The following is a 288,358-nucleotide window of genomic DNA, read 5'->3' as shown; positions in this document are numbered from 1 at the left end:
CGCAGCCCAAGTTCCACCATTAAGTTTAATGGGATAATTATTGATGTTTTTACACTATGGTCAAAGATACTAAACAAATGACTCTTATTATCCCTATAATCAAACATTTTTCTGGAGATATTACTCAAACAACTAAGCCAAATAATAAGATTAACATACACAAATTGTAAATAAGGAAGTAAATTTATGACTATACAAATATTATGTTGGTTTACTAAAAATATTTAAGAGAAAAAACTTTAAAAACTATTTCATACAATGACTGAATTAGTAAGCAATTTGCAAAATTAATAGAAATTGATACCATTTATATATGTAACCAACACAGTTGAAATATTTAGCAAACCAGAGACTCTATAGGACACCAAAAACATTATAAAATGCCGGTATATAAACTTAATGAGCTAATAAGTTTAAAACTCTCAGGAACACTCTAACAAAGACCATTGTAGTATTTGTACATGAACACAGACGAATAAAAAAAAAATAGACTGTGGGTAGACACAAATAAATTTAAGAGCTTAGAGTACAATATAGGTGATGTCTGAATCAATGCAAACAATTATTTACACTCTTACATATAAGTTTACATAATCAAGAAGTATTTAGGAGACAAGAAACTTTGATGCAAGCCTCCCAGTTTATTGAAAAAAAATGTCAAATTAAGCAAATAAATCAATTATTTAAAAAATACAATAATAAAAATGCTAGTTATTTTAAAACTGTTTATTGAGAAAGAGGTTTATAGTTACTACCTAAATCAAAAATGTATAAATAAAAGATTGATTAATTTCTGTTACCATAATAATTCTGCATTTAAAAAGTATCATAAAGCAAGTGGAGAAAGCAGACTAATCAAGAAAAAACACAGACAATGCTATTATAGACAAATAGATATTTCCTTTTACTTTTTTCATTTTTATTTAACTTTTAAGTTCAGGAGTACATGTGAAGGTTTGCTATATAGGTAAATTTGTGTCATGGGGGTTCGTTGTACAGATTATGTCATCACCCAGGTATTAAGCATAGTACCCATTAGTTATTTTTCCTGATCCTCTCCCTCTTCCCACCCTGCACTCTTCACTAGGCCACAGTCTGGGTTGTTCTTTTTTATGTATCCATGTGTTCTCATCATTTAGCTTCCACTTATAAGTATAATGTATAAGTATAAAGTATAAGTATAATGCATAAGTGAGAACATGCAGTATTTGGTTTTCTCTTCCTGCATTAATTTGCCAGAGATAATGGCCTCCAGCTCCATCCATGTTCCTGCAAAGAACATAATCTCATTCTTTTTCCAGGGTGTATATGTGCCATATTTTCGTCATCCAGTCTACCATGATGGGCATTTTTTAAATTGATTCCATGTCTTTGCTATTGTGAAGAGTGCTGCAATGAACATAAGCATGCACACGTCTTTATAAGAGAATGATTTACATCCCTTTGAGCATATACCCAGTAATGGGATTGCTGGGTTGAATGGTAGTTCTGTTTTTAGTTCTTTGAGGCATCTCCACACTGTCTTCCACAATGGTTAAACTAGTTTACACTACCACCAACAGTGTATAACCATTCCTTTTTCTCCACAACCTTGCCAGCATCTGTTCTTTTTTAATAGCCATTCTGACTGGTGTGAGATGGTATCTCATTGTGGTTTTGATTTCCATTTCTCTAATGATCAGTGATGTTGAGCTTTTTTTTAATATGGATTTTGTCTGCATGAATATCTTCTTTTGAAAATGTCTGTTCATATCCTTTGTCCACTTTTTAATGGGGTTGGGTTTTTGTTTTGTTTTCTTTTGAGACAGGATCTCACCCTGTCTCCCAAACTGGAGTGCAGTGGTGTGATCTAGGCTCACTGCAGCCTCAACCACCTGGGCTCATCCCACCTCAGCCTCCTAAGTAGCTGGGACCAGAGGCACACACCACTTTGCCCAACTAATTTTATTTATTTTTGGTAGAGACAAGGTTTCAACATGTTGCCCAGGCTGGTGTTTTCCTTTAGTACATAATTACTCCTTCTCCTTAATTTGAAAAAAAAAATAAATAAAATAAAAAATGATAAATAAATAAACAAGAAAGAAAGTTATGTTACTGTCATTTTTCCCTAATCATTGACAGAGACCAGAAAGCCTGCCAATACCCTATGTTTGGCTATGAGGGAAAAAAGTTGTGGGGTAAACAGCATATGTAAGTGATGAGAATAAACTTGGTACAATTTGTGTGCATAGTTACTTGTGAAAAGGTGTAAAAAGTCAAACCCAATAATTAAATTTCTAAAATGTATCTTCGAGACACAGGTACACATTTTCAAAATTATGTTAAAAGTAATCTACCTTAAAAGTAATTCATTACAACATTGTTGATAGCACCAAAAGTGTAGACACAGCTTAAATGTCCTTAGGCAGGGATCCAGCTATAAGATATGTCAGTAAAATGGTATTTTATGCCTAAGTCAGAATTAGGAATCTCATTACACATGATAAGAAAATATAGGCAAGCTATCACTCTTTAGGAAAAGAAGTAAAGTACAGAATATTACGTATGGCATGCTATCACTTTTTGTGGAAAAAGAAAACACATACTATCTCTTCTATCTCTTTGAATTTCCTTGAAAATGTGTAATATGTTTCCAGAAGGATAAATTATAAACAATTAACAGCAGTGGTTATTGTGCAGAAGGAACTTGTAATTGCAGATGTATAAATCATCATTTTTTTCTCTTGGAATGAGGTGATATCAAAATATTAAGTAACTGATGTTAAGAGAACTATATATGTCAGATTACAATCCTTAGTTTGTGCTAGCCTAATAAGTGTATTTCTTTAGATTCAGCAGTTTACCCATTAAGATATTCAGTGATGTTCCTTCAGCTGCAGAATTCTATGATTTCAGAATATGATTCCATGACCAGAAACCTCAGAAAATCTGCACAGGATTATTTAATTATTAGTCATACGCTAAAAATGGAGTCCTGACATAAATAGTGAATAACCCCAGGGCAGAAAGAAAGCAGAGGATGTCAAACAAAGTCAATTTAACTTCATACGGAGAGCGCTGGTAATTTCAGAACTGAAAGGTCATTCTCTCAAATTATTACAGCCCTTTAGTTGACAGACATGCATTCTCTCATCATTCCATTTGATCACGTGCAAAAGCAGAATGAGAAGCAGCAAACCTAAAAGGACTCAGCGTGTGGGCAAAGCCATCAGTGAAGAACACAGAAGGTGGGATTCTGGATTGATCTAAGGCTCAGAGAATGCAAGTTAAAAAACACTGTTTTCTAATAAGAAAAATTGCATGTATTAATTATAACTTCATTCAGGAAATATAGAAAGATAAATAAGAAAAATAATATTCCTAAACCCACTGTCCATGGGTATTAAGTAAAAGTAATCTATATGTCAGAACTGTAAATTTACAAATTATGACATATCATATGTTTCCTTTTTACTTAAAATTATATAACAAATCGGCCAGGTGTGGTGGCTCGCGCCTGTAATTCCAGCACTTTGGGAGGCCGAGGAGGGCGGATCACGAGGTCAGGAGATGGAGACCATCCTGGCTAACACAGTGAAACCCCGTCTCTACTAAAAATATACAAAAAACTAGCCGGGTGAGGTGGCGGGCGCCTGTAGTCCCAGCTACTCGGGAGGCTGAGGCAGGAGAATGGCGTGAACCCAGGAGGCGGAGCTTGCAGTGAGCTGAGATCCAGTCACTGCACTCCAGCCTGGGCGAGAGTGAGTGAGAGTCAGACTCCGTCTCAAAAAAAAAAAAAAAAAAAAAAAAAAAAAAAAAAAAAATTATATAACAAATGTTTTCTGATGTGATTAAATATTTTAAATAATTATACTAATATTATTTTCCCATAAATGAATATCTGTAATTCAAATAATGTCTCTTATTTTTGACGCTCACACACTATTTAGTTTTTCTATCAAAATAAAGCTCTTTGCAGCTGCATTTACATAAATATAACTGTTCAAAAATTATGTTTCTAGTAATTTTGATATAAGCAGTATAAAAAATAAATTTTAAACAAATTTATTATACACTTTTTAAGAGCAGTTTCAGGTTCTCAGCAAAATTAAGCAGAAAATACAGCATTCCCATATATTTCTGCTCACCCCACCACCCTCTCCTATTATCAATTTCACACACTATAGTGATACATTTGTGACAATCATTGAACCAACATTAACCCATTATTATCACCAAAAGTTCATAATTTACATTAGGGTTCACTCTTGATGTTGGTCATTCTATGGGTTAGAACAAATGTATAATGATGTATTCACCATTATAGTATCATGCAAAATAGTTTCAAAAATGTCCCCTAAATCCTCTGTGCTCTGCCTATGCATCCTTCTCTATATCCTGACATTCACTGATCTTTTTACTATCTCCATAGATTTGCCTTTTCCAGAATGTCATAGAGTTGAAATCATACACTATGTAACCTTTGCGATGGGCTTCTTTCACTTGGTAAAATGCATTGAAATTTTCTCCATGTCTTTTAATGACTTGATATCTCATTTCTTTAATAATATTCCATTGTCTGAATGTACCACAGTTTATTTGTTCACTCACTTACTGAAGGATATCTTGGCTGCTCCCAAGTTTGGGCAATTATAAATACGGCTGCTATAAACATCTGTATACAAGCCTTTGTGTGGTCACAAGTTTTCAATTCATTTGGGTAAATACTAAGAATCACAATTTTTGGGTTGTGTAGTAAGTATATGTTTAGTTTTGTAAGGACCTGTCACTCTGTCTTCTAAAGTGGCTGTGCCATTTTCCATTCCTAGCAGCACTGAATAAGAGAAGAGAATTCTTGTTGCTCCACAAAAACTATCAGACCTTGTCAACACTTAATGTTTGTGCTTTGGATTTTGTTAATTCTGGTATATGTGTCATGATATTTCACTGTTGCTCTAATTTTCAACTTCATTATAATGACATATGATGTTAAACATCTTTTAATATGCTTGCCATTTAAACATCTTTGGTGAAGTCTCTGTTAAAATCATTTGCTCATTATTTAATCTGGTTGTTTATTTATTGTGGACTAGATATAAGCTTTGCAAATGTTTTCCCTGTGGCTTGTACTTTTATTCTTTGACGAGGTCTTTCACAGACCAGAGGTTTTTAACTTTAGTGATGTCCAGCTTATCAATTATTTCCACCCCGAACTGTATCTTTAGTGTTGTATCTCAAGGGTCATCACCAAACCTAGGGTCATCTAGATTTCCTCGTATGTTTCATCTAGGTATTTTACTGTTATGCTATTACATTTAGGTCTGTAATTCATTTTGAGTTAATTTTATAATTCATTATAAATAAATATAATTACATATATTATAAATATATATAATTTTTATAATTCATTTGAGTTAATTTTTGCTAATAGCATAAGATCTATATCTAGATTCATTTATTTGCATGTGAATTTCCAGTTACTTTGGCACCACTTGTTGAAAAGACTCTACATTCTCCAATACGTTGCATTTGTTTCTTTGTCAAATATCAGGTTATTATATTTGGTGTGGGTTTATTTCTGGGCTCCATATTTAGTTCCATTGATCTAATTGTCCTTTTTTCACTAATACCACACTGTCTTGATTAGTATACTTTTAGAGTAAGTCTTGAAGTCAGTCCTCTGTGTTCACTCTTCCTCAATACTCTTTTGACTATGCGGGTCTTTTTTCTTCAGTTTGTCAATAGCCACAAAAAAAATTTTAATTTCAATTGAAATCCCAATTATATTAATATAAAGGTTAATTTAGGAAAAAATGACATCTTGACAATATTTAGTCTTCAAATCATCAATAGGAAATATCTCTCTAGTTCTTTGAATTCATTCATCTGAATTTCCTAATTTCTCTCATATAGACCTTGTCCATACTTTGTTAGATTTATTTTGGGGGGTACTAATGTAAATGATATTTAGTTTTTAATTTCAAATTCCACTTTTTTATTGCTGGAGTTTAGGAAAGGGATGAAGTTTTCTCATTAATTTATCCTGCATCCATGCTATAAATCACTCAGAAGTTCCAAGAGTAGTATTTTGTTGATTTATTCAGATTTTTGCATAGAAAATCATTTCATCTGTGAAAAAATACAGTTTTATTTATTTCCTCCCAATTTGGTTGCCTTTTATTTCCTTTTGTGGGGGGTCTTATTCATTGGCTAGGACTTTCAGGATGATATTAAAAAGGAGTGGTGACAGAGTGTTTTGTTTCCGAGTGAAAGTTTTGTTTCTTGCTTTGTTTCTGAGTGAAAGGGTTTTAATTTCTCAAAATTCTTGTTTGCATTCGATATTAATTTTTTTAGAAATCTCTAGTTTCAGGCATAAGCATTTTTTAATCCATTTGCATTTTCTGAGTTATCAGTGAATTTAGGCATATCCATATATTTATAATTGCATTTTAGATTACGTGTTTTTGTGAATTCCCTTTTCATTTATTTCTCCATTTTTTAACAGCAGGCATTGGGCACTTTATGAATTGCTAAAAATAAGTTTGAAAGCTAATATATATACTATTTAATAATTTTAATAAATACAGACACTTGTAAGGAGGACATATAAAAACTATAATTTTGGCCGGCTCGGTGGCTCACGCCTGTAATCTCAGCACTCCGGGAGACCGAGGAGGGCGGATCATGAGGTCAGGAGATGGAGACCATCCTGGCTAACACAGTGAAACCCCGTCTCTACTAAAAAATACAAAAAATTAGCCAGACATGGTGGCGGGCGTCTGTAGTCCCAGCTACTCGGGAGGCTGAAGCAGGAGAATGGCGTGAACCCGGGAGGCGGAGCTTGCAGTGAGCCAAGATCGCGCCACTACACTCCAGTCTGGGCGACAGAGCGAGACTCCGTCTCAAACAAACAAACAAACAAACAAAACTATAATTTTACTGCTCAAATTAACCATTTTAATATGTTGATATCTGTTTACATACATATATATTCCAATTTCAAATATTTATAGCATATCACATATATTTCATAGAACAGAATTTTATTTAAAAATATAAGACAACTAAACAATGCCAAATATTCATGTATCATTTAAATTTTAAATCAAGCAGAAAGACCTCAGCAGTGTTATTAATTATATTACAATAAATGTAATCATAATAAAATATATTTTGCCATTTGAATTTACTGTTGTAATTGATTTCATAATTAGACAAGAGGAAAAAATTAATCTAAACATGAGTCATCTTGATCAATACTCAAACATAATATTAACCATCTACAACATTTATAATAAAAAGTCCAAGCTAGACATGAAGTCGGAGAACAATTTATCTATTTAATAAATAATATCAATATCAAAGAAAAATTCAAAGTAAGGATTCTTAGTGGCTGATACAATGTCTGGCACATAACAGGCATTTGACAAATTGACAATTGTTTGAATAAGCAATGAATTCATTTATAGAAAGTTGTTAAATTCCCATTAAAATACAGGCATGAGTGGCCTCTATCACCACACTGTTAGACTTTATTTTAATACTCAACTAATGTAATAGTTTGAGTAAAGGTTAAGTATAAACATCAGGTGTTAGGAAGCAACATTATCACTATTTGCTTATGCTAAAATTGTTATTTGTAAAATCCAAAAAGACTGAAAAAGTATTAGAATTAATTATAGTTCTCTGGATGTGACCTATTGATGCAAATACATTGATAAATAAGAAACTAAGTGAATAGAGATTATGATGAAAAATGAAAAAATTGGACTAATATTATTTATGAAAATATAAAATACTTAAAGTTAACAAGGGAAAGTTATAGCCAATATGAGTCTTCTTCAACAAATGACTTGTAAAGGTACAGACGTGTATAGATTCCTTTCTAGATATAGAGAAAACTGTTATGTGGGATTGTTTCTGAGGATCCTGATTACATATCTCTTTTTTTAAAAAAAAAATTTGTTTATTTATTTACTTTAAGTCTGATTCTCACTCTGTCACCCAGGCTGGTGTGCAGTGGTGCGATCTCAGTTTACTGTAACTTCTGCCTCCTGTTTTCAAGTGATTATTGTGCCTCAGCCTCCCGTGTAGCTGGGATTACAGGCGCATGCCACAATGCTCACCTAATTTTTTTATTTTTAGCAAAGATAGGGTTTCGCCATGGTGTCCAGGCTGGTCTCGAACTCCTGACCTCAAGTGATCCACTTACCTGGGCTTCCCAAAGTGCTGGACTTACAGATGTGAGCCACCACGCCCAGCACAAATTACATATCTCTGAATCATCAACTAATTCTGCATTATTACTCCACTATCTTGCTTGAGAGATGTGTGTGTGTGTGTGTGTGTATCTATGTGTGTGTGTGTATACGTATATATAATATATTTATATTTATATATTATTTATTATACACATATGTATAATATATACATATATATATATATATATATATATATATATATATATATATGACAGAAGGCAAGGTTCTAGAAATACTCCTCACCAGTTAGAGGCTTTCACTCACAAAACAAAGCAGTACTCTTTGGACTCTCAGTTGCACTTCTTTTGCCCGCACCAGAAGGTGACATAAATTTTATATCTTACAAATGTAGTCAGGGCAACATTCTATTCATCCTTCACCACCAAACTCATACTGCATACCCACCAGTACTCAGATCACCAGGAAGGGAAACAATTCTTACAAGAACAAACCTGAAAGAGTGAGAGAGAGAAAAATTAGAGGCAAAGCTCCACTGTAGCCTCTGAACTAGAGTAGTATACTAAAAGAACATTTCAGGCTTCATCTACCACTTATTTTAAAAAATCCCTTTAGTCCTTTTCCGTCCTAATCTCCTAATTACAACAATTAAACTATGCCAATCTTTAATTTACTTTCATTGCTACCGGTTAGAAATCCACCCAACCCAAAAGTGTTGCTACTAAGCTGAAATCACACAAAGAAAGGGAGGCAGTAATAACCCCACATCCCTCTACCCGCAGAAAGAAGGGGTCAGTCTTTATCATGAAATTAGTTCAAAGCATGTGATCTTGAATTTTAACTCCGGGAAAGTATACACTAGGCATTCAATAAATATCTTTTAAATAAAAAGTAAATACATAACATGTTACATTGGGCACATTCATAAGGGTCACTGGTTCATTTCTCCTCTCTAGGGTAGACAATTGCATTTACACAATGTGATTAACAATGACAGCTTTAAAATGAAGACACCCACAGACCTGTTTTACATTGTCGTCATAAGGATTAAAGCAAGTAGAATTATCATTATTAAGAAAAGGAAGAGATGTCCTCCTCCATCAAGAAACTATTCCCTGCAATGGAAACTACATACTGCTCCTCCTGATAAGGAGGAGCAATGTCAAAAAGGAAGGGAGAAAAGAAATTCGGCTATCAATATGAAAAAGGCAAAGGGCTGAAAATTACATAAAACCAAGAACTTCAAACTTTTTGTTTGGATTAAGACTCCAACAAAGGAGTGGTTTCTATGCCTTCATATATATAGGGAGAACAGGGAAGAAATGGAAAGCAGTTGTACAATTACATATAATTTTAAAGATAAAGAGATGTCAAGATCTTGTATTATCAGAATATCATTATCAAGCAAAACAACCAGTTAAAATTAAAGACTTTTTAGACAGTCAAGGTAATTGTGCAGGTAATAGCAACAATAGCTGCATCTTAAGAGATTCTTTCTATAAATAAAATTCCCAAGTATAATTTTACAGACACACACAGAAGTGATAAGTATAGTTGTTAGTGTGAGGTCCTATAATGGTTCTAAGATTCTCTCTCTCTCTTTCTCTCTCTAACAATGTTGTAGCTTTAATCACTTAACTTTTAATTCTTTAAATTAATTTACATTAATTATTTGGAGATTTTTTATTTTGGATTTAAAGTGTTTGTATCAGTAAATTAATTAAAAATAAATTACTTTAATTTAATTGCTATAAGTTTTAATTACGCTTCTTATGTCTCTCAAATTTATCTCTAGAGGACCTTTATATTTAATATTAAACTTTTTTCTGACACTTTTTTCTACTTGTGATCAGCGGTATTTTTTTCTTTTTAAATTACTGCCTAGTCTTTCTGGTCACAGAAAAACTATTGGCTTTCATATATTAACTTTTTATTTAACCATAATCACAGAAGGTTTTATATGTTTTATTACATTAAAAAAAAAAACAGTTAGGGGCTGCAAGAAGACAGTACTAGGCAAATTGACAAATCATTATGTGCTTTTTTTATGTCTGAACCTTGCTCCTCTCAGGGAACTTTTTCTTTTTCTGGTTTGCTGAGTAATTTTGAAAAAAGTAGAGTGAATCTGATAATTTAAGCATCATTGTCTGGATACGGACGATCTCTATACCTTCGTAGAAATTTTTTTGTGAACCTAAAACAGATTTTAAAATATAAAGTTTTTTAAAAATCAGAGTAATCTTGCTTTATTGAATTAATTTCAATACTTTATTTTTATTTGAATTAATTTCAACACTTCATTTTCTATTTACTGGATTATTATGAAACCACAGGAATTACCTTTATCCTTAAAAATGAAATTACAACAAGATTGTTTTTAGAAACTTTAAAAATCTCTCTCATGACTTTTGGTCATTGACATGTTTCTACTGTCATTGATATGGGGGGAATCATGTCCTCTCAAGATTCATGTGTTGAAGCCCCAACCCCAGCACTTCAGATGTGACTGCATTTGAGATTGGGTTTTTAAAGAGGTGGTTAAGTTATAATGAGGCTCTTAGGTGTGCGTTAATCCAGTGTCACTGGTGCCTTTATGAGAAGAGGAAATGTGGACACACGGAGAGGTCAGATAGACCAGCACACAGACACAAGACCATACAAGGACACAGCAGGGAGGTGACCATCTGCAAAGTAGGAGAGGTCTCAGAAGAAACCAACTGCACTGACATCTAAATCTGGGATTTCCAGCCACCAGAACTGTGAGAAAATACATTTCTGTGGTTTAAGCAACCTCTCTTGTATATAGGGATGATAACTCTAGCAAAGTCATATAATTGTTATATGTTCTTTTAGAGTTACATGACATAATACCTTTTAAATAACGATTTCTTTGTTGTTAATCCCATATTCTCATACCAAGATGTAAATAAAAGTTTAACAATTCTAGTAAGCAGGCTGATTGGATTCACAGTAATTGAATGACTTCATAATAATCACAGCGAGGACAAAGCCACTATTTACATATTTTAGTAGTGTGAATCACTGAATAGACAGAAATGTTCTCTCTTGCAAGGGGGTTCATCTTGAAGACCTCTTCATAAGCAGGAATTATTTGCTGCCCAGGCTAGAACTTCCACCATGAGGATACTTCAAAGCCTCTTCTTACCGTGGGCGGCTCCGGATGCTGTAGATGTAAAGCACAAGAGAGCCCAGTCCATGGGCCGCCCCCGATCCTGTCTCCTAAATCAGCCACATACCTCACCCTTTGTTTTTTTTTTTGTTTTTTTTATTATTATTATACTTTAAATTCTAGGGTACATGTGCATAACGTGCAGGTTTGTTACATATGTATACTTGTGCCATGTTGCTGTGCTGCACCCATCAACTCGTCAGCACCCATCAACTGGTCATTTACATCAGGTATAACTCCCAGTGTAATCCCTCTCCCCTCCCCCCTCCCCATGATAGGCCCCGGTGTGTGATGTTCCCCTTCCCGAGTCCAAGTGATCTCATTGTTCAGTTCCCACCTATGAGTGAGAACATGCGGTGTTTGGTTTTCTGTTCTTGTGATAGTTTGCTAAGAATGATGGTTTCCAGCTGCATCCATGTCCCTACAAAGGACACAAACTCATCCTTTTTTATGGCTGCATAGTATTCCATGGTGTATATGTGCCACGTTTTCTTAATCCAGTCTGTCACTGATGGACATTTGGGTTGATTCCAAGTCTTTGCTATTGTGAATAGTGCCCTAAAAACCCTAGAGGAAAACCTAGGTAGTACCATTCAGGACATAGGCATGGGCAAAGACTTCATGTCTAAAACACCAAAAGCAACAGCAGCAAAAGCCAAAATTGACAAATGGGATCTAATTAAACTAAAGAGCTTCTGCACAGCAAAAGAAACTACCATCAGAGTGAACAGGCAACCTACAGAATGGGAGAAAATTTTTGCAATCTACTCATCTGACAAAGGGCTAATATGCAGAACCTGCAAAGAACTCAAACAAATTTACAAGAAAAAAACAAACAACCCCATCAAAAAGTGGGCAAAGGATATGAACAGACATTTCTCAAAAGAAGACATTCATACAGCCAACAGACACATGAAAAAATGCTCATCATCACTGGCCATCAGAGAAATGCAAATCAAAACCACAATGAGATAGCATCTCACACCAGTTAGAATGGCGATCATTAAAAAGTCAGGAAACAACAGGTGCTAGAGAGGATGTGGAGAAATAGGAACACTTTTACACTGTTGGTGGGATTGTAAACTGGTTCAACCATTATGGAAAACAGTATGGCGGTTCCTCAAGGATGTAGAACTAGAGGTACCATATGACCCAGCCATCCCATTACTGGGTATATACCCAAAGGATTATAAATCGTGCTGCTATAAAGACACATGCACACATATGTTTATTGCAGCACTACCCTTTGTAATCCAAATCACCAAGGTCAGTGGGGCCCCTAGAACTTCCTACTCCTTACAGCCTGGGCTGGACTTTATTTTGTAGGCCAGGAAGACTGTTCTTTATTTTCACTACTGATTTTTGTTTTCTATTCATAATTTTATTTTTACCCCTAAAATGAAAATTTAGAAAGCAATGAGCCAGAGTGCAGGTTTAAGTTATGACATTTAAGAATGTAAGGCTCTTCTTTACAATATTTTCCCCAAAAAATGTCTAGCAGTCCTTAATGACGCTAATAGCAATAACATTTCTGACATTATTTTTGAATCATATTCCCAGAGTTTTATTTTTCTTTTATGTAGGTTTTGTGAAATCTTTTCCCTTCCCACTTTTGATATTTCATCTGATGTATGGTCTACTTTATTTCTAATATTACTTATCTTTGTTTTTCTGTAACCTTGTTCCAAAAAGAAGCTTCACAATACACTTTTATTATCTTAAAAGCAATAAATCAATATTAAATTTCTCATCCATTCTCTTTAACAAAAATAAGGTCCAAATTTGGTATTTTGACAAAAAAACATACTTTATGCTGAAGTTTTAAAATGTTAACTTTTATTTTCACCTTTTCTATTTCATCTGATTTAAATAACAAATTATGTGCTATACCACATGTATGATCTTTCTGCTGTTACTTCTTTAATAAACAGAGAAAAAAAATACTTTGGAAATCAGTCTAAGGAGAAATGGAGGTGTTCAGGGAAGTTCAGAAGATTGTGTCTATTGGATTTGAAAGTGCAAGTATGTTCTTTGTTCATGATAAGGGCTTATTAAAATCCTCAATGCCACCATTCTTACTCATCAAATTGTACCTGAGGCTGAGGTTGACATCAGTATGACAGACATGTTGATTTAAAACAGTCAGAAATTGCCTTAGGAGCCTGAATATGTGAAGCCAGTGCTATGTTTGAATTTTTTTCTTTAGAGAGATTTGGTTATAAAACCACACACAGCCCAAAATTTGAACGTTTTGAAAATAGTTTCAAAACAAGGATAAGTAGATGCCCCAGATATTTAATGACTTTCACGTTACCATTTCACAGTAGAGATGGCCTCAAACGTTTGCTTTTCCTCTACAGGAAGAATTTGCACTGGGACTGGAGTCTAAAAGTCATTATATATGTGTATGAATGTGGGTGTGTGTGTGTGTGTTATAGGTTGACTTAAACTTAATATTATATAATTTTATTTTAATAACAGTCAAAAAAAAATACAGTATGGCCAGGCGTGGTGGCTCATCCCAGAAGCCTGGGAGGCTGAGGTGGAACGATTGCTTGAAGCCAGGAGTTCAAAACCAGTCCGGGCAACATAATGAGACACTATCTCGACAAAAATCAGTTAGGCATAGTGGTGCATGCCTGCAGTCCCCAGATACTTGGGAGGCTGAGGTGGGACAATCTCCTAAGCCAAGGAGGTGGAGGCTGCAGAGCTGTGATTACATCACTGCACTCCAGCCTGGGTGACAGATGGAGACTCTGTCTCAAGAAGAAGAAGAAGGAGAGGAAGAAGAAGCAGCAGAAGAAGCAGAAGAAGCAGACGCAGAAGAAGAAGAAGCAGAAGCAGAAGCAGAAGAAGCAGAGGAAGAAGAAGAAGAAGAAAAAGAAGAAGAAGAAGAAGAAGAAGAAGAAGAAGAAGAAGAAGAAGAAGAAGAAGAAGAAGAAGAAGAAGAAGAAGAAGAAGAAAAGAAGAAGAAGAAGAAGAAGAAGAAGAAGAAGAAGAAGAAGAAGAAGAAGAAGAAGAAGAAGAAGAAGAAGAAGAAGAAGAAGAAGAAGAAGAAGGAGGAGGAGGAGGAGGAGGAGGAGGAGGAGAAGGAGGAGGAGGAGGAGGAGGAGGAGGGAGGAGGGAGGAGGAGGAAGAAATAATTATGGCACATTCTTAAGACAGTTCATGGGGACACATACTATTTTTAATAAGATACACAACAGTCCAGTGGATGCTGTTCCATTAGTGATTTTCATTATGTACATGTTCCAACAAAGAAAACACAACAAAAGTCCTTGTTACTGGCACATGAGAGATATAATGATTTCTTTAATAGGTGTTTCTATAACCAGGCCTGTGGAGGTAATGAGGAGCTCCCATGTGAAAGAAGTTTTAAATCATAGGGTTTTCTAGGTCAGTTATTGCTATGATAATTTGCTATTAAAATAACAAAAGCTACTTAAAGAATCTAACTTGGTTCCTTTCAATCTCTGATTGTATCAAATGCCATTCTTCCCAATATAGATTTAAAGAAGCTGATTACAAATCATCAATTTAAAATGCTACAGCTTTTTAAGATGCTATATCGAATCCATTGCAAATACACCTTCATCTGTCCTAGCATTCAGTGTATCCTCCTCTATTCCTGTATCCTAATCCTGTCTATTGTAAAAAGCAATATTAATTGAAATGTTACCTATTAATAATGACAACATAAAATATAAATGGTCATGTGTATAAATTGAATAGGTCAGTATATATTATTATATGTACATTAAAAAAAATAATTATGTATATATATGCATACATGTGTATAATTATACTATATTCTTGTATAAAAATGGTATAGAAGAAAGTGTATGCCCTAGATTTCAGTGCTAAGATTGATACCCATTTCTATTTCCTAGTATCTGGGATTTAGCTCTTTAGTTTCTTGGTCTTTGAGATGGGTGTAATTGCATCTGCCTTACATTTTGTTCTGAACTTGAGAGGTTATTATTGAGAATGTGTTTTAAAAGTTTAAAATTTAATTCAAATGCAGATAACATAATAAAATATCAGAATATTATGAAGTCAATACCATAAATGAGATTGATGAGGTTGAAAAGCACTCTGCAGATTATACAGCTATTTCATAATTTAACCAGCTTTTCTCCCTTCCTTGACAGTATATGTTTGTAGGAAGCATAGCAATATGATTTATACTTATGATGTCAACAATATATGCTATAAAGGTTTAGAATAGATTATATTGACCATTTTTAAAGGCCAAATGGAGTTCTTTAAAACCTATTCTTTCAATATTAAGGTTATTTTCATATGAAAAACATTTACTGATTTTATGTATAAAATGGTATATTTGTATTTGAAAATTTCTGAATGCTGCAATAACTGAATTTTATAATACTATTACATACAGATAGAGAAAAAGACAAACCTGGATGCATATAAACACTACTGGGAGTTGTAAGACTCCAGCAGAGTTAAAAAATCTTAATAATGCTTCATGTGGAGTCTAACCCTTAAGTAGCCAGTAATGTTATTGCAGCTTATCCAAAATTAATCAGCAAAATCCCAGCTGATGCCTGCTGATCCCTTTATAAATGCTACCCAGTAATATGGTTCTTTGAATATAAAGAAATGGAAAAAAATACACTTTTAAACTTCTTGAAAATGTGGCAATTCTAGATAATTTGAACAAAGAATGCACTGGCTTCCACTGATGTATATTCAAGAAGCAACTCATTTTTCTGAACAAACTAAAATGGCATTTTGTTTCAGTTACTCTGTTGCTCAAAGCCTCACTCCTATGGTTAGATGTTGACAGGAGATTTGAACTAGAGGTTTCCTTATTCCTCTTCATATCTCTTTATACTGTGCCATGCTACCACTTAAGTATGGATTTAAGTAAACTTAATCAAAAGAGAAAAAATCAATAGTTTTTATGCTACAAACCTTTCCTTTTGGAAAGCTCAAGTCATTAATCATTGGAGGGACAGTAAAGGGCACTTACTGAAGCATAGGCTTTGAAGTAAGACAAGATCAGAAGCTCATCTTAACATCCACACTTTCTATCTATGTTGAATCATGGAAGTTTATAGTCTGTCAGCCTCCATTTTTCATCTTCTCTGGGATGAACTTTATATGTTAATGTTATAATAAACATGTTAAGGACTAAAGTATACAAGCAAATGAATTAACATAAGTTCTGGTGCATAGTAAGAACTCAATAAATGGCAGCTACTATTATTTTTGTTGCTTTCAACATATTTTAAATTACCAATGATATAAGTAAAACTATTTATGTATTACATCATTAATTACCAGTTGAGTTCTAATAATTAAACATAGTCAAGAATCTTCTATTCATTCAGGTGACATATCATTTGAATGAGTATAACAAAACATTTTTCGGCAAAGTTATAGATGGAGTAAACAAGGCTAGCAGAATAAGCATTCTGGACAAGCAGAATAAGGACATTCAAAAATCGACTCTTCCAAGAGAGCTATGAAAACGTTGGCAAAAATTGACAAAATAAAAATTTCAAACTCTTAAAATTAACTAAAGACTTGAATCAATCTCCCAAAAGTATATTCAAGAAAAATGGCAGGATCTTGATAAGAAAAGTGAGGGTTATAGCGTTACAAACTTGGCGTATTCTTTTCCATCTTTCCTTGACCGCGTGGTAGTCTTGAAAACCAGTAGCCTTCCCATCATGACAGTCAAGAGAACAGCAAGCTAACAAACTCTGTAGGGGTTGAATGGGTTTGGAGTCCCTGAAAGACAATTCTCAGATGATTTTCACCACTTCACCTGGTTGTCAGATGCCTAGAACCTCCTGTCTCAGGGATTGGTTTTATTTGACCTGTTCAAGGTAAATGGTTTTTATCTTAGGTTTTTGTTTAAAACAAAAACAAAACAAAACAAAAAAAATGAACAACAACAATAACAAAAACCACAAATCAACCACAGTTGCCTCAGGTGACACTGACAACTGGGGCAAACCGAAAGTTTGTGAATAAAATTAAGAGGAAAAATAGAGGGGATAATCCAAAGACCATAGGACATTTTGAAAATCTCTAAAATACTCTTGAGACTCTAGAAAGCCTCACAAATATGCAGGGCTGTGTGGATGATAAGGAAAGATCAGAGAAGGGTCTACCTTCTCACAGCTGACTGACCTTGAGGCTTAGCACAAACAGAAAGTGAATCACTGGAGTTTTAAATGCCTGCTAAATCACTGGAGACATGCCCAAAACACACATGCAGCCATTTGGTAAAGACTGAGGGACATAGGTTCTAGGTGTTTAGAAAAACTCTGTCCCATCACCAGCTAACTAATGAACTAGCTAAGCAGAGATTGCAGTGGAGATATATAACAAAGAATACAGAATTTACAGAATTCATTCAGGAAAATTACTAAACACCACCGATAACATCAGCACAACGACAGCAATGGCAACATGCAGCAACAACATACATCTGAAACGAGGGAGTAAATAACAAACATCAGGAAAGGGGGAATAATCTGATTTCCAAAACGGCCATATTTTGTTATTTTAAAGTCTAGTTTTCAACATATAAACAACAAAATTATTAGACATTCATGTAAGCGGATAAGTTTGGCCAATGACTCTTCTTAAGGAAACCTGGACATTGCTTACTAAACACACACTGTTATTCATCTATTACAATGAAGATGTTGAAAACTAAAGAAAACCATGTCTAAAAACCGAAGAAAAGTATGAAAATTAAATCTCACCAGAGTATGAATAATAATTTGTAAATTATACAAATTACCAAAGAGCAATTTTTTAATTGAAAAGTACAATGCATGAAATTTTAAAAAATTATCTGCAGGAGATAAATAGCAGATTTATGTTGGCACAATAAATAATCAGCAAACTTGCAGATAATTGTGAGATTACCTAGTCTGAAAAAGAGAAAGAAATAAAGAAATATTAGAAGAGCCATCAAGCATATTAAGTTACACAAAATGGAAATCCCGGAGGAGTAAAGAGAAGGGTTCAGAGAGAAAATGTAAAGAAATAATGAGCAAATTATTCCAAATTGATAAAAATCATTATTCTACTCATCTCAGAAATTCAACATACTCCAAATAGGATAAACTCAGAGATTTGTGCTTAGAAATATCATAATTAAACTCTTTGAAGTCAAAGATAAAGATATAATCTTTAAGCAGAAAGAGAAATAACAACTAATCACATACAAGAAATAGTCAATAAGACTAACTGCTGAATTGTCATCAATAACTATGCAGTGCAGAAGTTAGTGGGAAAATATACTCAAACTGCTGAGATTGAAGATCCTCAACAAAGAATTTTATGAACTACAAAACTGTCTTTAAGAAATGAAGATTAATTAAACCATTCTCAGATAAACAGTAACTGAAATAAATAATTGCCAGCAGATGTGCCTTACAAATAATACTGGGGTCCTTCAGTTTTAAATGAAAGAACACGAGACAGTAATTTAAATTCAGTCAGAAAAATAGAGATCACTGGTGTATGTAACTACATAGCTAAATGTAAGTGACAGTGTAAGTTTGTATTTATTTGTAATGCTTTCCTAAACTTATCTAATTTAAAAATAGTTGTATAATGCAATACTGATGATGTATTGGTGATTTTATAATATATAAAGGAAGGACAAGAAGAAGAATTATATGGGACAATGTTCTGTATACCTTTAAAATTAAGTATTACTGTTATTTTTTACTTTCAAACTGATTTATTATTTCCCAAGATATTTATTTATTTATTTATTTATTTATTTAGCTATAAACACAAGAACAGAAAACCAAACACCACATGTTTTCACTCATAAGCGAGAGTTGAACAATGAGAACACATGGACGCAGGGAGAGGAAAATCACATACTAGGACCTGTTGGTGGGTGGAGGGTTGGTGAGGGATAGCATCAGCAGATATACCTAATGTATGTGACGGGTTGATGGGTGCAGAAAACCACCATGGCACGTATGTACCTATGTAACAAACCTACATGTTCTGCACATGTACCCCAGAACTTAAAGTATAATAATAATAATAAAAGTTATTAATTTCTATATATTTGCATTTTTGTATGCCTTTGAAGACTGTTATCAATCTAAACTTGACTGGTTTAGCTTAGTATATCAGTTGTAATCCCCAGGAAAACCACTAATAAACTGAGTAAAAATTTGTAGAGAAAGAAATAAAATGAGAATTAAAATAGCACACAAGAAAATATCTATTAAATGTAAAAGAAGGAAATAGTAGAGGGATAAAAAAAGACATAAGATGTATCAAAAATAAATAGTAAAATGGTAGATAAGTCCACTAGTATCAGCAAGTGCATCAAAAACCCACAAGAGACCAGTTTATATTCCCTACTATTTCTACAGTTAAAAAAGAAATGGAAAATCAAATGTGTTGATGAGGATGTGGAGATGTTAGAACCTACATACATTGCTGGTGATAATATTAAATAGTACAGTCACTGCAGAAAACAATTTAAATATTCCTCAAAAGTTAAACAAAATTACACGTGATCCTGCAATTAAACACATAATTATACCCAAAAGAACGAAAAATGTGTTCAAATATAAACTTTGTACATGAATGTTCATAGCAACAATATTCACAATAACTGAAAAGAGAAAGCAACTTAATATCTATCACCTCATGTATGGATAAGCAAAATCTGGCATATCCATAAATTGAAATATTATCCAGCCAAAAAAAGAAATGATGTACTGATAAGCAATAAAGCATGAATGAGCCTTAAATCATTAAGCCAAGTGAATAAGCCAGGTACTCATCCCCTTAAAAAAAAAAAAAAAAAGCCACATAAGATGCTATTTATACCAAAAAATTCAGAATAGGCAAATCTAGAGAGACAGAAAACAAATTAGTGGTGTCCCAGGGGTAGGAGAAGGAGAAATGAGTGACTGCTTAATGGGTTTGGAGTTTCTTTTTTGGTGCTGAAAACATTCTAGAACTAAAGAGCTGTGATAATTTAACAACATTGTGAATACACTAAATGCCACTGAAATATACACTTAAAGTGATTAAAATGGTAAGCTTTATTACAAACACATATAATACTACATATATATACATATGTAAATAGATCAAAAACTCTAACCAAAAGGCCGAGATTTTCAGAATAAATTAAACATGACACAACTATATACTGTCTAAAGGAAATGTACATTAAAAAGGTACAATATGCTGAAATCAAAAGAATGAGAAAAGATACGTCATGCAAACAATAATCAAAGAAGTTGCTACACTAATATCAAACAAAATAAACTTTAAAAATTTTACTAGCAAGAAAATCAAGATTTCATAATGATAAAAAGTGTCTATCAAGGAGATATGAAAACATAAATATATATGCACCTAACAAGAGAGACTTAAAATACATAAAACATAAATTAAAGGAAAGTAGACAAGAAAACATTAATAGTTGGGGATGGCAATAACTGATCTTCAGTAATGTACAAAAAAACTAGGCAGAATATCAACAAGAAAACAGAAAATTAAAACAATAAACCACAATATGCCAACCTGACCTAAGAGATGTTTAGAAAATTGTTGTTCTAGAACAGCAGAACACACATTTTTTGCAAACACACATGAAACATTCTCTGATTAGACCAATACGTTAGGCCATGTAACATGTTTTCATAAATTGGAGAAGACTGAAGTTATACAAAGTATGTATTCCCACTACAATAGAATGAGATTAAAATATTAATAAATGTTAAAATTTGAGAAAATAACAAATATGAATGAATTAACAAATACACTTCTAAATCACCATTGAGTCAAATAAAAGATTAGAAGAAAATACTGAAAACATTTTGATATGATTAAAATCAAAAACATATAAAAATGTATGAGATGCAACAAAATGAGTGCTTAGAGAAATATTTATAGTTGTAAGTGCCTATATTAAAATTCAAAATAATCTCAAATCAAAAGCCTAACTTTCCACCTTAAAAAACAGCATATTAATTCCAAAGCAAGTAGAAGGCAGAAAAATATTATATTTGGAGCAGAAATAAATGGAGTAGGAATAGAAAAATGGAGAAAATCAGTGTAACAAGACGTTAGTTCTTTGAAATGATTAACAAAATTGGTAACTATTAGAGTGACCAAGAAGAAAAAAAATGAGAAGTCTCACTTAAAGATAAGAATGAAAGAAGAGCCATTAGTTTTAACAATACAGAACCAAAAAAAGTGTTATAAGAGAATGCTGTAATAGTATGCCAACAAGTTAGATAACCTAGATCAAATGGAGAAATTCCTATAAAGGCACGAACTACTGAAAGTGACTCAAGAAGAAACAGAAAATTGGAATAGAAAATCAATAAGTAAAAAGTTGCAATTAATGATCAGAAAAATACTCCAAAATAAAAGCCCAGACCCAGATGGTTTTGCTGATAAAACCTACCACACATTCACACATTAAAAAAATTAATAATAACACCAAATCTTTCACAAACTATTTCAAAAGAAAGAAGCTGAGAGAATACTTTCCACCTCACTCTATATAAAGCCATTGGTACACTTACACAAAAACTCACTCACACAAGGAGAAACTGATTATCTGTAGAGTCCTATATCTATTAAATAAATTGAATCAATAGTTAATAGTCTTCCAAATCAGAAAGTGCCAGCCCCAGACGGATTCACTGTTAAACTTATACTGATAATTTAAAGAAGAAATGATACTCGTTTTCTAAAATCCCTGCAAGAAAATAGAGGCAGAGGGAATAATTTCTAACTCATTCCACAATGCCAGCATTATACTATTACCAACATCAGACAAATAATGTCAAGAAAGATAAAACTATAAATTGATATTTCCCTTGAATATACTCATAAATATCAAATAAGATATTACCAAATATAATCCAACAGTTTATAAAAATAATTATACCACATTTCCAAGTTGGAATTATGCCAGGTATTCATGACTGGTTCAACATTCACAAATCATTCAAGAATTCTACCTTAGCAGGTTAAAGGGAAAACATCAAATTATTACATCAATATTTGCAAAAAATTGACAAATGCATTTCCAGTTTATACTAAAGTCTGTCAGCAAAAATGAGAATAGAATGGGAATTTCCTTAACTTAAAAAAATCTATAAAATCTCCAGCTGAAATCATTTTAAATGGTGAGAAACTGGATAATTCTCCCCTGAGACGGCAACAAGGCAAGGATGTTCCCTCTCATACTCCTATTAAAAATTGTACCGGAAATCATAGCTAGTGCATTGAGACAAAACAAGGAAATGACAGCTATATAGATAAGAAGGCAAAATGAAACTGTTTTCATAGAACACAATTGTCAGTGAAGAAAATCGCAATGAATCAATAAATAAATTCCTGAAACCAATAATTATAACAAGGATGCAAAATACAAGGTTAATACACAAATGTCATTGCTTTCACATATAACCACAGTGAACAACCGGAATTTTGAATAAAACTCAATACCATTTACACTAGCACCAAATTAAAAAATGATTGATATAAATCTGAAAAACTATATACAGGATCAAGTTGAAGAAAATTAATTACAGAATTCTGATGAAAAAATCAAAGAATATCTAAGTAAATGGAAAGATATTGCATGATCATGAATTAGAAGGTAAAATATTGTTAAGATGTCAATTATTGTCAACTTTATAAAATCAATGCAATCTTAAAATTCCAGCAAGTTATTTTATAGATATTGACAAATTAATTATAAAGTCTATATGGAATGTCCAATGTCCTAAATTAACCAAGAAAATACTGAAGAAGAACAAAGCTGGCTTTCTACCTTGTGTTAAGATTTGCTGTAAAGCTACAGTATTGAACACAGTGGTAAAAAGAATAAACACGTAAATCTATAAAACAAAATAGGGAGCTTGGGATTAAAGCCACACAAACGACATACCTGTGACAAATGTGCAAAGTCAGTTAATTAACGGAAGTATAGTATTTACGACAAATAGTACTGGAATAATTGGACATCCACATGCAAAAAAATATGTAAATGAACCTAGACACGGAGCTTACGCCCTTCACAAAAATTAAACGAAAATGGATCATTGAAGTAAAAATAAACTGCAAAAACATAAAACTTCTAGAGAAAACAGGAAAATACATATGAGACTTTGGGTTTGGTAATGAATTTCACATAAAATACTGAAAGCATTACTCATGGAAGAGGAAATTTTAAGTTGGTCTTTATTGGGATTAAATATTTCTCCAACACAATACACTGTTAAGAGAAGATAGATAAGTTGCAGACTGAGAAAAGATATTTTCAAAACACAGTATCTGGTAAAGGACTTGAATCTAAACTATTTAAAGAACTTTTCAAAGTCAATAATAATAAGGCAAATAAATTTAAACAATAGGAACACATTATAAGCAGACACCTCACCAAAAGAAACATGTCAAAGAAACCTATGAAATGATTCTCAGCCTCATTTGTCATTAAAGTATTGCAAAATTAAACAACGAGATACCTCTAGACAATAGAATGGCTAAAATTAAAAGAAATAATAATTTATTGCAAATATTCAGAGTAATAGGAACTCTCATTATTTGTAGAATGCAACATGGTACATCCACTTTGGAAGACAATTTAACAGTTTCTTACAAAGCTAAACATAGACTTACCGTGTGATCTATCAATTGTATTACTAAGTATTTACTCAACTGATATAAAAATTTGTGTTTGCACAAAAACCTGCCAGTGAATACTTATGGCAACTTTATTCTTAGTCACCAAAAACTGAAAACTAAGATGTCTTTCAAAACATGAATAAATTGAACTTTAACACAATAGTACAATGGAATTTTATTAAACAATAAAAATAAATGAGCTATCAAGCCATGACGGATGAATCTTAAATGCATATTGTTAAATCAAAAAAGCCAGTCTGCTAGCGGTTCAGGAGGAGGACAGGAGGGTTGAAGAGGTGAAGTGCAGGGGACTTTTTATTATTGTGAAACTATTCCAGGTGGTACTTTAATGATAGACGCATGACAGTATGCATGTTTCAAAAACCATAGAAGTTTATAGAACAAAGAGTGAATTTTAATATATACAAACTAAAAATAAATCATTTAGGAGGTTGGGGGATCCAGAATAGAAAGCAAAATGTGGCAACAATGTAATCAGTTGTAACATCCTCAATTCAAAACACGGGGGAAAAGGGTGCTGATCTAGAAATTTTGCAAATTAGTGGAGTCTGTAAGGTCAAAAGTACATATGATCACTGCAGTCTAGTTGACAAAATTTGCCCAACTCCATAGGAGTATGGGGTAACAATTCTAAAAACACTATATATGTACACTGAAATTGAACATTTAAACAAGTAAATGGCAGATGGTGGGGGCCAGACTTCCTAATGTTGGAGAGGGAAGTCATAGATTAGCAAGGAGATGCAGCTAGAATGATCTCTATGGCAATGAAATAGTGTTGGAGACAGCAGTATAAACTTTTCTGTAGCTTAATATACATACACATAGCTACATGTGAAAATATTTATGTGTATGTGGTGGGTTAGAATACTCACATACAACTCCTTGCTCTGTTAGCAGAGAGTGCTTAAAAGCAACAAAGCCCCAGCAACAATGAGAACACCTCATGCCCAGATATTGGCATCTAAAACCACTCTCCATTAAAAGTAACCTGGGCTCCTGAAAGAAATACCTGATTCTAAGACTTGTGCGGGAAATATATAAAATGAGTCTGTATCACGTTGTGGTGCAAGAAAGTACTAAAGTGATTAAAAATCTTACAGCGACTGTTGTATGTCAGAGGCACTCAGGAGTCTACTGAAAGAGCTTCCATGACCAAGGCTGGAGTTATTTGAGCAACAAAACACATAAAGCAGTGATGAATTATAATCTATCAAATGAAAGGGGAATATCCACATGTATTACTTGGAATTCTTATGTGAAGGAGTGCTACATTTTTCCCTCATTTTTATTTATCTCATTATTTACTTATGTAGACTCTATATAAGTAAGTAATATGTGTGGATACTCCACTTTCAAGGTGGAGAATAATTTCTCACTCTTTAAGAGTGTGCTGTGAGTAGTGACTGAATACCCTCCAAAAAGTTTAATATAGAAGGAAGAGAAAAAGGTCAACCTTCCCCCGTGGAAGCCTCACCAACACTCTTTCTATCAGGTGAACGTGGTTAATGCCAACAGCGATGAGTCATGTGGTAGTATCACCCTTCCTATGATGAAAGAAAATGGCACTTTACCTCTGTGGTCTTCCCGCCAAAAAGCCAACAACCCCAGCCTGATCATAAGGTAAACAGAGAAAAATCCTATTGAGAAATATTCTACAAGATATGTGATAAATAATCTTTAAACTTGTCAAGTTCATCAATGAAAAATTGTCTGAGAATCTGTCACATCCAAGAATTAGGTAGAGGTCACTACTAATTGTGATGCAGTATATCGCATGAGATACTGGAACCAAAAAATTAAGGTAATATCTAAGGATTTTATCTGAATATGTGAATAAAGTATGAACTGTATTTAACAGTAATGGATTGATTTTTTATTAATTACATCAAATGTGCCATATTATTGTAGAATGGTACTCATAGAGAAAACTGGTGTTGAACAACATTAACGTCCCCAGCCTTTCTCATATTGATGATCCACTCCTATAGTCTATGTTTCTAGGGCACATTCTCCATACAAAACTTATCTGTACTAACTTTGCAATTTTTCTGTAAGTCTGAAACTGTACTGAAATAAACACTTATTTAAGAACACAAACATGGAATCCTTGCTATTTAGACTCAACAGTGAGTTAGATGTATGTGACGCCAGAATTAGGAAACGGGATGCTCTAGGGAATCATAATGTGTTTTATTGCCTGGAAACAAAATATGAGTGGTGTGATGGACATTGCAGGCACTCTCCAGTTTTCCCTTTGAGGATAAATTAATCCAACTGCTGGGAATGTACTCAGAAGACAGACTGCGGTTCTCATCCTTTCAGGGATTGCCTCCTCAGAAACTCAAGGTCTTCCTCAGATGACTCACCTGCAATGACTGAGAGGAGTTATGAAGCTCTGACCATCCTGACTCCACTCAGGAAAACTGCTCAATTAACTTCCAAACTCCTCATTGTCATTGGCTAGCGCTGTTGTCAGGACCGAATCACACCTTAGTTTCCCTCTCTGGCTACACCTGCTTTTATCATCCCTTCTGCAGGGACAGATCCCAAAGGCACTGTCATTCAAATGTCTTGCTTCTTAACCTCTGCCTTGGAGTGTGCTTTCTAGAAAAGCCAACCTGTGGCAAGGGTTATGATACACAGAAAGAGGAAGTTATTTTGATTTTGGAGATGTCTATTGGGAAGGTAAGAATAGTAGCCTGGAGATAGAAGGGAAATTGTACCTGTAAATCTTGGTTCATCTTAGGTAGAAAATGAAGGGATGAGAATGAGTGAGACAAAAAGTACAAACAGCTGAATAAAAGAAGTTGGTTAAAATAGGAATCTTGGAAATATGAACATTTAAAATAGAGGGAGAGAAAGAGCTCTCCCAAAAGAACAAGGATGAGCATTGGAAGGCAGCTTCAAGAGATTCCGAAAGCAAAGGAAGAGAAAGACCAAAGCAGCTGCAAGCTGTGTCTCGTCCATTCATTCATTCAATCATATTAATTACATTTAGCACTAGATATCTCCTGAACAGTTCAATGAGATATAAAATCAAATAATACATAGAAAATGGTTTAATGTATTTACAATCTTATTGGAGTCTAGTTAAGATGACTCAACAGAGGGATATAATGGGGGCTACTAGGATAAGAAAAGCTAACATTTTACAATTAAACTGAGGGATTCATGGGGAGATCCCTAAGTTTTTTAAGAAGCAAATTTTGAAGTAGGAGATTTCAAGATATGATTGTGAAAAGGGTCACTGGCATAATCTCTTGGTGGACACTATCCCCATACAAATATCATAATATTGAAGAGGGGAAGGGAAGAGGAGGAAGAGGAACTATGGTCTCAGAGTCAAGAAGGACTGAAGAGCTAATTTAGTGAAATTATGGACTGGGACAGTAAAATTTTTCCTGGAGTTCCAGTTGCTAGCCTGACAATTGGTTTCTTCAGTCATTATCAATCATATCAATTACATAATTCAGATTAGTCAAAACCACATAGGACTCATATTCTTGTCTCTGTAAAATTATTTTAGGAAATCACTTAACTAAGAGAGTGGAAGTTGAAATAAAAAGCATAACAGTTGAGGCTGATTTGACCACAATGATTATTTGAATTTTTAAATTGATGACATTTTCAAGAAATGGCAATAGTCTACGGTAAAACTTTAACATTTTATTTTTCCAACACTACTGGCTATATTTTATAAAAGAAACTGTAATTTGTTCATCCATTTAGAGTATGTCGTAATATTTTTTATCAGTGTTAGGAGGTATGAGATATAAATTCTGATTAATGGCTATTCATTACATTCTACCTAATAATGAATGCAAAGTGCATTTATTTTCCAGTGCCATATTAATTTTAGTACTACTTAAATATTTTATTCTAAAATGTTAGGAATAAATTGATGAGTTCCCCGTAGCATTCTAAAAGTATATGTTGTGAGTGAAAGCATAAAGCCCTTGCCAAAAAGAAACTCCTGATGACAATTTTAACCTTTTCTTTGTTCACTGTGCATGATGAACATATTACGCCTTTTCATACTGGCAGTCATCATTCTTTTATAAATGTGTCATTTATTCTAAACATATAAATTAATATCTTTTAAAAGTATCTGTTAATAAAATTTATTTTCACAGTCATTTCTTAAGGTATAATTCATTTTAGTGGAACATGAGATTTGGAAAATAACCTAAACTCTACATAACTGAAGATTCATTACCCTTTCCTAAAATCTCCCAAATGTGGTCGTTCAAATTAAGCTTAACAGTCACTAATTGCAAGATTTCACTACTTCCTTATCATAATAAATATTATGTTTTGGCACCTTTTGCAGCATAGGAATATGGGTATTATATCAAATAAATTACATAATTTAGATGTCCTTTTGTGGCTTTCATATGCTAATCATTTGGAATATGTATGGGCTTCTTGGACCACATTCATTTTGGTTGGCTGTTTCTATATTTAATGATATTTACTGTTGCAAAATGAACATCGGAGGTTGATCTTCTTTTTACCCCTCTACAATTAGCTTCAGATTTTGATGAGAATATTCAAAAAATATGTTCGATTTTTTTTAAAGGAATTTCCAGGTGGTGATTTCAGAATCTTTGCCTAGAACATATGGATTACTCTCAATGTAAAATATCAGATTTTGTATTTATTATTTTTCCACGTAATTTTTGAAATTGTTCCACTATACCATTTGTAATAAGGACCCCATTTTAGTTAAACTGAACTGTGTTCCCTTGAATATTTCAGACACATCTTGGTCTGGAAGAGTTGGGAATATGGATTGAAGTGTTCAGCCTCCACGAGCGACCAAAGTTTATGGGGAAAAGTTAATACCAATGGCAAGGGGTAGGATGTAGATGAACTCATGTATTTAAAGTCAAAGGGAAGCAGAATAACACATTTCTGAACACTATATTAGATTCCCTTGTGGCATAATCACATGTATTTATGCCTACATCAGAGTGAGGTGTTTGAAATACAAACCAGGTGAAAATTAAAAGAATGTTGGATTCTAATTTTCACAGCCTTTGTTGCCACGAGAATTTGTTTTCAAAATTATCTGCTTAGTTGACCCCTTGCCTAGAGCCTGTGACAGGGCTAGTGAATGCTAAATAAATATGTGTTATTTAAAAATAGTTGAATTAACCAATTAGTGAGTGATTACTTTTAGTATTTGGATAAGATGAAGGCAACTTCCAGGATCATTCAGTCTTGTGATGTAGACCTCAGGGAACAGGAGGAGCAGTGGGGCACCAGCTCCCAGCAGCAGGGCACCAGCTCTTGCCAACATTATAGTTAGTGCCATCAGGGGACTTGCGAAGCCTCATTGCCCCTTTCAGTGTCGGTAGTAAGAAGTAGCAAACCACGAATGGAATCAGGAGAGGAAGCAAAGCGGCTGATACAATGCAGGAGTGAAGAGAGAGTTCAAGAAACGTCTCAGAGTTTTCAGAATTAGGGAATGTGGTGATAGAACTAGAGGTCTTGTGAGAGAAAGCCCAGTTTTATGTTATGATTACCCTGCTTTTAATACCAAAATGCAGTTTTAGCATTTAGAACACATGCGGCAGTCACATTAGTTATCTTTTGGATAGTCTATTTTTTTGTTACTCTAAACACTTGTAAGTTGAGTACTGATACTCTCTCCCTAACGTCTCTAAATGTCTCACTCTCATTCTGTCCATGGGTTATTCTTCGTCCACTTATTCAATGTTTTACAAGTGTATCTTCCACTTCAAGTTTTCTTTAAGTTTGTCTTCAGCACTACAGATTTCACTTTTTGCTGCATGACTGTTATTATATGATCTATGACTGTTTTCATTTTGTTGAAATAAGAAAATAATAAACAGGTAAAACCTAATCTACACATATTTTTTAGAATTGTTATTGTTGTGCTAATATTTTTTTCCTTTTGATTCAGATCATTCTATGTGAATGAAAACTAAATAATAATACAATTAAATAAATTGTGGTAAGTTTTCTCCTTGTTTTCTTAAAAATAATGAGCTGCACAGCGAGCATTTTTGTGTATTAACTAACTTACATAATGATAATTACTTTTATTGAGAATAATGCTTCAAAATTCCAGATTACCCTATTTTCCCCCAATCTCTTACTCTTCAGTTACTATATTTTCTTATTTTTAACTTTTCCTGACACTTTTTTTTCTCACTTTCAAAATAAGCTTTATTGAGCAATCATTTTGAGTGTGATGAACACAATTTGGTGGATGTGTTTTGATGAATGTAAATAATGATATAATTACCATTCCATTCAATATCTAGAAGCTGTCTATCACCACAAATAGCACCCTCATGCTCCTTTGCAGTCAACCTATCCCTCAGCCTTCTGCTGTAAGCAGCCACAGCTCTTCCTTCTCTGTGTATTCACTGCTTTCTATTCTAGCCTCACATACACGAAGTTGTACACTATGTACTCTTTCCTGCCCAGCTGTAGATTTTTCATAGATGCCCTTGTTGAGGATGAAGCAAACTATAAGGATTGATTTTCAATGCTAAATCTCCCTTGAATTCCTGCTATGGAGCCAATTAGTTGTAATGTTTTATCATTTTATATTTCGCAGTATTCTATTTCCTAAATTTTAAGAGATGTTTTGAAAATATGTTCATGAGGAATATTGCTCTATAGTTTTCTTATTTTGCATTTTCTTCTTCTGACTTTAGGATGAGCATAATGCTTGCGTCATATATTGAGCTAGAAACTATTTCTATGTTCTTGAATCATGTATGTAGAATTGGTATTATTTTTTTCTACTCCTATTTCTTTATAGAAGGACATTTTCGTGTCCCTCCTAATCTGCCAAACAGAAATCAGGCAGATATCGCTAATAGCTGCCTGTCTTCTATGTCTCCCATATCCAAACTCTCACCCTGCTGTTTGTATATTACCTCTCATCTGTATATGAAGTGGTCCTCTTTGCTCCACAAACCGTATCCAAAACACAAATTGTTCCTAGCAGGACTAACACAAAGCATCCCGTTGTGCTCCTCACATGGACTCTGAAAACACAAGAATCACTAAAAATATCATAACATCTCTTTTCTGATTATATTACACTGGTTTAAAGAAGATAATCCTTACCATGGTCTACAAGGGCCTACATATTCTCATTCCTACCAGACCTCTGTCTTGTCTGCCTCCACTCCCTCTCCACCATCTGTGCTCCTTCACTCCAGCCATTTCTCAGTTCCTTAAAAGTGCCATGCTTCGTCTCACATCATGGAAATGGGGTCATGCTGTTTCCTCTATGTGAAATGTGTCGCCTCATTTTAACTAAATTAATTCTATCCACATTTCAGGATCTCCATAATGTGACTTTTTTCTCAGCATGTCTTTACCTTCCTGCAGCATTGTGCATACGCTTGTAACATACTCGGCTGCCACTCTATACTCTTTATTCATAGCAGGAATGCAGTTCTCTTATTTGGTATTCCTTCATCTGACTATTTGAATAATGTTTATTTTTCAATTTGTCAGTAAACCTCATGAGAGAGGGATCATATCTATTTGATAGCTCTTTTTCACCTCTTGTAAGTGTCACAGGGCCTACCTGGCATACAGTTGTCATTTTCTTAATATTTTACAGATGAAAAATAAAACCTGGTGTTATATTGATGTAATCACCACAAAGAGAGAGAATCATAGCTTAGACTGCTACAATGTCAGTGCAAAAGATGAAATAACTAAAATAAAAGAGGTAAAAACTATTGAAGCAATGTTCGGTGAGTCATTCACTCTTGGTTTTGAAAGTGAGAGGAGAGAAACCACAAGGCTTTCTGTTTGAATGACTAGTTCATGGATGCTGTCATTTTCTACTGCTTTATTTCTAGTACCATAAGTTAGCTTTACCTGTTATCGAGCTTCAAGAAAATGATAAAAATAAACAAAAACAATACCTATTTTTTTTTTTTTTTTTGCACCAGGCTTCCTTTATTCAAGACAATAATTTTGAGATACATTTTTGTTTTTTGCTTTTAAACTTTTTAAGTTTAACTTGCTATTTCTTCACTTACTAGGGTGAAAACAATTATAATTTAATTTAAAACTTAATTATTGATTTTAAACCTTCCTTCTTTCACAATACTAGCACTTAAATACGTATATTTCTCCTCCATGGTGCTTTAAAATGAAACTGATATTTTTTAATTTTCACTGAAAATTATACTATGATCCATGAGTTATATTTAAAATACATTATAATTTTCAGATATCTAGATACTTTCTAGGTATTCCTATTGATTTCTATTTTAATTTCATTTGTACAGAGTACACACCATATTATTTGAACCCTTTGAAACTTGTTGAGATTTGCTTTGTGACTCAGACTATTGTTATTTTAGTGAATGTTTTATGAGCAATTGATAAATATGTGTATTCTGTAGTTATAAAGGTACTTTGTTCTATAAATGTCAGTTTCTTTTGATTCACTAATTATGTTATTCAGGTGTTTCACATCCTTATGAAATTGTGTTTATTTGCCCTATCAACTATTGAGAGGAACATTAAAAGTTTTGACTATGTTTAAAGATTTATATATTTCTTCATTTATTCTATCATATTTTGCTTCATTTTGAAGCTATTTATATTAGTTACATAGCTCATCATACTGATGAATTGAACCTTTCATCATAAAATATTCCTATTTAACACCATTACTGATTTCGTCTTAAAGTCTCTGTCTTGTATTAAAATAGTCATACCAGCTTTCCTGTTCTTACAATTTGCATATGTCTTTTATTTCTAACCTTTCCCTTTTAATTATATCTGTTTGTTTACATTTGAAGTGCATTTCTTTTTGTTTGTTTGTTTATTTTTTCATTTCAATAGCTTAAGCGTATGAGTAGTTTTTGGTTACATAAATGAATTACACAGTGGTGATGTTTGGGCATGTAGTGTCTCCTATTACCCAAATAGTGTACACGATACGCTCTAGGTAATTTTTCATTCCTCACTCCCTTGGTGCCTTCCTCTAGTCTAAGTCTCCAATATCTGTATACCACTTTGTATACCTTTGTGAATCCGTAGCTTACCTCCCACTTTTATGTGAGAACATGTGGTATTTGCTTTTCCATTCCTGAGTTACTTTGCTTTGAATATGGCCTCCAGTTCCATCCAAGTTGCTGCAAAAGACATATTCTTGTTCATTTTTATGGCTGAGTAATATTCTATGCATATATGTACAACACTTGCTTTATCCACTCATTGGTTGATGGGCAGTTAGGTTGATTCTATATCTTTTGATGTGTATTCCCTCTGCTCATATTTGGATCTTTTTTAAAATTCTGGTTTTTCAAAATCCTTTCTGATAATCTGTCTTGTGTTTAGAGTGTTTAGTTCACTTACATTTAATGTAATCATACATTACTGTGCGATTATCTTAATACAACTATGTATAATTGAATTTAAGTATCCAACTTTACTCTTTATTTTCTATGTATCCCATTTCTTTTCTTTCAGTTTCAAGTTTCTTACAGTGGTAAGCTAAATAATGTTCCTCCACCCTGAAATATCTACTTTAGTAATGCTCAGAACCTATGAATGGCAAAGGTAATTTAGGAGATGTGAGTGTGGCAAAGGTAATTTTGGAGAGGTGAATAAGTTAAAGAGACTCATATGAAGATATTATTCTGGTTTAACCATGTGAACCTATTGTGATCACAATTGTCAGTATGAGATGGATGCGGAAAGAGTCAGAGTCAAATGGCAAAACTTGCGATGACAGAAGCAGATATTGGAGTGATGCAACCGTAAGTCAAAGAATGCTGCAGCCTCTCGAAGTTAGAAGTCAAGTAACAGATTCCTGGAATCTCCAGAAAAAAATAGCTAAGTACTTCAATTTTCAAAGCTTTTTGAGGCTTATTTTAGACTTCTGACCTCCAGAACTGTAAGATAAGTCTCTTGTGTTCTTGAAGTCACTGAGTTTGTGGTAATTTGTTATTGCACTGCTAGGAAACTAATGACTTGTCTTTATTTTAGTATTTTAATTCAATTAATTCCCACATTTTAGTTATAATTTTTAAAAATTATTTTCAGTGTTGCTCTGAAAATTACAGTAGTTTTATTTAAAATATCATAGTCTACTTGGAGTTCATATTGTATCACCTCATATAAAATATGAGAAATTTACTGCAGTGTAATTCTTCTTACCTCTTGCCTTATTGTTGAAATATATTTTGTATATGCGTATGTTATAGATCTCACAATGTTACAATTATTGCTTTAAACTGTCCGTTGTGTCTTTTTAAACTTTTAAGAGAATTTTAAATAAATTGTTATAATTAATAATACTTTTGTCATTTCATGTTTTCTTCATTTCCTCAGATCCAAGTTCATGTGTCATTCTAATTATACTTGAATTCTCTTATCAGATGAATTTCCTTGAATTATATTCGTACAATTGTTTCCTTTAATGTAATGTATACTTTTCTTCTCTGTTGACTTTTCAATTTTTCTGCATGATTGGTATACAGAAGTTTGACTGTGGTGTAACTCGTGGACTCTCTTTTTTCGTACTTAGGTTTCACTGAGTTTCTTGAGTTTTTAGGTTGGTATATTTCACCAAGAAACACTTAGCCATTACTTCTCCAAGTATTTACTTTCCTGTTTTATTATCTCACTCTCTGTACTCTGAGACTAAAATTACAGACATGGAAACCTTTGTGAATACCTGCATAAATTTAGAATGCAGACAAGTCTAAGAAAAGGGTTATATGGCAAGAGTAGATTTGATTGTCCTAATTAGTATTAAAATATATTCTCACTATAAATAGATATATTTGTTTTACAGTAGTCATACTCAACAAAGATAAGTGCTGTTTACTAATTAAGAATGTCATTGAGTGTTTGTTTTTTTGGCTCACCTTTGTAGTGTGGCGTTTGTTATTTGAAATTATTTTTGCCTGTTTCTTGACCTTGTTGTCTCTAGTAAGATATTGGATTAAAAGTGCAATGAACACTTGTTCTAATATAATAACCATGTTAGGTAATATACATAAAAGATATTTTCCAATTAGCAATGACATAAAGATCACAAACTATAGAAATGGGCATGAAGCATTGAGCCCTTGGGAGCATTTCTTAAATGCCGAATTTTACTTAATGTCCTTTCTATTTTAAAACAACTGTTAAATTTTTAACGTTTATTTTGAGTACAAATATGTTTTATATTTATTTTGAGTATACTTTTATCCTTAACTCCTTTCCACAAGTGTTAATTCCAAGAACATCCTCTAATAAGGACAAAATTCAAATTGTATATTGTTGATCTTTGATATTGTCCTCATGGTGTACCACATGTTCAAATCAAGCCCATCACCACCCAACCATGCAAATAGTTCCATTTATTTATTCATTTTTACAAATCCATTGAACAACTAGAATCTGTAAGGTTGTGTGGTACAGAAAAATGGCTGAGGGCCGGGTGCGGTGGCTCAAGCCTGTAATCCCAGCACTTTGGGAGGCCAAGATAGGCGGATCATGAGGTCAGGAGATGGAGACCGTCCTGGCTAACACGGTGAAACCTCATCTCTACAAAAAAATACAAAAAACTAGCCGGGCGAGGTGGCGGGAGCCTGTAGTCCCAGCTACTCGGGAGGCTGAGGCAGGAGAATGGGGGGAACCCAGGAGGCGGAGCTTGCAGTGAGCCGAGATAGCACCACTGCACGCCAGCCTGGGGGACTGAGCGAGACTCCGTCTCAAAAAAAAAAAAAAAAAAAAAAAAAAAAGAAAAGAAAAAAGAAAAAAAAGAAAAATGGCTAAGAAGACATACGTTTTGTTGCTTTCATAGTCTATAATGAACTCAAAAGCGTTAGACCTTCATAAATAAATCAAGAGCTACCTATAAAATGTAAATTGCATGATTCTAATTCCAGCTTCACCATCATTCAGTGGTTTCTCAGTTTCTCATTGTTCACTCAATGAGATAAAAATCAAATTTCTTAGTGGAGCATACACAGCATGTTCTTTTTTTTTTTTTTTTTTTTTTTTTTTTTTTTTTTTTTTTGAGACGGAGTCTCGCTCTGTCGCCCAGGCTGGAGTGCAGTGGCCGGATCTCAGCTCGCTGCAAGCTCCGCCTCCCGGGTTTATGCCATTCTCCTGCCTCAGCCTCCCGAGTAGCTGGGACTACAGGCGCCCGCCACCGCGCCCGGCTAGTTTTTTGTATTTTTTAGTAGAGACGGGGTTTCATCGTGTTAGCCAGGATGGTCTCGATCTCCTGACCTCGTGATCCGCCCGTCTCGGCCTCCCAAAGTGCTGGGATTACAGGCTTGAGCCACCGCGCCCGGCCCACAGCATGTTCTGTATCTCTCCAGTCTTATCTACTGTCTCTTACTATTATGGTCATTGAAAGTACTAGAAATTTCCAAATATATTAAATTCTCATTTTAGTCTTGGACCTTTCCACAAGCAGACAGGAACTTTTTTCCCCCGTACTTTTCACTTGACCAACTAATCACAGCGTGGCAGATGCTGAGATGAGTCCACCACATATCCTCACAGGAACGAACAACTCCCTTTCCCAGGTATGTGATACTTCCAGCAGAAAGCTTGTAGCTTCACCCCTACAGAGATTGCCTCAGTTCAGGAGTCGTACCTCACCCAGAGTCATGCCTTCTTACTGAGTGACATTCATGGCCTGACTAAACCATGTGAGAGAATAAAGTTCTGCCTCCTTTGATTCAACTCAGGGCTTCTCTTTACAACTCTGTATGCAGTTTATTAAGGACTCCTTATGGCAGCATCACAGATCAGTTTTATCCTTAATTCCCTTCTGCAGGTGTTAATTCTGGGAACATCCTCTAATAAGCTTCCCAGTGCTAATTTTCAACTTAGAATCAGCTTCTCACAGCACACAAATTGCAACACACTGCATTACCAAAGTGCAATGTAATTTGTTCTTTACTTATTTGTCTTAACTCTGTATTCTTGAATCTATGTGGTTTTGAACCTCAAATTATTTGATGTATCTAGTATTTTTCAATTATTTTTATTTTAACCCTTTCCATTTCCAGCACAGAAAGACTGCAATCTATGAGACGAGGTGGGACTGGAGAGATGTAATAAAGATTTTTTTTTTTTAAAAAACAAAACACTAGACTCTAAAACTCATGACTTTGTGTTTGACATTGTGTGACATTGTGCAAATGTACTTCAGAAAAGAATCTCAGCCAGGTGCAGTGGCTCACCCCTGTAATCCCAGCACTTTGGAAGGTGGAAGCAGGCAAATCGTTTGAGCCCAGGAGTTTGAGACCATCCTAGGCAACATGGGGAAACCCTATCTCTACAAAAAATACAAATATTAGCTAGATGTGGTGGCATGCACCTGTAGTCCAGCTATTCAGGAGGCTGAGGTAAGAAGATCACTTGAGCCCAGGAGGTTGAGGCTGCAGTGAGCCATGATCATCCCACTGCACTCCAGCCTGAGCAACAGAGAGATACCTTGTATCAAAACAAACAAACAAAAAACCAAAACAAAACAAAACAAAAACAAAGGAAAGGAGAATCTCTACTATACTCCCAGTGATGTACAATTTAATTTGAATTGGTTGTTTAGGTGGAGTATACAGAGAGGCAGAGTTTATAGTTTTCCTGATATGCTACAATTGGGGACTGGAATTGGTGGTACTAAAGGAATAAGCAAAGTGGGGGATATTATGTAGTTTAAAAGCAAAATACTTTGAAAATAGACTAAAAGTGAAGCAATGATTATCCCAGCCTCTTTATAAGTCATGTGAAGAAACAACACAATTAACTACTGAATTTGCAGCCAGGTTATCCTCCTGTTAATTTAAAACAAAATGCATTTTATTTTAGATGCAAATGCAAAACAGTAATTGTTTCAAATCAATAATTTGTAATCAGTAATCAATAATCAATAATCAGTAATCGAATCAAAAATTAGTTCATAGTCTGCCATGATTTAGCTCATCTGAGTGTCTCCCAGCTATTTCTGAGAGTTTCTCAGACTTTTTAGTCATTTGTGAACTTCACAGAAGCCTTTGCGATTTCTTTCTTCGTACTGCCTGCCTCCTCTAATGTTCAGGCTGCTCACGACATTCTCATTCTCCTGGCCATGGGCATGTGCTGTTAAACAGCCAAAGCATGTGGTGGCCTAGAGAAGGGGCCATTCTTCTCCCTGCATCAGTTGTCCTTGCAGTTCTCTAGTAGAGCTGAAAACATGGCCAACCCCTCCACACCCACCTTTCTGGAGCTTGAAATTGGTCATTGCTAGTACCTCTAAATGCTGGTTTGCTTGTCCTATTTTATGCTACCGAGGTTGGTTGAATCCTGACCAGCCTTCTAGTGTTACTGATGGAGGGCGTCCAGGGTCTTAGCTCTTAAACAAAGAATTGGACAAACTGCACAAACAAAGCAAGGAAAGAATGAAGCAATAAAAGGAGACACTTACTAAAAATGAAAGTACACTCCACAGTGTGGGAGCAGGTCTAAGCACAGGGGCTCAAGAGCCCCTCACACAATTTTCTGATTTTTAAATACCCTCCAGAGGTTTCCCATCGGTTACTCAGTTACTCATTTACATATACCCTATGTAAATGATATACTGGCCGGCAATCAGTCTTTTGGTTGCAGAAAGCAACCAATCAGAGGATGAACTGAAGTTATAAAGGTTACACCCTATACAAGCATCTGATTGATTGTGAAAAGCAACCAGTCAGAGATACTTCGAATTTTCTGGATTAGCCTCAAGTCCTTTTGTTACTTAGGTGTGGAAAGTGGGGGTTTTCCTTTTGATTTAGTTCTAGGAAGTCAGCGTGAATCAGCCTCAGGTTCCCTGCCTCCAGACCTTATTCTCCTGCCTCACAGGCAGCCATGGGCAACCCAACTCCACCAACTGAGCCCTCCTGTCAGTCACTGCAGATTGGACATGCTTCTCCCCTAGACTGAAGAGACCGTCTCATTATTTTACAATGGAGTGTTGTTCTCTGGTTCTCCTAAGATTAATGTGTGAAAGGCAAAGAAATCTTGGGACCCCCCAAATCACTAAGCCAAAGGGAAGTAAGGCTGAGACCTGCCTCAAGCAAATTTGCTCTCCGTTTTATTCCTAAATAAGATAGCTACAAAAATAAAACAACAACAACAACAACAACAACAACACACACACACACACAAACTGCATACCTCCCTCACAATTTGCCATAAGAAAATTTCTTGTGGACAAAAGACAGACAGAACTGGAAGTCATCCCTCTGCTTGTATGAGACAAATGCACATCTGATTGCTTCCTCTGCCCTACTGTTTCACTAATCCAAACTAAGACACGTGATTACGCCTCTGCCCTCCTCTCATATGTAAATCATGTATTCAGTGAAAGGCTGATCAAAGACAAAAGAATGCAACCTTTTGTCTCTCTCTAACTCAACCTGAAAATCCCCACTTGGAGTTGTGGGGACTTTCCTTTCCAGACCAAACTAATGTACATCTTACACACATTGATTGATGTCTCATATCTCCCTAAAATGTATAAAACCAAGCTGTGCCTCTACCTTGGGCACATGTCGTTAGGACCTCCTGAGGCTATGTTAGAGGGGTGTCTTTAACCTTGACAAAATATACTTCCTAAATCGATGGAAATCTGTCTCATGTACGTTTGGGTGCACGAACATATCCCCTATCCAATGAAGTAAACTTCAACCCAAGACTTAACTAATCAATCACAAACCGGTCAGACATAGGACCTGGCCTCTTTCTGGTGTGATATGACTTTGATATAATTTGGTGTATGAGGAAGAAGCAGTAAATGTGATTATCTTCATCATCTCTCTTCATGAAGCACACATACGCAGACAGTTAAGTTGCTGAGGAAGCTGGGAGAGCCAATTTGACCTGGCCTTTATTTTGCACAAGAATAACTGAAGCTTCAAATACAATGTGTATTACATAGGAATCAATTATGTATGTAAGATTAATGAAGATAGGAGACCTAAGGCTATTTACATGAGGGCAAGAATAGTAACCTTTTGATCCAGAGAGATAATTTAACAAATAGTAAGTTGTTAACATATATAAATAATAAAGTTGGGGCTTTAAACATTTGAATGTGAAAACTCTGAGTCGTGGGATTAGCTCAGTACCCCAGGTCACAGGCAAAGTCTACCCCTGTGCATAAGTTATTGAGGAAGCTCATTGTCAGTAGTTCCTATAAAAACAGTCATAAAACCAATGAGAAAGCTATCTGCTTTTCCTGATAACTGAGTGCTGGTCTTTCTAAATGATGTCACTGATGATTCTTTTCCCCCAAAATTATGTGTTGAGCTAAGTTTTGAACAATTACTATGATTATTGTTGAGTTTTATTAATATTCATTAAAGCTTTAAAATTCCACCTTTTTATTACTTATCCTTTAATAAACATTGTGTGGAAATTAACATGGGGACCTCCCAGTTATATTGCTAGCTCCCTATAAATGCAGACTGAGCAGCAAACTTTGCTCAAGTTAGTAAGAGGCATCTGAAATATCCAGCTTTGCCTTCAGCCCCTGTCAGTACTTGTGTATATGTGTGTGCGTATTTGTGTTTGTGTATGTACATATATATGGTACAATTAATGATAGCAGACTAGTTACAAATACAATCCAAAATAACTCAAATTACACCAAATGCATCACAGTATACAAAATGACTTGCTATTTTAATTTGTGTTTAAAATGTCCTGACTATGGAGGTATACGACACCTGCAATAATCTTCCCAGTAAAAAGGTAATGGGTAATATCTCCATTTCTGGAATTTGTTGTGAAATTGTACTGTATGAACCCTTTACAAAAGTGTCCTTATGTTTAATACTTTTTCTAATATTTGCATATCTGTTGTTTTATGGAAAGAAAATATTAAAAATAAAAATGAAAGAATGAAAAAGTGTTAATCAGCTAAGAAATAAACAATATTGCTATTCTGACTCTACTGTGTATAGAACAAGAAAACGCAAAAAAAAAAAAAAAAAAAAAAAAGAAATCCTCAGTTTTGACTAAGCCAGTAACATATTTTCAGAAGTTAAAATTTAACAGAAGTGGTAAATGTATTATTCACTATTGTGACAAACCATAATGTAAGCACACTTGGCTACTTTGTTTAAAATGCACTAATAAAATTTAAATTATCATTTTAAATTATTCACAGTTGTATTGTTTTATTGTGTTTTTACATTATATATTTTAAGTGGCTTTATTTTATATACAAATTTCTATGAAATGAAAGATTCACCATTTGAATTTTTTTCTGTCCATTTGTATTACGCATTTCAAGATTACTTAAAATAATTTTGTTAAATGAAGCAGAAGGGTATAAATATTACCTAGTTCAGAATACAAATATGTAGATATGCTCTTGGATTAAACAGAATATTTTTCATTTTTTTATTTTATTTTTTTTTTTTGAAATGGAGTCTTGCTCTGTCACCCAGGCTGGAGTGCGCTGGTATAATCTCAGCTCACTGCAACTTCCACCTTCCAGCCTCAAGCGATTCTCCTGCCTCAGCCTCCCAAGTACCTAGGATTACAGGCATGTGACACCACACCCGGCTAATTTTTTGTATGTTTAGTAGAGACGGGGTTTCACCAGGTTAGCCAGAACGGTCTCCATCTCCTGACCTCGTGATCCACCCACCTCGGCCTCTCGAAGTGCCAGGATTACAGGCATGAGAAGGAACTGATGAGTAGAGGATACAGAAAATCAATTTTAATACATTGATATTAGAAATGCAAAATAGTACAGTTCTCATTAGAGAAACATTGTGCAAATATCTGGCATAACTATGTATTTGTCCCGACAATTCTTTTCCTAAAATTCTATTCTAAACATGGACTTGAAGAAATACAACTTTGGTACATGTACAATATGATTAATTGTGGCATTGTCTATGATAGAAATTGGGGAAAAAAGAATATTTATGTTACATATATTTAGTTATAAAAACAAACAAAGAAGCTACCTATATCTGATACACAGTGATTTCCAAGTTACATAGTTAAGTGAAACTCAGTGTGCATAGTATGCTTAATCTTGTACAAGAAGGAGGAAAATAAACTCTCTCTCTCTATATATATAATTTATGCCTACAATGTAAGAATTATATAAACAGTTGTTACACTGTGTTTTATTTGTATTATTTTTATTGTTGTTGGTTTTTTATGTTTTTTGTTTTTTGTTTTTTTTTTTCAAATTTTTAGGTCTGCATTTGCTTGAATTCACAGATGTGGAACCCATGGATTTCTAAGACTGACTGGATATCTCTCTCAGATACCATTACATAGCAGCAACACTGGTTCCTTGTGATAATCGAGGTTTATCTCCCCTCCTGTCACACTGTTGTGGCTTTTTCTCTCCCATAGCTCCGCAAGCAGGAGTGAGTGTTTACAGCTCTTTCACTCCCAACACTCCCAGCTCAGCAAGCAGGAGCTTAACAGCTCTTTTGCTTCCGCAGTTCAGTGAGTTCCGGGTTCTTGACCCGCAACCAAGAGGAATAGGGTATGCGGACACTGGAGAGCGAGTAAGGCAGAGTAGAATTTTACTGAGTGACGGAAAGAAAACTCTCAGTATTGAGAGAGAACCCAAAAGAGGGTTGCTCTCTGTGAGGCTCATACCGGGGATTTAATGGGCTTAGAATGGGTGAATGTGTGCTGATTGGTCCATAGGTAGAGCTTGGAAAAGGCACCATTTGATTGGTTAAAAGGCATCATTCTGAAGGAACCAATAGAGAGAGAGTGGATAAGAAGGGGATGGAAGTCCTCACTCCAGTCATGGACTGTGTCCAGAACTGACCTCTCAGTTTTCAGGCTTCAGACTGTCCTTGGCCTGAAGATTGAGCCCCACTAGGGACACATCCTTGTCTACCCAGGAATCTATCTGTTTCACATTACCGTCAATACTCTTTATTTAATTAAATTAATTGTTATTTTCTGTGCCTGCTGATCTACCATCATGCTAACACCAAATTAACCAGATAGTAGAACATTTTCTAATTACCTTTATGCACATTTCCTCCTCTGGAGATTAATTTAGCAGAGATTAGAGTTGTGGAGAAGGAAAGCAAAAAATAGTCTTCAAGTCAGCCACTGGGATGATGCAGAGTTGAGAGTGGTCACTCGAACTTCCACTTTTTCGTTTCTGGCGCCATGTATTTTTACTGTGGACACCAATTTCAGGATATGGGGGTTGGCTGAATGTATGCGCCACATCCTGGAAGCATGGTTTCAACCTGGAACGTGTTCTGTCACCTTAGCAGAGCTTTCCATAGGCCTTTCCAATGCTCTGTGAGGTCAGCTGCTTCCTGTGAATGCAGTATAGCAGGCCAGTGGGTGTTATGATTATGTATAAAACACTCCACTTCCTTCAGCATAAAACCCATCTCGTGGACACAGGCAATATTATGTAGGATTCCCCATCAGTATATTAGGTATCCTGTAGGCCTTCAGATAGGGGTAAAACCAGAGAAAACTCAAACACAACAACAACCACATTTGTGGGCTAGTTGTGAATTTCATTGTGTGCAAATCTAGAGTTGAAGGGCTTCAATCTGCCACTGAGTGAATATCTGGTTTCCTCAAGAGAGTGGTAGTCAGGCACAGGTGGCCAAGGCCAGCCTTGGTAAGAGTGAAACTTTGCTATAGGATCCAAGTGTTATATCTGTCACCCAATAGCTACTCTCTTTATGGGCACATATCCAAGTGCTGGGAGACCAAGGATAGAGTCTGGCTGACATCCTCTGTATGGGATGATTACTTAATGGTTAAATTCTTGCTCTGCAGTGTTCTCCTAAGGGCCTTGCCTTGTGATCTCATAACTACACAATGTTCTCCTAAGGGCCTTGCCTTGTGACCTCATAACTACACACTAAGGACCTACTCTTTAGGTCTGTCCTCAGGCCTCTTGCCTTTATCTCAGACCTTTTGGTCTAGGTCATTCCAGGACCCTAACTAAATGGTCAACTCTTTGCCACAGCTCAGAAGTTCATGTGTATATTTATCACAATACCATTGTTGCCCCCATACAAAGTAGACAATCACTACATACCATTCACCATTTTATCCTCTGGGAATATTATTTCTCACATCTAAACCTCCTCTTCTTTGACTGGGGCTTAGTACATCAGCCCATAATCAGATCATTCAACTTATATTGAGCAGAACCATCTCTGAGCCAGATCTGGTTTTAGTTCTCAGGGTGCTTCCAAATACCTGACGCCAAAGGTGTGACCTTGGTGTGCCTCCATGGTGCAATAGAGGTAGGTGACATTGGACTGTGGGTCACATATACGCATAACTTAACAGTGGCTAGAAATAATGCCTCTAAGAATTATTCATATGAAGAAAAGGAGAATGAAGCATTGTACTCAAGAGTGTTCCCTCCTCCAATTTTCAGACTACGTTTGTATGTCAATTGAGCATGTTTCCGAGAAGACTGGAGATGATTATTAGGAAAGAATGACAGTGACGTGGGATGCTTTCAGCCTGAGGCTGAGTTCTGAGAAACTGTTCCCCATAGCTGCAGCTGAACTCAGCCGAGGAGATTTAACTCAGGGATTCAAAAGCATGTGATATAATTTACCATTTTTTACTCCTGGAAAATCTGTTAAAATTACAGTGCCTTGATAGATTCATGTGAATGGGTGACATTTGGCGGATGGGACATCAGAACATTAAGGATGTGGGGTCAGTTTTTAGAAGAAAGACATGAGTGGAGACATACTGGGGAATTTAACCAGTGTAGAAGAAGGCGGACACCTGAATGTCAAGAAGGAAGTGTGAATCCCACCAATCTGTAAGAGAAGCCCTGGAAAAGCCCTGAAAAAAATTAGAAGGAATGAGAGTCACTGAAAAATGAAATTGTCCAACTTATCTGAAGGATGTTTATGAGAACTATATTAGTCCACTCTCATGCTGCTATGAAGAAATACTCAAGACTGGGTAATTTATAAAGAAAAGAGGTTTAATTGACACACAGTTCCACAGTGCTGGGGAAGTCTCAGGAAACTTACAATCATGTAAGAAGAGAACATGTCCTTCTTCACATGACGGCAGCAAGGAGAAGTGCTGAGTAAAAGAGGAGAAAGACCTTTATACAACCATCAGATCTCAAAAGAACTCACGATCAGAAAAACAGCATGAGGGTAACCACCCTCATGATAAAATTACCTCCCACTGGGTCCCTCTCACAAAATGTAAGGATTATGAGAACTACAATTCAAGATGAGATTTGGGTGGGGACACAGCCAAACCATATCAATAATCCTGCCCCATATTTGTGTGAAGCAGTCAAATTTGTCTAAGGATTTAAAGTAAAGAAATACTATTTAAAATAATTTACTTATCTGTGTGGAAGAGTACAGGGTTATCAGCTTAGAAGTTGATGCCAAGATACCATATGATGTTGGCTTTTTGTTACTGTTATGAGTGCTCAAGCGACTCTTTCTATAATTTTATTATTTTAACATTTATTATTATCTTTTAATGTATCTCTGCTATATATATTAATTACTTCTAAATTCAAAGATGATTTAGTATAGTATTATCTTTATTGAGAGTTTTGGTTAACCTATGTTTGCCTTCTCATTTCATAGTTTCATACCTCTGTAGACCGTAACTTCAGAAGGATAGTGGTATTAAAATGATAGGAGAGTTTATATCCACATGAACTACACTGTCCCAAGCCCAGTTATCTGACCCTGATTTGGATAAAATCTTTGTAACTTGTTGATTGCTGTCACAGGCAGCACTCAAGGCAGCAAGGGTTTTCTGGGTAAATGAATGTCAGAAGAGGATTCTCTGTCCAGGAAAAGAACTTTGGCGGATGTTTTACCAGTCACCACAGAGCTTGGAAGTTGGATTCAGGCTACTGAAGTGTAAGAGGAGTTTTATTTCAAGCAAAATTGAAATTTGAACAAAAATTCCTGCTTGGGGCAGCGCATTTGAGTTTGACCTCTAAGTTAATGTATCATTTAATTTCCATGAATTAGTCCCAAGAGGTAATGGACCAAAAAGATGGTTGGGCACTTGAAATTTAATCAGTTAGTATTTCACAGGAAGTTACTGGGATGCATCCTGTCCCAACAAATTCTGGTTTATTTGCATTCATAGGAGACACCCAAGGACTTTTAAGCCTCAAAGATGAGGGTGGGGACAACAGAGAAGAACCTATTAGTGGGCCACATATCAAGCAAAATATATATATATATAGCAATGTGAGTTAAAGGTTATTTTTCTAAATTAATTTTTGAAACAGACTCAACAAGCTAGAGTTTATCATACTAGTCCTGCCAAATTGAAGACAGCAACTTACTTTATGTACCTGAATAACCTTTTAGAGAGAAGTAGCAAAAGTCATATATCCAATTACTCTATGCATTGTGTTATTATAGGACTGCAAAATTAAGATAACATAAATATGTTGACAGAAACAAACAGACTGGAATCACGGTATAAAGGTACCACAGAGTCCTTAAGGATGTTTGGCTATAAAAGTCTTTAAAGATACATACTTAAACTCAAACATGAAAGTACCTCACATTTCTGATGCTTAACTATTTATTTCCTTATGGAATCTATCCTTGTCTTAAATTTTTCAAAACTTCCTTTTATCTTTCCAAGCTTATCTGTATGAAAATCTTTCATTAAATGTAAACACAGATAGATATATAGATATATGTAGCATTTACAGAAAAAAAATCGCACTTCCACTGTCATTAACTTGCTCCCTTTTTAATGAATATGTGTTTGACTTCCAGATAATACTCTCTATGGAATTTGTGGGGCCCAGGGCAAAATGAAAAGTCAGGACACCAGCTGAGGAAGAGGACATTAACATCCCTTCCCAGAGCCTACCTTCCTAACCCATGGGGGACAGGTGCCACCCAAGGCATTGCAACCTCCCTGTAACCTCTCTGCCTGATACACTCAGTACCTAAATTGCGGGTGGGTGAGAGGCCATTGCAGAGTTGTCCAGCAAAGGCACCATGACCTTGTAAGCCAAAAATGGGATGGTCACTGATTTGTTCAGCACAGAGATGACCCAACCCTCCCCTGAGTTCAAGTATTCACCAAGGAGCAGGGGATGACAGCAGAATGTACTCATCCACATCCACACACCTAAGACTTCCTGATAGCTGTTTCAGTTGTGGGGTAGTTGTGGTTATGGAGCAGGGGCAAACGGAGGGAGATCAGTGGGCAAGGAGGCAGTGAGAACTGGGACTGTGTGTGGCTGAAACACCAAGCCCTTCATACGTGCGTTATTGTTCTATCAGACATATCTTATGAAACACAAATTCAGTGATAAAACTACTAAGAGTTTCAGGACAGCAACCACAGAACATTAAGCCCCTAGCACAGGCTCTATGTGACTGTACTAGTGGCATCCTATGAAGCAGGTCCTGCTTCTAAATTTATATTCTTTGTTCTCTTAGAAACATTAAGATACCCTCAGAAACAATCCCCAGAGTTTGGAGATCATGATTGAATCGTGGTGTCTCTGAGATGTCTTACTGCAAGCTTAACCACGTGCTTGTTCTTATTCCTACTAATGCCATCAGACAGCTTCAGAATTGGGGGAAATGAATATTAGTGTAGACCAACAACAGGTGCTGACACCATTTCTCCCGCATGCAGATTAAGATCTCACTGTTACCCCTTGCAAAATTGAATGCAGGTTTTGAATAATATATGTGACTCTCAAATCTTTTCCAGTGTCTTCAAAGTGTTCACAATGCAGCACATTTTTGTGGAATCCTAATACAACTCGCTACATGAATGAATTGCCTCTACATGATTCCTCCATGGTCGGTGTGCATCCTTGGATGTGCGGGATTCCCATCCTCCTAAGCTCTGACATTCTATGTCTAGACATTTCTGACTTTTAGAATGTCTTCAGGGTATTCAAATGATGTTTTTCTTCTTTATAACTTCTGCTTTCTAATCATGATGCTACACTGCAAAACCATAAGTTGTTTAAATATTTAAGAAGAGTAAAATGTCTCTTTTATATTAACATATTCTATATTTACTACCTGAGAAGAAAACAGTTAAATTATTTTACTAACTCTTATTGGGTATCTTCTCTTTATCAATTTGTAAAGATAAAAATGATAAGTTATACCTGATGTAAATGACAAGTTGATGGGTGCAGCATGCCAACATGGCACAAGTATACATATGTAACAAACCTGCATGTTATGCACATGTACCCTAGAACTTAAAGTATAATAAAAAAAATAAATAAATAAAAAATAAATTAAAAAAAGATACATCCACATTGTTGTATTAAAAAAAAAAAAAAGAAAAGAAAGAGGCATTTATCTCGATTTCAGTGAAATTAATAATATTGTCAGTTAAACAGACAATTATTCAAACAAAACAAGTAAGATAAATGGAGCCTGGAGGGGGTACCAGGAGCTAGAGAAACACAGAGTGGGAAGAAGTGTCGAATCCATGTATGTGTAAATGCTACTCAGGGAAAAATGTCTGATTGTGACCTGGAGTGACCTAGAAGAGGTCAGAGGAGTAGACAGATATAACTGTAAAAATCAGTTGCAAGAGCAAATGAAAACATGACTTACCCAAAAACTAAACAGATATTTTGTTCTATCTGGGCAATTTAAGCAGAGGATAAAATGATTGGAGAAAACCTATGAAATAAAATGAAGTTGGACCTTGTAGATCATTATAAAACATTTCAACAAGTATGAATTTGACTTGAAGGTTAAAGAAAATCATTGAATTGTTGTAAAACTAACCTGCTCATGTTTTGATTCAAGAGAGATCACTCTGGATGCATGGTGAACTGTGGCAGATGGTAAAAGGGTTGGAGGCCATGGGACCAATGCCTAGAGTGTTGAAGGAACGTAGATAAGAGATAGTAGGACCTGTTCTTAAGGAAGAGCTGAGGGGGGCAAAGAAAGTAAAGGGAGATGAGCATTTTTAAGATGGATAAATTTCAGGGCATGTTGTTGCTTATGATAAATAGGAGGGAAGAGTTAAAGACAGTAAGTATCCCTGACGCTAATTTGGGCAAATCTGTAGATTTTGATGCCTTTTGTTAAAATAAGGAATCTTAGAAGAGTAGATTTTAAGGAGAAGGTGAGTTCAATTTTGAACAGGTTAAGGTGGATGTGAGTCATCCACATATGAAAGTCTACTAGGGAGCTGTGATACATAAGCCAGAAGCTCCAGGGAGACAGTGGCTGTAAATATATATTGGTATGGGGGGAAATTACTTACGGATGGTAATGAAACTGAGGACATTGGAGACACTGATTACGGAGAAAACCAGTAAGAAAAGAAAAGGACATTTGCCAGAGAGTGGAGGAACTGCTAAAATTTAAGGGACAAGTTGAAGACAGATTAGTGAAAAGAAGTTAGCACCAAAAATGTGTTGCAACAAGAGCTGGGGCTTCAGTCTACATAGGAAGGTGTGTTACACACAGTCTAAAGAGGAAAGGATTAGTCTTGCATAAGAAATACCTCTATCAGTAACATAGGAGAAGGAGACATTTAAACATACATTTGTAGGTAATAATGTAGTTTTGGAAGTTTGTGTGTGTGTGTGTGTGTGTGTGTGAGAGAGAGAGAGACAGAGAGAGAGAGAGAGAGAGAAAGAGAGAGAGAGTCTCACTCTGTTGCCCAGGCTGGAAGCTGGAGTGCAGTGGCACGATCATGGCTCACTGCAACCTTGCTTCCCTTGGATCAAGCAATCCTCCTGCCTCAGGCTCCAAGTAGCTGGGTAGCTGGGACCACAGACGAACACCACCACCTCCAGCTATTTTTTTGTATTTTTTGTGGAGACGATATTTCTCCATTTTGCCCAGGCTGGTCTTGAACTCCTGGGGTCAAGTGATCCACCCACCTCAGACTCCCAGAGTTCCGGAATTATAGGTGTGAACCACCACACCTGGCCTAGTTTTAAAAGCTTTTGCCTAAAGATTCTGTTTTCATTGCAGAGAAATGAAGATCATTGCTAAGAATAAGGAAGGAAATGTTTGAATGTGAGGAATAAAAGTGTGTAGCACAGGGAGAAGACAGGAAGAAAACTGACTCCCAAAGTAAAAGTTATTGAGTAACGGAGTGGCCCAGATGAAATAGTCATCATAAATTTATAGTTGCATAAATCTAGGCTTTTACGGGAAATGCTCCCCCAAAAAATCAGTATGTTTGAGGAATGCAGTCATATGCACCAGAATTGGGGGTATCGATGATAGTGAGCAATTAAGGTAAAGTGCTAGTAATTAGGTTGCTAGGGTTTCAGGGGAAATTGATTATTGGGGAATAAACAACAATTGTTTCTATAGTCATTCACCAATGAGGTGAGATAGCAACATGATCTGATTTTTTAATTAACAATATTCTTCTGTTTGTGGTGCTGAGGATAAATTGAAAGAGGTGAACAGATAGACAAATCCTCCCCCGGAGGGCTCAATCTTAACTGGAGTGAGAAATGTTCAACCACCAATAACAAGAGAGAAGCTGGAATATGTGGGAACTCATCTAGCAAGATATAAGAAACAGCACTTTCCCAGTGAAATAGAAAGTAAGGGTATCAACTGAGTATGAATGGGGGAAGCAGTGTTGTAGGTTAGAGAAAAATATATAAGATATAAAGTTTTGAGAAAGGGGTAGAGAAAGGTAGCACAATTGCTGGAGAGAATGAATGACTACATGCAACACAGGGACTGGGAACTGAAAAGTTACCTTTCAGCATGGTTACACATTTTTCTCTAGTCACAGTAGCTTTCAGGGCACAGGAAATGAGGTTGTCAAGGTAGGAATTTAACCAGAGTTTTTATTGCCCTTTCAAGGGGGTAAAGGTAGTCTTGATCACAAGCAAGGCAAAGGGTATAAGGAATGACCAGCTAATTTAAACTGGACAAACTAAGTGGAACATACAGAATAAATGGGGTTGTTAGTAAATCGTGGCATGATTAGTACATCGAAGACTATGTATTTGTAGCCAAACTTTTGACAGATTTTCAGTACGTGAGAAGGTGATATGAAAGGGCAGGATTCACTAGGAAGACAGTGAAATTTTAGAAATAATATTCGGGGAGGGGGACTTGAGTAGGTAATGATAAAGTCTCAGGGTATAACTGCTGGAATGGGTGGCTGAAGCAGGGAGGAAGACAAGTTCATTGGAGATGAGCTGAAGAATCTGGTATGCTACACCTCAAAATAATCCATCTGTACAGACACATAGATGATCAGCTGAGAACTGTGACTGGCATAATTTTAAAGAGAATAAGAGTGAACCCGAAGGGGAAAACTCCTTTATGTTCGTTTGAAAGCTCTGGAACTTTGAGTAAGGTATCCAGTTCTTAGAAATTACTCATTTGTTGGATTGACAATTTGATTTAGAATGGGGAATGTTGGTTAACACAGGCCAAAATCACACACTTTCCAACTCTAAGATGCATTCTTATTTACTAAGAACTCTGAGATTGAGACAGTGCACTCTCTAAATTTGAGATGCTAATCAGATGTGACTACCTATTGATTGCGAGTTACTGCTCTGCACTGAAAGTGCACGATTATAAAGAGACTGGCTGCTCATGTTGCTTGGAATTTCTTTCCGCACCAAAGACTATATATTAATTGTGTCTGATTAGTTGAGAAATCCATTACATGAATTATTGCCAATGTAAACTAAGTTTGTAGAGGTCAGCTTCAAATTAGCATCAAATACTACATGCATTTTATTTCATCAGTAAAACATAAACACCTGGAATGAAAGAACACCTGACCCAAATACTCAATAAGGAAGTAAAAATTTGACCCAAGTTCTACTTAGTAGGAGGTATGTTTCAAGATTTCTAATTTAAAGCTAAAGGTAACCAACACATCAACTTAAATATGATAATTCAGAGATATCACAGATTACAAAAATATTGGAAATATAGAATTCAGAAAACTAGTTTCCTATCTGAAAATATTATAAAAATGTATGTCAAAGGAAAAAAGTGATAAGTGTTTGAAGTGATGGATATGCCAGTTGCCCTGAACTGATCACTACTGATTGCATACATGTACGGAAATATAATACTGTACCTTATCTTTATGTATTATCATGTCAATTAAAAATAATAATACAAAATGACTGATTTTTATTCTATAAAAGTTGGTTGTGTCAAACAAAAACTTAGAAATATAATTGCAAAATATATGAAAAATAGAAAACAATAACGTCCAAAATTAACATGATTATAAATAAACAGATTTAAATTTATTCTATTTGTATTTATTTCCTTTTAATATTATTATTCTTTCAATAGTTTTGGGGGAACAGGTGGTGTTTGGTTATATGCATAAGTTCTTTAGGTGTGATTTCTGAGATTTTGGTTTACCCATCATCCAAGCATTGTACACTGTACCCAATTTGTAGTCTTTTATCCTTCTACCCTGAAGACCCCATAGTCCATTACATCATTCTTATGTCTTTGCATCCTCATAGCTTAGCTCCCACTTACAAGTAAGAACATACAATGTTTGGTTTTCCATTCCTGAGTCACTTCATTTGAAATAATGGTGTCCAACTCCACCCAGGTTGCTGTGAATGCCATTATTTCATTTCTTTTTATGACTGAGTAATATTCCATGTTATATCAAGCCACATGTAGGAGAATGAAACTAGATTCTCATATCTCACCTTATACAAAAATCAACTCAAGATGGATCAAAGGCTTAAATCTAAGACCTGAAACCATAAACATTCCATATGATATCAGAAAAATTCTTCTAAACATTGGCCTCAGCAAAGAGTTCATGACCACGAACCCAAAGCAAATGCAACAAAAATAAAAATAAATAGATATGACCTAATTAAACTAAAAAAAATCTGCACAACAAAAGAAATATTCAGTAAACAGACAACCACAGAACGAGAGGAAATATTCACAAACTATGCACCTGATGAAGGACTAATATCCAGAATCTACAAGGAACTCAAACAAATCAGCAAGATAAAAACAAATGATTCCATCAAGAAGTGGGTAAAGGACATGAATAGACAATTCTCAAGGGAAGATATACAAATGGCCAACAAACATATGAAAAAGTTATCACTAATTATCAGGGAAATGCAAATTACAACCACAATGAGATACCACCTTACTCCTGCATGAATTCCAATAATTAAAAAGGCAAAAACTAATAGATGTTGGCATGGATGTGGTAAAAAGGGAACACTTTCACACTGCTGGTAGGAATGTAAGCTAGTACAACCACTATGAAAAATAGTACGGAGATTCCTTAAAGAACTAAAAGTAGAACTACCATTTGATCCAGCAATTCCACTACTGGGTATCTACTCAGAGGAAAATAAGTCATTATATGAAAAAGACACTTGCCGACACATGTTTATAGCAGCACAATTTGTAATTGTAAAAGTACAGAACCAGCCTAGATCTATCTTTAATATTAATATTATTATCAAACTGGCAAAAAGTTTTAGAAACAGGATATTATGCAGCTTTCAGCTGGTGCATGGGTATTGTTATCTCACTCACTATGCAACAATGGAAATTAAGTTTCATTTAGAAAACAATAATATAATATTTACTATAAGTAACTACTGGAACACTAAAAAATAAGTGAAGTTGAAAAAATTGAAAAAACATGTCAAGGGAAATAAATACAGAGAAATACATAGAGAGAAATGTCTATATATAATATACTTTATTTATTTCATAAATTTTGTTTCATACTTAAATCTAATATATACTCAATATAGAAAAGTTTTAAAATTAAAAATGGTCTTGAAAAATGTGTTTATGATCACCCAGAGATCACTACAATTTTTATCTAACTGCATTTTACTGACACTTGTGGCTATTCTCATTGTTATGACGGAGATAAAAGTGCCTGTGTACTCACCCATCCTGCTGTATTCATTTAACATAAAATTACAAAGGGAAAGTATATATACATATTCAATATATGCACACACACATATGCACATACACACATGTATATGTGCATCAAAAACAGATTTCTAGGCAGACATTTAAAAAGAATTATGTGTCTGACATAGTGGTACATGACTATAGCCCTAAGTGCTCAAGAGGCTGAGGCAGGAGAATTGCTAGAGCCCAGAAGTTTAAAGCTACAGCACACTATGATCACAAAGTGAATAGCTGCTGTATTCCAGCCTGAGCAACACAGTGAGATCCCATCTCTAAAACAGAAATAAATAAAATAAATTATTTTTTAAAACAGTTATAAAGAATATATTGGATTTTGACAATGATACATTGCAAAGAAAAAATTCAGAAGAGTATGTATACATTATTTTGATAATAAAAATGCAAATCACAGTATTCAGCTAGGTTCACCATGACAAGTATGCTGTTCTTGAAGAAAATAGGAAAGAAAACCTGATTGGTTAAATTTGGAAATAAATGGAATCCATGAAAGTAAGGCAAAAGGCACTACATAGGCGTTGTATTTCCAATGATAAAGTTATTTCCAGGTCTATGGTTTGCAATTTTGGTATTCCAATACATGTATCCTGGAATTTCACAATGAAGTTAATAGATGGCAAATAATAGTGTCAGGTTTTTTATTGTTGGAGAGGGATTTCATAGATAAGAAGAGAAGAGATTAGAATGATCCTAGTGATAATCAATTAGAATTGAATACATCAGTATGAATTTATACTTAGCCAAATATAGATACAGGTATTTACATATGAACATCTTTATAGGCACACATAAATGCGCAAGTTAGTGTACACTCAGATATTTTTTTGCTCTATCACCTGAGAGGGCTTAGAAGCTATGAAATCCCAGCAACGATGAGCTTTTGCATCTAGGTCTCAGATCTAAACCCATTCTCCAATAAATAGAAATCAGTGTCCTTGGAGAAATGGTAGATTCTAGGTCTGAACAAGAAATATATAAGATGAGCCTGGAGCAGCTTATTGTGGAAGGAAGGAAAGAAGTGCTAGGTGCACACACACATGCACACACAATAATGGAATATGTCAAATGGACACAAGAGCCCACGAAAAGTCCTAATGGTCAAAGCTGAAGCAACCTAAGCAACAACATGAAAAAAGTGCTAATAGATTATTACCAAAGTTTGAAATAAATATTCATTAATTCACAGAGATAGAAATAGATCATTGAATAAATTTTGAAAATGGGGAAAAACCAAGAATCTCCTCTGTAGAATAATTTTAAGTAATTTGTTTGGATACTTCATCTCAAGAAGGTGAGGCATAACTCTCCACTCCTTAAGTTCAGGCTGTGCACATTGACTTCCTTCCAATGAGTATACTATGCAAAAGCCGGTGGATTTTAGTGAGAAACAGGGCAAACATTACCTCCGCCATGTGATCAAGCTCAATATCAAGCATGGAAGCCACGTTTATAATTTGTGTATCTTTGATATCATATGATAAAAATTGTAGTTAACCTGTTATCTTCCTCCCCAAAACATATTACTAAATGGAATGTAGTATCCTGAAATAGAAAAAAAGGGGGATAAAAAGGAAAGAAATCCCAATACAGAATGAATTTTAGTTACTAATGTATCAAATAAAAAAAACTAAGGAATGTCCAATACTAATGTACTTTTTTCATAATAGAGGGAACTGGGTGCAACTTATAGGGAAACTCTATACTTTCTTTGCAAATATTCTGTAAATCTAAAACTATTTTCAAAACAAAGTTTATTAAAATCTTGATTACCATAGTGTGCATTCCAATATGGCTGAATAGGAACAGCTCCAGTCTACAGCTCCCAGCATAAGCGACACAGAAGACTGGTGATTTCTGCATTTCCAACTTAGGTACCAGGTTCATCCCACTGGGACTGGCTGGAGAGTGGGTGCAGCCCACAGAGTGTGAGCCAAAGCAGGGCAGGGCATCTCCTCACCCAGGAAGTGCAAGGAATCAGGGAATTCCCTTTCCTAGCCAAGGGAAGCCGTGACAGACAGTACCTGAAAACTTGGGACACTCCTGCCCTAATACTGCACTTTTCCAACGGTGTTAGCAAATGGAACACCAGGAGATTATATCCCATGCCAGGCTCTGCAGGTCCCTCGCCCACAGAGCATTTATCACTCCTAGAACAGCAGTACGAGATTGAACTGCAAGGCAGCAGCAAGGCTGGGGGAGAGGTATCTGCCATTGCTGAAGCGTGTCTAGGTAAACAAAGTGGCCAGGAAGCTCGAACTGGGTGGAGCCCACTGCAGGTCCGGGAGGCCTGCCTGCCTCTGCAGACTCCACCTCTGGGGGCAGGACATAGCTAAACAAAAGGCAGCAGAAATTTCTGCAGATTTAAAAGTCCCTGTCTGACAGCTTTGAAGAGAATAGTGGTTCTCCCAGCACAGAGTTTGAGATCTGAGAATGGACAGACTGCCTACTCAAGTGGGTCCCTGTCCCCCAAGTAGCCTAACTGAGAGACACCTCCCAGTAGGGGCCGACTGACACCTCATAGAGCCAGATGCCCCTCTGTGATGAAGCTTTCAGAGGAAGGATCAGGCAGCAACACTGGCTGTTCTACAGCCTCTACTGGTGATACCCAGGCAAACAGGGTACTGGTGTGAAACTCCAGCAAACTCCAACAGACCTACAGCTGAGGGTCCTGACTGTTAGAAGGAAAACTAACAAATGAAAGGAATAGCATCAACATCAACAAAAAGGACATCCACACCAAAACCCCATCTGTAGGTCACCATCACCAAAGACCAATGGTAGATAAAATCACAAAGATGGGGAGAAACCAGAGCACAAAAGCTGAAAATTCTAAAAACCAGAGCATCTCTTCTCCTCCAAAGGATCACAGCTCCTCACCAGCAATGGAACAAAGCTGAATGGAGAATGACTTTGATGAGTTGACGGGAGTAGGCTTTGGAAGATCAGTAATAAGAGGATGTTCAAACCCATTGCAAGGAAGCTAAAAACCTTGAAAAAAGATTAGATGAATGGCTAACTAGAATAAACAATGTAGAGAAGACCTTAAATGACCTGATGGAGTTGAAAACCATGGCACAAGAACAACATGATGCATGCACAAGCTTCAGTAGCTGATTCGATCAAGTGGAAGAAAGGGTATCAGTGATTGAACATCAAATTAATGAAATGAAGTCAGAAGAGAAGTTTAGAGAAAATAAGAGTGAACAGAAATGAACAAAACATCCAAGAAATACGAGACTATGTGAAAAGACTAAATCTACGATTGACTGGTATACCTTAAAGTGACGGGTGGAATGGAAGCAAGTTGGAAGACACTCTTCAGGATATTATCTAGGAGAACTTCCCCAATCTAGCAAGGCAGGTCAACATTCAAATTCAGGAAATACAGAGACACCACAAAGACACTCCTTGAGAAGAGCAACTGCAAGACAGTAATTGTCAGATACACCAAGGTTGAAATGAAGGAAAAAATGTTAAGGGCAGCCAGAGAGAAAGGTCAGGTTACCCACAAAGAGAAGCCCATCAGACTAACAGTGGATTTCTCAGCAGAGACTCTGCAAGCCATATTCAACATTCTTAAAGAAAAGAATTTTCAACCCAGAATTTCATATTCAATGAAACTAAGCTTCATAAGTAAAGGAGAAATAAAATCCTTTACAGATAAGCAAATGTTGAGAGATTTTGTCACCACCAGGCCTGTCTTACAAAAGCTCCTGAGGGAAGCACTAAACATGGAAAGGAAAAACAGTACCAGCCACTGTAAAAACATGCCAAATTGTAAAGACCTTCGATGCTAGGAAGAAACTGCATCAACTAATGGGCAAAATCATACCAGCTAACATCATAATGACAGGATCAAATTCACACATAACAATATTAACCTTAAATGTAAATGGGCTAAATGCTCCAATTAAAAGACACAGACTGACAAATTGGATAAAAAGTCAAGACCCATCAGTGTGCTGTATTTGGGAGACCAATCTCAGGTGCAGAGACACACATAGGCTCAAAATAAAGGGGTGGAGGAAGTTCTACCAAGCAAATGGAAAACAAAAAAAAATCCGAAGTTGCAATCCTAGTCTCTGATAAAACAGACTTTAAACCAACACAAATCAAAAGAGACAAAGAAGGCCATTACATAATGGTAAAGGGATCAATTCAACAACAAGAGCTAGCTATCCTAAATATACATGCACCCAATACAGGAGCACCCAGATTCATAAAGAAAGCCCTTAGAGACCTACAAAGAGGCTTAGACTCCCACACAATAATAATGAGAGATTTTAACACCCCACTGTCAACATTAGACAGATCAATGAGACAGAAAGTTAACAACGATATCCAGGAATTGAACTCAGCTCTGCACCAAGTGGACCTAATAGACATCTACAGAACTCTCCACCTCAAATCAACCGAATATACATTCTTCTCAGCACCACATCGCACTTATTCCAAAATTGACCACAAAGTTGGAAGTAAAGCACTCCTCAGCAAATGTAAAAGAACAGAAAGTATAACAAACTGGTCTCTCAGATCATAGTGCAATCAAACTAGAAATCACGATTAAGAAACTCATTTAAAACTGCTCAACTACATGGAAACTGAACAACCTGCTCCTGAACGACTACTGGGTACATAATGAAATGAAGGCAGAAATAAAGATGTTCTTTGAAAGCAATGAGAACAAAGACACAACATACCAGAATCTCTGGGACACATTTAAATCAGTGTGTAGAGGGAAATTTATAGCACTAAATGCCCACAATAGAAAGCAGGAAAGATCTAAAATTGACACCCTAACATCACAATTAAAAGGATTAGAGAAGCAAGAGCAAATACATTCAAAAGCTAGCAAAAGCCAAGAAATAACTAAGATCAGAGCTGATTTTTTTTTAATGGGCTTCATTGATGTTATTGCAGAGGACATGGTTTTTTTTCTTTTTAATGGCCACAGAGTATTCCATGATGTTTATGTGCCATATTTTTTTTTTACTAAATCTTTTATTTTATTTTATCTTTGGACACTGGGTCTCACTTATTGCCCAGGCTAGATTGCCATGGTGTGATTTTGGCTTACTTTAGTCTCAGCCTCCCAGGCTCAAGCAATTCTCCCTTACCTCATCCTCTCAAGTAGCTGGGACTACAGTGTGCGTTACCATGCCTGGCCACTTTTTCTTTTTGTATTTTCCATGTAGACAAGATTTTGCTATTTTTTTCAAGCCGGTCTTATAAGCTCAGGCAATCCACCTGCCTCGGCCTTCCAAATCTCTGGGATTGCAGGCATGAGTCACCGCTTCTGATCATACCATATTTTCTTTATCCAGTCTACCACTGATAGGCATTTAGGGTCTGTCCATGTCTTTGCTATTGTGAATAGTGCTGCAATGAATATGCATGCAGATGTGTCTTTATAATAATTTATATTTCTTTGTGTATACACCCAATTATCATGTTCCTGAGTCAAATGATAATTCTCTTTTTAGTTCTGTGAGGAATTGCCACACTGATTTTTACAGTTGTTGAACTAATTTACACTCCCACCAGCGAGTATGAGCATTCCCTTTTCTCTGAGATCTTGATAGCATCTGTTATTTTTTGACTTTTTAAAAATAACCATTCTAACTGATGTGAGCTGGTATCTCATTGTGGTTTTCCTTTTAATTTCTTTTCTTTTTTTTTTTTCGAGTTGGAGCCTGGCTCTGTCACCCAGGCTGGAGTACAGTGGCATGATTTCAGATCATTGCAACCTCCGCCTCCCAGGTTTAAGGGATTCTCCTGTCTCAGCCTCCTGAGTAGCTTTTTATTAGAGACAAGGTTTCACCATATTGGACAGGCTGGTCTCGAACTCCTGACCTTGTGATCTGCCTGCTTAAGCCTCCCAATGTGCTGGGACTACAGGTATTAGACATCGTGCCAGCTTCTTTTTAATTTCTTTAATGATCACCTATGAGCTTTGTTTTTGATAGGCTTGTTAGTCACATGTATGTCTTCCTTTGAAAAGCATCTGTTCATGTTTTTTGCCTACTTTTTAATGAGGTTTATTTTTTTTTCTTGTAAATTTGTTTAAGTTCTTATTAATTCTGGATATTAGACCTTTGTCAGAGGCAAAGTTTGCAAATATTTTCTTTTCTTCTGTAGGTTGTCTGTTTACTCTGTTGATAGTTTCCTTTGCTGTGAAGAAGTTCTTTAGTTTAAATAGGTCCCATTTGTCAACTTTTGCTTTTGTTGCAATTGCTTTTGGTAGCTTCATCCTCAAGTGTTTGCAGGTTTCTGTGTCTAGAACGGTAGCTTTTAGGTTATCTTGCAGGGTTTCTTATAATGTTATGTTTTACATTTAAGTCTTTATGTTGAGACGACCATTGTATATGGTGTAATTAAGGGGTTCAGTTTAAGTGTTCTACATAGTACTAGTTAGTTATTCCAGCACCATTTATTAAATAGAGAATTTTTCCCACACACAAACACAAAAACATGTCATTAGAAACCAATGAGAATAAAGACAAAACATACCTGAATCTCTGGGACACATTTAAAGCAGTGTGTTGAGGGAAATTTGTAGCACTAAATGCCCACAAGAGAAAGCAGGAAAGATCTAAAATCGATACCCTAACATCACAATTAAAAGAACTAGAGAAGCAAGAGCAAACACATTCAAAACCTAGCAGAAGGCAAGAAATAACTAAGATCAGAGCAGAACTGAAGGACATAGAGACACAAAAATCCCTATAAAAAAATCAATGAATCCAGAAGCTGGTTTTTTGAAAAGATCAACAAAATAGACCAGTAGCAGGACTAATAAAGAAGAAAAGATAGAAAAACCAAATAGACACAATAAAAATGATAAAGAGGATATCACCACCAATCCCACAGAAATAGAAACTACTATAGGGGAATACTATAAACACCTCCACACAAATAAACTAGAATATCTAGAATAGATTGATAAATTCCCAGACACATATACCCTCCCAAGACTAAACCAGGAAGAAGTTGAATCTCTGAATAGACCATTGATGCAAAAATCCTCAATAAAATACAGGCAAACTGAATCCAGCAGCACATCAAAAAGCTCATCTAATGTGATCAAGTTGGCTTCATCCCTGGGATGCAAGGCTGATTCAACATATGCAACACAATAAATGTAATCCATCATATAAAAAGAACCAAAGACAAAAACCACATGATTATCTCAATAGATGCAGAAAAGGCCTTTGACAAAATTCAACAGCCCCTCATGCTAAAAACTCTCAATAGACTAGGTATTGATGGGATGTATCTCAAAATAATAAAAGCTATTTATGACAAAACCACAGCCAGTATCATATGGAATGGGCAAAAACTGGAAGCATTCCCTTTGAAAACTGGCACAAGAGAGCACACCCTCGCTCACCACTCCTATTCAACAAAGTGTTGGAAGTTCTGGCCAGAGCACTCAGGCAGGAGAAAGAAATAAAGGGTATTCAGTTAGGAAAAGAGGAATTCAAATTGTTGCTGTTTGCAGATGACATGATTGTATATTCAGAAAACCCCATTGTCTCAGCCCAAAATCCCCTTAAACTGATAAGCAACTTCAGCGAAGTCTCAGGTAGAAAATCAATGTGCAAAAATCACAAACATTCTTATACACCAATAACAGACAAACAGAAAGCCAAATCACGAGTGAGCTCCCATTCAAAATTGCTTCAAAGAGAATAAAATACCTAAGAATCCAACTTACAAGGGATGTGAAGGACCTCTTCAAGGAGAACTACAAACCACTACTCAGTGAAATAAAAGAGGACACAAACAAATGAAAGAACATTCCATGCTCATGGATAAGAAGAATCAATATTGTGAAAATGGCCATACTGCTCAAGGTAATTTGTAGATTCAATGCCATCCCCATGAAGCTACCAATGACTTTCTTCACAGAATTGGAAAAAAACTAATTTAAAGTTCATATGGAACCAAAAGAGAGCCTGCATTCTCAAGACAATCCTAAGCAAAAAGAACAAAGCTGGAGGCATCATGCTATCTGACTTCAAACTATACTACAAAGCTACAGTAACCAAAACAGCATGGTACTGATATCGAAACAGAGAGATAGACCGATGGAACCGAACAGAGCCCTCAGAAATAATACCACACACCTACAACCATGTGATCTTTGACAAACCTGACAGAAACAAGAAATGGGGAAAGGATTCCCTATTTAATAAATGGTGCTGGGAAAACTGACTAGCCATATGTAGAAAGCTGAAACTGAATCCCTTCCTTATACCTTACACAAAAATTACTTCAAGATAGATTAAAGACTTAAATGTTAGACCTAAAGCCATAAAAACCCTAGAAGAAAACCTAGGCAATACCATTCAGGACCTAGGCTAGGCATGGGCAAGGACTTCATGACTAAAACAGTAAAAGCAATGGCAACAAAAGCCAAAATAGACAAATGGGATCTAATTAAACTAAAGAGCTTCTGCACAGCAAAGGAAACTACCATCAGAGTGAACAGGCAACTTACAGAATGGGAGAAAATTTTTGTAATCTACTCATCTGACAAAAGGCTAATATCCAGAATCTACAAAGAAACTAAACAAATTTACAAGAAAAATCAAACAACACCATCAAACAGTGGGCAAAGGGTATGAACAGACAGTTCTCAAGAGAAGACATTTATGCAGCCAACAGACACATGGAAAAATGCTCATCTTCACTCGCCATCAGAGAAATGCAAATCAAAACCACAATGAGATACCATCTCACACCAGTTAGAATGGCAATCATTAAAAAGTCAGGAAACAACAGGTACTGGAGAGGATGTGGAGAAATAGAAACACTTTTACACTGTTGGTGGGAGTATAAACTAGTTCAAACATTGTGGAATACAGTGTGGTGATTCCTCAAGGATCTAGAACTAGAAATACCATTTGACCCAGTGATCCCATTACTGGGTATATACCCAAAAGATTATAAATCATGCTACTATAAAGACACATGCACATGTATGTTTATTGTGGCACTATTCACAATAGCAGAGGCTTGGAACCAACCCAAACGTCCATCAATGATAGACTGGATTAAGAAAATGTGGCACCTATACACCATGGAATACTACCCAGCCATAAAAAAGGATGAGTTCATGTCCTTTGTAGGGACATGGATGAAGCTGGAAACCATCATTCTGAGCAAACTATCACAAGGACAGAAAACCAAACACTGCATGTTCTCACTCATAGGTGGGAATTGAACAATGAGAACACTTGGACACAGAGTGGGGAACATCACACACTGGGGTCTGTCGTGGGGTTGAGGGAAGCGGGAGGGATAGCATTAGGAGAAATACCTAATGTAAATGACCAGTTAATGGGTGCAGCACACCAACACGGCACATGTATACATATGTAACAGACCTGCACGTTGTGCACATGTACCCTAGAACTTGAAGTATAATAAAAATAAATAAATAAATAAAAGAGGCTTATTATGAATAATAAAAGATATTCCTCTAACCTTTAAAAAATCTTGATTACCTACTTACCCATCTTAAAAAGTAAAAAATAAGTTAAAAACAAATAATAAATGTAGGAGCAAAAAGTGAGATTAAAAAAGTATAATATAGAAAGTCCGTATGTCCTGGGTTTGTCTTTTGAAATAAGAGTATGGAAATGGGAATACTTATCGTGAAATTAGACAAATAACTAAACAAACAGAAAAAAAATAGTGAAGCAATAATAAAAATAATAATGGGGAGATAATCACAGACCATGTAGGTATTCTGTAAATCGTGAAAGTACAATGAACTACTTTATTTCAATAAACTTCAAAAATCACACAAATAGAAAATCAAACAAAAGACAATTCTTAAGGATGTTCCAAAACTGGTAAATATATATATATATATTTGATATATATATATATCAAACCAAATTTTAAGGAAGCAAGTGATACCAAGGTAAGATAACAATGTAGAAAATATCATTAGGAACACATATTCAAGCTGTTGAAAAATATAAAGTGAGAAAAATCTTGACAAGGACAAAAAAATCTAAATGAAACAACAATAGTGTCAACAGTTCACTTCTCAGAAAAAGAATCTTGGAAACAAGAATACATTGAATAATATCTTTAATGGAGATAAATAAATTGTTAATTTAAAGTAAATTTCTAGCGAAAACACCTCCCCCTTGAACTAACTAAAAATACATACTATAAAAATAAAAATATTTTTCAGATATTGGACATTTGACAACTCTGGACAGTGATCCTTGAGATAAAGGGAAGAGACTGAGCTAAGATTTTCCCAGCTAGCTTCTGGGAGAGTTTCAGGTCACCGACTGGTAAGGGCACTCTCAGGTAGAGGCTGGTAGTCTCCCAGAATTCAAGGAATGGAGCCAGGAGGCCAGGAAAGTCAAGGCAGCTACAATTCACAGGGTTAATACCAGAGATGGGTGAACTGCACAGTGGCCAAGCTTCAGAGCTCTGACGGGGGCCCCATGGGCATCTAACATGGGACAGATCAATGCATGTGCTAGCTTACTGAGACCAGGGAAGGAAACACTCACATATTATACATAATATATATACAGAAATATATATATATATTTCCCATTTTTTCCAAGGATGCTCAGGCCCTAGTCTGCATGGGCTACCATCACAAAGTACTACCTAGGCGTCTTAGACAACAGAATTCTACCTTCTCATAGTCCCGGAGGCTGGAAGTTTGAGGTCAACGTGCTGGCCTGGTTGGTTCTCGGGAGGCCTCTCTTCTGAACTTGCAGATGGCCACCTTCTTCCTGTTCCCTCACATGGTCATCCCTCTGTGTGTGTCTGTGTCCTGATCTCTTCTTATTAGGCCACTAGTTGTATTGCATTAGGGCCTGCCCAAATACCTCATTTTAAAGTAATCACTTCTTTAAGTACTCCATCTCCAAATACAGTCATATTATAAGGTACTGGGCATTAGAACTTCCACATATGAATTTGGTTGACACAGCTCAGCTGACAACAGCTCATCTCAGGCTTATTGAAATAAGTAGCTTTCTGAAGTTGGACAAGCCTCAATAAACTGGGTACCCAGGATTCAAACTAAACCCTGTCATCAGAACCCATGGATGTGTGATGAAAACTACCTACCAGTCAGGATTCTAAAATCTTAGAAAATCATTAATAGTAATAAGGTAGGATAGCATCATTAGAATACATTTTCATCTAAAATTCTAACCATTTCTTTGTATGTTTATGCTCTGAAATAAAAAATATGTCATATTACTTCCAATGGCACAACACTTACTAAAGTAAATATAAAAATAAAGGCAGAAAAGATTTTTTCCAATATTCATTTTGTAGAAAAGATTTTTGGGTAGCTATTTCATTTTCATATATGAAGTACACATTTGTACATATTATATAGCAAGTCAAAGATAAATTTGTTTTGAGAAGCTAAATTTACCTAAAATCAAAATGGTTTACATTTATGGGCATAATTTATTGCCCCTAAGCATTGCTTTGATGTGTCCTTATCCTTATTGATCAAAAATACATACATTTACTTTCCTCATTTAGGAATTTTTATGTAGCCATTTTTCATTTGTCAACCCATTTATGGGCAACCCTTCCTGAAAGTCAAATCTGAACACACCAGGCTTACTTGCTGATAACTGTCATGCTTTCCATGACAGGTAAGAATATGGATTTAATGCTTCTCCTTTGCTTCAATTTCCAAGGTAGCAGACTTACTCCGTGTGCACTCTCACAGATACAGCAGTATTGCCTTTAAATATGTATCTATATATGTAGCAGAATACTATTACACAGTCCAGAAATACATTAACATTGTTTTAATTATCTTCCCAAATGAGGAACTCACATCAGATATTATTCATTCTGATACTTCCATTATGAGTTTCATAAAATAATAGTATTGAGAAGATAGATTATTGAGGACATTGAAATTAAGAACCATTGACAAAATTTAAAAATGACATTTTTACAGAAACTCATATTCAAAATGGATAGACATTTATAAAACAGTGAAATAATCCTTTATTAAAACCATTGCTATCTCAAAAAATAAAAATAAAACTCCTTTAAAATTTGTCAATGTTGGTGATAAGATTAACTTAGAAGGTAAGAAAAATAGAGGCCATAGCTAAGGTTGAAAGATAAGATGGTTTCCCAAGTGCTTTTATTCTTGCTGCTAGTGTTTTTGTTTGTCCCTGAGGAAAGTGTACAGACTTAGATTGTTGCCCTCTGAGTCTCTAAAACAATTAAGAATACGTGAACATGGAATGGTAACCTGTAGAGTCCATGCATTGAATTTCAAGGTCCTAATGGGTGAATATTGTTTATACCTTACACATTCCAGGTCTATCTAGTTGAGACAGGAGCTCTTAAATTCAGATAAGACTATCATTTATGAATGCTTTGGGCTTTATATATCAGTAAATTTTTGTACATTTGAAAGGCTTGCCCGATTATAATTCAATTCCTTTTGGTGAAAAAAAAAAGTATTCTTCTACTAACAGTTTCTAGCAGGTTTTATTTAAAATAAATGAGAGAGGAGAGTGTGAATATTGCTTCCAAAAGCTTATTGGATTCCTGAATCCAAGATATTCACAGTTGTATTTTTCTTTAAATGTATATGAATTTTTATTCTAAGTCTCTTCCATTTTTCAACTATCTCAACATACCTAGCACAATGCTCAGAGCACTGTTACAATATTTAAACTTTTTACATGTCACAACGGGAATTTTAAGAATTACACAGTACAGGTTGGGCGTGGTGGCTCATGCCTATAATCCCAGCACTTTGGGAGGCCGAGGCGGGTGGATCACGAGGTCAGGAGATCAAGACCATCCAAACACGGTGAAATCCCGTCTCTACTAAAAATACAAAAAATTAGCTGGGTGTGCTGGCGGGCCCCTGTAGTCCCAGCTACTCGGGAGACTAAGGCAGGAGAATGGCTCGAATCCAGAGGGTGGAGTTTGCAGTGAGCCAAGATCATACCACTGCACTCCAGCCTGGGTGATAGTGCGAGACTCTGTCTCAAAAAACAAAACAAAACAAAACAACAAACAAAACAACAACAACAAAAAAACATTACACAGTACAATGGAAGACTTCTAAATATTGGTTGAATGTTTTTAAATGAATTCTGTCAATCATGGATATTCAGTGTATTTCTCAATGAAAATTAAAATGCTTATATAGCAGAGCATTACTTTTGTAAGTTTTTACTGATCTAACAAATGAATAAAGGACCTAAGATATTTTGCCCAAATAAAATTTTCATAGGCCACTGTGGAACTCTAGTTAGGGGATGAGTCCTATGCATAGTCATAGGAAGACCCTTTGCCTGTAACCACCAATTTGGAGAAAGATCTTAGATGCCTAGATACTGCATAGGAACCACAATGGAGTCTGACATGCAGGGTGATATGTAACTATGACATATTCACTGTGGGTAAATAGACCTCTAAGTGGCCCTAGATGATTTTCTAAATGATCCTAGACAACGTTTTATAAATAGACCTAAATGATTGTTGTAGTGTTATTTTAGTTTGAAACAACCAAGACACTATGACCTATGGATGAGATGAGTGACACTAAGCAATGAACAATATTTACTGGAATTCTACCAAATTACAGAAAGTCGTTATAGCAAACACCCAAATCTCATGTTGAATCACAGTTCCCACAATTCCTACGTCTCATGAGAGGGACTTGGTGGAAGTTCATTGAATCATGGGGGCGGGTCTTTCCTATGCTATTCTCATGATAGTGAACAAGCCTCAGGAAATCTAATGGTTTCAAAGGGGAGTGTCCCTGCAGAAGTTCTGCAGCTTGTCTGCTGCCACGTAAGATGTACCTTTTGCCTTCTGGCACAATTGTGAGGCCTCCTCAGCCACGTGGAACTCTAAGTCCATTAAACCTCTTTTTCTTTATAAATTACAGTCTCTGGTATGCCTTTATCAGCAGTGTGAAATGGACTAATACATTAGTACACAACTCTGTGCAAATGCCAGCACGCCTCATTTGTGCCGGTAGCTGCAGGTTATAAACAGGAAGCAGGAAGTCTCAATAACAGTCCTGACACTGAACCAAATGATAGAGTGTACCCTTATCCAGAAGTGCACTAGAAACAGAAAAGAAAACAAGAACTCTCACAACTACCAGTCTGAACCAAGTGGTAGAATGGGAGAACGTGATGTGGATGACTAGGAGGTCTTACACCCGGATGCTTCAGGAGCTAAAAGCTAGGGAGGGCCAGGCACGGTGGCTCACCGCTATAATCCCACCACATTGGGAGGCCAAGGCGGGTGGATCACCTGAGGTCAGGAGTTTGAGAGCAGCCTGACCAACATGGTGAAACCCCATCTCTACTAAAAAATTTAAAAAATTAGCCAGGTGTGGTGGCATGGGCCTGTAGTCCCAGCTACTTGGGAGTCTTGAGGCCCGAGAATCACTTGAACTCAGGAGGTACAGGTTGCAGTGACAAAAGATTATGCCACTGCACTCTAGCCTGGGCGATAAAGCGAGACTGTGTCTCAAAAATAAAAATAAATGAATAAATAAATAAATAAATAAATAAATAAATAAATAAATAAAAACTGGGGAGCACAGTTTCCTCCAGCCACTTCCAAGCATCCAAATCACTGAAATAGAGATCACCTTTTACAGCACAGAACGGTTTTTCACCTTTCCACCTTTATCAAGTTCTTCATATTTTCATGTTACTAAATACTTATCAAGGGACAACTTAAAAGATAGTATTCCCTTTTCAAGATGGTGGGGTAAGAGTTTATGCTGGTTACAAAAATTGTCAATTCACAAAAGTCACATTTTCTTAGTGTGTTCAATAAACTGACATATATTTATTATTCATTCTACTCTCATTGATTTTTCTTTGTAAATGGTATTTCATCAAATGTTATTGAATATTTTGTAGACTGTTTTCTCATCACCCTTAGTTTTAAGATATGCTAGATAGTCTTATAGTTGCTGCATCACTGTGATTCTGAGGCAGCTACATCCTTGGAAGGATATACCATACACACTTATCAGTTTAGCCATACTCAAGAAATAAGGTCAAACTAAAATTATAAAAGACACTCAATAAAATAAAGCATAAATTGAAATTTAAAAAAATGTGTTCCCAGTATAATTTTTCCCGGAATAGTAAAAATATATATATGAACTAGTTTTACATTTGTACATTAATACACTTATTTCCAAAATGAGACTATGTTTCAAAGACACTTATTAACAAAGTCTGTTGAAAGCATCAGCTATCTTGGGAAGTGTCATCTCCAGATTTGAGTCATGTTTTAGTGTAATATTTAATCTTGTGTGAGGAGGTTGGAGAAACTACATCAGGACACTAAGGAATGAAGGTCAAAACAACAAATGCAGGGAACTGGATCTGTCATATATTTAACTTCTTAAATATACTGAGTTATAAGGTCAAAAAATGACTGCCAGAACTTCCAGCTTCTGCTGATGGTGTAGACATCTGGAAAATGTGTCTTTATTAAAATTACATTTGAAAACCAGTGATATTCAAGGTCATGACTTTCTGAACCCATCAGAGAGCTGAGGTTGCAGGGCAATTAAATAGTTTGAAATGAAGGAAAGAGAGGTGCCTCCTACAATAACAGAAATGGGCTGTGAACACTGGCTGACCTGTGGCAGAGCACAGAAAGAAGGCAAGGAGGACAGCTCCCTGCGGGTAGGCAGAACGTAGCTAAAAGAGTTGGTGGGTTCCTAAAGAGCAAATATAGTTTAGGATGAAAATTGAGCCACAGATACAAAGGAAATTTGCTCACTTTTGTAGAGTTTTTTTAATGCACCAGCTCCAAGATGTGGAGTTGATTTAAATAATGGGATTATAGGCTTTGAACTGCCACTATCATGAAATGAGACTTCTAAAGCCCTCAGGAGGAAGTGAATGCATGGTGCATTTACAAGAAATGTGAATCACTGAGGGACAGAAATTGGAGTGTGGTAGGCAGCTTCTAAAGTGGCTGTCAGTGATTCCCCCTCCTGGTATTCACTGCCTTATGTAATCTTTGTCCCTTTCGTGTGTGCTGGACCTGGGGACTTGCTTCTGATTGTTAGAGTGCAGGAAAAGTGATGGAATGTCCATTTAAGATTGGGTTGTAAGGGAAGATTACTTCCGTCCTGCTTACGAGCACTCTGTGTCTCCAGCTCTTCTTATGTCCTGGTCCTCAAGGTCTGCAAGTAGGGGTGGCTCACGTGACAAAGGGCTGATAGCAGCCAATGCCCAACTGCCAGCAAGGAACTGAGGCCTTCAGCACAACAGCTTTAAGGAACTGAACCCTGCTAACAACTCTCAAGTGAGCTCTGAGGTGGATAAATCCCCCCAAAAATCTGTGGCCCCAGCCAGAATCCTACATGCACCTTGTGAGAGGTCCTGTATCACAGGCCCAGTGAAGCCGTGCCTGTGCGCCTTGCCCACATAAATGGTGAGATCATCTGTGTGTTGTTTTAGCTGCTAAATGTGGGTTAATCAGGATGTAGCAGTAGATAACTAGAATAGATTTAAAGGGCAAGGTGGGAGACCTGAGAAATATCCCTCAGCGGTCCAGCCTGAGAGAGGGAGTGGCCACTGCTGTGGAGTGGAATCCAACTCTGCCTGGGCCCTTCTCCCCTGAAGTGTAGAGGGTTGGGCCAGACCCAGTGACTGACGCCTCTAATCCCAGAACTTTGGAAGGCTGAGGTGGGTGGATCACCTGAGGTCAGGAGTTCGAGATCAGCCTGACCAACGTGGTGAAACCCTGTCTCTACTAAAAATACAGAAATTAGCTGAGCGTGGTGGCAGGTGCCTGTAATCCCAGCTACTCAGGAAGCTGGGGCAGGCAAATCACTTGAACCCAGGAGATGGAGGTGGCAGTGAGCCGAGATTGGGCCACTGCATTCCAGCCTACGTGACAGAGCAAAATCCCACCTCAAAAAAAAAAAAAAAAAAAAAAAGTAGAGGGCTGAAGTCACTGGGTGAAGGCAGTGAACACCATATCTTTCAAAAAATATGTATGTAAAGACTAATTAAGGCAGGGAAAAGGAAAAGAATAAACCACCTACCATAGAAGACAACACAGAGCTAAAAGAAAAAGAAAAACAAACAAGTGTCAAATACTTTTAAGTAAATGAAAAATAACATGTTATTAAGTGAACCAAAAGCTGAAAGAATGTATTACCAGTAGACTTACACTGTAAGAGCTCTTAAAGCAGTTATTTAAGCAGAAATGGTACCTGATAATTTCTGTTCTTTTACATTTGCTGAGGAGTGCTTTATTTCCAACTATGTGGTCAGTTTTGGAATAAGTGTGATGTGGTGCTGAGAAAAATGTACATTCTGTTGATTTGGGGTGGAGAGATCTGTAGATGTCTATTAGGTTCGCTTGGTGCAGAGCTGAGTTCAATTCCTGGATATCGTTGTTAACTTTCTGTCTCATTGATCTGTCTAATGTTGACAGTGGGGTGTTAAAGTCTCTCATTATTATTGTGTGGGAGTCTAAGTCTCTTTGTAGGTCTCTCAGGACTTGCTTTATGAAGCTGGGTGCTCCTATATTGGGTGCATATATATTTAGGATAGTTAGCTCTCCTTGTTGAATTGATCCCTTTACCATTATGTAATGGTCTTCTTTGTCTCTTTCGTTCTTTGTTGGTTTAAAGTCTGTTTTATCAGAGACTAGGATTGCAACTTCGGATTTTTTTTTTGTTTTCCATTTGCTTGATAGAACTTCCTCCACCCCTTTATTTTGAGCCTATGTGTGTCTCTGCACGTGAGATGGGTCTCCTGAATACAGCACACTGATGGGTCTTGACTCTTTATCCAATTTGCCATTCTGTGTCTTTTAATTGGAGCATTTAGCCCATTTACATTTAAGGTTAATATTGTTATGTGTGAATTTGATCCTGTCATTATGATGTTGGCTGGTTATTTTGCTCATTAGTTGATGCAGTTTCTTTCTAGCATTGATGGTCTTTACAATTTGGCATATTTTTGCAGTGGTTGGTACCAGTTGGTCCTTTCCATGTTTAGTACTTCCTTCAGGAGCTCTTGTAAGGCAGGCCTGGTGGTGACAAAATCTCTCAGCATTTGCTTGTCTGTAAAGGATTTTATTTCTCCTTCACTTATGAAGCTTAGTTTGGCTGGATATGAAATTCTGGGTTGAAATTCTTTTCTTTAAGAATGTTGAATATTGGCCCCCACTCTCTTCTGACTTGTAGAGTTTCTGCCAAGAGACCCACTGTCAGTCTGATGGGCATCCCTTTATGGGTAACCCGACCTTTCTCTCTGGCTGCCCTTAACATTTTCTCCTTAATTTCAACCTTGGTGAATCTGACAATTATGTGTCTTGGAGTTGCTCTTCTCAAGGAGTATCTTTGTGGTGTTCTCTGTATTTCCTAAGTTTGAATGTTGGCCTGCCTCACTAGGTTGGGGAAGTTCTCCTGGATGATATCCTGAAGAGTGTTTTCCAACTTGATTCCATTCTCCCCATCACTTTCAGGTACACCAATCAGATGTAGTTTTGCTCTTTTCACACAGTTCCATATTTCTTGGAGGCTTTGTTCATTTCTTTTTACTGTTTTTTCTCTAAACTTCTCTTCTTGCTTCATTTCATTCATTTGATCTTCAATCACTGATACCCTTTCTTCCACTTGATCAAATCAGCTACTGAAGCTTGTGCATGTGTCACATAGTTCTCGTGCCATGGTTTTCAGCTCCATCAGGTCATTTAAGGTATCTGAGGGAAGCTAGGATCTACACAAAAGATACAGACTTTTGAAAAACTGTTAAAGTATAGATAAATATGAAAACAAGCTTTTTGGGTTTTATTTAGTTTGAGACAAAGTCTCACTCTGTCACCCAGGCTGGTGTGCAGTGGCACTATCTCAGCTTACTGCAACCTCTGCCTCTCAGGTGTAAGTGATTCTCCTGCCTCAGCTTCATGAGTAGCTGGGATTACAGGCACTTGCCACCACACCCAGCTAATTTTTTTTATTTTTCAGTAAAGACGGGGTTTCACCATGTTGGCCAGGCTGATCTCGAATTCCTGACCTCAGGTGATCCACCCGCCTCAGCCTCCCAAAGTATCGGGATTACAGGCATGAGCCACCATGCCGGGACAGTTTTTTGTTTTTTAACATAAACAGAGGTAAAATGTACAACAAAATAGCATAAATACAGGAATCGGAAATGTACCATAATAAGATTCTCATACTGTTGTGAAGCAGCATAATATTACATGAAGGTTGACTATGATTCACTAGAGTTTATGGTGTGTAAAATAAAATAAAATAAAATTTCAGAACCCTCTAAATGTATTATGCTAAGCGGAAAGTTAAGCTCTGGAGACTGAGTCAGTGGCATATTTGCAGTTCTACTTCTAAGATTAAACTCTCTCATTGTTCTGGTTCCCATAAATGCCTATGAGAGGCCAGAGACCAGACAGCCCCCTTGCTATCATGGACCTATGGATTAACTGCCTCCTTTATCATTCTGTAACTTTCTCAGACCGGATGGCACGTAACAGGCCATAACAGTTGTATCTTCAGTGTAGAATGTTAAATATAGTTTCCAGAAACAAAAAGACCACCTCAACTAGTCAGATTATTGTAGCTATGCATTATGCCTTACAAAGAAAGATGAAATTCTGTTAAACTTCCCTAAGCTTTGCCTATATAAATAATCCCAGACTTCTACACTTTGGAGCACTGACTTGCATTCTTTGGAATCCATGCTCCTCAATCAGGTGGCTCTTCCTTAAATTGTGTGCTGGAATTAATTTCCTTTAAATCAGATTCTGAACTTTCTGATTATTTTAGATTGACCAATGTAAATCCCAAGAAAATAATGAAAAACTCTAAAGTAAAGAGGCATAAATAATTAATAATAGCTAGTAGTGAAGATGAAGTGGAATGATAAAATTTACTTGATCAAGAAGCAGGCAAAAAAGGAAACAAAGAGATAAAAATATGCAAAACAACATGATGGTTAATATTTATCCAGTAAACAAACAATTGTATTAAATAAAATATTCTAAATGTATTAATTTAAAAACAGAAATTGCCAAATGGGTTTAAGAAAAAAGGCCCAGTGATGCATTTTTTAAGAGAAGTCTATTTTAAACATAAAGACAAGGACAAGTTAAAAGGCTGAGAAAAAAAAAATGCAGGCCAGGGGCGGTGGCTCACACCTGTAATCCCAGCACTGTGGGAGGCCGAGGCAGGCAGATCAAGACCATCCTGGCTAACAAGGTGAAACTCTGTCTCTACTAAAAATACCAAAATAAGTGGGGCGTGGTGGTGCACACCTGTAATCCCAGCTACACAGGAGGCTGAGACAGGAGAATTGCTTGAACCCGGGAGGCAGAGCTTGCAGTGAGCTGAGATTGTGCCACTGTACTGTACTCCAGCCTGGGCAACAGAACGAGACTCCGCCTCAAAAAAAAAAAAAAAAAAAAGTCCTGTAAATGCTAACCAAGAGACAAGAGCCACATTGAGATAAAATAGACTTCAGAACCAGAAAATTTGTTAGAGATATAAAAGGATAATAAAAGGAATTAATGATAAAGATCAATTTATCAAGACACTACAGTCCTAAATGTGTACGCACCTAACAACAGAGCTGCATGATACATGAGTCAAAAACTGAAAAAAACGGAAAGGAGAAATTGACAATTGCTCAAATATGTATATACACATAATATCATGCCCAATGTGATTTATCCTGAGAATGCATGCAGAGTTGGTATTTACAAAAAGGTATCTCCACATCAATCAATGGAAAATAACAGAGTCCAAAAATGGATGCAATCATATATGGCTAATTGGTTTTCAACAAAGGTACAAGGGCAATTCAATGGATAGGCGACAGTCTTCTCAAAAAATATGCTTGATCATTTGAACATTCCTACACAAAATAATTAACCTTGATTCACATCACATACTTAATATAAAAATTAACTTGAAATGGATCATACACCTAAATATAAAACCTAAAATTATAAAATTTCGAGAGGAAAACAGGATAAAATATTTTTGGCCTTGGTTTAGAAACACATTTCTTAGTTGTCATCTCAAAAGCATGATCATTGAAATAAAATATTTGATAAACTGTACTTTATTTGTTTGTTCAATTATTTATTTATTTCTGAGATGGAGTTTCACTGTTGTTGCCCAGGCTGGAGGGCAATGGTGTGGTCTCAGCCCACTGCAAACCCTGCCTCCCGGAGTCAAGCAATTCTCCTGTCTTAGCCTCCCAAGTAGCTGGGATGACAGGTGCCTGCTGCCACACCCGGCTAATTTTTTCGTAATTTTAGTAGACACGGGGTTTCACCATGTTGGCGATGCTTTTCTTAAACTCCTGATCTCAGGCGATCTGCCCACCTTGGCCTCCCACAGGGCTGGAATTATAGGCATGAGACACTGTGTCCAGCCAACTCTACTAAAATTAAGGGATTCTGATTTTTAAGAAGGATTATTAAAAATTAAAAGAGATGATGAAAACTGAGGAAAATGTGTGCAAAACACATTTCCAGTAAGAGATTTGTTTTCAGAATAAACAAAATCTCACAACTCAGTTACAATAAATTGTTGATTACTCAATGTGGGCAGGGAGATGACAACAGAAGGCCACCAGGGAATTCCTTTTTGGCAGTGGGACTGGGCTATTACCTTGATTATGTTGGTTGTTACACGGATGTGCACTTTATCAAAACATGCACAGCTACAAATTAAAATGGTTGTATTTTACTGCAGGTAAATCATACCTCAGTAAACCTGATAGAAAATAAAATAAAATAAAACTACTGCCAAAAAACCTGGTATATATACTACAGCAGAAAACACATTATGTATTTAAACATTTATTTAAAGATGATTAGTTTCTATCTTTATAATTCTCCAACATATTAATATGTTCTCTGATTTAGAAATATGAAGTTTTCACAAACTTAATATAAAAATTTAAAATATGTCGTTTAATTTTTGCTAAACAGATAAGGTGTGTTTTGTTATATATTCCTTCCAGATTATTTTTCTTACTTGTCACTTAACAATATTTCTATCTATGTATTATGCTAGTCTCTGGCAAATAGTGATCTTCAAAATGCAGTGGTTTCTAGAAAATAACTATGGTGTAATTAGGATTTTCAATTCTTATGTGCCATTCCTGATACAATAAAAAACAAAAACAGGCTTTGAAGGCAATCCCTTATGATTTTAAATTCCCATTCTTGGTCCTTCTCACTCTTATACTTTTATGCCCTATCTGTGTGAATGTACATTTATATTTATAACACATGGTATTAGTGAATGTTGATTCAGTGCATAAGTAGAACAAGTTTGCCACCCTATCATATATTGTCGATAAACAATAGTTCTTTTTTTTTTTCCTCAGGAGAAAAGCTTGAAAGTTTATCTCTTCATGTGATGTTCAACTCTTATTCCACAATTCCTGTGCCAGCCTGGTCTTGTTTGTATACTGCAAAATAGAACACATGGATAAAAAAGAAGATTTAGTCTACGTGATTTTAAAAATAATCACCTTTTAAGACCTTTATTTTATACATTTAAAATTAGTGTAATATTTATTTTACAAAACTTGAGAAAATTGACTTGAGAAAATTAAATAAAACAATGCTTGGGAAGACAATGCGTAAAATTAAGTGCTATTTGATGATTTATTATTACTATATTAATCAAAGCACAATTAATATGTGAAAGGCATATTATTGACAAAATCTTGCTAAAAAACTCATTCATTTATATATTTCATTAAAATTTAAGCCCTGTTAGATCATTCAGTTTAGAAAGAAAATAGAAATAAGTAGCATCAAAATGGAGATTGTGAATAAATAATTGGAAAATACAATTAATATTTAAAGCTACTTACATTTCTATTCAATATTCTTCAGTTAATAGTAAGTTCAATGTTAGTAGGTATTAAGACATTTATGCACATCAAATAAAATAAGAATGTATATATATACAATATAACTTAAAAAGTCATTACAGCCTTCTTTACCAATACCCTTACGAAAAATCCAAATCTTAATTTCAAACTTTATTCAGTGAATGAACTAACCAAGTTGGTAAAACTTGATTAATTGTTTCAATGACCAAATATTGGTCATATTTGGTGACCAACTGAAAAGAATCATGCCAGTTTGAGAATAGGCCCAATCATTTATGCCAATGAGGATTATTTTCATATTAAGCCATTTATGCCTGAAGTTACAATTTTTCGAATTTTTGCATTGAGACCTTGGCAATGACCTTGAATGGTAGGATATAAATAACTCCCACAGGCTTAGTGTTCCAATAATGCAACACTAGGCATAAATGGGCTTAGCAAAAATTTCTATCAATTTTTTTTAGGAATACATTTAACTGAATAAATATGAATCTTACAAAAACTATAAAGCTATAAAACTGTTGAAAGATATCAAAGACAATCTAAATAAATGGAAAGGCATCTATGTCCATGGATTGAAAGATAATATTGTTAACATGATAATACTCTCCAGATTCAATGCAATTTCTAGCAAAATTCTAACTGCCATTTTGCAGAAATGGATAAGCTGTTCCTTAAATCCATGTGGAAGTGTAAGGGACTCAAAATAATCCAAGCAATATTGAAAAAATAAAGAACACAATTGGAGAACTCACAATTCTTAATATCAAAACTTAATACAAAGCTACAGTAATAAATACACTGTGATAGTCATATAGGAACAGATATGCAAAACAATGAAGGAGAATAGCGATCCCAGAGATAAACCCTTACATCTGTGATTTTGAGAACGTTACCAAGTACATTCAGTGAGGAAAGAATCATCTTTTCCACAAATGCTGTTGGGACAAATAAATATCTACATGTTTTAAAAAAATGGATTTGGACTCCTACTTTACATCATATTCAAAAGTCAATCAAAGACCTGAATGTACAAGCTAAAACTATAAAGCTTTAGAACACATAACTATAATTCTTTGTAACTTCAGGCTAAGCAAAGATTTCTTAGATGTGAAAATAGAACCACAAGTGACCAACGAATAAATGCATACATTGAATTTTATATAAATTAGAATCTTTATTCCATCAAAGAATACTATCAGGAACATAAAAAGACAACCCATGATATGGGAGAAAATATTTACAAATAGATATATAAAATAGATATGAAGAAACTGAAACCTGCATGTGTTACTGGTGAAAAATCCAAAATAGTTTAGCAGCTATGGAAAACAGTTTGGCAGTTCATCAAAAAGATAAACCTATAGTTACCATGGGGTCTAAAACTTCCACCCCTAGTTATACACTGAAAAGAATTAAAAACGTGTGTGTGCAAAAACGTATATATATGTGTGTGTGTGTTTGTTGTAGCATTATTAATAATAGCCAAACAGCAGAAAGCCAAACCAAAATGTCTATCAATTTATAAATGGATAAACAAAATGTGGTATACCTCAGAAATATTGAGGGATAATATCGAGCCATAAAAAAATGAAGTCCCAGGGCTTTCTACACCATGGATGAACCTTGAAAACATTGTTAAGTTAAAAAAGGAAACAGACAAATAAGGCCATATATTGTATGATTCCATTTACAGAAAATGTCCAGGATAGGCAAATCCATGAAGCCAAAAAGTAGATTAGTGGATATCATGGGTTGGGGAAGCAGTGAGAGTGGAGAGTGACTTCTAATGGGTATAAAACTTCGTTTTTAGGTGTTTCTGCAGAAAGAAAAATAAAACTCAAGCAGGATTACAGGTGTTGGCTGTGTGTGCCCTGCTGGCAAAGGAGGTACACACCGAGGGCATATAGGTAAGACACTGACAGCGTCTGCCATAGCATGTGTGTCAACCCAAAAGGAAAATACATCAAAGAACAAGTGTCATACTTAAACAGAAAGACAACGTGGACCAAATGAAAACACCCGTAAAGAATCTGAGTTGTACCAGTTATCCCAATGAAGTATGATTGAAAGAACCCCTTTTCAGTCACAAAGAAGGTGAAGTCATTTAGAAATATAAGATCATGTATTATATACATGAACACATAAACTACAGTCAAGAATAGGACATCAAGCTGGGCACGGTGGCTTGTGCCTGTAATCCCAGCATTTTGGAAGACTAGGTGGGCAGATCAACTGAGGTCAGGAGTTCGAGACTGGCCTGGCAAACATAGTGAAACCCCATCTCTACTAAAAGTACAAAAATTAGCTGTGTGTGGTGGCGTACTCCTATAACCCCAGCTACTCAGGAGGCTGAGGCAGAAGAATTGCTTGAACCCAGGAAGCAGAGGTTGCAGTGAGCTGAGATTGCACCACTGTGTTCCCCGCTGGGTGACAGAGTAAGGCTCCATTAAAAAAAAAAAAAAAAAAGGACATCAAACATAAATTGTATCTATTTGCATAAACGAAAGTTGAAGTCATCAGAGTAATCCATGCAGTTGCGTGAACTTGACTTTGGAGCACCCAATGTCTCCTCTGGAGAATACAAAATACCAGAAAACCAGAGTCAAGCATGTTTCTGCCATGAGATACCTTTATTCCTCACCCACCTCAAGATTCATGGCAGACACACCTGTAACAAAAGACAGATTCACAAGACAAAAGCATGCATATTTATTTGAAATAAGTTTTAGATTAAACAGAGTCTTCAGAAATAAAGACTCAAAAAATGAACAAACCTGTGTATTTTTCATGCTAGATTTGGTTAGGAAGCCATCGAGTAGTATGATTAGATAAAAAGGCAGGATCTGATGGCAATAAATTGGGGGAACTTCGCAAGTCCCGTTTGTTCAGACTCATTCCTTCCTTCCAGCCACAGGGAGAGCACCCCTGGAATGCCGGCTTTAAGACCTGCTTCAGGGAAGAGAGGGTGAGAGAAGGCCAAGAGTGACCTTCCTGCTTTTGCTGTTTTCTCAAAGCCAAGGTGTCATATTTTGGAGGAGCCTGTCCTGAATCCCATCTCTGTACAGAAAGACAAAAAGGTTTTGCTCTAAATAAAGTAGTTAATTTATTAAACAAATGATTTCAGCACTTGCATAAACTGTAACTAACCTATTGCTCCGAAGCACCTGACCATGAAAGTGGGATGACTTTGTGCTCTAGACACTGAGATGCGGCAGGCTGTAGGAGGATTCCAGCTCACGTAGCTAGGAGAGGGCAGAGCTGAGACTTGTACAGAAGCACTTTGATTTTTGAGGCCTGGCTTTTAATCTCCAGGCTATGCTGTTTGCATAAAATTAACCGAAGCATTATATTCCCAATAAATTGTCAACCCTTTCTTTCCTTGGCCACAAATGAAAGTATTACTTCAAATTTCATTGTTTTATTTGTATTGTTCAAATTCGACTACATAAGATGTTATGTTTTTATTTTCAGCATATTTATTTTATAAATAAATGACCTCATTAATAACAGTCGTATTAATTTAAATGAACTTGGGTCAGAGGAATCATTCTTTTAAAGCCAGAATAATCACCTTTTAATTAATTTATTTATATTCTCTGGAAGTCTCATTTTTGTTTTCTTATTTCTATTTAATGACTTCACTTAGGTTTCCTTTCTGACAGGCAGGAAATTTAGATGTTCAAGAGATTATATTTACCAGGAAAAAATAATTTAAGGTACTTTGAACTTGAAAAAAGACAACAAATTTTATAAAACAAATAGATTAGAAGTAAACCCAGACTCTTGCTGTCCTACTAATTTACACCTGGGCAAGTCCATAATTTTGATAAACGATATCTTTGGAATAGCCAATTTATCAGAAGAGAAAGGACAGCTTGGCGGTGTTAGGATTCCCTGAGCTGGAGAGGGCTGAGCCCACAGGGGCAGGTGGTCAGTTATAGTAACAGGACAAACACAGGCAGGCCTCTTCTCCCTCACTAGGCCCAGGAAGCCAGAGCCCAAGCAGAGGAAGCAATGACTCCCTTTCTCCCTGCTTCCAATGGAGTGGAGCCCTAGTCCAGGGTCAAGCAGATCTGTGCAGATGTGAGGGTCTTCTCACCATCGAGGGAACTCCAAACAAAAGGTTCTTGCAGTTTTCTGCGCCCTGGAATAAAGGAGAAAGGTGAGGGAAGAGGGTTAAGAATGGAAAGTGCTGGGCGAGGGCTCAGAGTGGGAAAAGTGTCTCCAATTTTTCTCCTTCCTTGTGGCAAGAGGAGGTCTCAGCAGAGGAACTTGAAGAAGACTTTTGCTCAGAACCTCAGCTAAAAAGACTTAGAAATGAAGGGCTGGGAATGTAAATGTGCAAAGAGCACGGCCAGTCTGGTCCGGAGTCTTTGACTGTAGCTTCCTTTAGGCAGTGATGCCGACCTGCACCAAACCAGGTGCCCAGGTTTCTCAGGCGAGGCCGGCTAGTTGAGGCGACGCAGGTGAGGCCATGCAGATGAGGCCATCAGGTGAGGCTTCGTTTGACCAAGGGCAGGCCCAGACACCATGCATAGGTTTCCAGCCACGAGCCAGGCTCCGCAGGTGGAGGCGGTTTTGCAGATAGCTCTCGGTGTCGATTTGACTACTCACTACGATCTTCTGAGTAACACTGTACATAACTGTTTTTATGTTTTCTATTAATGTGCTATGATTTCATTCCCTCCAGTCGTGAATTATAGCCAGTGAAACATGGAAAAGGAGTGACTCTGTATCCATATGGTCACTTAGAATATTTGAATGAACTTTAAATGTTCTGCAGGTTTATTGATGGGAAAATATAGAGATAGAAATGTGGGCAATTTGGCCTCACTCAGCCAGAGGAAAATCAATGCTGCTATACATATCAATATCTGAAATTCAGAAGAAATTGGAGTTGAATATCATAAAGTTTCTGCTGATGGCTTCCTATCAGTCATATGATTCCGATTCCAATCCTTGTTATGATGACGAATGGTGCCGCTGGGCATTGGAACTTGGACAATAACGTTTATGGAAAGGACAGAGAGGAGCTGGTCTTGGGGATGACGAATGTTAGAGTTTGAATGGAACCAGTCATTAGGACCTGTTAAAGCAAAGTAAATATGGCCTGAGAAGCACTCCATACTTCTATATTTGAGTCCTTGTGGATGAACTGTAACCTAGCTTAATAGTGAGACAAAGTTGAAAACCTAACTTAGTAGTATATGCACCTGTAACAATGGCTAAGTGTTGGCCAATCCTAGCGGCCATACTTCAACCACTCATAGACTGCTGAGTGTTCAAACTGCCTTCAAATAAGACCAATCTGAAGAGCAGAGCTGTAACAATCTCACTATTTCTGTACCTCAATTCCCACTCCTGTATGCCACTTTAATTTTTTGTCTATAAATTTGTTCTGGTCACAAGGCACCCCTGGAGTCTCTGTGAATCTGCTGTGATTCTGGGGGCTGCCTGATTCAAAAATCGTTCATTGCTCAATTACACTCCTTTAAATGTAATTCGGTTGAAGTTTTGCTTTTATGAGACCCAATGGCTCCATCGTGCCTTCACTGCTCCACCAGACCTGTCCCTTTCCTTACTGGGACCACAGTCAGACAGGGAGGGACTTGTATATTCTAGGTACATTTTAAGAAGTGTTTTTATGTGTGTATTTTGGGGTGGGGCAGAAAAGTCAGCCCCAATCTGGGTCTGATTCATGGTCCAGTCAGACCACAGGGCTGGAGCAGGGAAGAAGTGAGCACCCTAATCAGAGTAATGAAGGGCGTCTTGGCAAGCAAGCCAGTCACAGGGGAGCCTAGTTCTAGTGGGGCCTGCAAAGTCTGCTATTTTGGAGGTCCTCTTAAGAAGAAGATGAACTAGGAACACGAAATTGTGTGCAGAGATGGGAAAGGGGCACCTGCCTGTTACCGGAAAGGAGTCTGGATCCAGACCCCAAGACAGCGTTCTTGGATCTTGCACAAGAAAGAATTCAGGGCGAGTCCATGGAGTAAAGTGAAAGTGAGTTTGTTAAGAAAGCAAACAAATAAAGGAATGGCTACGCCATAGGCAGAGCAGCCCAGAAGGCTGCTGCTAGTTGCCCATTTCTATGGTTACTTCTTGATCATATACTAAATAAGAGGTGGGTTATTTATACCTCCCCATTTTAGACCACATAAGGTAACTTCTGAACGTTGCCATGGCATTTGGAAACTGTGATGGCACTGGTGGGAGTGTAGCAGCGAGGACGACCAGAGGTCACTCTCGTAGTCATCTTGGTTTTAGTGGATTTTTGCTGGCTTCTTTACTGCTACCTGTTTTATCAGCAGGGTCTTTATGACCTGTGTCTTATGTTAACCTCCTATCTCATTCTATGACTTAGAATGCCTAACCATCTGGGAATGCAGCCCAGTAGATTTCAGGCTTATTTTACCCAGCCTCTATTTAAGATGGAGTTGCTTTGGTTCAAACACCTCTGATGGGCCCACAGGGAAAGGCTGATGAAGGTCACGCATTATTGACTTCATGGTGAATCTGCCCCTGAAGCATAAAAGACACAGCCAAGCTTCTAATCCCTGACTATGAAATTGCTTGTACATCACCCATTAATCTCTTACCCAAACCACATTTTAAAATTGTATATACAAATAACACAAATTAAGAGGTACAGTGGAAGAAGTTTCTAGACTGATACTTGTTTTCATTTGAGAAGAGAGGAAGAAACATGAATAGTAGAAAATTAATCTAAACCAGTTTCTTCCTGTGCAGAGGAACATGGCAAGATGCCTTTTATATTAACTCACTTTAATTCTCACCAAAGCCTAGGGAATTTTATTTTCTCTTTCATACAGATGACCATTAAGCTGAAAGATGTTACGAAATCCTAAAAGACTTACCAGAGGTTATATAAGAGTGATGGAGAATGACTAGAATTAACCTCAAGGATTTCTGGGTCAGAAGCAAGTCAATGAAAAATGGGGTCCTTCAGGAAGGAGATTCTTGGTTAAAAAAAAATCTTGTAACCTTCAAAGTCTGGGAAATAATATGGTAAAGGAAATCCAGGAACCGGGAAGGGGAATTTGAAAAAATCTGAATTCCATGTTTTCTAAGGAATAAACTGTTTCATGGCCAGCAAAGCAAGGGGAACCTGATTAAGACTAAAGGCTACTGCCTGTGACTCCCTGAAGATAGGCATAGTTTTCACTAAGAGTGCTTTAGAATCCTTACATTCCATCCATCATGAAGTAGCCCTTGTGTCTTTACATCACAATAAAAACATCTCATTGTCTAAGTTCACTAAGTAAGCATACTTATAATAATGGATTGAATTCCAACAGCCACTTGAATAGCTAAATCAAACATTTGGTCTTTGTGAAGTTAATTTCTTTCTTGAGGTTGTTTTTTGATACACACACGTATACACATACACACACACACACACACGCACTCTTACGTTTATGTACATATATGTGTATAAAATATAAGGGTAGAAAATAAAAGGCACAGTGTTTCTGATAATTTATGAACTAGACAATTGCCACTGGTGTACATTATATAACCATGCCCAGTTTGGCTCTGATTAGATACTAGCTCTAAGTAAAAAATATATACCACATTATATAAATATAAAAACTATATTTTTAGTAAAATCATTTTTAAGCTTCTATATTGCACTACACAGTGTAATGTATTTTTCAGTGTTATCAAAGCCTTTTGAAGACAAGTGCTATCACTCCTTTTATAGAGGAAGAAACAGGGCTTAGAGAGATGAAATAACATGTCTAAGCTCACACAATTATAGGAGCAGGGAAGGTGACGACTATTCCAGAAACTCTGAGACAAATATTTGCACTAGAATTGAATTTGTTTCAATGTAGATAAAGCCAAGCAGAGCCAAGGCATTCTGGGAACATCTTTATAAAAGTAAAATTGGGGCCGGGCTGTAGATCACGCCTGCAATCCCACCACTTTGAGAGGCCAAGGTCTGAGGATTGCTTGAGCCTAGGAGTTTGAGACCAGCTTAGGCAACATACTGAGATACTGTTTCTACTACAGGTGGGGCGCCTATAGTCCCAGCTACTGGGAAGGCTGAGATGGGAGGATTGCTTGAGCCCCAGAGTTTGAGGCTGCAGTGAGCTATGAGCACAACACTGCTCTCCAGGCTGGATGACAGAACAAGACTCTCTCTCAAAAAAAAAAAAAAAAAAAAAGTAAAAATAAATTTTATTTTTTGTTTCTTTCATTTTCTTTTAACTTTTATTTTAGTTTCGGGAGTACATGTGCAGATTTGTCATATAAGTAAACGTGTCATAGGGGTTGGTTGTACAGATTATTTCATCACCCAGGTATTAAGTCCAGTACCCAATGGTTATCTTTCCTGCTCCTCTCCCTCCTCCCACCCTCCACAAGTAGACCCCAGTGTCTCTCGTTTTCTTCTTTGTGTTTATAAGTTCTTATTATTTAGCTCCCACTTTTAAGTGAGAATGTATGGTATTTGGTCTTCTGTTCCTGTGTTGGCTTGCTAATAGCCTCCAGCTCCATCCATGTTCCTGCAAAAGACATGCTCTCCTTTTTATGTGGCTGCATAGTACTCCATGCACCACATTTTCTTTATCTAGTCTGTTGTTGGTGGGCATTTAGGTTGATCCCACATCTTCGCTTTTGTGAATAGTGCTGCAATAAACGTTTACACCCATGTATCTTTATAGTAGAATGATTTATATTCTTCTGGGCATATGTCCAGTAATGCGATAGCTAGATTGAATGGTAGTTCTCTTTTTAGCTCTTTGAGGAATGCCAACTTCATATGAATTTTATATATCCCAGAGAGAATTTCATAATGCATATTCCATTATTGAAATAAAGACTACTATACTTTTTCATTTAAAAACATTAGAAAGATAAAAATAAATAATGTAATAATTTCCAAAAAATTCCACATCAGTAGTTCTTATAGTTAATATTCACCACTGTAATTCATGTGACTTGTAATTCTTGTCACAGGAACAAGATTTTTGTTTTTGTTTTTTAATCAATTATTAATATTTTTGTGGGTTTTTTTAAGTCTTAGTCTAGCAAGCTTCCCATAGATGAAAATTATAACCCAATAGGGTTGGAAGAGTAATATTTATTCTACTTGCTAGAGCTATTAATAATTTTCTTAGTGTCTAACTGTGAATGTTTATGTTTACTAAAATAAGCCTGTTTTTATACACACCAAAAACAAATGTTTGAGGCAAAACTAGTCTCTGTTCTCAGAGAGCAGGTTAATGGGTGCTCTTGGTGAGCTGTGGTGACTGGGGCATAAACAAGGAAGCTTCCAGGTTGTTAGTCATGTCTTGTTTCTTGACTTGCTGTTGGTTATATAAATTCAGTTTGAAAAAATTCATCAAGAATACTACTGGTATGTTGAGATATATAATGATATGTGACTTTTCTGTATTTACATTAAACTTCAATTTAAAAGATTTTAAAAATCCACAAATGTTGCAAAGTGTTCTTAAAAAGTTATTTTGTAAATGATAATTTTGATGTATTTTTAAGAAAACTCTGGGGCTCAGTGAAACGGAGATCTAGCAGCTCTTTCGGCACATAGCACTCCATAATTCACTCAAGTTTTAAATATTATTGGTTTCTAAATATAAATACAATGTATTCACGACTTGATTTAATTTTCCCAAATGTATTTATTTGACCTCAGATCTTGCTGACTTCAAATCGTCTCATTTTCAAAATGAAATCAATAGATCTATAACTGGAATGATTTTAGGGTGTTAAAATTATGTTTCAAAGTCTTTAATGAGAAGTGATTGATAGTAGCTGCAAGTTCCCCATAGTACTGATAGGCCCCGCGGAGGGAGCCCGTGCTCATACTGCCTCCAGTTGAGGGACTGAGTTCCTCCTATCGTCATGGTATCTATCCTACTCCCAGAGTGTCTCCAGCGTAGACTTCTCTTCTGAGATCCAAAGCCCTGTGTCTAATTGCCTCCCTGATCATTGTACTTGAATATCTAGCAGCTAAAGAAAGATGAGACCCGGTATTCCAATCCTGTCCTGCCAAAGCCTTACAAACCTCTTTTTTTCCTAATTTCAGCAGACAAGGCTGACATCCATCCATTGCTAATTCCAGATGCATCTTGCCATTCCTTTCCTATCGTTCACCCCTCACGTCACCACATCCTGTGTATTCACCAGGCAGTGGATTCCCTCTCTTTCCATCGGAATTCATTACCTTCTTTTCATTCCTTGAACACTGCAAGCTCTTCATCACCTTAGGATTTTCAGGTACAAAAGTATCCCTGGAAGTATTTTTTTTTTCCTCCATTCTCTGCACAGTTGAGTTGTTCTCATTTGTAACTCAGGAAGCTTTTTAAAAGAGGTATTTTAGTCTACAAAGGAAAAAGCTCATTCACCTTTTTTCCTCTAACATTGTTATTCTTTCTCCTAACAGTCTGTTATTTTTCCCCGTAGCAATTAGCACAATTAAATTATAAATATGTTTGTTTACTTGCCAGGCCACAAAATTGCACAAGTCAATGCATGAGCCATTTCCTTAAAATAATATTTATACTCCATATTTGTATTTTATAGAATATATGCTATACATGTGTATATAGTTATGTGAATCAATTATATACATAATTATTATTATATTCGTTCTATTTCTCTAGAAGCTAATCCTTGACTAATTCAGTTACCATGTTCAGAAATTGGCTGATTTTGAGTTTCAAGTGGGGAAGCAAGGCTTTTACTCAGCCTGTAAAAGCTGCGAAGAGAAGCTTCTGTTCCTTGAGACGGGAAAGACAAGAGTCCTATTTTGGCTGAAAGAAAGTGAACATTGTGCCAGTGTTCGCTTTCTTTTGTGTTCACTTGCATTTCATGTTTGTTTCAGTGTTCACTAAACACTTTCATGTTCGTTTCAGTGTTCACTGGTTCACAGTGAAATGAGCCAGCCTTGGAGGCTGTTTAGAGTTCACAAAACGTTGTTCATAGTCCAGCACCTCATTGGAAGAGCAATGCACTGGCCTAATTCTGGAGTAAAGCAGGCTCGGTGAATGAGAACGAAGGTAAAGCTAAACCTGTGGACCTGGAGTCAAAGCATGCTCCATGTACTCCGTGTGCTTATGTGTGCTTTCACATAGTCTGACCCTGAACACTGATTACTTTGACAAACACGAAAATGAATTTAAGTCCGGGCACAGTGGCTCATGCCTGTAATCCCAGCACTTTGGGAGGTGGAGGAGGGTGGATCACGAGGTCAGGAATTCGAGACCAGCCTGGCCAACATAGTGAAATCCCGTCTCTACTAAAAATACAAAAAATTAGCCGGGCATGGTGGTGGGTGCCTGTAATCCCAGCTACTCAGGAGGCTGAGGCAGGTGTATCACTTGAACCTGGGAGGCGGAGGTTGCAGTGACCCGAGATCACACCCTTCCACTCCGGCCTGGGCGACAGAGAAAGACTCTGTCTCAAAAAAAAAAGAAAAAGAAAATGAACTTAAAAATCCAGAGCACACACATATCAGGGGAGTAGCAACGACACATCAAACTCAAATTGAATATTTTCTGTGATCTGACTATTAGAGTGCTAGGAATATTTAATAATTCTATTCATGAAATGGATTATAAAGATATAGTAGTACATATATATTGCATTATTTAAGGAGTTCTAACAATTTTATAGCCATTTTTGAAGTACTTAATATTCAGTTTTAGATGTAAGAAAAGGTGACAAAGAATTGCTAGCAGAGACTTTAGTCCCATGGGGAAAATCTTAAAGTGCCAATATTAAATTTTCATTTATATGTCATACCTTGTAATGCAAATGGCAAAGATGAATACTTTCATCTGACAAATAAAGATATAAAGCACTGAGAAGTTCCAGTTCCTTATCTAATGTGAACCAACTTGTCAGTGCAGAAGCTGAGGGAAAAAGGACACAGTTTTTCCTGCAAGCGGTGTTAGCATTGCCCATGCTGAATTCCAGTTATGAGAACAGGAAGCAGTGATGGCAGCAGGCTGATGGAAATCCAGGAGCAGGGACTGTTCAAAGAGTGTTGGTCTTTGTTAGATTTCCTGAGCATATCGATTTTTTTTTTCTTTTTTTGAGACAGAGTCTCGCTCTGTCACCTAGGCTGGAGTGCAGTGGTGAGATCTCAGCTCACTGCAGCCTCTGCCTCCTGGGTTCAAGTGCTTCTCCTGCCTCAGCCTTCTGAGTAGCTGGGACTACAGGCATGCGCTACCACACCTGGCTAATTTTTGTATTTTTAGTAGAGATGGGGTTTCATCATGTTGGCCAGGATGGTCTTGATCTCCTGAACTCGTGAGGTGCCTGCTTCAGCCTCCCAAAGTGCTGGGATTACAGGCATGAGCCACCGCACCCAGCTGCATATCGCTTTTATGGAAGTACTTCAACTAGTGAGCGGGAGGCTTCACACACACAGGCAATGTCTGTTCCACAACAATTCCATAATACCTATGCAGGTGAATTAGGCAATTGTCCCTTTTATTATTTGGTTGGTCAAAGTCTAAGTTCCACTTGGACAGTTATTTGTTAGGAAAGACCAAAATGGCATCTCCACATCATTCTTTTGCAGGCACTAATTCCATCTATTCTATAGGAAAATAGATGTGCATCTTAGAATAATTCGCAGTGGCAGTTAAAGGACCTACAAAAGTAAGAACCTACAAAAATAATCTAGAGTGTATTAAATACATCAGATATTTCGTCTAATTTGACTCCTTTTCTTTTGTTTCCTAGACAAGGTCTCCAGACTTGCCATAGGCTGAGTGCAGTGGTGTGATCATGGTTTACTTCAACCTCGACCTCCCCCGCTCAAGCAATCCTCCTGCCTCAGCCTCTGGAGTAGCTGGTAATACAGGCACACACCACCACACCCGGCCATAATTTGCCTCTTGCTGTAACTAAAAGGTCACAAAAACAAAGAATTCTAAAAAATATTCTGCTTAAGTAGTACATTTAGTATTTATCATGATGACAATGTTCTAAACTGCACCTGCCTCCTCTAGCAGGATGCCAAGATTACTGCCAGACAGAGAATTCGGACTGCTGGTCCAGGAACATGGCTATGAAATGCACCAAGGACAGCAGAGTGTATTTTGGAGAAAGCCAGGTAGCTTTTGTTGGGGCTTATTCCAGGTGATAGGAAAAAAATGATTAGAAAAATCTCATTTCTTTATTCATTTCTACTCTGAGAGCTTTCTACTTCTAGAAACATGGTCTCAGTTTTCTGTGTTTTTATGTTTTTTTAGAACTAATGAAATTTCACAATTAATTTATATTCATCCAACTGTTTAATAATTATACCTTGAATTTGTCTTATAATTAGTATTTTCTTGTTATTTCCAACAAGAGATAGTGCGCAGGAAAAGGGACTAGATCAGGTTCAGAGAGCGAGGGGTGTTCAGTCAAGCAGGCAGAACACAGGACACTGAGCAGGGTGAGTAAGAGACAGTCAGAGTCCCCACACCCACAGAGGAGGGTCCAAAGGACAGCTTTTCATGATCCAGGAAGGAAATCTCCTTCAATAACATCTCTCCTTCAAGAAGCTGAGGGTGTCTCTGGGATTCAAGGCAGGGATTCCAGGCTTAGACTGAGGGAAGGAAGGGAGGCAAAAGGAAGGAAGCCTCGCATCCTCATGTGAGGAAGTCAGCTTGTAGAAATGAAGCTCAAAATGATCCCTACAGCACAAGCAGTCTAGGGCAAGTGGACTCCTGCTGGGTTGGGGTCAGGATAAGAGAAGAAAGTCTGAATCAGGCCTGAGACTCGGGAGCCCTGCACCGGGTGTGCATCTCTACAACCATCCCAGAGTCGGCCCAGGTACTAGGTCTTCTGGCTCAGATAAAGATCACACATGACTCGCCTGAAAACTTGAGGCAGAGGTGTGCCATTGTCACAAAAGGCGCTGTCAGGGTGGAGGCTCAGGGAATGATAGAGGAGTTCTTCAATCACCGTGGATAAATTTTACCTAGGTCAGACAGCTACAGAGCCAACTTAATATTTTGATTGAAAATCTAGATTATTTGGGGGCTGTTTTGGAAACTGGGGAGATTTGTGTATCCAGGCGTGGTAGCAGGAAGCGAAGAGGCTTCTTTGTAACCCTACCGACCCTTCCTCTCACTTGTCCCCAAAGCACAGGGTGAGAAACAAGAACATCGGTACAATGCGTTCAGGAACCTTTTCAATGTTTTATGTGTATTGCACCAAAATATTTTTTCACACATACAAAGACCGGGGGTCAGGGGCTTTTCCGGCTGGTTAGAAAAAAGGATGCAAGGTTTTCCAGTCCCTGGGTGGGTCTCAGTTCTCTTAGTGGCTCTGCCTCCCATTCACACCTCTGCTGGAAGGATCTGAGAGGCTCTGACAAGATTGTGATCTGAGGACACTTTGCCACCTCAGCGCCAAGACTGACATGGGGATATGGCCTACTCAGTGAACGTGCTTTACCCAGGGTATCCAGGGCACATAATGATACTGACAATTCTGTTTACATCCTTCTCCACTGCTTCCAGTATCATTCAAGGTGTAATCACTTGGAAAAGGGTGATTAGAATGAATTCTAGTTTAGTTAGTGTAGGTTATTATGCACCTAATTTGGCTAAACTTAGCTTCGTATATCAAACATAGGATATATGTCTCTAGAGATGAGTCTGTGGAGACATCCATAGGCACCAGTATATATTACTTCAAGTTTTACCTCTTTTCTTGTGCATTACTGCCTTTGTGGTTCTCCCTTGATTAGGTTTATTTGCAAGTATCTTAGAAAATGTCAACTCCAATTCTGCAACCTACTGAGCCCTCTTTATTGAAAACTTCAAAGTTCCCAGTCCAGTCCTAGGTCTAGATCTTACTTCATATGTTGTTTTTATCTTCTCTTGGGTCCTTTCAAGGGTGATTTTTTTAAAACTTCATTTTATCAGGGATATAAGTGCAGATAAAGGAGAAACAGATGAGCATTTAATTTTTTTTTTCAGTGCAGTGATTATGGAGTCAGGATAGTATTTCTACTCTGTATACTAAACTCTATAGGATCTCATTTATTCATAGTTCAAAGGCTTTCCTAGGGAAACCAGTATGCTAACTTCAGGCAGAAAATAAAACCTGGGGTATATGGAGAGTGTCTACTTTGACACATTCAGGGCTAACCCTCTCCTGCTGGTGCAATTCAATGTGAGTTTAATCATTTGCAGTCACTTAACAGCAAAGAGATCTTTCTACAGAGTCTAGGTGTGCTGATTATCAAACTGGGGAAAATTGATGGCCATTTGTTATGGCTAATAACACAGGTGCCGGTCAACTTTACAAAAATGTAGAAAAATATTTGCCATGAAAATTATCTTAACCGTTGTGGGAAAATGCCCATCCCATTTCAATTCATACCTGAATACATATAGGGACTGCAATTTTCAGACCTGCGGTGAGTTCTGACCAATGGAATTCGAGTGGGATGATAGGTGCTGCCTTTGAAGCCACCCTATCAACTGTCTCATCTCCTCCCGTCTCAGCTCTTTCTCCTTCTGCCTCCTGATGCAGGACCACTCACAACGTCACAAACCTTATGTGGAAAGTAGTGGAACCCCCAGATGTTATGGATATCCTTTAACGGAGAACTTTACACTACTTTGAAATGATGGTTTTATACTTTTCATAAGAAAGAAATAAACTTCCATTGTACTAAGCCACTGTGTTTTGGGCTTTGTTGGTTAAATGGTGAGCAACATCCTAATGAATGCACTGGAACACCACTTCTCCGCCATGGGAGCAATGGAACTTAGAATTGCAGAGTGAACAAGGTGGATGACAAGGAAAATAATGGGAGCAGGCATTTTATATATACAATTATGGAAAGCACACCAGAGTCTTCTTTCTTTTAATGTAGCTATTATGCTCCTTGGATCTTCCAGTTAGAAATGTACTCTAGAAGATACTCAGAAGTGATCTTCGAGGTAGATTGACTGTAGGTGGGTAAGGTCTGTGACTACTGTGTTCACTCAGCATGCTGGGGCTCTGAGGCAGAATTAAATAAAAATAATCACCATTACTCCTAGATGGCATCTCTAATGTGCCTAAATTTAGGATAAATGGCTAACTGTAGATACACACACACACACACACACACACACACAAGCACACTTACATACTACATAAGTTATATAATACAAGATATTTCACTAACCAGAAAATAAGCAAAAGAAGCCAAAATATGACTCCTTTCTGATGGTTCATGGGATGGCTTTATGGTTATGACCCAGATTGGATCATTGATTATGACCTGTTGTCAGCAATCAGAGTGTGGTATTAATTAGAAATAGTAAGCTGTGGGATTACTAGCCCCTGGGCCAGGAGCAGAATCTATAGTATTTAAACAACAATATGTGAGTAGTGTAAGTATTAGCTAAAACACCATTTGTTTTTAGAAAAAGGAAATTAAGAATCACCTGCCTGTGTTATAATTTTAATGTCGCGATTCTTTTTGTCCAGCTGATGCCGTGTCTGCTGATGCGGCAGCACCTTGACTGGGCTGTTATGATGACTCATTCTTTCCTCAGCAGTTCAAAGTGGCTAATGAAATTCGGGCAGCCTCCCCTCAGAGTTTCTTGGTCCACCGGTTCTTCTAGTTTTTGTTGTTTTGTTTTATTTTGCTTTGCTTTTACATTTCCTTACGTTTATTACGGATGAGTAACAAGATCTTCAAGGACAGAGTGAGAAAAATAAAACTTATTGTTTTCCTAATGTTCAAGGATTTTAAATAGTTTTGGGAACTGTAAAATGGGAATTTTAATAACCCTATTGTCATTGTTATAATGCTAAAGATAATCTAAACTTGTACCACAAATAAATATTTAGCACTTTCTAATACATTATTAGTGTATCATCATAGATTTATTTCTAGTGTATGTAGAATGTAATTCTGTTTAGGTGTGGAACAAATTGTGTCAGAAATCACTTCCTCTGAGAGATTGTGAGAGATTCCTCTGAGAGATTCCTGTGAGAGAAATTGATTTATAAGAAAGAAGTGTGATCCTAGAATCTAAATATATTAGTGCAAGAATTTACAGGTATTCTAAAACAGTTTCTTCATAGGTGAAATCTCAAATCTGGTTTCAGATTCCTCAACAATGCTTCTTGATCTTATCTATCCAAAAATACATCATTAGTTACCAACACTTCTTTTCCATTCCAGTCCATTATTCTCATGGAGCATTTCAGGATTATTTTCAAATTTTAATTTAATTTGATTTTCTTCCACCAAACATAAAATATCCTTATTACTATCTCAATCAATTAATCTTCCTAGCCCCTTCTTATCTCTATTTATTCTTATAAAATATGTATAGCTGCAATCACACAAATACAACAACAAAACATGAGGACATTTATTTTAGCAAAATTTGCATGTAAATATTGTGAACACAAAATGTGATTTAGACAGAAAAAGATCACCCAATTTTTTATTTGATCCTATTGGCATTATGGATTAGGATTTATAGTGAAATTTACACTGAATGAAAACAATTTGAGTTCTGAAAATGTCACATAAAAAAATAGTAACCTATTCATTGAACCTGAATAGTAGGTACTATTGTATATGTATATGTATATAAGCCTGTATGAATATTTGTAGCAACTTGGTTCATAATTACTAAAAAATAAGATATCCTTCTTACCTTTTTTAATAACTGTAGGATATGTAGTTATATTTTCTTTTTCAATCCTGATATTGGTAATTTGTGTTTTCTCCTTTTTTTTTATCGTGTTCTGCCTCGCTAAAATTATTGGTTTAATTAATTTTTAAGAAAATAGCTTTTAGCTTTGTTTTTCTTTTTATGTTTAACAGCTTTATTGAGATATATTTCATATACCATAAAACTCAGCCATTGTAAGTCTACCACTTGTCTTAGTTCACTTGGACTGCTATAACAACAGTTCCAGAAACTGGCTGATTTTTAAAGAACATAAATTTATTTATCACAGTTCTAGAAGCTGGGAAGTTCAAGACAGAATTAATTAACAGCCTGTCATATACCCATACAATGGAATACTTAGTATTCAAAAAGAAAAAGAAAAATACTATCAATTTACACAACAATTTGAATGAATTTTAAGTGCATTTTGTTAGGTGAAAGAATCTAAACCCAGAAGGCTACATATGACATGATTTCGTTTGTATGACAATAAGAAAAAAGTCAAAATGATAGAGGCAGAATATAGTTCACTGGTTAGTGAGAATAAAGGGATTAATTCTAAAGAAAATGTTTATAGTAAAAACACTGTTCTGTATGATATAATGGTGTTTGATAAAAACTATATTTGTTTGTCAAAATCCATAGAAATGTACATTACAAAGAGTAAATTTTACTGTGTACAAATTTTTAAAAAGCAGGATGTCAGTGGATCCAAGAATAAAATATACTCTGCAAGAAATTAGCCTGAATGCATTAAATTTGTCATTTAAGGGGGAGTAGAGAAGGGAAGTGACCTAAGTTCCTTTGGAAAACAGTATCTTGAGTGAACATCAGGAAGCTTTAAAATAAGAGAAACTGTACAAAACATTGTACTATAGTTGGCAAACTTTCTTCTTACAGGGATATATGTTGCCAATTCTGAAACTATTTTACACATATACTAGAGTTGAAGAAATAAGGAAATAAGTCTTAAATAACAGGGGCTAGGATTCTCACTTTCAGAAAAAGAAGTTACTAATAAACATCATGGACAAATAAAATCAATCCTATGGTGCTGAATTAACTTTGGAAGTTCAGTGTAAGCTCATTTATCTTAATGTATATTTAGAGAATACATAAATAAATACCAGTATAAATGTATACCTGGGTTACTACACATACCTATATCTCTTAGCTCTGTTTGCCAAGAGTGCCTAGAAGCAGTGAGCCCCCAGCAGCAATGAACACACCCAGTGCCTGGATTTTGGTTTCTAAATGCCACCCTCCAATGAAAAGAAACAGGAATTTTGGAAGAAGAGCTGATGTTAGGGTTGGGATGATAAATACACAATGAGCTTGTAGTATCTTTTTATGTCAGAAAGTAAGATGTGCTTTGTTGCCACTGAAGAAAGAAAGAAAAAAGATAGAGGTGTATCTAAAGGACACGGAAGATAACCTAAAAAATCCCTCAATGTACAAATCTAGAATTTGAATTTGAATAATAATAATACTGGGATTGTTGTAGAGATCTCAAAGAATGAAATAAATGTCCACAAGTTCATATTGCTGTAAATAAATGATTAAATGAAGATATTGGCAAAAGACACTATTCTTTACAGGAAACTTCAAATAACATATGAAAATAACTTCCTTCCAAACACCATGAGGTGTAGTTTAATTCCTCTTTCCTGGAGTGTGAGTTTGACTTAGTGATTCTCTTTTCAAGGACAGGGTCTGGAAAGTTAGAATAGTAACTTTATGCCAGACAACACCTTAATCAAGTGACCAAGGTGAATGCTGTGTGATAAGTCATGCTGTATTGGTGTCACATATTCTCACATTTTATGTGATAGGGACACTTCATCTCTATGATACTCTTAAAAACAACCTATAGCTTCAATCTAGCCATGATAAAACTTCAGAGACTCAAACTGAGGGACATTCTACAAAATGCCTGAACCATACTCTTTAAAATTCTCAAGGTTATGTGAACAGGAAGATTGAGAAATTTTCACAGTCTGGGAACTAAGGAACACAGTCTGGGAACTAAGGAACATAATTCAATGCAGTCTCTTAAGTCAGATCCTGGAGAAATAAAAGGATATTAATCGAGAAGCTGATAAAATCCAAAGATGCTGTTTAGGTATTAGTATTATGCCAATGATAATTTTTAAATTTTGCATTAATTTAATAATTTTGGATTACAGTTGTATAAAATGTTAACATTAGGGGAAACTGAGGGAAGGTCCCTGGGAACTCTTCATACTATCTTTGCAATTCTTCAGTGAATCTAGCATTATTCAAATTTTTTTAAAGTTTTAAATTTCTTATATATATCAAGTTCTTATGTATCAAGTACAGCATGTTTATAATTTGAGAAACTTTAAATATATGTCATGGAAATGACTTGAGATGATTATCACCCTGCATGTTCAGGGCTTCAAGTTGAGTTTAGTTTATGCATTAAGTCCTCTAAAGAAAGCAACTATAAATATTAATCAAAACTCTTCTCTGACCTATATCATAATTTAATATAACATTCTACATTTAGAAGGGAACTTAAATGCAATCCATTTTCAAATTCCTTGTACAATATTGTAAAGACCTCTTTCAATGCTTGCAGACACAGTCATGTGTCATTATCAGACACTCGGTTCAGAAAATCTTTTTATTGAGCCAACACAAATATCAATTTCCTTTTTATCCACTATGTCACTCTAAGCTTCTTATTTTGACAGAAAATAAATCTAATTAAACAGCTGTAGCACTTGTATGTGCACATTGCAAGGGTGAGTAATCTTAAGCCTTCTTGTTTGTTTGTTTCAAGAACGCTTGTCACTTTTTAAACTGCATTTAAAAGTCTTTATGTATTCCTCATAGTATCTTACAATCGGAACGAAACGTATGATCTCCATTGTCGTTTGATTGATCAAGATTTAAGAGGAACCAGAGATCTCTTATCTACATATTTTCGTTCTGTACCATAACCTAAATTACCATAAGATCGTCATACTATTGAAAAATATTGATGTTGTATCCTCAAATTACTTTCACCTATATTTCCTATAAGTATTTTGATCCCATACTTTTGAATTAGTTTTTTTAGAATGAATAAAGCTTTTTAGTTATTGTCATTATATGATTCATCTTATTGTTTTGCCTTTCAAAATTACTTTGAATAATTATATTCCATTTGTTTCATAATCTTAAAGATAGAATGTTATGAATGCCCTTAGCTGAATCATAGACAATAATAACTATGGATGGAGGACAGAATTACAAAAAACAACTTGTGCAACTCTCCTCCATGTTAAAGTCTACTGTCTTAGAGTTTACTAAGAATGAACCAGTCTAACAATGTATGTAGCATACATTCTTCCATTTTGTTCATTAATTTAAAAGAAATAGTATTCAATCCTTTGGTGAAACTCGGTATGCCTACCAAATGTGTATCTGTCTCGTACTGATTACAAGATTATAAAAATTTAAGTTAAATGTACTTTGTTTTAGAGAATAGATGTTTGTCCCTAGTGATGGAAAATGTTTGTGTGTGTGTGAATATATTTTAATAACCCATGCTAGATATTGGACATGATTACATCAAAGTGAATGGTATGGACTTATAGAATCTATGCAATCTACTTTCTAACTTTCCAAAGATATAATAACTAATTTTGTCATTTTTTACACTAAAACTCTCTTTCACATAATCTATTATTTTTCAAGATCATTGACATTGTTTTAGAAATACATTTTTGTGTCATTATTTTCTTATAAACTTTATAAAACACACTGAAGAATCTTAAATTATTTTTCAAATGAACATATATGCATCTTAAAGACAATAAGATTCATAAATATTGATGTATAGAAATTAGATTATATGGATATGTCTGTTATATTCAATTATTATATTGGTTATATACAGATTATTGTTATGATCTGAGTTGTCTCGCCAAAGTTTATATGTTGAAGACATAAACCCTAGTACATCTCAGTGAAACTGTATTTGGACATAAGATGTTTAAAGACATAAGTAATTTAAAATGGGTCATTAAATGGGGTTAAAATGGGGCCCTAATCCAATATGACTTTTAACAAGAGAAGGTTAGGACGTAGACACACACAGAGGGAAGATCGTATGAAGATACAGAAAGATGATTCCCATATTCAAGCAACGGACAGAGGCCTCTGCTTGAAAAATAACCATCATCATCTCAGAGTTCTAGTCTCCAGAATTGTGAGAAAACCAATTTCTTTTGTTAAAGCCACACAATCTGTTGTTTGGGCATAACTTTGTTATGGGCAGCCCTAGTAAACTCATATATATACATATATACACACACACACACACATATATGTATGTATGTGAGTATATATATGTGTGTGTGTGTGTATATATATATAACTAAAGATTATTTAGTTCTCATTTTACAAACATGGTGATTTTTTTTCAACTTTTATTTTAGGTTTGGGGTACATGTGCAGGTCTGTTACATGGGCATATTGCGTCTCACTGAGGTTTGGTGTACAAATGATCCTGTCACCCAGGTAGTGAGGATAGTAACTGATAGGCAATTTTTCAACGATTCCCTCCCAGATGTGAGTGTCTCCCAGTGTCTATCATTCCCATCTTGATGCCCATGAGTACTCAATGTTTAGCTCCCACTTACATTTGAGAACATGCAGTATTCGGTTTTCCATTCCTGCTTAAATTCACTTGGGATAATACCCTCCAGCTGCATCCATGTTGTGCAAAGACATGATCTTGTTCTTTTTTATGGCTGCATAATATTTAATGTTGTATATGTACTACACTTTCTTTATCCAGTCCACTGTTAATGGGCATCTAGGTTTATTTTGTGTCTTTACTACTGTGAATGTCTTTACTACTATGATGAACATATACACACGGATGTCTTTTTGGTAGAATGATCTGTTTTCCTTTGGGTGTATACCCAGTAATAGGATTGCTGGGTTGAATGGTAATTCTGTTTTAAGTTCTTTGAGAAATCTCCAAACTACTTTCCACAGTGGTTGAACTGATTTACATTCCCACCAACAGTGTGTAAGTATTCCCTTTTCTCCACAGCCTCATCAGCACCTGCTGATTTTTGACTTTTTAGTAATAGCCATTCTGACTGGTGTGAGATGGTATCTCGTTGTGCTTTTGATTTCAAAGAAGGCAAAAGTTTTGCTGAGAATTACCATGCATATGTTGCATATACATTTTAGTAAAATAGCAAGCACATATACATACATAATAGCCTATGGAGGCTGCTCAGACAATGTCTAATAAAAATTTCCAGTTTTGCTTCAATAAGGGTGAGATCACGAACCACAGTGATATCAGGAAAGAGCCCCTGCACTGCGTCTGGCTGGGTCAGCACTCCTGCCCTGACCGTTCTCAGTTTGCACCAGTGGCTCCCTGCTGGAGGTCCCCATTACTAATCAGAGGCATGAGCATTTGAAAGCACTTTCTCAATGAAGCTTTTAACAATGGATTTTTTTTTATTGGTTTTGTTTCCAATATATTTTGCAAAATGCTGGCTATATACTGTTTCCTCATTTTACGTGATGAGAGTAAGAGAATGATTTTGTTTTCTCTAACCTCTGTATTTTGATTTTGTATTTAACTCTTCCTCAAGTTCCCAGCTTCATTCTCTGTCTTTATTAATGTTTTAATGCTACAGTGGTGCAACGATTATTTAATACCACTTTTGCGGAATAGTTTTGTGTTTGAAGTCATCAGTATAAAGACATATCATTGTGACACCAGTGGTGTCAAAGATTCCTAAGAACTTGACTACCCAACCTTGTGACAACTTTTTGACTACTTTTGCTTTTCAAATATTGCCTAATACCCATAAACATTTTGTTATTTTCTTTATGTCAAAGGTGGACATAAAATAACAAGCACGCCTGCTGTTTTCATTTACATATTCTTTTCCTTGTAGATGAAAAGAGATGATTGATTCCTCAGACTAGCATAAGACTCTCTTCTGATCATCGGCAAATACTAAGCCCCAACTTTTTATTACCCTGAGTCACCTTTGAATAGTATCTTGGCTATAATCAAGAACTAGATGCTATTTCAATCTAAAGCTAAAGTAAAAAACACTTATTTAAAAATCTATACATGATGCACTGTGGAGTGCATAATTGTTTAAAGCAGCATAGTGAAAAAGAGTTCTTTCATCTGCTAACGGGTAAAAAATGGGTTGGTGAAGGTTGCTCTAGCATCCCTGGAAATGTGTAGTTCTCAATGCCAGAAACAATGCATTAACTTTTAATGTAAACTATTTTGGAGTTCTTTGAGAATCTAAGAATTGCTGTATGCAGTTAGAGTATATGTATGGCAGTTCTTGGAGTTCTCAAAGAGTGTGTGTGTGTGCATGTGTGTGTGTATAGCAGTTCTTTGAGAGCTCAAATATATATATAGAATATATATATAAAAAACAGTTGGAGTATATGTATACACACATAGAATATATATATTCTATGTACAGAGAATTACATATGATGTAAGCATAAGTATATATATATAATTATGTGTATATAAGTTATAGGCATATATACATATAATTACATATTCTATAAAGTTATATATTATATTATGTAAAAGTTTCATTAGAATCATTACTATAACTTACCTGAACACATATGACATGTGTGACTGAAAATAGTTCACCTCCATGGCAAATGTGGCACACATGATGGACAGGGGGAGAATAGAACTCCACTGTCCCTCACCTGTGATCTATCCTGCCTCTTTGTAATCTTGACATTAACCTTACTTGCTAAATTGGGGGGAAAAATGGCACTTCAGGTTATCCTCTCTTTAGGAGTTTTCCACCCAAAAAGGAGGCTTCAAATATCAATTGGCTGACATACTCTAATGGCTGCTATTTCCTAGGCAGATACCGCTGAATTTTACAAAATTACCCTGACTCTACATCTGAGTCTCCTATCCATAATGATTTTTAAGCCATTGATTTTGAGCTATCCATTTTGATTTTGATGGAAGTGAGCTCAACTTGAAAGGGATGTTGACAAGCAATAGAATAGGAGAGCGCTTTTATCCACATATACTAAATAAATCACTGGAATTGAACTTGAGCTGAACTCTAACGAATGTTCATCTGATTCTCAAAGGAACTATGTTGAATCATGATGCCACAGAATAATAACTTCTACAAGAATCTCAGTTCTCTGGCGTCGGTGTGTTGTCCTGCAGCTTTAGGCATCTGCAGAGGTAGGCTTCGGAAGGAGGACTAGTGCAGAACCACGGACCCGTTTCACCCACTACATGAAGCCATCCCATTGACAATAACATTCCCAAAAGAAACGCTCGTGGATGTGTCTGAGCCAGGCACTGGAATGATGTTTTGGATAATTATGATAATGTTATTTTTTTTTCTAAAAGAGTTGTTTCTAAGCTTTTTTTTGTATTTAAGTTAGTAAACATAAAATTTATATCTGCATTTTCTATTAGATATTAAATTCATTGGTGGCAGTAACCATATTATTTCAAAGAAAAAGTACCCTCCCAGGCAAGGCTCTTGTGGCGGAGGAGTGGTTGGGCATGGTAGTGGGGTTCTTCCTGTGAGCCACTGTTGCATGCTGAAATTCGTAGACGAAACTCAAATGTCTGTCAAGCATGCTCATAATTATATTTTAAGGTACAGTTCTGAGGTTTTCATATCACATTTTTAGGACCGCCTATTAATCTTTCTGCTTCATAATGCTACTGAAACAGTTTGTACCTTTTTTTTTTCTTTCTTTTTTTTTTTTTTTTAAATTGAGATGGAGCCTTGCTCTGTCGCCCAGGCTGGAGTGCAGTGGTGTGATCTCGGCTCACTGCAAGCTCCGCCTCCCAGGTTCATGCCATTCTCCTGCCTCTGCCTCCCAAGTAGCAGGGACTACAGGGGCCCGCCATCGCACCCACCTATTTTTTTAATATATATTTTTGGGAGAGACAGTGTTTCACTGAGTTAGCGAGTTAGGTCTCAATCTCCTGACCTTGTGATCCGCCCACCTAGGCCTCCCAAAGTGCTGGAATTACAGGCGTGAGCCACTGAGCCTGGCCTGAAACAGTTTGTATCTTATAATTTTAGTTTGAATAGTTAGACTTTAAAAGTCTTTTCTTTTAATTCTGCAACAAAATACCCTTTGGCAATTGTGTAGAAAAACATAATCTAGTCAGGTGATAGCTGTATCAGTTTATAAATCTTAACAGAACACCCAGGAATACCATATTCAAAGAAGGGCCTCTGCATGTCTCCCTAGCATCACATTCTGTTTAAGTGAAGCAATGGACAAAACTTCCTTTCAACTCCCTTCTACATTAGCTCTGGCCACACTGGGCCATTTTTAAGAACTTTCTTTTCTCCCCACTGATTAGTGCCTATTATGGTTTTCTGGACAAGAGCAACTTTGTTTATACTACTCAAAATATTGCCTTCATACAAATCTCCACCCCTTTACCCAAGTCCCCTGGTAGCCCATGTGGCTTCACACAGAGGGTCGTCTCACCCTGCCCTGCTTTTCCCCACACCCACCCAGCTGCAAGAAACACATGGACTCACCCTCCACGCCCTGTCCAAGTTCAGGCAGCCGAGTCCTCAGGCTGTCCTGGTGCCTCCTCAGTGTGTTCTAAGAGCACAGCTACAAAGACCCATCAAACTCATCAACGTCAGGGCATTCAGGACAAAAAGCTAAAGCCTGTGGCAGATTTTTTTCATTCTGGGTATTATGGTCTTATAGAAAACTCAAGGTTAATGTTTGAAAATTTGTTTGAACTAAAACAAAAATAGAAAATTTAAGAAATAATTTTTAAATAGATATTCAGTTGTACTATTTCTTTCAGCTTTAAGAACCCAAGTATGGGCCCAGTGAAAGGTAATTAACGTAAGTTTGAGATGAGTTTTAGGGAAAAACTTCCCCCTGCATTTAGGGAACATGTGCACTGACTGGGTATTTGGTTATGCTGAGGAATTATTGTTATACTTTTCAGAATGATAATGATATAACAGTAATGTTCAGCAAAAATAATCTATCTTTTAGATATACATAATGTAATGCCTGCAGAAAAATAGAATTACATGCGCAGAGTTGTAGAGTTCACTGTAAAATAATCAAAGGATAGGAATAGGACCAGGATTTAGACAAAATCCAACAGCACAATATGTGGCTAAATTTTTCTAAATGTAAATAGATTTTTAAAATTTCAAAGTTTCTCTTAAATATGACCAGCCAAAGAGAGTATTAGAAGGAAAAATTACAGGCTTATTTCATGGATGAACTAAAACTTTTGTAATCTAATTAATTAAATACAAACTAATAGCAAACATTATTAATCAATGTGTAAAAAGCTTAATATGTCATCCGTTATCTCTATTTTATGATTCTATGTTTCATCTGTTTCCAGGCATAAAACCCTCCCACCCCTTCTTCTATGTGATGATTTGACCTGAAGTTAATTTTGTAACTCTGCTCCCTGGTAAATTGATATAGTGGTATGTCAGATACGCAGCTAGGCCACATGACTCCTAGTGAATATCACCCTTGAGCGGTAGGTTGAACCTGGACAGGGAGAACCATGATGGCAGCTGTGTCCCTGGGCTTCCCTGAGGGCAGCGACTCTTGGAACTGGCTGATCCCTTCTGGGAACACTGGTAATTATACCTATGGACCTATAAGCCTGTGCACAGAGCTACTGGCACTTTGGGGAATGAGAGTTTTAGCCAACGTGACTCCCACATCTCTTTTCCCCATCTGAATCTCATTTTCTTGGCCCTAAACTATACTGCTCTGTGAACTGTGCAAGGTCTTCTCATAACAACTATGGCTTTTATTTCATTTGGCTTAAGAAAACAGAGTATGTTGGACTTATAAATTATATGTGTGCAACAACCAACGCCTACTTCACCATTATTTTATTTATTTATTTATTTATTTATTTATTTATTTATTTATTTATTTTTGCGAATGCAGTTCCTCACTACCACAAATCATGCAGTCGAGTTTCCCACATTTGGGGACATCACAGGGGTCAGCACATCCAGAGTGCAATGGATAAGGCTTGCCTTGGGAAAACCATCTTCATGGCCATGGTATCTCCCCTGCCAGGTAAGTATGCTTCACCATTTTCTTAATTTAGCAAAAATATTGTTCTACCATGATGTTTATTCTTGAACTTTTTAGGTAAATTTAATGTAAATTTCACAAAATATCTTATATTGTGCCTTTGACTGAATGAATTTCCAAAATAGACCTTTTATTTCATAAATGGAATAAAAAATATTTGAACTAATTTTGAAATTAACTGAGCTTATTTTCTGTTTGAAGGAACTGATGACACTAATTTATACCTGGCAGTATTTAACTATTAGCAAAAGTTTTCTCTTATAACAGAATGAAGATAACACAGAAAGTGACAATGTCAAGTCAGACCCATAGGGCTCAGAGATTTTACTCAATAGCAAAATTTATTAATTCAAGGAAAAAGATCACTGTAAGGCACAGGTGAAGCTCTGTGACCCACTCAGGTACTCACTGTACTTCTTCACTGTGTGCCAGAAATAAGAGCCTCTCCGTGAGCTCTTGCCCTCAGCCTTTAACTGCTTGCCAATGGTCACCAGTTGCTGGTGGTGAGCTCCCTGCTGATGTACTGTTTCTTTGCTAAGCATAGGAGATGACTTCAGGGTCATGAAAAATCTTTGCAGAAGGGATGAGTGCATTTAAGGAAATTGTGACCAGCTACTGACATCCACAAGTCTGGTTGCTCAAGGTGCTATCTGAGACTGAACAAACACAGACTTTTCTTCTTGGTTCTCTGAAACTCCTCCAACTTACTCTCTAGCTGTACAAAATCTCTGTGCTGCTTCTTTCTGTTAAGGCAGATTTGTGAGATCTTGCCTCCTCCCACCATCTTCTTGCTTTGGCCAAATTGAATAAACATTTTTTTCCAAGCACCTATATGTCAGTGCGTTTGCATCAGCTGTACATTGGGTACAAAAGCTTGAACTTGGGGTTTTACAACACCTGGATAGATTCTCCTGAGGACGTTGATTTTACAAACAGCTACCCTCTTTCCTGCAGCTCTCAGGGCTTGCAGAAGCAGCCCATTCTTCCCTGGTGAAAGCTAGGACCGCCTTCAAACTGTAGGTCACAGCTGCAGAGGCCTCTACCCCACAAAGCATTAGGTGTCCTCCTGGAGAATGGCCCACTTCTTCCCAAAGCTGACAGGACCATAGCTAGAGGTAACACCCAGCATCAGCCGAGGCGGAGAATGACACACTTGAAACTGACTGTACATCAAAGGGGAAACTTACTGTTAGAGTGGACTTTAGAAGAGATGGCCACGATAGATTCATGTGGAAATGCTCCAGTTTCCTTGTGAAATGTTAGAAGAAAGGCTGACAATTGAGAAAAATGGGAATTCTGGAATGGACATATTGCATAAGACCAGAAAACTCACCTAAGTTTTGTGTTGTCTGGGAATGCCCAGAGGACACATTATTCACCAAGGTCATTAAGAATGCTTTGGAGAGGCAGGCACCGGAATCACTAACAAATTCGGTCATAACTGTCCTCTGCATGCCACAGCTGATAGTAAAAAAGGGAGTCACAGTTTTGGCCTCAAATATACATAAAGATACACTAAAGCATTAGAGATTAGGTGCAGCTCTTAACTGCTGGAATCCAGAAAGCAGCAATTACCACAGTGACCAGCAGGTTCTCTGCTTCCTTTTTAATTATATATATATATATATATATTTTCTGTTGAGTGTTTTGGATTCCTTGCACACTGGATATTAGTACCTTATCAGATAAATAGTTTGCAAATATTTTCTCCCATTCAAATTATCTCCTCACTCTGTTAATTATTTCCTTTGCTGTGCAGAAGGATTTCGTTGAATATAGTACCGGCTGGGTGCACCTTACAGGTGTGAGCACTTTGGGAGGCTGAGATGGGTGAATCACCTGAATCAGAGTTCGAGACCAGCCTGACAAACAAGATAAAGCCCCATTTCTACCAAAAACACAAAAATTAGCTGGGCGTGGTGGCAAGCACCTGTAATCCCAGCTACTTGGGAGGCTGAGATGGGAAAATTGCTTGAAGCTTGAACCCAGGAGGGAGAGGTTGCAGTGAGCTGAGATCGTGCCATTGCACTCCATCCTGTGTGATGGAGTGAGACTCCATCTCAAAAAAAAAAACCAAATATATAATATATATAATATATAATATAAAATCCCATTTGTCTATTATAGATCAAGAAATTGTTTCTATACACAGAAACATGGAGAAATCTTAGCAAAAAAATAGTGCTGAATGAAAAAAGTTGGGAATAGATAAAGGTCAGTACTACTCATGTAAATTTGGAATGCACATAAAGAGCAGTACATGTTTTATTGGAAAGGCTGAAATGAAATAGTAACATCAAACACCTTAGGAGGTTTGCATGGTGAGGAAAGGGATGCAGCTGAGAGAACAGAGGAAAAGGGAAAATGCAAATTAAGGAAATGGAGAGAAGTTCTTCATAGATAAGTGATGGGTGCTGCCTCTTCAGAGTGAAAGAAGTGATCATTGATCCTGTGTTTTAAGACAGAAACAAAACACAATTTGACTAAGTGGTGCGGTGAGGAGCTACTCAAACTCATAAGCCAGCTTGAAATTCATAGTAAAATTCATGATGATATATCATTCCACATCTGCCCAATTAGGGGAAAGGAAATAGTCTGACATTATCAAGTGGTGGTGAATATGTGGTAAATTGGCACTCACATACTCTGTTTTTAGTAAACGTAAATTTTATTTACTGGGTACTTTTAATTTAATTTAATAAGAATTTTCATTTTGAAAACAGTTTAGAGTAGAACAATTTTCTAGTTTCACTAGTAAAATAAATATGTGATTTCAATAAACATAGAAATATGCATAATCTTAGTCATTTTAACATTCATTTTTATTCTCAAAGTCTTCCCAACTGGAAGATACAGTATGTGGTCAATTTCACCTTGAGTTCTTAGGAAGGCATATGTGTTATTTGTCTCAGTTTTTTTTTTTTTTCTTTTTCTTGGTGGTTATCAAGGAATTGAAGGCACACTAGGAACATGTAGGAAAAGGTTGCAAAGGAGTTTGCAATTTACCTCGTGTATTAGTCAGGCTTCTTCAGGGATTGGCTCACCTCATGAAGGCTGAAAAATTCAGAGGTCTACAGTAGCAAGCTGGAGACCCGAGAAAGCTAGTGGTATAGTTCCAGTCTGAGTCCAAAGTCCTGAGAAATAAAAAGAGCCAAAGGTGTAAGTTCCAGTCTGAGGGCAAGAGAAGACTGATGTCTCAGCTCAGCATTCAGGCAAGCAAAGTTCTCTGTTATCCTGGCTTTTGTTCTAGTCAAACCTTCAATCGATTGGATGAAGCCCACATACTTTAGCTGCTGTGCCAAATTTATCTACTGATTCAAATGTTAATTTCATCCAGAAACACCCTTTGAGAAACACCCTATGTTTGACTGTGGCACCCTGTGGACCAGTCAAGTTGCCACATAAAATTAACCATGACAATGTCAAGTATTTGAAAATGTGCATATTTTATGACACAGAAAGTCTACTACTAGATTTATAACCTAGAATAACTCTCCCATATGTGCACCAAACAATTCAACTCCTCATCAACAGAAGAACAGATAACTACATTGAGATATTAATATACAATGGAATACTGTAGGCAGTGGAAATTAATAAACAGATGACCTCAACCAGCATGGTTGAATCTCAAGTACTAAATACTGGGAGAGAAGTCACAATACAAGGCATACAGAGTGTTTCCAAATTAAAAAAATACATATCAAAACAGGTGAAATTTTCCACACAAAGAGAGAAAGGGAATAATAATATAAAGAGATTTATTAGCAAAGCCAGTTCAGGAACAAGATCACCATGGTGAGAAAGGGAGAAGGATGACAGGAGTCCGGACAAGCTTAGATCCATGCGTAGAGCAGAGGCATGAGATATTTCTCAGCCTGAGGATCAGCAACATGTTGTTCTTTTATTATTCTTTAAAATATGCATCTGTTTTATTAGCCCTTATGAGCCTGTGCTATGTTATATAAAACTTTTACAAAATGGAATTTGGAATACCTTGTTAGATTATTTGTGGGGCTTTTTAAGAATCAAAACTTGTTAAAATCTTCATGTAATACTGTTCTGCTTATCTTTAAGGAATTTTATATCTGAGTGTCACTACAAGCAGGCTATTTACTAATAAGAACAAAATTAAGGCTTAGTGTGGGCAGTGTCTGTTACTCATTTCTATGATGAAAATCCTCAGGTAACTCTGATCCTGGCCTCTAATCTGCTGGAGGAAAAAACTAGAATGGTGAGATCTTCAGTACTGCTTCCTCCAGTGCAAACACTATGCACTGAAATTACATTACTCTTCCCATTCTAACTACTTCAACATATGGTCACTTTCCACCTATATGATGTTAAAACATGAAATCTCACACAAGAGAGTGGGAATGGACCCTACATAACATTCTTCTAAAAGGCTAGAACAAGCTGCGGTCCACCAGTGACTAAATGGCAAAGGTGCTTTGTCAAAGAGAGAAAGAAGTCCTTTCACTTCGCCAATATTCTCAACTTCACATAAACTATATCTTCGCACAAGGACTTTCTTAGTTATTTTAAGGACCATTATTAGAGATTTATTAGGCATGATAGGAGTGGTATTGATTAAAATGGAAACACATGTTTAGAAATGCAGACTTTTTTTAAAACCAGAGGTCATTTGAAAGACATGGAATAATATGTTATAATACACAAAAATATATATGTAAAATCGTTATATTCTGTATATCCTATATTTCATTATACATTCTCTAGAATCTGTTGCAATAGAAATATATTTGGATAACTCTATAGAATATATCTTATAAAAGCCATTGTAGGAAGATAAACACATCTGAGGCCACAGGATACATTTTAGAAATTCTAAGTAAGTGTAAATATAAAAGTCTATTATGGGCTTAGCACCTGAACATTTTAGATCACGAGAAGGAACAACTGCATGTTTACTGGGCAATTCTAAATTATATCCACTGATGTTTTGGCCCTTTTCCCATTGAGAGGCAGGGTCTAGGTTACTGGACCAATAGAACAAAGAATTGACATTGACATTTTCCAGTCCTGGCCCTGAAGACCTGGCAGCTTCCACTTTCACTCTAGATATGCTTCTTTGACTCCCAGCCACCTTGCCAAGGGCAGCCCCGTGTGCCTGGGAAGAGACCAGATCAGGATTCAGAGCTGTGTCTCTCAAGTTCCACATGTACCTTTACTTCTTAGTCCTACTCTGTCTTTCTTCTGAGCTACAGTTCCTCTACTTGAACCAAAACTCAAAATGACTAAAATCGAACTCACTAACTTGTTTTATTCTTTCCCTTGTAGAATCTAACGTTGTGATCGACACCATCATCCAGCCCATCGTTCAAATCTGAAACTCTGGAGATGTTGTCAACTACTACTCATTCAATTTCACCATCCAATCAGTCACGGACTTTAACTTCCTCCACATGGCCCAAATCTCTCCTTGCCTCTCTCTTCCAGTTTTGTCTTTATTCTCATTGTTCTGTAATTATACATTTTTTTCTACTGATTTCTAGAGTGAAAAACTGCTGGATTCATTTCCATTGTTAACATTCTTCCATGTTTGTGTGTCTTTCAGGATAACAACCAAATCTTCTCAGAACAGGACTATCAAGCAGTATGATGTCAAAGGGATCTGAGATCAAAGCTTTGTTCTAGATAACAGACAAGATTAGATCTTGGCACTGTTAACACAAACGGAAGCTGATGAAAGAGAAATAATCTGAGGGAGGCATAAGATTGCAAAGAAGGGAAAACAATGCTAAAACGTTAAAGTATAAATAGCATTACTAATAAAGTCTATGAGGTGGTGGCCTAGCTCCAGATAGTCTTTTGTTTAGCAGAATACTTTGATGGACCAGTTTTTTAAGGGAAATTATATCGCAGAGCCTAATCAAAAGATGAATAAAGATATTACTTTCCAGAAGCCAAGTTTTGAATAGCTGGCCTTTGAGGGTGAGTTGTAAGCAGAGTAGAGAGGCTACACGGTGAGGTGAATGACAGGTGTGATCCTGGGAGGTGACTCATGAACTCATCCTGCAGGACCTGGAGAACACAGCCCTGTGAATGTCCAGTAAAAGGTACATGTGGGCACCTGGATCTGGCAATATGATTTTCCCTACACATACTGGCTTAGACCCTAAAAAGTATGTTGCAGTATCATTCAAGCAATAGTTTTAGATCTTTCATTCTATTAACCCCCAAAAATTGTTATTAGGCAGCTTAAGTGTGTGCAGCTCTGTGCTGGAAGCTTTGAAAAATGCCCAAAACAATACATTCATGGAATTTATGGACTTGCTGACCAGGAGTTCTCTATAACTTTTGTTAAAACCAACAATCTATGTTTCTAAGTATTTTCAGCCATTCCCATATTTGATTGACAACAGATATTATTCCTAGATGGTCATGAGTTAGGTGTCACATGGAAGAAAAATGCATTTGCATGAATATGACTGTATTTCATTAATAAATAATATTCATTAATGATACTATTAAAGTGACAAATATAATTTTTACTACATAAATTGCCTGTACATACACATAAAATACATGCATTAATACTTTTCAGTATATTGTGTGAAATATGCTTCTTTTACACAAATGTTTTAATCAATTTGGTTAATTTGACAAGTCTCAAAATATTAAGGAATGGACAATTTAGTTGAAAATACCTTTAGAAATTTGTAAAAACCAGCAAGATTCTTTTGCCTAGTGTGCCAGATTTTTCCAGTGCTGAATTTTAAAAGGTTGTTAAGGTTGCTATTAGATGAAGTTTCCTCACACTATCTAAAAATAGATTATCTACATTGCCTCTTCAAGTTCTGAACATATTATTTTCCCCCAAGAACTTAGAGGACAATCAAATTCAAATAAAAATTTTAAAAGCACATCAAAAATCATCTTCACATGTTCACTGATTCTCTTTGTTCTGAATAAAGGACATTCATGTCTATTACTTTGGCAGGGATTTTGAGAATAGCCTCTGAAACACTTCTTTTCAGAAATACACACACACACCCCTAGTATACTCACCCGCCTTTTTGCAATATATCTTGTCTTTTGCTTATCCATAGAGCTTTTCATTTTAACATCTCTGAAATAGAGATAAGGCACATAGTCAAGGGTGCCTGGCAATCACTCTTGGCAGGGGCGCATTTTCCACGTATGCTTACAACCTCTGAGACCCATGACCCAGGCTGTCCTCTTCCATGCCGTACTGCTAGGTAGGAACTGAGAAAGCTATGTGAAGAATGAGCAGGGCCAGTCCAGAAGGGCAGGCTGTCCTGTGCAAGAAGCGTGGTCTACAGGGAGCACTGCTTTGCATGGACCTCACTACACTCTGGGACTCAGCCACAGGGGGCAGTATACCTATTTCCCCCTCTAATACATACAACACAGCCTATTGGAGCATTTCCATAGTAGCCCCAAATGTCAAAAAACATCCTTTAATCTCTTTGATCTCTGAACTTAAATTTTGGTTTTACCTTAACTCTGTGATCTTGGCAAGTTACATAACCTTTTAGTCCAAATGATTGTTTATCCATAGAATGGCAGTAGTCATCCACTGTATGGAATTTTGTAAGATTTTTGGTACAATGCAGATTAAAATTTTTGCATAATGGCTGGATTATAGTAGGGGATAATATAAGCCAACTATTGTTATCATTTTTGTTGTTAGTTACCACTATAAAATCTATTTTTAATAATATCAAAAATTATATTGAACATTGCCTTTGATGACATCTGCTTTCAACACTTCTGATATGTCTTCGAACTCACTAATCATAAAAGATTTAACATTCCAGAAGCCCATCAGCAGGATATATGAGTCTCTAAAATATACTTGAAATAATCTCCCCTCTAATGAGCCAAGTAAGAGTATTAGGAGTATTGTGATAAAGAATTGGCAAAAAGATTTATATCAAAGGGGAAGTTTGTATTTGACTGCTCAAATACAACGAACAAATGATCTATTTCTTTGATGTAATATGAAAAGTGGCCAGAGCCCTTTGAGGACAATGAAGAACAATGACCTCACCAATGTACATGCAGCCTATTCCCCAGTAATTAGACAAATCATACAGTTTTGTCGACTCTGCCTCATTTTTTTGCTTTGACATCAGAACTTGTTCCATGTCCAAGTTTCCAGATTTTTTTCAAACTTTCAAAACTGAACATTCAATATGTTCCTCCTGTGGTCTGTCCTAGCTGTCATAGAGTTCTTTACTTATCACATCAGCTGAAGAAGATCACACCATCGATGAAAGCAATCATACAACCAACATTGTGCCATAGAAATATTAATCTGACTTCTGCTTATTACATATGCCAGAGGGCAGAGATAATGGAAACAAGTATATAAGTTGGGATGTTATTTCAATAGTTTAGCTAATATGTATTGGACTTGCTACCATATTTAATATGATTGTTGAGAGATGGGCACAGGCATAAGAACTGCTTTCAGGAATAATAACTGATATGAGTTGATTTGATGATGGAAAAGTATAAAATCTAGTAGTCAAGTTTGGACAATGATACAGTTAATATAAAACACAATTTAGAATTGGTAACAAGTTTAATAGGTGTGGAATATTCTGAATTTATGATCAGGTTATCATAGAAATGAATAGGAAGTGATTAATATTGAGACTAGTACTTGAAAGAGAGAACAAATATGTAAGTTACTGGTAAAGAACTGTCCACATAGAGAGTGGTTCAGAAAAAGTAGACAGCACAACATCAAAGAAAGAAGGCTGAAAATGTACTTTCTAAGAAGTCTGGTGAAAGGAGCTAAAAGGAATACTCAAAAAGTGAGTGACAGAAACCTGGCTGTCCCATGTCCCATGTCCCATGTCATGTATATCAAAGAAAGGGCAGAGTTCAAAAGAAATATTCTGGCAATGGAGACTGTCATATAATGAAGATACAATGCAGTAAACTGAGGAATGGAAAAAGCCACTGGATGTATCTAATATGTTTACTAACAGGTTTTCTAGAGAACAGGTTTGGTAGCCAGGATTGAGCAAAAGCCTGGTTGAAAGGAGAAAAGGTGTAAAACTGGAGAAGGAGGTGGAAAATTAAAAGATAGAATTTGAAGGAGTTAAAAAAAATGCCACCCTAAAATATGATGCTTTGGTGTGTTGATTACTTGGAACTGAGGGAACTGAGGGCACTTGGGAAACAGCAAACACAGGTAGTGCAGGCAGAGGCTTTCTCTGGGCTCCGCTCATCTGTCCAAAGAAGGATCCTCCCAAAGGAGCTCAACTGTCATGAATACCATCCCTCGGCATTCAACCAGGAAAGATTAAAGGATCACGGGAGAGAACATTAGAAGTTCACCCCATGCCCATACAATCATATATTCCCCCTAAAGTTGCTGAGACTTTGTATCTGCATAACAGGACAACCTTTGTGTCCCATACCTTTCCTCCCTTCACCCTTCCATAACTTGTGTCACCACCACTCCCCAAGAACCCCACAATTTTATGCCTCTCAGCTCAGGATGCTATATAAGCTTCAATCATCTGATCATCTGACCATTCTTTGAGTTTCATATATTATGGGGTTCTCATGTGTACATAATTAAAATATTTTCCCTATTAATCTCTCCCTTGTTAATTTAATTTCAGTCCTGCCAAAGAACCTAGGATGGTAGAGGGAAAGCCATTTTTTGCTCCCATGCATACCTCCATAACGGTAAAAGTTATATATATTATAGAGCAAAATACAGTAGAAAGACATCTAGATAAAGAATAAAAGGCCAGAATAAGAGCGAAAGTCATGTTTTACAAAAGGAAATATGTGATAAAGTAAGATCTACAGAGGTTGGAGAGAATGTTATTTAGTAAATACTTTGTGGGTAACTTTTCAAAATAAAACCCTCAGATAAAAAATGCAAACATTAAATAATCAAATGGACAATTTTTATCATTTAAATTAAATACAATTACTGATATAGTTACATTTAAACCCATCATCTTACTACATATTTATTTCCTATGTTTTCATTTTACTTCCATTGTCCCACATGTTCTGGGTTTTTATTTTCTATTTTCTTCCTTCTTTTGATTAATTAATTACTTTTTGTAATTCAGTTAAAGTGTGTTGGCTTATTGGCTGCAACTCTTCACCGTTTTAGTATTTGCTGTAGTGTCTACAGCATACATCTTTAAGTTGCCTAAGTTACCACAGTCTACCACGGTCTTTCATGTTATATCCCAACAATTCCTAGAGTATAAGAAACTTACAGTTATGTACTTCCCATTTGTTATCTACATTCTTTGTGCTATTTTTTCATGTATTGTGCTTTTACCCAACATACACACACATGTATACACTTATATCTGTATATATTTGTACATACATATACATTTGCATGTGCTATAAATATTACAATATATTGTTATCAATTATACTTACATTCAATTTTATCTTAAAAAATTTAAATATGGCAAATCCTGTATATTTGCTCAGGTAGTTCATATTTCCGGTGTTTTTGCTTGTTTTCTTCTGTATTCTTATTTCAATTTTACACATTTTCCTTCTCTCTAGAAGATCTTCTTTCATATTTCAGATATGCAAGTCCATTTGTGACTAAGTCTTTCAAACACTTTGACTAAAAAAGTACGTATTTTACTTTAGTTTTGAAATATACTTTTGCTAAGTGTAAAACTTGAGGTTTATGGATTTATTTTTTTCTTTCAGTACATTAAAAATGCTTCTCCATTTTTTTTGTCTTTTGTACTTTTTACAGTGAGAAATCAGGCATTATCTTTTATCATTACTGCATACATACGAATAGCATATTTTATTTTTCTTGATAACATTTAATACTGTTTCTTTATCCCTGGTTTTGAGCAATTTGATTGTGATTTAAGTTGCTGTCATTTTCTTCATATTGCTTTTTCTTTGAGTTTATTTAGCGTTTGTGATCTGTGGATTTATAATTTTCATCAAATTTAGAAAATTGTCAGGAATTTTTTACAAATGTTTTATGTATCATTTTTTCCCTTCATTTTGGGGGCTCTCTTGATAAAAATTGATCAAGTAATTACAGTGCTTAATTTCTCACGGCCTCAATTGCTCTCTTTTTTATTTTTATTTTTATTGTTAAATTTTGAGTTGAATTGTTTTGTTCTCCTTGTGTGTCATTTTAGATAGGTTCTGTTGCTATATTTTTAACTTGATTAATTTTCTGCAATGTCTAATCTACTGTTAATACCAGAAGTGCATTATATTTTCAAAAATCTCAGACATGATAATTGTCTTCTCTTTGTCTTCATTTGGGTCTTTTTGTATGTTTGATAGTTCTACTTACCATTTTCAACATTTGCAACACAGCTATTTTAACTGTATTAACATCCTTCCGTGTTAATTTTAAAACCTATCCCAGTTTTGAGTCATACTGATTAATTTTCATTACTTTTTTTTTTATTATTATACTTTAAGTTTTAGTGTACATGTGCACAACGTGCAGGTTTGTTACATATGTATACATGTGCCATGTTGGTGTGCTGCACCCATTAACTCGTCATTTACATTAGGTATATCTCCTAATGCTATCCCTCCCCTCACCCCCTCCCCACAATAGGCCCCGGTGTGTGATGTTCCCCTTCCTGTGTCCAAGGGATCTCGTTGTTCACTATGAATAGTAATTTTACTTCTTTGTATATCTGTTAACTTTTAGTTGAATACAAGATATGGTGAGGTTTGTATTTCTATATGCTACATATGTTTGCATTCAAATAATTTTTCCTGTGGTTTGTAGTGGGATAAAGATGCATTGCTTGAGAGCAGTCTGATTCTTTCAGGTTTTACTCTTATAACTTGTTAGATAAGTCCAGAATAGTGCTCAGCCAAGGGTTGATCGAGTTCTATTTCTGGATCAAGGCTTCCTGCAGGCTATACCGCAGGCTTCATGACTGATGAAGTTTCCACCTGACTGAAGAACTGTCACTTCTCCGGTTTGGGGGTAGTTCTTTCTCTGGCCTCACGTAGTCTTCTCACAAGCATGTGCTTATCAGAACTTGGCTAAATAATCACGAGTACCCTCTTTAGTTCTCTAGTGTTCTGTCCTTGAGCAGTTTGTTCTTCTCCGGCACTGTGCCCAGCAAACCCTAACTGCATGGTCTTCCTGGCCTCTCAGCTCTAACTCCTCAACCTCAGGAGTCCACCAAGCTATGCATGGGTTCCTCAATTGTGATTTTAATTTTATGTGTCAACTCAACTAGACCGTAGTGCTCAGTTCTTTGGTCAAATTCTAGTGTAGATGTTCTTGTGAAAATATTCTGTAGACGTGATTAGCATTTACAAACACTTGATTGAAGCAAGGGAGATCACTGTTGATAATGTGGGTGGGCATCAGCCGATCAGTTGAAAGACTGAAGATGAAAACTAAAATTTTCAAAGAAGGAATTCTGCCTCAAGGCTGTAACATAAGAAATCCTTCCTGAGCTTCTAGCTTGCTAGCCAGTCTACAGATTTCAGACTTGCCAGCAGACCTCCACAACAACTGTATGAGCTACTGCCTTAAAACACAGACACACACACACACGCGTGCAGAGTTTTCATCCTATTGGCTCCGTCTCTATGTAGAACCCTAACTGATCCACTGATACATTATACTAATATTTTGCCCTGGAAGCTGTTTTTAAAACCAGACTTACCTCATTGTTTCTCATCTGTCAGGATTTCTATCCTTGTTGCCTTATGCCCAGTGTCTTAAAACCCATTGTTTCATAGACACTGCCATAGTTTGTTTGTTTCAGGTGAGAAGGTAAATCTGGTTTCTATTACTCCTTTTCCTGGAAGTGGAAGTCTTTAGTAATGTTCTCAGGTATCTCTTCCTCTAAGATGGCTTCACTCTCTTTGGGCCAAGCAACTACTTAACTCTGACTGACCTCTTTCCCTTTTACACCCTTTTATGCGTCCTCTGGATACTTCTTGCTCAGTGCTATTGAATTCCCTTTCATGGATAGGATTCTACTTCGCCCTTAACTTCAGCCTGAACTAGCCAACCCAGCTAACCTCTTAATTATAGTGTCTGTTCGCCCCCTCACTGGGGTAGTCTACTCTCCTGGAAAAACATATATTTTATAAGAATGATAAGCCCACATCCCCAAATGAGTTTGTGATCTGATTACCAGGACTTACAGATTTGGATTGCCAGGTAAAACCTTCATTTGTACATACATCTGCCAGAAATAAGTAGCGTTTACTTATCTCAGGGGACGTGTCAAGGTGCAAAAAGAGGGACTAGAACAGTGCGATGGTTTGACTGTTCATCCCCTCTGAAACTCATGTTGCAACGTTGTTCTCAGCTTTGCAGCGTTGAGAGGTGGGGCCTTTGAGAGGTGATTGGGTCATGAGGGCTGCCCTCATGAATGGATTAATCTATCCATGTATTAATGGATTAATGAATGAATGAGTTGTTATGGGAGTGGAAATAGTGACTTTATAAGAAGAGGAAGACAGACCTGAGTGAGCATGCTCAGACCCCTCACCATGTGATTCTCTGCATGGCCTTAGTATTCTGCAGAGGGGCCCCACCAGCAAGAAGGCCCTCATCAGATGTGATCCCTTGATCTTGGACCTCTCTGCCTTTGGTACTGTAAGAAATAAATTTTGTTTCTTGTAAGTTACCCCAGTTTCAGGTATTCCGTTATAAGCAACAGACAACAGACTATGATGAATACCATTTGTTTCTTCTGGCATTAACTCACAATGTCAGCTCAGGTTGTTCATTTTAGTCTTCTGAGTCTTGGTGTCTACCTGTCTTCTTTACCTTTATGGACTCTTATGAAAAGGCTATCTAACCATCAATCATCTATTTATCTAGCACCAAATATCTATATTTGTGTATCTTTCCATATTTAAATATCTAAAGGAAAAATTGTAGATTCCATTTGAAAAAGTCATCCACTAACATTTCAGCAGAGAGTTTAGGAAGGAACTCAAGAACACCTAAACAAAAAGAAACCTGAGGACCAGAGAGTAGCATGTTATAGCCAAATTCTGATTAAAATGTGTTCTTTGACATTTTGAGAGGTCTTTTGATTTCTAAGTAAACGTGTTTTGACTGACTTAGGTAGTCCTGTTGAACCTGTTAGGTAGTTTTGTCCCGTGTCCCGTCTATTAAAGCTTCAATTCTCTTTGATATTTGAGAGTGAATGGTGTAGCAATTTGTGCCATGACTAACAAGGCTGAATTACTTGTCAGCACTGCGGTGGGCACCTGTTTCCTAGTAATTCTTCATGGGTCAGGTATTGAGGTCAGTTCTGAAGAACTTGAGGAAATGAGAGTAAGTAAGGAGAGAAATGCTGGGTCAGACCTTACATTTAAAATTGTTTTTCATGGAGAAAAACTTGATCTTTATGAAGATGGAAGCAACTGTAAGTGTTTATGGAATGTCTAGAAAATTACTATGAGGTAACCCTAAGGTCAATGGAATGTATTAGAATATATCTGCTTCTAGAGAAAAAATAAAATAAGATAAATGCTTAGCCAGAAAAAGAAAACATGAGATCAAACTTCTGCATGTAATGTTTTAAAGAGATATGATTCATTTAAATAACTTTCCAAGCCTCTGTTATTTACAAGGCAAAAAAAAAAAAAGATCATTTGATTAAATTTAAATGGAAGTTTCTTTTGCTTTTCATGTTCATTACATACCAATTGTTGATGGTGTTCGACATATTTTATGTGCTTTCTATACCCCCCATTTGCAATACAAGGTGTCTTAGATACGATCAATAGGTTCAGTATATTGATGTCCTTTGAATGATACTGAGAGCACAGTTTTGTGTTTGTTTTCTGCCTAATCATTTTCAGAATCTGCTATAATGACACATACGGCAGGATCTATAATAAAGCAATTGTGTGTATATAGACAGAAACGAACCTAAAGTATAACTTTGTATTCATGGAAAAAAATTGATATTGGGTGGTGAATATTGCTAATTGCAATAATAAGTAAAACATTGAACGTATATGTAGTGGGCTGAGCAGTGTCCTCCTGAAATAAATACACATGTGTAATCTTATGTGACCTCATTTAGAAACAGGGTCTCTGCAAAAGTAATCAGTTAAGGTGAGGTCATACTGATTTAGAGTGGACCTTAAATCTAAAGAATGGTGTCCTCCTTATAAGAAGGAGGAGGATATACAGAGAAACACAGGGAAGAAGGCCAGATGACCACAGAGGCATGGGACAGACACTCTCCCAGAGCCTACAAAAGGAGCCAACCCTGCTGACACCGTGATTTCAGACTCCTGGCCCTCTGAACTGTGAGAGTACATTTCTGTTATTCTAAGTTTGTAGCCAATTGTTACAGCAGCCCTAGGAAACTAATACGGCATATTCTGATTACGCTTAAAATTCATTAAGTTAACTCTACCTCCATACATCCCCATACACTTTGTATAATCTAATTTTTAAATCAAGATAATATGATAGACTTTAAAAAAATAATCTTCCCAAGCTACCTAATTAATTTTCTCCCAATAACATTACTCAGCATAGTTTTGATTTCTAATGAAAAATATACAGCAGAGGATTATTTATAACGTGATGATTAACATCAGTGTCTTGCTAAGAGTATCTCACTCTTAAGAAAGAAGACCTGTCTTTCCGATGCAGTTTCAATGCAGTGCATGTGGTGGTGTGCCTCCCACCGCCCCCTGGAGGACAAAGCGCTCATAGCCCAAATGCCCAGAAGGTTGATCACAGGCAGTTCTCAGCTGAGACCCTCTCTGCAAATTCTCTTTGCCAAAGACAGCCACTTTGCCCCAAGGCCATGCATCCTTTTTGGGGTAGCGCACATAGGATGCCAAACAACATCAGGAGTAAAGGTCAGCCCCTTTGCTTTCATTAGGCAATGCTCTAGTGCTTTTCCAGTTAGACAGAGCCTACTGGGGTGGGTGGGTGTGACTGCTGAGGTCTTGTGAGAGTGTGAAAGCTTTCCACTTCCTCCTTTGCCCAATCCTCCTTGTTCTTTCATTACCCGAGATGTGTTCATCCCAAAAGAACCCCCAATACATTTCTTGCACACAAACATCAGTCTCACAGTTTTGCTTTCCCAGAAACCCTGAGTCACAGGAGAAATATCTTCAAGTCCAATTTAAGCCACCAGTTCCATCACACTTAGAAAAAGTTGATAGAATATTCTGCCACAGTTTTCTCCCCAACAAAAAGAAGTCGGTACTCCTGGTTATTTGGTTTAGATCTCCTATAGGTCTAAACTACTGAGCAATTCTATAGCTATTCCATATATTTGCTCCCAAATAGTACAAGCCCAATATAATGGCATATGTTGGTTATGAAATATGGAAGGGGTTGAGCTGCAGATGTGAATAATAGCACAGCAATACATATTTTCTGACCCACAGTCTGTTCAATATTTAGGTTTTTGCAAAATGAAAAGAGATAATAAACATGAGACAGGAAAAAGAGAGAAAGAGGGAAATGAAGAGACTGCTTTGAAAGAAAAACACTAATTTTTATTAACTTTGAATATCAATGCTATGGTCAAACTTTAGCAGTCCGTGTTAGCACATGGTAGGTATAACTCACCTGAAACAGAGCTTTTCTTTTCTTCCTAGTCTTCTCACTCTAATCTAAAAATTATGGGAAAAAAATGGACAAAGAAAGAAACAGAGATTTATTTCCTGCACACTCACTTTTATACTGTAACTGGAACATTCCAAACAAATACTGATTGCAAATTATATAAGGGATGCTGCATTTTGAAAGAAGTTATGACATCACCTCTTTTGTCCTATTTAGTACAAGTTTTGCAAGCTAAACTTGCCCTCTGAGTAGACTGTTGAACAGGCAAGTGAAGTAATTTGCTTGGTATAATCTTGGTGCTGAGGGAGATAACTCCCTCTGTATGATATTTGTATAACGAGTCTTATACCCACAATTAGCGTTAGGATGCCATCTTAAAGGTGACCTTGATTTATTTAGCTGGTTAATCACTAGATACTTTATGGAGTTCAATATTCTAAAGATTGATCAGAAAAGGAAACTTTTAATGTCCTTAATGGGGTCATTAGTGATATTACAGAGTGAAATTAAACTGAAGGACAATCTCAACAAACCTTTTTTTAGTTCTAATAGCATACCCCTGGGAAAGTTAATAGCTAGTATAAATTGGTGCCTATTTCCTTTATCTCATTTTCTTTATCTGGCTTAAATAGATAACAGATGATTACGTTGAATATAAATTAGAAGCATTGCCTGTTTTCTAAACTTGACTCTATATAAATGCATAAACCTTTGTAAAGTCAAGGAGAATTTTTATGAAGATTCAATAGTACTTTCCAAAAGTTGGGTACTTTTTTATGGTCAATAATAGAACTGTTAACATTTTTCACTGTGGAATGACAGCAGTGGATGCATGACTCAGTCATTGATTTCAATTTTGATTTGTGAATAATTACTCCAGATGATGAAGTGTGGGTTGCTATTCTCATCAGGAAGGAAAGTACCAGCCAGAGAGACAGTTTTCCACATCCTAGGACAGAATGCAATTTCATGTGCTTCACCTCAGTGAGGACTCTGTGATGCCTGGAGTGAACTCTGGACAGAGGTGAAAGAGTGCTGATTTCCACGCAGGTTTTGCCAAGTTCTCAAGAGCACCATCTACTGAGTCTTTTCCTGCCATTCTTTGGGTCGGAAGTAGGCATGCCTTGCTTTCTGCTGTATGGTTTACGTAAGAATCAAATCAGATAATATGTGCAAAAGCAAGCTAAAAACCATAAAACAATACATAGACAAAAAGCATCTGAAAGGTATTACTATTCCTTATTCAAATCTGACTTTATCTTGCTTTTCTTTTTCTTTCTTTCTTTTTTTTTTAATAATAGAAAGAGACTTAAAAGAACACCTGAAGGGAGACAGGAAGAGAAACAGAATATGAAGAGGATTCGACCAAACAGAGCCAACGAAGGAGACAAAGCAACTTAAATAATAAGAGCAATTTTTAAAAATTAGACAAAAAGGAAAGGATACTCAGTACATAGTTGGTGGCTTAAGAAAATAAGATTTAAAAAAAAAATTATGCTTTAAGTTCTAGGGTACATGTGCACAACATGAAGCTTTGTTACATATGTATACATGTGCCATGTTGGTGTGCTGCACCCATTAACTCGTCATTTACATTTGGTATTTCTCCTAATGCTATCCCTTCCTGTTCCCCCACCCCATGACAGGCCCTGGTGTGTGATGTCCCCCACCATGTGTCCAAGTGTTCTCATTGTTCAGTTCCCACCTATGAATGAGAGTGTGTGGTGTTCGGTTTTCTGTCCTTGTGATAATTTGCTCAGAGTGATGGTTTCCAGCTTCATGCATGTCCCTACAAAGTAGGACATGAACTTATCCTTTTTTATGGCTGCATAGTATTCCATGGTGTATATGTGCCACATTTTCTTAATCCAGTCTATCTTTGATGGACTTTTGGGTTGGTTCTAAGTCTTTGCTATTGTGAATAGTGCCACAATAAACATACATGAACAAAAAGAGTCCTTTATTCATGATACTTTCTTGTTTCTTGCTGAAATAAATGAAAAAATCCAGTATGTCCAAATATCCTTTATAGCTAGGACAGGTGGTATAAGAAGCCAACTTTAAACAGCTTGTAATAAATATGCAGGAAATCTGGATGTTAGAAAGTCCAATGATAAATTCAGTATAAATTTATCATAATGCATATTAAAAAGTAAAGTAAATACAAGCACCAAAAAGCCTACTAGAGCTAATAAACAAGTTTGTGAGATCACAGAATACAAAATGAACATATAAAAATGAATTAAATCCATTTACAATAGTATCAAAGAGAATAAAATATTTACGAATAAATTTAACAAAAGAAGTGTAACATTTGTATGCTGAAAACTACAAAATAATGATGAGAGAAATTAAAAATCTAAATAAATCAAGACACATTCTGTATTTATGGTTGGAAGTCACAATATTGTTAAAATACCATTTCTCCCTAAATTTATCTATCAATTTCAACAGAATCCATTTCAGAATCCCTGTGAGTTTTTTTTGTATAAATTAAATGTTGATCCAACAAATTTATACAGAAATGAAAGTACTTGAAGCTTAAACAGTTTTCGAAAAGATGAACAAAGTTGTAGGACTCATATTGCCTAATTTAAAACATTGCAATAAAGTTGTAATCCAGACATTATGATATACATAAAGGAATAGGTTAGATCAGTGAAACAGTGTTAGCATCAAAAAATTTACCCCTACATTCATGGTCAATTGCTTTCCGATAAAAGTGCCAATTCAGTTCAGTTGTGGAAAAGATTGTCTTTTTACCAAATGATGGCAGGACTATTTGATATCCACATAAAAAATAAGAAGAAGGAGAAGGAGGATGAGCAGGAGGGGAAGGAGGAAAACTTTATCCTTACCTCTTCATGGCATACACATAAAGAACTCAAAATGTATTACAGACCTAATTGTAAAATCCAATAACAGAGAGCTTCTAGAAGAAAACACAGGAAAAAATCCATATGATCTTGAGTTAAACAAAGAGTTTTAGATGTGACAGCAAATACACAATCTATAAAAGAAAAAAAAAAAAAAGAAATTGTATTTCAATAAAATTAAAACATTTTGTACTTCAAAAGATAATAAAAAGAAAATAAAAAGACCAGTTCAGAAAATAAAAAGACCAGTTACAGACCAGGCAAAAACATTTCCGAATCATATATCTGATAAAATACTTGCAGCTAAAATGTATTAAGAACTCTTACATCTCAGTAGCACAGACAACTCTATATTAAAATGGACAAAAGGGTTTTTTATTTTTTTTAACAAAGAAGACATATGCATGGTTAATAAGCACATTAAAAAAAAATCATTAGTTATTTTGGTAATGTAAACCATAACCCCATGGAGATATCACCATATGTCACTAGCATAGTTATAATTCAAAAGAGATAATACCCAGTATTGGTAAGAATATAGAGAAACTAATCCTCTCACATTGTTGAATGGGATGCAAATTGTTGCAAACCATTTGAGAAACAGTTTGGCAGTTTCTTAAAAAGTAAACTATGAGCTTATCATAGACTCCTACAATTTTTCTCCTAAGAATCTACTCAGTAGAATATGTGTATCCACACGAGGACTTTGACATAAGCACATACTACAGAATTATTCGTAATAGTCAAAAACGGCAACATTCCAAATGTCTATCAACTGATGAATGAATCAACAAAATGTGGTATTTCTATGCAGTGAAATGGTAATCATGATAAATGACATGAATGAACTGCTGACATACATGACATACTGAACTACATGACATACTGAACTACATGACATGGATAAAGCTAAACTATCGTAAGCCAGACATTCACAAAGTTTTTCTTAAAGGGCCAAATAGTAAATGCTTTAGGCTTTTCAGGTCCTATGGTCTCTGTCAATAACTCAATTCTATTGTTACAAAAAAGCAGCCATAGACAATGCATAAACACATGAGCATCGTGTGTACCATGATAACTTTACAAAAAGGGGCAGTATGCCCACAACCCATAGTTTGCCCCAATCTGTGCTAAGTAAAAGAAAGCAAATGCAAAAGTCTACATATTATATTATTCCATTTACATTAAATATCCAGAAAAGGCATATTATAAGAATAGAAAACAGTAGATTCCTGGCTTTGGATGAGAGAACTGGGATTGACTGGAAATGGACTTGGGGAAAGTTTTAAGGGAATATAGTAATGCTGTAATTGTGGATTATGGTGATTCTAGCACCTCTATATAAATTTACTAAATATCATTATATTTTCTACTTATTATGAGCAAATTTTGTGGTATGTAATTTAAACTTCAATACATTTTGGTAATGTGAACCATAACCCCAAGCTGTAATGAATAAACAAAAAGAAAATTCAAGACTAAATAAAATAAGCAGTTGTTCAATTCCTATCACTGGAAAGTGAAAAATATTTACAGAAAATAACTTAAATGCCCTTCTTGTTACCTTTGTAAGAAAAAGCAAATATTGGCAATTAATTATGAAAATATTTCTCATCAACTCATGACCAAAAATGAAGAGAAGTTTCAGAAAATTTGACTGCTCTGTCTGATTGATTTTTCTGCTTCTAAATGATTCTCTCCAGTCTCTTGATAACTAGCAAGATTTACAAGCTCTGCCAATGTCAATTGTCACCCATGTTGCACAATATTCAGCATAGTCTGAAGACCCTGGTGAAAGGGGAAAACATAACAGATTTTCAATAAGTTGGTGTTGACAACTAGTAAAATGACTATAATTTTAAAATTTAATTAATAAATGTAAAAGTAGTAGTAGCTGAACTGTCATATTGTATCTTGAAAGCGTATATGGAAATATGTTTATAAAACATGCCTGTGATATAAATTTGAAAAATTCCAAACAATAAAATAAGACTGAGAGAAGTTGGTAGTTAGTATATATATTTCAGATCAAAATATGAATTTCAAAAAAGCTAAAACAGTTTTAGGACATCATAGACTCATTCTGTCATGGTATGGAAATAATAAAGGTTCTACCTACACTTCCATGAGCTGATAAAACTAAACCTCACCCAAGCTATTTTGTTTTGGGTACTATATTTAAGAAAAATATTTTTAAAATTTCACAGAATGAAAGCACATAGTCAGATTGAATTACAAGTGCTCATGATGGACAGTGTGGTGATGAGTTCAGGAAACTTATTACATAAGGGAAGGGAAAGTTGAAGAATTAATCTAAACTTTGACCAAATATGAGATATCATTAGAATCATCTAATGATGAAATGGTTTGGCTCTAAATGTAATGAGTTTTCTAACACAGGATGTGTGTAATTAATAATTTATTCAGAATTGCAGCACTGTATTAGAGAAACAGCAATAAATGCCACTCATTGACTCAAAGGAGCTCCAAGTCTAGTGCTGAAGGAGGCAGGTTAAAGGAAAATTGTAATGAGTAATGACACAAGTTCAGGACAATGGGTGTCCTTGAAATCCTTTACAAAACTGAGACCTGGAGGACAGGAAAAGCTTCTTAAAACAGGTTACAACTGACCTGATATTTTAAGGAAGGAATAGGACTTATCCAGACAAAGAAAGGAGGATGGGATGTTACAGACAAAGGGATGTGCAAAGGCATAGAGACATTAAAATTCACAAATATTTATTTTTCACAAACATTATTATGCACTATGCACCAAGCATTGTAGGTGCTGGAAATACAATAGTGAATAAAAAAATACATATGTAAGTTGTAAGTATGGTTTATTTGAAAATAAATACCACATGAGAAATGCAGCAGGAAAGAAACATATGAAGTGTCCTGAGGGGAAGGGTCACAGTTTTCAGTGGAGCAAATTAGAAAGTTCTCACTAAGAAGGTGATGTTGAGTAAAGATCTAGAGGAAATGCAAGAGCAGAGATCTCAGGCAGAAATGGCCACAGCAGTGCAAAGGCCCTAAGCAGGAATGTTCCTGGTCTTCCCAGGGTGAGTGGTCCCGGGGGATGGATGAGAGTTGTAGGAATGTATCTGAGATGAGACCAAAGAAGTAATTATTTGCTCTAAGAGGACATATTGTTTCAGCCTCATTTAAGGTCTGATAAAATGAGAGAAAAGAGCTGTGAACTCCAAATATTTGAGACAGTCTCAGTTAATTTAGAAAGTTTATTTTGCCAAGGTTGAGAACATATACCCATGACACAGCCTCAGGAAGTCCTGATGACATGTGCCCAAGGTGGTCAAAGCAAAGCTTGGTTTTATGCATTTTAGGGGTACATGAGACATCAACCAATATATGTAAGATGTACATTGGTTCCATCTGTAAAGGTTACAAAACTTGAAGCAAGGACTGGTTTCTAGGTCACAGGTAGGCAAGAGAAAAACAGTTGCATTCTTTTGAGTTTCTGATTTGCCCCTCCAAAGGAGGCAATCAGATATACATTTATCTCAGTGATCAGAGGGGTGGCTCTGAATAGAATGGGAGGCAGGCTTGCCCTAAGCAGTTCCCAGCTTGACATTTCCCTTTAGCTTAGTGGTTATGGGGCCCCAAGATTTATTTTTCTTTCACATTTCCCCCTCTTTCTTTTTAAAATTTTTTGGAGAACGCATTTTAGAAGAAAATGAGTCTCTTGTCTCAGGCTTCATCTGATCTCTCATGGCTAAGATGGTTTATATCTAGATGGGTAGGTCCCCAAGTTATTAGGAAAGCTCACTTTTAGCATGTTGCAAGTCTCATGACCTACAAAGAGAAAATAGGAGGAGGAGGGGAGAAAAACACCAATCAAAAGGAACAATCCCGGAAAATCAATATAGTCCACATTACTCTGAAGTCCATAGTATATCAGTAGGCAGGTATGAAAGTGGCTTATGTATGTAAATAGGTTTTTGTTATTTTCTTCTGAACTTGAAGTTGTCCAGTTTCAGTTCACAGGGCTTTAAGAAAGCACAGCTTAGTTTTCAGTAATTTCAAACTAGGAAAAATGAGGGGAAAAGGGAAACAAAGAAGAAAAAAATTGAAAACATTATTTTGGAGACTTGTAGCCAGGAAAAATTAAAATTCAATCCAAACTAAGGAAAATAATAAAAATTGTAAAACATCAGGTAAGAGTAGAATTTAACTGCAGGTGTATTACAGTTTTTGAAACAGATTTTTTGTCACTCCAGTTTCCCATTTTTACTATGACAAATCATAATAGGACTGATTTGCTTTATTACACCTTGCCTAATTATTTGTACAAAATGAGATAAGAAGAATTAGGTTTTACATAAGCTTTTTAAATTGACTTTCACTTTGTTCCATAGAAGGAATCTCAGATAAATCTTTTTTAAAGAGAAGGCCAGGCATGGCTTTGTACCATTAAATCCTATGAGTTGTCTAAATTCCTCTCCTCTTGAGGTCCCAAGATAACCTTGGGCTCCTGGACCTGTCAGAAAGTGACATTCTTTGCTTACCACAGGTCAAGAACCCTGTATGTAGACTGTGCAGACAAGGTATGAGGCCAGTTTTCCAAAGGAGCTTTTATTGACTGTATAAGTTAAGTTTGATTCCTTAAAGGAAAGCACATCAATCCAGTTAAAGCTTTAGAAAATGACCAGTTTCTCCAATCGTGTCCTGTTGCAAAAGAAAACATTTTTATTGCACTTACACAAATAACTATATTGCCGTAAGTTAAGAATTCCTCACAAATACTTTACAAATTCTGGAGAAATCAGGCAGAGAGAAACAAATATGTTCCAAATTCTGTTCACAGGAGTATATTTTACTCAAATGCTACACGCAGTAAATAGCTCAAAAGTTTTCTTGACTCTGAAAAACAAAACAAAGAATTAGCAATGTCTTAAGCAAAAAACTCAAAATATTACTTTAGTCTTTAATTAGTTCAGTACATGCAGTTAACTCTTGCTCTTCAAGATATTCATGGACATTCCAACTCTCCATGAGAGTCCTGAAAGTTTTAGTCTATTCTAATTTCACAATCTCCAAAGTTATCAGAACCCCGAATTCAAGAACAACTGTTAGAATTTATAGCTGATTATAAAACCACCTTCTAAAGAGGACCAAAATAAGGCAACAACTGTCTGTGGATGACAAAGTTTTCAGGACAGCCATAGTCAAAGACACAATTGACAAGGAAATTTGTTACCTCTGTGGCATGCAATAATTTAACATAACAATTATAATTATTAATGACAATGTACACTGAGTCATATCAGAATTGTAGGAGTTTCCCATAATTTTGGAACACATACCGATAACATATTTATACAAATACAGCTCAAAGAAGGTCAAACATCATTTCCTATTTGGCAATGCTTCCTTTATAATTGTTATACCAAATAAGCCAAATATATCATTTTTGGACTTTAGAGAACCTAATGTATTAAAGGATTAATTAGGTGAGAAAAATTCATAACTTGTAATTTGATTTTGGAAAGTTTGTCAAATATCAAAGGTTTATAACACTTCATATCACAAAATAGAATTGCAGGTTATCGTAAAATAAGTCATTCATTCAACCAAAGTGATAACTCAAGGATTTCATGAAAAGGCAGAAACACTTTTTTCTGAGAGAGGAGTCTTAATTTTCCAAACAATAAGCCCTAATAAGAACAGCATAAAGCAAATTAAATTTGTTTTTCAAAATTTTATAACAATATATACAATTTTAATTATCTTGACCATAAGAGATAATTTCCATAAGTCTTTTTTAACCTTTATTAAGGAGTCTGTTAATGCTTCAAGAAAACCTTGTTATTCTGACACAGGGGCCCATATGCTGGTTTTGCATCAATGTACATTTGACATTAATGGCTAATTTATAGAGAAACTGAACTTATTTATCTCTCAAAATTGGTCCTTAAAATCTCATGCACCCACCTCTTCCACAACTATCCCAGGACCTTGAGGAGTTAAATAGTTTTAATTTCTGGCCCTGTGTCTCAGAAATACAGTTTACTTGATTGGCACCTGCTATAGGGACTGAAGATGAGGTTTTGACTGCTATTGGTGTAAAGATTTAGCAGTACATGGTGTCCTTTTAGACCCAGGCATCAAAGCCCTGTAATTTAATGGCACAAGGACTTTAAAGCACATACAGAAAGTTACATGAATGAATAACCAAAGAAAAAAATTAATCTAAATTTTTTCCTAAGCAAACCAAAACTTTATAATAATGGCATAAAATTATTTCAATAAAACATAAAATCTGTTATAATTTATTAAGAGTAAATCAATCCCTTAAGAAAATTTTATTTTTCTAACCAATTATTTAATGTATAAGTGGATTTTTATATTAAACCAAATTTCTAGAAAGATCATTATAATTTCCATTTAATTATAGACAACTTGATTATATAACAACTTTGTTTTTTTTCTTAAATAAATCCCTTTATTGTGACTTACACAGACCATTCATTACATGCTTGGACTTTGTGGTTTGACCCAAACATCCTTCTTTCTTAAACAACGAGTAATTTTATTCTAAGACTAAATTTCCCAAATAAGATTCTTTCTCATATAAAATTATTTCTGTTTAAGATTTTATCAAAAAATACCCTTTTGTTTTTATAACCGTTTTTACATCTCTCTTATTTCCTGGTTCCTTTTACCTTGTTTTATATATAACCTTTAGATAAGCTTTGAATTAGACAAAAATTCATCTTTTTAAAAAGGACCTTTTTTAGAAAGAATGTTTTCCTACAATATACTTTTATTGGAAAATACCTCAATAATAAAGTATCTATTATTGAATTAAACATAACTTTAGATTCTAAATTATGAAAAGTTTGTCTACAAGTATTTACTCAATACATTTACAAAATTATTTTAATCATTTACCTAGATTATTTATGAAAACTGTGATAATTGTTAAAGTTATGAAACCACCATTGCAAACTTGTAACTGAGGCAGTGAAAAAGATCTGAAGTAAATGACCCCATCTTGCTTCTAACTTCCAAGCTGTCCTTGTTAATTCTTAAGTGTAGGCTGAACTAACTTTGGAAATAAATTATAATTTAACTTTGAAACAAAGATGATAACAGTCCTTTCCCAAAACAAACCTCCTTTCTGACTGTGGTCTAGACTGTCTAAAGCCACAAGATTAGAAGTTATAATTATTTTACTAAATAATTCAAGATTTAGCTATTTTTATTAAACTAATATCAATATCTTATTTATCAAAAATTACACAAGCAAAGATTATTCTATTTGGGGCTGGGTTTTTATAGTTTTGTAACCCCTATGCCAAATTTTGACACCTATGGCATTTGGCAGGGATAAGTATGAAACTGTTTGATTATAAATGCAAATAAAAGTATATGCTGACAATAATTAATACATCACTAATATTAGTTTACCAATAATTTTAAAGCTAGCTTATTTATTAAAGATTTTACTTGGGTTATGTAAACTCAGAAAAGCATTTGACTAGTCTTTCCTTTTCTCTGATAAAGTATTTAAGTGTTTTATTTTTATTCAAGCCAATTAACTAGAACTCTTTTATATAGTTTTAATAGTGAAATACTGTGTACACAACACATAAATACATAGATGTTTTAGGCATACCAATAAAAGTACATCTTGTAGATTCATAAGACCTTTCTTTTTTCCTGATCTTAGACTAGCAAACTCTTGATAACCTGTTTTGTTACCCTGGCAGTTGTCAGCTAATAGCCCTAAATTGGCAAATTGAAGGCAACAATTCTTAGGTGAAAATCAAATAGCAAAATTTACATCTCAAGGTACAGAGAGAAAAAGTGTGGTGATGCTAGAGGGAGATTAAAGATGGATGCCAAATCAAACATAAAATCATTAGAAATCTATCATAGGATTATATAAGGAGATCAATTTATTTAGATAGGGACTACCTATATTTTAACTGGATCTCTGAGCTCTGGGCAGAGCCCACACTGAATCCTAGGTCTCCAAAAGGGAAGAATTATTATGAGGCTAGACCATGTGATGCTTTTACAGTGCACTTAATTTTATTTTTAAACAAAGACATTTCTAAGTGTCTAAATTACACTCTCCCTTAAAATCCCAAGAGGAGCCTCTGTTACAATGACAGTTTTAGTCAAAAATTCAGGTAGCACAATACAAGATCAAGCAGTTTAAGAGCTGAGATGAACTTTTCCGTTTATACTCTTGGGGTCCCAGAAATAACAGAGGTTTCTCCCTAAAAGTGAGTCTGGCACCTTCTCCATTTTCTTTAAGAAATCTCAGGCTACTTTAAACTATTTTAGTTCCCTCATGCAGCAGAGGGTGCAAGAGAAAGCAGAGACAGCAGAAGTAAATGAAGAAGATGGAATTTAGTCAACTAAGAAGAAAAAAAAATTGCTCAAAAAAGACCAAGTCCTAGGAGAAAAAAACAAAAACAAAAACATAAAGGCTTTTTAAATACAAACATGCACATATAGACACACACATTTTGGATGTTAGCTTTTAATTAATCTGACTTTTAACCATTGAGCTTCTTCAAAAAAATGTTTTATCTCATTACCATATGTCACCTAGGACAAATTGCTGCTATTTCAGGATTATCAATATGAAACCAGAAAGGGCTTAATTTAGGAACCAAACCTAGGCTGTCATGATGAAAAAAAAAAAAAGGCAGAACTTTAGCTAGGGAATTGCAGTGTGGGGTGATACCTGTTGCTCTTTCAGTTTGACATGGCTAGCAAAAAGGTAAAAAGCTGGCCTTGTTACATAAATAAAGCCTCTTAAATAGCCAAAACCGAAAATTGCTTTTATTTTCTTCCCTTTTGCTGGTTGTTTTTCTCCCCCCACCACACCACCTTTTGTGTGTGCATGTGGTGGGAATTTAGCCACTTCAGAGGCCTTCTTCCCCATTATTTAGAACTTTCCTTCGGATTTGATTGAATCGAACAGAATTGGTCAAACCCAATGGGAAAAAAAATTGAAACAACTACAAAATCAGAAACAAACAACAACAAACAGTTAAGCAAAACAAACAAACAATTGCACAACTTACATGGTTACTGTGCACTCTAATCACAAGGATAAATTAAGACCAGCTGGTTGTTAATCTCAACTTTAGGCAAGACAAACTCCAATTCTTACTTTGGGATGAGTCTCAGGCTGAAGACTACTCTCTACCATCTGAGAAGCAGGAAAACAAAAACACAAACACAAACAAAACAAAAACTCCATAAAGGAGTTACCTGCCTTCCGTCGTCATGGAGGCAGGAAAACTTGCCTTTCTTGTGTTGGAAGCAAGTAAATCTACAAAAAAATGGAGTTATACAGCAAAATGAACTTTAGGTATCAATCAAATTTGGGGAGATCAGAGATTCTCTGGAGGGGTTGCCTCCAGGCCTTAGCAAATTATCTTATTGGTTTGAGCCATAAAGATAGCTCAAGCTGGTACCAAGCACAGATAAGAAATTTGTCAAAGGTTAGGGGCACCTCCACTCAGAATCCCATCGTGGTTGCCAAAATGTGAACCCTCAATATCTGGGACAGGTTTCAGTTATTCTAAAAGTTTATTTTGCCAATGTTGAAGATGCATGCCCATGACACAGCCTCAGCAGGTCCTGACAACATGTATCCAAAGTGGTCAGGACACTGCTTGGTTTTATACATTTTAGGGAGACATGAGACATCAACCAGTATATGTAAGAGGTACATTGATTCTGTCTGGAAAGGCCGGACAACTCAAAGCAGGGCGGGGGTGGGGGTGGGGGGCTTCCAGGTCACAGGTAGGCGAGAGATAGATAAGTGGTTACATTCTTTGAGTTTCTGATTAGTTTCTCCAAAGGAGGCAATTATGCATTTATCTTGGTGAGCAGAAGGATGACTTTGAATAGAATAGGAGGCAGGTTTGCCCTAAGCAGTTCGCAGCTTAACTTTTCCCTTTACCTTAGTAATTTTGGGGCCCCAAAATATATTTTCCTTTCACATAATTCTTTCACAAAACTTGAATGTATTCAGAACACTCATAAAAAAATGACCAGGAGTTGCAAGAAGTAAAGATAAATTGGGCAAGCAGGCACAATTCTGTCCTGGAGCCCCCTGCGTAGGATGACCACTGGCCAGGTTTGTTCACAACAGCCTAGTATGCTCCTGTTGTCCTGGAGAGATTTTTGGTAGCACCCTATTTCATTCTCAAAGCTATCCTGGTTTAGAGACTACATTTTATGGTGCCTAAATTCCAATTTGTATGACCCCACTACATGAAGGAGCACGCTTTTGGACTTACAAGAAAAGCGAAATGCTGGAGGCTGGCAGCACATGAGCTCAACGTGGAGGCAATGTGGTCAAAACCAGGCTGGAGGCCAGAGACCTGTGCCATGGTGCAGGCGAGACCTGCTCAAGGCTGCAGTCAGTGCAGCGCTGGCATTGAGGGCAACTCCAGGCACAGAGAAGCCTGTGTTCATTTAGTGACTCCACTCTCCATCGTAGCTTGCACTTCTCCAGGGAGCATCCTGGAAGACAGTCTGCTGTCACACGTGCTGTCTTTAACTGGGATGTGGTTTTTTTTCCCCCTTAAGAGAGGATTGTTTGTTCTCTATAGAGTGCAGTAAAGGCTTGTGCCTTAGTATCCCGTTCATGCTTCATGAGCAGTGGTTCTGACCCCAACATTAACAAGTTCAGAAATCATTAGACGATTTGGTTGAATATTCTGGAATGCTATCAAGTACAAAACACCCTACTCAAAAGTGCTTATATCTGCTGAATGCCTCTGAAATGGAGCATAATTCACTATTAGCATTATAGTTTTATGCCACAGCATCTGTTATGTAAGTAACTTCAATCTCATAAAAAATTTACAAGCAGTAATGCTACTCTAATTCTAACGAACTCCACCAGACAGCTGAATCAACTAAAGAACCAGAGTCTGGCTTCTTAAGCAATGTTAAAATCAAATAAATTCTAATTTTTGTTTTCAATAAACTTCCCACATAAGACTATTCATCTTGTGCGTGATGGGGAAAGAAATTAGCATTAATTGAGTAACCATAATACATTAGACAACATTTAAGTATTACCTAATTTTTGATTTTTTTATTTTTAATGATTATGGATGCATAATAGTTGTACATATTTATGGGGTAAATATGATATTCTGATACAAGCATACAAAATGTAATGATCAAATAAGGGCAATTGGGTATCCATCTCCTCAAGCATTTATTATTTCTTTGTGTTAGGAAGATTCCAATTCTACTCCTTCAGTTATTTGAAATAAACAATTATTATTGTTAACTCTAGTCACCAAACATCTACATTTTATTTTGTTTTTTTCTCTCTTTTTTTTTTTACAGCTTATTCTTTCTATCTAATTGTAATTTCATTTCCATTAACTATCCCATCTTTATCCTCCCTCCCACAATGCTTCCCAGTCTCTGGTGACCATCATTCTACTCTCTACCTCTTATATCCTGAGGTCATTATCATGGGAAAATTAGATAATGTCATCATGGCCTCAGAATGTAAGTCTTATCTAATTTAAAGATTAAAAAACTGAGGCTCACAACGGTTTGGTAACTTGCCCAAAGACATTTAGTAGGTGGCATAAACTTGAACTTTAAAGCCCCACTTATTTCACTAAAATGCAGTCTCTGTTACTGTTTACAACAAATATTCTACCGTATTGCTGATAGATCAACAGTCTAATTGTCTTTAAATATAGAAAACACATTCCATTAAATACACTCGTGTTGGTGTCCTTTTTATATGTAAACTGACTGGGTCATTTCCTGGAATGATTGATATGTTTCACAGAATAAATTGGTAATAATTCTAATGGACACAGATAGACTTCACTACATTCAAGTAACTGTTCTACCTACTTTGTATATGAACTCGTCTCATCTTCTCAATGATACTATAGGGTTACTGGCACCATTCTAACGATAAAGAAAATGGAGTGCCATGAAGCTAACAGGAAAACTGTCTGAATGTGGTTTTGTTGATCACCTGGGCTGCCTGGAAGCCTGTGAGCTAGGAACGTTCCCTCAGGGACTGGCACTGCCAGTTAATTGACTCGAGTCAAAGGTGGTGAGACTAATTTTTAACTTAGTCTTGCAAATAAGTGGTTATTATTATTTTACTGTAAATAATTTTTAAAAAATTTTTTTTAAATAGAAGGCAGTTTTAGAGTGCATAGGCAGAAACAAATAACAGTACAGCCAGGATAACATAACATTTAAAAACAAAGAAATAAGTGACTTAGACAGTGTTTCACTTAACAAAATTTAGAAAAAAAATACAGTTCAAAATATATGCCATAAATGTTGCAAAACATAAGATCTGCCTCAAAGTACAGATTGGATTGATTATTTCTGGCAAATGCCTAAGGTGTCTCTCACAGGAAGAACCCATGTGGCTTCATTTCAGGTTATGCTTTCACTAATAATGGTTTCAGTTAGATGTAACTTTCTACTAAGTTGAGAAACAAATGTTTCACCTCTGCAAATTAAAAGTCTTGTCCTGGCCTATACTGTGATATGAAAAATTATTTCAAAGGGAAGGGCACATCTAAACATGAATGACCTTGGAAGCAAAAATTGGAAATTTCACTTTCTGCTCTAGATAAATCAACACCTCAGATATTCAAAAGATATAGAAAATAGACACCATATTAACGCATTGTTTTAGATTATTTTCATATATTAGACAGTTTTGTGTACACAAAAAAGAGAATATTCAATTTTGCTTTGGAACACAAGATATTTATTTATAACTTCTATAATGTTAGAGGTATTAACAGGCTGCCCTTCTATTACTTTTATAATTTTATAAAAGTATAAAAATTACTTTTATAATTGATTGTATTCAAAGTGCTCTATGGATTCCACAGAAATAAACATTGATGAGAACAAAACATTAAGCAAATTGTTTTATTTTGGTTATTACTATATTGGAAACTTGTCTTCTTAATCTCATGGATTTTTTTAGATAGAAATGTATGATTTATTGCACATAAAAATTTATATGAGTATGGATTTTCTTCAGTGTTGGTCCTCAAATGCAATGAACACCATGTTTCAAATAAAAGATTTTATACATAGAAAAGATTACACATTTATCACATATAAAAGTCTTACAAATTTAATTTTTATTGATCTGAAAATGCTGAGAAATTACAGTGCTATTATCAATTGCATAAGTGGAACCAGAGAGGAAGAACATAAGAGCTATCAGTGTATGTGGTGGAAATAGCAAAGAAAGACTTTTAACACCTAAAATGGATATGCTTTGTCATTGACACTATAGTGTTTTGTTACTACTTCTATGATATTAAAAAATCCTACTTTTATATACCTTTATAGAAATGGGAATTTTATTCAAAACACTGTGCCTTTTAAACTACAGTTTTCTAATCCCTAAATATATAAATAAAATATGATTTTTATTTTAATCATTTGTTCTGATTTCCAATTTTTTAAAATTTTACTTTAAGTTCTGGTATAAATGTGCCACAGTGGTTTGCTGCACCTATCAACCCATTCTCTAGGTTTTAAGCTCCGCATGCATTAGGTATTTGTCCTAATGTTGTCTCTTCCCTTGCCCCACCCCCTGACAGAGTCTGGTAAGCGATGTTCCTCTCCCTGTATCCAGTGTTCTTATTGTTCACTTCCCACTTATGAGTGAGAACATGCGATGTTTGGTTTCCTATTCAATTTTTTAAACTATAGAAAAATTCTTAACAAACTGTAAAGATCAATACTACGAATACTGGCAAAGTATTAGTCACAACACTGCTTTCCATTTCACTCTTCTAAAAATTTATCATGAATTATTTCTCCAATCAAATTATATGAGGAGCTTACCACATACAAGAGGGTTGAGCCTTTTCAGTGAGCACTTTCATGATCCATTCGATTATATCAACATGGCAGTCTCCACTGGCTCATTTTCTGTAGCCACACATGCTAAGCCAACACTACTGAAAAATTTGGTCAGTTTCCTAGGCACTTCAAATCATGAACATTTTGTTTCAACATCTTTACTAATGCTGTTGTTTTTCTGAATTATAGTGCACTGCTCTGCTCTATATTGTAAATTTAAATGGAGCCATGTTCCCAGTTCAATTAAGGAGTGTGCAGCATGGGTAAGCCAGCTATTTGGCTACTCTAATGGGCAGATCAGGGCACTGCAAGACCCAGCTGCATGGCTGTGAAATAAGAGGATATGTGGAATAGTTGAAAATGCTCAAGAGTTGGCAACAAAAGCTGTAGTTATTTCATAAGGTCTTGTGTTCATGTTAAATTGTTTACTTCTTCATTATCTCTTTCACCTATTAGATTGTAAGATCTCTGAGGGCACAACTTGATTTTATTCATCCACTGTAACTTCATTGACTATCATATTTTCTGCCACACAGGACAAGCTTAAAAATTAATTTTTGGTTTAACAGATTAGGTCATTTTTGCTATACTGCAGTCTTAATGTAGCATTTCCATATATATATGAACATATACTATGAAGATTAAATATAATTTGCATTGGAAAATTGCTTCTGTTAGAAGGATAAATAATATGTAATTATAAACATAAAAATTTGCAGATCTTTTAAAATAAAACTATAAAAGTTTATATAGAGACATAAAAGAAGACTAAAAACGCACAGAATTTCTTATGTAACCAGACTCAATAGCGAACAGGTATCTACACTACAGATTTTCTACACATGTCATGAAATTAAATTAAAATATAATATATTTAAGGAAAGACTAAAATCAAGAGCTATGATGAGAAAATGTCCCTATCCAATATTGAAATGAATTATGAAATAATAATGATTAAAACCTTGTGGAACAGACACAGTATTAGAACAGGCAAGAAAATTTAAAGATAGCTTCAAATCACAAAGGAATTTGTTGTAATTCGATGTTCTAATAAGTAGGAAAGTTTGCTTATTTGGTAAAAAACTGCAGGATACTGGCAACCAACATGAGAAATTATCTAAATACAGTAAACGAAAAATGAAATCCTAAGCTCCCTACCAACTGAACGAATCCCCTCCTGGCAAAGGGGACCCCAGAGAAATCTGAAAAATGTCGCTCCTGGCCATGACCACAAAGGAGGTTGGACATACCTTATTATGTTTCCTCTCTTCTGGAGTTTAGGCACAACTGACTAGGTTAAAAATAGAAATCACGAAACTGACAAAACAGACTCTCTGTGGCATAAGATACCAAATTGTAAACAAAACCTAAGGCCATGCCAGGCAAGGCTTCAGTTACTCCCTACAAAACATAAAATCTCATTAAACGGGTTTTTTATTAACCCGGTATAATGTGGCTGACTTTCCAACTTAATGCTGGTACAGCATCACATGGTAGATAGCAGCCCCTGAAGGATATCAAAATATTTTATCCCAAATACATGTATTTGACATAGTTTGAAATGACTCTGCAAAGCCGTCTTTTTTTGGGGAGCAGAGGAGGGGCGGGAATTTGCATCTGTAGGGAATGTCCATTAATACAACTATGGCTTTCTCAGATCTAGGAGTGATTAACTGAAAATCTAATGTCATGAATGTCTGAAAAGCAACGTCTACCATCAATTCTCTTTGGGGCTGCTACTTATGAGACTTCATCTATGTAACAAGAACCTTGGCTCCCACAATACCCTTATCTTAACCCAAGCTTTCATTTCTACTGGCTTCAAGTCCTTAGACAATAGCTTAACTCTCTCAGCCAGTTGTCAAATAATCCCTAAAACCACCTATGACTTCTGAGCCTTTGCTTCAAGATGTCCCACCTTTTCATGCTGAACCAATGTATATCTTACAGGTATTGTTTGATGTCTTTGACTGTAACCCTTGTCTCCTCAAAACATATCAAACCCAACTGCAACCCGAACAGCTTGGGCATGTTTTCTCAGGACCTCTTGTGACTCTACCCCAGGTCCTGGTCAGTCATATTGGCTCGGAATAAACCTCTTTAAATACTTTATTTCTGTTAACAATATACATCTCCCTCATTAATCTATTTCAAAGTAAATTTCAGGGGTCCAATAATTTAAGCATAATAAAATGAAGACATAAAAGTAACCAGACAAAACTTAGAAAAAAATTTGACACTTTTGGGGCTGGGCACAGTGGCCCATGCTTATAATCCCAGCACTCTGGGAGGCTGAGGTGGGCAGATCTCTTGAGCTCAGGAGTTCAAGCCCAGCCTGGCCAACGTGGTGAAACCCCAACTCTACTAAAAATACAAAAATTAGCTGGCATGCACCAGTAGTCCCAGCTACTTGGGAGGCTGAGGTGGGAGGATTGCTTGAGCCAGGGAGGTGGAGGCTCAGTGAGCCAAGATCGAGCCACTACGCTCCAGACTCGGTGACAGAGTAAAACCTTGTTTATTAAAAAAAAAAAAAAAAAAGACACTTTTGGTAGTATAAAATATTGTTAAAATGTTTAAATTTGTTTGCTAATAAATAAACATACTCTATCTTTCATAAAAACAATTTTGGATAATTATTTTTCACTCATTGAGATAAGAAAGATTAATTACCACTTGCAGTGGTAAATGAGGAAAGAGAAACTGATACTCTCATGCATAGTTCCTAGGAGTGTAAAATCGTGTGAAGTTTTTGGAGGACAATACAATGCCTTGTATAAGATTAATAAATACACATCTCTTTACCGCACAGGTCTATTTCTAATAGTCTATCTTCATATTTATTCTACAAATGTCTGTTGATGCTGTAGAGGCCAATGAGAACTTCCCCTTTGTCTTCTGAAGGTTTTCTGAAAAATCAACTGTCAGAAGGCAGGTTAATAGGAGAAAAGGCCTACAATTTTTTTAATATGCACGGGAGTCATGCACAATGTAAGAACTCAAAGAAAGGCAAGATGGTTCACACTTTTATACCACCCTGAGGTTACAGGAAGAATGCAGGCTCCAAGAATGACACAAAAGAGGTTATAGTGCTAAATCTATTTTAGTGGCAAGACAGGTTAAGGGATGGAGAGGCGGTCTTGTTATGTAGACGTAACTCCATAGGTAAGCAGCCCTCTGACAGAATACATGGTCATTGTTTCTTTCAGACGCTTAAAGTTGGCAGCCTTTCAGTTAATCTTTCTAGATCTGTAAAAGGTAAGACCTCAGAAAGCTTGACTGCATCAGCAAAACTCATACACAAAAAACAGCTTTGCAGAAATACCTCTGTTTGCAGGCAGTCTCAACAGCCACCTCAAAATATCAGAAGTATTACATTTTGGAGTGAAATAGTTTAGTTTCCTTCAACGCAAATACAAAAATTATACTTGAGGCATTATATGAATTGAAGAAAAAAGAAAAAAAGAAAAACCCTGAAAGTCCAACAACAGATTCTGGGAAGGTAACTGGTAGCACATCCATACCAGGGAATTCTATGTGAGAATTCAAAACTCGATGCATTTGGAATGTGGTCATGATAACAAATAATTGGTTTTTTCTAAATTTCTGTGTGATATATTCCAAAAATATTATTAAATGATTGAATATGTAGGAGAAATGTTTCACAATTTATTATGCACGATTATAGTACAAATTCACCCTTGCTAGAGATAGGAAAACAATTAATACTTAAAAAATCCTACATCTTAAACTTTGTATTTTTCTTGTAATTCATTTCCCATAAGTTAAAATTTGTTCATAATTCATTTGCTGGTGATAAATTGTCTAACATAATTCAAACATTTTTTAGATATTTTAACAGATGTTCCTTAAACATTGCAATACAGAGAGAAGTACTTTTTGAAAAGCACTATTTTGTGGAATTAAATAGCACTCATGAGAGCAGCAAATCACCTAATTATTTTTCACAACATGGGAAAAGATTGTCATCTGGGTTTAGTTGGTCTGGGCACTTTTATATGTTTGGAAATTTCAGAACTGTGTTGGATGAGCTTTTGAGATTTAGTTTTAGAGGAAACTAGTAACTCTGATAGTTTAATGATTTAATATTTCTGATTTTTCAGAGATCTTGGTTGTTTAATCCAACATTAGCGTGTGCAGATCAGAGGAATGGAAGAAGACAATGTGGCTATTTTCTAAACCGTTTCCATAACTTAGCTGAATATTTACCCACTCAAAAAGTGTTTACCAAGCCTATTGTTAAAAATATAATTTCTGAACATTTCTAACACTTTAGAAAAATAACTTGTATTCCTTAAAAAATGACATGAAGAAATTGAATTTTGTTATATGAGGGAAAAGTTTTTATAATTCCCAAGAAAATAAGTTAAGGTATTGAATTATACACAATTTAGTCAAGTGGAGCCTGTTAAAATGTTCATTTTCTAATTTTAAGATAGAATATTTGGAATACATACATAATTATGTATTATTTAGTATTGTGAAATTAAATAACTCAAACTTAAAGGTGTTGGATGTTTATTCTGAGCCTTGAGAGGAATGTGGCTATGCAGCCTGAGTCATGCAGCAGGCAGCTCCAACATCTGCTTTTTTTTTTTTTTTTAAACTGTAAACGATCAGGAAAACCAAATGGTGTCAGAGATAAGACCTCTTCAGATTACTCCTCAGATTACCTCTCCTTAACAAGTAATACAGTCATCTTCCTTGGAATGCAGCAGTCTGTAACTGATCAAATTTCTATCAAATCTCTGTAACATATGCACTGGTCTTACATGGGAAATATCATTATCCTGTTAAAATATCTCTGTCTCTACCTTTATAAGTGAAACTTTAACTTGACTTTGTAACACTGTGTACTAGTCCATTCTCATGCTGCTATAAAGAAATACCTGAGGTTGGGTAATTTGTAAAGGAATGATGTTTAATTGACTCAGAGTTCAGCATGGTTGGGGAGGCCTCAGGAAACTTACAATCATGGCAAAAGGGGAAGCAAACATGTCCGTCTTTACATGGTGGCAGCAAGGAGAAGTGCTGAGCAAAAGGGGAAAAAGCCCCTTATAAAACCACCAGATCTCATGAGAACTCACTCACTGTCATGAGACTAGCATGAGGGTAACACCCCCATGATTCAATTACCTCCCACCAAGTCCCTCCCACGACATAGGAGGATTATGGGAACTACAATTCAAGATAAGAGTTGGATGGGGACACAGTCAAACCATATCACACTGCCCATTCATTTGGAGCCAGTGTTCCCAAATGACATTCCTCAAGTTTTATGTTCAAATAAACTCTCTACTTCATCCTGTTTTCTGGTTGATAGTATACCCATATATGCACAAGTTGATCACTTTTATCATAGTTGCTCACGTCACATCTCCTCTTCTCCTCTTTGAGTTTTCTTCATAGAACTCATCCAATGTATTAAGTATGTGAGTATCTATTTGTTTATTGCCTATCTCCCCAACTAAATTGTAAATTCCATAAGAGCAGAGATATTTGCTTACAGATAAATATTTGTTTCATAGATAAATATCTAAAGCTAACAGTCTGAGGCTGGGCATGTTGGCTTGTGCTTATAATCCCAGCATTTTGGGAGGTCTAGGTGGGTGGATCACCTAAGGTCAGGAGTTCAAGACCAGCATGGCCAACATGGTGAAACCCCACCTCTACCAAAAATACAAAAATTAGCTGGGTCTGGTGGTGCACACCTGTAGTAACAGCTACTTGGGAGGCTGAGGCAGAAGAATCACTTTAACCCAGGAGGTTGCAGTGAGCTGAGATTGTGCCACTGCACTCCAGCCTGGGCAACAGAGCGAGACTCCATCTGAAAAATAAATAAATACATAAAATAAAAACCTAACGGTCTGGTTGATAAACACATGATGCATTAGTCATAACAATATACCCTTGATGTCCAACTTCTACAATTCTCTTATGGATGGAAAATAAACTGTTTCCAATTTCTAAATGCTTTTATCTACTGAGGATTTTAGATAACATTTATACAAATATTTTCCTAAATGTACTAAAGATAACATTTTTAATTTTCTCATGGAGATATTATGAGGATTAATAAAATAATGCACTTTATGTTTCAAATCTAAGCAACCATAAAAACAAATTACTTTCATCACTATGTGGGAAGTGCATTTGGAATTTGCATAGTATAATGCAGAGGAGTTTAATATAATAATGACTCTTTAACAGAGTTATTGAAGTAAACAGGTTTATTTGTAGATAGGTTCTAAGATAGAACAATATTAGCTTCAGGGTGACACAAAACTGTAGGAAATTATTTGGAATGGCAATAAGACCATTATAGATCATCTGCCAGACAAAATAATCTACCATTTTGATTGTTTATTATGCTTCATTGTAAATGCTTTATAAAAAACATCTTTGCTTAATTATCATAAGTTACATCTTTAGCTACTAGCTCCATCCCTGCTCACTGTGTAATTTTGTCAAGTTATTTAACCTCTCTGTCCTTAGTAGCTTCATTTGTAAAGGAGGATAAAAGTCTCCTCACTGAGTGGAGTTTCGAGAAGCATCACCTGTATCAATTTTGTAAGGAGTCTGCTATAAAGGAAACACTGTGAAGGTATTATTATTATTATTATTATTATTATTATTATTATTATTGTCAGGAGGAGGAAGAGTGTTTATAAAAAAATAAAATATGAAGTTTACTAATTGCAAAATATTAATACATATTAAAACTGCAAGGTGGCAGGCATTAAATAAATCCTACTCCAATGTGTATAGTAGAACACTATTTGTTGGCTTTATCAAATCATAAGAATATCAATAAATTTAAGAAGAAAGATAAAAGACAAATGTGAAGCAACAATATATATCAACCAACAATTATGGAATACATTGAAAGGAAATAAGTAGTTTTTACTAACTTGTGTGACCTAGATAATTATTTTCCAGTTTCATTTCTTTCAGTATAACACTGCCTGAATATGTTGCAATCTTTTCAGCCATTTTGCTATTGAAAGGTGAAGTCAGCCAGGCTTCTGGGTTGAGTGGGGAGTTGTAGAAATTTTGGGTCTAGCAAAAGGATTGTAAACTCACCAATCAGCCCTCTGTGTCTAGCTAAAGGATTGTAAATGCACCAATCAGCATGTGTAAAAACACACCAATCAACACTCTGTAAAATGGACCAATCAGCACTCTGTAAAATGGACCAATCAGCAGGATGTGGGTGGGGCCAAATAAGGGAATAAAAGCTGGCCAGCCAGGCCAGGTGTGGAGTCTTTGTTATTTCACTCTTCACTGCCACTCACTCTTTGGGTCCACACTACCTTTATGACCTGTAACACTCACTGCGAGGATCTGCACCTTCACTCTTGAACTCAGCGAGACCACCAACCCACCGGAAGGAAGAAACTGGACACATCTGAACATCTGAAAGAACAAACTTCAACACACCATGTTTAAGAGCTGTAACACTCACTGCGAGGGTCAGCAGCTTCATTAAATCAGCAAGACCAAGAACCCACCCAAAGGAATAAATTCTGGACACACTATCAGCTGGTGTCCCTATTATTGCCAACGTTCAGCTATTATGAAGAGGTCGCTAAAAACATATGTCTATGTTGTGGCTCGGAAAACAGTACCCAAAATGAAGGCCTTAGCAGCAGCCTCACAAGCAAAAGTTTTTCTCCGTCCTCCTGCTTCCCATTCTTAGTTCCATTCTCCCCTAAGGCAAGCCCTAGAAACCAGAACTCCTTTCCCCAAAGCCAACCATAAAACCTAAAAATATTACTCTAACATTTACTCTCTCCTGTCTTTGTAAAAACTGTCTATCAAGAAATTATCTGACCCACCGTATTTGACTGTGCGTCATAAGATCCCCACATTGCATAGAGTGTTTCTCTACGTCCAGAAGAAAGGATTATATGCTCCAGAGACTCAAAAGAATCCAGGCGGCCTTAGTGGGTCTCCCCACTCTGTCTAAGACAAAGTATCACATTATGCTGTTTTTGTCCAATCACATTTCTACACAACTCTCCACACTTTGTTAAACCTAAGCGTAAGAATGGACGATTTCCCTGTGCCTTTGGGCCTTGATTCTGAAGACTCCCATGTATACATATTAAATGAACCTGAATGCCTTTTCTCCAATTAATATGCCTTTTCTGAGTTAATTTTTCAAAGAACCTTCAGAATGCCAAGGGTTTCCGTTCACCCTTACATATGCATATGAAAATATGCAAATAAAAATTTGTATTGAACTAACAAAAAAAATAGCATAAAAGCATAAAGCAGGAAGAAAAATGACAAAAATAAGAATATTATTTAATTATGAGTACATTTAAATCAATTAAAATGCTCTATTATGAATTGGCAGAGATTATTGAATTGCATTAAACACAATACTTTTAGCTCTAAAGAGAGCTAAACAGAGTCAACTAAAGAGAGACTGTAAACAGTGACACAAAATATTTAAGACATCACCACCAAATATTGTAAAAGAAGAACTCATTCTGAAACATTAAATGAGGCACAGAGGACATTAATGTTTTATAGATACAATTGACAATAAAGTCATTTGAATCATAAATATTTTTCTACTAAATGCTACAGCAATTGCAAAAAAGAAATTAAAATTTAATCTTCAATTTTAAATGTGATGTTAAATTTGTTAAGCTTTAGGAAACTGAAAAGAACAATTCTTTAGGATAATAAAGGATATTTAAGTCAAATACTAGTATCTTATTTAAGTATAAAAGTAGACCCATAATTACTAAAATAAGCAATTAAAAATGCATATGTATCAGCAAAACATCAGTATGTTGAAGACCTTCTAATAATTACTATAATTATCAAAGTTGATGGAAACATTCGATACAAGTGTCAGAAGGAAAAAGATAAACATTGTTTTTATATAATTTTGTCGACTTCATGAAAGACATGAAAATCTATAAAAATGAATGTAAGGCTTCAGAGAATTGACTAACCACAAAAGTAAATTAATATTTTAGGATGTAATAGTTTTCCAATGCACAAGTAGTGTCCACTAGACTGAGACAGACAGAGATAAATGACAGATGGAAGGATGGAGAGACAAAGTGGCATTTCAGAGAGAAATTAGATGCTTTAGTTTCTTAGTCACACTCTGCTAATTGGTTAAGATTTCAGAAATGATTGGAATTAGATTTCTAGCTTATTCTAAAATTTCAAAATTAAACATAAAATTTAATATAAAATAATGAAATCATGGAGGTAATGGATCCACGTTTAGGTAAACTTGTGGTAAAAAAGGATTGTTTTCAGCATGACATCATGGCAAATGTTACAGAAATGTTTGATAGCCTCCATGAGATTTTAATTTTTCTTCCACTGACTGAATAGAATGTTGAAACTGTATAAAAAATTGATCGGGAAACATGTTTAAAGTAAAAGGACACACTATAGCACAAATATTTTCAGAGGAGTGATTAATATATTGTGTGAAGATCGTAACAAAACACTGATACGCTGGTAAAAACCCAGTAGGAGAATGGGAAAAACACGTGACCTTGCAGTTCACAAAAAGAAAGAAATCAGCCAGTTATCAGAATAAAGAAGGAAAGGGAAGAAGAGAAAGAAAGTGAAGGAGAGGTAGGAGAAGAAATTTAATGGAACAATATTCAAATAAAAGTAGCAAATATAAATTTCTGAATATGAAAACAAGCAAATGACTGCTCTCAGCACTTTGTATTGCCCCCATCATTCATTTACACATTTATTCTTGTATCGGTTCAACAGTGAATTCCAATGTTTTCAGACCCTATGACATTGCCAATGCCGGACTAGCTTACAGGTTTTAAAGGTAAAAACACAGGAAAAAAAAAAATCTCTGATTTCTTGGTTTAGAAATTCTGTGGAGGCCCTTCTCACACCATTCTGTTATCTGTGTTTAATTAACTACTGTGCTGGAAGGTCCTCAAGTTCGTGCTTGTGTCTTCTTCATTGTAGCTCTGGTATCTAAAAAACAGCTGCAATATATTAGATAGGAAATAGATATTTCAGGGATTAACAAAGAAATACAATGCTACAATGGCAAGGGTAAGAAAAAGTGAAAATAGTTTAAATTGCTAACAGTATAAAAAAATTGATATTCAAAAAACTGGCTTCTATTCAAATAGTAAAAGGATAGTTACAGAAGAGTTTTATGGATTTGAAAAGATACTAAAAAATTGCTAGAAAAAAATCTATTATTCTACTTAAAAGAAAACTATCTGTGGTTGACATGGCAAATATAGGGACCACTATTTTCACTATGGTGTCTTGTCTTGGTGTGCTTAATATTCGATTATTTTTTCTTTACTTCCCTCTATTTTTAGAATTTTCTCAGATTACTGAATAGTAATTGTGAAGTAGAAATAAAAGTGAAAGCACATTTTAACTCCTTAAAACATGATTAGAGTAAAAATCACCTATATACCGTAACTTTTGCACAAACATTCGTACGAAACCAATTTTTAGAGAATATTTCCCTTTCTGTTTGTCTTTTTACTATTACTGTTGTTGTTATTATTATTATTTCAGAGACAGAATCTTGCTCTGGTGTCCAGGCTGGAGTATAGTGGTATGATCATAGCTCACTGCAGCCTTGGATTTCTGGGCTCAGGTGATAACTCCTGCCTCAGCCTCCTAAGTAGATTGAACTATGGGCTCACACTACAATGCCTGGCTAATTTTATTTATTTATTTTTTTGCAGAGACAGGGTCTTGCTATGTTGTCCAGGCTGATCTTGAACTCCTGGGCTCAAGTAATTCTCCCATCTTGGCCTCCCAAAGTCCTGGAAATAAAGCTGTTACCAACCACACCCATATTTATTATTTGTAATATATGTTTGAAGTTGCTTTTCAATTTTCTTATCTGTATGTTTCAAAAGTATTACCACCATTTTAAAATTAGACTTACACGATTAAAATTATTCTACATGCATGTCACAGAGAAATTTATTTATTTATTTACTTTGTAAATTTTTTGCAGGGTCTTCCTATGTTGCCCAGGCTGGACTTTAACTCCTGACCTGAAACTATCCTCTGCGTCGGCCTCTCAAGTTGCTGGTATTACAGGTGTGAGTCACCATCCTGGCCCTGTTACAGAGATATTTAAGGTACAAATTTATGAAGAATGTTTAAAACGTACTGGCTTACACAATCCAAATAAGAGTCACAAAGGCACATATAGCCCCAAGGGTTGTGGTAAAAGCATTTTCTATAACATTCCAAATTTCTTATAGTATTATTAAGATCTGCCATTAAATATTGCATAATTATGCTTCAATTTGGCTGCACTGTTTCTTCTGCACATGTTAACTGTGTTTTTCATTAGTCTACTTTTGTAAGATTACATTTACCTTCGAGCTTGAACACTTCATTCTAGCTGTGTAGTCTTGATAATATGGTTAAGTAAGCTCAATGCTGATCACCTAGATCATTCTGCCAAAGTTTCTCCATCCCTGAGATTTTCCTGTGATTTACTTTTTATTGGCTGGATGTTTGGGTTGTTGTTTAGTTATCTTTTGTTTATTTTGTTTTTAAGAAGTGGAACTGAGTACCATTTTGCCAGATTTATTTGGCTGTTGTTGCTTGTTTTTTTCTTTGAGGTATGTAGCAACCTGACTGGTTATAAATATTATTAGGTTAAATTTGATTTCCTGAGTTTCTTGGTAAAGGTGATTCTCTACTCTTCTGGCATTGAGTGATCTGTAAGAAATTCTGAGGCAAGAATGAATTATCTTCCATATCTGTAGGTGTGACCTCCGCCATAGGTAACCTGCTCTTTTCTGCCATAATGCTGTTTAAGGTCTGCTTTTTTTTTTTTTTTTTTTTTTTTGATAGGGAGTCTTGCTCTGTTGCCCAGGCTGGAGTGCAGTGGCACAATCTCAGCTCACTGCAACCTCCACCTACTGGATTAAACAATTCTCTGCCTCAGCCTCCTGAGTAGCTGGGATTACAGGCACCCACCACTATGCCTGGCTAATTTTTGTATTTTTGGTAGAAACAGGGTTTCACCATATTGCCCAGGCTGGTCTTGAACTCCTGACCTCGTGATCCACCCGCCTCGGTCCCTCGAAGTGCTGGGATTACAGGTGTGAGTTACTGCGCCTGGCCAGGTCTGCTTCGTTAATGTCCTTCTTACGCAGTTAGAGATGAATTCTGCTCCTACGGGATTATTCCTCCAATTCAGAGGGATTGGGCAAAGTTGGACTCCCTAATGGCCCATTCTGCCTCAACTAAGAATCTCCATTTATTATGTTGGGCATCATTATTTTCTCCAACCCACTTCACCATTCCTTAGTCTGCTTCTCCCCCATAATTTGGCTAATATAAGTGAGAAATTATCTTTTACTGACCGTCTCTTTTCAATATAACTTTAGTGATTTGGACATAGGTAAGGTCAGGGGCCACATCATGTTGCAAGGCAATATTCCATCTAGTTCATGCCTTGCTTGCGCTGACATGGCATGAGGTTTTATCACCTTTTCATTTCACTATCTTCTGTTGTTATTTTCTAGCAATAGATGCTAATTTGACTTGATTTTATCAATGTCTTCTAATTTCTATTTTTAAATTAAGCAAGAGGCCCAAATTTAGGAAGCCTATATCTTTTTGTATTTTACAAACAGAAAAAGGATTATGGAATGAAAGGTACTTGCAGATAAAATGATATAGACCAGAGTTCAGCAAATATTTTTTATAAAGGGCCAGATAGGAAATAATTACATCTTTATGGGCCAAATCATCTCACTCTCACACCACAAGGCGCAAGAAGCCACAGATAACAGATGACATGACTATGTTTCAAGAACTCTTCATTTACGGACTCTTACATTTGATTTCTACATAATTTTCACATGTCACAAAATAATATTCCTCTTTTATTTTGTTTTTCTTTTACCTATTTTAAAAAGCAAAAGTCATTCTTAACTCATGGTGCAAAAACAGATGGTGTGTTGGATTTTGCCCATAAGCTGGTAGCTTTCTAACCCCTGTGGTCAGCGGCTACACTTTGGAAGTTTAATCAGCGTGGTTCTTGAACAGATGTCTTGTTTTGTTTCTTCATCAGACAGAAGCTTTCTCACCACCCAGTATGCGTTTAGGATTTAGATGAATAAAAATGCTGAGTGTTTAGCTCAGGGTTTCCCCATAGATGAGAAACACAAAACAGACACAACAGCAGACTTGTTGGAGTGTGCAGGTAAAGGCTGCCTTGGTGTAGTTTTCTTTGGATGGAAGAGACTTTTAAACATGTGATATCCAGAAGACAAAGATTCCCCTTGAGACTTTTCCCTGCTGTCAGCTGTGGATGCTTCGCTCCTGTTTAATGTTCCCGGCTGAACCCTGAGAGGCTGGAATTATAGACACAGCACTGTATTCATCTTTATCTTTTTTTAATAAGATTTGTAATGATATCTCTTGTGCTAGAATTTAATCTGTTTTTACAGCATCCACAGCTACTAAAAAACTTCCTTGTGACATTTTCAATGTGCAAGGTTCACTCAAGACATGACTTCCCTCTTCTGGTCCTGTTTTGATGGCAGATATGAAGATTTATTACACTTTCTCTCATCTCACTAGGGCACATTTTTGTTACTAAAGAAGCGCTGCCCCGTTACTATCTGTGGAGTGTTTCCAACGCCTCAGAGCACAGCAGGAATGGTTGCTGGTGAAGGTTTTGGCTGGGAGCTCCTCAGGCCCCGACTGTGCCTGCCAGACACAGAGTCCCCATTCCCCACCCAACCCCCAGGCTTGGCAGTGTCCCCAGATCTGAACCCAGGGCAGGGCTGTTTCTTATACTGCAGCAACACAATTTAATCCTTGTATCTGTGTTAGTCAGAATGTCTATGCTTTGTTATAGTAACAAATTAACCTCTAAATCTCAGTGATCTGACACACTAAAGGCTTATTCATCCATTTCATTTTCTAGGCATTTAGATATTTATGAATTAATAAAAATAATTCTTGAATACTTTTTTTTTACAAAATATTTTGTACTTTTCTGTTTATTAATGAGGGTTGGAGATTTACAGGTGATTTTGAAGTATATTAAAATGTGTGTATACACACACACACCCACACCCACATATATATATGTGTGTTTCTTAAATGTCTTTGTGCCCGTACTAGCTTTCAGTACATGGGTATTAGTTGAATATTATCCTAAATACTCTATCCTTTTTATGATTCCAGTTTTTAGATGTTAATCGTTTTCTGATAACAAAAATTATATACTCATCAAAAGAATGTGGAAAGGGTCCAAAAGTTCAAGGGAGAAAGTAAGGAGCATTTACACAACCGCAGATGATAGGATGCCCCTCCAGTGTGCTGTGCTGTGTTCTTTCAGTCCTTGGCATTATCATTCGGAACTTTAGACAGTTTTGAAGAAAAAGTGGTTAATGTTTTGTCATTGATTTCATCTGCATTCTCGTAATTACTAATAAAAAAAGGCCATCTATTTGTATAATTTGAAGTTATTTATGCTGCATATCATCATATTTTGAGACTTTTGTCTGTTAGGGAGTTTATCATTTTCTAAATGGTTTGTCTGAACTTTTCAGGTTATTGATTTTCGTCCTTTTCTGTCACATTTGCAATGATTTTTCCAGTTTATCTGCTCAGTTATAATTGTATTCATTGCATTTGTATTGGTAAGAATGTCCATGCTTTGTTATAGCAAAAAAGTAACCCCTAAATCTCGGTGGCCTAATACACTAAAAGTAAATTTATCTTCAGTTCCTAAAGCAGGTGTTGTACCATCCATAGCAAATCTGGTTAAGTAAGGAGGACAGAAATATTGGGCTTTTTGGACACTGCCATCACTATACAGGTCTTCTATGTGTTGTCACAGCAGGGCAGAGAACCGCAGGAAGGACAATGCATCCTCTTCCGTTCATCAGCCCGGAAACTGCATACTTGCTACGCTTGTCTAATTGGGCAAACCAGTCCCTGGACTCACAGGCACATGGCAGAAAGGACAACGTGAATCTTCAGTGAGGAGCAAAGGTCTCCGCCATAGTATTCTGCTGCAGAGATTTTATGATTTCATTTTGAAGCATCCAAACTTACTTTGGCAATTGCTTTGTTAGACCGTTATGTCATACCCTTTCCTTCCTTTCATCTGCTCATCTCTTGGCTTGGACTAACCATCTTTTTTTCTACCTGAGTGCTCCAGGTCTTTCTGCAGGTCACAGAGCAACTGGCATTTCCCTTTTCATGACTTCTTGGTCCCCATAGCACATCCACCTTTTTATGTTTCTATGCAGGAATCACAATGTATTTCTGAAACACTATTTTTTTTTTATTATGTGCATCTCTTCTGTGGGTGCCTTGGGGGAAGGGACATATTGTTTCTGTGGAATGTTTGATTCCATGTGTGCACCTGGAGCAGCACTCTGTACAGTGGGACAGCCTGGAGTGCAAATGCCTTTCATAGCATTCATTATGATGGAGCTTAATGATTAAGTGATCAGCCACTTGGGCTTTATTATCTCATCTTAAAACTAAAGGTACAAAAACAAAATAACAGATTTCTGTAAGAATTAAATAAAATGACTTACGCAAAATACAAATTATGACACCCAACATAAATTCAAATATTAACAGTTTCATTTTTTTAAAGTTCTCCTTTATCCTCTTTCTTCCACAGTTTCTTATGTGACAGAACACTAGAATATTTTAAGACTCTTTATTACATGGCAAAATGCTTCCCAAATTTCATTTATTTATTTACCAATTATACCATCTTGTAATAAGTGTCAACAACATACATTATACTCTACTTAACATTACTTTTCTTATATTGACTCAATTTTAGCTATAAGACATACTTTAAATGAAAGTTTTATATCATTAACATTAATGGAAAACCAGTAACACTTGCCATAAATAAAAGGTGACAAAACAACCTTATTAAATTAAAAAATTAAATTGTAAAATAAAAACAAACTATAAATTGTAGAACACATTAAAATGATTGTGAAAATGCTCATTGGAAAATAAGTTCTTTAATGAGAACGTTTGAAATATTTGTGATGATTAAGTAATAAAAAATATTTGGCTCAGTATTGCTTAGTTAAATATGCCATGGTGGACTGTCTAAAAGAAATTTCTTTTTTGAAATTTTCTGATGTTTATTTGCACTGAAAGAATCCAAACTCAGATACATAACTTAGGGAAACACAAAAGCATTTAATGAATTTCTTGAGAGGTCTGAACACTGACATAAAATACTGTAACAAAATAATAGAAATGACTTTTGGTGCACAGACTTTTATTTCAAGATGCTGCCTTCTTAAAACAATCTTTCCTACTGTTCATACTGAAAGGTTTGATAAAATAATGGAATTTCTTACAATGCAAATAAAATAAGAGATTTTCTCTTAGTAAATCAATGACCTTCATAACAAAACAATAATCAATTTAGTCTCTACCCACTTATTTATATAAAGCTGAGAAAAAATAAAAATTTTCAGTATCCTGCTCTTAATATGGCTAGCAATTATCTAGCTTTCATCAATATATCTCCAGAGTGTTGACACACAGTCAACTGGAGTACCCTTTTTATATTACACTGTGGTACATGGATGAAAGCTTCAGATTTGACACATCTTTGCATTTGCGCTATTCTTATTTACACAAGTGTATTGCTTCTTGTGTAAATTTTTTATTGTTCACAAATCTCATTTTATTTCTACAAATTGGCACATGTTGAAAGAGTACTATATGCTCAGGGCTTCTTTTTACACCTCCAAACTGGTAAACACCAAAAGATTTGGTTCACAATAATGGGAGTGTCATCCATGTACAATGGATGTTTTGATTCAAAAAGAAAAAAACAAACAGAAATTACAAGTTTATATATTTTGGCTGAATTTCTAACCCTATCATGCATAGTTTCTGACAGAGGTATCTTAACAATCAATTTATTGCTTTGTTCATAATTATAAGTTTTACCATTTCTTGTAATTTTTGCTATGTGTCTTTCCAATTATTTTGGCATCTCTGGCCCTTGAAACTAAATATGAAAATATAATTAAGGCTTCATGATTTTTCCATGATCAGTTCCTGTCACACTGAGCATTCATTTCCAGGACACTAGAAAATCCTTCTACTTTCTTTAAAAAATTCAATTAGTTTTGCATTATATTCTTTGTGTGTTTTAAGATGAGCCTTAAGGCCTGTTGCTTTCACTACAGAATGCGAATGTTTACAACTGTAAGACAGACGATGAAATAATTCAATCACATCTTTAGGAAATGGAAACACATATTAAAAACAATAATCATCTTCATGTTGTTTTGATTTTTTTACAGCTGGAAATGTAATAGGATACGTACACATAGAGAAAGAGTGATAATTTAATCATCACCACCACTAATGCATACATTTTTATCATAATCCTTGATATTGAACATTAAAATGCTCTAATTTTTAGATTTTGGGAGTAGAATATGTATGTGTATATGTATATGAATTTCCATTAAATTAAACCCTTTAATTCTCTTCGTCAAGGAGTCTATGTTCTTCCTAATATTTTCCCTACTCAATTGATCAATGTCTAAGAGAAATTTATTAAAATTTTCTCCTCATTGCTGTGGAATTCTTATTTTTTCTTGTGTTTCCATAGACTTTTGCCTATGTGTTTCCTGTAAATATGTGTGTTATGACTTCTAGTCCTTCCTGTTGGGTTGCCTCACGTATCATTGTTATAGTACCCATATTTCTCTATCATCTTTTGCTTTAAATTCTACTTTGTCTGGTATTAAAGCACCACTTCCAGGTTTTAAATTGTATACAGGCTCATAGCCATTGTTATGCTGGTAAATGTTTAACATCTCGTTATCATGGTGAAAGCTCTGATTTGAAGAGCTTGCTGGTTTCCATGCTGTAAGTATTCCATCCACAGAGAACATCTGCTCCCCGGGGCCAGTGCTGGCTACCAGCACACGGCTATTTACGTCCTCTTATTTCCCAGATGGCAATTGCTTTTTCCTAAACCATGTTAGCTTCCCCCAGTTAGGGGGCTGCTCCATTCCAGTCTCTGCCTCTCTGCTCTAGTCTTCACTCTCACGTGTATGACCTTAGGCTGTCTCCCACTTGGGGATCTGCAGCCTCATCTGTCATGCCTGCTTCTGGTTCTGAAATTCACCCAGCCTCAGACTTCAACTCCTACTCATGGTTTTGCATCTTTTATCATGGTACCTTTCTACAACAGCACGTTTAAAATAGAAGCATAACTATTTTAGTCACAATTTTTGCTGAGTTTTAGCTGATGTATTCTCAAGTCAGGTGTCAGACAGTAATATTCCTTTCAGAAAAAGAAAGTACCTGAAAATTAGTTCTTTCAGTCATATGTGATCTCCACCTTCTAAAATAGTTTGGAAAGCTTGAGCAAATAATTAAAGGTTAGGAAAATGTATTAGGAGAGCACTATCAGTGTGCAGGGAGTCCTGCACTTCCCCCAGGTTGGATTGAATTTATGAGTGTGTATGGAGGGTGGGTGGATTTGACTTTTGTTTGTGTTAGAAACATCAGTGGAATCACCCAGAGGATGCATATCTGGTGCCAGGACCTTAGCACACTGCATAACCTGCTGTCTAACAAACATGAGTAAAATAAAGGTGTGAACTCAGAAATAGCTAGCTGCAAAGGAGATAAAACTGAAATGGGATGGACTTGTGTTGCCAGAATTTGTTGGACCAAAACATGCATGAGTGTTTTCCCTGGCCTGGAAATGGACTAGATGAGAGAGAGTAGTCAGGGATCACCTGAGCTTCTGTTCCAGAGGGCCCCTTAGATGGCTGTGGGGCCTGCGAGATAATGGGGGAGGGCTACTGTGAGATGTCTAGCAGCTAGGAAAGAAGTCATAAGTGACCAGCAAGGAGAGAAAGGTATTTATTCAAACGTAATGAGGGAGATTACAAAGAACCTGTAAATGCACACTATGACAGAAAAAGTCAGCTTCAACTCTGGCAGAGCCCAGAAAGCACTGGAACTCACCATCATATTGATGGAAAAGTAATTTGCCTATTCCCTTTCCTTTCCTCCCTCCTTTGCCCCCTCCCTATTCTTCTCTGGACTGGCCCAAAGCAGCATGGGTTAGAAAAACATGTTGTAGTGGTAAAATCAATCAGCAAGGACAGAGGGGAAAAGCCAACCACTCCTGTCTTCGCCTTAGTGTGGACTGGAGGAACTGTCTAAACTAAGGCTTAGATTGTGACATAAGACTAGACATGTTAATCACTGACCTGAGACTATTTTGCAATTACGTGAAATTGGAGGACTTTTTGTTATTTGAGAGTAACCAAATAGTAACTAGAACGTGCCCCAAATTATGTCCACAGAGATGGAAAAAGTAGTCCTGCAAAGTGAGGTTTTACGCAATAACAGTGGTGTAGAGGGGGTTATTGTGTTGCTTTTCTGATTTCCATCTAGGACTCTTAACTATTCAATATAACAGATTAATTGATGTTAAACCTGTGTGTGTCTCTTTTCATCCTTTCTTTATATACATATTTTCTATGACAGCTCTGCACGTGGTGTAGAGAAGTGATCAAGCATAATATCACCCCAATGCATGGACCATGAAGCCCACCAAATTTACTTTACAAACAGAACATAGCAGCAGCACATCTGCCATTTAAAATATCTTTGGTGAGATATTTAATGGCAAGTTAAAAATGAACAAATCAACAAATATTGCACTTTTGCCAATCTAGGTGACTTAAAATATGAAGTCTACGCCTGTAATCCCAGCACTTTGGGAGGCCGAGGCAGGCGGATCACGAGGTCAGGAGATCGAGACCATCCTGGCTAACATGGGAAAACCCCGTCTCTACTAAACAATAGAAAAAAAATTAGCTGGGCATGGTGGCAGGAGCCTCTAGTCCCAGCTACTCAGGAGGCTGAGGCAAGAGAATGGCGTGAACCAGGGAGACGGAGCTTGCAATAAGCCGAGATCGCACCACTGCATTCCAGCCTGGGTGGCAGAGCGAGACTCCATCTCAAAATTAAAACAAACAAACAAACAAAAAAAACCATGAAGTCTATTTTTGAAGACTATGAGTAATTAAGTTGTTATTCATTTGACCCAATGTTTCTGGATGTAAAACAAATACACAAAGCTTACTTTGAATTCTTCTGAATGGTTACTAGAGGTAGCTTCACACCGTCTCACCATCGAAATACTGTCTACATCTATGGATGAATAGGTCAATGTTGGAAGGAAAGATACATATCGCTAAGTCCAAAACCTTTGACTCCACAGGTAGACAAACAAACTCAGAGTGGAAAATAGGCATGGTGATTTCACATATTTCCATTTATCCACTCTAGTGGAACTGACTTAAAAAGATCTAAAGTCTCTTTTCACTCAACCATTTACCAGCTGCACTACTTATGGAAAGGCACTTGACATAACAAAAGCTCTATATTCTTAATGTAGAAAGGGAGAAGTGCTATCTCTCCATCTCATAGAGTTGTATTGTAGTTGGGATGATGGACATGTGTGAATTCTTTGGAGAACCTATACCTTTAATACATTGTTAATGAAAACAATAGCTTTCATGCTACTAAACTACAGAAATTGTGTTAGCTACCTGCTTAATGATATCCTAAACAATAGTACCTTTTTCCATAGTAATATAACATCAAAATTAAGGGGAATTGTTGGAAGAGCTTGCTATCTACCCGGAGCCCAGCATGCTATCCACCCGGATGCCAGCCAAAGAAGGTCACTTGTCCCACAGTCGTCACATAGCTGCAGTAGAGTTGAAAGATGTCTTCACAGGTAAATGTAAATATATAAAGAGAGGTTATAATTCATTCTGACTTAATTATCTTAAATACTTCCCTCTTGCTTTTTTTTCCAAGAGTTTACTTGTTAAAGAAAAAGGTCTAACATGTAGTCATTATTTTGACAATAAAGACAAAAGCACTGACACCTAGAGGTATTTTTTAAGTCAACAGTATGGATGGAATAAACCACCTGCAAAACCTTCCCAGCATCAGCCCATTCTAGCCTATACTTTGAAGAGTGGACTAAAAGTTGAGCCAAGTTAAAGATGATCTCTGACAGTGCCAGAGATTTCAAATCTCATTGTAGGGGCACCAGGGAGCTGCTGTACAACTTCTCTCATTAGGAACCTGGAGACTCTCTTGTGGCTCTCTTAGAGATTTAACCACTTGGTTTTAGACACACACACAATTTCCCATAACAATATTGAGAAACTTATAAAGAAAATGGGAAAATATGCTTTAAGTTGGCCATCCTGAAAGCCAGTAGTAGTGACAACTGAACCATTACCTTACACCTGTTTGGAAGTATTCATTGTATCTGTATACTCTTCATTTTTCAAATTACAACAATCCTGAGTGGTGACTGTGTCATTGTTTACAGGGAAGTGATTATACCACAACTATAGAAATATGTTACTATAACAAAGTATAAAAGAAGTAACAGATGGGTATCTATTACGGAACAATTGTGCCTTTCCTTGAATGTGCTTATAGTAAAACAAAGCAATGCAGATTTAAAAATACATGAGTAAAACATCTTTAAGAAGAGGTTTTAAGCATTTATCCATTAAACATCAAATGGTCTGTTTTGTTTTATTTCTGCAGAACGTTAAACTTCTGGGATTTTTGTATCTCCCAATGAAAGTCCCTGGTTGGATATATTTCCTGCTGTAAGTAACCACACCAATCACTTTGTTCAACCTGTTTACTTTACAGATTAATAAACAGAAGCCAATAAAAGTTTATGCCTTGCCCACAGTTTACAGTTAATAGGAAAGGCAAATATAAAGCCCCGACATTTGGCCCTCGGTGTTTCCCCATTTTCTACACTGGATATGTTGTTTCTGCTCTTTATTTAAATGATGCATTAATTTTATGATTTGAAGGTGAGTGGCACCAAACATAATGTCATTTTTCTGATTACACTCTATTCCCTGCAAGATTTGGCATATGTTTTTCCTCCCAAGCCCTTCAATATTACTGTGCTGTAACAAAAAGTAATAAAAACTGCACTCATAAAATAAGACATTCTTTGAATAGTTTTGATCTCTCTCTCACAAACACAGGGTTCAGGTAGCTGGACAGATGGCTCAAGGAGAATTGAGAGGGTTTAAAACTAATGAGGGGTTTGGAAAAGAGTCCTGACAGGAAAAATTGAAAGATTTTGGGGGAATACTAAAAGCCCACCTCAAGACGGTAACAATGAGTTTGTCATGGGATTAATCTGTAGGGTGATGCTATTTTTTTTGCCCAGTTTTGCCATGGTCTCTTAAAGTAGGAGAGCTATGGCCAAGTAATTGAGCTTATGTAAAAGGGAGTTTGTAATACAATTATCACTGCTCTCTGACTCCACACTCCTGGCAATGTAATACTGCACCTCCTCCTAAGGCATGGACTCTATTTTTCTTCTCTTCAAATCCTTGTTGTTCTTGGGATTTGCTTTGATCAGTACAATGTAGCAAAAGTGATGATATGCAGGGTTACATGCCTGGGCTCCAAGGAGACTTGCGTGCCTTTTGTCTTTCTCTCTGGAAATCCCTACTTACTCCATAAGACCAGGCCCAGGCTAGCCTCACTGAGAATGAGTGACCATGGTGACCATGTGAGCAAGACCCAAGCTGACCCAGTTGTTTCACCTGAAGCTCCCAGTGATGTGACAGCAATCACAGCCACTGTCAGGAAAGCCACCCGACAGCTCACCGCTGAGTAAGATGCATACTCTAGGGTGAATGAGTGAATGCGTGAGAGATTCCATTCAAGACCAGACTCAATTACTCACAAAGAATTATGAAGAATTATGAAATAAATACCTGATTGTTGTTTCAATCCACAAAGTTGTGGTGGTTTGTTACAGAGCTCCTTTTAGTGCTTATTAGGGAAACTGCTTTGGAAGAAACCAAAGTGAGGTAAGAATAGGGATGATAAACTTAGTAGAGGTGTACCAATGTTGTTAGAAAGATACTGAGGCAAGACACTGAATAAAAGGAAAAAGTTAAAACTCCGACTTTCGGGGAGTAGGATGCCAAGATATATTTGAGGAGTTCCACATAGGTGACCCTTTATTCAAGTTTTAAGAAAAGCAAATATAGATAGAGAAAGAAAGAAAGAACGAACGAACGAACGAAAGAAAGAAAGAAGGAAAAAAAGAAAGAAAAGAAAAGAGAAGAAAACACAAAGATGTCTTCCAATGATGATTGAATTATTTGGCCCCTCTTTGGTCAGGAGTCCACTCTGATGCAACCTATGGATATAGCATAGATCAACACTGCTCAATAGATCTTTCTGAAGTTACACAAATGTTATATAGGAGATTATGAACTCAATTGCAAGGACCCAAATATATTGTACTATTTTCCTAGAAAAAGGAAATATGGGAAGTTCAGGAATGATAAACATATCTATTTTAGTTAGTTGGAAAAAATTGAGAATGAGTAGGAAGGTATAGTTAGCATGACTGGTTGGCCTTAGAGAAGACAAAAGAAAACTTCCCCTTAGTCCTCTGAGGGTTCACTGGAAAATCGACTCACGAAAGGCAGGTGAAATGGAATACAAATTTATTAGTGTGCATGGGGGAAATTACAGAACGATTGCCCCACCATGCAATGGGGTAGAAATAGTTCTAGATTTTCTTAGGGGTGAGGGAGATGGGGAGTGTGGATGATCTTAGGGAGGTAGTAGATAATCTTTGGAAGAATTCCATGGGCTTGAAGAACATACCATGACCTGGGACAAAGTCTGCTGCGCTTACAGAGCAGACAGAGATTTGTGACAAATCTGCTCAGGTGTGCTGACAGACTTCAGTCTTTCTTCCTGCAATATGAGTTCAGTCAATAAAACCGCAGAAATAAGAACCAGACGAAACTGGCAGGTGCAGACTTTAGGCAGATAAAGCAACTTCAGAGAACAACTTCATCCTGTGCTTTGCGAGAGACAAAGGACAGAGAGATAAGAGGCCAAGAGAAGGTCAGAGAGACCTTGAAGCTTCTTCTCCAGTTCAGCATGTCAAAGCACCATATTTTGATGTATCTGTTCTTGAGCCCCAACAGACTGAAGTTTAAAGTAAGAAGAGTTTTACCACAAAGGTGAAAAAATTAGGGTCTGCAAACATTTGGAAATGGGTGGATGGATCTGCCAGGACATGGGTAACAGGAAACAGGAGTTGGAGTACGATAAGAAATCTTCTCTTGTTTTAGTGTCTCCTGGCTCAGCAGTTTTGACCATGGCTGCCCGGTGAGTTGACAAGCCAACCTAGGTGAATGCAGTGAAGCTGCAGGATCAAATAAATGCCTCCAACTCTGGAAACTGGCAAACCCTCAGCATGACAAGGTACTTATTACCACAATTTCTTATTTCCTCTTTTTGTAGTATTTTGTGCATTATTGGGAAAAAATGTAGAAATAAGTGTTTATATAAATGGGAGAATACCCGACTAGAAGTAAGTCTGGAAACTAATACTAATAACAAGTGGTACTGGAAATTACACTTGTATAAGCATTCAATGTGAGCTAGAATGGGGACTATTCTAAGACACACACACACGCACATGCACACACACACACGCACGCTACTCCATCTTCATGATACCTACTAGGAGGTAATATTACCTGATGTTATTATCTTTATTTTGCAGATGTGGTAGCTGAGGAAGAGACAGTTTAAGTTTCCCAGAGTCAGCCTATGGTAACTGGGCAGGCAGGATTTGATGGATGGGCTGTTCATCTAACCACATACTGTACTACCCCTAGGGCTCAGCGTATACTATTAATAACCTACTAATAGAAGAAAGAAAAACACACACACACACATACACACGCACACACACATAAACAAAAATCAAAACAAAATATAGATTCTGAAGACAATATAGTAAGAGAGAAACTTTCCATAAGTCATTTGAGAAAGAATTTGATGTACCACATACCAACTGTGAGGTACATAATAACATGGCTTTGTGGTTCACCATGTGGGTTCTCAGGGCAGAATACTTGCATCAAAATCTAAATTCCGCCACCTACAAGGTATATGTCATGTTGCTCCTCAACTTCCTTATTTGTGAGATGAGGCCAGTAGTAGAAACCACACAGAACACTTGTGAATTAACATGCTGAGAACAGTGCCAGGCACATAGTAAGCACTGGATAAAAGGTAAATTTTATGATCACCGGCAAAACCAGAGACTTAATTAAAAACTCATCTTGCATAATTAAGATCTCCACAGGCTGAGAGCATTAGAAAAGACTGGAACAGAGAACGTTTTAGGAAGTAAGCCAAAATTATACAAAATTGGGACTTGGGAGAACTACTGTTGTTTAAGTACATTAACATCAGACCAGGGAGAACACTGAGTCACATGCTATGAAAGTTAATGGCAGTTTGGTATTTTTTTAAGTTAGGAGTAAAGCTAACTAAAATCAAATCTGGATGTTTCAATGACTGCTAGCACAGCCTCATGGCAAAAGGCAGGTCTGGAAAGTGAGAGACTGGAAGTAGAAGGCTATTACTCCAGGGTGACCTGAGTTAGTGAGGCCTGGCTTACAGCTGAGGCAATAGGCGTCACAACGCAGTCCTACGTAGAACTGTGGGGACTTGCATCTGCAGGACATGGTGTCTGGAGGCAGATAGATGAAAGAAGAGCCAAGCATGACTCCAGACATATGGCTCTGGGACTACAGGAGGTCCGTTTCCAGGCTAGAAGCTGAGAAGACACTGCAGCTTAGTAAGGCCTGGTGGAGAAGAAAGGGGAAATCCAGAAGTGGGCAGAGGAGGAATTCTGACAGATGACACAGAGGAATCCAGAAAAAATATTTACCCTTGACAGGTCATATGTTTTAAGTACAGTTGTTCTGGAATAATGTCAATGTCCCTGGCCAGAAGTCATTATGTACTTCTGATTGTTCTTGGAATAAAACCCCCAAACGTTCACAGATCTGAAGAGGTAAGGCATGCTCTGCCTCCTCACCCGGCCTCTTTTCCACCTTCCTTTTGCCTACTCATATTCAGGCCATAACACGTCTTACTTAAAAATAGCAGCCCTAGGCCAGGCGCGGTGGTTCATGCCTGTAATCCCAGAATTTTGGGAAGTCGAGGCAGATGGATCACCTGAGATCAGGAGTTCAAGACCAGCCTGGCCAACATGGTGAAACCCTATCTCTACTAAAAATACAAAAATCAGCCGGGCGTGGTCGCAAGTGTCTGCAGTCCCAGCTACTCAGGAGACTGAAGCAGGATAATCGCTTGAACCCAGGAGGCAGAGGTTGTGGTGAGCTGAGATCATGCCACTGCACCCCAGCCTGACAACAGACTGAGACTCCGCCTCAAAAAAAAAAAAAAAAAAGGCCTCTGCTTCTTTTCATCCCCAGACTTTTATCATGTTCTTCCCACCTCCTTCTCATAGTAAAATTTCCATTCAGATCTTAATTCAGTGATGTGTTTTCAAAGAAATGAACCTTTGACCCTTTTTACATGGTCTCTTAACCCCTCACGGCAGATTCACCTACCTAATCTGTCCTCTGCATTTTTCCTGACATTCTTCCTTTTCCATTGCATTACCATGGAGGCATATGCATGTGTGTATGGCTGAGAGCATCCCTAAAGACTGAAAAAGAATACATATTTTCTTCAAAATCAATGACAAGAAATAACAAAATAAACGACTCTTTTAATTGTATGGCTAATAATATTTACAATTTTATTCTGTTTCCTAACCATTTTAGGGGAATAGGTAAAAATGGATAGCAAGTGAATTCTGTATTTAATAAACTCGTAAAGCTCAAAGTTAAGCCAGTTTGTTGCCTCACAGCGAGTTTCCTTGGTAACTACGTATCTTCCATTTTCAAATGGACCTCTATTTGAATTTCCTCCAAGATGCAGCCTGCATTCCTCATCAGGATAGGTGTTCATTACAATCACACTGTGTTTGGAACCGAGTGGGGAGGAGAGTGGCATTTTTTTCCGGAGTAACAGCTGTGAAGATGAACAGATGCAGTTGATTAGCTGTGTGGTGTTGCTGATTCTAAGTAATTGTTATGAGTATTGAAATGTGGCTGAAATGATACGCTTGGCAATATCAATTTCTGTAGCATCTTATTCCTATTCATCACATTTGTAATTCTTGTGTTTATCCAGTTCATGGGAATTTTCCTTTTATGACTATTTAGATTTCATTAGTCATCTCTTCTGTTAACATACCAAGCCATGGGTATGTTTGTTAGTAAATGATCATGAAGGAGAAATAGGAAAGGAAATAGACTTCTCGAACTAAAGAGCCAAAAAAAAAAAAAAACAAAAAAAAAACAAAAAAACTGAGATGATGCATTCTTGTCTATATGGAGTCTGGTATTGAAATAATACAGAGCTGTGGAATAAACATGTTAAATTAATAAATATTGAGCCCCCGTCACTCATTGAGATTAGGGTTTGTGATCTGGACTGTGCTGCAAATGAGAACAGGTTAAATCCCCATGTAAGCCCAAACTGTTGCATGTGTTGTGTGCTGTATTGAAAACACCAACTTCCTAATGTGCTCATCTTTGTCCCATCAAAAATATATGCAAATTGATGTGTATGAGTACATATTGACAGCACATTCTTTGTAAGAATATTGTAATTTTAATCTCAGTAGAAGGGACGACGACTGCCCACTGCCTTTGGAATGTATTTATATGACATATCTAATGTTAGGATTTGCCTTCAGACCCATTGTAAAACTCAAGGGAGGAGTATAGGGAAATGTATGAACTTGACTTTGTGTAGTTTCTCAATTGCTCTCTTCCCCCATTAAAAACAAACAAACAACAACAACAACCTACTGGCCTGGCGCGATGGCTCATGCCTGTAATCCCAGCATTTTGGGAGGCGGGGGCATGTGGATCACCTGAGGTCAGAAGTTTGAGACCAGCCTGGCCAGCATGCTGAAATCCCGTCTCTACTAAAAATACCAAACATTAGCCGGACTTAGTGGCGGACGCCTGTAATCCCCAGCTACTCAGGAGGCTGAGACAGGAGAATCTCTTGAACCTGGGAGGCAGAGGTTACAGTGAGCCAAGTTCACCCCATTGCACTCCAGGCTGGACAAGAAGAGCAAAACTTCATCAAAATAAAAAGAAAAAAAAAGAAAACAACAACAAAGAAAACCCTATTATTAATGATTTCTTAGGTCAGGGTAAAGATAAAATGGGGAGACTTGGTAGGCTTTGGTTTGGTGCAGTTAATGGTGACAGGGTTGGTTCTCAGGTTTATAGTTGCTTTTCTGTCTTTATATGTCTGTCCTCCAGTCTTGCTTCCTATGATATATGCTTTTTGTTGCTGTTTTATAGAATTTTTAAATATATAGCACTCAATATTAATAAGAATTATCTCCATGTAAATATTAACTTATAGCTTTGATCAATAAGATATATGAAGGCATAAAATTAACTTGGATTTTGTATATTCACCTATGTAGAATAATTTGAAAATGCACAGAATTGAGTACTTAATAAAAGCAAGGAATGTGAAAATTCACTTTTGGCAATGTCAAGGTAATGGGAAAAAGTCTGGTTGATTATTTAAAATGGGGAGCTAATTGAAAATCCTACACAGGACAACCTAACACTTGAGTGTGAGAAGCTTTTTTCTATTTCATTTCAGTCTGGAATAATTACATTATGCCACAACGTTCACGTGGTACTGAAATAACAGTTACTGTTTATAAGCTCTCAGTGTTGATTTAATGTTAAAAAATATCCCAGGCTTACTCTCTGGAACCATAGACAATATTATAGCAATGTGTCATATTTGACTAGACCACACATTAGACTAAAAGGGACCTGTATATACATGTTTTCACCTATGTCTTATAGCCTTAGTTGCTGAAGAACACACCAGAATGTGCCCCTGATTTAGAACAACATGAGAAATCTCATGAGGATATAAGTTAGAGAAGAAATTATTTCAATGAATATGTCAAGAAAAAAACACTTTAAGAAAAACAAGAGAAGTATTTGGTGGTCTAGTGACAGAAAATTCAGATTCTGCAACAGTAATCTGATGAACTTCTATCAGTTGTAAGACCAATGTTGGGTATTTGTGAGTGATCTCAGTCTAGGTTTATACAGGTGACAGTTAATGAAGGTCTATCTTCAATTAGTTGCTGTCATTGTGTTCAGTTTCAACAGAATGGTATTATCACAATATTCATTATATCCATGTACATAATTAATTTTCAGTTTAAACGAATTGGGAGGAAATCTTAATTTATAAAACGCCAGCTGAGTATTCAGGAAGTTTTTTGTTTTAACCATTTAGGCAAACAAGTGTTTAGATCTGGGAAAACTGGGACAACTGAATCATGTCTTAAACATTGAGTGTAGCCTGGATGCAGGGACAAGGTAGATCAGTCTATAGCCATGCTGCCACATAACAAGCAATGCATAGCCTGCTCTTAATTTTTCTTGACAAAGTCCTCCTGTTAGCAGTAACTTCCTCTCTTATCCACAATTTTGCAATTTTAAAAAATGGCAACGTGAAGGTTTGTAATAGCTTATTTAGTAGTAATACTTGATGGAACATGAAATGAAGCTACTTATAATGTTTGTCTCACTTAGCAAGAAGATTCATACATTTCTATACAGAATATTAACAACTGATTCGAGCCTCCTTCCACCAATTTCTGCAAGGGGTGTTTACTGTGTTTTTATAGCTGAAACATTCTGGGTTTTGGGCTAGATTTGGTTCCAATTGTTTTGGATAAAGTATTGTACACCCGTATAGCTGCTACCTCTATGAGTATTGAAGCACACACATAACTTCCTTTTGATACTAGATGACCTTGGATGTTCCCTGGAGAGCCACATTCCACCTGACCACATGATTCGCAGCCACTCTGGTGGGAAGAACATCGCAGGCATAACTGCCAGGTCATCAAGGGTGCTGCCCAGAGCTCAAGCTGGTTACTAGCTGTGTGACCTGCAGTGATTTTCATTCTATTCATGTTTTACCCCTTATGTGTAACATGCACATGGCCATTCTTACCCCATGAGTTAGCTTTAGTAATGGAGGTGATATGTCTACGTACATAAAGCTCAAGAGACACAGCACTTCATAAATGGCAATTACAAATATAATAGAGGATTTTAAACATCTTAATTATTCAGTAAAAAGATAATCCTATTAATGCAAAATTAAAATGTTTTGTTAAATAATGGAGGGATTGGTCATGAAAAGTTTCTAGGAGATCAGTAATTGATAGAAGAGCTTCCAGGAAATTAAACTGATGACTCCAAACGTACACAATACTCTTAAATAATTCTATCCTTCTTCCTTACGTTTGAATGTGGAATTATACTCAGAACTCTGAAATTTGGATATAAATCACACGAGGTGGGAACAATCAGATATATACACACAAGCAAGATTAGAAACAATTTTCCATCTACAACATGAGCACCACAATCCATCATAGAGTGTTAAAGCCATAAGTCTCACCTAATTTTGAGTAAACTGAATGCACACATGCATATTAATAAAATAAATGGTGATGGAAAGCACTTTAGGATAAGTTTCTGAATCTATTTTTCAGTGTTTAGTGCCAACTTGACACCAATAAATAACAACCCTGTAAAATATGGCTGTCTTCAATTTAGTAATCTCATATCCACTTTGAAAATTAATATATTCCTTTATAATACGAACAGGGAACTATCTATGGGTAAAAGCATACAAAAAACTGGCAAAATTAGTATTAAATCGTATAATTACTATGAATTTAAATTGAACTCTAAATCTTTGAAATCACTTTTTTGTTTAATATAGATTTCTTTATAATGTCATTTTAACCAGTGAATTTAGTTATTGAAAATAAAATGAGAAAAAAGTAATTATGGCAATGTTTAAATTTCAAATGTACAACAGATAATTAGTAGCTCAGTGTAATTCCATCACATAAGTACTTTGCTTTGTGATTCTAGAGTCAGTAAGGAATTAAATTCTATCCATAATGGATTCACTAGAAGAAAAATAAAGCCTCCGGAAGTCAGTCTTAATGTCTTTTCATTTGGGGTAGTACTACTATCAATGAAATTATTATATCAGCAAGAAAATCTCTCGCTTCAGTAGTTCTAAATATTGCCAGCAGAGCAGGGGCTCTTAAGGAATGTCAAGGTTAATTATTTAGCAGTAATGACCATTATGGAGGACATTACTACAGCTTCCAGTATAATTTTTAGCAGGGTGGGGAAAAAATCTATCTATGTATCTATGTATCTATGTATCTATGTATCTATGTATCTATCTATCTATCTATCTATCTATCAATCAAATTATTCAGTTCAAATTGTAAAGTTATGGCTGTAAAGGCTGTAAAATATTTCATCTTAAGACAGCAAGATATTTATTAACATCTACGATTTTATATATGTGTATCAAAGCATGATTGTCTAGTACAGTCATGTACTGTTAGGTGTATACTATATGATATGCTGGTCAATCATTTAGATTTTCTAAATGATTTTGTTTCTTTACTGTTTTCTTCTGGGTATTTAACTCAGTGTTTCTAGAAGTATTTACTATACAAAGAAGAAAACTGTGATGATACACCCTGGCTGCAGAGCACTCTTCCCCTCTCTGTGCCTGAGGTCAGGGAGGAGGCCGTGGGGCATCAGAAGCAGCAAACAGACCCCTGTGCACATAAACAGCTCAAGGCAATCCACTGCAGGGCCGCAAAGGCAGAGGCCACATCCAGAATGCCCATGCCTCGCCCTGCTCTATCAGTTTTTCAGACTGTGTTTTAACTCTTCTCCAGGATAAAGTAAACGAGTCTAAATCCCAGAACGCCTTGTTTTCATAGTCTAAAATTAAGACCATTACAAAAATTTATATTTTAAATTTGAAAATTGATGGTCTGTTTCATGGTTAAATTGTCATGCAATTGGGATATATAGAAACACTTCGTCATAAGAAGTGAAAACATTTAATTTAGAATATACTTAATTTTTAAAACATGTAGCAGTTGAACCAGATGGTAATTTACTGATATGAATTATTATATTCAGCTTTTCCTTTGTGGAATCAAACCAATTATCTTTGGTATGACAGAGGGGATAAATCTATATGGCTGAGGCTTTGATTATGAAGACTCCAACATACCAGAATCAAGGAGGTTTCCATGTTTTATGGATAGAAGAGAGGGTGCCAATATCTGACTCTCTTGAATAATTATTATTGCTGTTATTAATATATTAATATTTTCATTATGCAGTATTTATATTTCATGGTGATTGATAAATCTTTGTATTCCTATCAACTTCACAGTAATTAACATTCCCGTTTTGCTTTATTAACTTCTTGAAAAATACAGAAGTGAAGTTGTTAGTCATATCTATCAGAAATATAACCGATAGCAGTGGTCCCCAACCATTTTGGCACCAGGGACTGGTTTTGTGGAAGACAATTTTTCCACAGACCGGGGGGGCAGGGGAGATGGTTTTGTGATAATTCAAGAGCATTACATTTATTGTGCATTTTATTTCTATTATTACATTGGAATCTATAACAAAATAATTATACAACTCACCATAATGTAGAATCAGTGGGAACCCTGAACTTGTTTTCCTACAGCTAGACTGTCCCATCTGGGGGTGATGGGAGAAAGTGACAGATCATTAGCCATTAGATTCTCATAAGGAGCGTGCAATGTAGATTCCGCGTATGTGCAGTTCACACTAGGGTTCACGCTCCTTTGAGAATCTAATGCCCCTGCTGATGAAAGGAGGCGGAGCTCAGGCAGTAATGTGAGTGATGGAGAGGGGCTGTAAATACAGATGGAGCTTCACTTGCTCACCTGGCTCACCTCTTGCTGTGTAGCCCAGTTCCTAACAGTATCCGTCTGTGGCCTGGGGCATGGGGACCCCTGATCTATAGGATATCTTCTTATCTTCTCCTATCTTGCTATTATCAAACTGTAAAATATTACCAATCATATTCCATCATTGATTTTTATGTTTGCCCTTGAGGTTGAACAACTTCTCATCTGCTCGGTAGCTGTCTGATTTCTTCTTTCTTGATCAGACTATTGATAGTCTATGCCTACTTTTCTCCCACCTTAATCTATTTCTTTTACTCTTAAGGACTCATATTTATTACATTTTCTGAATAGGTATCTACTGTCAATTTATTCTTTGTCTACATATTCTGCTTGTCTGTGGCTTGGCTTTTATCTGTGTAAGGGGTCTTGGGTAGTGCCAGCATTAATTTTTAATGTAATACTCTAGAACATATCAATTTGTATTTCACTAATTGCTTTTTGTGTCATGTTTAAGAAGTTACTCCCTACCCTACATTCATGAAATAGTCTCTTATATTTTCCTCTAAAATATTTATAGTTATTTCTTTTCCCCCTTTATCAATATAACTTGAATGCATTTTACCTTTTTATTAGATAGAAATTCGGTTCCAGTGATGAGGTGAATTCACATAAGATTTGAAGCAGCAGCCGTGTTCTTTGTCCTACTGCTGCTGAAAAGAAACTCAGGAGACACATGAACATTTGTGACTCCCCTCAAGGCTGCAGCGCCTGACTGAACCAGCACGTATTGAGGTGAGAGACGGCTGTGACCCGGAGAGCAGAGGTGGCACTAGATGCCTGTAGATCTGTGGCTACAGGGAGGGCAGTGTTTGTCAGCTACTTTCCTGGAGGGTGTCCTCACCCACCACCCTCCAGTGCCCCAGAGGAAGTTAATTTTAGCTAGGTATTCGCTTTCTGGTATGGAGCAGCTTTCTGTTCATCAAATTTGGGAGCCTATCAGTTGCTTTTAAAAGCCAACCTTTTTATGAGCCATCACATTCCCACAAAATATTACTAAGATTGTATTTCTGAGTAATGTGATAATAAGAAAATTGCAACACTGACATTTTCTCTTCCTAAGTTGTGTCTTAACTTGACAAACTTTCTTTCTTTCTTTTTTTTTTTAAGACGGAGTCTCACTCTATTGTCCAGGCTGGAGTGCAGTGGTGCGATATTGGCTCACTGTAACCTCCTCCTCCTGGGTTCAAGCGATTCTCCTGCCTCAGTCTCTTGAGTAGCAGGGATGACAGGCAGCCATCATCACAAATACAATTTTTGTATTTTTAGTAGAGACTGGGTTTCACTATCTTGGCCAGGCTGGTCTTGAACTCCTGACCTCAGGTATTCTCTTGCCTTGGCCTCTCAAAGTGCTGGGATTACAGGTGTGAGCCACTGTGCCCGGCCAACTGGACAAACTTTCTAATTGATTGGCTCCTGTGCATTGCTCATCCTTCTCTCTCATTTGTTAGTGGCTAGGAAAAAGAAATGTTTGTTCTCTGAGAAATATGAGTCCTTTTAAAGTCTCAGGCTAACAGAGGCATTTAAAGTGCAACAGCAGTCTCTTCTCACTCTTCCTTGAGCTAAATAATGACCTCTTGAAGTCACTTGCTATATGGGCTTTACACTGACTAAAGCCAAGTAATCATAAAATGCCATATGCTGGACACCATAACCCATGCCCTGTAGTTCAGCAGTGTACAGCCAAACCCTATCCAATGTCATCTCTGCAAACCAGTGAGAATTTCTGTCAATCAACTGTGTCAGCCCACTCCTTGTCCCCTTTTTGCCTACAAGAACCCGCTTGTAACAGAGGTCCAAGGGAGCCCTCCCAAGGCAATGTGGAAGTGTGTCTTGAGAAGCTGTCCTCACTTTGGCTCAAGTAAATGCTTTAAAATTATTGTTTGTGCCTCAGCCTCTTCCTTCAGGACAACACTAATTAGGGCCCTCCTGAATCAGCGGGTTGGAGAGGAAAGGGCCTGATCTTTGCCTTCAGGTTGGTTCCCCTTGTCTCAGTGAAGCGGGAGGAATTTGGGGAAAGGCTCTGCTGTCAGTGCTATTTTCTGTTGCTTTGAGAATAGAAACAAGTGCCTTTTCTAATTTTGTAAGACCTCATTTTAGGGATTCTTAAAAATGTAGATTTCAGGCCACCCAAGGTGAGCCTCCCTCTCTTCAGGACTCCCTTAGTTCCCGTGTTTGCAAACTGGTACCCCCTTGCTTGAGATAAGCTCACTTGTAGTGTCTTCCTCAATGCAGCAGAGGAGTGTCTGACCCCCATGAGCATTCTGCTTTTCTCAATCCATTTCTCTGCAGCTTGAGGCTCTTGGGCAACCCGATCTGTTTTCTGATCATTAAAGTGGCTGTTTTAGGAAAGCTTTGCTGCAGCATGACAAGGGGCAGTTTTCCAGGCTGGAATATCTGTTTTCTTACAGTCCACTGGAGTCCAGTCTCTAAGAAAACAGATTATGATTCCATTCCTCCCTCACTGTCTTCAGAAAGAAAAAAGAAAAAGTTTTATCTGAGGAGGGAGAGCCCAGCCCACCTAGTTTTAGCTAGGTCCATGGCAGCCCAGCTCCAAACTGATTTCCACATGTAGGGAAGTTTACATTTTTCTCCTTAGGGGTGAGTCTATAAAACAAACTGACAGTACACAGATTAACAGAAAATTAGGCTTACAAATTTTATTATGTGCACAGGAGTTATACAAAATATAAAAAATCTCAAAGAAATGACCAGATGGTTGCCCCTTTTACACCATCTTGAGGTTACAGGAAAATTGGGTCCATGCGTCTTGTTCGGATGGCTGTCTTGGGTAGTCACCCCACCCGAGGTCTGATGGGCATTATTTTGACTTGAGGAGACGTTGGACTAATTAGATGGACTAATTGTTAGCAGTAACTCCCCCTAAGCAGGAGGATTCCACAATGGGGGCTCTGACCCTGGTTTGTTTCAAGATTAGCCTCTGGGAGAGAATGAGAGAATGGCCCAGAAACGGTTATGGGGGAAGGCAAATCATGAGATGGGGCGAAAAGCAGCCTGGCCCCAGTGGCGGACTTGTTATGTAGATGAAACCTCACAAGTAGCAGTCCTCAGAGAGAATATTCAGGAAATCTTTCTTTTAGACATTTAGGGTCCTCAGACTCTCAGTTAACCTTTCCAGGATCCAGACAAGGGGCCGGACCTCAGAGAAAGGCTGGATGCATCAAGGCAGATTCTCCACGGATGTATCAAGGCTTCTCCCCAGCAAGACAGTTTTGCAGGGCCATTTCTGTCTGCAGGTCCACTGAAAAGCCATCCCAAAATATGCCAAAGTATATTTTAGGATGAAAAGTTTTGGTTTCCTTTATTCAGACCCCCACCTTATGTGAACACTGTTCAGACTTGTGCCCCACAAATACTGAACTCCAGACACTGCTGTTGATCTTGGTCCCAGATCCCAGCAGGCTGTAGCTGCAGTTCTCTTTCTTGCTTTGCATTTCTATTCTATTTATGGGACATAAGAACAATTTCCTATGTGTGAACCCAATTCCATATTTTTAGTTTTCTCTTTTTATGTTTATTCTATCAATTTAGGTGTTTGGAGAAGATAGAATGTGTCAAAGTAGAAACTTACTGAGTTATTTTGCTTTCAAATTGTGGGATATGGCCCTCAGAATAATTTGAAAACATGTCAGAGTAACAAAGTTTTATATACATTGTTCATTTCTTGGAGCATAAAGTGAATGAAATATTTTTCCTTTTTTAGATATTGTCAAACTTAAGAGCTTTCTAACTAAACAGCTACATATTTAAAATGATAGGTGAGTAAGAAGCTGAGGGAATATGTTCCCCATGTGGGAAAGAAAGCTTTGGAGGTCTTTGGAAATCAGAGGTGCTTAAGTTGTATTTACAGGTATCATCTTGTAACCAGACCCAGGTTTGGCTGCTCATCACTGAAAGCCAAACACAAGAAGCGAGGGTTGGCCGGAGGAAAAGCAGTTTTAATTTGAGAGCCAGTAAACCAAGAAGATGGCGAACTAGCATCTTAAAGAACCATCTTAAATGTTAAGGTTTTTTAAAGGAAAACTTGGTATGGGAGAGTGGGAGGGGTGTAGGGTGTAGGGTCTGCGTGTCTTGTTTGATGACTATCTTAGATAGTCACCCCTCCCGAGGTCTGATCGGCATTATTTTGACCTGAGCAGATGGTGGTGGACCAATTATTAGCAGTAACTCCCCCTTAGCAGGAGGATTCCACAATGGGGGCTTTGAGCCTGGTTCGTTTCAAGATTAACCTCTGGGATTTCTAGGCAAGATCATAATTAGATAAGCATGTACTGCCAGAGGAGAGCCTCTAGAGAGGGAAGAAATAAAGAGGTGAGAGAGGAGGCAAGGACGAGAAAGAAAGTGTGTGATTTTTAAAACTGAGATCCCCGGTTACAATCTCTGGTTGATGGGACTGTATCTCCCTTTTCATTGTCTTCACTTCTATTTTTCTCTATTGAACATGCATTGCTTTCATAAGAAAATTATTTAATTTTTATTTGACTTTAAAAGAAACTTCTAGGAAGCTACTCTACAGGTATTTTTAACTTTTGCTATAAGATTGTTGGAAAAAAAAATAGGCTGAAGATGATAATGATAAAATAGTTGTCAGCTGAACTGTCATAACTTTCCTGCACTATATTTTTATGACTCCCTCCTCTTGGAAGAAGAAGTGCAGGTGTAATAATAAGTTTAGGTTAGATATTATTTGGGGATTATCAAATCAGGCCAGAGGGAAGACTTATTTTGTTTTGTGTTTTAACATTAGCAAAAAATAGTCTGTCTTCCCAAGTCAGGTTATCTGGTGGTGCTGTGGTGAGCAGCCATCGTTTCTGCACTGACTCTGACTGGCTTGCAGGAGAACAGAAATGAGTGTGAGGTGACTTGGTGCTTTGGGCTTGCAGGAGAAGAGAAATGAGTGTGAGGTCACTTGGTGCTTTGGAGACGTTCCCAGCCAGGACAACTCCACAAGGAGCAGGCGTGGGATGTGTGTGGACCTGCACCAGGAAGAGGGCAGCTGGCCTGGGACGACTGGCCATTAGAATGAGTGCCATTAGAATTACCTTTTTTTCAAGTTGTCATGAGACTCAATCCTGTTTTTCTGCCTTTTCTCGAGAAAAGAAGGGAACCTGCAATATTAAGCCAACATCCATGAAGAATTGTCAACCCTCACCCGCCACCAGTTGTGTTCATGGTGAGAGAAACTGTCCAGAGAAAGCCACAGCAGCTCAAACCATCTTGGTTCAAAGTAGTCAATTAAAGTACTATTCACTTTTGTTATAGATTATAGTATGAAAAGTATTTCGTTTGGTACAACACTAACATGTGTTTGCAGGAAGAATTAAAAAAAAAAAAATTTGCCAGAAAATTCTTCAAGCTAATCCCAATGGTCTTCTGCAAACCTCCCTTTTGTATCAATTTTGTGTAGCTTTTCCAGTTGGCAGATAGATAATGGGATGACTCTCCTCATTGATTGCATAACAGAAGCCCACACAGATCCCAGGGAAAGCTCTCCCAGGCTTGGGTGGGCTTTAACATATCATTTGGTATTAGTGATCTTTGAGGGTCTTATCTTCCTGCTAAATAAATCACCTCAGCCCCTTTAAGCCTGGTGTCATTTGTAATTTTTTAAGTTTCTTTTCTCTTTCTTTCATTTCCAACCAGTCAGCTTCGAATAGGTCAATTCACTCTACAAATCACAGCCCCCAAAGTTACCCAACATAGATGAAATTACAGTAACAATTTTGTTAAATATTCTGGAGGACATTATGTCAAAGTAAATAAGCCAAGCACAGAATGACAAATACTGCATGATCTTACTCACAAATAGCGACCAAAAAAGTTGATCTTAAAAGTAGAGACTAGAATGATGGTTACCAGGAGTTGGAGCAGTTGGGGTAGGCTGGGGAGATGTTGGTCAAAAGATTCAAAATTTCAGTTAAATGTGAGGACAAGTTCAAGAGATCTATTGTACAACATGGTGACTATAGTTAATAGTATAAAGTATTCTTAAAAGTTGCTAAGAGTGGACATAAAGTATTTTTACCACACATACAAAAAAAAAAAAAAAAAGATACCTATGTGAGGCAATGCATATGTAAATCAGCTAGATTTAGTCATTCCACAATGTATATACACTTCAAAACATCATGTTGTACATGATAAGTACATAGAACATTATTGTCAATTTTTAAAAAACACAAATAATTTTTAAAGCAGGCAAAAATACTCACCTATGTGTAATTTGCTGCTGTAATGCAAAATAAAATTTAAACATGCTTTCGTAAAATATTTTTTAACACACAAGTACGTTGTTACTTTATGCATAATAGCAAATACCAGTCCACATTTGTATAGAGCCAAGTGATATGTAAAACATGCTTTCTCATTTCCTGTTGAAAATACAATCTCTACTTACAGAATACTTAGAGGAAGAAGATGCCTCTGATCTTTCAGTGCAAGCTCTCTGCGTTATTTTCTTCTAGAAATATTTATTTGGGCTAACTTAGAAATGTTAAAAATATCTACAAAGTTTTCTGAATATAAGAAATACTTATTAGTATAGAAAATCTAATTTTGTATTGATTACAGTAATATTATTGTGTTTTAAAAAAACCTAATGCACCTCTATAATTACCTAAATTAAACTTAGGGCATAATTAAGTGCTGGAGAGTTTCATATTTCTTACCTTAAAAGTGAATTTAAATGCTACAGTGAAATATTTTAAAAGACATCCCAGCAAACCTCAATATAAGATTGCAAGTTGGAGATTTCTTTGTTTTCCAGTCTTTACTTCAGGGATTTCATTTTACAATTTCACCTTCTAGAGGTGAGATCCTTACACATTACATAGGCATCTCTGCCAATTTAGATGCTGCATACTCTGCCATCGGACGCTGCACCCATGTGATTTTCAATTTTAATAGGTAATTCAGGGCAGAAAATTACTTTTGAAATTTTTTCAGCAGTTATCATTTCTATTATTTTTGTAATTGTTGTATTACTGTGTGTTCTCTTGTACAATAGGCTACTTACCTGAGACTCAAAGACATATATGTTTCTCCCCATCCAAATGCATATATTAGATTTGTTATTTTAAAGATACTGAAATGGTTTATTTTTTAAAAAATCTTATTTGTTTGTTTTCTATTCTTTTGTTACTTTCTAGTATTTACTTTGTTACTACTCTATAGTTAGACTATTGTAAATCTTCTCTTAAAAAAACTTATTTTTTAAAGTGTAGAATAGTTTTGTTAAAGAAAAATATTTGGTTTATATTTCATTGTTACCAATGTCTTAAAGATTCAACAATTAGACCATTTAACATATTTATGTACTTTTCAGCTTTGCTATTAATGATGAAAAATATGTCAATAAAGATTCATCAGGAATTTACAAACTGAAAATTGTAGTAATAAACAAGGTGGGTTTAAGGGGCAGAAGGAATCCTGTATGATTGGAATTGTATTGAAATTGATTGTATGAAAGAGAGTTTGAGGGTTATAGGAGATGTGGTCAGTGTAGATCTTAGTAAGGGCTTTAATTTTGTTCTGCAAGTGAAGGGGAGTCATTGGAAGGATTTTAAAGGAGAAATGTGATCTGATATTCAAGTTCGAAGATCATTGTCAGCTATGTGAAGAAAAGAACAGGGAGAGAGGCTGGTGCAGAAGTAGGGAGCCCAGAAAGGCACTTGCTAGGGAGTTCAGGTGACAAATGGAGATGTCATGGCTTAGACACTAAGAGATGGAGGAGAAAGGAGTCTAATAGGGAATATATGTTGCATAGAGAAATGGAAGAATTTACTGAGGAATACATCTGATTTCTAAAATAAAAATAAAAGTAAAAATCACTCCTAGAATTTTTTGTCCCAAGAAGAATGAAGAGTATTATCACATATACTCTAGTTGGAGACCCTGTTGGAGAAGTGAGTTTGGGAAAGAGATGCAGAAAAGGAATTTTGCTCTGGATGTAGTAATTTGAAGGTGTTGTTAGATATTAAGTGAGGAATTCAAGCAAGCAGTTGGATATATGAGTCTGGAACCCAGGGACATAGCTGGGCTAGAAAATACATTTGTGAGCAATCGGTGCTTGAGTTGTACTTACAGCCACCATTATGAATGACAACATGTACTATGAGAGAGAATCAGCATGAAGATGGAACAATCCCTGTGTGTTGCTCATTTACATTTTCTTCTAGTGCTTTTCTTATTTTCATTCTCCCTATTTGGTACATGTTTTAGTTGTAGGGAGAAAATATTTAAAGTCAGCTTGTTTTTAAGCATAAAAACATGTTTTTCAGGGGTCCGTCCCAAGATGATCAAATAGGAACAGCTCCGGTCTGCAACTCCCAGCGTGATCAATGCAGAAGACGGGTAATTTCTGCATTTCCAACTGAGGTACCTGGTTCATCTCATTGGGACTGGTTGGAAAGTGGGCGCAGCCCATGGAGGGCAAGCAGAAGCCGGGCAAGGCATTGCCTCACCTGGGGAAGTACAGGGGGTCAGGGGATTTCCCTTTCCTAGCTAAGGGAAGCCGTGACAGACTGTAAAGGGAAAATCAGTACACTGCCACCTAAACACCGTACTTTTCCAAAGGTCTTAGCAAATGGTACACCAGGAGATTATATCCTGTGCCTGGCTCAGCGGGTCCCATGCCCAGAGAGCCTTGCTTATTGCTAGTCCAAGATCAAACTACGAGGTGGTAAGCCTGACTAGGGGAGGGGTATCAGCCATTGCTGAGGTTTGAGTAGGTAAAACAAAGTGGACAGGAAGCTCAAACTGAGTGGAGCCCACTGTGGCTTAACAAGGTCCACCTGCGTCTATAGACGCTACCTCTGGGGGCAGGGCATAGCTGAACAAAAGGCAGCAGAAACTTCTGCAGACTTAAACGTCCCTGTCGGGCAGCTCTGATGAGAGCAGTGGTTCTCCCAGCATTATGTTTGAGCTCTGAGAATGAACAGGCTACCCCCTCAAGTGGGTCTCTGACCCCCATGTAGCCTAACTTGGACACACCTCCCCTCAGGGGCCAACTGACACCTCATACAGGCGGGTACCCCTCTGAGACAAAGCTTGCAGAGGAAGGATCAGAGAGCAATATTTTCTGTTCTGCAACATTTGCTGTTCTGCAGCCTCTGCTGCTGATATCCAGGCAAACAGGGTCTGGAGTGGACCTCCAGCAAACTCCAACAGACCTGCAGCTAAGGGACCCGACTGTTAGAAGGAAAACTAACAAACAGAAAGGAATAGCATCAACATCAACATAAAGGACATCCACACCAAAGCCCCATCTGTAGGTCACCATCGTTAAAGATCAAAGGTAGATAAAACCACAAAGATGAGGAAAAACCAGAGCAGAAAAGCTGAAAATTCTAAAAACCAGAGCACCCCCTTCTCCTGCAAAGGATCACAGCTCCTCACCAGCAATGGAACAAAGCAGGACGGAGAATGACTTTAACGAGTTGACAAAAGTAGGCTTCAGAAAGTTGGTAATAACAAACTTCTCTGAGCTAAAGGAGGATGTTTGAACCCATTGCAAGGAAGCTTAACACCTTGAAAAAAGATTAGATGAATGGCTAACCAGAATAAACAGTACAGGGAAGAACTTAAATGACCTGATGGAGCTGAAAACCATGGCATGAGAACTACATGACGCATGCACAAACTTCAGTAGCTGATTCGATCAAGTGGAAGGAAGGGTATCAGTGACTGAAGATCAAATTAATGAAATGAAGTGAGAAGTTTAGAGAAAAAAGAGTAAAAAGAAACGAACAAAGCCTCCAAGAAATATGGGACTATGCGAAAAGACCAAATCTATGTTTGATTGGTGTACATAAAAGTGATGGGGAGAATGGAACCAAGTTGGAAAACACTCTGTAGGACATTATCCAGCAGAACTTTGCCCACCTAGCAAGGCAGGCCAACATTCAAATTTAGGAAATACAGAGAACACCACAAAGATAATCCTTGAGAAGAGCAACCCCATGACACATAACTGTCAGATTCGCCAAGGTTGAAATGAAGGAATAAATGCTAAAGGCAGCCAGAAAGAAAGGTCGGGTTACCTACAAAGGGAAGCCCATCAGACTAACATTGGATCTCTCGGCAGAAACCTTACAAGCCAGAAGAGAGTGGGGGCCAATATTCAACATTCTTAAAGAAAAGAATTTTCAACCCAGAATTTCATATCCAGCCAAATTAAGCTTCATAAGTGAAGGAGAAATAAAATCCTTTACACACAAACAAAGGCTGACAGATTTTGTCACCACCAGGCCTGCCTTTTGAGAGCTCCTGAAGGAAGCACTAAACGTGGAAAGGAACAACCAGTACTAGCCACTGCAAAAACATGCCAAATTGTAAAGACCATCAATGCTAGGAAGAAACTGCATCAACTAATGGGCAAAATAACTGGGTAACATCATAATGACAGGGTCAAATTAACAAATAACCATACTAACCTTAAATGTAAATGGGCTAAATGCCCCAATTAAAAGACACAGACTGGCAAATTCTATAGAGTCAAGATCCATCAGTCTGCTGTATTCAGGACACCCATCTCATATACAGAAATACACATAGGCTCAAAATAAAGGGATGGAGGAAGATCTACTAAGCAAATGGAAAGAAAAAAAATGCAGGGGTTGCAATCCTAGTCTAAAACAGACTTTAAACCAACAAAGATCAAAAGAGATAAAGAAGGCCATTACATAATGGCAAAGGGATCAGTTCAACAAGAAGCGCTAACTATCCTAAATATATATGCACCCAATACAGGAGCACCCAGAATTCATAAAGCAAGTCCTGAGAGACCTAAAAAGAGACTTAGACTCCCACACAATAATAATGGGAGATTTTAACACCTCACTGTCAATATGAGACAGATCAATGAGACAGAAAGTTAACAAGGATATCCAGGACTTCAACTCAGCTCTGCACCAAGCAGACCTAATAGACACCTACAGAACTCTCCACCCCAAATCAACAGAGCATACATACTTCTCAGCACCACATTGCACTTATTCCAAAATTGACCACATGGTTGGAAGTAAAGCACTCCTCAGCAAAAGTAAAAGAACAGAAATGATAACAAACTGCCTTTCAGACCACAGAGCAATCAAATTAGAACTCAGGATTAAGAAATCCACTCAAATTGCACAACTACATGGAAACTGAACTGGGTACATAATGAAATGAAGGCAGAAATAAAGATGTTCTTTGAAACCAATGAGAACAAAGACACAACATACCAGAATCTCTGGGACACTTTTAAAGCAGTGTGTAGAGGGAAATTTATAGCACTAAATGCACACAAGAGAAAGAGGAAAGATCTAAAATCGACACTCTAACATCACAATTCAAGGAACTACAGAAGCAAGAACAAACAAATTCAAAAGCTAGCAGAAGGCAAGAAATAACTAAGGTCAGAGCAGAACTGAAGGAGACAGAGACACAAAAAACCCTTCAAAAAAAAAAAATCAATGAATCTAGGAGCTGGTTTTTTAAAAAGATCAACAAAACTGATAGACCACTAGCAAGACTCACAAAGAGATAAAGAGAGAAGAATCAAGTAGACACAATAAAAAATGATAAAGGGGATATCATCACCGATCCCACAGAAATACAAACTACCATCAGAGAATACTATAAACATCTCTAAGCAAATAAAATAGAAAATCTAGAAGAAATGGATGAATTCCTGGACACATACACCCTCCCAAGACTAAACCAGGAAGAAGTTGAATCACTGAATAGACCAATAACTGCCTCTGAAATTGAGGCAATAATTAATAGCCTATCAACAAAAAAAGTCCAGGACCAGATGGATTCACAACCGAATTCTACCAGAGGTACAAATAGGAGTTGGTACCATTCCTTCTGAAACTATTCCAATCAATAGAAAAAGAGGGAATCCTCCCTAACTCATTTTATGAAGCCAACATCATCCTGATACCAAAGCCTGACAGAGACACAAGAAAAAAAGAGAATTTTAGACAAATACTTCCGATGAACACTGATGTGAAAATCCTCAATAAAATACTGGCAAACTGAATCCAGCAGCACATCAAAAAGCTTATCCACCATGATCAAGTTGGCTTCATCCCTGGGATGCAAGGTTGGTTCAACATATGCAAATCAATAAACATAATCCATCACATAAACAGAACCAAAGACAAAAACCACATGATTATCTCAATAGATGCAGAAAAGGCCTTTGACAAAATTCAACAGCCCTTTCTGCTAAAAACTCTCAATACACTACGTATTGATGGAACGTACCTCAAAATAAGAGGAGCTATTGATGACAAACCCACAGCCAGTATCATACTGAATGGGCAAAATTTTGAAGCATTCCCTTTGAAAACTGGCACAAGACAGGGATGCCCTCTCTCATCACTCCTATTCAACATAGTGTTGGAAGTTCTGGCCAGGGCAATCAGGCAAAAGAAAGAAATAAATGGTATTCAGTTAGGCAAACAGGAAGTCAAATTGTCCCTGTCTGCAACTGACATGATTGTATATTTAGAAAAACCCACATTGTCTCAGTCCAAAATCTCCTTAAACTGATAAGCAAGTTCAGCAAAGTCTCAGGATACAAAATCAATGCGTGAAAATCACAAGCATTCTTGTACACCAGTAACAGACAAACAGCCAAATCATGAGTGAACTCCCATTCACAATTGCTGCAAAGGGAATAAAATACCTAGGAATCCAACTTACAAGGGATGTGAAGGATCTCTTCAAGAACTACAAACTGCTGCTCAAAGAATAAAAGAGGACACAAACAAATGAAAGAACATTCCATGTTCATGGATAGGAAGAATGAATATCATGAAAATGGCCATCTTGCCCAAGGTAATTTATCAGTTCGATGCCATCCCCATCAAGCTACCAATGACTTTCTTCACAGAATTGGAAAAATTACTTTAAAGTTCATATGGAACCAAAAAAGAGCCCACATTGCCAAGACAATCCTAAGCAAAAATAACAAAGCTGGAGGCATCATGCTACCTGACTTCAAACTATACTACAAGGCTACAGTAACCAAAACAGCATGGTACTGGTGTCAAAACAGAGAGATAGACCAATGGAACAGAACAGAGGCCTCAGAAATAGCACCACACATCTACAACCATCTGATCTTTTACAAACCTGACAAAAACAAGAAATGGGGAAAGGATTCCCTATTTAATAAATGGTGCTGGGAAAACTGACTAGCCATACATAGAAAGCTGAAACTGGATCCCTTCCTTATACTTTATACAAAAATTAATTCAAAATGGGTTAAAGACTTAAATGTTACACCTAAAACCATAAAAACCCCATAGGAAAACTTAGGCAATACCATTCAGGACATAGGCATGGGCAAGGACTTCATGACTAAAACACCAAAAGCAATGGCAACAAAAGCCAAAATAGATAGATGGGATCTAATTAAACTAAAGAGCTTCTGCACAGCAAAAGAAACTACCATCGGAGTGAACAGGCAACCTACAGAATGGGAGAAAATTTTTGCAATCTACCTATCTGACAAAGGGCTAATATCCAGAATCTACAAGGAACTTAAACAAATGTACAAGAATAAATCAAACAACCCCATCAAAAAGTGGGCAAAGATATGAACAGACACTTCTCAAAAGAAGACAATTATGCAGCCAACAGACATATGAAAAAATGCTCATCATCCCTGGCCATCAGAGAAATGCAAATCAAAACCACAATGAGATACCATCTCACACCAGTTAGAATGACGATCATTAGAAAGTCAGGAAACAACAGGTGCTGGAGAGGATGTGGAGAAATAGGAACACTTTTACACTGTTGGTAGGAGTGTAAACTAGTTCAGCCATGTGGAAGACAATGTGGTGATTCCTCAAGGATCTAGAAGTAGAAATACCATTTGACCCAGCAATCCCATTACTGGGTAAATAGCTAAAGGATTATAAATCATGCTACTATAAAGACACATGTACATGTATGTTTATTGTGGCACTATTCACAATAGCAAAGACTTGGAATCAACCCAAATATCCATCAATAATAGACTGGATTAAGAAAATGTGGCACATATACACCATGGAATCCTATGCAGCCATAAAAAAGGATGAATTCACGTCCTTTGTAGTGACATGGATGAAGCTGGAAACCATCATTCTGAGCAAACTATTGCAAGGACAGAAAACCAAACACCGCATGTTCTCACTCATAGGTGGGAATTGAACAATGAAAACACTTGGACATCGGGTGGGGAACATCACACACCAGGGCCTGTCATGGGCTGGGGGTATGGGGGAGGGATAGCATTAGGAGATATACCTAATGTAAATGGGTGCAGCAAAGCAACATGGCACATGTATACATATGTAACAAACCTGCACATTGTGCACATGTACCCTAGAATTTACTTAAAAACATGAAAAACTAGCTGGGCAAGGTGGCGGGCGCCTGTAGTCCCAGCTACTCGGGAGGCTGAGGCAGGAGAATGGCGTAAACCCGGGAGGCGGAGGAGCTTGCAGTGAGCCGAGATCACGCCACTGCACTCCAGCCTGGGCGACTGAGCAAGACTCCGTCTCAAAAAAAATAAAAAATAAAAAATAAATAAAAATAAATAAATAAATAAATAATAAAGTATAATTAAAAAAAAAATGTTTTGCTTCACTTTTCTTTTCACATCTGTTCTTATTTAACACTTCCCTTAGGGACAATGCTAAAATTCCCAGGTTGAATTTTCCCTTATTTCTCTTAATTTTGTCACGTAAAAGACAATCTGGATTTAGATAAGGAGAGAGTTTATTCAAAAAGACTATTGCAGCGGAAGGAGAGGATTGTTATCTAAGGGAAAGCCGACATTGCAAGAGGGAGAGCACGCCAAGGGTAAGATCTGGGGGTCTCAACTTTCAAGCAGAAAGGGCTTTTCTTATATAGGGAGGGAAAAACAAGATTAGAAATAACTGGGCCTCTTGGAATTAAGTGAGTCCCAGGAGTGAAAAGCAGATTGGTCAAGATCTTTTCCCTGAGGTCAGTTGATTCTTTCAGAGCGTTTGTAAAGACGGGTTGGTCCACTTTCTGTTGCAGCTTAAGCTCAAAGGTGAGTCAAAGGCCAGGGGCCTGGAGGAGGCATTCATCCTGACTCAAGTTTGGTCAAGTTAGTCGGCATTTTGTCCAGATTGGTGGAGACAAACAGTTCAGCTAATCACTTGGCAGACAAAAACTGAGGATTTAGAGGACCTGCGTCTGGCCTGATCACAGATATACAAGGGGGTTTTATCTAAATCATATGGAGTAGGGTGGTTCTTTACAGTGATATGACTCACAAGGATGGGGTTGTTTCTTAACCACTGCTTTCCAGGAGCGCAGACTCCCGTAAAGTGCAACATTGTCTATTTCAATATAATGTTTTCTTTTTATTTTTCCTCTGCATCTTTATTCTGGGAGAAAAGTCTAGGGATTGTTCTTGACACTGCTGATTCTTTTCCATACTGTCCAATTTGCATTTTTATTCAATTTCCAATAAGAATTTTAAGTTTGCAACTGCATTTTCTATTTCTTTAAGTTTTGGGGGGTGATGTAATCATTGATTTGTCTATCTGTCTCATTCTATTTTAGGCTTGCCTTTTCGATCTCTTTTATAGAAGCTTTGTCTTGAATCCTATCGTATACACTAGGACACTGTACATTTTATTCTCTCATTTCCAGTAAACATTCAGAGCTATGCCTTTCCTCTGACTCTCCAGAATAAAGCTTGGATTTCTCATGTGTTTTATAAATCACCTGGTTTATTTTTAAACCTTTTATTATTTTTTCCCTTTATCCAACCACTGATGACTTGTGCTGGGTTCTGCTCTTTTTTTTCCATTGCTTGTTGTCAGAATCCTCTTTTTAAATCCAAAACTAGGGAGCAGGTTTGTTAAACACATACTTCAATTTTCACTCTGTAACCTACTTTCCCAGAGTAAGACTTACCTTATGCTTGGTTCTCTGACACTTTCAAACATTGACACATATATGGAGAGTGTGGAAATGCATTCGAATTATTGATTTTCCTTCCCCTGTCTCCTCCATAGATATTTGTCAAGATGTGATTCGACACCGATACTCAATCTGCCAAATTTCTGATTTACTAGTTTTCTGTGAGATAGTCCACGGATTCAAAATGCCAAATTTATGTTTCAGAGATAGTACTGCTTTGGGTTTGGCTGGTAGGGATCATGAATCCCAGAAGCCAAGGATACTGTAAGAAACAAATGACTGATGAAACTACTGTCTTTCAGACGGACAAGACTAAGATAATAACACTCCAGTCATTGCTGCAGTATAATTCCCGCTTCCATCATTTTGGTTATATCATTAGTGGGTTAGATTCTTTTAGATTTTTGGAGTAAGTTAAATTATAATTTTAACTTCTCGTGTTATGCTGTTTCTTTTTGTCATACTCTTTAACACATTTTTAGTCTTTTTTATTTTAAAAGGTCCAGCTGGCAGGGAGGTGGGAATTATGCTTAAAGGAGGCTAGAGACTGTGCTGGGAACAGTCAGCTATCCTCCACTTCAAACCGAAAGCTAATATTTACTCAATATGAGTGGAAGGGAATATTGAAACTATGCTGCACAATAATCCCCTCTCAGCCACAAATATAATTTAAATCAAACCACACCAGAATCATGGCAAAATTGGGCTACACTTTTTAATGTACTAAGACATTATTCAGTAGCAAGTTAAAACTTGAAAGAATGCATTTTAACAACTTTTAGAACTATTTAGTCAATTGCGGTAGCAACATGCCTAGATTGTATCTACTCACTCAAACTGAAACAAAAGAATTGGAGAAATTTGTAAAGCGTTGAAGCAAAGTAATAACCTTTCAGAAACACTAGCATAAATAGGCTTTGCCTCACCTTCCAACCCAACTGGTATTGTAGTCACTTAGTCTTTGCCATTCACATCTTTTTATCTCTTTTAAGACTATCTCTATAGTGCTTCTTTTTCATATATTTTAGTCCAATATTCCATGCTGGCATCAAATTACCTGATAGGAATAAAATAAAATGCTGTCAAAGTATATAACAAATACTGTGGCTGAATTTTCTAGAAGTTTTTCTTGAGTTATGATTTTCACAGTATAATACAATTATTATTATGCAATTAAAGCAAATGAGTAAAAATAATTTAGTATGAATTTGATGACTGCATTTTAAAAATTTGATCTATAGCCTTCTGTATATGCTTTTTCATATAAAGGTGTCAGGTTGATACTTAAACAGACCCAAGAATGTTCTGGTTAATCATGGATGCATTAATATTTAAACAAGTTCTGATTGATTTGATATTTACATAGAAGTTGTGTATTTAAACAGTGTCAAGATGTTCAATAGACGACTTTACAGGATTTATTGTCAACAATACCACTACAAGATGGATTGACTTCTTATGGTGATTTTAACTATTATCTGTCCACAACTTAAGCCACATACAATTACTTCTGATTTTTTCCCCTCAACATTCTGTTTTACTTTTGCTTTTATTTCCATAGCAACCAGCTAGCACAGGAATGTTCAAACAGTTCTGTCAGCCTCAAATCTCTTGCCAAGTTACTGTGCTGAAAAGGTACTACCTTTATCATATGCATGGCTCAGTTTTCTATTGAGTTCTGTTTCTGGTTATTTAATGTGCATCAAATTTTCTTTTTTTTTATTTCAAAAGGTACCATATTAAACATTTAACAGTTAAATCCATTTATTATAGCAGCGAATTTTATTTTTCAAATTTAATAATGCTTCTTCATATATTGAATGTGTGAGTATCTTTTAATCAAGATAAATAGGCTTCATTTAATCTTTGAACATCTAATATGTTTTGGAGTGTTAATAGTTATGAACATATTTAAGTTAGGATTATTGCACTCTGAAAACCATATTTTGTGGGGGAAAATGTCATGAAAGTAATTATTTTAAAATAAGATATTGAAATGTAGACTGTACCAATTATGATTGATTTATAAGAGAGAGAAAGATTTATTCTGATTCAGGAGGAACCTCTGCATAAATGAGCACTTTCCAGAAAAAAAAATCTTAAGGGAAGATACTTAAGAAGAATAATAGAATCACAGAAGACAGGAGACTGGGAAAAGTCTTAGGTGTTCAGAGAAAATAAGAGACATAATGTTCCTAAAGCAGATAATAATTGGCATGTTAGATGCTTGAAAATAATTTAACATAGATGTCTAAATGAAACTGCAGTTTGTGAACAGAATATTTTTCTAAAGATAAGAAACTGCCTGGATTAGGCAATCAGGAGCCAAAACATTCTTGAAGAAAGGAATCAAAACATGTGTTTTGAAAAAAAATATGGGGAATGGGATTCAAGGAAAGAGTGTATACGGGGAACACATTTGGAAACAGCTATGCCGTTTAAGGAAGAACGGGTGGTGGCCTGAACTACAATGTTCCATGCAGATATGAAGAGTAAGAAGAGATTTGAACGATATTTGAGGTATAGAAGCTCCATTACTCATGTGCAGATGGGTAAGGAAGAAAGAAGAATCAAGAATGAAGTAGCTTTGACAGTTAGGAGTGTGGCCATGCCTTCAGTGGATGAAAGGATACTAAGGGGAGATTTCTGGGAGTGGGGAGTGAAAAAGTCTTATTATTTTGGTTTTATATTTTCCAGGTGGCCTAAGTTTTTTTTTATTTGTTTTTGAGACGGAGTTTCGCCCTTGTTGCCCAGGCTAGAGCGTAATGGCGCAATCTCGGTTCACTGCAACCTCCACCTCCCAGGTTCAAGCGATTCTCCTGCCTCACCTTCCCAAGTAGCTGGGATTACAGGTGCACACCACCATGCCCAGTTAATTTTTGTATTTTTTTTTTTTTTTTTTTTGGCAGAGATGGGGTTTCACCACATTGGCCAGGCTGGTCTCCAACTTCCAACTCCAATCTGCCCTTTTCAGTCTCCCGAAGTGCTGGCATAACAGGCGTGAGTCACTGCGCTTGACTGGCCTAAGGTTTTTTTAAGCAGTCACGAATATCTGTGTTGTGCTTTAAGACTAGCATTCTGATATTAGCTGTTATTAGTGTTTTCTTGGTACCCGAGGTTCGTTTGAATCAGGCATGGAAAGGCACTTAGACTCAGAAAAGAAAGAGGTTTTGATTATTCTCATGGAATAATCAAATTCTAGAGAATCTCCCCTAGAAAGGCAGACAGTGCACCCTACAAGGCCACCAAGTGAGATGGGAAGGCAGAAAGGTAAAAACTGTAGACATCTGCCTTTACTCTGGTTTCCCCTAGGAGAAATGGGCAGGGCCAGAAAAGCAAACTGAACAGCTTTAGGATTGGATAGCTCTAGTATTGGTTAGTTTCAATGATTTCTGCAGGCTCTGAGCTGCAGGAGTGGTCCTAGCTGTCTAATACCTGACCCTGGTGTGCCAGAATTAGAGTGCCCAATAAAAAGAGGCGTTTGGGGTATGGACTCTGGATGGGTAATGGTGTGCTCTCGGGAAAGTTCTTTGCTGTCTCTAGGAATTGGCTAGCCTTGGAAGTGACAGCCCTTCCAGTCAGGAGAGCCCCAGATGTCAAAGCATCAAGAATACAGAAAATAAGAAAATATTGGCCAGGTGTGGTGGCTCATGCCTGTAATCCCAGCACTTTGGGAGGCCGAGGCAGGCGGATCATGAGGTCAAGAGATCAAGGCCATCCTGGCCAACATGGTGAAACCCCGTCTCTACTAAAAATACAAAAAATTAGCTGGGTGTGGTGGTGGACGCCTGTAGCCCCAGCTACTTGGGAGGCTGAGGCAGAAGAACCGCATGAACCAGGAGGTGGAGGTTGCAGTCAGCCAAGGCTGTGCCACTGCACACTCCAGCCTAGTGACAGAGTGAGACTCCATCTCTTTCTTTTTGGATTTCTTTCTTCTCAATATATAAACTCTCCTAAAAACATCACATTTACTTCAATGACTTTAGTTCATTGTATTAACTATATATATATATATATAGTAATAACTATATATATGTTGTATTAACTATATATTATATTAACTATATATGGTGCTAACTATATATATATTGTATTAACTGAATATATTGTATTAACTATATATATTGTATTAACTATATATATTGTGTTAACTATATATATATAGCTAATTGTAATTTGGAGAGGCATGGCCTGAAAAAGAGGGCCCATCAGCACAACCAGAGACAGAGGCGCTCAACTCCTTTCTTACCATTTTAACAACAAAGTAATGAAATATCTGCAAAAGGACACCAAAGAAATACAATTTTTAAAAAATGCTATGACTGGGCATGGTGGCTTACAATTGTAATCCCAATGTTTTAGGAAACAGAGGTAAGAGGATCACTTGTGGTCAGGAGTTCACAACCAGCCTGGGCAACATAGAAAGACCCTGTTCCTATAAAAAAAATGAATAAACAAATTACCATGCATAATGACCTGCACTTGTAGTCCCAAAGAAACTCCCAAAGAAAGCTATATCTGTTATGCAAGTGTGAGCTTCATGTTGAAAGACTATCTGTATGTAGTTATGATGCTTAAGAATATTTCTGCTTGGCTGGGCGTGGTGGCCCACGCCTGTAATCCCAGCACTTTGGGAGGCCAAGGTGGGCAGATCATGAGGTCAGGAGTTCAAGACCAGCCTGGCCAATATGGTAAAACCCCTTCTCGACTAAAAATACGAAAATTAGCCAGGCATGGTGGCGCGCACATGTAGTCCCAGCTACTCGGGAGGCTGAGGCAGAATTGCTTGAAAACTCAGGAGGCGGAGGTTGCATTGAGTCGAGATCATATGCACTCCAGCCTGGGAGACTCCATCTCCAAAAAAAAAAAGAACATTTTTTCTTTAGATCTCTTTGTTGTGTTGTACAGACTAAATTTTATGCTGCAGAAATGGACAATCAGGTACCAGTCCTGTAGTCATCGTCACTCAAAGATCTAGGCTGACAGAGGCGTCATCCCAATAAGCACCTCCAGGGTCTCCAGAATAGTGGGAATGGACCACAGCAGCCTGATGGATGTCACTTCACTCATATCTCACTGAATAAGACAAGCTACGCGGCCACATGATCTTCAAAGAATGATTGTGCAATCCTGCGCAGTGCGTAAAAGCTGGGAAGCTGGGACTATTTGGTAAACAGAAGAACGATATCTCGGCCTACTTTTCTGGCAGCAAATATTCTGCTCACTTGTGCTCTCACAGGAGAATGCCCTCACTCACTTTGTAAAGGAGACAATCCCCAAGTGTTATCATACGCCATGCTGCAGGAGCAAGATACCCCAATTTCAGTACTTAAAACAGCAAAGCTTTACTGCTTACGTGCACTCCCCGTCCAGAGGTGGATGGGGCTCTGCTCCAACTTGTCCTGATCCTCAGGCCCAGGCTGATGTGAGTCACCATCTGGAACATTGATAGTCATAGTAGAAACATGTATTCTCGGGGCTGCAGTCAAAATGGACACATTTTGTTTCCTCAGCAAAGGCAGGGAAGGGATTCCTATGTTTTCCAAGGCCCAAGAAGTCTCAGAAGTAGATAATAGGGGGAATGGTGGGGAGTGAGGAGCAGGCGCCCCTGTTGGAAAAATGTAGGGTGAAGTAAGGAACCCCCATCAGGGGTTTTGCAGACACTGGGACTGGTACAGGTTGTGGCCCCCTTATCCCACAGAACCCCAAATTTAGAAGGCTGAGGAGAAGAATGTTGGTTCACTCCTGCACCTCCATCCAAGTCCCAGAAAGCAGCCTAATAAAGACCCTTCAGAGATGGTGGTCAGAGTCCCTCCCTGCAGACTCAGAGTCAGCACCACCCCTCATCCACACAGACCACCACCAGCAACCCAGGGCTGCAATGGCCTCCCTCTCCCACTCTATCTGTCCCCCATTTCCCCCAACTCAAATCCTTTGCTTCATCAAAAGCTCACCTCATTTCACTTCCTCCCAGTTTTTCATTACTGCCTGAGTTCTTTGAGCCCACACATTCTCCTCCTTCCATTTATCATGTTTAGGTTTGCATTTGTTGGAACTTCTGCAGAGAGAGATGTTACTCGGTAACTATGAAACTGAAAAAAGTTAAGATTTGAAGAGGATACCTTCGACTTTTCTCAACAACATGGCATCTATTCTTTATCTTTCCTGAATGATGCCCTTTTAATATCTGGACAATCTTTTAATTTCAATGAGTCATCTTCTACTCTTTTTAAAGTCAAGATGTTGTATAAGGTGGTTGTCGAATCCTACCTTTGACATAGGTTGCTGGCTTCAAGAAGCTAAGTGGTGATCTGAGAATCATCCAGCTCTGCAGAATGCTAAATCTCTTGTGGGAGAAGCATTTGAACGTTGGCTCTTGGCTCTTCAATGCTACTCATTTGAACATTGGCTCTTCAATGCTACTCACTGTGGTCATCTTAAGAATACCGACCTAGAAGGTGAATACAGCCATGAATGTTTAACTCCAGGTACAAAACCCACCAAATAAAGGATAGCAAGGTCACTGAAATCCATACTCACAGCGAGTCAAGGGCTGGGACAGGTCCCAAAGTGTTTGTGTAGGTTTTCAGAATCGTAAGGTTTTAGAAGGTTATGAATCACTATGATTGAGGAGGAAAGTATATTTCTGAGGATTAAAAATGAGATTCAAGTGAGAAGTAAAAAGCTTCGGTCAACAAGAATGCAGGCACGTGGCGATAGTTTCTCTTCTTTGTCAAAGTTGGCATATATCACATCTTCAGTCAACTTGTTTTAAAATCTGTAAGGCTCATGGGTGTCTGTAGTCACCATATTACTTCAGTAAGCAGAGAAGAACTGGACAACTGAGAGACAGCCCTTCTATTATTAAAGCTATTGTTACTTGCTATGTGATTTTCATGAAATTGTAAGAAATCTTATTAAAATCTTGTCACTTTACTGATTACTAAACATATAGTAGTTACTGAATACATTAGTTTCAGAGCTTCCAAATAAAATCTCAACTCCTTTCATACGAGTAAGGTCTTTACATTGCTGATCTGGGGAATTTACATGAGGCCAACTTTTTACTACCCAGGCTACTTTCCTTAACCTAGCTCCAAAAGGTGTTACCTTCCCCCGGTGTGGCTGCTGCATTGCAAAATCACACTCATAGTGAATATAATTTGCAGAGGTTTTACAGTAGCTTTGGGGAAATTAAAAAGTAGATTTCGATTACATTTTGTGACTTTCAAGCTTTAAAGATCTTATCAAGAATTAAATTAGGCTAACTTTCTCCAATTTTTTTTTTCTTTTTCAGAAGCATGCATTGAAGTGGTTATTTTCTTTAGTGGTTGGGATAAAAACATCTTAATTCAGGTGTTTTAAAGGGTGATAAAACTGACCCTGCATGTTATAGACCAATCAGCTTCATTAATGCTGCAGTTAAATTGCACATGAGAATTTTACTGCAGTAGTTGGAGCTGATGAAAAAATTTAAAAGGACAGATCTAATATGTTAATGGTAGTTAGGTAATTTCCCAAATATCCCAAAGCAAAGCAATTTTTCTTATTGAACATTGATCTTGTCTTCACTTATATTACAGTATATTTATTCAAAGCAAGATGACAGGCAAAATGTAATTTGTGTAACTGTCACAGACAAGACTCGCTTTTGTTGGAATCCCAGCCTGAGCTACTTGCAGCGACCTCTGATTGCTTTCTGGTCTTCACTCAGGGCTCAGGACAAGATATTAAAAATTCACAGCTTAGTGAACAATAAAGTATTATTTGAGAAGGATTGAAAAGCCTTGCTTCCACTTTATTAATGTGTACCTGATTTGCTTAGACAAATGTATTTACATACACATCGGCATGCATGACAGTAAGTATCTGTCTCTGAGTGAATGCTTATATTCATGTACAGCGGACACTTGCAAGTGATTACAATGTGCCCAGGATTGTTTTAATCACTTTGTATGTATTCATTCCTTCAGTACTCAAAAGAAAGCAGCATCTCAGTGCATGAGCCTGTGTATCTATTAATAGCATGTGAATGTAAGGAAAATGAACCTGGGCTGTAGAGATCGAATCTGGAGTGTGCACACACCTTCTGGACAGCTCCCTCGGCACACCTGCTGCATCATCTCCAAGAGTGGGGCATCAGCAATTGTATTTTTAACAAATTTTCAGGGAATGCTGGTGCTTACCAAAATTTATAAATCACTGTGTCACACAGACATTGTCTTGTTTTTCTTATATTATTTTCTTAATAAGAATTCTAAAACTGGTAGTTAACAGTTTTTGTGTCATGACATTTGGTGGCTTCAACTTAATCTTTTCGGACATTTCAGTAGTTCTCAGATTCACTCTGCACACAGTAATCATGTCTTAAAGATTAACTACTCCACACTCTAGAAAGCTGTTATCACTGATAATATACTCCCACTACTGATAACTTTCTTTTCAACCTTTATAAGTTTTTCACTGCATCCCCTTATAAAGGCCTCCCTTCCTCTGTATAATATCATTCTGCGTGGCCTGGTCCATTCTCACTTAAGTCCACATTCCTGTTTTTAATCATCTAGGAACAAAGGCAGTTCCCACGCACCCCCATCCCAGATGGGACCCTCGCCTTGTCACATGATTCTGTGGCCAGGTAATGTTTTTCTCATGGTCCGTTTGTAAGACTCTGCCGCTCCATCACTGGCCTGTGTCACTCTGTCAAGCATAACATTATGGTCCTTGTAGAGGCTGGTCCATCTTTTATGAAGAGATAATCAGCTTTACATATCTACAGGTGTTCTTCCCTCTCAGGTGAGATTATAGGAAAACAAAACAAAACTGGGCCCTTGTTACCTCCGGTATCAGTTCCCTCTTCCCAGCTGGAGAAAGCACGCAGCTAAGTCCTGACACTCTGGATGGAGAACTCTGATCTATGCCAGGCTCTGTTTCTCACGTGCCAGGGATCCCAAGCTGTCTGTTCCCAGCATGACGTGGAGTTGTTTATCTGCCATTTCAGGCTTGGGAGAGAATGAACAGTTTCCAGGCCGATTCACCCCTAGGAAATACAAACAGACACTTTCTTTAAGATCTTTTTAGTTTCATTTTCAGATTTATTTGTACCGACAGTTTCATTGTAACATCCTTGGAACTAACTTTTAACCGGGTGGCACAAAAAAAGGTATTTATTACATTTTTATTGCTAGGTATAGATTTTTAGAAGCAGAGATTATAAAATATCAAGAATTGGATTCCAGCTCCAATTCTACATTTCCCTGATGCCATAATGTTAAATGGAGCTAAATGTACATACATCTCTTATCTATAATGTGTGACTCTGGAGAGTCTATGTCAAGGTCAATAAAGGGCATAGTCATCCATAAATGGAAGTCATATATGTCACGTTATTGGAGACATCCCTAAATGGCAGTTAGTTAGTCTATTTTATGGTGTATCACAGAAAGGTAGAACTTGGAGGGACATTTTAAGATAATTTCTTCTGATACCTTTATTTTAAAGATAAGGAAATGAAGTGCAGGGAAATTACAGTATTTGCCCAAGGCTACAGAACTACCTAATTACTATTTTCCATAAATGTAATAAATCTATATTTAAAACTTGCCTCCATTTTCCTGCAGAGAGAAGGTATGCAAAGGGAGTTTATAATTCATAAAGTAGGAGAATACAGGGGTGTAAGTAAACATGAAAAGTGTTGCTGAAAAAGATTGAGGAATTTTCAAACTCATAATTTACTCATGCTCTATCATTCTTTTTTAATTTTAGGAATATGAATTAAAATCCTATTTTCATATACCTGTATATGTAAATGTAAATAAACCTGTATATGTAAATACTGAAGCAGACAGGTTAACTCTGTAAGAGTTATGGTTATCTATTACATTTAGACAATGTAATTCGTCTATTACATTTTTTGTTGAATATAACAGGGCAGCGGGGGAATCTGAGAGCTGGTGACAGTTGTAGTGTCTGGTAAGTACTTACCTTCTCAGTAGGATAAGGGAAGCTGGCCATAGAACCACAGGACAAGATTTCCAATACTAGCTCTAAGAAGACCATGCGGCAAGGTGAGATGAAAACAATTTGTTAGAATTTAAGGCTGTTTCTAGATAGCTTTTCTTCTTGAAGTTAAATGAAAACATACCTGCAGAATTATGATCTGCTTCTTCCTTTTCTTACAAACAAAACTTTCCGTATGAAGTTATTTAGTCCTAAGTCTCAGCTTGTAAGTGTCAGCAAATCATTCTGTGTCTTTGAGTCTCAGTTTCCTCATGTAAGAATTAATTGAATAAGTGCATATACATCACTCAAAGCAGCACCTCACAAAGTGTGTGTGATCTCCATTATCTGCCATAATACTTGGTAGCTTGAGTAGTAATAGCAGAACTGTCCACAGGCATAAGTTCTCAAGGAAACATTAAGTTCCTTGGAAAAGAAATATTTTAAATTGGCTCATGTTTGTTTTTCACTTGTTTTACTTCACTTATATTCTACCATTTGGCAGCTTCTCTGACCAACCTTTTTTACCGTAAATTATCATCTCTTTCCTGCATTCACATTAATGATGTCTTGGAGTTTCCAGGACTATTTACAATAGAGTATTGTGTGACATTGATAAAGCAGGCATCATAGGAAGAAAACAGGTGTGGGAGTAGATAGCAGCAGTAAGTAGATAAAGAGTACAGCTTTGAAAATGTTGAGATGAAAAGCTCATTGAAAATCTGCATGGGCTTTGTCCTACAGGTCATCTGGAATTTGTGTCTGTGGCTCAGGCAAAAAAATCAGGATTAGAGTAATGGCTTCCTCTCAAGTTATTATTACAGATACAATATTTTTATTTGTGGAAATGAATACAATCATAACCAAGGAAGAATAGACAGAAAAGAGAAAAGCACCAATTTCAAAATATTAAGATTAAATTGGCCAAACAGGTAAAAGGAGAAAGACGATAGTACGACATCATCATTTCAGGATGTGGGGAGTAGACCACAGTAACCAATGCTCAGGAAACGGAAATTTCATCTGGATTACGCTTTCAAGGATTAAGGATGAAACTTTGATAAAAAAATTTTCCCAATTCTGTAATTTCTGTAAGGTTTTACAGATAGGTAAGAAATGTACAGAAAGGCAAATAGTTAAGAAATATCAGAAATTTACTTAAATATCTGAGAAGAAAAAAGTATGAGAACTTGCAGCATGACTTTCAAGAAGAAGCAGAGGAGCGTAGGTACTCACTATGTATTTACTGCTTTTAAAGTATTTTTATTTATTTCTATGCAATCTTTCCCATTGGCTGTAGCGTTTGCATGTTTTTGGATCCCCTATTTGGGATCACGTGTTTTCGTATAACATTCTGTGCATTGCACAAAACGTAGTCGTCAGCGGCCTTTTAAATCTTTTTGTTTAGGCTCATTGGGGATTAGACATAATTAACAAATGTGGCCTAGTGGATGCAAACGCTACAATCCCTCCAGGTCCTACTGAATATATCTGTTATTGTCTCTGCTATAATTATATCCATATACTCACATGTTTCTTTCCCTTCAGAACTTACACATTTATTCTAGTCTTTCATCTAAAAAGTATTTATTGAGCATCTTCTAAGCATTTTTGGACTTCTGATTCTAATAAAGAAATGATAGATAACTCAGACCAAATCTCCCATTCACAATTAAAAATCTTGAAAAAAGAAAAAAAACAATACAAAGCCATCTACTGGATTGCATGGGACAGCTAAGACATTATGGAGGCGTAACTGGCTATGATCTGGGGAAGGATTAAGAAAAGGCAAACTAGCTCAGGATGTGGTGCCACTTTGGGGCAATGGGATTTTGCTTGCTCTAGAATGAACAAAAATGAGAGGATCAAAGCTTGCACAGAACTTTTGATAACCTCTGGAGTCCTGGAGGAAGAGACTGTAATCTAGAACCTCCTCAAATGTCAGCTCTATGGTTAAAACTCTCCGCTTTGGGCTGGAAATTCCCGGTGAAAAACCTCTGACTTCGTGAGGACAAGGGTAAGGCAGACACTCACAGACTGCAGCTCGTGTTTAAATCATCTCAGTTTCTGAAATTTAATCAAGCTGCTTCTGGATTATTGGCTACTGAAGAGCCTGATGGAAGTACAGAGAAATTCTCTGTTGAAGGAGGAAATATCCTAGTTTCCAAATTATTTCTGCAAACGATTTTGGAAATTAAATGTCTATTTTAAAATAAAAAATATCCAAAGAAGATGAAGAGATGACAACAAGGAAACCAAAGGAAACAAAATAGACAGCAGATAAGACACAGAACAAAAAAGCAGGCTTTTAGGGGCTCCAGATATGAGGTTATTAGATACAAACTTTAAAATATATGTATTTAAAGAACTAAAACAAGATGGAGGACTTAACAGTAAGAGTCTATAAAACTGTAAGCAAAGTAACAGAACAAAAAAAAATAACTAAAATTAAGAACTAATAGGACATTCTACAGCAGCATAGACACATTTGCAATAATAATAAATTGAAAAATACACCCAAAAATTGTTCATGATGGAATACCAAATGGTGAAAGACAGTAAGAAACATAAGAAAGAGTGTAAGAATTCTAATATACATTTCGCTGAAGTCTTACAAAGAGAAGCAGGACTAAAAGGTGGAAACAAATTTTTGAAATATAAGAATTTTCTAAAATTGAAGGATGACATAAAGTCAAATATTCAAGTATCACTGTGAATAGCTGGCTGAAAACATGAGTAAATAGAACTGAGATGATTATGTAGACACTGTAGAAAAGTAAAAAGGAAGAAAACATTTAAATTTATAGCCAGAAACAGAAAGAGAAAATACCATCTTCAAATGTAAAACAAACTGATAGCTAGATTTTCACAGAGGGAAACTAGAAAAAAATAGAATTATATTTATAAGGATCTGGGGAAAATTGCCTACCTAGAATTACATTGCAAATGCATATATCTTTTAAGAATGAAATGGAAATAATGACATTTTCATATTAACGAAAACTAAGAGAATTCCTCATCATCCGACCCACGGTAAAATAAATACACACGAATTTCTTCATGCTAAAGTCAAATGACTGGCAGGAAGGTCAGAGATATAGCAAGGGATAAATAAAATGAAAATAATGAATAGCTAAATCTAAGTAAAACCGAACAAAACAAAATGATTTTCTGTTGGGGCATACACACAGGCACATGCATATATAAAGGGAGATCTCTATCTCTTTCTCTCTCTCTCTTTACACACTGAGAAAATACAAAGCATTTGAATGGAGAGTACACAAAGCACTCTTACACTGAATAATAAGACAAGGAATATAATTTGTAAAAGTGTGAAAAATATTTAAATACATATTTTACCAAAGATATACTAATGGCCAATAAACAAATCAAAATATCCTCAACATTATTTGTTGTGAAGGAAATGCAAATTATGATAATAATGAGATATAGATGCATTGTATTGTACGTCAATTATGTCTCAGTATCCTGTTTAAAACTATAAAAAAAATTAAATGGGCTAAATACTGTTATTTAAAAGCATGTAAACCAGGCTAAATAAGAAAACCAAACCATACTATATAATATTTAATGAAATACATCCATCATGTAAAGATACATAAAAAATGAGAAGGAAGTATGGAAAAGCTATCATATATAAATAACCAAAATAATTTTTTAAATAACTGCCAAATGAACCCAATTAAGGTAGAAGGAAGGAAATAACACGGGAAAGAAGAGGAAAATAAAACAACAAAAAAAATAGGAACATGTATGGTATTTTGCTAAAGCAGTCCTTGGAGAGACATGCATAGCTTTGAAAACTTCTATCAGGAAGTAAGTAAAATGTCAAGCCAATATTCTAACTTCCGCTTTAAAAAACTAGAACAAATAAAGCTAATTAAACTCACAGTAAGTGGAGAAAAGGAAATAGAAATTAGAGGAAAAAAGAACTAGGAATAAAAATCATGAAGAAAATTAATAAAATAAAATAATTAAAACAAAATTCACAAATGTTTAGCTATATTGAGCTAGAAAATAAAAAGAATAAGACACAAGTTTCCAAATATCAGAAATAAAGAAGGGGACATCACTACTGACTGTATGCATTTTAAAAATTATAAATGAATATATTGAATCATTCAATTAGACACCTAAAATAAAATGGTAAACTCTAAGAAAAACACAAATTAGCAAAACTAACATTCAAAGAAATGAAGAATATGAATATACATACATCAAATAATATCATTTAATTAATAGTTAAATTTTTTCCTGCAAGAAAATTCCAGGTCCAGACATCTTCACCAGTAAATGTTACCAAATATTTAAAGAACAGATTAATAACAATCTTTCAGAAATTCCATCAAAAAATGGAGAACACTTCCCAACTCGTTCTACAAGGCCAGTATTACCTTGATACTAAAGACAGACAAAGGCATTACAAGAAAATAAAGCTACAGATACCCAGCCCAAACAAGGACATATGTAAAATCTTTAACAAAATATTAGCAAATAAAATTCAATATCTTAGACAAAGGACTGTAAATCATTAACAAATGTCCTGTATCTCAGGAATGCAGAGTAAATTTCACACCTAAAAATCACTTAATGAAATGCACAACACAGGCGGGAATGAAATAAAGGACAAACACTACACGGTCATCCCAATAGATGAAGAAAATGCTTTTGAAACATAAAAAACCATTCATGAGAAAAACTCTCACTAAACGAGCGATAGAAAAGAAAATTCTAAATTTCATTGTCTCCAGAAACACAGTAAACACAGTAACATAGCAGGAGAGGTGTGAATGTTCAGTGCTTTCCCCTAAAGGCAGAAAATAAGACAAACATGTTCACTTTCATCAAAAGTAAAATAAAACCAACAAGAACAAAAAAGACTCTAGATTGGAAAGAAAGTCATAAACTTGACTTTTTTCACAAATAAACCTCAATCCTGGATGTAGAGAATCCTTGGAAATTCACACAAACACGCGCATGCGTGCACACACACACACACACACTGTTAGAACTAAAAGATAAGTTAAACAAAGTCTCAGAAAATAGTATCATATAAATATCAATTGTATTTCTGTGCATTACCAATAAAACAAAGAAAATAACATCAAGAAAACAAAATCTATATAATCAAAAGGAATAAAATATGTCAAAATAAATTTTTAAAAAGACAAACATTACTCAGAGAAACCTAAGATGGAAATGAATTGAGAGGTATTACATGTTCATGGATTGGATATCTTTTTTCCAACATTGACAATAAATCAACGTAATCACAATAAAAAAAATACCAACAGACTTTTGCAGATACAACTTAACAAACTGACCTAAAAATGTATTTAAAAATGCAAAGGACTCCAAATAGCCAAACCAATTTTGAAAAAGACCAAAATTGCCAATATAAAGTATCCAATTTTAAAATTTAGTCTAAAGCCCCAGCAATCAATAGAGTATGGACTGGTGCAAGGAAAGGCATGGAGATCAATGAGACAGAACTGAGACTCCAGAAATGTCTTCATTGTTATGGTCAATTGAATTTTGACTAACATGCCAGAAAAATTCACGGAAAGATAGTCTTTTCACAAATGATGTTGAGGTAATTGGATGTTCACACACACACACACACACATACACACACACACACACACACAAATAACTTAGATATTTGTCTCACACCATGCACAAAAAATCAACTGAAAATGGAACATTGACCTAAATATAAGAGCTAAAGTTACAGAATTTGCAGAAAAACATAGTAAGAGAAAATGTTAATAACATTGAGATGGGCAAATTTCTTTCAGTATTACAACAAAAGCAAACTCACAGGAGAATTATTTGATAAAACCGAATTCATTAAAATTAAGAACTTTTGTGCTCCAAGTACATTAATGAAGTGAATTTTTTAAAAAGTCACAAACTAAGACTACATTTGTATGTTTTGTGTAGTGTTAATCACATTTGAATGTGTAAAGAATTTATAACTCAATTACAAGACAGACAACTCTATTCCTTTTTTTTTTTCTTCTTTTTTTTTGAGACAGGGTCTCACAGGTTGCCCAAGCTGTAGTGCAATGATTTGAGCACAACTCACTGTAACCTTGAATTCTAGCACTCGAATGATCCCTCTTGTTCTTCCAAAGGGCTGGGATTATAGATGTGAGCCACACTGCATGGCCAATTTACCATATTACTTGGCATCTTACCCTGAGAATCTTCAAAGATAAATGAAAACATATGTCTATACAAAAATAAATAGTCAAATCAAATATGTACCATAAGATTATTCATAACATTAAAAATGGAAATAATGTAAATATCTACCAAATGGTAAACTGATGAATAAAATATCCATACAATGGGCTCTTCTGCAGTAGGGAAAAAGAAGAAAGTACCGGACAAAATAGAGAAGTGCATAATGGAATCATACAATATATGTAACCTTTGCCATCTGGTTATATTTGTTGTATGATTTCACTCATAAAAAATATCAAAAAATGCACGTTTTATGGATAGAATGATTTGTGGTTACGTAAAGTTGGGGTGGATGTGGGGATTAACCTAAAAATAAGCACAAATAAAGTTTTGGGAGTGCTGAAAATCTTCTAAAACTAGATTTTATTGATGCTTGCACAACTCTACAAATTTACTAAAATATCATTGAATCACACGTAAGTGAAATTTATGGCCTGTCATTTGTACCTCAATAAAGTTGAGTTAAATATTAGCTGAGTTACAGTTAAGAATGTGAAACAATTAAAAATAGAAAAATGTCAGGGAGATAGACTAGGAGAAAAATAATTGCCACATAAATAACAAATATCCCTTCTATTCAATATATGATATTTTATATACAAAAAGCATAAATCAAAAAAATGAAACACCATATAAAAGTTCACAAGTGACTTCACAAGTCCTTTTCAAAAGATGGTATTTAATTGCTCAATAACCATACGAAAAAATTCTCAACCTCGTCACTGCTTAACCACATTAAGATAGCATTAGAGTAACACTAAAATGGCTAAAATCTTTGTCTGAAGAAGTATGATCGCTTTTAAGTACATCAAGCATGTGGAGCTGGCATGCACTTTTGGAGGAGGTGTACATTGGTACACAAGTCTGGAGACCTAAAATGTTCAGCACACTCAAGAGATGTGGCGAAGAGACTCTCACAAGGACTGCAGAACATCCTCAGCAAAGCCAAAGCCTGGACACAAATCACATGCTCATCAAATTATAATGGATGAATATATCATACTATATAAATTCAATGGGCTGCAGAAATTGCACCAGCAATTTACAGGCATCTACAACAATGAGGTCCTATCATAGAAACATAATGTTGTGTAAAAGAAGACAGGTGTAAAACATATATTGTACGATTCTACTTCAAAAACTTGAAAGTTCAGAAGACTATAGGATTCAGGAATTCAAGCTCATTTAGTATAATTATAAAGAAAGGAAGGGGGTGACTAACGAAACAAAAGAAGGAGTGGAAGGCATATTAATTGTCAAAGGTATGAAGGGATTCCTGGAAATTGGCAGTGCTCTCAGCTTGCACTAGATGGTGGTTATGCCAGTCTTAGCTTTGTGAGAAACCATTCATCTGCACATTGATCCTTATGTGTCCTTTGTCTATACATATGTCTGGCATTTCACAATGATAAAGAAGAAGAAACCCAGAATTCTGTTTGGTATGGTACTTACATGGAAGTGTGTATTTTTGCTGGAAAATTTATCTCAGAAGACGAAATAAGTATTTCCGGCCAGGATGACATCTGAACACTTTTTAGAAAATGGTAATCATCAACACATCCAAAACTTATTAATGTAGCTCTCAAAAGTTTTCTGTGTTGAAATATTCCTTTGGGAGAAAAGGGGCTACAGAAAATGAAAAGCAAGTGTGCTTGGATAGTCACACCATGATATATTAATTATGCTTCTGACTTTGGTAGGGGAAGGGGGATTGGAGATGGTCAAAGAACACTACTCAATTGCTCAGATTTATGATGTTTTGGTCTAAGTAATCGACACCATGGTGTTAAAATAAATATCTGCTAACAAGTCTAATAAACTGGACTTTACCCTATATTTTTAACATGCTTTAGGGAGCAAACCCCATTCTACGAGCTTAATAATATGATTTTTGTCCCCAGCCCTTTCGCCATCTCTGGACAGATTGGGTATCTCCACTGAACATGAAGCAGCACCTGACCACTAGCCCTAACATAGGCCTGCTATCTATCAATATTCAGAATTACTTGTGTATATGTGTGTTTATTTCATAACTCCCTTCCCCATCAAACTGTATGCCTCAATAAACAGCATGGGTGTACAGACCCTACTGCACCAGGAGCAGTGAATTTGTTAGCTGAATAATTTAATTTCAGTACCCCCTTTGCTGTCCATGCCTGAATAAAAAGAGTCACAAGAAAATAGATGTTTGTCTCCTTGGCTTTAACACCAATAATAAAGAAATTCTCTCCAGCAGCCTATGTAGCCTGAGAATCGTGCAAAACATTTTTCTCTTGGTTTCTGTCAAGTATGACCTTGAAGAGGAAAGTCGCTAAACCAATGGTGTGTAGGAGATGTGACTGCAAGCAGCCGAAATTTCACTCAGCCGTTTTTCACAGCTGGCATCTCTGTGTAACCAGTTATCTGTATTTTCTGGGTTCACAGAAAATTCTAAGTTTTTGAATAAAGAACACATGAAAAAGGAGGAGACCAATTTTATCATTAGCATATCCACATTTCCAATGTGTAATATTCCTTATGTCGGAAAACATAAATTGTATAGCAGCAGAATGATTAACCGTATTGACTGCACAACAAAACACTTCTGAACCACCAAAACTCATAGATGTTTGAATAAAATAAACAGAAGAAGAAATCCTCAAGAAATAAATAGTGAGACTCCAGTATCCCAAATGAAAATAATTTTGTATGTAGGATTCTGGAAAAAAATCTGCTTAATAATTTTCCTGACAATTTAATCATGTCTAACTGATAGACAACTCAGTGGAATAGATTATTTTTGAGATACAATTTAAAACTTTCTCATAACAACTCAACAATAAACATAAACAATCAAAAATGAACAAATACACATTTATTTTAAATTTTTGCAGAACTACACATTTAATTCAAATTTTTGATTAATTATTTTTAACTTCAGATTCAGGGTTTACATATGCATGTTTGTTACATAGGTATCTTGTGTAATGAAGGGGGGACTGGGCATCTGGTGTTTCCATTATGCAAATATTGAACACTGTACCCAGTAAATAATTTTTCAATCCTCAGCCCTCCATCCTCCCCTCCCCCATCTTGGAGTCCCCAGTGTCTGTTATTTCCATCTCTTATGTTCATATGAACCCATTCTTTAGCTTCCACTTGTCAGTCAGAACCTGTGATATTTGATTTCCTGTTTCTCAGTTCAGTTGAGATTATAGCCTCCAGCTCCATCCATGTTGCTACAAAAGGACATGATTTTATTCTTTTCAAAAGGCTGGGTAGTATTCCACAGTGTAAACACACCAGATTTTCTTTATCCAATCAACTTTTGATGGACACTTAGGTTGGCACCACCACAACTTTGCTATTGTCAATAGTGCTGCATATACATAGAAATGCAGATGATTTTTTGGTAGAAAGAAATATTTTCCTTTGGGTGGATACCCAGTAGTGGGATTGCTGGGTCATATGGCAGTTCTATTTTTTGTTCTTTGAGATATCTCCATGCTGTTTTGCAAAGTCAAACAGACATTTCTCAGAAGAAGGAATAGAAGCAACCAACAAACACATGCAAAAATGCTGAACATCATCAATTATCAGAGACATACAAATTAAAACCACACTGAGATATCATCTTAGCCCAGTGAAAATGGTTATTATTAAAAAAATTTTTTTAAAAAGCAAAAAGCAGATGCTGGGGTGGATGTGGGGGAAAGGAAATGCTAAGACACTGTTAATGGGGATGTAAATTGGACTAGATATTTCTTCCAAAAAGACTTACAAATAACCACAAGCACATAAAAAGATGTTCAACTAATCATTAGGAAAATGCAAATCAAAACCATGAGATACCACGTCACACCCATTAAGATGAGTATAATGAAAACAAAAATATCAAGTGTTGGCATGGTTAAGGAGAAAATAGAACCCTGTACATTGTGGGTGGGAGTGTAAAATGGTGTAGCCTTTATGGAAAAGTATATGCATGTTCCCCAAAAAATTGAAAGAAGGAACTTGGACAGATATTTGTACCCCCATTTTGTTTATAGCAAGATTATTCAAAATAGCCAAAAGATGCAAACAACCCAAATGTCCATCAATAGATGAATGGACACACAGAATGTGATATATAGATACAGTGGAGTATCAATCAGCCTTAAAAAAAAAAGAAGAGGATTTTGACACGTACTGCAACATAGATGAACCTTGAAGATAATACACTAAATGAAACAAGCCAGACAAAAAGAACAAATATTATATAATTTTAATTATATGAGGTACCTAGAATAGTCAAATTCACAGAGACAGACATTAGAATATGGTTGCCAGGTATTGGGAAGACAGGTAATGGTGAATTATTGTTGAATGGTTTCAGAGTTTTAGTTTGGGAAGATGAGAAATTTCTGGAGATGGATGATGGTAATGTTGCATAGCAATGTGAGCATATTTAATGACAAAACTATGCACAAAAAAAGGCTAAAATGGCAAATATTATATTAAGTATATTTCTACACAGCAAAAAAAGTTCTCTAAGTTTACTTCTTGACAAAATATTGTAGTCAATGTGTGTGCTTTACATGTCCTTCCCACTTTGGAATAAATGAGGCTTCTTACATTTTTTTATTCCTGAGAACTACATATCTATCTAGATCGAATTCTTTTTTCTGGATATAACATTCCTTTATGTTCTTTCTAGGCACCCAGAAGTCTTCTATTCTCCATTTCTTTTAAATTTAGTTTTGGGCATATTACTTACATTAGCTAGTAGAACTTGTCAGGAGAAACATTTCATTCCCGTTGTTTGATTCTCCAGCTCTCAACTCCCTGTCCATAGAGTATGGAAGCACATACTGGTATAAAGGGAAAACTGGAGACTTTGCATGGAGAAAAAAATGCTTTGAAAATCACCCAAACCTGAAAGTAACTGTACATGCAAGAAATAAACTTTTGTCGTTTTAAGCACTTTCTGATTGAAACAGCAAATTCAAACACCCATCATGTCATCAAAAATAAAAATATTTGACAGTATCATATGTGAGAAATGAATGGCTTCTCTCATGCTCTACTGGTAGCAGTAAAAATTGATGCATATATATTGGAAGATCAACTTATTTATGATATTTAAAATGCACATATCTTATCAGGGAGTGATTTTACATCTTAATCATAATGTGGAGAATCACTCCCACATGCCATGAAGATATACATGTAGAGACATTCAGTATAGCATTGTTTTTAGCATTCACACATCGGAAATAAATTAAATGTCAATTAATAGAGTAATGACATAGAAATGATGTTTATAAACAACATAAAACACTAGGCTTCCACTTAGGAAACATAAAATAGCTCTCTATGTGTGAAATAATGAGTTTCAAGATATGGTATTGGAGAGTCTCATGATAATTTGAGCTCAATGATACAATTTATATAACACAAGTTCAAATTCCAAGTATTTAAAAGGAACTCTTAGGTAAACTTCTTGGTACGTAGGTCTAGAAAGATTCATACCAAGTTTTATAATTATAATTACAGTTCTAGCATCAGTGAAAGGAAAGGAATTGGAAGTGCTACACAAAAGGACTTTGTCTTCTCTAATAGTGTTTGATTTATTGTGACAGGGATCTATTCACATATTCCTCATGTATCCACAATGCAATACCTGTGAGGTCCCCTTTGGTAATAGAAGACTCAGTGATTCAGACCAACCAGGCCTATGAGAAAAACTTCGAAAGCCAAAAAAAACTAAAGTAACTGCTTCTGAAATAATGAGAGAGCTAAAAGGAAGTGAAGAATTACACAGTCAAGATCCAGGAAAGAAAATGTCTTTGGTGAGCTGGGCATTTGGGATCCCAAATGTAGATGCTGGTTTAAAAAGATTAGAAGTTGAAAACTTGAGCAGGTTTTGGAAACTTTGTCAAGTGTAGACAAACACAAATTGAAATCCTAGAACCCACCAATCTGAGGAAGAACTTTTCACCCATGTATTTTGGGGACTGAGATGTGAGAACGTACATCATAAATAAAGATTAGGCCAGATATAGCCAGGCACATAATGGATAGGAACTTATAATAGGTTATAAGAGCATCAATTAGATAATAAAAATAGATCAACAAAAATCCAGATAATGAAGTTTTCAAATGCAAATGTTAGTATAACTACCTTCAGATATAAAGAAAATTAAAGAAAAAAGTTGGAATTTCAGGAGAATACTGAAAAAAATGGAAATTCTAAAATGAAAAATTAAAGTAACTGAAGTTAAGGAATCAATGGAAGTATTTAACAGCTGGTTAAACATACAAATTAAGACAATGGAATACTGAAATGCGGAATAGAAATAATACTCTGCCAAATGTGAGGAGAAGAAATCAAGACATAAAATGTAAACTAGAAGTTTACAGGGTTGCTACAAGAAGAATGCCAGTAGTAGAATCTCAGCAGGAAAGGGGAAGATAGTGCAGTGACAATATTTGAAGACACTATAGCTGAAGATTTCCCAAAATTGACAAAGGACATCAAGCCAAGATAGAAGATGCATTATGAACCACAAGCAGGACATACCCAAACAAACAGAAACCTAGCCACCAAAAATGATACAGCTAAAAGACAAAGAGCATGTGTATTAGTTCATCTTCATGCTGCTGATAAAGACATACCTGAGACAGGGAAGAAAGGAGGTTTAATTTGACTTACAGTTCCACGTGGCTGGGGAGGTCTCACAATCATGGCAGAGGGTGAAAGGTACTTCTTACATGGTAGCAGCAAGAATGAGGAGGAAGCAAAAGCAAAAACCCCTGATAAACCCATAAGATCTTGTGAGACTTATTCACTATCATGAGAATAGCATGTGGAAGACCAGCCCCCATGATTCAGTTACCTCCCACTGAGTGCCTCCCACAACACGTGGGAATTCTGGGAGATACAATTCAAGTTAAGATTTGGGTGGGGACACAGCTGAACCATATTATTCTGCTCCTGGCCCCTCTGTAACTTCATGTCCTCACATTTCAAAACAAATCAGGCCTTCCCAACAGTCCCCCAAAGTCTTTTAACTCATTTCAGCATTAACTCAAAGTCCACAGTTCAATATCTCATCTGAGACAAGTCCCTTCTACTTATGAGCCTGTAAAATCAAAAGCAAGTTAGTTACTTACTATATACAATGGAAGGTACAGGCATTAGGTAAATACAGCCATTTCAAATGGGAGAAATTGGCCAAAACAAAGGGGGGTTAGGTCCCATGCAAGTCCAAAATCCAGTGGGGCCATCAAATCTTAAAGCTCCAAAATGATCTCCTTTGATTCCATGTCTCACATCCAGGTCATGCTGATGCAAAAGGTGGGTTCCCATAGTCTTGGGCAGCTCTGCCCCTGTGGCTTTGCAGGGTACAGCCTTCCTCCCGGCTGCTTTCACAGGCTGGAGTTGAGTGTCTATGGCTTTTCCAGGTGCACAGTGCATGCCGTTGGTGGATTTACCATTCTGGAGCCTGGAGGACAGTGCTCCTCTTCTGACAGTTCCACTAGGCAGCACCCCAGTAGGGATTCTGTGTGGGTGCTCCGACCCCACATTTCCCTTCTGCACTGCCCTAGCAGAGGTTCTCCATGAGAGCTCTACCCCTGCAGCAAATTTTTGCCTGGACACCCAGGCGTTTCCATACATCTTCTGAAATCTAGGCAGAGGTTCCCAAACCTCAGTTCTTGACTTCTGTGTACCCACAGGCTCAACACCACAGGGAAGCTGCCAAGATTTGGGGCTTGCACCTGAAGCCTTCGCCTGAGCTGTACCTTGGCCCCTTTTAGTCATGGCTGGAGCAACTGGGACACAGAATACTAAGTCCCTAAGCTGCACACAGCACAGGGACCCTGGGCCTGGCACATGAAACCATTTTTTTTCCTGCTAAATCTCTGGGCCTGTGATAAGAGGGGCTGCCACAAAGGCCTCTGACATGCCCTGGAGACATTTTCCCCATTGTCTTGGAAGTTAACATTTGGCTTCTCATTACTTACACAAATTTCTGCAGCTGGCTTAAATTTCTCCTCAGAAAATGGGATTTTATTTCTATCATATTGTCAGACTGCAAATTTTCCAAACGTTAATGCTCTGCTTCTCTTATAAAATGGAATGCCTTTAACAGTATCTAAGTCACCTCCTGAATGTTTTGCTGCTTAGAAATTTCTTCTGCCAGACACCCTAAATCATCTCTCTCAAGTTCAAAGTCCCACAAATCTCTACAGTGGGGGCAAAATGCTTCCAGTCTGTTTACTAAAATATAGCAAGAGTCACCTTTACTCCAGTTCCCAACAAATTCCTCGTTTTCATCTAAGATCATCTCACCCTGGACTTTATTGTTAATATTGCTATCAGCATTTTGGGCAAAGCCATTCAACAGGTCTCTAGGAAGTTACAAACTCTAGAGTTCCAAAAATACTAAAGTTCCAAACTTTCTCATATTTTCCTGTCTTCCTCAGAGGCCTCCAAACTTTCCCAGCCTCCGCCTGTTACTCAGTTCCAAAGAAGCTTCCACATTTTGGGGTATATTTTCAACAGCACCCCACTCCACTGGTACCCATTTCCTGGTTTAGTCTATTTTCACGCTGCTGATAAAAACACACCTGAGACTAGACAATTTACAAATGAAAGAGGTTTAATCGAACGTACAGTTGCACATGGCTGGGGAAGCCTCACAATCATGATGGAAGGCAAGGAGAAGCAAGTCAAGTCTTACATGGATGGCAGTATCTTCAGATCTCATGACACTTATTCACTCTCACAAGAACAGCATGGGAAAGACATGCCCCCATGATTCAGTTACCTCCCACTGGGTCCCTCCCATAATACATGGGAATTCAGGATGAGATTTGAGTGGGGATACAGCCAAAACATATCACTATGAGAAAAATTAGCAAGCATTTAGAGGTAGAAGACAGATTACCTTAAAAAGACAACTGACTTTTCAAAAAAATAAATAAAAGCCAAAACCAATGGTAAGAATTACCTAATTTGAAAGAAAATGCTTGCCAACCTATTATTCTTTATCAATTATAAATGTGTGTTAAGAATGAAGTTGAAAAGGAAAAAAAGATAATGACCAGTAACCCTGTGCCAATAAATTATTCAAAGCTTTTCTTTAGGCAAAAGAAAATAATCCACGTTTTAAAAAATCAATCAAAAACCCTACTTGATTGCATATGTAAGAATACATTCCAGAATGATTGTTGATCTTAACTTGTAAAAGATAAAATGTAAAATCATAGTGCTTCCCATGTTCACTGCAGCACTTACCATAATAACAAAGACATGGAGTTAACCTAGGAGCCCATCCATGGTGGATAAGAAGAAGAAAATGTGGTGCATATATACGATGGAATACTACACAGCCATAAAAAAGAAAATAATCATGTTTTCTGCAGCAAAATGGATGCAGCTGGAGGCCATTATCCTAAGTGAATTAACACAGGAACAGAAAACCAGATAATGCATGTGTGCACTTAGAAGTGAGAGCTAAACATTGGGTACTCATGAACACAAAGATGGAAACAATAGATACCACGGACTATCCCAGGAGGGAGAGAGCAGAGTAAGGGTTGAAAAACTAACTCTTAGGTACTTTATGCTCACTTCCTGGGTGATGGGACCAATTGTACCTCAAATCTCAGCATCACACAATATATCCAGGCAACAAAGCTGAACATGTACCCACTGAATTTAAAATAGAAGTGAAATTATAATAAATAAACAAAAATAAAACAACAGTCCTTCTAAGAGACATTAAAGAATAAAAATCCTATGTCATGTCAGGATGAGTAAGCTATCATAACTTAAAAGTGTAAATCGTAAGTGAAATTTGATTAAAATCAATCACCTTAAACTTAAGAACTTTCATTTACATCAGAATAGAAAGTTACCAGACAATACAAAAGCAAAACATATGTTACGAACAGGTGCTTTTCAAAGTAGGTACCTTCTGTGGTAGGCAGCTTCCAAATTGGCTTCCAATGATACCTACCTCCAGGGGCATATGCTACCCAATTCCCTCCTCTTGAGTTTAGCCTGGACATGGATACTAATTAGACTCTGACTATAGAACAGAGCAAAAGTGAAGAAAAATCATTTCCAAGATTAGGTTTTAAGCAGACTGTAGCTTCCAGCACGGGCACCTGCTCTCACTCTTTGTCAGCTCTTTCTGAGGGAAGCAACAGGCATGTGTCCTGAAGGGCCCTGTGGGGAGCCCACAGGGTAACTGTGGGCAAGACCTGAGGTCTGCCAATCACAATTTTAAGGGACTTGGAATTGGATCTCCCCACCTCTGGGCCTGGAGAAAATTATAACCACAGTGGACCCTAAAAAGACACTTGTTCAGCTGTGCTAACTCCTGACCCAAGGAACTGTGAGGTGATACATGTACGTTATTGTAAGCCAGAAAATGTTGGGTGAGGTATTATGCACCAATAGATAATTAATACAAACCTAGGTGTTCAACAAATATTTATAAAGCAGCTTAACATCATTATTCATTAGGAATAACCAAAATAAGATACTACTATACACTTAGCCAAAATACTAAAACTAGCAATAAATTCTAATATTACTATATACTGACAAAGATTTGAAGCAATAGAAATTATCATGCATTGCTCGTTGAAATACAAATTCGTATAAACATTTTGGAAAACAGATTCAATATCTGTATAATCTTTAACCCAGCAATTACATCTTAGTCCTATAGCACACAGGAAAGAAATGAGCATTCGCAAAAATGACACACTATATTGCTCATGTCACTGTTGTCTTCATTTATAATATCCCAAAACTAGAAACACTTAAAATATGGATCATGGTTAGAAAGGAAAAATTAGTTATATGAACACAAGAAAATATGGTAAACTACCAATGAAAAAATACACATACAGTTACTTGCAAAGGCACAGATGAAGTCACAAAATAATTCACAGCATAAAGGAATGATTAGTACAAAAGAACATAGGTTGTTGTAGAAGGCGAGGTCTAAAAACAGGCGTTTGGTCCTCATCTAATCTGATGAAGGCGTAAATAGAACAAAATGTGGTGATAGGGTGAATTTACTCTTACTGCTTAAGCTGAGACGTCCACCTTCTGCCCACATCAGTGCCCCTGGTTCTTTGGTCTTCGAACACAGACCGGGACTTACACCAGTGGCTCCCCTGGTTCTCAGACCTGTGGGCTTGTCCTGAAATGCACGGCTGGTTTCCAGGGCCTGCAGGCAGCAGGTTGCAGGACTTCTCAACCTCCATAATCATGACAGCCAATTCCTCATGATAAATCTCTATCTCTGGATTCATATATATCCAGTTAGTACTGTTCCTCTAGAGGGCCCTGACTAATACAAATATTAAGGCAGGGTTAGTGAATGTCAGATGTGTAAGAGGCCATCTAAGGTCTTGGAGGTAAGGATATTCTAAACTCCATTGGGTTACATGGGTGTCCTGTGGACTTTTCTGTATATTTCTTATACTTCCAAAAATTAAAAATAAATAAAAAGCAATTCTTTAAAAAGAGAAAGAAAACCTCTGCCACCTTTCTGTTTCACAGAAGGAAGCTTATTTTCACTGCCAATGGCATGTCTAAATTGAACCCTATCAGCCTTTGGAAGGAAGACATTTCTCTTCGATTTTGATGACATGTTGACTGCATGCTTGTTTCACTGTCAATCGTCAGATTTGTCTGCTATTATAGATATTTTAGTAGGAATCTTGAGAGAAGGCTTACTGGAAACCATTAACTTGTTGAGAAAATACTACCTCTCTAGAATCTAAATATCTCTTTTTTAGATTAAAATTATTGAAAATGAATAAAGTGATTTATTATAAGGAACCACTATTTCTATATGTTAGTAAAAGTTCTTAAAATGATAAAATGCCACTTCTGTAAGATATAGTAAAACTCACAAACTATACATTACATTTAGAAATTAGTTATGGCAATCAAACTGATACAAATCTTTTTGTAAAAAAATAAAACATATTGAAGAGCTTTAATAGCGTTTTTTCCTTCACAAATATGTTTCTTTGAGAAATTTATCATGAGAAAATACTGTTAATAATATTAAAAGTAAAGATAAATTGAAAATGACTCAATTTTAAGTAGTAAGTAGTTGTAACTATTTACTGTAAGAAATGAGATACTAAGAGAAGACTAAACGGAAGATGTTAATGAAGTGATTGAAAATGTAAATGTATACAATTGTTGAATCCAATAAAATATAAAACGGAAAATTGTTGGTAGAATGAATGAAGTGGTGTTGAAAAAGAGGAGTGACTATGTGATTGTGGTTTCATATATTTTCTTTCTGAAATTTTCAAATTAAAATAGTTCAGTATTACATCGATAATGCAAAAATAAATGTCTATCAAGCATTTTAAATGTCTGAGGTGCTCACTACACACTAGCACTACACATGCTGTTTTCCTGGTTGATGATCTTAAAGACAGAAAAGCTGAGAGCTGAAGATTGGGATCAGATTCTGAGGGATCACCATAACCTCTTTTACTATTACTAAAAAGTGACTATTACTACAACTTTGTCATCTGATTTGATTTACATGTCTATGTGACTCTAGCCAAATGTAATAACCATCTTGGAAGCAATTCTGACAGCATAAGGGTAATACCCCTCTTAACTGGTTTCTTTGCAGCTATAGAATGAAGGGTAAGGAGACCCATAATTTATTCCAGTTTTCCAGGTTCTGGCTGTGTAACCTTTGGTATAATCTTTCTATTTCTTCCTTCATTCCCTGAAAAAGGAGTGAATTATAATATAACGGTACATTTATAAGGTATCTTCACACTTCCAGTTTTTCTGGATCCGTGCAAAATTTCACTAGCCAAGTAAGCTTGTTATATTAATTTGTTACTTTTATAATTCTGAATCTGGAAACATTTTTTTTTAGTTAACGGCAAACTGCAGCTTATTTGCAATTACCAGGAAACTCCCTAGAGACAGTAGTTATAATGGTAATTAGCACCACAATATGAATTAACTTGATCATTATCTAAAAAATTAACTGATTTGCTAACATTTTGATGATTTATTTTCTTTCTGAGATGGCAGCTTACCCAGTCACACTTAAAATTATCTGTGAAATGTATGAAGTCATCATCAATTTCGAGGTATTTTAATTTAATGTTGCAGCATAGGATTTTTTTTACAACATTACAGTTAACCTAATGGAGCATGTTTTGGTTTTAAGTTGCAACTAATTGAGAGAAATATTATTACACTTCCCATTGGAAGTCTTGCACTGGACTTCTCCAAAACACACTATTCTACTCTGCTGTTTTAAAATCCAATTTATATTTTATTCTCTGCTGGCTAGCTTAGAGTGAGATACAATAATTTATATAGGTACTTATCTTTTTTTCTTTGTTAACTTCTGTAAAAGGCATACAACATGACAGCATGTTCTATGAAGTCATTACTTTCCAGAAATACCCTGCAGTCATGGAACACAGACTAAAGTTATTTGACAGTGTTTTGCAATTAAATTGACAAACAGCATCTTAAGGTCTAGAAGCATGGCCTGCTATCTCTGCATTTGATCGGTCTCTTATAATGACTCTCATACATATTTTTTAAAAAGGCTTTAACGTGTAAACAAATTTTCTAGTTGCCTAATTTTTACAGTTTCTTTTAAGATCTTCTGCATATGTTGCCTTATTTAATCAGGTAACCTGAAGCAGGCAAAGCAACTTAAAGACATTATCTGCCGGTATGGGACCTGTAGCGACAGGTAATCTTTTACCCAAAATGTGTTACAGCCAGGGAAGTGGCTGAGCTACAGGGAAAGACATGATTCTAAGAAGGCTACTGGGGCTGGAGAACATTCATCAATTCCTTCTTTCTAGAAGTGTTATTTTGTGTGTTTTTCATTTAGAAGTCTTATGCTTCCTACCTGATTAAGTGAAAAAATTTACCTGAAAGTCTACTTGTTCATCCATCCATCCATCATTCATTCATTCATTCATTCAGAACGTACTGCAGAACTCAAGGTTTGAAGCCCTAGAGGAGCGGCCTGTACAGACTATGAAGACTGCATTTTATTTCTGAGCCAGCTCAGAATGCATAGGGGAAACAGAGAGGAAGTCAACACACCGCTGGGCAGCTCCTTCCATCAGCACCCTGGGCTTTGGGATGGCAAAGGAGGAGCTCTCCAGCTGCGACTGCCCTGCAGGAGGCTGGGCCAGCACAGGGCGCTTCTGCGATCGGCTGCACACTGTCAACACAGTTTTGGTGCCTGAAAGTGGTGCTGGCAAAAAGCAAAATCTTAGAAAATTTATGTATTTAAAATAGGCGAAGTAGCCATAGAATAAACAATATAACTAAATATGTTTTCTGGCTTCCTGCATTAAAACATGTTTGGTGGAAAATAACTATTTTCTTCAAGAAATAATTATTTAAAAATAAGGAATGACTTAAAATTGATAGTTTGAATACAATCGAATGACTATAAAACTCTGTAACTATAAAATGTTGTATTACAAACTGAGTAATCATTCAGAGTTTTCATTGCTTCCCAGAATAATGCACAGTACAGACAAATGTAAACGTATAATAAAACTTCCCACAATATTCCCATATAATGAAATTCCATTATTAATATTTTTTGATGTTTTCTTTAAAATGTTCTATGCATTTTATGATTTGAGAACATATCTTATATAAAGTTTTATCTTCCTTTTTCAGCAATGGCCTCTTTGCCTTAAGCCACCATTGGAAGCATCCTGAGGCCTCTCCAGAAGCTAAGCAGATGGCAGTGCCATGCTTGTATAGCCTGCAGAACCATGAGCAAATTAAACCTCTTTGCTTTAGAAATTGACTAATCTCAGATATTCCTATAAGCAACACAAAGAATTTCTATGTTATAAAATTCTTGTGAAATAATGTTAAAGTATATTATTTTTTCCTGTTACACATTTAATAAACTGAAAAATTTAGAAAACACAAAAAATCAAATACTAGATTCAAAACAAAACAAAAAAAAAAAAGATGCCACCCAGCTAATAAATTTGTTTTAACCACATGGTTGTCTTTCTTTACCTCATAATTCAAAATTAAAATCATTAAGCTATAATTACTCCACAGTTTTCTATTTATATAGTCTCTCTTTATGCATGAATGTGTGATATATTATTTTTTACAAGAGGGTAATTCCACTATGAATATTATTTTGTAATCTTTTACCCAAAATGTGTATCGTGATTATTTTCTGATTTTCCTAGTCTTATAAAAACATGCTTTATATTGTTGCAGATGAGAAAAAATATGCATATATATAATTTCATATATACTATTTCTAACATACCTTAAAAGCTCTCTATATATGATAAATACGCTTGTGACTCTAGGAAATTTACTTAACTCTTTTGTGCTTGAATTTTCTCATCAGTAAAATGGAAATGAGGATAATACTGCAACAGTTAAGTTACAGTCAACAGAAAGCACTCTGGGTATTTCACTTAGGAAATCTGACATGGGAAATTGGTCATTCAGTTATTGGAAAGCTGAAAAATTGATAAGCCAATAATACTGAAGTGAAGTGAGATTCATATCCTCAAGAAGCAAGTATGCCCCATAGAACTTGGGGAACAAAGGGCCTCCAACTGGCAGAACCTAAACAAAAAGCCAACAGGTGAAGGAGTGTGAGAAATACACAAATTCCCAGGACACACATCAAAGTACCTAGTATAGCATGGCCTCAAAGCTGAGAGACCACAGATAAATAACTAGCACAAGTCCCCCTCACAGGGTCTGTGACGGAATTAAACGAACTGACACACACAGAGCATTTACAGCGAAGCCTGACAACGGGGTAAAAACCAAATAGCTGTTGACTGGTATTATTATTATTTAATTAACTTAAATATCTCATTTTTTATTTTCTTCATTTTTTATCTGAAATTTCAAAATCCTTGTGGTGAATTAGCTGAAGAAAAACTGAACTCTAAAAACTACATGGTGTAGGAACTCCGAGCGGTCACTTACTCTGATTGTATTTCTCTTTTCTCCAATAAGAAGATGCTCCGATTGAAGCTTTATCAAACCAGTTCTCTTCGTAAAATTTTTTCCACTCTCTTTGTAGGGTTAAATGCTTTGTTTGCTTATAATTCTTGAGGAGTCTTTTTTTTTTTTTTTTTTTTTGAGATGGAGTCTCTCTCTGTTGCCCAGGCTGGAGTGCTTTGACGTGATCTCGGCTCACTGCAACCTCTGCCTCCCAGGTTCAAGTGATTCTCCTGCCTCAGTCTCCTAAGTAGCTGGGACTACAGGCGCCTGCCCCCATGCCTGACTAGGTTTTTTGTATTTTTAGTAGAGACAGGGTTTTACCATGTTGGCCAGGCTGGTCTCGAACTCCTAACGTTAAGTGATACACTCGCCTTGGCCTCCCAAAGTGCTGGGATTACGGGCGTGAGCCACCGCGCCCGGTCAAGTGGCATTTTTAAAACAACAGACATGACATGACCACTATTGTTTTCTGCTGCACAGTAGTGATGATGTAGAAAGAAGGCTGGAGGTGCACACATTAAATTCATAGCAGAGCCGCACATGAGGGGTGAAGTATGGGTGCCAAGCAGACCATGCTGCACGAGTCCCTGTGTCACTGCAGGTTTCTAATCGGAGAGTGGCTTCGTTTGACGTATGTTTATAAAAATCACTTTCACATCTGTTTGCAGACTGACAGGGTGAGGATGACAAGTGAACAATCAGGGTGAGGATTTAGGAGTCTACCGATATAATCTAGGTGGGAAGTGACTGTGCCCAGACTCAGCTGAGGAAAGTGTACCTTGATGGAAAAGCAAGTTTTGAGATCTATTTTTAAGAAATAAATGACTCACAGTAAGTAATACTTCCTTTAGAAAAGAAGGGAAATTATCTCATCAGTACTTCAATTTTTATATATTTTAGCTGCATATTTTATTCTGTTGTCTATACAGAGGATCTAGTTTTACTTGCCATTATTTGAAAATAGAAATTGATGACTACTTTGATCTTAGAAATGACAATTTCTATGATGTGTACATATCCAATATACACTTATCTTAGAAATAATATGTAATATATATTAGTTCTTATTTTTACATATTTCCAAGTATTTACACGCAATGGTACTATAAATACCATAGCTTGGTTGGTTGTAATTTTATTTGACTGGAATAAAAGAAACATTAGAATGTCTTACCAAAAAATTGAGTGTTAAGGAAAACTAGCATGAATAAATTCTAAATATTTCATTTAGATCACACTGCGGCATAAGTTTTAGATTTAAAATGGCCAATTTTAAGTCATTTCAGTGCATTTCCATATTAATAGATTCAAGAAGAGAAAACTTTATTTAAGACACTTAATAACTGAGATACTTAGAACTTGAAATAGACTGAGAAGAAATGCTTGTTTCAGGATAGTAAATGCTACTTTTTTTGGAGGCCTGGAATGATCTGAAATGTAGTATCTATTAGCAAGTTAACCAATATAAGCATTTAAAGAATAATGCTGAAAGATGCTATAAAGCTCTTGCTTCAACCATGGAGGACTAGTCTTACACTTTGGGAGTTAAAAGCTTAAAAAATTACGTTAAAATAGCTAGAAATCTAACTTTTGGTCATTTTAGAATCAGCCTATGAATTGGAAAAGTGGTGTGATAAACAGCCTCTTCCCGACCTCACCGTTGCCACAGTTACCAGCTAGAAAGCAGAGAACAGAGTCACTTACTTCACAAAAGCTGAGGGTCAGTCAGTGATCTCTTCTGGCACCTCTGTAAACAAAACCAGGAAGAGAAATCACAGCAGTTTCTACCACATCCGAGTTCTTAGAAAAAAAAAAAAAAAACAAGAATGGAAGCATATGGCAGTCAATAGTATTCATCTTAGTCTATTTAGTATTGCTAGAAAGGAATACCTGAGATTGGGTTATTCATAAAGAAAAGAGGGTTATTGGCTTGTGATTTTGCAGGCTGTACAAGAGGCATGGTGCCAGCATCCACATCTACGTCTGGAGAGAGCCTCAAGCTGCTCCCACTCATGGCAGAAGACAAAGGGGAGCTGGCAGGTGCAGAGGTCACAGGGCCAAAGAGAAAGCAAGAGAGAGATTAGGGAGGTGTAAGGCTGTTTTTAACAACTAGCTGTCGGGAACTAATAGAGAGAACTCACTCATTCCTTGAGGATTGCACCTAGACATTTATGAGGGATTCACCCCATGGCCCAAACATCTCCCACCAGGACACACTTCCAACACTGGGGATCACATTTCAACATAAGGTTTCAAGGTGACAAAAATCCGAACTATAAAATATTCCCTTCAAGATGTAAACATGTCAGTTTATTTTTAGGGTCTGTCAGTCTACAGGATGTTAAAATGCTAGCATCTCTAACGACTTTTTGTCTAGAAAAGCCAGAGAAAAGTTAAAATTCAACTAATTCAGATCAGTCTATTGCATTAAGTAATGAACACATTATAAATTTGCACATTGCTATTTGAAAATAAGTTGATAGAATGCCTTTAAGGTGCCACCTAGGGCCGGGCGTAGTGGTTCACGCCTGTAATCCCAACACTTTGGGACACCGAGGCGGGCAGATCACCAGGTCAGGTGTTTGAGACCAGTCTGGCCAACATAGTGAAACCTCATCTCTACCAAAAAATACAAAAATTAGCCGGTGTGGTGGTGTGTGCCTGTAATCTCAGCTACTCGAGAGAGTGAGGCAGGAGACTTGCATGAACCCCAGAGGCAGAGGTTGCAGTGAGCCGAGATCGCGCCATTGCACCCTACCCTGGGCGACAGTGCAAGACTCAGTCTCAAAAAAAAAAAAAAAAAAAAAAAAAGAAAGAAAAAAGAAAACAACAACAAAATGCCACCTAGAAGGAAAAGGCCAACAAATTGGTTTAACTCATAACAAAAACTATGTTTCTTATAATGCACTAATTGATTTACTTCCATCAATAAAGACCCAAGTGGTTCAATCTTTCAAACAACATCAGAAGATATTAGAAATCAAATTTCAAATGAGTTTAGAAAACATATGCAAAATATTTAAGAAAATAATCTGCTGGAAGATAGTTGTGGTGATTATTTGGCCATTTCCTCAATGCACATGCTGATTTCAGGAGAGGATACTGAGAAGCTGAGAAGAACATCAGAACTTTGGACAAACTCACAAGGGTAGTGTGATACATTCAGGAGTTCCAGTCTGCTGAGGGAGATCTACTAATCCTTCTCAGGACTTTAGGTCAGGCCAAAATGAACTAAACTCACATCTCAAGGAAATTCTTTCATATACTACAACATGAATGAATCTGTAGGATGCTATGGTAAGTGAATAAGCCAGTCACAAAAAGACAGCTTCCATTATAGGAGGTATCTAAAGCAATCAGACTCAATTAACCAGAAAGCAGAGCAGTAGTCAAAAAGTTAGGAGCCGGCGGGGAAGGGAGAATGAGGAGTTGTTGGTTGTTGAGTACAGAGTTTTAGTTTTCCAGGATGAAAAGCGCTCTGGAGGTGAATAGTGGCAATGGCTGTACAACATTATAAATGTTTTTAATACCCCCAATACACTTAAAAATGGCTAAAAAGACAAATTGTATAGTATGTGTCTCTTACCACAGTAGAAAAAATTGGAAGAAAAAAACTGAATTCTTAATTAAATTAAGATGAGATCAGTTTGCCAGAGTTCCTGATTAACTCCTGAAAGGAAAGCTAATCTCTAAAGGAAAATATCATCCAAGGTTGCAAATAATTTATAAAATCTTAATAGTCATTGACCAGCAAAAATGATGCATAACCAGAAATTGGAGGAGGTAAGATGATACGATATTCAAGTAAGAATAATAACATAAAATGAGAGCACACTCACAGAGGATCTGGATAAAAGTATTATCTTGCTGTGTGCAGTGGTTCATGCCTGTAATCCCAGCACTTTGGGAGGCTGAGGCAGGCAGAGCACGAGGTCAGGAGTTTGAAACTAGCCTGGCTAATATAGTGAAACCTCATCTCTACTAAAAAATACAAAAATTAGCTGGGCGTGGTGGCATGCACTTGTAGTCCCAGCTACTCAGAAGGCTGAGGCAGGAGAATCACTGGAACCCAGACGGCGGAGGTTGCAGTGAGCCAAGATAGTGCTACTGCACTCCAGCCTGGGTGGCAAACCTAAACTCTGTCTCAAAAACAAAACAAAAAAATTATCGGACACAGCCTTGGAGAGCTATGGCTATTATGCTAAGGAAATTGAAGATAAGATTGAGAACGTTGGGAGAGAAATAGAAAATATACAGAACAACTAAATGGAAATTAGAAATCGGAAAAATAGAGTAACTGAATAAAAAACTTAATGAAGGAGTTTAATAAGAGACTAGAAACAACAAAAGAGAGAAGTCAAAAACTGGGACACAGGTTAGAAAACTTTCAGAATAGAGCAAACACATTGTTCTTTTTTCTCTCTGACTTTTTCAAGCAATTCTTTTCTGGCTTTTGGCTCTAGTTTCACCTTGCATCTCCTCTGTCCCCGCCCTTGAATAAGTCATTTGTCCTCAATAGATTATTTTTAAAATAATCTATAAAATTCAAAGGAAATTTTTAAAAAATATTTTTTAAAGAATGATGATTGGGAGGCCGAGGAAGTGTGGATCACCTGAGGTCAGGAGTTCAAGACCAGCCAGGCCAACATAGTGAAACCCCGTCTCTACTAAAAATACAAAAAATTAGCCAGGCGCGGTGGCGGGCACCTGTAATCTCAGCTACTCGGGAGACTGAGGCAGGAGAACGGCTTGAACCCAGGAGATGGAGGTTGCAGTGAGCCAAGATCACACCATTGCACTCCAGCCTGGGCAACAAGAGCAAAACTCCCTCTCAACAAAAAACAAAACAAAATAACTATAACAAAAAAAGCAAAGAATGGTGAATACAGGAAAGAGCATCAGAGACACAGGGTACCAGTGAGGAGTCTAAAGTACATGTAATTGGTGTTCCTGAAGAAAAGGAGAGAGTGTGGGCAGAATTCATAGACATGGGGATTATTATACAAATCCCAGGCTGGATAAATAAAAAGAAAATTACATCTATTCACATAGAAATAAAAGTTTTGAAGGGATACAAAAAATATAACTTCACAAATAATACGTTACCAAAAATTAGACTGACACCTGACTTCTTAACAGAAACAATGTAAGACTGATATGAAATGATGTACTTGAAATCACCACAGGGAAAGTCAGAGATACTGGAAAAAATAAGAAGAAAGAAAAGTGGAAAACAAAGCAATAATAGATCTATGTCACAACCATGGAAACATAGAAAAGCTATTGAAGGTCCTTTAATTTTCTGGGATTAAGTACAAGAAAAACTCATTAGAATTTGTTAAGTAAGAGGTTCATATTGCAATCTCCAGGGTAACACATGAAGTAATATTTGAAAAGAATGTAATTTCTAATATAACAGAGATAAACATTGGAATTACAAACAATATTCTGTTAAAAGAAGGTCATAAGTAACAGAAATAGATACAGAATATTTGGAAGAAGTAAAAGAAAACCAAATGTGAAGAAAGTATATCAAACACAAAAATATCAAGTCTCACATTAAATATAAAAACTAAGATTATCAGACTAGATTTTAAAAGATCATGTACTGCTTTAAAGAAATATCTAAATTTATAAGGATATAGAGATGTTGGAAGTGAAAGAATGGAAATAGATGTATAAGAAAACACACAAGAGCATAAACCAAAAAATAAATAAATAAATAAATTCTGTATGTACTATAATAATATACTACACAAAGATCAAACAAAGAAGGTGTTATTATGCATTATTAGAGATAAAGCTGAACATTATAATAATAATGTTTGAAATCACCAGACAGTTATAACTATTCTAAATTTTGTGTGCACCTGATAACACGCTTCACACTACAGAAAGAGGTAATCTATAAAATTCAAAGGAAATATTTTTTTTTAATTCTAACTGTACTAAGGGATTTTCATGTCTCTCTCAATATCAGATAGTCCAATCCAATAACAATTTCGAGAGCACTAAGAACTTACATAGCACGATTTCAAAAGCACACTCATTGATTACAAGCGGCACTATGCCCCCAAACTGTAGAATACATCTTCTTTTCAAGTGCACAATTGACCATGTCGAATAACAAAGCAAGCCTTGACAAATAGACAAGATTGATATCACATAGAGTATGACACCTGATGAAAGTGCAGTTAAAGTAGAAATCAATCATTAAGAAGAAAGACGAAGAGTAGGAGGGGAAGGAGAAGGAGAAGAGAAGGGAAAAGGGAAACAGCTTGGTCTTCATTTTCCCGGCTGACTTCCCATTCTATTATCCAGAGGGAATGCTGTCAATTATTTTAGATTTGCTTATTTTTCTTTGAACCTAGAGTCTTGTTTTCTTCACATCCTCTAACAGATCTATACAACAGCTCTCATTACAATTCTTACACAGTCCAATGTGTCAGTTCCTTGGAGAAATGACTGATCCTACTGCAGGAGCAGAGGAAATGCAACATGAAACTGGAGCCAACACCAAGAAAAGAAGTGCTTAAAAAAGACAGAGCGAGAAAAAAAAAAGAACAATGCATTCAAAAGGACAGAGGAGCCAACCTGAAAGAACTTCTAATGGCAAATGCTGTGAAAATGTAAGCTACAAAATCGTGATACTATTGGATTTTAACACAAAGAGTACAACCCATGACTATGAAGCTATGCTGATATAAGTAAACAATAGCATAAAGGATAAGTGGGGGTAAAGAGGCACATCTTTCTTATAGAAGAATATCAAACAGTAATCACGGGAGGAACGATGGAAATAGAAAGTCACCATCTCTGTGGCAAGCTGACCGAAAAACTATAGACCCAGTCAAGTCATGAGAAATCATTAGGCAAACCCAAATTGGGAGACATTCTACAAAATATCTGACCATCACTCCTCAAAAGTTTCAAGGTCATGAAAGCTAAGGAAAGGCTGAGAAAGGGTCATAAATGAAAGGGAACTAAGGAGATAAAAGCAACTCAAGGTAATATGGGATCTTGGATTGGATCCTGGAAGAGAAACATCAACAATTTTGCAAAATCTGGGTAAAATCTTTAGTTTAGGTAATAATATTGTACCAATGTTAATTGCTTAGTGTTGGTAAACAGACCATAATTTGTTATATGTTAACATTGTGGGGAAGCTGAGTAAGGGATATATGAGGACTCTAGACTTTATTTGCAACTCTATAAACCTAAAATTATTTCAAAATTAAAAACTGAAAAATAAAAATCAATAAATAGAATTCTTCAAAGGTAATATCATAAATAAACATGTGATGGTTTCAGGAGTGTCATAGTAAGGGTTTGTCAGTGAAATTTCTCTTTCTCTCATTACCTGGAGTTTTGGATGGAAATTATTCTCCATACCCAAGAGAAACCTAGGAAGAATATGCTGCAAAACTTGCACATTTAAATTTCATACATGGTGTTAATACTCTGGAATTAATTTTTTGTAATTAGTTTCATATGATAATTAATGAAAATGACATAAATATATTTATAATATAAAATGTCATATTTTGATTATAAAATGTAAATCTATCTATATTTTACAGATAATTAAAACATAAATGAAATAGTATCTACCTAAATTTCTCATTTGCAAATACCAGCATTTTGTGAATGTATGTATTAGGTAGTAAAATAATATATTCATTATTCTAAATGCCTATTCTTGTTATTTATATTATATATAGATTGTTCTTTCTAGATACCCATGGAATATTTTTGTGATATCTTATATTTAGATTAATCAATTGTCTTTTCTAATCTATTTTTGCAGTTGAAAAACTGAATGAAAATATTGATTCCTACCTAGAGAAAGATTCTTTTTTTTTTTTTTTTTTTTTTTTTTTTGAGGCGGAGTCTCGCTCTGTCGCCCAGGCTGGAGTGCAGTGGCGCGATCTCGGCTCACTGCAAGCTCCGCCTCCCGGGTTCCTGCCATTCTCCTGCCTCAGCCTCCCGAGTAGCTGGGACTACAGGCGCCGCCACCACGCCCGGCTAATTTTTTTGTATTTTTAGTGGAGACGGGGTTTCACTGTGTTAGCCAGGATGGTCTCGATCTCCTGACCTCGAGATCCGCCCGTCTCGGCCTCCCAAAGTGCTGGGATTACAGGCTTGAGCCACCGCGCCCGGCCTAGAGAAAGATTCTTTATGGGAATAAAACTCAGGTTACTTACTTAAAGATATTAAAAGTAAAATCTGTTTTTATAATGATATGTGGAAAAATTGCATGTGTAAATAGAGAATTATTAAGTTAATCAAAACACACTGAAAAATAAAAATTATATTTTGAGGTTTATAAAGATAAATTCATTATTATTTTTGAAGAGTCATGCAAAATACCACTATTTTCTCATAATTTAAGAGTACTAACTTAAAAATCTAAATATTATGTAGATCATGTACAAAACACTTTCAACCACTTTGACACTGTTTCAGCATTAATCACATTATTAAGAACATTTTCTTCAAATAATGGTTACACTGATGTTAGCAATATAATTTTTCTTTGGATTGTTTCTATAGATTGTTCTCGTATTTGTATATGTAGAATCTCAAAATATTTTTAAAAACCCTCAATTGTGTAAAGAACCTTTCAATAAATACAGATATTTTAGTCTTGGTAGTATACTAGAACTAATTTTGAAAGTAAGCTAAGGAGGTCAGCAATGTAATATCGATAATTTTTTCAAACTTATATTAAAAGTTCAAGACGCAGCTTTTTGACGGACCATATTTTTGCCATATCTTTCAAAACATACACATGTACACACACACAGAAATAGCATATTTCAGTTACATATTTATATTTATGTTGTTTAAAGATAATCCCTGATATAAATAATATCTTGACAATTTGGGAACCATCACCCAAGGTTTAAATTTTCAGTAAATCAGAAAGTGTAGTTACAAGTTATTGCATGTAAGGTTTTAATACAGGTGTTCAAATATGAGCACTAATAAAGCTCATACAAACATTTTTTATTTCTGTATTCCATTACAAATATACTGTAAACACAGACAGAAATCACAAATGCTATTTTTGGGGATTTTTCTGGTTGAATTTCTACTAGCATCACTGTGTTTGGGATGTGATATTGACAGGCACCAACCAAGGAAGCTGTCCAGATGTGTGGCTTCTTATAAGTGCTTTGTGGGGGTCACCGATCCTTTTTATTTTGGTTTGGTTTAACTATTTCAGAGCTGGTTAGCATGTGGCTTCTTTCTATGTGATGCCAAACCTAACATTAGATAAACTCTTTGTTGAGGACCCTTAGTAGTAATTGTTCTTGTTTTGCATGCCTAGCTAGTGTCTACATTCAGCAGGAGGTACAAGAAGAACTGAAGTCTCCTCCATTTCCACCACTTATCTCAGAGTTACTTTCAGGAAGGGCCCTTGGCCTGGGCAGCTGAAGAATCAGCACATTCTGGCCTGACTTTGTAGACAGATCTGCCTTGCAGACAGAGCTCAACAGACCCCCAAAGGGCTGTGCCTGAGAAATGTTTGTAATGAGACCAGCTCCTACCCAGCCCACTTTTTGGCATAACCTGTTTCCCAGACTCCCTTTTTGTACCCCAGGAAATGCATTGCCCCTTCCTTAGGTCCTGACTTTAAACACAGAGACCGTGTCATCTGAGGAACTCTCTGTTTCTTCAGCCCATTCCTGCTGCTTGCTGTACACTGAGGTTTTGAGTGCCAGAGCTTTTAATACTAAATTCACCAACTTTTATAATCGATACCTTATTATAAGGTATTAATAACATAATATCCTCACCTTAAGGATGATTAAGGGTGAGATATAGCAAAGTTTCTCTTCAAACAGCCTGATCAATCCTTTACTCTTTAATTTCCAGTACCACCCCCCCCTTTCTCTTTCTTCTTCTTTCCTTCTTTCTACTGTTACTACATACCCAGGCATGCCACATCACCAGTGGTGTTATCAGCAACAGCTCCCATTCCTTTCCTTATTTGGGAAAAGACTGACTCTGTAGCTCACCACAGACAATCCCTTCTCCTTCTCCCCTTTCTCCCTTACGTGCCCACCTTAGCTAAAAAAACGTTTAAATATTTAGACAGCCGGGTCTAGCTTAGATTGTGAAGTCTGACTCCAGCCAATGGGGAAAGGTCAGAGGAGCAGAATTTGTGTCTGGAAAAAAAACTTTCACTCTCTTCGTTCTGTGTGCCATCATGGTGACCGGCCATATGGGATGCACTCCGCTGCGCAGAAGGAAATTTGCTTGCTGAGAAACCCTTTGTCTGAGTGCTCGTTTTCCTTACGACTCCAAGCTCTATTTCTAACATAAAGTTTGTGGCAAGTTCCTCATGCACATTTACTGCAAATGTTAATCCATTTTAAATGCAGTCAATAGAGGGAAAAATAATTATCTTTAAGTGTTTTTATTTAAAGTGCACATCAATGACAAAGGTCAGTAGCAAAAATTAGTTTTACATAAATTTTTCTATTTTTTACAAGTGATGGTTTTAAGTCTAAAAACAATTTTACTCTTCTCCCTGAAGGACCCTAATCCAAGTAGACAATGATTTTTACACTCTGTCAGTAAACACAATTCTTAAAAATTTTTGTAAGAAAACATGTCAGTCTGAGAGAGATACCTGTAAGGAGAAATATTTAGTATACATAATTTAAAATGGAGCAGCTAAACTAAGTTTTTATAGAGATATTATATATTGCTTAACTTTTTATTAGGTAAAGGATTTTGTATTTCTAACATTAATAAAGCAAATGTTAACAGCATCATCATCACATACAAAGAATTATTACTGGCATCATTACGATAGTTTTAAATAATATTTTTATATGTTACTCTCCCTGGATTGTAACACCATAACTTAATTTAATGTAATTTTGTTCAGCTGTATAACCCTAGACAGCTACCCAACTTCTCTTTTCCCTAGTTTTGCTATCTGGGGAAGGAAGATAGAGAAGGAAGACAGGAGGCCCTGCATCAAAAGACTGCAGTTAGAAAAAAAAAAAAAAGTAGTAACATAAAAAGCACCAAGAAAAGCATCTGACACACATCGAGCCTCAAAGAATTGTCCATCATCATCACTGTCATTTATACTATAAAAGCCCATTTATCTTCTATTAAAGAAAGAAACAATTATTCTAACTCTTGTTAAAGATGGTCAGGAAGGCCGGGCATGGTGGCTCACTCCTGTAATCCCAGCACTTTGGGAGACTGAGGCGGGCGGATCACCTGAGATCAGGAGTTCAGCACCAGCCTGACCAACATGGGGAAAGCCCGTCCCTACTAAAAATACAAAAATTAGCCCAGCCTGGTGGTGGGCGCTTGTAATCCCAGCAACTTGGGAGGCTGAGGCAGGAGAATCATTTGAGCCTAGGAGGCAGAGGTTGCAGTGAGCTGAGATCACACCACTGCCCTCCAGCCTGGGCAGCAAAGCGAGACTCTGTCTCAAAAAAAAAAAAAAAAAAAAAAGATAGCAAGACTTTCCTCAGAACCACAGGGATGAGCATATGGATTTACAGCCAAGGAGCAGGGCAGGGGTCGTGGGACAGAAAATGACTAAGAGGAAAATCAGGGTGAGTAGGATTCTGGCTAAATAAACCTGAAAGGATTCTTGCTGCAGGCAGGCCAGGGTGATCAGACACCATTTGGAGGATGGGAGAGGATGAAGAATGTGACCCAATATCCAGGGTGATGTAGTTATCATTGGTGTGGGGGCTTCCTAAAGTGACTTAGCAGGATCTTTTAAACCTGGGTGACATGGATCTGACAAGGACAGACACTAGAGGCCGACATGAGTGTTTTTTTTTTTAACTTATGAAAAGCTCATTGCTGTTGGTTGTAATAGATGTAGTTTATCCAATCTATATTTTTATTAACTGTCACCTAACAAAATATTGACTCAAATCCTGCAGCTATTTTATTTTGGGCTTTAAATTGATCTAGTATTCCCTGTGGGACTCCAATTGCATAAATAGACGTGAGCATCAAAAGACCCATAAGGGGCTTCTCTCGCTTTAGGGTATCTTATTTTTCCTCCTTCTGGCTGATGAAATGCCAGGGTGAAAGGGATAGCCAATTGGACTAATGCACAAGTGCCACTCCAGTTATTCAGCAGAGTGCCCAGTAAAGGTCCACCACAATACCACCACACATCCACTCAGGGATGAACAAGGACTGATTGATTGATAAGCTCTTGAAAATTCTTAAGCTCACTGCATCCCTTCAGGTCTCCAAGGAACGCTCAGTTTTCTCCCTGTCATGAGAGAGACGAAGTGAACTTAGTGTTGGGAGACGAAAGCTGGATAGCCCTTCAGGGCTGACTTGCAGGGTGCCGGATTTCAGGATATAGCAGAGAGAGCTTGGCACGACTTGTTACTCCAGGCTGTAGAATCCTGAAAAAGAGCTACCATGCGCCCACGCCTGGTCTACTGGAGGACTACCTTAGTGGAAAGGGGACAATCTGGACCTCTGGCCTGCCATGTGCACAAACGTAACAGCTTTTGTTTAATGTATGGACGAATATTTGATCTATTCCAACCAGGCATTTGTATCTTGGTATCCTGTCTTAATTGCCAAAGTTTGTTTTATGTCTTTAACTTCTATGATCCTCTAGTAAAATGAATGTATGGTTTTAGGAAATTACAAAAACCGGTTGGGGCAGTCCATCCTTGCTGTTTAGTGGTCTGCAGAACGTTGGACTAACTACGGCATAAAAACTTTACATCGAGGGGGCGGGGCAAGACTCCTGGTTGACACTGGGGTCTTTATCGAAATCTCCCCGGATTAAATGGTTTCAATTTACTAATGCCAAGTCTGAGGAGAGTCAAGAGGGACAGAGGTACTTTTCTGAAGTAGAAAGCTGTCTTTGACTTGGCGAGTCCCCCAGGGTGTAACAAGGCAAGCATTAAATGTAATAGTTTGAGGTGAAATTAACTTGGTTATGTTAATTACTAAATGTTCAGCAATAGAGTGAGGAAAGAAGAAAAAGTAATAGAATAGATGAAAGAGTTACATTTTTCTCAGCTTTAGTTTGGTAGGGTTTTCCCCTTGGGACTGTGGCCTGTGACTCTGGAGGGCATGGTTCTTCGACTTGGGTGTGATGAGTCCATCCCTTTTTCTCTATACAAACAGCAGTCTTGGTGGTTAGCAGCACAAGGTGGGGTCCTTCCCAGGCTGGCTCAAGTTTTTTTTTCTTTCCACCCTTTAATTAGAAAGTGGTCTTCAGGCTAGTGCTAGTTTACCAGAAATTTTAGGAGTGGTACCTGTGCTAAAATACTTTTAGTTTTGAGGGAAAGGGAAGTGAAGATAAACCAAGTATATAATTTTTAAGAAATTAACCTTTTGTTTTAAATGTGGGGACAGCAGCAGTGGACTTTATAGTCCTTGGTGCCTTCTTACTGAGAAATTTCCTTTAGCACTTATTTTTATTAGTTTTTTAGACCAAAGAAAGCCAAACACCATTTTATATTTGACAGTGCTTCCTGTATGATTTTTATACCAGAGAAGCTAAATTTCACCTTTATAGTAGTGTGTTATTAATGTTAAACTTAGTTTTAATAAAACTTTGTAGACATATATATTCAATTTTTAATGTTTGACCATAAGGTAAGATTTTTATAGACTCTTTTTAACCTTTTATAATTTTTGTTAAAGAGCAGGTTAGTGCTTAAGAAAAACCCATTGTGTTCTTATTTTAATGTTCAGTTCACAGAAAAACTGGATGATACACTTTCAACTTTAGCCAATATGGTTATACACAGATATACACAGAATGCCCTTTACAATTAACGTTTTAAAACTTGCTTAAGCCTTCAAAACAATTTTTTTAACTTCTTAATGTAGGTAAAAATCCACATTCTTATGCCTCCTTATAATCTCTTTACCAAAGGTATATTTTATTTTCCTTATACACCTTGCACATAAACTGTTACTTCAATAGTATTTAGGAGGCCTAATTACTTTTAATTTATGCAACATTTCTTGCATAAATTCTTTTTTTATATATAACTTTTTTTCTTTCACAACTTTCACAGACAATTCTTCGACATGTCTTAACTTTCTGACTTATTACAAACATTTCTTTCTTTAAACAACCAGTTAATTTATTTCAGGACAAGAATTTACCATATAACATTCTTTTTACATAAATCCTGCCCCCCCACCCCTTTTTTTTTGCCTTTTTTTGCAAAGATAACCATTCTTTTCCAAAGTGAACTTCCTTTATGTCTGTGGACTAGACTGTCTAAGGTCACAAGATTAGAAGTTACTATAATACATGTTACACTGTTAACTTTTAGCAAACTTTACTTTTGTTGAAAACCTTGTAAGTTTGGTATTTCAATTATCCTTTGCTATTAATAAGACCTTGTTTAGTCCAAATTAACTTAGAATTTGTATAGATGGATTTTTTTTTTTTTTTTTCCTTCAATTACCTGGGAGGAACCATTTATCCTCCCATCCTGAAGGGTTTAGATCCCCTGTTAGGAAACCTGCGGGGTTAAGGGAATTTTCAGTAGTTAATGTGAAGTCACCTTTTTCTTTTTTTCTTTTTTTTTTTTTAACTTAGGATACTTCAGAACTGGTGAGGTGTGCTCACAGTGAGGTTTCCTCTAAAAGTTACTTTTCTACTTTCTTCTGTTAGCAAAGCAGTTGCCACTAACATTAAATGCATTTGGGCCATCTGCGGGTTACTGGGTTAAGGATTTTTGATAGGAAGGCCTCAGTACTTTTGGGATACGCCCTTTTTTACAATGACAGCAAAGTGGTATTGGAGTGTTAATAGGGCTACTGAGAATACCTTTAATTATCCATTATAAGTTTTAAATTTACCTTGGCTTTTAAAGGAATAGGGTACACTGTTTTTATTCTTAACTACTTGTATATCTCTATCTTTCTCTCTTTCTTTCTCTCTTTGACGTTTGGTTTCCTTCTCTCTTTGACTTTCCTTTTGCCTCTGTCTCTTCCTCTCGCTCTACCTCTCTCTCTCTCTTTCTTTGACTCGCTCTTTGTCTTTCTGTCTCTTTCCTCTCTCTCTCTCTCTCTCTCTCTCTCTCTGCTGGTCTTTCCTTTCCTCTGCCAGCTGCTTATGCTGCTGTTCTCTCAACCACTGTGTGTGGGTGGGGGGCATCCAAAACCAGCTGTAACCAAGTGTCTATGTACAGGAACTGGTCTGGGGGCCCTGGCTTACAGGTTATCTTGTGCCATACCGTTGAAACAAGGGACATATCCAGGCTTCCTTCTGATGGTCAACCAACATCTAATGCTGGCCAGTGTATCTCACACAAAGTTCTAAGTTTTCCAGGTGTCATAGTAACTCCATAGTCTCCCTTAAATTCCTTTTTGAAAATTTTCAACATATTTCCTAGTGCGCTGGGCTCACTTTGTGCCTGACCCATGCTTCCTCGAGACAAAACACCATGCTCATACCACACGCACATCACAAAACAAAGAACGGGTATAAAGGGCACACACACACTTTTACAGTTTACATCAAACCAGAATCAAAACCAAAATCAGAGTATCAAGAAATCCAAGCCAGGTCAAAACCAAAAGTAAAATATCAAGCAATCCAAGTCAAGTCAAAAGCAAAACCAAAGTGCCGGTACAGGCATGCTGTCATGATCAGGCCACGCTTCCACTCAAATGGAGTGGGCAAGTTCCAAAGACCAGTCTTACCAAGTTTCAGATGTCTGGACTCCAAGTGCCAAGTTCCTTTCTGGTGTTCAGCCACTGCGTTGATCCCCCATGGGGGCCTGCCACGCACTGCTCTGGTGAGGCATTCCACCCGGGCAATTGCCTACCCAGGAGCACTCTCAGGATGTGTGTCACTCAAGCCGGCCAGAGTCCCCTGCAGGAATGCTCCACAGGGCAGGCCTAAGCCACCTAAGGGGCTGCCTTGACCATCCATTAATCACCTCGCTTGCCGGTCAGGGAGCCAAGAAATGTAGCAGGACGAGCCATAGACAAAATTCCTCGGACACCGAGTTAAAGAAGGAAGGGCTTTATTCGGCCGGAAGCGTCGGCAAGACTCACGTCTCAAAAACCGAGCTCACAAAGTGAGCAATTCCTGTCCCTTTTAAGGGCTGACAACCCTAAGGGGGTCCTCGTGAAAGGGTCATGATCGATTGAGCAAGCAGGGGGTACGTGACTGGGGGCTGCATGCACTGGTAATCAGAAAGAACAGGACAGGGATTTTCACAATGTTTTTCCAGACAATGTCTGAAATCTATAGATAATATAAGCAGTTACGTCAGGGGTTGATTTTTAACTACCAGGCCCAGGCCGCAGTGCTGGTCTATCTGCCCGTGGATTCCATTTCTGCCTTTTAGTTTTTACTTCTTTCTTTGGAGGCAGAAATTGGGCATAAGACAATATGAGAGGTGGCCTCCTCCCTTAATCTTCCATCCCAGAGACCACCTGAAACATGCATGCTGGATATGAGCAGAAAGGGGTGAAAACACCTAGGCAGAAACGAGAGCCTTTTCACATGTCCAGTAATCATTGGCTCAGCAGTTAAAATGTCAGAATGTCGCTAGGTGCATGCCTAATAACGAGGTGAAGAGCGCAAAGGAGATATTACTGAGATACACAGGCATGCGAAGTACAGGTTTACGGCCTTCCTAGGGTGATGGGAATAAGCAACGCTGCCATTAGGTGGAATTTGTATCCAGTATGGCGAAGGGGCGTGCCCATCAACTAACAGTAAGGGGGAATCCCACAAAATCCGGGCAGGTTCCAGGAGGGGAAAAGCCAGAGACTCATGGCAGAAGCAGGAAAACAGACAAAACCAAAGGAGGAGATTTGACACAAAGAGGCAGGAACGTCAAGAAAGTTTAACATCATGAAAGACAGCAAGGCAGCTGTCTTGGGACTGTTGGCTCATTTTCTCTTTGGAGCAGCCCACTCTGCCTCCTCTTTCAGAGTGGACTGTCTTGGCTACTACTTAACCCCTGCTGCTACTGCTGCTATCTTTCCAGCAGGGCCAGCACTCACCTCTCCTGGAATGTACTTTTATCTTCTTAATAAAACTTTTGCTTACGTTACTATTTGTCTCTTGGTGGAATTCTTTCTCCTAAACTAGACAAGAACTGAGGATTCCTGCACTTCTAGGTAACAAAGGCAGAGTCTTTGTCACCCTTGGTCAAAACTGGGCTTCCTAACGTAGCACTTATAGTTCTTCTGGAGGTTGCTGAAACAAATTGCCAGAAATGGAGCAGCTTAAAAAGGAGAAATTGATTCTATCACACTTTAGGAAGCCAGAAGACTAACACCAGAGTGTCAGTGGGGTACATGCCCTCCAAGAGTTCTAGGGAAGAACTTCTCTTGCCTCTTTTATTGTACAGAGGCCGCTGACTGTTCCAGGGTTTTCCTGAGTGTTGGTCACATCACTGTGGTCACTCTTTCCCTCTCATGTCAACGTCTCTGCTCCATGTCCCTCTACTCTGTGTGTCTCTTACGAGGACGCTTGTCACTGAATTTAGGACTCAGATAACTCCCTATAGCGTGTTTCCAAACTCAATGCAGAACTGAATTTTAAATGCTGTTTCATTTCTTTCCAGTCTGCAAGCTTTCCTTTTCTTTTTAAAATGAGTTAATAAAACTTATTAAGATAACCTAATGATGCCAAATACTCTAAACGTATTTAAAGTAAATGCACAGAATTCAAAGATAACAAATATCTGAACATAAGTTGTTTGCAGAAGCCTAAGTGATATATTTAAAACTTTTTTTCTGCATCGTTTACTCTTCATAAGAGTTTGGAGCTAAGAAATCCAGAGCTTTTAAAAGGTCCTCTTCCAACCTGTCCCATAGTCATCCAATTCTAAACTATTTTAGGTTATTTTTGTTTCAGAGACAGACATTTAATGTTGTAAGAAATGGCAGTCATGATCCAAATGGAAATATACTTAAATCACCTTAATTGAGTTGAATCATCCAGCTACTGGGAATTTTCATGTGGAATTTTCCCAGGTAAAGAAGCACAAATTGTTCAAGCACTTGAAATTCTTGACATTATTTTTGTACTTTCCCTCATTCGTGAAGTTTTTACATCCTTTTTTCCCTAGTTTTTTTGTTTGTTTTATCATTTTCCCTTTCTTTCAAACTAACTACAGTGGGAACATAATTCCTTATTTTAGTCAGAAAAAGAAGTGAATTCATGTAAGCGTGTCATGGGAAATCTCTTATCTTGAGAAATAGTTTACACCACCTGCCTTTTTGCAATCAGATGCATTTCCTGCATTTCTGACTGGGCTCCATAAACTCATCTGTGAATTTGGCTACGGACATTACATTTCAAAGATTACCTGAGTGTAAATAGCGGGCAGGGATTTCTTTGTAATCTACAGTGAGTATGCAACAGAATGCAGATTTCAACCTCATTTTTTTCTTTTTCCTGACTCAAGAGCTAGATTGAGTATCTGCTATGTTCTGTGCTATTCATTTAAAAATTAAATATTTCTAAGTTGAATTAAAACATAAACATCCCAGGACATACACTGTTTATGAGAAATATGCCTTAAGCAAGATAGAATCAGAGTAAACAGCTAATCTACACAAGGTGAATATCAATTTTTAAAAAATGAATGGATGACAATATTCATATCAAAAGAACACGTAATTTAATATTTCAAATAGTGTTATATTTTATTAATAATGTATACACTCACAAAGATGAAAATGGCAAAACCATGTTTTTGTGATAAAAACATCAACATATAAAAAATGAAGTCTGCAGGAAATAGATAAAAGAATATTCAAAATCAATATCCTCATGTAAAATATTAGTAAAATTACTTCAGTTAATGGCTGATAAAATAGGAACGTTAAAGAGAGATGTGGTTCTTAAACTATTAAGTAATGGGCTCCTACAACATGAGAGAGACCTCTCTCCAATGTATGATTCTTGTACATTGCTTTATGGGATCCAGGAACCACCTAAGGCTCCAGTTTTGGAAATTCCAGTGAATTGGTTATAAATAATATATACTTAAATTTTTTAAAAAACATAAAGCATATGAATGTCAAATTTTACATTTTAACCTATTGTTCTCATAGAAATCTTATCACTTATTTCAATTTATTTTTATTTTTAAGTGTTTACTTTGGTAAGTTTTAGAAAGCAGGTGTTATGTCTATTTCACTCATAATAGTACAAAAACTATTATGTAGTATCTATCAATTCTTATTTGATTTTTGTTTTTGGTATTAATCTAGGACTTTATACCAGAAAGAGTCATAGAAACAAGGAATAATGCTGCAGAGTATCCATAGTATCTAGATGACAGTCTCAAAATGCCATCTCATTGAAAGTCACTAGGGCTCTGCAGAGCAAGGTTAGAGTGCAGTCTGGGCAGTAAATGTACACAATAAGCATAATTGTCTCATCACAAAAAGCAAGGAAGCTACCACTGATCATCAAAAGGAAACATTTGACAGATTTATTTAAATACATTAACCTATAAAGACACAAAACACACACAAACACACACTCACAAACTAATCCCACAAATATTCATGCACACTTACACCCCTAATTTTTCCCATTTGGATGATATTTACTAATTAACTTGTTACCTAAGTAAATTTGAAAAAAAGAAGCATTTCTCTTTATTTTCTTGTTCACATTTTATCTCAGGAAACCATAACATTGATGATGATATATGGATAACCAAATAGTTGATGACGAAATGTGTCCTCTATAGAATATTTATTTTATATAAAGAAAAGGAATGAAAGAATTAGAACAGACCCTATTGAGCTAATGGATTTAGTCAGTGGTCATCAATAGCTGCTTATACACACATAAAGGGAGACAAGCATTTACCAACTGGCTCCTTTAGAGAGGCAGACAATGCCAGCTATGACACATTCTCGTGAAAATATCAAACCTGAGTTTGATTAAGATCCTGGATACAATCACGAATTTCTAACAATTACAGGGATCGGAGGAACATAGGAAGTGGCCCCACAGTGATGCAGTCAGCAAAGTCCAGGCTGTGGAAAAAAAAAATCTACAGGACCATAAAACTTAAGTCCTTCAATGAATAATTTGAAAAGTTATTAATATACACCATATAAAAGATTTAAAAGACACACCAACCAATTTCAATATGTACTCCGTAATTTGATAGATTCTTGATTCGAACAAATAAGCTATAAAAACAAATTTAAATAAAGAAAAATGAACACAATGTAACTATATTAAGCACTTACTAATTTTTAGGTTGGATACAAATATTTTATTAAAGTTTAAAAATGGTGATGTTTTGAGATATATTTTGAAATATTTCCAGATAAAACAATATGGCATTTGATTCAAAATAATTCAAAGGGAGTGAGGAAGTTTGTAGGAATAGAGTTGAAATAAGATTTTTCATGATTTGTAAATGTTGTAAAATTATGGCAATTAAATACGGTAAATAGTAGTTTATAGTCCTTTATAAAAATGTTTTTAAAATGTACCTCAAACTAAATGACATTTTTGAAATAATTTGAGTAAAGAATTTTAATAAATGTTTACATTATTCAACTAATTTTTTACAGTTCATTTGCCCATAAATAGACTTTATTTTTGGTGAGTCACATTTATCAAATCTTTCTGAATTATTTAAATTAGTCTTCACAGATTTGTAACTCCTTATTTGCCCATTATTTCTCAGCAATTTAATTTAACTGTTTAATTATCACAAAAAGTATAAGTGATAGAACTGTAAGAAATAAACCCAGCTGACTTTTAGTAAGTAAACAGTTCAGTTGCTAGAAAACATGTTGGAAATTTATAAGATGTCCTATTAGTCATTCACTTGCTGGGCATTAGCAGTATGATTTCTCAACGAAGTAAAGATTATTAATCTGGTAAATTGATTAAGCACAAATTTCTCCTACTTCTTCATAATACATCCACAAAAATCACCTGATGTCTTTCTGCAAATCAGGCTTTACATGAAATTACAGGGCCATTGATGCCTAAAGAGTTCAATTAAGTGTCATTTTCAAGTCTTCCTTTAATTTTCATCAACAAGAAAATAACATAAAAGGCCACTTATTATATTTGGGGAGCACATCCAATGGTCTTATCCTTGATTCCTCACTTTTTTCTATGTCACAATCGACAGCTAGGCTGGGCACGGTGGCTAGCACCTATAATCTCAGCACTTTGGAAAGCCGAAGTGGGAAAATCGCTTGAGCCCAGGGTTTGAGACCACCCTGGGTATAGTGAGACCCCATCTGTACAAAAGGATAAAAAAGTTAACCAGGTGTGGTGGTGTGCTCCTGTGGTCTTAGCTACCTAGGAGTCTAAGGTGGGAGGATCACTTGAGCCCAGGAGATCAAGGTTGCAGTGAACCGTGATCACACCACTGCACTCCAGCCTGGCTGAAAGAGCAAGACCCCATCTCAGAACATAAACAAAAACAAAAATCCACAGCTAGATTATCAGTTAATCAATTATAATCCAATTTATTACTCTTCTTGACCCGGCAGTTGATGTGAAATAAACTAGTTAAGGACTATTTCTAAAACAAACAAAAGTAATTATAGTGAGGTCAGGGCAGGATCTTTACAATAAGCTTGAAAAGTGATAGTTTTACAGCCCCATGGAACGTACATACTGGAAATGCAGCTTTAGACTTATTCAACATGAAAGACAGCAGGAAAGATCAAAGCCCATTCCAAAACCAGACTTAACAAAAATATCCCCCAGCTATGTGTACTGGCTTCTTGCTGATGTCACCTGCTGAGCAAGTAGCCAACCAGCAAAATAAATTTGCTGAGTGTGTGATTAGGCCAGCACACACGTGCCAGAAGAGAGGGGTTTGAACCCTGCTAAAGGGGAAAAAAAGGAAATAGAAAAGACCCATATCATTCCCCAAGCGCCATGAGTATTGGAGGTATGTTCTTCTTCTTGGGAACAATGTCAGGAGGAATTGACTTCTAGAGTCCTTGTACTACGGATGAGTTTCTATAGAAACCCTTGGACTCTTCACCTTTGGATGCCCTACAAAAATAATATATACCTATCATTAACTTATGGTGATTGTTCAGTTACTCACAAATGCATTTTTATCAACTGTATAAATTGAATCCTCAAAAATATTAAATTAATTATGGAATAATTAAATAGTTTATTCAATTAAGGATAAATAAATTATGGAATAATTTATTTAATATTATTCTGTGAAATATTACATTTGATCCATAAAACCTGCCTATCTAAATGTCAATATAATTTTAATTGCTGCAAGCTAGTATATTTTATATCAAAAAGAATGGCAGGATACAGTAGTATTTAAATAATTACAAAATAAAAGCACTCACTTGAAGCAGCTGTTAAAAATAATAAGCTGAATACAAAATTAGTTCATGTTATATAGCTTATGGAAAAAGTGTGTTGTAGAATGTTGATTTCATGATTATATATTTTTGTAATTATCTGCTCTTGAATATCTGATTTTTATAGCATAGTGTACTATATTTTATCATATTATATAAATTGAAATGTCATGCTATTATGCCAACAAAGCTGCTCATAATGGTTAACTCTGGGTAGATGGATTAGCGGAGTGAGGGTACATTCATTATTTTGACTGCATTTGCATCCAAATTGTTGATTATTTTACAACAAAGATGCATTATTAACGTGATGTTTAAAAATAAGAGAAAGAAAAACTTACAATCATTCCACCTCATTACAAAATAAATGTACATTATTTTTTAAATTTAGTGTTTTCATGCCTACTACATAGAAAAAATACAAAATAAAAGTATATTACTGCTGCATGCAAATTTTTAGTAAACAATAAAATTTTCAGCCATAACAGTTTCTTTCAGAAAGCTGTTTGCCAATAAATATGTTTCAATCCATTTTCAAGGAATTTTATTCTTAAGAATATTAATTAAGAAAATAATATCATACTTTAAATATCCATATTTTTCAATCATATTTTTATATTTATAACTAAAATACTAATTGCAATGTGCAAGTGCAATATTGATACAATTAAAAACAAATCATGTATTCTTTGTGAGGCAGTGGTTATAACAAGAAATTAAATTTACAAACCAGATAAACTTCTTTTCATATGAAAACGATGACTATGTGGAACCAAAGCTAACACAGAATGAGCTCTTCATAAGTGTCATGTACTTCTCTAGGAAATGTTATTTTTGCTTATTTCATAGAGAAGAGGTCTTGAGTGTAGAGAGTTCTACTTGCCTGCCCAAGGCCACAGAGGTAATCAGGAACAGAACTTGTATTTTAGACCCATTCTACTGACTTCAAAATATTTTAAAAACATATTTATGATAAAGTAGAGGAATAAATAATTTGCAAAACCAGCAACTGAAAGAACTAATTTAATGTTTGCATATTCAATCTAGTTGTCCTAGATTAGGCTACTATAATAAAATACCAAAATACCATAGTCTGGGTCGTTTAAACAAGAGACATTTATTTTGTACAGTTCTGGAGACTGAGAAACTCAAGATCAAGGTGCTGGCCCTTTAGGTCCTGGCGAGGACTCTCTGTCTGGCTTGCAGATGGCTGCCTTCTCCGGTATCCTCACAAGGGAGACAGAAAGGAAATTCTGGTGTCTCTTTATCTCCTTATAAGGGCACTGATGACATCATGGGGATCCCAACCTCAGGACCTCATCTAAAGCTAATTACCTGCCCACCTCCTAATACTATTACCCTGTGGGTTAAGGCTTCAACATGTAAATTTTGGGAGGACACAAACATTTGATCCATAAAATCTGCCTATCTAAATGTCAACATAATTTTAATTGTTGCAAACTAGCATATTTTATAACAAAAAAGAATGACAGAATATAGTAGTATTCAAATAATTACAAAATAAAAGCATTCACCTGAGTCTATTCTTATCATATACTTCTATGAAACTCTGAATTTTGAAATTAATCATGGAATCATAGAACAAATCCAGGGCATAGGAGGCATCTCATTTCCATGTGCAGTTCCACCGGATTCTATGTTCTCTGCACAGAGTTCCCACAGCCAAGCCACTGACACACACACACTAGAGTACCAGGGACTTCCATCCAAGTGCAGACGCAAAAGTATGTCATTAAACGTTAAGTATGTACCTAAACTTTTACAGTTTGCATGATAGAGTGTAAAGGGAATACATCCTTGGATTTCATAAACAATCAAATTTCGAAACTTGCTTTTTTGAACGTTTCCACATGAGGTATGATCACTTATATCTTGCAATGCACCCACCCAAAATCACTGGATGAGAATTTTTTTTCCCGGTTTTGTAAAGTCTTTAGCTAAGAAAATATGGCCTTTAATTAATCTCAGATAACTGTATCAAGAGAGTGTTCCTCTTTTTGCTTTATTCACTAAGGAATCTAAATACAAATCTGCCTGATGATAGAAACTTTCTTTAGCTTTGGTTTTATATTTAATTATTCCAAGATCTCTCCTTTATTACTTGACTTTTTCCATTTTATTCTTGGGCTTCTTGTTTTTAAAATGATATTAAATATTTGTTGTATCTCAAATCATCTTGATTCATTTGAGAAGTCTATATGGTATGTTTTAAAATTATACTTATTTATATATTTATTTTTCAGAGATGGGGTCTCACTGTGTTGCCCAGGCTGAACTCCTGGACTCAAGTGCTCCTCCTGCCTCAGTCCCCTGAGTAGCTGATACTACAGGTGGGTGCTACAGCATCTGGCTATTTTCTGAGCATCATTAAGTAGCTAACAAAGTAACTTACAACTACTAGGCTTTAAAAGGTACCTTGTTTCATTATTATGGAAGACAGAACGTGTCCTATTGCTGAATATCATCTTAAAGAGTATTCAGATTTCAAACAGCATATTAAGCATCAAGATTTTGATGATTAAAAGATACCTGCTTATGACCAATTGGCTGAATTTGAATGGACAGCCACCCCCTTTTAAAACATTTTAAATAAACACAGAGGCTCCTCTTGCCCTTGCTTTCTATACTGATTGATCTAGAAGGGGCCATCTCCATACCTGTGTTGCCTCATGTCCATGTATAAAGTGCAGTGCCACACTTATCTACACAAACCTCCCCACCTGAAGAGAGTAATTTAAAGAGTAAGAGGATTTGCTTATAAATACTGAGTTACTGACGCGCGGTGGCTTACATCTGTAATCCCAGCACTTTGGGAGGCTGAGGTGGGCAGATCACCTGAGGTCGGGAGTTCAAGACCAGCCTGACCAACATGGTGAATCCCCGTTTCTACTAAAAATACAAAAATTAGTCATGCATGGTGGTGCACACCTGTAATCCCAGCTACTCAGGAGGCTGAGGCAGGTGAATCACTTGAACCAGGAGGCAGAGGTTGCAGTGAGCCGAGATCGCACCACTGGACTGCAGCCTGGGCAACAAGAGTAAAAGTCCATCTCAAAAACAAAACAAAAAAAAAAAATGAAAAAAAACAACTGAGTTACCTGTTACCATCTGAGACTTAGTTCCTGGAGGCAAGGGGGTCTATGACACGTGCACAGAAAAGTGCAGATGTATACTGCAGGCTGTGCTATCAGGCAATCTACAGTCTACAGAGCTCGACTCTGCTGCTCACTCTTTGTTAACTTCCAAAATCTAACTTTTTTCTCATTTGTATTAAAAAGAAGGATAATACAACACAGCATTGTTGTGAGGACTTGATTTTTGCAGTACATGGTACATGTAGGCATTAGTTTGTAGGAATTAGTCTAGAGAAGGCTTTTTACATGGTGGCAGCTGCATAAGTGTTATTTCCCTGAATTATTATTTTTTATTTCATTTTTAGTGTGATTTTAATAGTGTATGTTGCACATGTATGTGTTGCTTAACTGTGGTTTTGTATTGTATTATAACATGGGCCTTTTATTTAATTTTTTTGAAGATCAAACATTCTCTAAGGTTTAGTAATGGAAAAACAAATTATGTATAACTGAGCAGCTGAGTGTCCATCTAACGTGAAGGGAAACCTTCCTAAAGGGACATCACATTTTTGGGATAGGAAAGAAGCCCGTGTGTAGAGAGTGAGGAGTAAGCACTGGTGGCTGGCATTGTCCTGGACATGTTCTGAGAGGGATTTTATCAGAACAGAGGCTGGAGGGTGAGTAGATCCACCTAGAGCAAGCTGAGCAAGATGGTGCGGTAATGCCTGGGAGCATGACTGAAGCAAAGTGCCTGCCATCCAGGCAGTCACAACACAGTTCTGAACCTCACACCATCTGCGCTGGGACAACTTGCTGACTGCATGTCAATTACCTGAGAGGAGCAATCTGCTATGCAGGATCTGTTACCTGCCATTTGATGGCCATGCTCAAAATTCCCCAAGGCAATAAGTCGATGTGCCCCATGTCCAGGGGGTTTGGAGAAAGGGTGCCCACTCTTATTGTTGGGTTAAATTAAGCATGCAAAGAACTTTTTCAACCAAAATAAGAAGATACTACAAGATTAAAACCAACCCATCAAATAGCTATCAGACATATTCAAAGGTAATATTAATACCAACCATTTCATAGATATTTGTGCATTGTAAGAAGTTACTACCAACACATTTATTTTCCTGCAAATGTAAATGTATGCTTGACTCTAAGTTTTCAAGATGCTCTTTAATGAAGTCATTGTTTTACTTATGTAAGATGACTAATATCATTTTACATAGCGTGCTAACCTTTTATTATGCAAATTATAAAAAAGTAAATAATAAAAATAATATCCTATATATGATACAAGGCTTTTATATTTCCTTTCTGTTCCTGTGCATCTTCCATAATGGCATTCTTTTGTTGCCTCTGCCTAAGATATATATATATTTATACACACAAACACACACACACACACACACACACACACACATACATATACTATTTCTGCATCCCTTGTTGCTATGGCTTTGTTTCTCTTCCAACATGATAATTTACAATAAAATTCTGCTATCTCAGCAGGAAGATTTTACTTCTATGGCTCTTGGGTGTTTAACAGACTGCAAATTATTTATCCTGTAATTCCTTCAGAAAATATTATTTCCTTTAATTTTGTTTAAAAACTCACAAATAATCGGTATTGATTTTAAGACACATAGGATCGCTGAAAGTTTGAAAGTATGATTTAATATAAAATGTTTTTGGTAATTTTAAACTGGTCTGCAACTATTTTGTCGAACAGTTTTATAACTGTCCACTTCTTATAACCTAATACGGTGTGTTTCCAGGGAAGAGTAAACAGCCATTACCTTCTCATCTGTTTCAATTTTCTCTTCTTGTCAGTTACCTCTTTCCTTGGCTAACCATGGAAACTCATAAACATCAAAGTTGGTTCATTTGTATTCCTGTTTCCAAACATCAAATAAAGCCATCCATAAATTAATTTTATGAGCAATTAAGTTCTTCCAAGTCAATACTTTCTAAATTGATTTCTCTTTTACAATCAAGACACAGTTTAGCTTCATTTTATAACATTAGGCACAGCTCTCAGTTGGTTTTTCCATTTTAATTTTGGTGTCTACTTACTTTTTATTTTTTAAAGTAAAAATAAAATTTGGCGCGAGAGAGTGAAAGACAGGAAGAATACTTGAAAAAGGTTGGTGAAGGAGAGGCTGATGCCATGACCTGAAGAACTAAGTGGTGAAGGCAAAGGGGTACCTGCAGGAGGGACACTGTCGGGGTGGCATCCAGAGCTGGCACAGGGAGGGGATTCAAATCAGCCAGCAGCCCGGGACAGACACGGGACATTCAGCATGTGTTATGGATGTCAGGAGATGTGGTTTGGGATAAACATTTGGCTTCTCCAAAGTCTTCATATGGTCACCTGGAAGAAATTTTCACAGAACACTGACAACTTTGATTCTAAGAGTATTTGAAACAATACTAGAAAAAAACAAAAAAGGAAAGTGGGGAGGTTCCCCCAAATTGTATGCCTGTTCTGAAGAAAAATAAACAGTGTTGGTCCAAGGAGAAATAGAAAGTCAAATATTACTTCCAATGGTTGCTACAGAGATTAAATTAAATGAGATGATAAAAGGGTTAGCACAGCGCCTGGTTGTAATAAGTTGCCAATGTTTACAGATCGCATGCTTATGACTGTGATTATCATTACTGTCTGTATCAAAGTTTGTAACTGCAGTAGCCTTTTCTTTATTTATATTTCCTTTTTGTTCCATTTTATCCGTGTTCTTTATTTCTCCCGTTTTTGTGAAATTACTGCTGACTAGAACTCTTTGTTTTTTCCCCATGGAGGAAAGCTATGGTGCAGATCCAAGAAATAGCTCAGCTGTTGGAATTCTGACTACAGTGCAAGATAGAGTCCCCCATGCTTATCGTTTAAAATCTGGCAAGACCAGGGTACATCAAAAGCTTCAGATCAATTTGTTGAAGGGAAGGCTGAATCCATTATCAAAACACCATTGCAACAGCATAGTATAATGGTGACAAAGGAAAAAATCAGATACATGGGGAAACAAGTACCTAAGTGTGAGGCCACACGTGTCATTGATGAGATTAGCATTAGCTTGGTGCAAAAGTAATTGCAGTTTTTGCATTACTTTTAATGGCAAAAACTGCAATTACTTTTGCACCAACCTAAAATGAAAAAAAATGAAGCAAGACTAGAAGTATAGCTATAGCGTGAGAAAGAGCTTGTGAAAACCAGGAATCAGGAAATAAGATGCATCCCTTCTCTGGAAATCACTCTTTTATACACACTATGGCATATTTGGCATGAAGCAGAAAACAACTATTGTTGGTTTGGGCTGCTATACCAAAATAACTTAGAGTGGGTAATTTATAAACCACAGAATTTCATTGCTCACAATTCTAGGGACTGGGAAGTCCATGACCACAGTGCCAATAGATTCAGTGTCTGACGAGGGCCCCATCTTTCTGGATGGCACTTTTTATGTGTCCTCACATGGCAGAAAGGCAGAAAGGACCCCAGAGCTCTCTTATGCCTCTTCGGGTACTAATCCAATGCATGAAGTTTTATCCTCATGGACTAATCCCCTTTCAAAGGTCCCACTTTCTAATACCATCATCTTTGTGATTAGGTTTCACTACATGAGCCATGGAGAGACACAAACACTCAGACCACAGCACACCCATTTTTTTTTTTTTTTTTTTCCTGAGACGGAGTCTTGCTCTGTTGCCCAGGCTGGACTGCAGGGCCGGATCTCAGCTCACTGCAAGCTCCGCCTCCCGGGTTTACGCCATTCTCCTGCCTCAGCCTCCCGAGCAGCTGGGACTACAGGCGCCCGCCACCTCGCCCGGCTAGATTTTTGTATTTTTTAGTAGAGACGGGGTTTCACCGTGTTAGCCAGGATGGTCTCGATCTCCTGACCTCGTGATCCGCCCGTCTCGGCCTCCCAAAGTGCTGGGATTACAGGCTTGAGCCACCGCGCCCGGCCGTTGCACACCCATTTTTCTCATGCTCTTCATTCTGGATGGGGCAAGGCCATGGGCTGTCTGGGTACACCCTCTACAACAGCACTATCTCATTTGGGAAGCCATAGCCACCTGTGGGTAGTGAAATTTTGACAGTCACGAGTCTGAAAAAGGATGTTATAAATGTAAAGCACACTCCATATTTTGAAGACTTGCACACAGAAAAAAAATGTAAAGTATCTCATTAACACTTTTTAATATTATTTATGTTCAAATGATATTTTGGATGTTTTGTGCTGAATAAAATATATTAAAATTAATTTTATCTGTTTCACTTCACTTATTTAAATATGTCCACCAGAAAATACAGAATTGTATCCATGGCTAGCATTATATTCTTTTTATGTAGAACTGCTCCGGGAATCTTGCTCTACTCTCCTTCTTCTGACTACAGTATTTCAGACTACTGGGCTTGGCTGTCATGTCATTAGGAGTGCAGTATTTCTTTCAATGCATCCATGCTCAGATGCTGTGTCAAGGTAGTTATTATATTAAGGTGTGGTCTTCAGAAAACGCTTAATGGAAGAGTACGTGTTTTGGGACTTGAACAAAGACTACATGTAATAAGACGTGAAATATAATAAGACGAGATGTGAAACAGCAATGCACAGTCTGGAAACCTTAGATCCTGGCAATACTGTTTTTGATCCCAATAACATGCAACAGGAGAGGTCAGGCTGGTATTGAGTAGCAAACTTGACGAAGTGTGGAATATTTCTAACCATAACTGTGGGGATGGAAGATGAAAATAACATTGAGGAGACATACAGGGAATTAATGGATCACTGAACATCTTGGAGTTTCTAATTATCTTGGTCATGGGCTTTTCTTTGCTCACACTCAGCTGCTAAATCCTAACAGCAAGAAAGGCAGATGGGTGATCAGTACTGTAGTGTCAACTTATACTATGAGAGCAAGACACAGTTAAGGAGGCCAGGTGTTGAAGAGTTTTAGCCAGAGTGGATAAATTGGCATTCTAAGGGATTAAACTTGTTAAGGAATAAAGCTAAGAAAAGGTTGAAGAAACAGACAATGGGAGTGGCCAAGAGCCTGAGAATAGTATCTCTTGACTGTCCAAGTAGAATAGTATATACTGACTGGCCAAGTAGAATGGGTTAAGTAAGGGATAGAGGTGAAGACAGATTAAATAATAGGCTTTATTGGTTTATTGATTTTTAAAAATTTGTATCCCTAAATATCCATAAAATGGCATTGCTTAAGTAGTATAATACTTAAAATGAAGAGATAACATAGTTAATATTTTTCTGTAAATTTTTCCGGGGAAAATAACTTAAAAATACAAATAATAATGATCTGACATTGAAATTTACCTCTGCAGAGAATATAAAAAGGCAATATACTGTTAGTTGACAACAATGAAATATCAAAGGTCATATATTCTTAAGGATATTGTTTAAATTTAATATATATTCTCACAAAATATCCAAAAAATTCAATTCCTTTCACTTTATTTCTTAAAGTGTTCATATATAAGCAAATAATCTATGCTTTATATATATATTTGCTGTGTGATGATTAACATAAAGTCAGTGCAGAAGAGTTTGTGCAAATGCAAGGGAAATTCACCGTGGGGAATTCCAGCAGCAGGGGCGGCTTGCCCACCCCCTGGAGAGAAGGACTCCAGAGTTCTGCTGTGGGATCCTGTGAATTTCTCTCATCCCAGAAATTAGTCCTGCGTGGGCCTAGATCTAATTTCAAGAACAGGTTCAATAGTTTTAACAGCAGAGAATCTCAGCGGCCCGCTAGGTCTCTTCCCTATCTCGTGCGGGGAAGCTGGGCTTGGGGGACTCTTGGGGTTGCGCCGGCGGCTGTGTGGTCTCGCCTGGCCACGTCTCCTCTGGTGGAGCCCCCAAAACCGCCGCTCAGCCCCGCACAGTGCAGAGAAAAACCCACCCCAAAACCGGCGTCTAGGTACCCGCGTCTCCCCCCATATCCAGCTTTCAAGGAAGCAGGAAGAATTCTGTGAATTCCGCCCATCCGGCACGGGAAAGGGCGGCATTCCCAGTCCTGCCCCGCAGCTCCGCGCACTAAACCCGGACCATGGCCGCAGCGCCCCGCAGGGAGGAACCTGAAGCCGCGGAGCCCTCGCTGCCCTGAGCGCCCTGGGGTTTCTGGTCTCGTTGATGATCCCTGCAGCGTCGAGTGCTCTCCGTCCTGGGTATTTTCCAATCTATTTTAGCCATCTAGTAATAATGGGGGGGAGGGAAGGATGACTTCAAAGAAAGGAGAAAGTCACGACAAAGAACAGAAATAAACTCCTTGTAAGTACGGAGCGGGAAGGGAGACAGCAGGGGCCAAATGGAAGCTGGGAATACTGGTGCGGGGAAGAGGCTTTGTGAGGCCGCCAAAAGCTGAGCACGGACTGAGTTATAGGGACAGATTCAAGGTGCTGCAGCTCAACAGGTTTTAATCTTCTTCCTACTAGTGAGCATTCGACGTTACTGGTCCTACGGAGCATTTTCTTCCACATCCTCTGACTTAGACATAACTGATTAAAAAAAAAAAAAGATATACCAAAATTAAAATATGAGCATAGCTATCCATGTGTATATCTGTAAATATAAAGGTGAAATGTGAGTTTCTGAAATTTATTCGGTAATAAAAATTGAAGAATATTAACTCATGTATTGGCAAATTTTGTTTGTTGACATAGAAAGCATGCTTCAAATTGTGAGTAAAATTGAGTTTTGGGATCTGTGTTCATGGAATAGAGAATTCTTTTCCAAGAACAAGAACCCTTTAAAATTAAATATAATGGAATTTGTCGAGAAGACCCTTTTTCAAAGACTAATTATCTCTGTTCCTAAAATAAAATCTTCTCATTTCATAACCGTATTGAATTTTATAGTAGAGGATAAAATAGGAGTTGTTACAGTAAGCATTTTGACAAATCAATTGACACTTCAACTAAAATCAGCTTAAATTTACACAAATAGCCGTCCTTTGCAAAGCACTTACTGTCATGCCAGCCCCAGTGCTAGGTGTTTCTAATGCATTATGTCATTTATCATTGAGGTTATGGTGGAGATGAAGAAATGAATTCTGAGATTTAACAAATTAAGTAATACCCTAGTGGTATTTTTAAGATTAGCAGAAGTGGAATTCCAGCCAAGGCATTCTGACTCCAAGGTCCTTGCTGTGAAGCCCTCAGTTATTCTCCACCCTGCCTTTCTCACTAAGGCAAATGGAGGGAACCTTAGAAGAGATCCATATTTATCCAAATAAGTAGTGGATACATTCTTGCATTAATGTCTCTGGGTGAAATGTTTAGTCCGTTAAACCTTTGTAACAAAGATCGGCATCATAAAATGTTACAGACCCTTATACAGACTCCCATGCTCAACCTCTCATATGCGCATACAACAGTGTGAGATCTTCCAAATACATGCAACCCTCATTTCTACATTTAGGTCATATTGTGTCCAGAATTGGTTCCTTCCAGTGGGTTCTTGGTCTGGCTGACTTCAAGAAGGAAATGTGGACCCTAGTTGTGAATGTTACAGTTCTTAAAGATGATGTGTCCAGATTTGTTCCTCCTGGTGGGTTCCTGGTCTTGCTGACTTCAGGAGTGAAGCCACAGACCTTGGCAGTGAGTGTTACAGCTCATAAAGGTAGTGCAGCCCCAAAGAGTGAGCAACAGCGGGATTTATTGTGAAGAACTAAACAACAAACCTTCCACAGCATGGAAAGGGACCCGAGTGGGATGCAGCTGCTGGCCCTGTGGCCAGCTTTTATTCCCTTATTTGGCTCACATCCTGCGGATTAGTCCATTTTACAGAGTGCTGATTGGGCCATTTTACAGAGTGCTGATTGGTGCATTTACTATCCTTTAGCTACACAGAAAAGTTCTCTAAGTCCCCACCCAAGGCGGAAGCCCAGCCGGCTTCACCTCTTAATATGATGCTACATTTACAGCTCAGCAGAGGTCTGATTTTGGCCTGATGAGAAGGAAGGGGCCATTTTTTATTATACATGGAATGGGTTTTCCCAGAGCAATACCGTTTCACGCTTTCCATTTGCCTTCTGGTGGTCTGCACGAGTCCGTTTTGGAGCTGTCCATTTTACACTGCAGCTTCCTTGTCTCACCAGTTTCAAAGCTCCATGGTCCACGTTGCTACCAGTTATCTATGTTCATTAGGATTATGCTCACTAGAATTAAGATTGAGAACTATTTCTTTCTCTCTTTCTTTCTCTCTCTTTTTTTTTTTTTTTTTTTTTTTTTTTTGGCCTGCGGAGAATCATATTTGAATAATTGCTTCTATTAAAACTTTAGTCTGTTAGATCTTCATCTTGTAAGAGTGTAAATTTGCACATCCTTTTTACATAAGTCTTTTCAAATTTTTTCTCTCTGGCAAATAATACTGTTAATAAAAACTAAAGGGGCGGAGCAAGATGGCCGAATAGGAACAGCTCCAGTCTCCAACTCCCAGCGCGAGCGACACAGAAGACCAGTGATTTCTGCATTTTCAACTGAGGTACTGGGTTCATCTCACTGGGGAGTGCCGGACAATCGGTGCTGGTCAGCTGCTGCAGCCCGACCAGCCAGAGCTGAAGCAGGGCGAGGCATCGCCTCACCTGGGAAGCGCAAGGGGGAAGGGAATCCCTTTTCCTAGCCAGGGGAACTGAGACACAACACCTGGAAAATCGGGTAACTCCCACCCCAATACTGCGCTTTAAGCAAACAGGCACACCAGGAGATCACATCCCACACCTGGCCGGGAGGGTCCCACACCCACGGAGCCTCCCTCATTGCTAGCACAGCAGTCTGTGATCTACCAGCAAGGCAGCAGCGAGGCTGGGGGAGGGGCGCCCGCCATTTCTGAGACTTAAGTAGGTAAACAAAGCTGCTGGGAAGCTCGAACTGGGTGGAGCTCACAGCAGCTCAAGGAAACCTGCCTGTCTCTGTAGACTCCACCTCCGGGGACAGGACACAGTAAACAATAACAAACACAGCAGAAGCCTTTGCAGACGCAAACGACTCTGTCTGACAGCTTTGAAGAGAGCAGTGGATCTCCCAACACGGAGGTTGAGATCTGAGAAGGGACAGACTCCCTGCTCAAGTGGGTCCCTGACCCCTGAGTAGCCTAACTGGGAGACATCCCCCACTAGGGGCAGTCTGACACCCCACACCTCACAGGGTGGAGTACACCCCTGAGAGGAAGCTTCCAAAGCAAGAATCAGACAGGTACACTCGCTGTTCAGAAATATTCTATCTTCTGCAGCCTCTGCTGCTGATACCCAGGCAAACAGGGTCTGGAGTGGACCTCAAGCAATCTCCAACAGACCTACAGCTGAGGGTCCTGACTGTTAGAAGGAAAACTATCAAACAGGAAGGACACCTACACCAAAACCCCATCAGTACATCACCATCATCAAAGACCAGAGGCAGATAAAACCACAAAGATGGGGAAAAGGCAGGGCAGAAAAGCTGGAAATTCCAAAAATAAGAGTGCATCTCCCCCGGCAAAGGAGCGCAGCTCATCGCCAGCAACGGATCAAAGCTGGACGGAGAATGACTTTGATGAGATGAGAGAAGAAGGCTTCAGTCCATCAAATTTCTCAAATTCCTTGCTAAAGGAGGAATTACGTACCCAGCGTAAAGAAACTAAAAATCTTGAAAAAAAAGTGGAAGAATTGATGGCTAGAGTAATTAATGCAGAGAAGGTCATAAACGAAATGAAAGAGATGGAAACCATGACACGAGAAATACGTGACAAATGCACAAGTTTCAGTAACCGACTCGATCAACTGGAAGAAAGAGTATCAGCGATTGAGGATCAAATAAATGAAATGAAGCGAGAAGAGAAACCAAAAGAAAAAAGAAGAAAAAGAAATGAACAAAGCCTGCAAGAAGTATGGGATTATGTAAAAAGACCAAATCTACGTCTGATTGGGGTGCCTGAAAGTGAGGGGGAAAATGGAACCAAGTTGGAAAACACTCTTCAGGATATCATCCAGGGGAACTTCCCCAACCTAGTAGGGCAGGCCAACATTCAAATCCAGGAAATACAGAGAACGCCACAAAGATACTCCTCGAGAAGAGCAACTCCAAGACACATAATTGCCAGATTCACCAAAGTTGAAATGAAGGAAAAAATCTTAAGGGCAGCCAGAGAGAAAGGTCGGGTTACCCACAAAGGGAAGCCCATCAGACTAACAGCAGATCTCTCGGCAGAAACCCTACAAGCCAGAAGAGAGTGGGGGCCAATATTCAACATTCTTAAAGAAAAGAATTTTAAACCCAGAATTTCATATCCAGCCAAACTAAGTTTCATAAGTGAAGGAGAAATAAAATCCTTTACAGATAAGCAAATGCTTAGAGATTTTGTCACCACTAGGCCTGCCTTACAAGAGACCCTGAAGGAAGCACTAAACATGGAAAGGAACAACCAGTAACAGCCATTGCAAAAACATGCCAAAATGTAAAGACCATCGAGGCTAGGAAGAAACTGCATCAACCAACGAGCAAAATAACCAGTTAATATCATAATGGCAGGATCAAGTTCACACATAACAATATTAACCTTAAATGTAAATGGACTAAATGCTCCAATTAAAAGACACAGACTGGCAAACTGGATAAAGAGTCAAGACCCATCAGTCTGCTGTATTCAGGAGACCCATCTCACACGCAGAGACATACATAGGCTCAAAATAAAGGGATGGAGGAAGATTTACCAAGCAAATGGAGAACAAAAAAAAGCGGGGGTTGCAATACTAGTCTCTGATAAAACAGACTTTAAACCATCAAAGATCAAAAGAGACAAAGAAGGCCATTACATAATGGTAAAGGGATCAATTCAACAGGAAGAGCTAACTATCCTAAATATATATGCACCCAATACAGGAGCACCCAGATTCATAAAGCAAGTCCTTAGAGACTTACAAAGAGACTTAGACTCCCATACAATAATAATGGGAGACTTCAACACTCCACTGTCAACATTAGACAGATCAACGAGACAGAAAGTTAACAAGGATATCCAGGAATTGAACTCATCTCTGCAGCAAGCAGACCTAATAAACATCTATAGAACTCTCCACCCCAAATCAACAGAATATACATTCTTCTCAGCACCACATCGTACTTACTCCAAAATTGACCACGTAATTGGAAGTAAAGCACTCCTCAGCAAATGTACAAGAACAGAAATTATAACAAACTGTCTCTCAGACCACAGTGCAATCAAACTGGAACTCAGGACTAAGAAACTCAATCAAAACCACTCAACTACATGGAAACTGAACAACCTGCTCCTGAATGACTACTGGGTACATAACGAAATGAAGGCAGAAATAAAGATGTTCTTTGAAACCAATGAGAACAAAGATACAATATACCAGAATCCCTGGGACACATTTAAAGCAGTGTGTAGAGGGAAATTTATAGCACTAAATGCCCACAAGAGAAAGCAGGAAAGATCTAAAATTGACACTCTAACATCGCAATTAAAAGAACTAGAGAAGCAAGAGCAAACACATTCGAAAGCTAGCAGAAGGCAAGAAATAACTAAGATCAGAGCAGAACTGAAGGAGATAGAGACACAAAAAACCCTTCAAAAAATCAATGAATCCAGGAGTTGGTTTTTTGAAAAGATCAACAAAATTGACAGACCACTAGCAAGACTAATAAAGAAGAAAAGAGAGAAGAATCAAATCGATGCAATTAAAAATGATAAAGGGGATATCACCACCGACCCCACAGAAATACAAACTACCATCAGAGAATACTATAAACACCTCTACGCAAATAAACTGGAAAATCTAGAAGAAATGGATAATTTCCTGGACACTTACACTCTTCCAAGACTAAACCAGGAAGAAGTTGAATCCCTGAATAGACCAATAGCAGGCTCTGAAATTGAGGCAATAATTAATAGCCTACCAACCAAAAAAAGTCCAGGACCAGATGGATTCACAGCTGAATTCTACCAGAGGTACAAGGAGGAGTTGGTACCATTCCTTCTGAAACTATTCCAATCAATAGAAAAAGAGGGAATCCTCCCTAACTCATTTTATGAGGCCAAAATCATCCTGATACCAAAGCCTGGCAGAGACACAACTAAAAAAGAGAATTTTAGACCAATATCCCTGATGAACATCGATGCAAAAATCCTCAATAAAATACTGGCAAACCAGATTCAGCAACACATCAAAAAGCTTATCCACCATAATCAAGTGGGCTTCATCCCTGGGATGCAAGGCTGGTTCAACATTCGCAAATCAATAAACATAATCCAGCATATAAACAGAACCAAAGACAAGAACCACATGATTATCTCAATAGATGCAGAAAAGGCTTTTGACAAAATTCAACAGCCCTTCATGCTAAAAACGCTCAATAAATTCGGTATTGATGGAACGTACCTCAAAATAATAACAGCTATTTATGACAAACCCACAGCCAATATCATACTGAATGGGCAAAAACTGGAAAAATTCCCTTTGAAAACTGGCACAAGACAGGGATGCCCTCTCTCACCACTCCTATTCAACATAGTGTTGGAAGTTCTGGCTAGGGCAATCAGGCAAGAGAAAGAAATCAAGGGTATTCAGTTAGGAAAAGAAGAAGTCAAATTGTCCCTGTTTGCAGATGACATGATTGTATATTTAGAAAACACCATTGTCTCAGCCCAAAATCTCCTTAAGCTGATAAGCAACTTCAGCAAAGTCTCAGGATACAAAATTAATGTGCAAAAATCACAAGCATTCTTATACACCAGTAACAGACAAACAGAGAGCCAAATCAGGAATGAACTTCCATTCACAATTGCTTCAAAGAGAATAAAATACCTAGGAATCCAACTTACAAGGGATGTAAAGGACCTCTTCAAGGAGAACTACAAACCACTGCTCAGTGAAATCAAAGAGGACACAAACAAATGGAAGAACATACCATGCTCATGGATAGGAAGAATCAATATCGTGAAAATGGCCATACTGCCCAAGGTAATTTATAGATTCAATGCCATCCCCATCAAGCTACCAATGAGTTTCTTCACAGAATTGGAAAAAACTGCTTTAAAGTTCATATGGAACCAAAAAAGAGCCCGCATCTCCAAGACAATCCTAAGTCAAAAGAACAAAGCTGGAGGCATCACGCTACCTGACTTCAAACTATACTACAAGGCTACAGTAACCAAAACAGCATGGTACTGGTACCAAAACAGAGATATAGACCAATGGAACAGAACAGAGTCCTCAGAAATAATACCACACATCTACAGTCATCTGATCTTTGACAAACCTGACAAAAACAAGAAATGGGGAAAGGATTCCCTATTTAATAAATGGTGCTGGGAAAATTGGCTAGCCATAAGTAGAAAGCTGAAACTGGATCCTTTCCTTACTCCTTATACGAAAATTAATTCAAGATGGATTAGAGACTTAAATGTTAGACCTAATACCATAAAAATCCTAGAGGAAAACCTAGGTAGTACCATTCAGGACATAGGCATGGGCAAAGACTTCATGTCTAAAACACCAAAAGCAACAGCAGCAAAAGCCAAAATTGACAAATGGGATCTAATTAAACTAAAGAGCTTCTGCACAGCAAAAGAAACTACCATCAGAGTGAAGAGGCAACCTACAGAATGGGAGAAAATTTTTGCAATCTACTCATCTGACAAACGGCTAATATCCAGAACCTACAAATAACTCAAACAAATTTACAAGAAAAAAACAAACAACCCCATCAAAAAGTGGGCAAAGGATATGAACAGACATTTCTCAAAAGAAGACATTCATACAGCCAACAGACACATGAAAAAATGCTCATCATCACTGGCCATCAGGGAAATGCAAATCAAAACCACAATGAGATACCATCTCACACCAGTTAGAATGGCGATCATTAAAATGTCAGGAAACAACAGGTGCTGGAGAGGATGTGGAGAAATAGGAACACTTTTACACTGTTGGTGGGATTGTAAACTAGTTCAACCATTATGGAAAACAGTATGGCGATTCCTCAAGGATCTAGAACTAGATGTACCATATGACCCAGCCATCCCATTACTGGGTATATACCCAAAGGATTATAAATTATGCTGCTATAAAGACACATGCACATGTATGTTTATTGCAGCACTATTCACAATAGCAAAGACTTGGAATCAACCCAAATGTCCATCAGTGACAGATTGGATTAAGAAAATGTGGCACATATACACCATGGAATACTATGAAGCCATAAAAAAGGATGAGTTTGTGTCCTTTGTAGGGACATGGATGCAGCTGGAAACCATCATTCTTAGCAAACTATCACAAGAACAGAAAACCAAACACCGCATGTTCTCACTCATAGGTGGGAACTGAACAATGAGATCACTTGGACTCAGGAAGGGGAACATCACACACCGGGGCCTATCATGGGGAGGGGGGAGGGGGGAGGGAGTGCATTGGGAGTTATACCTGATGTAAATGACGAGTTGATGGGTGCAGCACAGCAACATGGCACAAGTATACATATGTAACAAACCTGCACGTTATGCACATGTACCCTACAACTTAAAGTATAATAATAATAATAAATAAATTAAAAATAAATAAATAAATAAAAAATAAAAACTAAAAAGTAATTTTTTATTTTACTACTCATTGCAATTATAAATTATTGAATATTAAGATCATTTTTTCCCTTCCCTTCTTCTGTAACTCATGTGCTTTCCTTTCTCATTTCCTGTGATTTAAGGCAAGCTAGCAGGCTCTTCTGTCTGGTCTTCCTCTGCCATTAACTCTCCTCTGAAACACTCCTGTCTCAGTGACCGTTTTCTCTCAGATCTTATATCATGTATAACTGGTATTGCTCCTTGAAATCTCAGACAGAGTGAAGCACCTCTTTCTTCTCAATAAAGTCGTAAGCTTCTCAAACCAACAAATGCTTTCTGAGACAAAGAACCTACCACTGCTGAAGTTCTTTCCCTTTTGAGGAATAATGCCTTTCTAGTTGGAACTGCTTTCTGCTTTTTTTTTTTTTTCTTTTTTGAGACCGAGTTTCACCCTCACTCTGTGGCCCAAGCTGGAGTGCTGTGATGTGATCTCAGCTGGCTGCAACCTCCACCTCTCGGGTTAGAGTGATTCTCCTGCCTCAGCCCCCCAAGTAGTTGAGATTACAGGCCCACACCACCACATCTGGTAAAGTTTTATATTTTTAGTAGAGATAGGGTTTCACCATGTTGGCCAGTCTTGTCTCAAACTCCTGACCTCAAGGGATCCACCCCCTTGACCTCCCAAAGTGCTGGGATTACAGGTGTGAGCCACCACGCCTGGCCAAAAACTGCTTTCTTTGATGGTGTCTTTAAATAAGTTGCTTTATGTCTGATTGTGGCACTAAGCACAATTGGTCTTTGCGGTTACTGGAATTTCATCTTTAATATCAGGAACATTAACTGGCCAAGCAATGGTGTCATTCTAAAGTAGAAGACTATCTCTCTGTTGGTAAGAATTTGGTGAACTCATCTAAGCCAGCATCACAGTATATAAGGAGCATACTCAGCAGGGGTTTCTACTAAATTAATGGATACTAAAAAGACTAATAAAATATACAATTCTTAAACAAACATAACCTTAATATACAAAATCTGTTTGTATTTCACTAATTATTTTGCCAATTCAGGATGTTTTCTGTAACTTGTATTAAAGTCTGAGCTTCTAAAAGACTATTCTTGTTCCCACAGCATTTTGTATGTTTAGGTACATTTATGTCAGATGCCTATATATTTATGACTGTTATAATCCTCCTGATGAATGGACTCTTTTATCACAACATGATTACCTAGATTACCTACTTTGGCTCTGGAGACATTTCTTGACATAAAATCTATGTTGTCTGGTGTAAGTATTACTAGTCAGCCTTCTTTTGTTTACCATTCACATGGAATGTATTTTTCCATCTCTTTGCATTCAGCCTGTCTTTAAATCTTGAGTTTTATTTTTGTAGAAAGCAAATAGTTGGATTTTGTCTATATATTTACCTTTACAAACAAGTTTCATCATTTTTATGCTATTGTGTTGTTGTTTAGTTGTCCTTTCATGTAAACTTGAAAAATTAACTTTTTGTAAGGCAAGTCAAGTAGTGAGGCATTTCTTTAGGTTTTGATTGTCTGAGAAAGTCTTTGTCTCCCCTTCATTTCGGAAGGACAGCTTTGCCAAGGATGGTATCCTTTCTTGGAAGTTTTTCTTTTTCTTTTTCTTTTTTTTTTTTTTTTAGAGAAAACAATTTATCTCATTCCACTCTTTTCTGGAATGCAACGTTTCTACTGGAAAATCCACTGGTAGTGTTATAGAGGTTCCCTTGTATGGGACAAGTCATATTTTTCTTGCTGCTTTCAAAATTCTCTGACTCTGACTTTTGACAGTTTGATTATAATGTATTTTGGTTTGGGTTTTTTAGGTTCAGATTTTTGGTGTCCTCTGGGCTTCCTAGATCTGAATGCTTTTTTCTTTTCCAGATTGGGAAGCTTTCAGCCATTTTTAAAAAAATAAACTTTCTTCTTATTTCTTTCTCTTCCACTTCTGAGACTCTCAAAATATATTGATCTAGTTGATAATGTCCCATAATTTTGTAGGCTTCCTTCACAATTTTTCATTATATTTTCTTTATTCCACTGAATAGATGACTTCCAATGATCTGCCCATGTGTTCATAATCCTTTCTTCTACTTATTTATTCTGTTGTTGAATCCCTCTATTGACTTCTTCAGTTTACTTACTGTATTCTTCAGCTCTATAATTTCTGTTTGGTACTTTTCAATATTTTCTATCACTTTACTGAAATTCTTATTTTGTTTATGCATTGCTCTCCTGACCTCAGTTAACACACTTATGCACATTATTTTCTGTTGGGTAAATCACATATATCCTTTTCATTAAGATTGGTTTATGGAGATTTACCTTTTTAAATTAATTTTCTTTGTCTGCATCATTTCGTTAGATAAAACAATGACCTCTCTCAGTTTTCACATACTGTTCTTTTACAGGAGAAGACCCTCATCAATCAGCCTAGATAAAGATTCTGGTACCTCTCTAATGTCTGTGTTGGTCTCAACTATCACCTTTGTTTTTAGCAGCCCTTGTAATCTAGAGTATGTCAAGTCCCATGAGTGCCCTGAGACAGCTAAGATAGAAGCTAGTCTCTTAGTAGAAGCCAGAAAAGTTGGGGCACTAGATATCTATTCTAATACCTTTCCTCTGCAGAGAAATTGGGAGTTGCAGTTCTTGCTCACTCACTTTCTACTAAGCTGGAGAGGGGAGCTGCAGCAAACACCCACATGCTTGTTCACAGTGCACTCTCTTTTAAACCAGTTCTTTTTTATCTGTATCCCTCAGGGGCCTAGCCAATGCCAGGCCTCATCAGCTCTTGGAGACAGGCAGGTTAGAAGCCAATCCTTCAGTCCCTACTAGAAAAGTAGGGAAGCCAGATGTGTAGTAAAATGCCTTATAGGAAGAACCTAGAAGGATTAGTTTTATTGCTGGAGCAAGCTGGAAGCAAGCAACAGGAAGTGCCCCCACACATTCATTCAGGCTTTCAGGGGACTAGTGATTGCCTGTCCCATTAGCTCCCAGAAACAGGAGCGTTAAAAACCATATCCTTGGGCAGCAGACGGAAAAAATAAGGCACTAGGTGTATAGTATAACACCCAATGAGAAACGAGGATCTGGGTTTTAGTCTCTGTTCACTGTGCTGAACTGAAGGGATCAGCCACAGTGAATGCTTGCACACCTGTTCAGAGCTATCCTTTGGCTCCTTGTAGTCCCTGGAAAGCTAGTTAATCCTGGACCCACTGGCTTTCAGAAACAGGCAAATTAGAAGCCAGAGCCTCACGTAGCAACTGGAAAATTTGTGGTGCTAGATGTGTGGTTCAAATCTTTCACTTCTCAGGGAAACACTGGAAGTTGTGACCTCCCTCCTGATTGCATGTCCTGTGCTAGGGATGGGGTTTATATTGAGATTGTGTCTCAGATTTTCATATCAATTTCAATATGGGTATTGTCTCACCCTCTGAATGTGCAGCAGTTCAAATACTGACTGGATTTCTCACAAAGGGAGTTAATCCATGTCTAGCTGGTAATTTGGGGGGAGGGAGAGTCTGAAACCTCCTACTCAACTGTCTTGAAGATCATCCCTTCCCCCCACAGCATTTAAAACATGCTTTACTGACTTCATTTAACACATAACATTTTATGAACTATCAGAACTTCTTAAATATTGCATTAGATTGCTCTAGCTGTAATGACAATGTACCATAGATCAGGTGGCTCAAACAGCAGAATTCTTTTTTTTCTCTCACAGTTCTAGAGGCTAGAAATTTGACATCAAGGTGTTAACAGGGCTGGTGTCTTCCGAGTTCTCTCCCTTTGGCTTATAGATGGCCATTTCCCCCCTACATCTTCACATGGTCTTCCTTTTGTACATGTCTGCATCCTAATATCATCTTCTTATAAGCACACTAGTCATATTGTATTACAGTTCACCCTAATGAACTCATTATAACTTAGTCACTTAGTTATAACTTATTCACTAAGTTATAACTTAGGTCTTTAAAGACCTTATCTCCAAATACATTCACATGCTGAAGTACTGGGAGTTAGGACTTGAACATAGGAATTTTGTAGGGACACAATTCATCCCATACCACTCAATCCTCTGACCCCACAAAGTTTATGTCCTCACATGCAAAATACATTTACGTATTCCCAGCAGACCCATTTGATGCTTAACCCATTCTAGCATCAAATTTAAGTGAATGTCTCATCTAAGTATCATCAAAATCAATTATGAGTGATATGAAGGCATTATTCATCCTGAGGCAAAATTTTTCTCTAGCTGTGAACTTGTGAAAACGGACAACAGATCTGTAAATTCCAAAATGCAAGGGTGGGACAGGCATATGATAGACATTTGCATTCTAAAGGGGAGAAATCAGAAAGGAGAAGGGGACTGCAGGTCCCAAGCAAGTCTAAAACTTAGCAGGGCATATCCTGTAAGATTTTAGCACAATTAAGTGAACTACCCTGGAATGTAAGTAGAAAAAGGAGGGAGATTTCATTACCTCGGAGTGTTGTCAGGACTCTATCTTTAGGGAGATATTATCTCTAGCTTCCAAGGGTGTTGTTATGCAAATACTTTTGTAGTTGCTCAGAAGACTTGGAGAGACACCAGAATTATAAATAATCATCTCCCAAAAAAATGATATCAGATTCCATATTCAGAGAGTTCAAATTCCTACTTTCAAAAAGTTGAAGCCTATTGCTTACAATGTCTAACCTCAACTTGACTGAAACAAGAGATGAGAATTTCATAAACACTGGGATACACTAAATAAAAAGTACTGAAAGAGATTAAGGCGGGAAATGTCTGTCAGTGTGATTAGGTCCTCAATGTCTGCTAATTGGCATTTATCAAAGTCAGTTTCCAACCCTCCCACAAAGACTTCAGGACAGAGGTTCTATCCTTCTTGATGATGACATTTATAAGGAATGCTTCCAAGGTCCTTAAAAAACATTTTGGATTGCAAAAGATTTACATCTTCAAAGAGCAGAGAAAGGTTACGAGCACATTCTAGTACTTCAGAATGTACGTTGCATGTTTACTAATGTAAATGTTCTAAGATAAAGGTCAGGGGCCTATAGTCCGGTTTTGGTTGGAACAGACCTGGCATGTTAAGGGAGCTGGAATCATGTGAGGGCATGGCCTGGAACTGACAGCAGCCATCCTAGAATTTGATCTAGTCTGTTAGTGTGGGACAGGTAGATGAACCCATTCGCACTGGGTGTGCAGTTCTCAGTAACAAGAAGCTAAATCCAAAAACATAATATATTGATATATTTGGTATAAATTTTTTAAATAAATGCATATTTTAATGTATTACATGTTTTCAAAGAATGAATAATGATGAAGTACAAATAATATCATAGAGTCAAAAGTGTCAAAAGTAAATAATGTCATTAGAGGCAGGTGAGAAATGGGATCTCCATATATGTTTATGGAATGAGGACACTGTGTAAGCAAAGATTTCCTTTCAGTGTTAGTGTGAGAATATTCTCCTGGGTTAATCTTTTACATATTCAGTAGAAGATGGAAGGCAAAATTTACTTTTCCTGGAGAATTATTAAATCATTTCTATGCAAGATTTGAAGGAGAATTACTGACAGCTGGAGCACTTGGAAGATAATCCTGTTTATAGTATGAATTTTCTGGTATGATGCCTTTTTTTCCTGGTGATGGGCGTATGCATTCATCAAAATCTTGAGACTATATGTGTATGTATATACACATATATATGTATACTATATATATACACACATACACATATAGTATACATATGTATATATGTATATATATCACCTGCCTCTAATGACATTATTTACTTTTGACACTTTTGACTCTATGATATTATTTGTACTTCACCATTATTCATTCTTTGAAAACGTGTAATACATTAAAATATGCATTTATTTTAAAAATTTATACCAAATATATCAATATATTATGTTTTTGGATTGTGGAGATATATATACACACACACACACACATATATTTAAGTGAAATACAAAGACATCAACTCAGAAAATATTTATTATATTTAGGAAGTATTATAATTATTCTGACTTTAAGTTGGTTAAATTACTTAATGTTTCCTAAAGACATTTCCAGTAAGTGATTTCATTTTCATATGTCATCTTAAACCATTTAAAGAGGCTATAAGAAATTTGATGTTGGATCAAGAGAAGTAAGGTAAGACAGTATCGCTAAACAAAGTAAAGACGGAGAATCTTTGATTTCTGGGCAGTAAGTGTCAAAGAATTCCAGGTGGCAATAAAAATAGGCCTGAAAAATATAATTCCCAAGGAGCTATCATTGTCTGGCCTCTGCATGTCGTTATTATGATCTGCTGCAGCCACACCTCAGAGAATCCAGAATAATAAGCATAAAGTGGCATCAGTGCTGCTATTTTATAATAAAGCATTTTTTTATAATAAAGTTTATGTTTTTTGTTGTCAAAGAATACATGTAGAAATTATTGAAAGTGCAAAAGATACGGAGATTGAGAAGCACGTATCATCTGATGAAAGTATTCATTCTAATCATTTTATTGAATGTATGTCTTAAGTATAATGCTAGAAATACATAATTTTATATGATAGTTTTAAACGGCTCTTTCTTCTATCAATGTATATGGTATTTTGGAAAATGTAAAAGAGAGAAATTAAGGGGCAATTATATTAAAAATTATTTAAAACTTACTTCTTAGAAGTAGATACAATTAGTACTTACACTTGGGTGTGTTTAGTGTTTTTTCCTGTGAATAATTATGTATCTTAGCACATATCCATATTAATTTGGATATTTAATGCAGAAGTTTTTAAATTGTCAAATAAAATAAGTAGGATGGCTTAGTAATATCTCATAAAATGGATGCAAATTTTGTTGACTCTTGTTTTGTCTAATAATTGCATTCACATGTTAAGTGAGGCCTTTTCTGCCCCTTTTAGCCAAATTGTACCTTAATCTCAGGACCTCATTTAATCTAAGAAGAATGCATATTATTTCCAAATGTCTACAGGGTAACATGAAGTAAGATAAGGTCACTTGTATTGGTAGTATTAATCAAAAGAAGAATTTAGTATGTGGGATGAGGGAAACATTGGTTTTAACTAGTGAAAATGAAATATTTGAAGTCAGTAAATTTAGATAAGTGAACATGGGTTAACAGACTTTGTGTGAGGACAAAATATAAAACTCTGATAGCATGCTGGCCTTCCTGACATGAAGTGATGTGAGCCAGGAAAAGCTGGCGTTAGGAAAATGAAGTAGGGATTCTAGTAAAGCTACACTGTGCCTGAGAAACAGGACCCCCCCTGGTGGTAATGATAGCATAAAATGTGCCTCTATATGAACCTTAAAATCCTTTTTCTGTGATTAGGGTCACCCTAAAAGTCTTCTCAGATTTTTATTCTCAGGGGTGAAGGGTTAGGTTTTAGTGGGATACTCATGTCAGTGAACCCATTTACGCTATGGTGATGCTTTTTCCAACTAAAGATTATTTCAAAAGGTGAAGAGTGTAGGAATATTTTAAATTCTTATATTTGCATAAACAGGAGATCAACCAAGTCACTCTTCTCAGAATTTAGTTAATTTGGTTTCAAGAGGACATGATAAATTTAAGAAGTCAAAGAAGTAAAGGTAGAATTTGAGGGTTCAATCATTGGTTCATCATTATATCAATTTGTTTAAAATGTTGTTTCCTTAAGTATTATTTTAAATTATGCCAAACAGCATTCCTTAATAATGCAGGAAGCCACACAGAGCTCCAGAATTGGTATGATTATTTTAACCTGAAAACATGTGTGGATTTATTTAAATTTATCCTACTTGAAATTTATTGAGCTTTGTGGATAGCTAGATTCATGTATTTTATCTAACTGGAGACATTTTCTGCTATTATTTTTTCAAATATTCTTTCCAACCCTTTTTCTCTTTCTTATTCTGAAATTCCAGTAACACGTGTGTTGGTGTCCTTGGTGGCATCCCACAGGTTCCCTAGCCTCTGTTTAATTTTCTTCATTCTCCTTTCCTTCTGTTCCTCAAGCTGGATCATTTATCTAGTCTTCACGTTCACTGATTCCTTTTTCTTTCTGTTCAGATCTTCTGTTAAACACCTCTAGTACATTTTTTCAATTCATTTTTTATAATTTTCAGCTCCATAATTTCCACTTGAATCATTTTTATCATTTCTTTCTCTTATCAATAAACTCATTGTGTTCATGTATCATTTTATAGAATTCTTTTCGCTTTTGGTTCATGGTTTTCTTTAGCATTTTGAGCATATTTATGAAAGTTGGTTTAAAGTTTTATCTAATAATTTTAATGTCTGGTTATCCTCAGAAACAGTTTCTGGCAATTTCTACTTTTCCTTTAATTTGGCCGTATTTTTGTTTATTTGTCTGACTATTACTTTTATTGTTGAAAACTGGGCATTTGAATTTTATAATGTCATAACTCTGAAAATCAGATTTTCCCTCTTTCTGAAAATTTACTGTTTCTGGTTGTTCAGGTCTACAGTCAGACATTTGTTTTAGACTTTTTCCAAACTTTTATTGCAATGACTATAGCTATTGTCATCTGGATTCACAGAAGTCTGCTCCATTATCTGAGTGGTCAGCTAGTGACTAGACCTGAGACAGATTTTCTTAAATGCCTGGAGAGAGGGAGAGAGAGAGAGAACACTCCTCTGCTTGTCATTATGTCATTACAGCTTGGTTCTAATACAGCTGAGCTGGGATACTGCTCAATGCTAAGCAGGCTGCCTGCGGTGCTTCCTTTTCCTTCACCCTTTGCTTGAACAAAGCCCACATATCTGCCAGACACGCAGGTCTACGTCTTCTCAGATCCTTTCTGAGCGTGCATCCTGTCCAGGGTATATGCATCACACCCTTTCTTCGAGCCCTTCATTCCACAAGAGACCTACTTCCTTGCCTTCTCCTGCTCAGCACGCTTGAGCCTTCATACCACTTGCCCCATCTGCCATCTCTTGGCCCAGGTGGGTACAGAAAATATGTATCTATATCTTTCGACAGACACTATCACTGCCTTGGGTAGAGGGAAGGAGCAGCAAAACAAAGATCAGCCTCTGTGCTAGTTCCGCAGGGAAACAGCAGACATGTCAAAATACAAAACCACAGCATTTTAAGAACAAAGACCTTTTCACTGCCCTGGCACCAGCAAACAGCACCAGAAACACAGGAAATCCTTCCCCTGGCTGCTGCCACTGCCCTAGAAAAGGAAAGATGGTAAGCAGATGGATGAAAGTGCCACAGTACTCTCTCACCAAAAATCAGTTGTCCTTTTCTCTACTGATGAGTTCTTTGGTTGCTGTTAAATTTTAGATTAGGGCCAGGTGTGGTAGCTCACACCTGTAATCCCAGCACTTTGGGAGGCTGAGGCAGGCAGATCACCTGCCAGGCATGATGACGCATGCCTGTAATTCAAGGCTACTGTAGAATTTTTAAAACGTTCATTGTTGATATTTTAGGGATGCCATTTTCAGTCTTTAACATTTTTTTCTTTTCTTTTTCTTTCTATATTTTTAAGATGGAGTCTCACTCTGTCGCCCAGGCTGGAGCGCAGTGGTGGGATCTCAGCTCACTGCAACCTTTGCCTCCTGGGTTCAAGTGATTCTTCTGCCTCAGTCTCTGAAGTAGCTGGGACTACAGGTGTGAGCCACCATGCCTGGCTAATTTTTGTATTTTTAGTAGAGAAGGGGTTTTACCACATTGGCCAGGCTAGTCTTGGACTCCTGAACTCAGGTGATCCGCTCACCTCGGCCTCCCAAAGTGCTGGGATTACAGGTGTGAGCCACCACGCCTGGCCTCTTTAATGTTTTTATTAGTTATTTTTCTAATTCTAATATGTCCAACACTTGGTATATTCTCTTATTTTATTGTTTTTGAATTTTTCTCAAAAACGATAAAAGAACGAATTTTGATTTTGTTGTTGCTCAGCAATTAGTCACGGTTAGAACTAATTCAGTGATGCGGTTTTGTATGAATAGTTAAGGGATCCTGTACTGCTGGGCTTAGGGAGTATCTGCTGCTTTCTCGTTTCCTGGCTTTAAGTTTTATATACGTTCCATAGTTTACAAATTTTTTCTCCAGATAAGCAATATAAATTCAAACTTCAGACCAACTTAATATACAACATCAGAGTTTGGATTTCTCGTGGTACATTTTATTGTATTTAACCTATAGCCTAGACAGTAGCAAAAATCTTCTTTGTCTTTTTGAGTCAGACAGATGTCTTTCTAGATTCTGCTAATGAGTCTATCTTTTATGAAGGCTTCTCATTTCCTACCTTAACCGTCATGTTTTCTTTCAGGCGTATTTAAAGCCATCACTATGTATAACACAGTCTACGTTTTCTTCTGTGGCTCCCAATTCTCTTTCAATAGCTAGGTATGTTCTTTTCTTTTTTTATAAGATACAGAGTGTACTCTTAAAAAACTTCTAGTTGCACAATATTTCTAAAGATTTACCGAAATCCTACATAAACTTATCTCATGTTGCTAAAGTTGAACTATCATTATTGACTCTTTAACTTACTTTAATCTGCATGTATTCATATCCCTTCACGGAATTTCCAAATTCAACAGTATCTCTTATAGTCTTACTTTACTTGATCTCATGGAAGCAAATGGTTTAATAAATCAATTTCTTCTTTTTAAACACATTTCTATTTATTCTCTGTGCCCGAATATTCTTTTTCCCATCTGATTGTTTCTTTCAGTATTTTTTTTTCAGATACTCCTTGAATAATGTTTTGTTATGAAAAATTTCCTACAGTTTATTGCTTGATTCTTTCTAATTTCACTGAAATCAATTATTTTTTATTACTTTTGATATTCTAGATTAGATTTCAAGAAGGAGGAAAAAACTATTTTATTACATTAACTTTAAATAGAAAGCAAATAATTCTCAGCACTGTTTAGGCTTTTGGATGGATAGGTTTCCTACCTTAGTAGCCTTTAGTAGTAGCTGGTCACTAACTGATGTTAGGCTTGTCCATGGATATAAAACAGGTTAAACCATGCCCTAATTGTGTCATGCGTGTGGTAATGGTGATATGCCTAGTAACAGAAAAACTATTCCAAAATATATTCAGTTAAATATTTTAAAGCACTTATTTCCTCAAGAAATCTGAGTAAAACCAATTCCAGTGGGAGTCTCTTAGCTTACATATTAAGACTATTAATAAATATAGATTCCAGGACAAAGTTGCCTTGTGGCTATAATCAGAGTGATTGTGGAAGCACAGATTTCCATTGACATCTGGTTGACCTAATTCTCCTACATTTATAGAGATTGGTAACTGAAGGGAATTTTCAATAGCTGAATATTTCTCCAGGGCACACCTCCTAACCATTTTTGTAAACATAATCGTGTTCACAATTCTGAATTGATTACTTTTTTATTGGAGAAAATTTTGTTACACTGACAATTTTAATGTTTTTTTTTTTTTCGGAAAACATTAAACATCTTCTGTCTGCTAAACAATTCAGTTTAATTAACTTGTGAGTTTTGTTTCCCTCTGTAAAAATGGAAAACTACTCCCCAAAATAGAAGATCGAACACATTTATTCTTTTTAAAAAAACTTTATATGGAGCTTATGAACTTCACAATTACATTTTCAGGATAAAAAAGTTTTTAGTCCATAACACTCAAACATTGTGATAGAAAGAATGTTAAATTTTCACAACAGTGGGAAGAATGTCATTGGGAGAGGCATGGCCAGAGCTGTCTCCCCCTGCCCTAAGGAAGAGGCCGGCAGCTGCCAAGTCACATGGAATTCAGGGACACAGTGAATTTCCCTCTCACTTGATAGATGTATGAAGATTGTCTTGACAGGGTCAAGAATAATAGCATCATTGTTCCAGGGAGCTTTATTATTATTATTATTATTTTCAAGATAGTAAAAATTTTATCTGATTAAGGAATTGAGATGGGCTATAAGATACAGCACATTTGTAAAGACAACTGCAGTTGAAAGTTAAAGGATACACTCCAGAGAAAAGCTTAAATCAGCTTGTTTTACATTTTAGGGCCTTCATCTACAACATCCCACTCCTGGCCCAAAATTCTCTATATAATTCAGAATGTTTTTAGTTAGAGGTATTAGAAGTCCTTATGGAACCACCAACATTTCTAAATAGATGATAAATTGTTCACTAGAGGTCCAGATAACAGAATGCAGGCAGTAATTATGAGAATGATCATGATTTCCAGAAACCTCAAACATAGGAACCACAACCACACACTGAAAACTGCAATCAGTTGACATCAGAAGGATGTTTCACAAGGATGAGACTGCAAGAAAGATAATTGCCAAAGTACAGGGGAGCATCAATCTTTCCATAAAACATAGTAACAATGGCCAGATACCAAAGAAGTAGTCACAATTCTATTGCTGTGTTACCAAATTCTCACCAAAAAGTAAGATGTTTAACTATTAAAATATCTTTAAATATTTTGCACTCTTTCTCATTTAAAAATTATAATAAACTTAATAACTAGCATGTGCTATAGGAGCATGTGCTGACATTGATGGTAATTGCACCAAATAACTGGGTGGCAGCAAATGTTCTGGAGCCATAATATAATTTTCTCTTTTAGGAGAGGAGTCAGCCAAGGTCAAAAGTTGTCAGGAACTTGAGAGGATATGGAAAGTAGAAGTAATGTCGGAGTAAAAATCAAGACAAAAAGACATGATTTAATGTGGCTTTCTGCCTGTTCTTTTTCTATATTTATTCTATTCTCTCATCCAGATTTAGTTTTGGAGACAGTGGAGGATAAACGTTAAAAAATGCTGGGGTTTATTCCTTGCCTGACTACTTGTAGCTTTGTAGTCATAGGCAAATTCCTTAATGTCTTTATATTGCTGAATTTTCCTTTAAAAACCCAATTGTTCACCCTCAAAGTGTAGGAGAAAAGCATACTCTAGCTCAGAGAGAGGACCTTCTTCCTAATTTCCCCTTCTCAGCCTGTGGAACTAGAAGAACTTCATGGAAGTTGCCATCTGCCAGGAACCTTGAGTGTCTCTGCTCATTCTTGCTCATTATTCCCAGAAAGCAAGATGGGGCTGGTTTTGATCTGGACCCTGCCTCAGGGTTCTGTTTCCATGGAGCAAACTTGAAGGATTAGGCAACAAAGATGATGCTTGTTTTTATTCACTGTAAAAGTGGTAAATCCCCCAGTTCACTGTTCCTTTCCAGAAATACTGCCCACCACATATCCAGGCTGGGCCTCTGTGTAACTCTTGGGGAGCAAGGAACCAGCATGAACACTGAGCATCCTGCCTGCGATTCCACCACTGCTCTTCCTGTGAGTCTCACAGTCTTTGACTTTGATTCAGGAATCTTGTGTTTTCACGAAACTATGTATGGGAGGCTAGTTTGTTAGCTTAAATGCTGCAAGAGATTTAATTTTCTCACACCTTTCACAATTATTTGCAGCCACACTTCCCTATGGAAGTAACATAATTTTGTTTCTCAAAATTGAGGAGGTAACTTTTTTAACTTACAGAGAATGAACAATTTGCAAGAGGGATTTCTGAAGTGCACAGAGCCTGATCTGGAAAAAATATTGTAGGACAAAACAAGAGACTTTGGGATGTGTTCATGAAAGACTAGGAAATAAAGTTAGCCTGTGTATAGGAAGCAGTCTTAGTATGGAAAAATCTAACGGTATGGGTAGTAAGGTTGTTATGGTCCAAATGTTAAACTGAGTGTGCAACAATTGGGTTTCCTGATCCACATATTGGAAGACAGAGGATGCGTCACAGGATGACGCATGGAGAATGATCCATAACAAAGGAGTGCTATTGCCGTGGCTGATTCAAAACCCTTTGAGATGAAGTAGTGAGAACAGTGATGAATATTCCATAATCAACAAAACCACCAAGTAACAACTAACATTCAATAAAATACTCCATCAATGGTTCATAGCTGTGAAGAAGTGGGATAATCTGCTTTGAATTGCTTTGTTTTAGAGAGTGAAATTTAACAACTTAAAAAAATTGCTAGGAAAAAAAGGCAAGCATACTGTACAAATCCGTTTATTAGCCTTATTATAAGCTACTTACAAATTGGTAAATTTAACCTATGGTCATGAATTCAATACATATGGTTAGACTAGTTTAAGTAAAATACCACAAAAAATAAATGAAGACAATTTCAGTATGTCTTATAAAATCAGAAGACAGACACAAGTTCCCAATTAGCGTAAGTAGGATGAAAATTTTTTTTTTTTTTTTTTTTTTTTTTGAGACGGAGTCTCGCTCTGTCACCCAGGCTGGAGTGCTGTGGCCGGATCTCAGCTCACTGCAAGCTCCCCCTCCCGGGTTCCCGCCATTCTCCTGCCTCAGCCTCCCGCCATTCTCCTGCCTCAGCCTCCCGAGTAGCCGGGACTACAGGCGCCCGCCACCTCGCCCGGCTAGTTTTTTTTTGTATTTTTTAGTAGAGACGGGGTTTCACCGTGTTAGCCAGGATGGTCTCGATCTCCTGACCTCGTGATCCGCCCGTCTCGGCCTCCCAAAGTGCTGGGATTACAGGCTTGAGCCACCGCGCCCGGCAGGATGAAAATATTGATTAAGCTTCTGCATATGGGTAGGATGGTATAGTCTATGGCAGGCCAATGCTTTCATTCCAATAAGCAGGAAAAACTGGATAAATTATGAAAATCATGTTTAAAGGCTTAAGAGAACTTCAGAAGCAACCAAAGAAGGGGAGAATCTTTTATGTGGCAGCTGAGGATCTGCAGATATCCACAGAGGCATTTACTATTTCAAGGGAAGGCCAGAGTCTAAGAATTTAGGATTGGCTCAGCCAGTAGACATTACTAAAAGACACAGAGGTGAGACAGTACCACCGCTGATACTAGCTGTCACCAGCGCACCTTATTAATACACCTTTGTGGGATGCCTTCCTTTCTCTGGCCCACTTTCTAATTTCTCCACCTCCAAAACTTACCTTTTGATCCTTCACTCAGAGTCTGCTTTTGAAAACCTGTGTTAACTTTACTGTTTTAAATTTAAGGATGTTCTGGGCTTTGTTGGTAATATGACAGCTAGCATGAAAATATGAGTTACAGCAATACAATGCCAGGCTTGATACTCTGGGCTTGTATAGTTAAGACTTGAGGGATTGTATGTTACATGAGGATTTCTTAGACAACTGTGATTATATAATCAACTATGACCATAATCCTTGGGGTACTACACACACAGCTGCCTGAACCTAAAGAGAGACATGACCTCAGTAAGGTGTACATAAAACTGTATGCAAAGTTTCATATATCAACTGATATTAATCAAATTAAAAATAGTAGTAACAAGCTGATAAGAGATGAATATTTAGACATACCATACATATGCACATGTAAATGTATAAATAGTCCTGAATTGAAATAATTGAATTTTTAACTTTAAAAATAATTTTCAGTGTGGAAAATTTATATCAAAAAGTGAAAATAGCTACATGTACCAATAGGATAAGACATAATTATTTTGTAACCAGTTTTTCTGCTGAAAATATATTGGAAGTACATCTGAATCAATCAAATACTTCAATGTTTCATAATGCAGACAACTACATTGAGTATCTAGTGTTTGACTTATAATTGCAGGACATCTACATCATGCTGTATTTGGCTCTTCTAAACAATGATTCTGAAAATTTTTTGTAATAAAACAAAACGTATTTTCAATTATTCCCACAGGCTATTTGTATCAAAGATAATGCATATATCGAAATAGTTTTCTAAATTTTTCCCAGTGAAAAATATAAAATTTACATTTTATTCTAGAATATTTGAGTGTGCACGCTCCCGCAGACATAGACTCATACTGAGATTTATCATTATTTTTATCATAATATGCTAAGAAGGGTAAAATGTGTTTGTGTTTTAGGCATTTCTGAACTAATTAGTTTATATATTTATTGGCCACATATATTTTTTCTTTTGAGAATTGCTTTTTCACTTCATTGCAAATTGTTTTTTAAAACCCATTTATGTCTAGTGTTCCATTAGTGGAACGCTAAGCATGTAGAAATTATTTATATCCTACTTCTCAAGGTCATCGCCAAGGTCTATTGAGAAAATTCAAAAAATTGCAACCTCAGGCACAAATGAATTATGTTTTTGAGGCTCTTTATATGTACAGATATTAGTTCTTAGTCTTTTATACATTTTAAGTATTATTTTTCCCGTTTTAAATAATATTTTAATAATAATTGCTCTCCTTTCTTTTGTTTTCCTTATATATCTTTATTATTTTATTCATTCCCTTTTTCCCTTCTTCCTACCTTCCTTCACTCCCTCCTTTTGTTCCTTTTTAATTTTACTTTGTTTCTTCTCATTTTGTTTGTTTTCTATTTTAAATTGTCGAATGTATCAATATTTTAATTTATAAATTTTATTCTTGAAGTCAGGCTTAGAAAGCCCTCAATCATGTTAAAATACATAAAGTTTCATCTGCATTTTATTCTGGGTTTCATATTTTTACATGTTCACTTCCTAATTCTTTTATAACATACCATGCTATAGTAATGGCTACATTTTAAGGGATGTCAATAGAATTAGTGATTATGGAAATACTGCATTTTAAGGCTGGATGAGTCATTTGAGGAAACAACAGACCTAAGTAGTTTAAACAATTTTTTAATTACTATTTATTTAAATGAAAGAGGGATAATCATCTCTGGAAACATTATTTGGGAGCTTAAAGTTACTTCTGGTGAGCCCTTAGGTAAGGAGCTTATGGCCAAATATAAGGGAGAAAGGAGCTGATGATGCAGAATCTAACCTGAAGAAAAGGTCCCAGCAGCAGACCAGCAGGCCAGGCTAAGTCTAAGCAAATAAAATGCCAATAGGGTCTCCATTTACTGAAATAGCAGCAACATTTTGGTAGTGCTAGAAAATGTGTTACTTAAAGTTTACCTTTCCATGTTATAAATCCCTTCCAAAGCTCTCAGTTACTCTGTTAAGTGTATTATAGAATGCACACTCAATGCCAGCTGCTTATTAATTCCCTTTGGATAATGAAAAAATATATGCACCAGGGTGATTAGCTGAGATGCAGGGGTGAGATTATTTGAGAGGATGCTGGAGAAGCATGAACCCACAGGTTGGACCAAAGGTCACACATGACGTCACTGACACATAAGTGTTCCCTGGAAATCTCCTAAAAACACTGAAATAAACGGAATTATTTAGCAGTCAAGCAAGATGTTCCTCAGGTGGGTAGAAAAATTTGGGAAATTCAGGTAAAGGTGAACTTAGACACTAGAAATTTCAAAACTTGTTAAGACTGGGGCCTTTCTTTTGCTCTCTTTGTGATATTTGTGTTATGAATGTATGTTATTAGATAAATTGTAAAATCACTTAATCACATGAAATACCTCTAGAGTTTTTACTTAAAATGTATTATATTTAAAGATTAATTTGGGGATAATGTACCCATTCTTAACATGCATTGTTTTTGTTTTTGTTTTCATAAAAGAGCAAGGCAGTCTCTTTTCCTGCTCAAAGTTTATGTGTGTTTCCCAGTGGCATTTTGTGATATTTCTTAGAGCTCCTGCATAGCAAACAGTTGTTCCTAGTTTTCTGAAATATTCACCTACTACTCTAAATGAGATTCTTAATTGTGTAAATTGTTTTGCCACATATGCTACAAAGGATATACTTTTGACTTTTCATTTTTTTTGATTTCCCAATATAATTCTCCTTTTAGTCCTAGTGTGTTTCAGCAGATTTGCTTGGGGTTTTGGTGACAAAATCTCTCCAGTGACAAATAATTATAACGCTACTTACTTGATTGTTACATGTATGTTTAATTGATTTATTCATACTCTATTTCAATGACTAAAATCCAAGAAATTTTTTTTTTTGAGACAGAGTCTTGCTCTGTCACCCAGGCTGGAGTGCAGTGGCCGGATCTCAGCTCACTGCAAGCTCCGCCTCCCGGGTTTACACCATTCTCCTGCCTCAGCCTCCCGAGTAGCTGGGACTACAGGCGTCTGCCACCTTGCCTGGCTAGTTTTTTGCATTTTTTACTAGAGACGGGGTTTCACCATGTTAGCCAGGATGGTCTCGATCTCCTGACCTCGTGATCCGCCCGTCTCGGGCTCCCAAAGTGCTGGGATTACAGGCTTAAGCCACCGTGCCCGGCCCAAGAAAATATTTAAAACAAATAACCTTGCATTCTTAAGGCCTTTTATTGGTAAGACCTGCAATGTTTCAGTATTTTTATGATGCTTGCTATTGACAGTGTACCATACTAAGGAAGTGAAATTATATTATTTTCCTTAATGATTTATTTCTTTAAAATGAGAGGCTGTTAAATTTCAATGGTTTTTCTATGCATAGTGAGGTACTAAGAAGTCTTTTCTGTTGAAAATTTATCCATAGTTTGATTAGCTTACAGTATTTTAATAAACTTTATTATCATTGTGAATTATTTCTTTAGATATACAGAATACTTCAATTTGGGGTGTATATATATCATGATTGAAGACCTCATGATTTTATGGTGATTTTTTTTCATCTGTTGCCATCAGGGCATTACTGGTCTTATAAAATGTATTGAGAAGAATTTCTGTCTTCTGTGTCCAGAAAATTCAAAAAAATAGTTTATTATAATGGAAATCATCTAATCATGAAAAACATTAATGTTATTCTCGTTCATGTAACCATCTGGCTGGTACTTTTCTAAGACAATTTTAAAACTATCTTTTTTTTTTGTCTGTTCAATTTTTCCAATATTTTGAGATAAATTTAGAAGTTACTAGTTTTTATGGGAACTTACTACAGAAAATCAAAATCTAAAAATATAACAAGAATAAGTTGTAATTTTGTAAGCCTCAACTAATTGGGTTTATTTCCAAATATTCTAATTTCTTCCCTTTCATTTAGTGTTTTGGCTCTGCCCATTTATTTATTTATTCATTTTTAAACAATTTTTTAAACTTTGATCATTCATTTCCACCAGATTTCAGTCTCCTAATTAAAAAATAGTTCCTTTTACTTTTCTTATTTTTTTTACTTTTCAAATTTTGTTTTATTTAGATTTTTAAACCCTCTTAGTTAAACTTGTAATTCATTTATTCTTGGGCTTTTAAATGTGAGTACCATTTGTGGGATAAGTATTCCTTTTGTACGCCTTTGGCTAAACACCATTTTTCACATTTCATTCGAATTTGTCCACTGAATGTTGCGCTATGTTTGTTTACAATGGCACTAAATAGACTGCATGACTGTTTTTGCCAATAGTTATGCCTGGAAGACTCTCGCGTTTCTCGTGTTCCTGATTGCACCTTACACGCCACTATTTAATATAGTACATTCTGCTCCCTTGTTCCTTTGAAACTATTGTTACCAGAAGCTACAATCTCCTGAGTGGATGTAGAAAATGGGATAGATCATTAGGCTCTTTGTAGAAGGAGCTCTGTGGGGGAACAAATGCGATGATTTGTATCTTATCACCAGGCCTAATTGTCTTATATAAGGTTGGAGGGTGGGCATGGGGTGGAAGCTAACGCCATTTTCTGTTTTTTTAAACATTTATGGGTGAGTTTGCTACCAGTTATCACTTTTTAGGGTCAATTCTTTTGCAATTAGTGGTAATTCTTCTTGATATTTGGTACATTATCGGACAATACATGCTATTTCAGTATAGGTTCTTCTTGTTTGTTTGCTTTGTTTGGAGTTTGCTAATTTTAACAGGGAGATTGAAAAAAGATGAATCGGTGCCATGTAATTAACCAAAATTGCATTCCAGATATCTTCTGGATAGCTTGTTTGCGAACCTCATTATATACCTTGAGATAAGGATTTTTGTTGGAGTTTATGATATATGGTATTTTATCAATAATTTTCTGATTTTCTATATAAGAAAGATTTTAGATTGGTCAGAGAGATATAAGTTTGAACAAATAATATTGGGTGCACTTGTCCGGACTTATGCCCAAGGATAATTTATGTCCAGAGAGATGGACATAAATTGCTAAAGTATGACTGTTTTTGCATTACATACAGTATACTGGCAAGTGTTTAACAAACAGTTATTGGAAACAGCATATACATATATGTAAGAGATATACAGTATATATAAATAGATATACTTGTTTATTACAAGTATTACTAATATAGATGGTATGTAACAACACTTAATTTACAAATAACAATAAAATATTTTTGATAATTTAATTTAGCCGTCTGATTCTCACAGAATGTTTCATTGATTTTTGCCAAGCTTCTCTTGTGTTTGTAGCTAACTTGCGGTTGAAATTAACACATGAGTATAGATCCAACATAAATATTGGTTGATTTTTTTCACATGAATAAGAAAGATGAACATAATAAAGACATACACATGTTGGAGCTTTGCTCATTAATTGTTGTTGTGAGTAACTTTATTGAACTATATATGATATTACTTTTCTAGTACTAAATAATTTTCAGTAATTTTGTGTTATTCATAATGTCATGGCTACAGACACATATCACACTTTTAAGCTTAATCCACATTATCTTTAGGTAGAAGACTTCAAAAATGTACGGGCAGAATTTCATTTCTTCATCACTTTCTTAATTGTAGTTAAGGTAACAATACATCAAGCCCTGATGCAGAGAATTTTCAGATATCCGGGTGTGACTCCTCCTACTGTGGCTAATGTGAAGCTGGACAACATGACACACAGTGGCACTCTACTGTGCATGGTTTCTCCCGCCCAGGTTCAGTGGAGGGATCTAACCACAGGGTGAAGAGGATAGTATAAAGCATAGAATAACTGGAAAAGGAGGTTTAACTATGTATTTACTTGTTTTTTTAATATATTTATTTTTCTTTAATTTAATCTTTAAAAATTGCCATGTTTAAAACCAGCTCATAACATTTCTGAAAATGTAACAGTTGTTTCTGTGAGCCCAGGTGAGTCAGCCACCACACACCATCGATTCCATACTTGTCCTGCCATCTCAGCTCAATTAACCGGAGTCTGCACTTTCCAGTGGTGTGTTCGCTAAATGCTGGCAGTGCGGTCAGTGTGATTACTTTGGTAAAGTAATTCACAGCAACAGGAAAATGAGTCCTATTTCTTTACTTGTATTCATAGGAAACTTATTAACCCAAGGTTTGAATAGAAGCCATTGGGGAATAATTTTGAAAAGTGATTTTCCTTAGTCCAGGATAAATGTATACCAATAAACTCTCCTTAAAAAAATCTCACAGCTAGCTTGCCTATATAAAGAAAAACACAGAACAGGCATTATAGCCAAACAAATAATCAACTCTCTCCCCACAAAGGCAAGTGTCCTCCCAATAAACACAAAATCACAAACATGAAACGCACCGTTACACAATGTTGAATAAACATGTAGAGTTAAACACCAGGAAAAGCATATAAGGGAATTATGAGTATAAAAATAGAGGAGAATTTCAAGTATTCCCATATTCCATGTAAACATTTTGTTTAAACTCTTTCTGTTCTCTGCTTTCCTCTTCTCAATTAGGTGTTACGAATGTGAAAAACTGGACAATAATTTGTCAGTTAAATTGCAAGTCAAATCACAATAAACTAACATGATTACAAGTATATTTTAATTTAATTATACAATTTAGGTTCCTTAATGTTTCATTAAATGAGTGAACTAAATTTCAATGAGAGCAAATTTATTGATAATGAGGACTGATTTGCTATGTCTATACGTGAGTTAAGTATTGCATGTAATGTATGTTGTCTAGACTCTCCTCAACACATCTTTGAATATAACCAATAAAACAACACAGTTATTTTCTTATATGCAAGCTTATTTATTGTGAGAAAACTCTAATTAGGATAGTAAGATAGCTTTGGAGTTTTAGTGCTTCCCTTGGCTGAGATAATGAGTAAATTTGAACACTCACCTTTAACTTACTGACCCATCAAGGTCTCTACCAAATTTCGATTGTACCAAGGTAAGTACATTTTTAAAGTTTTCCACCTAAAGTGGCATTGTTGCTAGGGTGTTTATATTTTAATTTGACTTATCTTTTGATTTTTCTCTTTAAGATAGGATAATTCTCCTTCTCTATCACCAAATTCACAAATTAACCTTAATTGCCATGAGAGTACTATTTCTGCCTTAAAGCAGTTTCTTTATTACAGATGTGTATTTTAGATAGATTATACAAATTGCATGGACTCCACATACCTTATTATTGTGATAATAAAACTAAATGTTATTAGAAAGAACATCTTTCTTACTATATTCTTACTATATCTTTTAATGGCATATTTCTTATAAGGCATATCTTTCAAATATTTAAATTGGATTATTAATTTATTCTTATAGCTCAGGGGCAGAGTTTAAATTTATATGCAAATGTCACCACTTCTAAAGGTTTGAATTCACCTAGTTTGTTGAAGTGTGACTTTGCATCACAGTTACATAGTGTGCATATAATCTCCTGGAAGAGAAATGACTTTCTCCAGTTATCTTTAGTATAATAACTGAACAGGAATATTTGAATACTTAGAAATGTGTAAGATCTATTTTATGATTCCATAAATATTTCATATGAGAAAACCTTGCAATCTGCATTATCATTCACTTTCAAGTTGGTATCACAAGTATCAAGATTAAGCCAAATAAATATCTCCTTGAATTTATGGTCAAGCACTAATAAAATTAAAATTACAAAATATGCATAAAATAACATGTAAAGAAAAAGAGTATTTTGATATAATACCTTACAGAAAAAATATACATATATACAAGTTGATTCAGTCTTATTTTGAAATAGCACCAAAAATAAATATCGTGTACCCTATGTTAACCTATTTTTTAACAACAACTACTTATAAAAACTTATTCATATAGTGCTTAATAGTCTTTTTGGGTCTTCAGAATGATTGAGAGCAGTTTAATGCATCTACTTTTCTAACCTTAATATGATCACAGTGTGTTATTAAATCATTCTTAATGGTTCTGTTTTTCATGCTAAGTGCATCCAGATCCTTTTTTTATAGTAAATTTTTCCTGCAGGTCAACCTGCCTCAACCACTGGGCTATGGAACCATTCCAGGGCAAGGACCAGGTCTTATTTATCGTCACTCTGTCTCTCACAGCTCATACCATCCCCTACATTTATAGTAGACACTCAATAAATGTTTGTGAAATGAAACATTTCCAAACCAAATTAGTACATTGCTTAGCCCCAATCATGTATTGGGAAAACAGCTAGAGATAAACATAAGTACACACAGTCTTTACAACTAGAGAGATTTCAGACATGGACAGAGCATGTTTAGAAACAAAATAATAAATGAAATCATGAAATAGTATACAAGTCCCGGTGGAGTTCAAACAAGGGAAAGAAACTTCAATCTCAGAAAGCTGAAAATGACTTGAAAGATAAAAAGTAAGATAGACTCTGAAATAGGATCGTGTGGGACCTGAAGTGGAAGAACTGTAATATTCAATAACCTGGAGCCATGGAATAGGCAGCAGTTTTCCATGAAATGCAAGTAATTGAGTATTTGTAGTGACCCCAGGTCAAGGGAAGTTTATGTCGGTGTAGGCATCAGTGTGGCATGGGAACTTGTGGCTGGTCAGGCATTCTCATAGCACGCATCTTATCAAGCTTCTGTGTCTCCACTGCTGTGAAATGCCACTTCTATTTTAAACTTACATTTGTATATATACTTGCTTTATCCTTACGTTTGTATGTCCTAGGTTTTGAACTTTGCATTAAACTCAATTCATTGTCTATTCTTATGCTATTACACACATATTTATTCTTCTAGATTTATAATTAATTGGATTTGATTGTATGGTGAGACTTCTTTGTTATTTTCGGTTTTCAATGATTTGCTGAGTGAAGAGGTGTGGGAATGGATTTGGTTTGCAGAGGATGGGCAGAGATGGAACAACTTCTGTAGGGTGTAGAGAGAGTTTCTAGATAAGCTTACATAACAATTTTGCTGGCCAGGATTGGGACCCTAGCCAAGACTGAATGAGATTGAGTTGAGACCCTAGCCATGAATCTGAAAATGCCTTGCTCCTAAGCCATGTGGCTTTTTCCCTCAGCCCTCAGAATTCCAGATGTAGAACTCAAAAGGCAAGTGGTAACATGTGTTCAACCATGAGTTGTGGAAGTTTTGAATGCTAGCAAGAAAGTGACTGCATCCTTGGGCCATTGGCTTAAAGCTTCTATGTGTAAATAAAAGTCACAGTTGAGGTATTGTACTTGGTTAACAAAAGGAAACATCTATATTTACAAAATGGAAAGACAGTGGAAAAGAGGAGAGAGAATGCTAAGAGAAAGGAATATTTCAGAATTAGTTTTCAGTGTTAAAGATGTTCCTAGTAAGGAAAACATAAAAGTGTGGCTGTGAAGGTCCATGAAAAAGTGAATTAAATATGTTAGTCATAGGAATTAAACAGGTCTAAGAAATCAGAGGTTAGAATGTTACAAGTTCTTTCTTCAAAGATGTTGAAACCCTACCCTGCTCCGCCACCCTGCTGTAGTGAGAGATTTTATTCTGAAACATGGGAATGAGGTCACTGTTTTGTTCTCTTTGTTTGTTTGTTAGGCAGGAAATGTGATAAGCAGTGCATCCGGGAAATCCTAGATAAGAGAAGTGAGGGAGGAAAGAATTGGAATGAGAAGAAATGTGGCAGTTGTGGTTATCTCTGGAATTACCTGGGCTGTTTGCACAGCTTCATGCTAGATATGATGAAGATTCTGAAAAAAGATTATTTGGATGGCTGAACATGTACTTAACAAAAGAATTCTATCTAGTTTGCTAGAGTCAATCATGATTATACAAGTAACATATAATGAGGTTGTAATAATGACATCCAATACTTAATGGTTAAGAAATCCTTGGCTTATTTTTTTTCAAGATATTGTTACTTAGCTACTATTTCTGTGTCATATGTTTTCTTCACTCATACCATTCTAAACTGGGATGATATCACCATGTATCTGGGTCCTGCTCTCCAACTCTCTGTATGTACTTAATCAAACAATTTATGTTAGAAATGGATCAATTTTATTTAAAGGGTCTTTAATTTCTTTCTTATACTCTGCCAAATTCTCACCAGTGCTACTCAAAATTAAACCAAGATGCTCTTGGTGTGCTCCAGTCTCCAGTGACAGCACTTATGGGAGCATATCCGCACCTCTCACCCCTGCTTTTGCTGTGCCATGGGGAAGCTCTATTTAGATTTTGTAAGTGCACACACAAGGCGGCACTGTGGTTTTTGGCAGGACTGCCAAACACACCCCGTGGCTCGGGAGTCTACTGTGCTGTTTTATGCCTACCAGCAATCATTCGGGATGATACTGCACATATTTGGCACTCACTGAATTCCTGTGACTTTATTCCCATTTTGTTTCTTTAATCTTGTCTGTGATATTGTGGTTGTGGGCCACAAAGTGTTAGAGGAGGAAGAAAAAGTGAGACCACTTTGCTTTGGCTGGAATACATCAGTTGAGACTGGCAGAATTTCTGTGAGTAAAAACAAAATATGTTTATCCTTATTTTTATGACTTCCCTAGCTTAGTAACTGAACAAATTTCATTCAGAATTCCTGTTATAAAGCACTTCGCTGTTCACCAAGCAAATGCGAAATACGTCTTCTGTGCACAACCCTCTTTTCTGGGCTTCCTAACTAAAAGCTCATGATGCACCCAAGAGCTGTATGGACTTTGGATTTTGCCTCGCAGGCTTGCTTACACTTTTTAAAAATTGGTGTTTTATTTATGAATACATAAATACACCCAGATAACTAGCTTGGAGCTTAGCCTTATGTAGGAAGACAGATTTATTTCAAGGGAAGAGCAGGGAATAAATTTTTCTGTAAATAAGGAAGCTGAAATGGTATCTCATTATTTAATTCTATTTGTTCGTAGATTTACTGGATGTTTAATTAGCTCTTTGTGAACTGCTTCTTTTTAAACTAATTTAAAAATGTTTTGCAGAATTAAAATGTTAATATTTTTTGGCATTATGTTCATTGCAAATGTCATCATATTTTATCAAGATTTTAAGTTGAATAATCAATTAAAGGAAATTTTATAGGCTTTTGTCATTCAAAAATTTCAAATTAATTTTACAAGCCACTGAAATTAAAAATAGGACATACTCAAAATGGATCAAAGACTTAAGAATGGAAACTATAAAATGCCTTTGGGTGTGTATACTCAGCAATGGGACTGCTGGTTGAATGGTATTTCTCTCTTTAGGTCTTTAAGGAATCGCCACACTGTCTTCCACAATGATTGAACTAATTTACACTTCCAAATGTTTATAAGCAATCCTATTTCTCCACAACCTTACCAAGATCTGTTATTTTTTGATTTTTTAACAATAGCCATTCTGTCTGGTGTGAGATGATACCTCATTGGGGTTTTGATTTGGATTTCTCTAATGATGTTGTAGCAAAGACATGGAATCAACCTAAATGCCCATCAATGATAGACTGGGTAAAGAAAACGTGGTACATATACACCATGGAATACTATGCAGCCATAAAAAAGAGTGAGATATGTCTCTGCACCATCATGGATGAAGCTGGAGGCCATTATCCTTAGCAAACTAATGCCGGAACAGAAAACCAAATACCACACGTTCTCACTTATAAGTGTGAGCTAAATCAGAGGGTGGCTGGAAGGAGAGTGAGGATCAGGGAAAATAACTAATGGTTATTAGGTGTAATACTTGGGTGATGAAACAATCTATATATCAAATTCCCATCACACATGTCTGCCTATGTAACAAACCTGCACACCCTGCACATGTGCGCTTGAATTTCAAATGAAAGTTAAAAAAAGTAAAGGTGTCAATAAAAACTGAAAACTATAAACTCTTAGAGAAAAACATGGGGGGAAACTTCATGGCACTAGGTCTGGCAACGATATCTGGGTTATGACATCAAACAAGAATATAGGTACTTCAGGAATGAGGTATTGCTTTTGCTTTACTGCTTTTCTAAATAGAGGCAATCATGTATCAGAGAACCAGCAGGGAGATTCTGCCAGCTATTAAGTGTATGTACTTCAGTTATGCGTTCTGGACCTGAGGGAGTAACCACAGCATGGGCCTGGAACCACCGTGCAATGGATCTGACCTACATCTCCATGGATCCCTTGCTTCCATGAGCCCTACTTTCACTAGAAGGCCACAGGGATGTTTTGTGTCTCTGGGAATTAGTGTCAGGCAGGACAAGTAATCAGCAGACCCTTAAAAGTCTGATTATTTCCTTTCTTCTAATTCACAGTTATTCTGGTAAAAGACCATAAGACCCTTTAGAGAAGGCTGCAGAAAATAAGATGAACACTTCACATTTTTGGCAGTATAGTAAAAGTCATTTTCAAGATGACCCAGCCTCCCTTTCATTCAAGGGGTTCTGAGCCTGTAAACTGGCTCAAATATGAGCATTAATTGAGGGGCCAAATTCTCTATTTGAAAATTCAACTTAGAATTATGTTCACATGACCTGTAATTTTTTTGCTTATACACATTGAGTATGAACTCAGTTGGCTTCTTATCTATTTAACTTTAGGGACAGCACAATCAGCTAGCCGATACCATAGGGTTCTACAAGTCAGATATTTCTGATTGCTGCTTTGATTCTGGACCCTGTTATGGTAATCACCCATCTTATCTTTGGCAATTAAATGTCACCTCTGGCACTTGCCACTCCAGGATTCAGTTACCCTTGTTATATTTATGGATTCCAGTTCAGTGAACAGCAGTTCCCATTGCAATTTCTGACCTACGGGGAAAAGCAACCACAGAGTTCTTCAAGGATGCTGGGGCTCCCATCTCATCCTTATTCCTCACAGAAATGGAAAAAAAATATGTCTTCTGGATCCTTCCAGGGCAAGTAACTAGACATCACATGAGAAATCCACTCTTTCAATCTTAGTATGCCTTTCAATACCTTCCTCTATGGTATATCAAGACAGTTCTGGCATTTAATGTCATTTAGTGTTGGCCACGTTTTAGTACATGTTTTAGCCAATCAAGCAAACAAATTAATTGAATTATTTCTGACCTCGAAAGCTACAACATTAAATCCAGAATCTCTGCTTGGTGGGCTCATATCAATAAATTTGGCCTGATTCAACTTTGTGTTCTTTCCACCATTATTCTGCACCCTTAATTTCCATTCCCACACCTATTCCCTAGATTTCTGCTTGGATAAATTGGAAAAACCGTGCAGTTATTTTGGAGTGTAGCAAATCTTTTCATGAGTCTTTTTAGGACTTGCTGAGACTGATTCTAGTTATAGGTCTAGAAGCAAAGCAGCATGGTATGGATGGGTCCTGAGGAGAATCGCACTGTCTTGCATGGAAAATCCTCCAGCAGAGGCCATTATAGGCTCATCAGGAACAGAAGGATTAACCTTTACAGGAGTGGAGTGGCAGCTTCTACTGGTAAAGAAGACTCAAGTGAATTTAGAGGATCATTGTCGTCTCCTTCATCAGGATCTACACATATATCACAATGTCAGTTTTCAGGATTTCATCACTTTACAATCAATGCACCCACTTTAAGAGCAGATACCCTGAGAGGCTGGGGATTCTATTTTCATTATAAGTCTGCCACTCACAAGATGAGACTGTGGGTTTGTTTTTCCAAGATCTCAGCTCTGTGACTGCAGGAGAAAAAGATTTCTTTCAAAACATACATAGAAACTTTCCGATCATTTGTACAGTTCTTGAGCCAAGAATTTGAATTTCTAAGCTCCTCCTTTTCTTTCCCAACTTTGTGCATCAGAAATAACAATAACTGGCCAATCATGTCACACTCATGAGTTTGACCTAAACAGAGTGAGGTATTAAATGCATGGCTCAACAGAAAATTGCTCATTATACCAAGAACAGCATGACCTTAAACAGAATGAAAAATGACAATTACAGACAGATGCCAGCACCAAAATTGCAAGGATGTTGGAAATATGTCTCAAGAATTTTAAAGCAGATAACATAAAATCTTTAGCAAGAAATTATGAATACATTTTAAATCAATGAAAAAATAGAAATTATCTTCTACTACCTTGAATACTTCAGCCATAAAAGGAGATAAAAATATAGAAATTTTAGTCAAAATA

General features: G+C 36.6%; 1 pseudogene; it reads right to left on the bottom strand.

Annotated features, from left to right (window-relative positions):
• Positions 1-104,605: 104,605 nt before the first annotated feature.
• On the bottom strand, positions 104,606-104,759 carry LOC123572706 (U1 spliceosomal RNA; annotated as a pseudogene).
• Positions 104,760-288,358: the final 183,599 nt, after the last annotated feature.

This window comes from Macaca fascicularis, chromosome 3, assembly GCF_037993035.2.
Source record: "Macaca fascicularis isolate 582-1 chromosome 3, T2T-MFA8v1.1".
Taxonomy (NCBI): domain Eukaryota; kingdom Metazoa; phylum Chordata; class Mammalia; order Primates; family Cercopithecidae; genus Macaca; species Macaca fascicularis.
This window is presented reverse-complemented; position numbering and strand designations above follow the sequence as displayed.